The 288,358-nt window shown below is 37.4% G+C and overlaps 1 non-coding gene across 1 annotated transcript; it reads left to right on the top strand.

Annotated features, from left to right (window-relative positions):
- The first annotated feature begins 3,859 nt into the window (after window positions 1-3,859).
- On the top strand, window positions 3,860-3,966 carry LOC132651719 (U6 spliceosomal RNA). The gene has a single exon (XR_009589302.1). It is a non-coding gene; the product is annotated as a U6 spliceosomal RNA (small nuclear RNA).
- Window positions 3,967-288,358: the final 284,392 nt, after the last annotated feature.

Genomic DNA, 288,358 nt, shown 5'->3' with positions numbered 1-288,358 from the left:
GACACCCAATTCCCCTAGTGAAAGACTTATTTGTTCACAATTGATGGCTTTTGAAAATTTTTCACACACTGTTAGGACACCTCCTAATAAGTGAATACATACCATATTTGTGATTCTGCACTTCAGTAAGTTCATCCAAGATGATTTTTCCTAGTTCCAACCATTTGCCTGAAAATATCATGATCTCATTTTCTTAGCTGAATAATACTCAGCTAAGAATATGGAAATAGTACACATTTTTTCCCAAAGGAATTGGACAGTCCTGTTCTTCAGTCCTTGGAATTTGTTGTGACTTTAATCATTGTATTGAATAACAAATTATCAGGATCACTATGTTCTTTTAGCCTAGAAGTCCCTCCATTTTCTTCCTCTTCCTGGTAATTTGAATTGCAAATCCCCTTGAAAACTCATCTTTTAACATATTTAGTCCCCAGTGAAGAAATGTCTGGAAAGGGTTAGGTGTATGGCCTTATTAGATAATGTAATTCCTTTTCTTGCCCTAATTTCGTTTTCAGTCATTTTTGTCTTTTGTGCACAGGAGGGCTACTGAATTTTTAAAGTTAATTTTGGATCCAGTCACTTTTCCAAGGGTGTTTATCTACTGTAGGAGTTCCCATGAAGAATTTTTGGGGTCACTCAGCTATCATATGATATCATATGCAAAAAGTGATACTTTGACTTCTTACTGCCAAATTTGTATCCCCTTGATCTCCTTCAATTATTTTATTGCTCTAGCAAGGACTTCCAGAACTATGTTGCATAGATATGGAGAGAGTGGGCAGCCTTGCCTTGTACCTGATTTCAGTAGAATTGCTTTCAGTTTCTCTCAGTTTAGTTTGATTTTGGCTATAGGTTTGCTGTATATTGCCTTTAGTATATTTAGATATGTACTTTGTATCACTGATCTCTCCAATACTTTAAATATAAAGGAATATTGGATTTTGTCAAATGCTTTTTCAGGATCTAAGTAGATTATCATGGGTTTTTTTCTTTAATTTTTTTCAATATGGTAGATCATATTGATGGATTTCTGTATACTTAACCACCTCTGCATACCTGGGATAAAGCCTACTTGTTCATAGTGGATATCTTTGATATGTTCTTATATTTGTTCAAAGACATAAAATACCCTGGTATATCTCTAACCAAGAAAGTAAAAAACTTATAAATAAAAAAAAAAAAAAAGAATTCAAGACTCTGAAGAAAGAATTAGAAGATAATATCAGAAGTTTAAAAATCTACCATGGTCATGGCTAGGCAGGATTGTCATTGTAAAAATGGCCATTTTACCAAAAGAAATCTACAGATTCAATGCGATTCCCATGGAATTACCAACAGAATTATTTAAATATCTTGAAAGAAAAATGCTCAACTTCTTATCAAAAAACAAGAAGACCAGAATTGCTAACACAATGTTCTACAATTAAAGGTCTTCTGCCTGTAGATCCATCTCTGATCTTAAGCTGTACTATCGAGAAACAGTAATAAAAACTGCATAGTACTGGCACAGAAACAGAATGGTGAATCAATGGAACAGAACAGAAGAAGCAGAAATGAACGTACACACTTATAGACACCTGATCTTTGACAAAGATGCTAAAACCATACAAGGCAAAAAAGATAGTATCTCTAACAAATGGTGCTTGTCTACCTGGATATTTACGTGTAGAAAAATGCAAATAGATCCATAATTATCAGCCTGCACAAAATTAAAGTCCAGGTGGATCAAAGACCTCAACATAAAACCAGCTCCATTAAATCAGTTAGAAGAAAAAGTGGGGAAGAGCCTTGAACTCATTAGCAGAGGGAACAACTTCCTCAACAGAACACCAACAGTACAGGCTCTAAGAGCAACAGTCGATAATAGGGAGCTCATGAAAATGAAAATTTTCTATAAAGCAAAGGACACTATCATCAAAACAAAACAAATGTCTATAGATTGGGAAAGAACATTCATCAAGCCTCTATGTGACAGAGGGCTAATATCCAGTACATATAAAGAACAAAGAAGTTAAAAAGCAACAAATCAAGTTATCCAATTATAAAACAGGGAACTGAGCTAAAGAGAATTCTCCATAGAGGAATATCGAATGGCAGAGAAACTTTTAAAGAAATGATCCAGCTCATTAGCTATCAGGGAAATGCAATCAAAACAACCCTGAGATTTCACCTTATACCCATCAGAATGGAAAAGATCAAAAACTCAAATGACAACACATGCTGCAGAGATTGTGGACAACGGGGAAACTTCCTCCCCTGCTGGTGAGAATGTAAACTTGTACATCGTCTCTGGAAATCAATCTGACATTTTATTAGACAACTAGGAATAGCACTGCCTCAAGATTCAGCTATACCACTCTTAGACAAATATCCAAAAGTGGCTCATGTACACAGTAAAGATATTTGCTCAACCATGTTTGTAGCAGCTTTATTTGTAATAGCCAGAAACTGGAAACAACTCAGATGGCCCACAACTGAAGAACAGATAAAGAAATTGTGGTACATCTACATGGTGGAATATTACTCAGCAATATAAAACAAGGAAATCATCAAATTTGCAGATAAATGGTGGGAACTGGACAGGATCATCCTGAGTGAGCTATCCCAGAATCAGAAAGACACACATGGTATATACTCTTTCATATAGACATATAATATAGGAAAAACCTACTATAGTCTGTACGTCTAAAAAACTAATCAAGAGGGAGGACTCTGGCTAAAATGTTCAATCCCCACCCCGAAATCCAAAGAAGATGGACATCAAAAGAAAGAGAAAACAGAAAACAAGTTAGGAGCCTGCCGTAGAGGGTCTCTGAAAGGCTCTGCCCTGCAGAATTTCAAATCAGATGTTGAGACTTATGGCCAAATATTTGGCAGAGTTCATGGAATCTAATGAAAGAAGTGGTAAATAGTAAGATCTGGAGAGGACAGGAGCTCCACAAGGAAAGCAGCAGAACCAAAAAAATCTGAGCACGGGGGTCTTTCCTGAAACTCATACACCAATCAAGAACCATGCATGGAATATAAACTAGAACCTCTGCACAGATGTAGCCCACTGCAGTTCAGTATCCAAGTGTTTTCCATAGTAATGGGAATAGGGACTACCTCTGACATGAACAGATTGGCCTCATCTTTGATCACCTCACCCTGATGGGAGAGTATCGATACCAGGCCACAGAGAAAAAGAATGCAGTCACTTTGGATGAGATATGATAGACTTGGATCAGAAGGACTGAGAGAATACCCTCCCCACACATGAAGGGGCATAAGTGAAGAAGGGGGAGGGAAGGTTGGACTGGGAGGGAAGGAGTGTTATGGTGGCATACAAAGTGAATAAAGTATAAAAATTAAAATAAAAAAATATTAAAAAACATAATTCCTTTTGGATTTATATGATGGGAGGGTTTGCTTTGAGGTTGATATGCCAAAGAAAGTGACCAGAGAGAAAGGAGTTTCCATCTCTAGGTCTCTTTCACTTTGTATCTTTGTTTCTGTCCATCTTCGTATATTTCTGAATCTGTCTCTCTAGATTTTTCTCTGTTTCTCTCAGTCTCCCTCTCTCTGCCTACCACATGTGGTTAAGTATGAAAAACTCTAAGTTATAGTGAAGGACTACAACAAGATGAATGCTTGCTGATGTAACACAATCAATGGTCTTTTTAAAAACATAAGCAATGTCTTAATTAAATGCTTTTTGTTCAAAGATTTGCCTTGGTCAGGGAGGGTTTTCACAATAAGTAATTCACTGAATGAGGACATATCTGTGTATTTAACAAATAATAATGGTATCTCTGATAATGTGAATCTCACAAGTCAAGGACATATGACTTTATTAATGACCACCTGAAGGAATTATGTGGAACTCACTTTGGCAGCACATATACTGAAATTGTAACAATACAGAGAAGATTAGCATGGTTCCTGAACTAGGATGACATGCAAATTCCTGTAGTGTTCCACTTGTTTTGTTGAAATTAAAGAAAACACAAGCAAAGGAAATTGTGGAGAGAAAGAACATAGGAAAGAAAACAGGACCTACAGAGTTAAGCATAACCAATAGACTAAAAGAGATGGAAGAAAGAATCTCAGGTGTGAAAGATACAATGGAAAAAATTGAGGTATCTGTCAAAGAAAATGTTAAAACTAAAAATATCTGACACAGAGCATCCAAGAAATTCAAGACTTCATGAAAAGAAAAAGGAAAAAAACAAACAAACCCTAAGAATAATAGGAATACAGGAAAAAGAAGATTGCTTCCTCCAAGGCCCAAAAAATATTTTCAACAAAATCACTGAAAAATTTTCCCCAAATTAGAGGAGAGGCCAATAAGAATACAAGAGGAATATAGAACACCCAAAAAAATTAGTCCAGAAAAATTCTTCCCACCCCATAATGATCAAAATAGTAAGTATACTGAACAAAGAAAAAATACTAAAAGCTGCAAAGGGAAAATGCAAAGATACATATAATGGCAAACCCATCAGAATCACACCTGACTTCTCAACAGAGACCATGACAGCCAGAAGGCCCTGGACATATAGCATGCAGGCCCTAAGAGAACATAGATGTCAGCCCAGGCTACGATACCCAGCAAAAATCTCAGTCCTCATAGACAGAGAAAAGAAGATATTCAATGACAAAAACAAATTTCAACAATACCTACATACAAATCCAGCATTACAGAAGACACTAGAAGGAAAAATCCAACCCAAGAAAATTAGCTACTTTCAAGAAAACACAAGAAATAACTAAACTTACTACAGTAAAACAAACAGCAACCAAGCACACAAAGTAATTACCACAGCCAGCATCAAAACAAACGCTCTATCAGCCACTTGTCATTAATCTCTTTCAACATCACTGGACTCAATTCTCTAATAAAAAAGACACAGACTAACAGAATATATGAATAAACAACACTTGGCAATCGTTTGCATACAAGAAAAATATCTAAGTCACAAATTTAAACATTACCTGAGGGTAAAGGGCTGGAAGATGGCTTTCCAAGCAAATGGACCCAAGAAGCAAGCAGGGATAACCATTCTAATATCTGATAAAATAGACTTTTAAATAAAATTAATTTAAAAAAATGGCACTTCATTCTCATCAAGGGAAAATTCCAGCAGGAAAACACCACAATCCTGACCATCTATGTCCCAAATAAAAGGGCACCCACATATGTAAAAGAAACATTGATAAAACTGAAACCACACATACATCCCAAACATTAAAAGAGGGAGACTTCAACAAAGGACAGATAAACAAAACAGAAATTAAGCAAAGAAACAATGTCTCTAACGGAGGTCATGAATCAAATGGACCTAACAGACATTTACAGAAGCTTACACCCACCACAAAAGAATTTACCTTTTTCTCAGCACCTCATGAAACCTTCTCCAAAATAGAGCATATACTTGATCACAAAGTGAGCCTCAACAGATACAAGAAGATTGAAATACTCCCTTGTGTCTTATCTGATCACCATGAAATAAAGCTGGAACTCAGCATCAACAGAAATAGAAAAAAGCCTCCACAAATATGGAAACTGAATAACTTACTACTAAATGAAAGCTGTGTCAGAAAAGAAAAAAAAAGAAAGAAATTAAAGTTTTCCTCAAATGAAGATGAAAATGAAAATGATGGCACAATTTATCCAAAATTGTAGGACAGAATGAAAACAGTGCTGAAAGGAAAGTTCATAGCACTAAACGCCTTCAAGAAGAAATTCAAGACAGCTTATTCAGGCAACTTAATGACTCACCTAAATACCCTAGAAAAAGAAGAAGCAGACAGATCAAAGAGGAGTAGACAGCTTGAAATAATCAACCTCGGGCTGAAATCAATCAATTACAAACAAATGAAACAATTCAAAGAATCAATGAAACCAAGAATTGGTTCTTTGAGAAAATCAACAAGATAGACAAACCCTTAGCCAAGCTAACTAAAAGGTAGAGAGACAACATCCAAATCAACAAAATCAGAAATGAAAAGGACGACATAACTACAGACACTGAAGAAATTCAAACAATCATTAGGACTCACTTCAAAAGTCTACATTCCAAAAAATTAAAAAAATCTAAATGAAATGTACAATTTTCTTGATTTATTCCACTTACCAAAGCTGAATCAAGACCATGTAAGTAATTAAATTGTCGTATATCCTATAGAGAAATAGAAGTGGTCATTGAAAATCTCTCATCAAAAATAAAAAATAAAAAGTAAAAGCTTAGGACCAGATGGTTTCAGCACAGAATTCTACCAGACCTTCAAAGAAGAGCTATCTCTAGTTCTATTCAAAGTATTCCACAAAATAGAAACAGAAGGAACATTACCAAACTCATTCTAGGAAGCCACAGTCACCTTGGTTCTTTAACCTCACTAAGACCCAACAAAGAAAGAGAATTTCAGGCCAATCTCCCTTATGAACATTGATGCAAAAATACTGAACAAAATACTTCCAAACCAAATACAAGAACACATCAAAAATACCATCCACTCTTGCCTGATGCGTCTAAAACAAAAAGGGGGAACTGTAGAGAGCTGCGGAATGCTATGCCTTAAAGATGGAGCTGGTTTCCACCTTCCACCTTCCCGATGGTGAGTGCTCTCTGTCACGAACAACTCCACATTTGGCTAAGACCGAGGATCTGGCTTGCTTCCATCTATGTGGACCTATCTGCATTGCCCCCGTGGCATGCCTGGGTTGGCTACCCAGAGGCTATTTAAGCTGTGGGCTGGCTTTCCCCGGGGTCCAAGGATTGTTCAATGTTCCTGAATAAACTGCATTGAAATAAATAAATAAATAAATAAATAAAATACCATCCACTAGAACCAAGTAGGCTTCATCCCAGGTATGCAAGGGTAGTTCAATATAAGGAAATCCATCAATGTAATCCACCATATTAACAATCTGAAAGAAAAAGATCACATGATAATCTCCTTAGATATTGAAAGAGCAAAATTGAAATTGACAAAATCTAATACCATTCATGTTTAAAGTACTGGAGATATCAGGGATAGAAGGCACATATCTAAACATAGGAAAGGAATATACAGCAAACTTATAGCCAACATCAAACTGAATGGAGAAAAATATTAAAGCAATCCCACTGAAATCAGGTACAAGACAAGGCTGCCCAATCTCTCCATATCTCTTCAACATAGTTCTGGATGTCCTTACTAGAGCAATAAGACAGTTGAAGGAGATCAAGAGGATACATATTGGAAAGGAAGAAGTCAAAGTATCACTATTTGCAGATGATATGGTAGCATACCTGAAAGACCCCAAAATTCTACCAGTGAATTCCTGAACCTGATAAACATGTTCAACAAAGTGGCTGGATACAAAATTAACTCAAAAAAATCAATAGCCCTCCTGTATACAAAAGAAAAAAAAAGGGCTGAGAATGAAATTAGGGGAAAAAAACACCCTTCAAAATAGTGACAAATGACAGAAAATACCTTGGTGTCACCATAACCAAGGAAGTCAAAGGCTTGTATGAAAAAAAATTCCAGTCTCTAAAGAAAGAATTAGAAGAAGATATCAGAAGATGGAAAGATCTCCCATGTTCATGGCTTGGCAGGATTAACATAGTACAAATTTCTATCTTACCAAAAACAATCTACAGATTCAATACAATTCCCATCAAATTATCAATACAATTCATAACAGACCTTGGAAAAAAATTCTCAAATTCATATGGAATAACAAGAAGCCCAGAATTGCTAAAACAATGCTCTACAAAAACAAACAAACCAAAACAAAGAACAACAACAACAACAAAAAACCAAACAGATCTTCAGGAGGTATCTCCATCCCTGATCCAAAGCTGTACTATAGAGCAACAGTAATAAAAAGTGCATGGTATTGGCATAGAAACAGAAAGATGGATCAATGGAACCGAACAAAAGAACCAGAAATAAACCCACATACTTATGGACATGTAATCTTTGACCAAGATGCCAAAACCATACAATGATAAAAAGACAGCATCTTCAACAAATGGTGCTGGTCTAACTGGATGACGACATGTAGAAAAATGCAAATAGATCCACACTTATCACCCTGCACAAAACTAATGTCCAAATGGATCAAAGACCTCAACATAAAACCAGACACATTAAGTCAGTTAGAAGAAAAGTTGGTGAAAACCCTAGAACTCATAGGTAGAGGAGGCAACTTCCTGAACAGAACACCAAGAGAACAGGCTAGATCTAAGAGCAACAATCAGTAAATGGGACCTCATGAAACTGAAAAGCTTATGTAAAGCAAAGAACACTGTCATCAAAACTAAACGAATGCCTATAGATTGGGAGAGAATCTTCACCAACCCTATATCTGACAAAGAGCTAATATCCAGTATATATAAAGAACTAAAGAAGCTGAAAAGCACTAAACCAAGTAATTCAATTAAAAAATGGGGAAGAGAGCTAAACAGGGAACACTGAATGTCAAAAAACACTTAAAGAAATGCTCAACCTCATTAGCCATCAGGAAAATGCAAATCAAAATGACCCTGAGATGTCACCTTATATCCATCAGAATGGCCAAGAAATCAAAATCTCAAGTGACCACACATGCTGGAGAGGTTGTAGAGAAAAAGGAACCCTCCTCCACTGCTGTTGGGATTGTAAAATTTTACAACCATTCCGGAAATCAATCTGGCACATTCTCGGACAACTAGGAATAATGCTTCCTCAAGATCCAGCCATACCACTCCAGCATACATACAAAAGAGGCTCAAGTATACAATAAGGACATTTGCTCAGCCATGTTTGTAGCAGCTTTATTTGTAATAGCAAGAAGTTGGAAACAAACTAGAAGCCGCTCAAATGAAGAATGGATACAGAAATTGTGGTACATCTACACAATGGACTCAGCAATGAAAAACAAGGAAATCATGAAATTTGCAGGTAAATGGTGGGAACTGGAAAGGATCATCCTGAGTGTGATGTCCCAGAAGCAGAAAGTTACATACAGTGTATCCTCACTCATATAGACATAAGATATAGGATAAACCTACTAAAATCTATACATCCATAGAAATTAATCAAGAGGGAGGACTCTGACTAAAATGGTCAATCCCCATCTGGAAAAACAAAGAGGATGGACATCAGAATTAGGAGAATTTGTCATTTTCTTTCTTATCTGAATAATACTCCATTATAGAAATATTCCACATTTTACCTGAAGGAGATTGTCAGTCCTGTTCTTTAGTCATTGGAAGTTGCTGGGATTTAATCATTGTATTGAATGACAAACTTTCTGGATAACAATGTTCTTTTAGCCTAATATTCCCTCCATCTTCTTCTACTTTCTGGTGATTTGAATTGCAATGTCCCCTTGAAGCCCATCTATTTACATGTGGAGTGCCCAGTGAGGAAATGTCTGGTTAGGGATAGGAGATATGGCCTTGTTAGATAATATAATTCCCTTTTCCCCCTAATTTCTTTCTCAGCCCTTTTATCTGTTGTATACAGGAGGGAAACTTAATTTTTTTTGTGTTAATTTTGTATCCAGCCACTTTGGTGAAGGTGTTTTTCAGCTGTAGAAGTTCCCTGGTAGAATTTTTTGGGTAACTCAGGTATCATATCATCGGCAAATAGAGATATTTGACTTCTTCCTTTCCTATTTGTATCCCCTCAATCTCCTTCAATTGTCTTATTGCTCTCGCAAGGACTTCAGAACTATGTTGAAGAGATAAAAATAGAGTGGGCAGCCTTGCCTTGTCCCTGATTTCAGTGAAATTGCTTTAATATTCTCTCTGTTTAGTTTGATGTTGGCTATAGACTTCATGTATATTGTTTTTAGTATATTTAGATATGTACCTTGTATCCCTGATCTCTCCAATACTTTAAACATGAATGAATGTTGGATTTTGTCAAATGCTTTTTCAGGATCTAAGGAGATTATCATGTGTTTTTTTTTTCATTTTTTAAATACGGTGCATCACTTTGATGCATTTCTGTATATTGTTTCACCCCTGCATACCTGGGATGAAGCCTACTTGGTGATAGTGGATGATATTTTTGATATTCGCTTGTACTCGGTCAAAGACATAAAGTACATTGGTGTGTCTGTAACCAAGCAAGTCAAAGACTTGTATGAAAAAAATTTCACTTCTCTGAAGAATGAAGATATCAGATTGAAAGATCTCCTATTCTTATGGATTGGCAGGATTAACATCTTAAAAATGGTCATCTTAACAAAAGCAATCTACAGTTTCAATGCAATTCCCATCAAATTACCTACACAATTCTTTACAGACCTTGAAAGAAAAATTTTCAAATTCATATTTCCAGAAATCCAGAATTGCTAAAACAATCCACTACAAGAAATATCTTCTGGAGGTAGCTCTATCCCTGATCTCAAGCTTTACTATAGAGCAAAAGTAAAAAAAAAAAAAAAAAAAAAAAAACAAAAAAAAAACAAAAAACAAAAAAAAAAAAAACTTGCATGGTACTGGAATAACAATAGAACAGTTCATCAATGGAACCAAATAGAAGACCCAAAACTAAACCCACACACTTTTGACTTTTGACAAAGTTGCCAAAAATATGTAATGGAAAAAAAATGATAGCATCTTCAACAAATGGTGCTGGTATAACTGGATGTCTAACTACCTGTAGAAAACTGCAAATAGATCCATACTTATCAGCCTGCACAAAACAGTCCAAGTTGATCAAAGACCTCAACATAAAATCAGGCACATTAGGTGTGATTGCCAGTGAATTCTCAGGATGCTCATCAGATCTTTTGTTTCTGATTCACTACATACTCATATCTTATTCATGCCATTGCTTTTAAGAAGCACCCACATTTGTAAACAACAGTTTTTGTTGTTGTTGTTTTAAGAATAAAGCATTTTAAAAGTAAAATAATAAAAAAAAGAAGAAAAAGTGGGGAAGAAGTCATTGGCAGAGGAGCCAACTTCTTGAACTGAACACCAAGATCACAGAGTCTAAGATCAAGGTTCAATAAATGGTACCTCATGAAAGCTTCTGTAAAGCAAAGGACACTGTCATCAAAACAAAATGAGTGCCTACAGATTGGGAATCGTCACGAAGCCTCTATGTGACAGAAGGCTAATATCCGGTACATATAAAGAACTACATCTGAAAAGTCACAATTCAAGTTATCCAATTAAAAACTGGGGAACAGAGATAAACAGAAAATTTTTGATATAGGTATATCGAAAGGCAGAGAAACACTTTTTAAAAAAAATGGTCAGCTTCAATAGTCACCAGGGAAATGCAAATCAAAAGGACCCTGAGATTTCACCTTACACCCATCAGAATGGCTAAGATCAAAAACTCAAATGACAACACATGCTGCAGAGATTGTTGACAAAGGGGAAACTTCCTCCCCTACTAGTGGGAATGTAAACTTGTACAACCACTCTGGAAATCAATCTGCCGCTTTCTCAGACAACTAGAAATAGCACTGCCTTAAGATTCAGCTATACCATTCCTAGGCATATACCCAAGAGAGTCTCAAGGACACAATAAGGACATTTGCTTAACCATGTTTGTAGCAGCTTTATTTGTAATAGCCAGAACCTGGAAACAACCCAGATGCCCTCCAAATGAAGAATGGATAAAGAAATTGTGGTACATCTACACAATAGAATATTACTCAGCAATACAAAACAAGGAAATCATCAAATCTGCAGGTAAATGGTGGGAATTGGAAAAGATCATCCTGAGTGAGCTATTCCAGAAGCAGAAAGACACATATGGTATATACTCACTAACAGATATATAATGTAAGATAAACCTACTAAAATCTGTACACATAAAGAAAATTATCAAGAGGGAGGACTCTGGCTAAAATGCTTAATCCCATCCTGAAAGTCAAAGAGGATGGTCATCAGAAGAAGGAGAAAACAGGGAATGAGTTAGGAGCCTGCTACAGTGGGCTTTTGAAAGGCTCTGCCCTGCAGAGTGTCAAAGCAGATGCTGAGATTTATAGCCAATTGTTGAGCAGAGTGCCTGGAATCTAATGAAAGAAGTGGGAAATAGTAAGATTTGGAGAGGACAGGAGCTACACAAGCAAAGCAACAGAACCAAAAAATCTGAGCACAGGGATCTTTCCTGAGACTCATACTCCAAACAAAAACCATTCATGGAGATAACCTCGAACCCCTGCACAGATGAAGGTCATGGCAGTTCAGTGTCCAAGGGGATTCCATGGTAATGGGAACAGGGACTGCCTCTGACATGAAATCATTAGCCTGCTCTTTGATCACCTCACCCTGAGGGGGGAGCAGCCTTACCAGGACACAGAGGAAGAGAATGTACCCACTCCTGATGAGACCTGATAGACTAGGAACAGAAGTAAGGAGAGGAAGATCACACCTAACAGTGGACTTTGGGAGGGCCATGAGTGGAGGAGTAGTGAAGGTGGGATGGGTAAGGAAAGAAAGAGGTTTTTGTTGGGGGATATAAAGTGAATAATGTGTAATTAAGAAAAATTAAAATAAAAATATTGAAAAAAATATTTCCTTTTGGATTTATTATAGGAGGCTGTCCTTTGTGATTGATATGCCAATGAAAGTGACTAGACAGAATGGAGTCTCTGTCTCTCGGTCTCTGTGACTTTTTTTCAGTTGGTCTAGTTCTCTATTTCTGAATCTTTCTCTTTAGCTCTTTCTCCCTCTATATATGTCAGTCTCCCTCTCTCTGCCTGCCACTTCTGGTTCATTATAAAAAGCTCTCAGTTCTGGTGAAGGACTAAAACAAGATGAGAGCTTGCTGACTTGACATCCTGAAGGATTTCTGAAAAAAATATAAGCTAGGTCCCTATTAAATGCTTTTTGTTCAAAGATTTGCCTTGGCTAGGGATCATTTTCCTAGTAAGTAATTGCATTTATCAAATAATAATGGAATCTGTGATAATGTGAAAGTCACATGTCAAGGGCAAGTGACATTATTAATTACACTTGAAAGAAATATGTGAGCCTTTTTCTGAACTAAGTGTCTTGGACATAGGAATTCTCATCTCTGTGTTGTGTGCTTTCAGCTGCCCAGATTGAGTCATATAGGGCTGAACTCCCTGTCTCTCAAGCACGATGCCCTTTTAATAACTGGTCCTGAAACACTTCCTGGCTTTCACCTGTTTCATGACATCATTCTTCCTCGGCCAATTAGCACCTGAGAGAATCTTGAGTTTTCCATGGAGGTGCCACCTGAGCTCATGGGGTTTGAGGTAGTTGGCCAACCACTAGTTCAGGGCTAGGATTCTCTGCAATATAATGAGATCCTGGAAAGCATGCCTTATAAAGTCAAAATCTGTCTTCTTTAGTGGAATATTTTCTTCATTTTAAAAGTCATTGTAAAAGTTGTCATCATATTATTTTTATTGATTATGTGGTGTTGTAGGAGACTATTAATATTTACTACTAGTTTATCTTCTAGTAAAGCTTGCTGTTAATCTTAAACAGCTGTTTAAACAAATCACCACACAGAGACTGGGTTTTTAGTTAACCTAGAACACAATGCTGAGCAGTATTTACTCCCTCCTAAGCCTCCAACGCCCTCAATTTTGTAACATTTAGATTTCCCACATTATACTTGCCTTTTGTGAAATCTTAGGTCTGGTTCATGCTCCAAGTCCTCCAAGATCACCCTCCCACTCTCTCTCCTCCTTGCTCTTCTCTTGCCACTTCTCCTCCTTTTCCTCCCACTCCTCTCCTGCATTCTGGCTCCTCCCCTCTTTGCTGTCCTCTGGCTCCTCTCTGCTCAACATTTTGTCTAGTTGCTTTATTTTGTTCCTGATTACATAAGAGTTGAGACAGGATGATTAGAATGAGTACCACAATACAATATCTGGATTGAAACCAGAGAGTTGGGGGTGCGGTGGGGGAGAAATCAGCATTTGAATGAACAAGGTTAAGATCTATACATTAAAAAAAGCATTATACCAACAATATGGGAATTTGGTATACTATACAGGAAACACCTTTTCCATTGCTCCCAATTACAAATTCCCACCCATGTGTCACACTATTTTTTTTAAATATACCAGTTCAAGTATGTGTTATTCATATGCCCACTGGAACATGATAAGAGCCTTAGTGCCAAGTCTCTTAAAGAAAACTGAGTTCATGCTTGCAGAATCATGGCACCACCCCCAAGAAGAAGCCATCAGTCCTGAAGAGATCTATATTTCATAATCTTGATCACAGTTTTCCTTATGCATTTATTGTGATTTGTTTATACCATATCCCCTCTACTGCCCACTCACTCATCTACTTCCAGTCCCACCTAGCCTCCTTCTACCCCTTTGCAGTTCCTAAAATTCTCCTGATAGTGGAGGTCCTCCTCAACCTACTAATTGACCCAAGCTTATCAGGTATCACCCAGGCTGCCTGCATTATCTTTCTCTGCAGCCTGATTCTCAGGGAATTGTTCTCCTTTTGTCCTTAATTCCTTTATTTATGACAATTTTCCTGCCTCCAATCCTATAGGATTTACAGAGCACTGAGGAGAGGGAGAATTTAGTAGGGAAATCCAATTAAGACCTGGGTGTTTTAAGGCCTCTCTCTGCATAATATTGGACTGTGGGTCTCTGTATGCAATCCGATTTGATGCAGAAGGAAGCATCTCTGTGGATCCAAACACATGGCAATGATCAATCAGTTGAGGGCAGAGAGCTGTATATTTTAATAACAACAGCCTGGTTTGCTTGAAATTTTCCTTAGTATGCCCTACCCAACAGTTCAATTCACTGCCACACAATCTCCCTAGTAGAATATTGGTTTGGTCACAATTAGATGGCCTATTAGAACTTTATCCCCCACTCTTAGGAGACCTCCTAATAAGTGAATACATGCCATATTTGTCTTTCTGCATTTTAATTACCTTATCCAGGATGATTTTTTCCTGGTTGTATCTATTTGCCTGGAAATATCATGATGTCATTTTCTTAAGTGAATAATACTTCATGTTGGAAATATTCCACAATTTCTTCAAAGGAAATTGTCAGTCCTGATCTTTAGTCCAAGTTGTAATCATTGCATTTTATGACAAACTCTCAGAATAACTATGTTCTTTTAGCCTAGAAGTCCCTAGGAAGGTGGGCTTTGAGGTTGATATGCTAATGTAAGTGACCAGACAGAATGGGGTTCTGTCTCTTTGTCTCCGTCATTTTATATATTTGTTTCTGTAGGTCTCTGGTTCTCTATTTCTTAATCCGTCTCTCTAGCACTTTGTCTGTTTCTCTCAGTCTCCCTTTCTCTGCCTGTAGCTTGTGGTTCAGTAGGAAAAGCTCTCAGTTCTGCTGAAGGACATCAACAAGTTGTTTGCTTGCTGATGTGGCATCATGGATAATCTCTGTAAAAATATAAGCAAGGTCCCAATTAAATGCTTTTTGTTCAAAGAGTTGCCTTTGTCAGGGAAGATTTTTCCTGGTAAGTAATTCACTGAGAACATATCTGTGCATTTAATAACTAATAATGGAATCTCTGATAATGGAAAACTCACATGTCAAAGACATAGGACTTTATTAATGAAAACTTTAAAGAAATGTGGGACAGATTAAGTGAACTAAGGATCTTGGACACAGGAACTGTCATTTCTGGGTGTGTCCTTTCACCTGCCAAGATTGAGGTATGAAGGGCTGCTCAGCCTTTCTCTCAGTCAGGCTATACACCTGGCCCTTTTAATAACTGGCTCTGGAAACTCTTACTGGATTTCACCTATTTCATGACATCATTTTCCCTCTCAGCCAATCAGCACCTTATCATTGTGGTATGATAAGAGATGTGGATGTTGTTATGAATTTTGATGTTGTGATGCAATTGTGATGTCATAACAGCATTGCAATGTCATCATAGCATTGGATGTCCTAATATCATTGTGAAATCTTACCATTTTGAGGTCATAATAGCTTTTTGATGTCAAAATTCCATTGTGTTGTCATACCAAAATCGTTTTGTAATACCATTGCCAAGTCACAATGGCATGGTGATGTCAAATACCATTGTAAAATCATCATACCATTGGGAAGTCATAATATTTTAATGACATTATATTATTTTGATGTCAAAATCCCTTTGTGATGTTATAATAGCATTGTGATTTCATACCATTGTGATGATATAATAGCATTGAGATATCATAATACCATTGTGATGTCATAGTAAATTTTTTGGTCATAATAGCATTGCGATGTCATAATAACATTTTGATGTCATAACCGCATTTTGATATCATAATAGCATTGTGATGTCATAAGAGCATTATAATGTCATAATAGCATTGAGATGTCCTAATATCATTGGAAAGTCATACTGTTTTGAAGTCATAATAGCATTTTAATGTCATAATTCCATAGCAATGTCATACTGCAGTCATGTCTTAATACCATTGTGCTGTCATAAGAGCAATGTAATATCATTCTGAATTTTGATGTCATAAAAGCATTGTGATGACATAATAGCATTGTGAAATCATAAAACCATTGTGATAGCATAATACCATTCAGATTGTCATTATAGCATTGAGATGTCCAAATACTAATGTAAATTCATACCATTGTGAATTCATAATAGTATTGTAATGTCATAATTCCATTGTGATGTCATAACACAATCATATCCTAAGAACATTGTTGACATAATAGCAGTGTGTTGTCATAATAGCATTGTGATGTAATAAAAGTGTTTTAATGTCATAATAGCATTGTTAACTAATATCACCAATGTGATAGCATAATAACATTGTGATATCATAGCATTGTGATATCATAATAGAATTGGGATGTCATGATAGCATCGGGATGTTATAATAGTATAGGGATGTCATAATACCTTTGTGATATCATGACAACTTTTTAAAATCATCATAGCATTGTGATATCATACTACTATTATGATGTCATAGTATCATTGTGATGTCATAGTAGCAATGTGATGTCCTCATAGCATTGTGATATCATAATTCTACTGTGATATCAACATCTCATTGTGATGTCATACCACAGTAATGATGAATTTTGTTGTCATAATATCATTGTGACATCATAAAACTTATTACTGTCATTAAAGCATTGTAAAATCTTAATAGTATTTTGAAAGTATAAGACAATTTTGATGTTGTAATAGCATTGTGATGTCATAATAACATTTTGAGGTCATAATAGCATTTTGATGTCACAATAGCATTGAGATTTGAGACCATTTTAATGTCATGATACAAGTTTGAAGTTGTAATACATTTTTTAAGTCATAATAGCATTGTGATGTCATAATAGCATTGAATGTCATAATAACATTGAGTATCATAATACCATTGTATTGTCATAATACCACTTTTCAGTCATAAGTGCATTGCTATATCATAATAGCATATTGAGGGCATAACACCATTATGATGTCATACTAGCATTGTGATGTCATAATAGCAATTGAATGTCATAAAAGCATTGAGATGTCATACTATTGCCATTTCACAATGACATTCTGATGTCACAATACCATTGTGATATCATAACACTATTTTGAGGTCATAATAGGATTGTGATGTTATAATACCATTGTCATGTGATAATAACTTTCTGTTATAATATCATTTTGATGTGATGATAACTTTCTGATGTCATCATAGCATTGTGATGTCATTATAACATTGTGATCTCATACTAGTCTATTTAGGTCTTAATGTGATTGTGATGTCATAATAACTTTGTGATATCATTCAAACATTATTATGTCATAACAACATAGTTATGTTGTCATAGCACTGTAATGTCATCATAATATTTTAACATCATAACACCACTTTGATATCATAATAGCATTGTGTGTCATAACATTGTGATGATATAAGATCATTGTGATGTCATAATAATATTGTGAAATCAGATTACCATTGGAATGTCATAACATTGTGATGTCATAATAGCTTTGTGATATCAAAATACCTTTGTGATGTAGTAATAGCATTGAGATATCATAATTTCTTTGTGATGTCATAATAGCATTGTTATTTTGTAATACCACTGTTTTTAAAAGGCAAAACTTCCATCCATATCAAAAGGGCACAAAATAAAGCCAAAACAAATGTCAAAACCCAGGTACAGGATGCCTATCGTGAACCTAAACCTAACCCCTAACCCTAACCCTAACCTTTAAAACATATGAAGTATAATTTTTGAGTCTTTAGTATTTAACTAGGCTGGTGTGTACTTTGCCAGCTGTAAGCCTCCTGTGTCTATCTTGCATTAGGCATGACCAACATTTATCCCATGTGAAAATATCTCATGTTGAAAGGATCAGTCAGCTTCCAGAGCAGTTTGACATGTTAATTTAGTCAGCATTTAATTTTTTTTTGACATGACAGATGTGCAGTTTCCATGTTTGTCACCCGGCCTAATTTTAGGACCTTACACTGACAAACAGAGCACACCTGTTAAGCCAAACTGCCCTTTAGCACAAGTTATTCTATGGAAGTCCGACTTGCTGAGATTGGTTGGCCTTTTTAGAGAATTATGACATGATCTCTTCTCACATAAACCTAAAATTGATGTGAATTCCATCTTTAAAACAGTAAGGACATAACATCTATCATTAAGAAAAAAGAAGTTACATGTTAACCTTAAGAAAAATTTTGTCATTTTGAATCTTGTAACTCAAAGACTTTAAATGAAAATTAAGCAAAGAGACAAGAAAATTTTAAGTTTTGGGTCCAGTTGTTAGGTAACCTAAAACAAGCAAAGCCCCTTTGGTTTTGTTTTGGAATTTAGTTGACGTTTTAGTGAATTGGTGGACTCTTACCAGAAAGAGCTGACAAGTATCTTGCATGCAGAGAGCTTTGAATTTTAGCTAATTTGATATTTATTACATTGATATTTTATTACATTGATTTTTTATCAATCTAATTTCCATTGTCTCTAACTTTAGTATTCCATTCCTTGGTTGTTTTTCCCATTTTCTCCTGGCACTTTATTGGAGAAGTCCTCCAGAAAAGCCACCACCATGAAATATATTGCAGATAGATCCATGACTATGACAAACAAAACAGAGTCAAGGTGGATTACAATACTTTATGCCATGGCATTTATTTTTAATTTTAGGTGCAGTTTTAGGCCAAGCTCTATCTAGAGGTCTGTGTGCCTCCATTTCCTTTCTTTCCAGAAATGGCTGCTGAGTTTAGTTAAACTGAGCCAGCCACATTTTAGGAAGCCATGCTTGTGTATCCTCCTGTTAGAATGTAGCAGCAGCCAGTTTTGTTAAGTCTCAGGTCTGTCCACAATAGGCTGTCATTTGCTTTAAGGCCTGTTTGAGAGTCTTTCTTACAGAAACAGTAATTGACCTGGGACTTTTTAGTTTTAAGTTTGGGTTATTGGGCTTGCTTATTCCCCCCACCAAATTAGTTAAAGTAGGAATTAATGGCTGTGGAAAATCAGATTTATTGTACAGTTAGATTAGCTGGGTGCCATTTGTTGATAGTTATTAATATTTACTATTGAAATATCTTTTAGTTAAGCAGCAGTTATTCCTCAACCACCTATATATCCAAATCACAACACAGACAGTGGGAATTATTTAATCCATTAGAACACAATGCTGGGCAAAAGTTATTCCATATAAACCTCCAAGACCACATAGATTCCTACCTTTCATATTTCACTCATCATATGTGCTTTAGCCATATCTTATGTATGGTCCATCTCTCCACATGGCACCGGGACCTTTCCTCCTGATTCTTTACCTCTCCTCCCCTGCTTCCTTACTCTTCCTTCCACTATGGACCAGGATGACCTACCCTATCCCCTGCATTGCTCAGCATTGTAGCTGGTTGTTTTATTGAAGATACAAAGAATGTTGTAATCGACTATTAATATTTACTATGGGTTTATCATCTAGCAAAGCTTGCTGTTAATCTTAAACAGCTGTATAGCCAAATCACCACACAGAGACTGGGTTTTTAGTTAACCTAGAACACAATGCTGGGCAATATTTACTCCTTCATAAACCTCCAAGCCCTTAGTTTCCTAACATTTAGATTTATCACATTTTACTTGCTTTTTGTGAAATCTTAGGTCTGCTTCATGCTCCATGTCCTCCAAGCTCTCTCCTCCAGCTCTGCTCTCCTCGCTCTCTTCTCACCCCTTCTCCTCCCACTCCTTTCCTGCTCTCTAGCTCCTCCCTTCTTTCCTGTCCTCTGACTCCTCTCATTGCACAACATTGTATCTACTTGCTTTATTTTGTCCTATTTACACAAGAGTTGAGACAGTATGCTTATAATAAGTATCACAATGCAATATCCAGATTGAAACCAGAGAGTGGGGGGGAAGTCAGCATTTGAATTAACAAGGGTAAGGCATTACATTTTAAAAGAACATTATACCAACAAGAGAACAAATGGTGGCCTGTTTACACAAACTTGAGACAATTGATACATAGAATAAGCACCACAGTGCAATTTCAAGATTGAAACCAGAGAGTGGGGGCCAGACATCAATATTTGAATAAACAATGGTAAATTTTATACATTCCAAGAGAACATTCTATCAACAATTCATATATATATAGTATACATAATATCTGCCTGCATGCCACAGGTTGTGACCCACCCTGTGGTTGCTGGGAATTGAAGAAGGACTTCTATAAGAGTAAACAATACTATTAACCTCTGAGCTGCTTCTCCAATTTTCTCAACCTCTGAGCTGGTCCCAATTTTCTCTAGTTCATATTGCTTAAATTTTAATTGTCATAATAGCATTGAGATATCATAATAAGACTGTGATGTTATAATACCATGGTGAAATCCTATTACCATTGTGTTGTCATAATTCCATTGTAAAATCATAAAACCATTGGGATGTCATGAAACTAATGCAATGACATAATAAATTGTGATGTCAAAATTCCACTGTGATGTCATACCACAATCATGTCTAAATAGCATAATGCTGTCATAATAGCATTGGGATGTCATGAAGAATTTTGATGTCATAATGCCATTGTGATATCATTATACCATACTGATGACATAACAGCATCATGATTTTATAATAGCAATGTGAGGTCAAAATAACATTGTGATGTCATATCATTGTAAATTCATAACACCATTGTGTAGTCATATAGCATTGTAATGTCATAATAACATGGAGAGGTCATTCCATTGCCATATCTTAATAGCTTTGTGATGTCATAAGAGCATTGTGATATCATAGAATTTTGATATTCTAATACAATTGCAAAGCCACAACAAAATTATGATGTCATAATACAATTGGGATGTAATAATACCATTGGGATATCATCATACTGTGAGTCATAATACCATTGAAAAGTCATAATAGCATTGTGAAGATGACCACTGTGATGTCATAAAAGCATTTTGATGTAATAATACTGTTTTGAGGTCATAATACCATTGTGATTTCAAAATTCCATTGTGAGATTTTTCCATATGAGGTCATAATTGCATTGTGATATCATAAAAGCACTGTGATTTCATAGTAGAATTGTGATGTTATAACTCCATTGTGATGTCACAATACCATTGTAACTAAATGATGGTATTGTGGTATCATCGTAGTTTTGTAATGTCATAATAGCATTGTGATATGATAATACCATTGTGAATTCAGAATACCATTTTGATCTCATAATACCATTGGGATATCATACAATTGTGATATTATAATATTAATGGGTATTATGTTAGACTAGGATCAGAAGGAAGGAGTGGAGGACCACCATTATCAGTGGACTTGGGGAGGGGCATGCTTGAAGGAGATGGAGGGTAGATGGGATTTAGGAGGGGAGGAAAGAGGGGATTATGGGGGGATACAAAGTGAATAAAGTGTAACTAATAAAAGTTAAAAAAGAAGACAAAAGTGTCATCAAATAATAATGGTAGCAATTCATCAAGACTCTAAAAAGAAAAATAAAAAGCTATCTACCACAAATAATTAAATATTTAGCTAGGAGTACATTTGTAAAAAGACTTCTTGGTTATGGAAATTTTAGTGACACAATTAAAAATAAAAATATTTGAAATTTAAAAAAATGGGGAACAGAGCTAAACAGAGAATTCTATATAAAGGAATATCAAATGGCAGATAAACACTTTAAGAAATGCTCAATGTCATTAGCCATTAGGGAAATGCATATCAAAATGACCCTTAGATTTCACCTTATGCCCATCAGAATGGCTAAGATAAAAAACTCAAGTGACAACACATGCTGGAGAGATTGTGGAGAAAGGAAAACTCTCCTCCACTGCTGGTGGGAATGTAAACTTGTACAACCACTCTGGAAATAAATCTTGTGCTTTTTCCAGACAACTAGGAATAACACTTCCTCAAGATCCAGCTATCCACCTCTAGGCATATATCCAAAAGAGACTCAAGGACACAATAACAACATTTGCTCAACCATGTTTCTAAGCAGCTTTATTTGTAATAGCCAGAACCTGGAAACAACCCAGATGTCCCCAATTGAAAAATGGATACAGAAATTGTGGTATATCTACACAATGAAATATTACTCAACAATAAAAACAAAACAAAACAAAAAAAAAAAAAGGAAATCATGTAAGTTGCAAATAAGTGGTGGGAACTGGAAAGGATCATCCTGAGTGAGCTATCCCAGAGCAGAAAGACATACACGATATATACTTACTCATACAGACAAACACTATAAAATAAACATACTGAAATCTGTACACCTAAATAAACTAATCAAGAGGGAGGACTCTGGCTAAAATACTCAATTCCCATCCCGGAAAGCAAAGAGGATGGACATCTGAAGAAGAAGAAAATAGCAAAGAAGTTAGGAGCCTGCCACAAATGGCCTCTGAAAGGCTCTGCCCTGCAGACTATCAAAGCAGATGCTGACACTTATGGCCAAATATTTGACAAGTGTATGCAATCTAATTAAAGAAGTGGGAAATAGTAAGATATGGAGAGGACAGAGCTTCACAAGGAGAGCAAAAGAACCAAAAAATCTTAGCACAGGGGTCTTTCCTGAGACTCATACTCCAAACAAAAACCATGCATGGAGATAAGCCAGAACCCCTGCAGAGATGAAGCCCATGGCAGTTCAGTGTCCAAGGTGCTTCCATAGTAGTGAGAACAGGGAATGCTTCTGACATGACCTGATTAGCCTGCTCTTTGATTACCTTCCCCTGAGAGGTAAGCAGCCTAACCAGGCCACAGAAGATGACAATGAAACCAGTCATGTTGAGATATGATAAACTAGATTCAGAAAGGAGAGCAAGAACTCCCCTATCAGTGGACTTGAAGTGGGGCATGTGTGAAGATGGGGAAGGGAAGGTGGTACTGTGAGGGGAGGAGAGAGGAGTTTATGGGGGACACAAAGTGAATACACTTTAATTAATAAAAATTAAAATTTTAAAAAAATGGGACATTTTTCTTGATAGGGGAGGTCCTTTTCTGGCTTCTATCCAACCAAAGCTTATCAGTTCTCACCAAGGCTGTCTGTATCATCTTTCTCTGCAGCCTGATTCTCAGGGCATTGTTCTCCATGTGTCCTCAATTACCTCTACTTATGATACTCTTACTCCTCTCCTACAGACTTACCAGAACTCTGAAGGGAGGGAGAATTTCATAGGGAAATCCCATTTTGAGCTGGCTGTTTTAAGGTCTCTCTCTGCATAATATTGGACACTGAGTCTCTGTATGCAATCACATTTGATGCAGAAGGAAGCATCTCTGTGGATAAAAGAACATGGCACTGATCTATCAGGTGAGCAACATATTTAAATAACAAAAGCTGGGGTTGCTTGAAATTTTCCATAGGATACCTTGACCTAAAAACTCAACTCACTGCCATCCTATTCCCCTAGTGGAGGACTGGTTTGTTCAAAATAAATAGCCCTTTGAAACTTTATCCCCAATTATTTGGAGACCTCCTAATTAGTAAATACATACCATATTTGTCCTTTTGCATTTTAGTTACTTCATCCAGGATGATAATTCCTGTTTCCATCCATTTGCCTGAAAAAAATCATGATATCATTATCTTAGCTTAAGAACATTCTGTTATGGAAATGTTCCATGTTTTCCCAAAAGGAATTTTTCAGTTCTATCCTTTAATTTTAGAAGTTGCTGGAACTTTAATCATTGTACTATATTACAAACTATCAGGATAACTATATTCTTTTAGCATATAAACCGCTCTATCTTCTACTTCCTAGTGATTTGAATTTCAATGTTTCTCTGAAGCTTATTTATTTATATGCAGAGTTCCCATTGAGTAAATGTCTAGGAAGTGTTAGGATATATGGACTTGTGAGATAATATAATTCCTGGAATTATATTATAGGAGGGTATGCCTTGAGGATGATATGCTTCTGAATTTGAGCAGACAGAATTGAGAAACCTCAATCTCTGTCAATTTATAGCTTTTTTTGTCGGTCTTTGTCTTGGTATGAATGTGTTTCTCTAGCTCTTCCTCTCTGTGTCACCATCTCTCAGTTCTGCTAAAGGACTATAACAAGATGACTTCTTGCTGATGTGACATTATTCCCCATAAAAATATGAGCACGGTCCCAATAAAACTCTTTTTGTTCAAAGAGTTGCCTTGTTCAGGGAGCATTTCCAAGGAGGAACTTCACAGACTGAGGACATATCTGTGTGATAGTGACCAGAGAAAATGGAGTCTCTGTCTCTCATTCTTTATCACTTTATATATTTGTTTCTTTCGGTCTTGGTCTCTCTATTTCTGAATCTGTCTCTGTAGCTCTTTCTCTGTCCAGTATGAAAAGCTCTCAGTTCTGCTGAAGGACTACGTCAAGATGACTGCTTTCTGACCTTATATGGTGGATGGTCTCTGTAAAAATCTAAATAAGTAGCTATTTAACTATCTAAACAAGTAGCTATTTTTTGCTCAGAGAGTTGCCTTGGTCAGGGAGTATTTTCACAGTAGGTAATTAACTGAAGGAAGACATATCTATGCATTTAACAAATAAAAGTGTTATCTGTGATAATATGCAACTCACATGTCAAAGACACATGCCTTTATTAATGACCACTTGAAAGAATTACGTGACACTTTTCCTGAACTAAGAGTCTGGGACACAGGAAGTGTAATCTCCGGGTTATGTGCTTTCAGCTGCCACTATTGAGGCATGTAGGAATGCTCAAACAGGCTGTCCACTTGGCCCTTTTAATAACTGGCTCCTGAAACTGTTATTGGCTTTCATGACATCATCTCCCTCTCAGCCAATCAGCCCCTGAGAGAACCTTGAGGCTTCCATGGAGATGAGTGCATAAACTTTCCTTAGTTTCAAGTGTCTCTGATCCTGTGTACATGTGACATTTTCTTGTGAAATCCAACAAGCCTTTATCTCATCACTTTAAACACATCCCACACCTTTACTTCTGTTTACCTCTCTGACAATGTCAGGTAGGAAATAAAACAGTTTATTTAACTATATTTTTCCTAAGTAGGGAAGCTTCAAAGTGATGTGGGATTAAGAGGAATGTACCAAATGACAAGGTGGTCTCCTACTGTGGTCTTGGAACTGAAATTTCCTAGGTTGTAACTTTGAACTGATCAGTTACTTGTATACTCTCTAAATGTACCTTCACATTCTTACTTATGTAATAGGCTGGCAGCATCTAGAGTTTCTGTGGTATTGAGTCTTTAAGAGCAGGAAAAAGAGAAAGAAAGCAGACAATTCCTGGGAGTGCTTTGGCTGAAAGAGAGAAAGATCAATGTATGTAAAAGGATAACTGAGGGGCAATAAACTAATTGACTGCTGGTGCTGTTCCACAGTAGTGTTGCCAACCTTCTATTAGCATGTTTGCCTTGTATAATTTGGCTGGATTGGCAGATGTAGCCTACTCAGTGTTCAGTGAGGAACCCTCCTCGTCCTGGGCTTTACAGTTAAAACTGAGCCTGTCTTATATGCATAGGAAAAAAGAGCAGCTGTTTTTGTTGTTGTTGTTTTTGGTTTTTGTTTGTTTGTTTGTTTGTTTGTTTTCTTTGCTGTGTTCCTCCAGACAAACCTTCCAAAGGTAGTGTTAGTGCTAGGAGTACTTGTTGAGAGGTGCCACATGAGCTCAGAGTGTCATGTAGCTGGGTAACCACTAGTTACCTAGCCATGGCTAGGATTCTCTGCTACATATTGAGTTCCTGGAAAGCATGTCTGACAAATTAAATCTCTGCCCTCCTTTAGCAGACTCTATTATCCATAATAAGTCATTGTAAAAGTTCTCCACATTTTATTTTTATTGATTATGTAGTAATTTGATATAACATACATTACACTCCTTTTCCATTGCTCTCAGGTTCAAATTTCTACCCATGTGTCACACAAATTTTCCTTTAAAATACACCAATTGAAGTATGTGTTGTTCAGAGCCTCAGTGCCAAATCCTTAAATAAAACTGAGGTCATCCTTGCTGCACTTTTGTACCACCACCAAGAAGAAGCGATCAGTCCTGAAGATCTCTATAACTTATCACCATAGTGATGTCATACCACAATCAGTCATAATACCATTGTTATGTCATAATAGCATTGAGATGTCATAATACAACTGTTAATTCATAATACCATTGTGATATCATCATAGATTTGAGATGACCTAATATCATTTTAAAGTCATACCATAGTGAAGTCCTAATAGCATCATAATATCATAATTCCATTGTGATGTCATAACACAATTATGCCTTAAGAGCATTGTGATGTCATAATAGAATTTTCAATTCATATCAATGTGCTGTGGTAATAGCATTGTGATGTATTCATAACATTATGATGTCATAATAACATTGTGATATCATCATAGCATTGTTAACTCATAACACCATTGGCATATGGCATTGTAATGCCATAGCAACATTGAGGTGTCATAATACCATTGTGATGTTATAATATCAATGAGATGAAATAATTGCCTTGTGATCTCATCATAGCATTCAGATGTCATAATAGCATTGCGATGTCATAAGAGCATTGTAATCAATGACAAGATGGCAGCGCCAGGAGAACAGGGCATCTGAGGAGCAGGACAACATTTCCGTACAGCTACCAAGAGACTGAACTCTGGGCCCTAAAACAACAGCAATCTTGTTTCCCAGGTGAGAGGAAACCCGCACAGCATGGGCATCAGTTGGGACCACTCTCAGGTCACCCAGCCAGAACCCAAAAATGATCTCAGGTTTTGCAGGCACTAGGTCCCCAGACCAGAGCCACATGCCTGAGAGGCTTGATCATCTTCCCAGGCTTATCTGTAGGTACAAAAACAATACAGACTGGGAGTCCCTGTAACGAGAGAATCCACAAGGAAGGAAGGAAATGTTTCTGACTTGGTTCACCTAGTCTTTCCCTGGAAGAAGTATAACAGACCAGTGGGTCCTAGATGCCATCTCTGAGCTGTGCTCCAGACACAGGCACAGTTTCTGTGCTCTAGCTATCTGGCACAGACTGAGCTGTGTGCCCCAGGGCAAAAAAGAGACTGGTAGTCCCTGTTGAAAGAGAATCCACAGGAAAGGAAGGAAACTGTACTGACTTAAATCACCCATTCCTTTGTACTGACTTAAATCACCCATTCCTTTCCTGGAAAAAGTCTCACAGACCAGCGGGTCCACTGGACTGGGCTCCAACAGCAGGCACAAACTTTGCTGTGCACTAGCTCTCCAAATGTGTGCCCCAGGGCAACAGAGACTGGGAGTCACTCTCAGGAGAAATCCTCACAGGGAACTAAGCAAAGAGGACAGACTTAGGCCACCCAGGATTATCCCTGGAATAGGTCCCACAGACCAGCCCAACCCAGGGACCTGCTGTGCACCAGATAGCCTGCTGTTACCAAGAAAGCTGTACCTACCCACAACAGATTGCTGCTTCAGACTGGGTCACAGAGCCCCAAGACAGAGTAATATGGCATCTCCATAACCCAGTTATCCAGGGGCAAGTAGCCCTGGACAACAAAGCATAACTGAAATCCAAGAAGATGAACTAACAACTATGCTCATGAAGAGGAAACAAATAAAATATGTAAAGACCTAGAAGAAGATGAACGCAAACAGAATATGGCCATCTGTAAAGAAATAGAGGAGGTTATAGCCAAACAGTTTGTGGCCTTTAGAAGGGAAATGCTTAAATCACTGAATGAAATAAAAGAAACAAAGCTTTGTTCAAACAAACAGCTGAAAGAATTGATGGAAAAACAGGAAAATACAGTCAGACAGGTTAAGGAATTAAACAAAAAGGCTCAAGATCTGAAGATAGAATTGGAGAACATAAAAAAAAACACAAATGGAGGAAATTGTGGAGAGAAAGAACTTAGGGAAAAAATGCAGGAACTACAAAGGTTAGCATAACCAATAGACTACAAGAGATGGAAGAAAGAATCTCCGGTGTGGAAGATACAATGGAAGAAATAGATGTATCTGTCAAAGAAAATGTTAAATCTAAAAAATTCTTGACACAGACCTTTCAAGAAATTCAAGACAACATAAAAAGACAAAACCTAAGAATAATAGGAAGAGAGGAAAAGGAAGATTCCCTGCTCCAAGGCCCAGAAAATATTTTCAACAAAATCATTGAGGAAAATTTCTCCAACTTAAAGGAGAGGCAAATAAGAATACAAGAGGCCCACAGAACACCCAACAAATTTGACCAGAAAAGAAAATCCTCCCTTCACATAATAATCAAAACCGTAAGTATACAGAACAAAGAAAAAAATACTAAAAGTTGCAAGGGAAAAAGGTCAAGTGACATATAATGGCAAACCCATTAGAATCACCCCTGACTTTTCAACAGAAACTATGAAAGCCAGAAGGGCCTAGACATATATTATGCAGACACTAAGAGAACACAAATGTCATCCCAGGCTACTATACCCCGTAAAACTCTGAGTCCTCATAGATGGAGAAAACAAAATATTCAATGACAAAAACAAATTTCAACAATGCCTACACTCAAATCCAGCATTACAGAAGACACTAGAAGTGAAAAGACAACCGAACAAAACCAAAGCTAGCTACTTTCAAGACAACACAGGAAATAAATAATCTTACCATAGTAAAATAAAAAGCAACCAAGCACACAGGGTCATAACCACAGCTAATATCAAAATCAAAGGATCTAACAGCCACTGATTATTAATCTCTCTCAACATCAATAGACTCAACTTTCCAATAAAAAGACACAGACTAACAGAATGGATGCATAAACAAAACCCAAAAATCTGTTGCATACAAGAAACACACCTAAGAAACAAAGATAGACATTACCTGAGGGTAAAGGGTTGGAAGATGGCTTTCCAAGCAAATGGATACAAGAAGCAAGCAGGAGTAGCCATTGTAATATCTGATAAAATAGACTTTCAACCAAAATTAATTAAAAGAGATGGGGAAGGACCCTTCATACTCATCAAGGGGAATTTCCACCAAAAGACATCACAATCCTGAACATCTATTGCCCCAAAATAAGGGCACTCACATTTGTAAAAGAAACATTGATAAAACTTAAACCACATAGAGATCCCCACACATTAATAGTGGGAGACTTCAACACCCCACTCTCAACAAATGACAAGTTAACAAAAGAGAAATTAAACAAAGAATTAATGTCTCTGACAGAGGTCATGAATCCAATGGACCTAATAGACATTTATAGAACCTTACACCCAAACACAAAAAATTTACCTTCTTCTCAGAACCTTCTCAGAAGAATGTTCTTCTGGAACCTTCTCCAAAATAGACCACATAGCTGGTCAAAAAGCAAGCCTCAACAGATGCAAGAAGATTGAAATAATCCCTTGTATCCTGTCTGATCACCATGGAATAAAGCTGGACCTCAACAACAACAGAAATAGCAAAAAGCCTACATACACATGGAAACTGAACAACTTGCTACTAAATGACAGCTGGGTCAGGGAAGAAATAAGGAAATCAAAGTCTGCCTAGAACTCAATGAAAATAAATGAAGATACAACATACCCAAAGTTGTGGGACAAAATGAAGGCAGTGCTAAGAGGAAAGTTCATAGCACTAAATACCTTCAAGAAGAAATTCGAGACAGCTCATTCAAGCAACTTGATGGCTCACTATAAAACCCTAGAAAAAGAAGAAGCAGACACACCAAAAAAGAGTAGACAGCTGGAAATAATCAAACTCAGGGCTGAAATAAATCAATTAGAAACAAATAAATCAATTCAAAGAATCAAGGAAACCAAGAACTGGTTCTTTGAGAAAATCAACAAAATAGACAATCCCTTAGCCACGCTAACTAAAAGGCAGTGAAAAACCATCCAAATCAACAAAATCATAAATGAAATGAGGGACATAACCACAGACACTGAGGAAATCCAAACAATCATTAGGACTTACTTCAAAAGTCTATATGCCACAAAATTTGAAAATCTATATGAAATACACAATATTCTTGATTGAGTAGACTTACAAAAAGTGAATCGGGAGCACTAAATCAATTAAAAAGTCCTATATCCCCCAACAAAATAGAAGTACCAGATGGTTTCAGTACAGAATTCTACCAGACCTTCAAAGAAGAGCTAACTGCAGTTCTCTTAAAAATATTCCACAAAATAGAAACAGAGGAACATTACCAAACTCATTCTATGAAGCCACAGTCACTTTAGTATCTAAAACTCACAAAGACACAACAAAGAAAGAGAATTTCAGGCCAGTCTCCATTATGAACTCAATGCAAAACTACTCAACAAAATACTTGCAAACAGAATGCAAGAACACATCTAAGATATCATCCACTATGCCCAAGTAGGCTTCATCCATGGTATGCAAGCGTGGTTCAGTATATGGAAATTCATCAATGTGATCCACCATATAAACAAACTGAAAGAAAAAAAAACACATGATTATCTCCCTAGATGCTGAAAAAGCATTTGACAAAATCCAACATCCATTCATGTTTAAAGTATTGGAGAGATCAGGGATACAAGGCACATATCTACACATAGTAAAGGCAATATACAGCAAGCCTATAGCCAACATCAAACTGAATGGAGAGAAACTTAAAGCAATCCCACTGAAATCAGGGACAAGACAAGGCTGCCCACTCTCTCCATATCTCTTCAACATAGCGCTGGCAATCCTTCCTAGAGTAATAAGACAATTGAAGGAGATAAAGGGGATACAAATTGGAAAGGAAGAAATCACATTATCACTATTTGCAGATGATATAATAGTATACGTGAATGTCCCCAAAAACTCTACCAGGGAATTCCTACAGCTGATAAATACATTCAGCAAAGTGGCCGGATTCAATATTAACTAAAAAAAAATCAGTTGCCCTCCTGTATACAAAAGACCAAAGGGCTGAGAAAGAAATTAGAAAAACAAAACAGTTCACAATAGTCACAAATGACATAAAGTATCTTGGAGTAACCCTAATCAAGCAAGTCACAGGCTTGTATGAAAAGAAATTTCAAGTCTCTAAAGAAATAGAAGAAGATATCAGAAGGTGAAAAGAACTCCCATGTTCATGGCTTGGCAGAATTAACATAGTAAAAAATGGCCATTTTACCAAAAGCAATCTTCAGATTTACTGCAATTCCCATCAAATTTCCAACACAATTTTTTACAGACCTGGAAAAAACAATTCTCAACTTCATATGGAAAAACAAGAAAAACAGAATTGCTAAAATAATCGTGTACAATAAAAGATCTTTTGGAGGTATCTCCATCCATGATCTTAAGCTGTACTATAGAGCAGCAGTTATAAAAACTGCATGATACTGGCACAAAAAGAAAATGGTGGATTAATGGAACTGAACAGTGGACCCAGTAATAAACCCACACACTTATGGACACCTGATTTTTGACAAAGATGCCAAAAACATACAATGGATAAAAAGATAGCATCTTCAACAAATAGTGCTGGTCTAACTGGATGTCTACATGTAAAGAAATGAAAATAGATCTATACTTATCACCCTGCACAAAACTATAGTCCAAGTGGATCAAAGAACTCAACATTAAACCAGACACATTTAATTGGTTAGGAAAAAAAAAAGTGGGAAATATCCTTGAACTCATTGGCCCAAGAGACAACTTCCTGAACAGAACACCAACAGCAGAGGGTCTCAGAGAAACAATCAGTAAATGGGACCTCATGAAATGGAAATGCTTCTGTAAAGCAAAGGAAACCATCATCAAAACAAAACAACTGCCTACAGACTGGGAAAGAATATTCACCAACCCTTTTTCTGACAGAGGACATATATCCAGGATATATAAAGAACTAAATAAGGTGAAAAACAGTAAACCAAGTAATCAAATTTAAAAAAAGTGGGCACAGAGCTAAACAGAGAACTCTCTGTAGAGGAATATCGAATGGCAGAGAAACACTTAAAGGAATGCTCAACCTAATTAGGCATTAGGGTAATGCAAATCAAAATGACCCTGAAATTTCACCTTACACCCATCAGAATGGCCAAGATAAAAAACTCAAGTAACAACATGCAATGGAGAGGTTGTTGAGAAAGGGGAACCCTCCTCCACTACTGGTGGGAATGTAAACTTGTAAAACCACTCTGGATATCAATCTAGTGCTTTCTCAGACAACTAGGAATAAGGCTTCCTCAAGATCCAGCCATCCCACTCCTAGGCATATATCAAAAAGGGGCTCAAGTACACAATAACAACATTTGCTCACCCATGTTTATAGCAACTTTATTTGTAATAGCCAGAAGCTGGAAACAGCCCAGATGTCTCTCAACTGAACACTGGATACAGAAATTGTGGTACATGTATACAATGGAGTACTGCTATGCAATGAAAAATAAGGAAATCATAAAATTTGCAGGTAAATGGTGGGATCTGGAAAGGATCATCCTGAGTGAGCTGTCCCAGAAGCAGAAAGACACACACGGTATATATTCACCCATACAGACATATACCATAGGATAAACCTACTAAAACCTGTACATCTAAAGAAACTAATTAAGATGGAGCACCCTGATTAGAATGATCAATCCCCATCCCATAAGACAAAGAGGATAGACAACACAAGAAGAAGAAAACAGGAAACAACCTATTTTCCTGCCACAGAGGGCCTCTGAAAGGCTCTGCCCTGCAGAAAATCAAAGCAGACACTGAGACTTACGGCCAACTGTTGGGCAAAGTGTACAGAATCTTATGTAAGAAGTGGGAAATGTAAGATCTGGAGAGGGCAGGAACCCCACAAAGAGAGCAACAGAACCAGAAAATTTGAACACAGGTGTCTTCCCAGAGACTCATACTCCAACCAAGGACTATTCATGGTGATAACCTAGAACCCATGCACAAATGTAGCCCATGGAAGTGTAGTATCCAAGTGGGTTACATAGTAATGGAAAGAGGGACTGCCTCTGACATAATCTCATAGGCCTGTTCTTTGATCACCTCTCCCCTGAGGGGACAACAGTCTTACCAGACCACAGATGATGACAATACAGCTACTCATGTTGTGATCTGATAGACTAAGATAAGAGCAGAAGGAAGGAGAGGAGGACCTCCCCTAGCTGGCAAGGGGCATGGGTCAAGAAGGCAGAGGGAGAGTGGGGCCAGGGGGGGAGGAGGGAAAGTTTTATTGGGGGATAAGAAATGAAATAAACTGTAATAAATAAAATAAAATAAATGCTGGAAAATAAAAGAGCATTGTAATATGATAACAGCATTGTGAAGCTGTAAGACTACTGTGATACATAAAAGCATTATGAGGTAATCATAGCATTATGATGTCATAATACCATTGTGATATCATAATATCATTGTAATGTCATCATTGTACTGTGAACTAATAACACATTGTGATCTCATAACAGCATTTAGATGTCATACTATTGTGATATCATAATAGTATTTTGATGGCATAATACCATTTTGCTGTCAAAATAGCATTGTGATATCATTTACCATTATGATGTCATAAGAGCATTGTGATGTCACAATAGCATTGTTATGTCATATAAGCATTGTAAAGTCATAACACTATTGTGATAGCACAATAACATTGTTAAGTTCATCCTAGCTTTGAGATGTCCTAATATTATTAAAATGTCATCCCTTTCTGAAGTCATAACATTATGATGTCATAATTCCATTGTATTGTTATAACACAACCATGTCCTAATATAATAGTGATGTCATCATAATATTGTATTGTCATAATATAATTGTGATATCATAATAGCATTGTGATATATTAATAACATTAATCTCATAAACCCATTTTAATGTGATAATAGCATTGTGATTTAATCATAACATTGGGATGTCATGATGAATTTTAATGTCATGACGCCATTCAATTGTCATAATTCATTGTACCAACTGTGATGCCTTAACTCTATTGTAATTTCATATTAGCATTTTAATGTCATAACACCATTATGTTTTCATATTATTGTGATGTCATAATTGCATTGTGATATCATAAAAACTTTATATCAAAACTTACGTTGTGATGTCATACCACAATCATGTCATAATAGCTTTGTGATGTCAGAATAGCATTGGGATGTCATGATGAATATTGATTTCTTGATGCCATTGTGATTTCATAATAGAATTATGATGTCATCACAGCATTGTGATTTCCTAATATCATTGTGAAGTTATACCATTGTGAAGTCATAAGAACATTTTGATGTCAAAATTCCATTGTAATATGATACCATAATCATATCATAATACCATTAAATCATAATAGCATAGTGATGTCATAATACCATTGTGATTTCATAAGAGCATTTTAGTGTTATAATAGCCTTGAGGTCATAACGTTGTTGTGATAGCATAACATTGTAAAGTCATCATAAAATTGAGACGTCCTAATATCATTGTAAAGTCATAATTTGTGTATTTATAATAGCATTGTAATATATCATTGTGATATCATAATAACTTTGAGATGTCATAATAGTATTGTGAAGTAATAATACCTTTGGGATGTCAAAATAATATTTTCAGGTCATAATACCTCAGTGATGTCATACTAGCTTGGTGATGTCATAATAGCACTATGATGTCATAAGATTATTATGACGTCATAATTACATTGTGCTGTGCAAATTCCAATGTGATATCATATTATAATCATGTAATAGCATTGGATGTCATAATAGCATTGGGATGTCATGATGATTTTTGATATCATGATGCAATTGCAAGTCATAATAGCATTTTAATGTTATAATAGCATTGTAAAGTAATAACATTGTTGTGATAGCATAATAGCATTGTGATGTCATCATAACATTGTGATGTCATAACACCATTGTGATTTCATAATAGCATTCTGATGTCATAACCACATTGTGATATCATAATAAAATTGTGAGGTCATAATAGCTTTGTAATGTCATCAAATCATTATGATGCCCTAATACCATTTTGAAGTCATACCGGTCATACCGTTATGAACTCACAATACTATTGTGATGTCATAATACCGGTGTGAAGTTAAAATACCATTTTGATGTCATAATATTGTAAAGTCATAATACCATTGTGATGTCATCATAGCATTGTGATCTCATAATACCACTGTGATGTCACAATGGCATTCTTAAGTCAGAATACCTTGTGAAGTCATAATTTCATAATGATATCATACAATTGTGAATGCCACAATAGCTTTATGATATCATAATAGCACTTATGATGTCTTATCATTGTGAATTCATAAAACCATTGTAATGTCAAAATATTGTGATGCCATAATATCTTTGGGGTGACATACCATTGTGATATAATTATAGCATTTTGTTGTCATAATACAACTTTGATGTTATAAAACCATTTTGATGTCAAAACAGTATTGTGATGTTATAATACCATTGTGATATGATAATATGCATATGATGTCAGGATATAATTGTGATGTATAATTGCATTGTTATGTTATATTATTAATGTGATGTTGTAATTTCATTGTTATATCATACTATATAATGTAATATTAGCATTGTGAAATCATAATAGCACTGAGATTTCATGATGCCATTGAGATTACATAACACGATTTAGATGTCATAATACAATTGTGATGTCATAATACCATTGTGAAATCATAAAATTGGGATGTATTGCTGTTGTGATGTCATAATACTATTGTGATGTCATAACAGCATTGTGATATCTTAATACCATTGTGAGGTCATATCATTGTGTTGTCATAATAGGATTGAGATGTCATATCATTGTGATGTCAAATACCATTATGGTTTCATCATCATTATGATGTCCTAATACCATTGTGATGTCCTGCAATTGTGATGTCATAATAGAATTGTGAAGTCATAACACCATTGTGAAATCTAATAGCAGTGTGATGTCATAATACCACTATGATATCATAATAGCATTGAGGTTTTATATCATGGTAATATCATAATAGCATATTTTATTCTTTTTATTATTAGTTACATTTCATTAACTCTGTATCTGGAGAACTTAGAGAAAAGATCATGAACCACAAAGGTAAGCCTCACCAACAGAATACACGAGATGGAAGAAAGAATCTCTAGTGTTGAAGATATTCTCACAGAAATTGATACTTCTCTCAAAAAAAAGTAAAATCAGAAAAGTCCTAAACACAAAATATCCAAGAAATCAAGGATTCCATGAAAATGTGAAATCTAAGAATCATAGAGATATATGAAAAGGAATACTCCAGGCTCCAAGGTCCAGAAAATATCTTCAAAAAATCATAGAATAAAATTTTCCCATCTTAAAGAGATATTCATAAATCTACAAGAGGCCTACAGAACAACAAATACACTAGACCAGAAAAGAATTACATTACATCACATAGTGAAAACACTAAATCTAAAGAACGAAGAAAAGATATTAAAAGCAACAAGGGAAAAGCCTAAGTAACATCCGAAGGTAGACCTAGCAGAATCATACCAGAATTCTCATTAGAAACTATGAAAGCCAGAAGGGTCTAGAAGGAGTCAAGCAGACTCTAAGAGACCAAAGATGCCATCATGCAAAGTTTCAATCAAAATAGATGGAGAAATAATTGCATTTTGATGTCAAAATGTTATTGTGATGTCATAATGTTATAATAGCATTGTGATGTTGTAATACCATTGTGATGTCATAATACCATTGTGATGTCATATTTTTGTGAGGCTATTAGAGAATTGGAATGTCTTACCATTGTTATTTAGTAATTCCATTATATGTCATAAGAGAACTGTGATGTCATAATACCATTGTGACATTATAATAGCAGTTTAATGACATACTATTATGATGCCATAATATTGTGATGTCATAATACCATTGGGATATCATGACACCGTTATTATATTATACCATTGTGATATCATAAAAGCACTGAGATGTCATGAAACAATTGTTATGAAATTATATCAATGTGATATGACAATTGCATTTTGATTTCATAATGAAAGTGTGATATCATCATAAATATATGATGTCATACCATTTTTATGTCATAATGCCATTGTGATATCATAATAGCATTGTGTTGTCATGTAGTGATGTGATGTCATTATACCTTTGTGATATCATAATAGTACTGAGATATCATACCATTTTGATGACATAATATGAGATGTCATAATAAAGTTGTGATGTCATAATAGAATTTTGATGTGATAATAACATTGAAATGTCATAAAAACTTTGTGCTGTCATATTATTGTGCTGTCATAATTGCCTTGAAATGTCATACCATTGTAATATCATTATAAAATTGTGATGTGATTGTGTCAATGAGATTTCATAACAGCATTGTGATGTAATATAATTGTGATGTCAAGATACCATTGTGATATCAAAATAACATTTTAATGTCATAATGCCATTGTAATGTCATAATACCACTGTGATGTCATAATTGCCTTTTGAGATCATAATGCCATTGTGATGTCAAAATTCTATTGTGATTATATACCACAGTCATTCAAAATACCATTGTGATGTTATAATAGACTTGTGATGTCATAATATCACTGTAATGTACTAATAGAATTGGGATGTTACCATTGTGATTTCATCATATCATTGTAAGGTCATAATAGCATTGTGATGTTGTAATACAATTGTGCAGTCATAACATCATTGTGATATCCTGTCATTGTGATGTCAGATAGCATTGAGATCTCAGACTATTTTGGTGTCATAATATAATTATGATCTCAGAATACCATTGTGATTTCCAAAATTCTATTGGAATGTCATACTATTTGGATGTTTGTAATAGCATTTAGATATCATAATACCATTGTAATATCATATTCCCATTGGATATCATACCACTGTGCTTTCAGAAAGCATTGTGATGTTATAAATGCACTGTTATGTTATAATTCCATTGTGATATCTTACAATATGATGTCATAATAGCCCTGTGATGTCATAATTCCATTGTGATATCATATTATCATTGCGATGTTAAAATACCAATGTGAGAGCATAATAGCATTTTGAAATCATAAAGACATTGTGATATCAAAATTCCATTGAGATGCCATTCAACAATCATTTCTTTATAGCATTCTGATATCATAATAACAGCTATGTCAAAATATCACTGTTATGTTACAATAGCACTGAGATATCATGACACCATTGTGATGACATGATACAATTGAGATGCCACAATAAAGTTGTGATGTCATAAAATCATTGAGATGTCATAATAGCATTGTGATCTCATAATACCACTTTGAAATCATAAGAGCATTGTAAATTAATAATACCATTATGATGGCATAACAACATTTTGATATCATAATGCCATTGTGATGTCTTAATAGCATTGTGTTGTCATCATAGCACTGTGATGTCATACCAATGTTGGTATGTTATTTTTGAAAGTTATACACCTGCACCCTTGTTCATTCAAATCCTGATTTCTACCTTCCACTCTCTGGCTTCAATCCGAATATTGCATTGTGATACTTATTCTAAGTATTCTGTCTCAACTTTGTGTAAACAGGCCAGGATAAAGCAACTAGTCACAATGTTGAGTAATGGGAGGAGCCAGAGGGCACAAAATGAGTGGAAGGAGCCAGATTGTAGGAAATAAGTGGAAGGAGAGAGGGCAAGAGAGCAGAGCTTGGAGAGCAAACAGGAGGAGAGATCTTGGAAAAAGGGTTGAGAAAATGAACCAGAACTAAGACTTCACAAAAAGCAAGTATAATGGGTAAAATCTAAATTTTTCTTATGTATTTATTTATTATAACTTATTCACTTTGTATACTCTCTGCTGCCCCATCAGTCTTTTCCTTCTAGTCCCACCCACCATCCTTCTTCTACCCCTAGGCCTTTTTTTAATTACCCAGATAGGGGTGGTCCTCCATCTTCTGCTTCCTGGTGAGTTGAACCACAATGTCCCCTCAAAGCACATCTGTTTACATGTGGATCCACAGTGAGAAAATGTCTGCTTAGGGTTAGGAGGTATGGCCTTCGTAGATAATATGATTCCTTTTATTTCCCTAATTTCTTTATCACCCCTTTTATCTTTTGTATACAGGATGGCAACTGATTTTTTTTAGTTAATTTTTTTATCCATCCACTTTGCTGACGGTGTTTAGCAGGTGTAAGAATTCACTGGTAGAATTTTGGGTTTCACTCAGGTATCATATAATCTGCAAACAGTGATACTTTGACTTCTTCCTTCCCAATTTGTATCCCCTTGATCTCCTTCAATTGTCTTATTGTTCTAGCAAGGACTTCCAGAACTATGTTGAATAGATATGGAGAGAGTGGGCAGCCTTGTCCCTGATTTCATTGGGATTGCTTTAATTTTCTCTCTGTTTAGTTTGATATTGGCTATAGGCTTGATGTATATTGCCTTTACTATATCTAGATATGTACTTTGACTCCCTGACCTGTCCAATACTTTAAACATGAAAGGATATTGGATTTTGTCAAATGCTTTTTCAGCATTCAAAGAGATTATCATGTTGTTGTTTTTTTTTTTTTTTCATTTTTTTAATATGGTGGATAACATCGATGGATATTTGTATATTGAACCACCCCTGCATATATGGAATGAAGCCTACTTGGTCATAGTGGATGATATCTTTGATGTGTTCTGGTATTCAGTCAAAGACATAAAGTACGTTGTTATGACCCTAACCAAGCAAGTCAAAAATCTCTGAAGAAAAAATTAGAAGAAGATATCACAAGATGTAAAGATCTCCCTTGCAAATGGCTTGGCAAGTTTAACTTTGTTAAAATGGTCATCTTAGTATAAGCAATCTACAGATTCAATGCAATTTCCATCAAATTACCAACACAATTCTTTACAAATTTTGAAAGAAAAATTCTCAACTTCATATGCAATAACAAGAAAGCCAGAATTACTGAAACAATGCTCTACAATAAAAGATATTCAGAAGGTACCGCCATCCCTGATCTCAAGATGTATTATAGAGCAACAGTAATAGAAAGTGCATGGCACTGGCAAAGAAACAAAGTGTGGATCAATGGAACCAAACAGAAGACACGGAAACAAACCCAAACACTTATGGAAACCTAAGATTGAAAAAGATGCCAAAACCATATAATGGAAAAAAGATAGCATCTTCAACAAATGGTGCTGGTCTAACTGGATGTCTACAGGTAAAAAAAAAAAAAATGCAAATAGTTTTATACTTATCAACCAGCACACAACTAAAGTCCAAGTGGATCAAAGAACTCAAAATAAAATCAGACACATTAAATCACTTAGAAGAAAAATTGGGGAAGAGCCATTGGCACAGGAGACAACTTCCTGAACAGAACATCACCAGCCCAGGCTCTAAGAGCAAGAATCAGTAAATGGGACATCATGAAACTGAAAAGCTTCTGTAAAGCAAAGGACACTGTCATCAAAACAAAATGAATCCCTCAGAGTGGGAAAGACTCTTCACCAAGACTCTATGTGACAGAGGTTTAATGTCCGGTATATATAAAGAACTAAAGAAGTTGAAAAGCAACAAGTCAAGAAATCCAATTAAAAAATGGGGAGCCAAGCTAAACATAGAATTCTTGATAGAGGAATATCGAATATCAGAGACACACTTAAATAAATGCTCAACATTGTTAGCCCTTACAGAAATGCAAATCAAAACAACCCTGATATTTCACCTTATACTCATCAAGATCAAATCTCAAGTAACAGTACATGCTGAAGAGGTTGTAGACAAAGGGTAACCCTACTCCACTGCTGGTGGAAATGTAAACTTGTACAACCACTCTGGAAATCAATCTGGTGCTTGCTCATAAAACCAGGAAGAGTGCTTATTCAAGATCCAGCTATACAACTCCTACTCATATATCCAAAAAAGGCTCAAGTACACAATAATACATTTGCTCAACCATGTTTGTAGCAGCTTAATTTATAATAGCCAGAACCTGGAAAAAAAACAGATGCCCCCTCAACTGAAGAATGGTTACAGAAATTGTGGTAATTCTACACAGTAGAACATTAGTCAGCAATTAAAAAAAATATTAGGAAATTTGCAGATAAATGGTGGTAACTGGAAAAGATCATCCTGAGTGAGCTAACCCATAAGAAGAAAGACATACGTGGAATATACTCCTTCATATAGACATATAATATGAGATAAACCTACAAAAGTCTGTACACCTAAATAAACTAGTCAAGAGGGAGGACTCTGGCTGAAATTTTCTATCCCCATCTGGACATCAGAAGAAGGAGAAAACAGAGAACAAGTTAGGAGCCTGCCATAAAGTGTCTCTAAAAGGCACTGCTCTGCAGACTGCCAAAGCAGATGTTGAGAATTATGGCCAACTGTTGGACAGAGTGCATGGAATCTAATAAAAGAAGTGGGAAATAGTAAGATCTGGAGAAGACAGGAGGTCCACAGGAGAGCAACAAAACCAAAAACTATGAGTACAGGGGTCTTTCCTGGACTCATACTCCAACCAATACAATGCATGGAAATAACCTACAAATCCTGCACAGATGTAGCCCTTGGCAATTCAGTGTCAAAGGCGGTTCCATAGTAATGGGAACAGGGACTGCCTCTGATATAAACTGATTGGCCTGTTACTTAATCACCTTAGCTGATGGGGGAGCAGCCATACCAGGCCACAGAGGAAGACAAGGCAGCCACTCCTGATGTGATCTGAGAAAGTATGATCAGAAGGAAGGAGAGGAAGACCACCCCTATCAGTGGACGTGTGGAGGGGCATGGTGGACAAAGGCAAAGGGAAAGTGATATCTTAAGAGAAAGGAGGTAAAAGTATGCAAAGTAAATAAAGTTTAATTAATAAAAATTAAAATTACACATATTAAAACATATTTCCTTTTGGCGTTATATTATAGGAAGGTGTGCTTTGAGGTTGGTATGTCCATGAATGTGACCAGACAGAATGGAGTCTCTGTCTCTCAGTCTCTGTCACATTATATCTTTTTTGCTATTTGTCTTTGTCTCTCTATTTCTGAATCAGTCTCTCTAGCTCTTTCTCTAGAGCTATGTCTTTCTCTCTCTGCCTGCCCCTTATGGTTTATTATGAAAATCTACCAGTTCTTCTGAAGGACTACAAGTTGTCTGCTTTTTGACATGACATCATGGATGGTCTCTGTAAATATATAAGCAAATTCTGAATTAAACTCTTTATGTTCAAAGATTTTCTTGGTTAGGGAGCATTTTAACAGACTGAGAACTTATCTGTGAATTTAGCAAATAATAGTGGAATCTGTGATGATGTGAAAGTCACCTGTCAAAGATATGTGACTTTATTAATGACCAGTTGAAAGAAATATGTGATACTTGCTTTAATATATCTTGTCTTGTTATCTCTGGGTTGTGTGCTTTCAGCTGCCCAGATTTAAATATGTAGGGCTGCTCATATTTATCTCAAGCAGGCTGTCCACTTGACTCTTTTAATAACTGACTCCTGGTACTCTTACTGGCTTTAACCTGTTTAATGACATCATTCTGCCTCTCAGCCAATCAGAGAATATTGAGATTTTCATGGAGATGAATACACAAACATTTCTCAGTGTCCAGTATCTCTGATCCTAGGCTCAAGTGACTTTTTCTTGTGAAACCCAACAAGTCTTTATCTCATCCCATTATTCAGGTCCTACCCCTTTACTCCTGTTTAATTCGTGACAATATCTAGTAGGAAATGAAACTTTGATGTGTTTTAACTGTACACCTTCCTAAGTAGGGAAGCTTCAAAGTGATGTGGGATTAAGGTGAATGTGCTAAATGACAAGGTGGTCTTCTACTGTGGTCTTGGATCTAAAATTTCCTATGTTTTGACTTTGAACTAACCAGTTACTGCTGTACTCAATAAATGTTCCTTCACAATCTCATTGATAAAATAGGCTGGCAGGGTCTAGAGTTCCCTGGATTATTGAGTCTTTAAGAGCTGGAAATGTGAAAGAAACCATACAATTCCTGGGACTGTTTTGGGTGAAACAGAGAAAATTGGTGTATTTGAAAGAACTGAGAAGCAATAAACTCTGACAGCTGGTACTTTTCCACACAAGTGTTGGCAACCCTCTATGAGCAGGGTTGCCTTGGCTGACCAGGCTGAATCAACAGCTGTGTTCTACTTTGGGGTCAGTGAGGAACCCTCCTGGTCTTGGGGTTATAGTCAAAACTGGGAATTCAGGACAGAGAAATGGGTTTGTGTTATATGCCTAGGACAAAAGAGCAGCCGTGTGATCCTGCATATGTCCTCCAGGCAAATGCTCAAAATGTACTATTAGTGCCAGGACTGCTTGTTTTAGGTGCCACCTGAGCTAATGGAGTCTGAGGTAGTTGGGTAACCACTAGTTCATGGCTAAAAATCTCTGCTACATAATGAGGTCCTGAAAGCATGCCTTACAAAGTCAAACTCTGCCCTCCTTTAGTAGAAACTTTGTTCCCTGTTAAAAGTCATTGCAGTAATTGTCAATGTATTATTTTTATTGATTATTTGGGAATTTCATATAACATATATTACCCTCCTTTTCCATTGCTCTCAGGTTGAAATTCCTGCCCATGTGTCACACTAAAATTTTATTTCTATAAAACACATCAATTGAAGAATTTGTTTTTCATATACTCATTGAAATATGGTCAGATTCTCAGTGCCAAGTGCCTTAAAGAAAACTGATTTCATCCTTGCCATACCCTGCCACCACCCCCAAGAAGAAGCCATCAGTCCTGAAGAGCTCTATACTTTATCACCTTGATCACCGATTTTCGTATGTATTTGTTTATTATGATTTGTTCACTTGTTTTCCCCTCTGCTGCCCCTTCCCTCCTCTCCTACCAGTCCCACCCACAGTCCTTCTCCTACCCTTAGGCCATTTCTCTAGTTACATGATAGGGGAGATCCTCCTCCCCTTCTATCTGCCCTAGCTTATCAGGTGTCATCGAGGCTGGCTACAGCATCTTCCTCTAGGGTCTGATTATCACGGTATTGTTCACCTTGTGTCCTAAATTCCCTCTACTTATGACACTCTTACTGTCTTCTCTCCTGCAAGCTCCCCAGAGATATGACAGAAGGGAGAATTTCATAGAGAAAACTCATTTAGATCTGGGTGTTTTAAGGTCTGTCTCTGAATAATATCAAACTGTGAGTCTCTTATGCAAGCACTTTTGACGCTGAAGGAAGCATCTCTGTGGAAGCAAGAACATTTGCACTGACTATCAGTTGAGGGCAGAGAGCAACATATGTTAAATACAACAACCTCAGTTTTTTGAAAATTTCTGTGGGATGCCCTGGTCCTGAATTCAAGTAACTGTCCCCTAATACCCCTAGTGGAATACTGGTTTGTTCACAATAGATGGCCTATTTGAACTTTATACCTCACTATTAGGAGACCTCCTAATAAATACCGTATTTATATTACTGCATTTTATTTACTTCAACAAGAATGATTTTTTTCCTGGTTCCATCCATTTGCCTGAAAATATCATGATGTCATTTTCTTAACTGAGTAATATTCTGTTATAGAAATATTCCACATTTTCTACTAAGGAGATTGTCAGTCCTGTTCTTTAGTCCATGGAATTTTCTGGGACTTTAATCATTGTATTGAATGACAAACTATCAGGATAACTATGTTCTTTTAGCCTAGAAGTTCCTTCCATCTTCTTTCACCTCCTTGTGATTTGAAGTCCAATGTTTCCTTGTACCTTAATATCTTACATATTGAGTGTCCAGTGAGGAAATGTCTGCAAACTGTTAGTACATATGGCTTTGTTAAATAATGTAATTCCTTTTGGAGTTATATTTTAGGAGGATGTGCTTTGAGGGTGATATGCCAATGAAAGTGACCAGACAGAATGGAGCCTCTGTTTTTTGGTCTTTGTCACTTTCTTTCTTTGTTTCTGTTGGTCTCAGTCTCTCTATTTCTGAATCTGTCTTTCTATCTCTTCCCCCTTCAGCCTGCCACTTGTGGTTCAGTATGAAAAACTCTCAGATCTGTTGGAGGAATACAATAAGATGACTGCTTGCTGACATGACATCATGAATGGTCTCTGTAAAAATATAAGAAAACCCCAAATTAAATGCTTTTTATTCAAAGAGTTGCCTTTGTCAAGGACTATTTTCCAAGTAAGTAATTGACTGACTGAGGACATATTTGTCCTCTTATTTGTGCACTTAACAATTAATAATGGAATCTGTGATAATGTGAAATTCACATGTAAAGGATACATGACTTTAATAATGACCACTTGAAACCAATATGTGACATTTTTCCTGAACTAAGACTCTTGGACACAAGAAATGTCATCTCTGTGTTGTGTGCTTTAAGCTGCCCAGATTGAGGCATGTAGAACTTCTAAGACTTTCTCTTAAGCAGGCTGTCTAGTTGGCTCTTATAACAACTGGATCCTGAAACTCTTACTGGCTTTAACCTGTTTCATGACATCATTCTCTCTCTCATCCAATCAGCAACTTAGAGAATTTTGAAAATTCTATGGAGATGAGTAAAGAAACTTTGCTCAGAGTCCAGTATCTCTGATTCTGTGCACATGTGACTTTTTACTGTGAAAACATACAAGCCTTTATCTCAGCTTTTCATCCAGATCCCACACCTTTACTCCTGTTTACCTCTGTGACAATGTCAGGTAAGAAATGAAACTTTAATGTTTATTTAATTTGACAGCTTCCTAAGTAGGGAAGCTTCTTAATGATGTGGGATTTAGGAGAATGTATTGAACGACAAAGTCCTCTCCTACTGTGGTATTGGATTTGAAATTTCCTAGGTTGAGATTTTGAACTGAGCAGTAACTCATGTACTTCACATTCTTATTGGTATAAATTTTGGCAGGGTCTAGAGAAGGAAACAGACAATTCCTATGATTAGTTTGGCTAAAATAGAGACAAATCAGTGTATGTAAAATTAGAAATGAGGGACAGTATACTCTTTGACAGCTGGTGCTGTAGAAAACTACTGTTGCCAACCCTTTACAAACAGGGATGCCTTGGCTGACATGGCTGGAATGGCAACTGTATCCTTCTCCATGGTCAGTGAGAAATCCTCCTGGTCCTGGGCTTTAGAGTAAAAACTGGTCCATCAGGACAGAGTAATATGACCATGTTATATAGGTAGGTTACAGTAGGAGCAGTGTTTCCTGCTGATGATCTCCAGACAGACTCTCTAAACATAGTGTTAGTGCCAGGACTGCTTGTTCATAGATGCCACCAGAGCTCATGGGGTCTGAGGTACCTAGATAACCACCAGTTCATGGCTAGGATTCTTTGAAACATAATAAGTTCCTGGAAAGCATGTCTTATAACGTCATACTCTGCCCTACTTTACTGGAATCTTTTCTCCATGTTAAATTCATTGTAAAAGTTGTTAACATAGTAGTTTTATTGATTATGTGGAAATATCATATAACATACATTACACTCCTTTTCCATTCCTCCCAGGTTTAAATCCTGCCTATGTGTCAGACTAAAAATTTGTTTTTCTGTAAAATATTTCAATTGAAGTATGTGTGCTTCATATACTCATTGGAATTTGATCAGATTCTCAGTGCCAAGGCCCTTAAAGAAAACTGAGTTCACCAATTCCACACCCTGGCACCACCCCTAAAAAGAAAACAAAAATTCTGAAGAGCTCTATACTTCATTCCCTTAATCACAGTTTTTCTTATATATTTATTTATTATGTGTTCACTTTGTATCCCTTCTCCTGCAGTCACACTCCTTTCCTTCCATTCTCACCCAACATCCTCCTTCTACCAATATGACCTTTCTCTAGTTCTCTGATAAAAGAGGTCCTCCTCCTCCTTCTATCTGATTCTGGCTTGTAAGGTATCACCAAGGCTCGATGCATGATATTCCTCTGTGGCCTGATTCTCAGGAAATTGTTCTCCTTGTGTCCTCAATTACCTCTACTTATGACACTCTTCTTGTGTCCTCTCCTGCAGGCTGCCCAGAACTCGGAGGAGAGGGAGAATTTCATAGGGAAATCCCATTTAGAGATGGGTGTTTCAAGGTCTCTCTCTGCACAATATCAGACTGTGGGTCTTTGTATGCAATCCCATTTGATGCAGAAGTAAACCTCTCTGGAGGCAAGAACATGGCACTGATCTATCAGTTGAGGGCAGAGAGTAGCGTATCATTATAACAACAGCCTGGGTGCATGAAAATTTCCCTAGGATGCTCTGGCTCAAAAAAAGAAAACAATTAATTGCCACTCAATCTCCCTAGTGGAAGACTGGTTTAGTCACACTAGATAGCTTACTGGAACTTTATAAGCCATAAGTTCATACATAGCAAATTTTCTTTCTGCTTTAGCAACTTTAGTTGCTTTATACAGGATTATATTTATTTGGTTCATCCATTTACCTGAATAAAAAAATGATGTAATTTTCTTAGCTGAAAGATAGTCTGTTATGGAAATATTCCATATTTTCCCCAAAGGAGAATGTCAGTCCTCTTCTTTAGAATTTTGAAGTTGCTGGGACTTTAATCATTGTATTGAATGACAATCAGGATAACTATGTTCTTTTAGTCTAGAAGTCCATCAATCTTCTTCCACCTCCTGGTGATTTGAATTGAAATGTCCACTTGAAGCTATTCTATCTATATGTTGAGTCCCCAGTGAGGAAATGTCTGGTATGTGTTATACCTTGTTAGATAATTCCTAATGGAATTATTTTACATAAGGGTGTGCTTTAAAGTTGATAAGCCAATGAAAGTGATCAGGCACAATGGAGTCTCTGTCTCTTGGTCGATGTCCCTTTATATATTTATTTCTGTTGGTCTCTGTCTCTCATTTCTGAATCTGTCTCTTAGCTCGTAGCTCTCTGTCTCTCTCAGTCTCCCTCTTTTGACCTGCCACATGTAGTTTAGTTTAAAGTGCTCTCACTTCAGCTGAAGGATTAAAACATGTTCTCTGCTTGCTGATGTGACATCATGGATGGTCTCTGTAAAATATAAGGTCCCAATTAAATGCTTTTTGTTCAAAGAGTTGCCTTGGTCAGGGAAGATTTCCATAGTAAGTAATTCACTGACTGAAGAGATATCTGTGCACTTAACAAATAGTAATGGTATCTGTGATTATGTGAAAGTCACATGTCCTAATTACCACTTGAAAGAAATATGTGACACTTTTCCTGAAATGAGAGTCTTGGACACATCTCTGGGCTGTGTGCTTTCAGCAGCACAGATTGAAACAGGTAGAGCTGCTTAGCTTGTCTATCAAGCAGGCTATCTATCCACTTAGACCTTTTAATAACTGGCTACTGAAACTCTTACTGATTTTACCTTATGCATGGCTTCATTTTCCCTCTTATCCAGTCAGCACCTGAGAGAATCTTGAGGTTTCCAAGGAGATGAATAAATGAACTTTCTTCAGTGTCCATTATCTCTGATCCTTGGCACAAGTGACTTTTTCTTGTGAAACCCAACAAGCCTTTTTCTCATACCTTTATCTAGATATCACACCTTTACTCCTGTTTACCTCTGTGACAATGTCAGGTAGGAAATGAAACTTTAATGTATATTTAATTGGACAGCTTCCTAAGTAGGGAAGCTTCAAAGTGAAGTAGGATTAAAGGTAATGCACCAAATGACAAAGTGGTCTCTTACTGTGTTCTTGGATCTGAAATTTCTTAGGTTGTGAGCAGTTATTAGCATACTGACTAAAAGTACCTTCATATTCTTATTGATAAAATAGGCCGGCAGGGTCTAGGTTTCCCTGTGATACTGAGTCACTAACAGGGAAAAGAGAATGTAACCTGACCAGTCCTGCAGACTAGTCAAACAGAGTCCACCTGAAAGAAGAAGTGGAAATGCAGGGATAGAGACTGAAGAATGGAGACAAGAGAGATTTTTTTATCAAGTATCAGTTCACAGAACTTTCAAACAACACATATAAAGCAAAGGGATCAAGCACTTTTTTTTTTCACAGTAACAACACATATGTACCACCTGGCAAGGCATCCAGGAATTCACTCAAGGTTACACAAATTTTGCTTGCTGGTTCCCACAGTTGCAGGGAGCTTGCTATCTACTTCTCAGGCTCAGAACACCCTATTTGCAGACACTTCCAAGGACTGTCTCTGAGACATGGAACTTACATAAAATCACATCTGCCGTGGCCAGAATGCAGAAGTACAATAACCAGACTCCTTCAGTCCCCCCTTCTTTGTTTTATGGAGAGCCTGTCTTAGGTTGGCAAAATGTGCATTTTTCCTTACTTGTCATCAAGATGTAGAATGCAGTTTTTACGAGCCTTCGTCTTATGTTGGAGAAACCACAATTTTGCTCTTACACATCACTGAGTCATTGTCTTACTTCCATATTAAAGGGGATTGTTAACGATATTAAATATAAATTCATGCAACTGCACTTACATGCATTGAAGTTGTTGAAGAAGAAACTGACACACGAGGAAGGCAGGCACAGGCCAACAAACCCATACCTGCCATGCTCACAATTGTCAGTCCCCATTTAAGCACAGAGTCAAAGGATCAAAAACACCTCCTGAGGCTAGTAAATATATCCCAGCTTGTATTGGCAAATTATAACCTAGTTTTCTTGGCAGATTCTATGTCATGGATCTTATTTCTCTTTGTTAACATGTCCAATGAGAAGGTTTTGCTAATCCAAATACCATCAAGGTGATTCTGAACTTGAATCTAATTAAATACTGTTTCACCATACCAAGAATCAGAAACCACATCAGGAATCATAACAAAAGCAGGTCGTTTAACAATTAATACTGAAAGATTAATTAATTAATACTGAATCAATACTAACATAATTAGTAAGATTGTAATATACAAATTCATTTGAATAGGTATAATTGCTCTTAAAATGTCTTATTACTACAATGTTTCCAATTAGCAGTAAATAAGGAGGATTAACACATGCCAAAACAGAATTATACTTGATTACTTTAACAAATCTACTTGCATTTCCAGAGAGAATGCCTATATGTCCCAATGCAGCCCACAATTTCCATACATAGGTTAGCCAATTTTTTATTTGAAGTCCTCCAAAGTGCAGCAAAAAAAATATTTTTCTAAAACAAAGGAATTTTTTCTGCCTTTAACAGGAGTGAAGTTCTTAATACCCTTAAGGATGGACAAGTCCAGCCAACGACTGTAAGTGCATGGTCATTGTCCCAGGAGTAGATGGAGGGCATTTCTCCAATGCATTTTGTCCAAGGAACCATCATTTGAGGACAAGTTTGTTGATCCCCTTTCTCACAGGGTGGGTAATTCATTGGAGATGTAAGACTATCATTCTTAACTCCTGTAGGAAGGGATAATAATATCCCTCCAATTTTCCACTTTGCCTGTTTGCAAAAAGAGGCTTGAGCTGCCACCCCAACTTTAGAGTAGTAGATATTCCTAACTATGACTCAGACAGAGAAGACTGGTAAGTAGTCCTGATGAATATTCTCTCTTGTAAAGCAAAGATGGTGACCTCTTCCTATTCCTGTAATTTAAGAGTCTGTTTTACTTGTGTTCCTTCAAAAGCAGGAAAAAACAGCACACGTGCTGTTGACAAAAACAAGGGCTTCTGGACTATTCCAGGAAACTGGATGTCTTAGAAGTGGATTAGGAAAATATGCCCAATAAAAAGTCATCTTGACTGCAGGGGTCTTCATTGACACCATTATCATTGTCAGGAGAAAACTCCTCATTCACTTGTCTCACGGGACACCCTGGTACCATTGAATTGCACCATTTTCCCGTGGAAAAACACAGATCCTCTTCACCATATGAGTACAGGGTCCGGTCCATGCTATTAATTTGTTAAAGGATCCCTCCATTTTACTTTAGCAAAAGTTTTCTTAGTTTCTGTATGCCAAAATCTATCTGCTGCAGATTTACCAAGCGTATTCAAATATTAAAAATTCAGAATGAAAAGAACATGATTAAGATGATTCTTAGGTGTCCAGGGGAGTAGCTCCCCTTTGTTTTTTTTTTTTTTGTTGTTGTTGTTTGTTTTTGTTTTTTGTTTGTTTGTTTTTGATTTTTTGCAAATAAATCTTTAGTGGGCATGCTCTACCATGTCTTGTCCTTGAGGACTGTAAGGTATTTTAGTTATATGAGAAACTTGAAATTATTGACAAAATCTTTTAAAAGATTTGCTAGTATATCCTGTTCCATTGTCAGTTTTAAATTGCTTAGGAACTCCTAGAACATTAAAAGCCTGTAGAAAATGAGTAATAACATTCTTAGAAGTTTTCCTGGTTGAAGAGTGGCAAAAATAAATTCAGAATAGGTATCTATCCAATCATGTACATATTTTAATTGTTTAAATTCCAGAATATGAGTAATATCCATTTGCTAAATCTGATTTGGAACCAATCCTTTAGGATTGACTCACAAATGAGGAAGAGGCTGAAAGTGAGGATAAATATTGCAAACCTTCACTATACTATGGGCCTTTCCTTAGTCAATCCATATTTGAGTCTGAAGGTTTCACTATTAAGATGATGCATATTATGGACATCCTGGGCTCTTTTAAACTGTGAACAATAAACTTTGGTGACTTTATCTGCCAATGCATTTTCTTTAGACAGGGGTCCTGGCAACTTAGAATGAACCCTCAAATGTCCTATAAAAAAGGAAAGTTTATTTTAATCAAATTTTGAATTTGAAAAAATAAAATTTCAGCAGGAGAGATGTCTGAGTTTGACTACCTAGAAAATGACTGAGCTACATATGTACTATGTGTAAAAATGTCCAAAGACTGCTTATTAAAACTTTGTAACACAGCCATTACTACAGATAACTCTGCTATTTGTGCATATGTGTTAGACACTTGTAAAGATACTGTTTTACTTTTATAAACATAGGCAGCAGCACCACATAATGAGACATCAATAAATACCTTTAAAGTATTAAAAATTGGGCTAATTTTATTTTAAATGGAAAAAATATAGGTTGCAACTGTAAAAACTGAATTAATTTGTTTTTATTTATTTATTTATTTATTTATTTGTGCCTCAACAGGTTGGACTCTATCATAGTAAGCTTACAAATGTTAAAAAGCCATATTTATCAGATCTCTGACAAGTCTGAGGGCCAGCATATTTTAATCACTCTTTGTCTTCCTTTATCAACTGCTCTACTCTTCATACTATAAAACACAATGTTATTATCTCAATTTGGCATATTTTCCAAATGTTTGTTTAACAACCAAATTTTAGGTTGATCTATACAGGCAAAACTTTATGTTTACCAATTTTATATTTAACCTTAAAAAAAAAAATCCTAAACAAAGAGGCTAGTTAAAACTCAATCTTGTACTCAACTATAATCTTTAGCATAACTTTAAATTTGCTCTTTTTAAAATAAAATCAAAGCAAAACTTTTAATTAAATCTAAGTTATAAAGGGGCTAGCAAATCTTATTAATCCTATCATGTTGTATTAAAACTTAACAGCAAAAAATTAGACAAAAGTCTTATTTAACATTAAATAGAGAACTAAACTTAGCCTATAGCCCTCAGCAAAAATAGGCGATTCTTGCCATACCAAACCTATAGGCCAGAAAGAAACAGCATTAAATCATTTATTTAAGTACTGGCAGCCTGGTATATATTTTATATTATGGCTAACAATGATTTGAATATAACCCTTCATGACCCTGGGCTCACATGAACTGTAGTGCTTTTTTTTCCGTAAAAGAGCATAAGCAAACATTTTGCATTGAAGATTCGCAAGCCTTTTAAAATGAAGAACAACGTTTTTTATAGTTTTTTTTTTACATGAATAGGTTGTAATAATTGTAGTTTTTGTTTAAATGGATTGAACAGCATGGCTTGGTTTTACTTTGTAAACTTAATACAATAAATACGGAGGTTTATTATTTCTCCCAAATGTTTGAGAAACTGTATTGGGTTCTTTGTTAGACTGTCCAAAGGTTACTATTTTAAAAGACCTGATAACTTTTAAAACGTTTTAAAGAATTTAACTCTGATGATCCAGGACTAAACACAAAGGTGTTGATTAAAATAGTCACGTGTCTAAAAATATCCAAGTCTATAGATAAACATACACACAGAAAGAGATACATGAGGAACACAGAAAACCGACATTGTCACCTTGGATTAACCAGAATACCCAAATACCAAAACTTGACCAGCTGCTACTGGAAACAACTCCTACAAATTCCAGAAGGAGTTCCTGGTAAGTATGCTTTACAAAGTCAAATTCTGTCCTCCTTTAGTGGAATCATTTCTCCATGTAAAACTCATTGAAACGTTGTCAAAATATAATTTTTATTGCTTATGTGGGAATTTGATATAATATACATTACATTCCTTTTCAATTGCTCCCAGGTTCAAATTCCTACACATGTGCCAATCTAATTTTTTTTTTCTTTAAAACAAATCAATTGAAGTATGTGTTATTTATCTAATCATTGGCACATGATCAGAGACTCAGTGCCAAGTCTCTTAGAGAAAAATGAGTTCATCCTTGCCACAACCTTGCATCACCCCTGATAAAAAGCCGTCAGTCTTGAAGAGCTCTATCTTTCATCACCTTGATCACAGTTTTTCTTCTGTATTTATTCATTACGATTTGTTCACATTGTATTTCCTCTGCTGTCCCCTCCCTCTTCTCTTTCCATTCCCACCCACTCTCCTTCTCCTACTCCTATTCCATTTCTAAAATTCCCCTGAGAGAAAGAGGTCTTCCTTCACCTTCTATCGGGATCTAGCTTATCAGTTCTCATCAAGGCTGGCAGCATCATCTTCCTCTGAGGCCTGATTTTCAGGCATTGTTCTCTTTGTGTCCTCAATTTCCTCTACTTATGACACTCTTACTGCCTACTCTCCTGGAGGCTTCCCAGAGGTATGAGGGGAGAAAGAATTTCATAGGCAAATCCCATTTAGACCTGGGTTTTTTAAGGCCTCTCTCTGTATAATATCAGACTGTAGGTCTCTGTAATCCCATCTGATGCAGAAGGAAGCATCTCTGAGGATACAAGAACACTGCACTGATCGATTAGTTGAGGGCAGAGAGCAACATATTTTACTAACAACAGCCTGGGTCACTTGAAAATTTCCATAAGATGTCCTGACCCCAGAACTCAATTAACTGACACCCAATCTCTCTAGTGGAAAACTGGATTGGTCACAATAGATGGCCTATTGGAACTGTATCCTTCATTATTAGGACACTCCATAATAAGTGAATACATCAAATATTTGTTTGTGTGCATTTTAATTATTTCACCCAGGATAATTATTTCCTGGTTCCACCCTTTTGTCTGAAAATATCATGATGTCATTTTCTTAGCTGAATAATACTCCTTTATGAAAATATTCCTCTTTCTCCACAACCTCTCCAGCATGTGTTATCGCTTGAGTTTTTCATCTTGGCCATTCTGATGGGTGTAAGGTGATATCTCAGGGTCGTTTTGATTTGCATTTCCCTGATGGCTAATGAGGATGAGCATTTCTTTAAGTGTTTTTCTGCCATTTGATATTCCTCTGTCGAGAATTCTCTGTTTAGCTCTGTTCCCCATTTTTTAATTGGATGACTTGGTTTGCTGCTTTTCAGCTTCTTTAGTTCTTTGTATATACTGGATATTAGTCCTCTGTCAGATAAAGGGTTAGTGAAGATTCTTTCCCAATCTGTAGGCAGTCGTTTTGTTTTGATGACAGTATCCTTTGCTTTACAGAAACTTTTCAGTTTCATGAGGTCCCAATTGTTGCTCTTAGAGCCTGTGCTGTTGGTGTTCTGTTCAGGAAGTTGTCTCCTGTGCCAATGAGTTCTAGGCTGTTCCCCAATTTTTCTTCTCACAGCTTTAGAGTATCTGGTTTTATGTTGAGATCTGTGTTCCACTTGGACTTTAGTTTTGTGCAGGGTGATAAACATGGATCTATTTTCATTTTTCTGCATGTAGACATCCAGTTGGTCCAGCACCATTTGTTGAAGATGCTGTCTTTTTTCCATTGAATATATTTGGCTTCTTTGTCAAATATCGAGTATTCATAGGTGTGTGTGTTTATTTCTGGGTCTTCTATTTGGTTCCATTGATCCTCCTTTCTGTTTCTATGCCAATACCATGCAGTTTTTATTACTGTTGCCCTGTAGTACAGCTTGAGATCAGGGATGGAGATACCTTCAGATGATCTGTTGTTGTACAGGATCGTTTTGGAGAATCTGGGTTTTTTGTTTCTCCATATGAAGCTGAACCCTCCTTCACTGATGGTGGGAATGTAAACTGGTACAACCACTCTGGGAAGCTATCTGGCGCTTTCTAAGACAAATAGGAATAGTGCTTCCTCAAGACCCAGCTATACCACTGCTAGGTATATACCCAAAGTTCATTCAAGTACACAAAAGTGTTACTTGCTCAACCATGTTTATAGCAGCTTTATTTGTAATAGCCAGAACCTGGAAACAACCCAGATGTCCATCAACGGAGGAATGGGTACAGAAATTGTGGTATTTTTACACAATGGAATATTACTCAGCAATCGAAAAGGAGGAAATCATGAAATTTGCAGGCAAATGGTGGGATCTAGAAAAGATCATTCTGAGTGAAATATCCCAGAAGGAGAAAGACAAACATGGGATATACTCACTTATATAGACCTATAAGATATGATAAACATAATGAAATCTATACACCTAAAAAAGATAATCAATTGAGCGGACATGGGGTAAGATGATCAATCCTCATTTAGAAAGAAAGATGGGACATGCATTGAACGTATGACAGGAGTCTACTGAGCACATCTGAAAGACTCTAACTAGCAGTATTTTCAAAGCAAAGACTCATGACCAAACCTTTGGCAGAGTACAGGAAATCATAAGAAAGAAGGGGAGTTAGTCTGATGGGGAAAGGATAGGAGCTCCACAAGGACCAAATATATCTGGGCACAGGGTCTTTTCTGAGACTGACATTCAACCAAGGACCATGTATGGATATAACCTAGAACCTCCACTCAGATGTAGCCAGTGGTAGCTCAGTAACCAATTGGTTTCCCAAAGTGAGGGGAACAAGGACTATTTCTAACAGGAACTCAATGACTGGCTCTTTGGTCTCCCCACCCCCGAAGGGAGGAGCAGTCCTGTTAGGCCACAGAGGAGGGCTTTGCAACCAGTCCTGAAGATACCTGATAAAACAGGATCAGATGAATGTGGAGGAGGTCCCTCCCCAATCAGTGGACTTGGAAAGGGGCACGGTGGAGATGAGGGAGGGGGGAAGGGACTGGGAGGGAATGAGGGATCGGGACACAGCTGGGATACAGAGTTAATAAAATGTAACTGATAAAAAAAATAATAAAAAAATAAGTAAAAAAAAAAGAAAATATTCCTCATTTTTCCCAAAGGAGATTATGAGTCCTGTTCTTGGAAGTTGCTGAGACTTTGATCATTGTATTGAAAAACAAACTATCATGATAACTATGTTCTTTTAGCCTAGAAGTCTCACAATCTTCTTCCACATCCTGATGTTTTAAATTGTAATGTCCCTTTGAAGCTCATCTATTTGCATGTGCAGTCCTCAGAGAGGAAATGCCTGGGAAGGGATAGGCAATATAGCCTTGTTATATAATATAATTCCTATTGGATTTATGTTATGGGAGGGTGTGCTTTGAGGTTCATATGCCAATGAAAGTGACCGTACAGAATGGAGTCTCTGTCTCTCAGTCTCTCACTTTATAACTTGTTTTCTGTTGTTTTCAATCTCTATTTCTGAAGCACTTACTATCTCTGTCTCAGTCTCCCTCTCTCTGCCTGCTGCTTGTGGTTCAGTATGAAAATCCCTCAGTTCAACTGAAGGACTACAACAAGATTACTGCTTGATGATTTAACATCATGGAAGGACTCTGTATAAATATAAGCAAGGTTTTTATAATATATAAAATATAAATATATATAAAGTATAAATGCTTTTGTTCAAAGAGTCACCTTGGCCAGGGAGTGTTTTCCCAGTAAGTGATTCAGTGACTGAGGACATACATGTGCATTTAAGAAATAATAATGGCCATGGGCTACATCTGTGCACGGGTTCTAGGTTATCTCCATGAATAGTCCTTGGCCCATGGCAGTTCAGTGTCCAATTGGGTTACATAGTAATGGGAAGAGGGACTGCCTCTGACATAATCTGATTGGCCTGCTCTTTGATCACCTCCCACTGAGGGGGGAGCAGCCTTACCAGGCCACAGAATAGGACAATGCATCCACTTCTGATGAGAACTGATAGACTAAGTTCAGAAAGAAGGAGAGGAGGACCTCCCCTATCAGTGGACTTGGGGAAGGGCATGCATGAAGAAAGGTGAGGGAGGGGAGGAGGGAGGGGCTTATGGGGGGATACAAAATGAATAAAGTGTAATTAATAAAAGTTAAATAAAAAATTTTGAAAAAGAAATAATAATGAAATCTGTGATAATGGGAAACCTGCATGTTATGGACACATGACTTTATTAGTGACCACTTGAAAGAAATATGTGACACTTTTCCTGAACTAAGATTCTTGGACACAGGAACTGACATCTATCATTTGTGGGCTTTCAGCTGCCCAGATTGAGGCATGTATGGATGCTCAGCATTTCTCTCAAACAGACTGTCCACTTGGCCCTTTTCTAACTGGCTCCTGAAACTCTTACCGGATTTCACCTTTTGCATGGCATCATTCTCTCTCTCAGCCAATTAGTACCTGAGAGAATATTGAGGTTTCCTTGCAGATGAGTAAACAAACTTTCCTCAGTGTCCACTATCTCTGATACTGTGCACACTTGACTCTTCTGAAACCCAACAAGCCTTTATCGCATCCCTTTATCCAAATCCCACACATTTACTCCTATTTACCTCTGTGTCAATGTCAGATAAGAACAGAATCTTTAATGTTTATTTAATTGGACAGCTTCCTAGGTAGTGCAGCTTCAAAGTGATGTGGGATAAAGGGAAAGGTAGCAAATGACAAGGTGGTCTCCTACTGTGGTCTTGGATCTGAACTTTCCTAGGCTGTGACTTTGAACTGAGCAGTTACTGGCGTACTGACTAAACGTACCTTCACATTCTTATTGATATAATAGACTGGCAGGGTGTGTTATTCATTGTTTAAGAACATGGAAAAGAGTAGGTAACATGACAGTCCTTTGAGCTATTCTAACAGGGGCCACCTGAAAGAGGGAGTATAATTGGGGGGACAGAGCCATGAAGAATGGAGACACTTAAGTACAGAGTCAGTCTCCACTTAAGTACAGAGTCATAGAATCAAAAACACATCCTGAGGCTAGGAAATATATCACAGGCTTTATTGGCCAATTCTAAGCTAGGTTTCATGGCAGATTATATGTTATGGAGGAGGGTTGAAGGTAGGATTAGGAGAGGAGAACGGAGGGCTTTATTGGGGGAATAAATAAAGTAAATAAAGTGTAATAAATAAAATTTTAAAAATGTCAAAATATTTTTAAAAATACATCAGTTTTTAATGTATTTAATATTTTTCTTTAAAATATATCAGTTAAAGTATGTGTTGTTCATATACTTATTGGAACATGATCAGAGTCTCACTGCCAAGTCCCTTAAAGAAAACTGAGCTTATCCTTGCTGCTCCCTGATCCTTGCAGCATCTCAAAGAAGAAGCCAACAGTCCTGAAGTAGCTCTATCCTTCATCACCTTGATTACAGTATTTCTTTCATAATTATTCATTACAATTTTTTCATATTGTACCCCCATCTGTTGCCCCTTCCCTCTTCTCCTTGCAAGCCCAACCACCCTCCTTCTTCTACCCCTATACCCTTTCTCTAGTTCCCTGATAGGGGAGGTCCTCCTCCTGCTTTATCTGACCCTGCCTTATCAGATTTCATCAAGGCTGACAGCATCATCTTCCTCTGTGGCCTGATTTTCAAGGCAGTGTTCTGCTTGTATCCTCAAATTACTCTACTTAGGACACTCTTTATGCCTCCTCTCCTCCAGGCTTCCCAGAGCTAGGAAGGTAGGGAGAAATTCATAGGCAAATCCCATCTAGAGCTGATTGTTTTAAGGTCTCTCTTTGCATAATATCGGACTGTGGGTCTCTGTATATAATCTGATTTGATACAGAAGAAAGCATCTCTGTGGTTACAAGAACATGGCAACTATCAATCAGTTGAGGACAAAGAGCAGCATATTTTAATAACAACAGCCTGGATTGCTTAAAAACTTCTGTAGAATGCCTGTGACCAATAGCTCAATTGATTCCCACCCAATCTCCCAGTAGAAGACTTTTTGGTCACAATTAGATGGCCTATTTGAACTTTATCCTCCACTATTAGAAAATCTCCTAATAAGGGAATATATACCATATTTGTCTTTCTGCCTTTTAGTTACTTTACCCAGGATGATTTTTTCCTGGTTCCATTTATTTGCCTTAAAATACTATGATGTCATTTTCTTAACTGAATAATACTCCATTTTAGAAATATTCCATATTTTCTCAAAAAGAGATTGTCAGTCCTGTTCTTTATACCTTGCAAGTTGCTGGACTTTAATCACTGTGTTGAATGACAAACTATCAGGATAACTATGTTGATTTAGCCTAGCAGTCCCTAGGAATGTGTGCTTTGAAGTTTATATGCCAATGTAAGTAAGTAGAACAGACAAAATGGGTTTCTGCCTCTCTGTCTCTATCACTTTAAATCATTGTTTCTGTTGGTCTCCATTTCTCTATTTCTGAATCTGTCTCTCTAGCTCTTTATCTCTCTGTTTCTCTCAGTCTCCCCCTCTCTGCATGGTGCTGGTGGTTCAGAAAGAAAACCTCTCAGTTCTGCTGAAGGACTACAACAAGTTGTCTGTTTGCTGATGTGACATCATGTAAAATATATATTTCTGTAAAAATATAAGCAAGGCCCTAATTAAATGCTTTTTGTTCAAAGATTTCCCTTGGTAAGGGAATATTTTCACAGTAAGTAATTTACTGACTGAGAACATATCTGTGAATTTAATAAATAATAATGAAATATGTGATAATGGGAAACTCACATATCAAGGACGATGGACTATTAATGAGCACTTGAAAGAAATATGTGACAGATTAACGGAACTAAGGATCTTGGACACAGGAACTGTCATCTCTGGGTTGTGTGCTTTCAGCTGCCCAGATTGAGGCATGTAGGGCTGCTCAGCATTTCTCTCAATCAGGCTGCCCACTTGTCTCTTTTAATAACTTACTACAGAAACTCTTACTGTTTCATGACATTATTCACCCTCTCAGGCAATCAGCACCTCCCCATTGTGATATTACAAAAGCATTTGGATATCATAATGAATTTAATGTTGTGATGAAACTGTGATGTCATAATAGCATTGTGAAGTCTTACTGTTGTGAAGTCATAATAGCTTTTTGATGTCAAAATTCTATTGTGCTTTTATACCACTATCCTGTTGTAACACCATTTCAAAATCATAATACTATGGTGATGTCATAATATCATTGTGAATTCATAATATCATTGTAATGTCATAATAGCATTGTGATGACAAAAGAGCATTGTAATGTCATAAGAGCATTGAGATGTCCTAATGTCATTGTAAAGTCATACTGTTATGATGTCATAATAGCATTGTAATGTCATAATTCCATTTTGATGTCATACCACAAACATGTTGTAATACATTGTGATGTCATAAAAACAATAGAATGGAATGATGAAATTTAATGTCATAATGCCATTGTGATATCATAATGGCCCTGTGATGTCAGAAAATCATTGTGAAATCATAACAGCACTTTGATAGCATAATTGCATTCAGATGTCATCATAGCATTGTGATGTCCTAATAGAATAAAGATATCATGATGATATTGGGATGTTATAATAGCATAGGGATGCCATAATACCTTTGTGATATAATGATAACTTTTTGAAGTCATCACAGTTTGGTTATATCCTAATACTTTTGTGATGTTATAATACCATTGTGATGTCATAATTACATTTTGAAGTAATCATAGCATTGTGATATCCTAATACTATTGTGATGTCATAGTACCAATGTGATATCATAATAGCATTGTGATGTCATAATTCCATTGTGATATCAACACTCCATTGTGATGTCATACAACAATCATGTCTAAAAAGCATTGTGCTAACATAATAGCATTGTGATGACATGAATTTTGTTGTAACAATATCATTGTGATATAATAACTTACTGATGTCATCAGAATGCTGGGAGGTGATAATAGCACTGTGAAGTTTTAACACAATTGTGATGTTGTAATAGTATTGTGATGTCATAATTCCATTGGGATGTCATAATAGCATTTGAGGTCATCATATTTGAGGTAATAATAGCATTGTGATATAATATTATTGAGATTTCATAATATTTTAATGTGATAATACCATTGTGATGTCATAATACCTTTATGATTTCAAAATAACATTGTGATGTCATAAAAGCTTTGAGATGTCCTAATACAATTGTGTTGTCTATACACCATTGTGATATCATAATACCATATTGAGGTCATAACACCATTGTGATGTCAACTAGCATTTTGATGTCATAATAGCATAGTGAGGTCATAATAGCATTCTAAATTCAACATAGAATTATGATATCATAATAGCATATTGAGGACATAAGCTCAATGTGATGTCATCATAGCTTTGTGATGTCCTAATACCATTGTGTAGTCATCTGATTGTGAAGTCATAATAGCATTTTTATGCCATAATAGAATTGTAATGATATGAAAGAGCTCTAATGGCATAATGCCATTGGTATGTTATGTGAATCTTGATGTCAAAATTCCATAATATCATTGTAACGTCATAATAGATTTGTGATGTCATAACACCAGTATGATAGCATAATAGCATTGTGAAGTCATCATAGCATTGTGATGTCCTAATAGCATTGAGATATCATTATAGCATCATTAATTCATAATATCATTGTAATTGCATTATAGCATTGCGAAACCATAACATCATTGTGATGTCATAATAGATTTGTGATGTCATATCATTGTGATGTCATACCATTTTTATGTGATAATACTTTTATGATTTCATCATAGCATTATGATAACATAATAGCGTTGTGATATTACAGCAACATTATGAATAGCTTTATAATGCCATCATAGCATTGTGATGTAATAACAGCACTGTAATGTCATAATAACATTGTGATATCATAATAATTTGTGATGTCATAATATCATAGTGATGTCAAAATACCTTTGTGATATCATAAAACAATCATGTAGTATTGGCATTGTGACATCAGAATAACACTGGGTTGTCATGATAAATTTTGATGTAATAATGCCATTGTGATAGCATAATCACATTTTGATGTCACTATACTATTGTGATATCATAATACCATTGTAAAGTCATAATAGCATTTGATGTCAAAATTCCATTGTGATGTTTTAGCACAATCATATTGTAATACCTCTGTGATGTCTCAATAACATGGTGATGCCATAATACCATTTTGAAGTCTTAATACCATTGTGATATCAACATAGCATTGCGATGTCCTAATACTATTGTGATGTTATAACAGCATTATTATATCGTAATAGCATTATGATGTCATAGTATCACTTTGATGTCATAATTCCATTGTGATATTATAATACCATTGTAATGTCATAATACCATTGTGACATCATAACAGTATTTTGATATAATAATCAAAATAGAATTTTGATGGCATAAAGCCATTGTGATATCATAATAGTATTGTGATGTCATAACACCTTTGTGATGTCTTGTATTGATGATGTCATAAAGCACTGAAATGTCATAGCATTTGTCATATCATTGTGATGTCATAAGAGTATTGTGATCTCATAATAACATTGTGAATATCACAATAGTATTATGCTGTCATAACTGTAAAAGAATATCATATTAATTTGATATCAAAATATAATTTTGATGTCATTATATCATTGTGAAGTCATAATATCATCATAATATTGTAATAAGAGTGTGATGTCATAATAGCATTTTGAGGTCATAATGCCATTGTGATTACATAATTCCTTTGTAATTTCATACCACAGTCATGCCGAAATACCTTTGTGATGTCATATTTCCATTAGGATATCTTGACACGTTCATATTTCCTAAAAACATTGTGATGCAATAAAAACAATGAAATGTCATGACACTATTGTTATGACATAATACCATTGAGATGACATAATAAAAATGTAACATCATACCATTGTGATGTTATAATTGCATTTTGATGTCATAATAACATTTTGATGTCATGATGCCTTTGTGATGTCATAACACCATTTTGATGTCCTATAATTGTGATGTCAAAATAGCATTGAGATGTTAGACCATTGTGATGTCATAAAAGCATTTTGAGGTCATAATGTCATTGTGACATCAAAATTCTATTGTGATTACATACCACAAACATGTTGAAATACCATTGCTATGTCATAGTTACATTGTAAGGTCAAAATGCCATTTGTGTGTCATAATAAAATTGGGATATTGCCACACTAACTCCAGAGTCTATGTGAGCATAAAAAATGTGCTATATAAGCATAAAATTATGCTGCTAAGATGAGGAGACACATTTTCTACAGGAATCTGCTCCCTGGAAGTCACTGGATTTTCCCCCTGGCCATCTATGCAAAAAAGACGTAATCAGAAAATCCTTCTTTCTCAGATGAAGGATTGAATTAATGAGCCTTTTGTTTTTTCCTTGTGATTTTTGGAACAGCACAATTAGCTATTTAAGAAAATATATCTTTGATAGATTATTAAAAGCTTTAGCAAAAATAGAGTAAAAGAAAAATAAGTAATAAATCACATTTAGCATCAGAAAGCATTATAAGAATAGAAAAAGAAATAATGGGCTCCTTCTTAGGAAAAAAATAGCATAAGCAAAGTACAGCAGGCTTGAGCATGCCTCCCTTTAGTGACTTGTTTCTAAGGAAGATTATAAATTTTTAGCAAGACATATTGGAGGATAGTTGACCAAGATGTATTTAGACTTTAATGTAGAAAAACACTTTCACAGGTATTTGACTTGGCTCAGAGGACTATTACAGCTCCTAACTTTCCCCTTCACTAGTCAGTGATAATGAAACCACAGTTTGAGGATTTTGTTTGTGTTGTTCAGCAAGTTTCTAGGCCAAGATTGCTTGTGGGCATTGCTTTACGCTTAGCTGCACTTTCCAGTTAAAACATAAACTCTGTATCCTTTCTAAAAGTTTGAATGTTCTGGAAAGCATGCCAACTTTAAAGTGCTTCTTTATGAAATCACTATGAAATTATTAGCCTGAATTCAGTAAAATTACAACAGAGTCAAAGCTATCTCGGTGTCTTCTCTGTCTGTCAAATTGCCTGAAACTGTGCCTTCCTGATATCCAAACCTCTGATTCTCCTGAGGACACAGGGAACCCAACTGGGCTGCTCTGTGGCAGGATATTCTGACACCATTGTGATGTCATATCATTGTAATATCATAATAGCACTGAAAGGTCATGACACAATTGTGATGACATAATACCATTGAGATATCAAATAAAGTTTTGATATTATAATACCACTGTGATGTAATTGTATCAATGAGATTTCATAATAGCATTGTGATGTCATAGCATCTTGATGTCATAATACCATTGTAATATCACAATAACATTTTGATGTCATAATGCCATAGTAATGTCATAAAACCATTGTGAGCTCATAAAACCATTGTGATGTCATAATGCCTTTATAATGTCAAAATTCTATTGTGATTACCTACCACAGTCATGTTGAAATACCATTGTGATGTCATAATCACATTGTGTTGTCATAATATCATTTAACTGTCATAATAGAATTGGGATGTCATACCATTGTGATGTTATCATAGCATAGTGAGACCATAATAGCACTGTGATATCAAAATACAATTGTGCAGTCATAACCTCATTGTGATATCCTATCATTGTGATTTCATTATAGTATAGAGATGTTAAACTATTGTCCTGTCATAATATCATTGTGATCTCATAAATCCATTGTGATGTCACAATTCTATTGGAATATAATCCTATTTTGATGTCTTAATAGCATTTTGATGAAATAAAACCATTGTGATATCATAATATCATTGTGAAGTCAAAATATCATTCTGATATCAAAATACCACTGTGATGTCATAATAGCACTTTGAGATCATAATAGCATTGGGATGTCTTGACAGCATTATGATGTCATAATACCAATGTCATAATAGCACTGAGATGTCATGACATGATGACATAAAACCATTGAGATGTCATAATAAAATTGTAATGTCATATTACATTTTGATGTCATAATACCATTGTGAAGTCAAAATACAATTATGATGTCATAATAGCATTTTGATGCCATATTAGCATTGTGATATCATAATAGCATTGTTTTTCATCATAGCACTGTGATGTTGTAATCCCATTGTGAAACAATTATACCATTGCGATGTCATACTACAATTGTGATATAGTATCATTGTAAAAAGAAAATAGCATTGTGATATCATAATAGTATTTTAATGTTATAATAGCATTGGGATATCATGATGCCATTGAGATATCATGACAAAAGTTTTATGTCATAACATATTTGTGATATCATGATATCATTGTGATTTTATAATAGTATTTGTATGTCACGCTATTGTGATATCATAATACCATTGTGATATCATAGAATCACTGTGATTTTTATAAGAGCATTGTAAAGATTTAATAGTACTTTTAGGTCACAATGTCATTATGATGTCAAAATTCCACTTTATATCATATCACATTTATATCAGAATAACATTATGATGTCATAATAGCATTTTGATGTCATGATATAATTGTGTTGTCATAAAACCATTTTGAAATCATAATACCATTGGATGTCATACCATTATGCTGTCATACCATTATAATCGTATTGTGAAGTCATAATTGCATTGTTATGTTATATTATTACATTGATGTACTAATTTCACTGTGAAAATATAACATGTGATGTCATAATAGCATTGTGATGTCATAACTCCATTGTGATGTCATAGTATCATTATGATGTCAAAATAACATTGTGATATCATAATAGCATTTTGAGGTCATAAAGAAATTGTGATATCAAAATTTCATTGTTATGTCATACAGTTATGTCTTAATAAAATTGTCATGTTATAATAGCATTCTGTTTTCATAATAGCTTTGTGATGTCAAAATTCTTTGTGAATCCATTTTATTATGACAATCGTGTGGTAACAATTTGATGTCATCATAACATTGTGATGTCATAATAGTATTGTGATGTCATGACTCTATTGTGATGCCATCAGAGCATTATGATGTCATAATTCCATTGTGATGTCATAATTCCATTGTGATGTCAAAATGCCACAGTGATATCACTATAGCATTTTGAGGATGTAATGCCATTTTGATGTCAAAATTCCACTGTGATGTCATAACAGTACTTGGAAGCCATTAGGCTGACAAAGGAACTCACAGATTTGCCTGTTTCTTTTTACTTTGTGTTAGGATTAAAGGAATGTGCCTTCATCAACTTGTTCAAATACTTTTTGTCAAATCAATATAACTGTAACTTAAAGCCTTTAAATAAAAATTAAGGAAAGAGATAAGAATATTTTAAGTTTGGGGTCAGTCATTATGCTATAACAAACAAAGCCCAGTTGGTTGTTTTTTGGAATTTATTTGATGTTTTAGTGAATTGGTTGACCCTTACCAGAAAGATCTGACAAGTATATTGCAGCCAGAGAGCTTTGAATTTTAGCTGTTATTAATCTAATTTTTATTATGAAGAGTGCCCTTTCTATTTTCTGTAATTTAGTATTCCATTCCTTGGTTGTTTTCCCCATTTTCTCCTTCCACTTTCTTGGAGAATTCCTCGAGAAGAGCCAGCACCATTAAATATATTGCAAATAGATCCATGACTATGACAAACAAAATAAAAACAAAGTGGATTAAAACACTCTCTGCCATGGCATTTTTTAATTTTTTTTTTTAAATTGCAGTTTTAGGCCAAGTTCTGTAGAGAGGTCTGTGTGCCTCCATTTCCTTTCTTTCCAGACATGGCTGCTAAGTTTAGCTTAACTGAGCCAGCCATATGTTAAGGAAGCCATCCATGTTTGTGTATCCTCCTGTTAGACCTGAGCAGTAGCAGCCAGTTTTGTTATGGTAAGTCTCAGGTCTGTCAACAATAGGCTGTGTTTTGCTCTTGGGCCTGTTTAAGACTCTCTTTTAAAGAAACAGTTATTGATCTGGGAGTTTTTGGGTTTTAAGTTTTGGTTATTGGGGCTATATTACTGCAAACTTATTCCCCCTACCAATTTATGTTAAACTATGATTTAAAGGGTGTGGGTACTTAGATTAGTTGGTGGCCATTTATTGTAAAGTTAGATTAGCTGGGTGCCATTTATTGATAGTTATTAATATTTACCATTGAAATATCTTTTAGTTAAGCAGCAGCTAATCCTAAACCAGCTGTTTACCCCAATCACAATACAGAGACTGGGATTTATTTAATTAACCTAGAGCATAATGCTGTGCAATAGTTATTTCATCCTAAACCTCAAAGACCACATAAATTCCTACCATTCAGATTTCACTCATCATATGTGCTTTAGTCATAGCTTACATACGGTCATCTCTCCACATGGTTCCAAGACCTCTCCTCCTGATTCTCCACCTCTGCTCCTCTTGCTATGGATGAGGATGACCCACCATATCCTCTCTATTGCTCAGCATTGTAGCTGTTTTTTTTATTGAAAATAGAAAGAACAAATGGTGGCATGTTTATGCAAACTTAAGACAGGTGATGCGTAGAATAAGCATCACAGTGTAATTTCTGGATTGAAACCAGAGAGTGGGGGACAGAAAGCAGCATTTGAATGAAAAAGCATAAAATGTATACATTCATAACAAACTTTGTACCAACAATTTATTTTATGTATATATAGCACTGTATATACATATACAGTGTTCTGCCTACATGCTGAAAGAGGGCACCAGATCTCATTATATATGGATGTGAGCCACCCTGTGGTGGCTCAAAATTCCATCATGATGTTGCTGGGAATTGAAGGACTTCTGTAAGAGTAACCAATGCTCTTAAATTATATGCCACATCTCCAGCCCCAATTTTCTTTAGTTCATATTCCTTAAATTTTTGGTGTCATAATAGCATGGTGATATCATAATAACTTTGTGATGTTATAATACCATGGTGAAATCATAATACCATTGTGATATCATAATACCATTGTGAAATAATAAAACTAGAGGGATGTCATGATATTAATGTGATGAAATTATACTATTGTGATGTCATACTAACATTATGATGCCCTAAAATATTTGCAATATCATATTATTCTGATGTTATAATACCATTTTGAAGTCATCATTGCATTGTGATATCATAAAAGCATGGTGATATCATAATACTACTGTGATGTCATAATAATAAAGTGAAGTAATCATATCATAGTAATGTCATACTATTGACATGTCGTAAGACCTGTCATAAAAGCATTGTGATGTCATAAAAGCATTATGATATCATCATAATATTGTGATGTTGTAGTTCTATTTTGATGACATAATAGCACTGTGATATAATCATAGCATCGTGATAAAATAATAGTATGTGATGTCATCATAGCATTGTGATATAATGCCATTGTGAATTCAGCATACAATTGTGAGGTCATAACACAATTTTGATAATACAATGGCGATGTAATAATACCATTCGGATGTCCTATCATTGTGTTGTAATAATCCCATTTGAATGTCATAATAGCACTGTGAAGTCATAACACCATTGTGATACCATAAAAGCATTGTGATGATAAAATAACATAGTGAAGTCATTATACCATTGTGATGTCATAATTCCATCGTGAAATTATACCATATGATATAATCCTTGTATTGTGATGTCATAAAAGCATGGTGATATCATAAAAGCATTGTGATGTCAAAATTCCATCATGATGTCATACCACAATCATGTCATAATAGTATTGTGATATGATAAAAGCATTGTGATATCATCATAACATTGAGATGTCATAATAGCATTATGAAGTAATGATACAATTGTAATGTGATAATAAAATTGTGATGTCATAATAACATGGTGATATATAAAAGCATTGTGATGTCAAAATTCCATCATGATGTCATGCCATAATCATGCCATCATAACATTTTGATGCCATAAAAGCATTGATATGTCCAAATAGCATTGTGATGTCCAAATAGCAATGTGAGGACATAATAGCAGTATAATGTCATAATAGCATTGTGAAATCATAAAACTATTTTGAGAGAATAATAGCATTGTGTTGTCATCAGAGTATTGGGATGTCATAATTGCATTGTGATGTCAAAATAGCTTTGTAATGTCCTAATGTATTTTAATGTAATGTCATTGTGAAGTCATAATAGCATTTAGATGTCATATCGTTGTGATATCATAACACCATTGTAATTTCATAATAGCATTGTGAGGTCATATCATTGTGATGTCATAATAATATTTAGGTGTCATACCATTGTTTTGTCATAATACCATTTTGAGGTCATAATAACATTGTGATATCATCAAAGCATTAAGATGTCCTAATACTGCATAATCATAATAGCATTGTAAAGTCATAATTCCATTCTGATGTCATAAAACAATCATGTTGTAATAGCATTGTGATGTCATTATAATAAATGAGGTCATAACAGCATTGTGAAGGCATAATAGCATTTTGAGGTCAAAATTCCATTGTGATGCCATTCCTCAATCATGTCATAATGGCACTGTGATGTCTTAATGGCATGGTAATATCATAAAATCATTGTGAGTCATAATACTATTATGATGTCATAATGTCATTGGAAAGTCATGATGAATTTTGATGTCATAATGGCTTTGTGATGTCATCATTGATTTGTGATGTCATAATCCCATTGTGATGTTCTAATAGCATTGTGAAGTCATAATAACATTTAGATATAAAAAATCCAATGTGATGTCATACCTCATTTATGTCATAATACCATTATGAAGTCATATCATTTTGAAATCATAATAGCATTGTGATGTCATAATACAATTGTGATATTATAATATCATTGAGGTGTCATAAAAGTATTTGGACATCATAATTTCATTTTGAGGTCATAATGAAACTGTGAGATGAAAATTCCACTGTGATATTGTAATGACAATTTGAAGTCCTACTTGAATATTGATGTCATGATAGCATTGGACTATCATGACACCTTTGTTATGTCATAATACCATATTTATGTCATAATAGCAGTGAGATGTCATGACAGAATTGTTATGACATGATACAATTAAGGTTCCATAATAAAGTTATAATGACATAATATACTTGTGATGTCATATTATCAATGGGATGTCATAATAGCATTGTGATCTTATAATACCTTTATTAAGTCATAATAGCATTGTGAATTAATAATACCATTGTGATGTCATGATAGCATTTTGATGTCATAATATCAATGTGATGTCCTAATAGGATATTGAGATCATAACTCCGTTATGATATCATAATAGTATTGTGATGTCATCATAGCATTGTGATGTTGTCATACAATTGATGTTATAATGTTCTTTTGAAATGTATACTCCTTACCCTTGTTCATTCAAATGCTGAATTCTATCCCCTCACTCTCTGGTTTCAATCCGGATATTGCATTGTGATACTTATTTTAAGCAACTGTCTCAACTTTGTGTAAACAGGACAGAATAAAGCAATTAGTCACTATATTGAGTGAAGAGAGGAGCCAGAGGGCAGGAAATGAGTGGGAGGAGAGAGGGCGAAGCAGCAGAGCTTGGAGAGCAGAGCAGGAGGAGAGATCTTGGAACAACATGAAGAGAATGAACCAGAACTAACAATTCACAAAAAGCAAGTATAATGGGTTAAATCTAAATGTTAGGAAACTTTGAGGGCTTGAAGTTTTAGGAGGGAGTACCTGTTGACCAGCATTGTATTCTAAGTTAACTAAATAAAGCTAGTCTCTGGGTGGTGAATTGGTTATTCAGCTGTCTGGGATTAAGAGCAAGCATTAATAAAACATAAACCAAGAGTAAATAATAATCATTACCTACAACATACCATTGTGAAGCCATTATACCATTGTGATGTCATAACACTATAGCAATGTCATATCTTTGTGAAGCTATAATAGCATTGTGATGTCATAATAACCTTGTGAAGTCATAATAGCATTGTGATATTATAATAACATGGATGTCATAAAAACACTGGAATATCATCTCAACATTACAATGTCATCATACCATGGTGAGTCATAATTCCATTGTGATATCATAATTTCATTGTGATGTCATAAAATCATTGTGATGATATAATAGTATTTTGATATAATAATGCCACTGTGAAGTCAAAACTCCATTGTGATGTCATACCACAATGATATGACACTTATGACACTCTTCCTCCCTTCTCTCCTGCATAGGAGGATTATGATGTCATAATACAATTGTAATATGATACCAATAATGTGATGTCATGTAAGCATTGTGATATCACAATTGCATTGTTCTGTTATGTTATTATTGTGGTTATAATTACATTGTTTTATCATACCATATGAGGTCATAATAGCATTGTGATGTCATGATTTCATTATGATATTATGACATTTCATGATGTCATAATATCAATGTGATGTAGCATATTGAGGTCATAACCACATTTTGATGTTATAATAGCACTATGATGTCATCAAAGCATTGTGATATCAAAATTCCATTCTGCTGTCATATCAGGTGATTTTATTAATGTCCTCTTGAAAGAAATTGTGACAATATTCCTGAAATAAGAGTCTTGGACACAAGAACTGTCATCTCTGGGTTGTGTGCTACCAAGTGCCCTTAATGAGGATTTTTTTCAGGGCAGCTCAGGCTTTCTCTCAAGCAACCTACTCAGTGATCAGTGAGGAACATGATTAGAGTCTCAGTGCCAAGTCCCTCAAAGAAAACTGAGTTCATCATTGCCACACCCAGAACCACTTTGAAGAAGAAGCCATCAGTCCTGAAGATCTCTGCACTTCATACCCTTGATGACAGTTTTTCTTATGTATTTATTTATTATGACTTGTTGACTTTGTATCCCCTCTGCTGCCCGCTTCACTTCTCCTTCCAGTAACAACCACCAGCCGTCTACCCCTATGCCTTTCTCTAAATACCCAAATAGGGTGGTCCTCCTCCCCCTTCTATCTGACACTAGCTTATCAGTGCTCATCAAGGCTGGCTTCCTCATCAACTTCTGCAGCGTGATTCTCGGGGCATTTTTTTTCCCTAGTGTCCTCAATTACCTCAATTACCTCAATTACCTCTACTTCCTTCTTCCTCTCCTGCAGGCTTCCCAGAGATCTGAGAGGAGGGAGAATTTCATAGGGAAATCCCATTTAGAGCTGGGTGTTTTAAGGTCTCTCTCTCCATATTATCAGATTGTGGGTCTCTGTATGCAATCCCATTTGATGCAGGAGGAAGCATCTCCATGGATGGAAGGACATGCCACTAATCATTCATTTCAGGGCAGGGAGCAACTTATTTTAATAACAACAGCCTGCAATGCTTAAAATTTTCTGTAGAATGCCCAGGCCCTACATCTCAATTAACGGCACCCAGTCTCCCTAGTGGAAGACTTGTTTGGTAACAATAGATGTCCTAATGGACTTTTATCTTCCCCTATTAGGAGACTTCCTAAGAAGTGAATACATACCATATTTGTCTTTCTGCATTTTAGTTACTTCACCCAGGATGATTTTTTCTGGGCCCATTTTCTTAGCTGAATAATTCTCCATTATGGAAATATTCCACATTTTCCATAAAGGAGATAGTCAGTCCTATTCTTTAGTCCTTAGAAATTGTTGGGACTTTAAGCATTGTATTGAATGACAAACTATCAGGATATCTATGTTCTTTTAGACTACAAGTCCCTCCATTTTCTTCTAAGTCCTGTGATTTGAATTACAACGTCCCCTTGAAGTTCATCTGTTTCCATGTGGAGTCCTCAGAGAGAAATGTCTGAGAATGGTTAGGTGATATGGTCTTGTTAGATAATATAATTCCTCTTGTAGTTATATTATAGAAGGGTTTTCTGTGAGGTTGATATGCCAGAAAGTGACCAGTAGAATGGAGTTTCAATCTCAGTCTCTATCATGTTATACCTTTGTTTCTGTTGGTCTCAGTCTCTCTATTTCTGAATCTGTCTCTCTAGCTCTTTCTCTCTCTGTCTCTGTCTATCTCCCTCTCTCTACCTGCCATTTGTGATTCAGTATGGAAAGTTCTCAGTTCTGCTGAAGGACTACAACAAGATGATTGCTTGCTCAGTCATCAATATTACTCAGCAATAAAAATGCAAGTGATTCATGAAATTTGTAGGTAAAGTGGGAAATCTTAAAGATCATTCTGATTGAGCTATCTCAGAAACAGAAAGACACACATGGTATATACTCACTCATATAGACATATAATATGGGATAAAAACACTGAAATCTGTACGTGTAAAGAAAATAATTAAGGGGGAAGACTGTCCCTAAAATGCTCAATCCCCATCCTGAAACGGAGAGAGGATGGACATCAGAAGAAGGAGAAAACAATGAACAAGTTAGGAGTCTGCTACAAAGGGCCTTTGAAAGACCCTGCATGCAAACTATCAAAGCAGATACTGAGACTCATGGCCAACTGATGGGCAGAGTGCATGGAATCTAATGAAATAAGTGGGAAATAGGAAGATCTGGAGAGGACAGGATCTCCACAAGGAGAGCAACAAAACCAAAAAAAAAAAAAAAATCTGAGCACAGGGGACTTTCCTGAGACTCATACTCCAACAAAGTACCATGAATGGAGATAACCTAGAACCCCTGCACAGATGTAGCCCATGGCAATTCAGTGTCCAAATGCTTCCACAGCAATGGGAACAGGGACTGCCTCTGACCTGAACTGATTGGCCTGCTCTTTGATCACCTCACCTTGATGGGTGAGCAGTCTTAGCAGGCCACAGAGGAAATCAATGCACTAACTACTGTTGAAATCTGATAGACTAGGATTAGAAGTAAGGAGATGAAGTCCTCTCCTATCAGTGGACTTGGGGAGAGGTATGCATGGAGATGGAGGAAGGAAGGTGGGATGGGGAGAGGATAATGGAGGGATTTATGGGGAGATAAAAAGTAAATAAATTGTAATTAATATAAATAAAAATTAAAAAATATAATTTCTTTTGGATTTATATTATAGGACTGTGTGCTTGGAGGTTGAGATGCCAATAAAAGTGACAAGACAGAAGGTAGTATCTGTCTCTCGGTCTCTGTCAATTTGTATTTCTGTTTCTGTCAGTCTCTATCTCAATATTTATGAATATGTCTAACTATCTCTTTATCTGTCATGCTCTCTCTGTCTCCCACTACTCTGCCTGCCACTTTTGTTTCAGTATGAAAAGCTCTCAGTTCTGCTGAAGGACTACAACAAGTTGACTGCTTGCTGACGTGACATGAGGGATGGTCTCTGTAAAAATATAAGCAAGGTCCAAATTAAATGCTTTTTGTACAATGATTTGTCTTGGTCAAGGAGTGTTTTCACAGTAAGTATTTCACTGACTAAGGACATATCTCTGCATTTAACAAATAATAATGGAATCTGTGATAATGTGAAAGTTACATGTCCAGGAAATATAACTTTATTAATGACCACTTGAAAGAAATATGACACTTTTTCTGAACTAAGAGTCTTCAATACAGAAACTGTCATCTCTGGGTTTGTTCTATCAGCTGCCCAGATTGAGGCATGTAGGGCTGATCAGCCTTTCTCTAAAACAGACTAGCCACTTGGTTCTTTGAAAAACTGGCTCCTGAAAATCTTTCTGGCTTTCACCTTTGCATGACATCATTCTCCCTCTCAAAACATCTGCACCTTAAGAAAATCTTGAGGTTTCCATGGAGATGAATAATTCCTCAATGTCCAGTATCTCTGATCCTGTGCACCTGTAACTTTTATTGTGAAACTGAATAAGTCTTTATCTCATCCCTTTATCCAGATCCTATACATTTACTCCCATTTACCTTTGTGAAATTGTCAGGTTGAAAATGAAATTTTAATATTTATTTAATTGGACAGTTTCTTAACTAGGGAAAAATGATGTGGGATTAAAGGGAATGTACTGAATGACAAGGAGGTCTACTACTGTGGTTTTGGTTCTAAAATTTCCCAGGTTGTGATTTTTTAACTAGCCAGTTTGAACTAGCCAGTTACTCATGTACTCACTAAATGTATGTTCATATTCTTACGAATATAATAGGCTGGCAGGGTATAAGGTTCCCTGGGGTATTGAGTCTTTAAGAGCAGGAAAAAGAGAAGGAGCGGAGCTAGACAATTCCTGGGACTGGTTTGGCTGAAATAGAGAAAGATAGGTAAGAGTTAAAGGAGAACTGAGGGGCAAAATATTATTTGACAGCAGATACTCTTACACACTAGTGTTGCCAACCCTCTTTGAGTAGGGTTGCCTTGGCTGACATGGCTGGATGGGCAGCTCTGTCCTAATCCTGGTTCAGTGAAAACCCTCCTGGTCCTGGGGTTCACTGTTAAAACTAGGTCATCAGGACAGATAAATGGTTTCTTGTTATATGCCTAGGACCCAAGAGCTACTGTGTTTCATGCTGCGGTCCTCCAGACAAACCCTCTAAACATAGTGTTAGTGCCAGGACTGCTTGTTTCATGCTGGCATCTAAGATAATGTGGTCCGAGGTACCTGGATAACCACTAGTTCATGTTTATGATTCTCTGCTCCATAGTGAGTTCCAGGGAAGCATGCCTTACAAAGTCAAACAATTCCCTCCTTTAGCAGGATCGTTTCTCCAAGTTAAAAGTTACTGTAATTTTTTCAATATATTACTTTTACTGATTATTTGGGAATTCATATAATATACATTACATTCCTTTTCCATTGCTCCCAGGTTTAAATTCCTACCCATGTGCCAAATTCATTTTGTTAAATACCTAAATTGAAGTATGTGTTGTTCATATACTCATTGGAACAACATCAGAGTCTCATTGCCAAGTCCCTTAAAGAAAACTGAGTTCATGGTTGCTGCACCCTGGTACCATCCCCAAGAAGAAGCCATAAGTCCTAAAGAGCTCTATATTTCATCCTCTTGATCACAGTTTTTCTTATGTATTTATTTATTTTGATTTGTTCACTTGTATCCTGGTCTGTTGTCCCTTTCTTCTTCTCCTTCCAGTCCCACCCAGCCTCTTCTTCTACCCCTATGCCCTTTCTTGAGTTCCCTGATAGGAGAGGTTCTCTTCCCATTCTGTCTGGCCATAGCTTATCAAGGCTGGCTGCATCATCTTTCTCTTCGGCCTGATTCTCAAAGCATTGTACTCCTTGTGTCCTCAATTTGCTCTACATATGTCACACTTTCTCCCTTCTCTCCTGCAGGTTTCCGAGAGCTTTGAGGGGACAGAGAATTTCATAGGGAAATCCCATTTAAAGCTGTGTGTTTTAGGTGCTCTTTCTACATAATATCAGACTGTGGGTCTCTGTATATAATCCCAGTGATGAAGAAGGAAGTATCTCTGTGGATCCAAGACCATGGCACTGTTCTCTCATTAAGGGCAGAGAGCAACATATTTTTTCACAACAGCCTGGATTGCTTGAAAATTTCTGTAGGATGCCATGGCCCAACAACTCAATTAACTGCTACCAAACCCCATAGTGCTAGACTGGGTACCTCTAAATAGATGACCCTTTGGAACTTTATTCCCCATTATAAGAAGGCCTCCTAATAAATGAATACAAACAATATTTGTATGTCTACATTTATTTACTTCACCCAGGATGATTTTATCTTGTTCCATCCATTTTCTTGAAAATATCATGATGTCATTATCTTAGCTGAAAAATACTCCTTTAAGGAACTAATACGCATTTTCCTCAAAGAAGATTGTCAGTCCTGTTCTTTAGAACTTGGAAGTTGCTGGGACTTTAATCATTGTATTTAATGACAAACTATTTGGATAACTATGTTCTTTTAGTCTAGAAGTCCCTCCATCTTCTTCAACTTCCTCGTGATTTGAATTGCAATATCCTCATGAAGCTCATCTATTTGCATGTGTATTCCCCATTGTGTAAATATTTCGGGAACATTAGGAGGTATGGCCTTGTCAGATAATATAATTGCTATTGGAGTTATATTATACGAGGGTGTGGTTTGAGGTTGATATGCCAGTGAAAGTGACCAGACAGAATGGATTCTCTGTCTCTCATTCTCTGTCACTTTATAACTTTGTTTCTTTCTGTCTTGGTCTGACTATTTCAGTATCTGACTCTTTAGCTCCTTCTATCTCTATCTCCCACTCTCTGCTTGCTGCATGTGGTTCAGTATGAAAAGCTCTCACTTTTGCTGAAGGACTTCTACAAGATGTGACATGTTGGTGTTCTCTGTGATAATATAAGCAAAGACCCAATAAAACTGTTTTTGTTCAAAGGTTTGTCTTGGTCAAGGAGCATTTTCCCAGTAAGTAGTTCACTTACTGAGGACATATCTGTACCTTTAATAATAATGGAATCTGTGATAATGTGAAAGTCTTATGTCAAGGACAGGTGACTTTATTAATGATCACTGGAAAGAAATATGTGACATTTTTCCCTGCGTAAGAGATGTGGACACGGGAACTGTCACTCTGGGTTGTGTGCACTCAGCTGCCAAGATTGAGGCATGTAGGGCTGCTCATCCTTTCTCTCAAGCACACTGTCCACTTGGACTCATTAATACCTAACTCCTGAACATCTTACTGGCTTTCACTTGTTAATTGACATCATTCTACCTCTCAGCCAATCAATACCTGAGAAAATTTTGAGGAATCCATGGATATGAGTAAACAAACTTTCCTCATTGTCCAGTATCTCTGATCCTGTGCACACTTGACATTTTTTTTTGTGAAAACCACAAGGTTTTTGTCTCATTCATTTATCCAGATCCCACACCTTTCCTTCTCTTTATCTCTGTGACAATGTCAGGTAGGAAATGAAATTTTAATCTTACTTTATTTAGTTGGAGAGCTTCTTAGTTTGGGAAACTTCAAAATAATGTGGGATTAAGGGGAATATACAGAATGACAAGGTTGTCTCTTACTAGGCTCTTGGATCTGAAATTACCTAGGTTGTGACTTTCAACTGAGCAGTTATTTGAGAACTCACTAAATGTATCTTCCCATTCTTATTGGTATAATAGATTCTCAGGGTTCAGGGTTCCCTGGGGTATTGAGTCTTTAAGAGCATGGAAAAGAGAAGAAAACCAGACAATTCCTGGGAGTGGTTGGCTGAAAAAGAGAAAGATCAGTGAAAATAAAAGGAGAACTGCAGGACAGTAAACTTTTGACAGCTGGTGCTGCTTGTTTTGCCAACCCTCTATGAGCACAGTTGACTTCACTGATGTGTCTAGATACCTGTGTCCAACTCAGTGGTCAGAGAGGAACACCCCTGATTCTGGTGATTGCAATTAAACTGGACCTTCAGGAGAGAGATATGGGATTTGGGTAATATGCCTAGGATACAAGAGCAGCTTTGTTTCCTGTTGTGATCCACCAGACAACCCCTCTAAAAGTAGTGTTTGTTCCAGGACTGCTTGTTCAGAGGTGCCACATGAGCTCATGTCAATGTAGGTAGTTGTGTAACCACAAATTCATTGCTAGGTTTCTCTGCTAAACCAATCCTCTAAAGTAAAAGTTCTTCTGGAGGTATCTCCATCCCTGAACTCAGGCTGTGCTATAGAGTAACAGCAATAAAAACTGCAGGACCTGCATAGAAACAGAATGGCAGAACCAAATGGAAGACCCACAAACAAACCCACACACATATGGGCACCTGAGTTTTGACAAAGATGCCAAAACCATACAATGAAAAAAATACAACATCTTCAATAAATGGTGCTGATCTAACTGGATGTCTATGTGTAGAAAAAAATATAAATAGATAATACTTATTACCCTGCACAAAAACAAAGTCCAAATGGATCAAAGACCTCAACATAAAACCAGACATATTAAATCAGTTAAAAGAAAATGTGGGGAAGAACCTTGAACTGATTGGCATAGAAGACAACTTCCTGAACAGAACTCCAACAGCACATGCTCTAAGAGTAAGAATCAGTAAATGGGACCTCATGAAATGGAAAAGCTTCTGTAAAGCAAAGAACACTGTCATCAAAACAAAATGAAAGCCTACAGATTGGGAAAGAATCTTCACCAAGCCTCTATGTTACAGAGGGATAATATCCAGTATATATAAAGAACTAAAAAAGTTGAAAAGCAACAAGTCAAGTTATCCAATTAAAAATGGGGAACAGAGCTAAAGAGAGAATTCTCATTAGAGGAATATTGAATGGCAGAGAAATACTTAAAGAAATGTTCAAAGTCATTAGCCATCAGTGAAAAGCAAATGAAAATGACCCTGAGTTTACACCTTACATCCATCAGAATGGCCAAGATCAAAACCTCAAGTAAGAACACATGATGGACATGTTGTGCATAAAGGGATCCCTCCTCCACTGCTGGTAGGACGGTAAACTTGTACAAGCACTCTGGAAATCAATCTGGTGCTTTCTCAGAAAACTAGGAACAGTGCTTCCTCAATATATAGCTATAACACACCTAGGCACATATCCAAAAGTAGCTCAAGTACACAATAAGGACATTTGCACATCCATGTTTGTAGCAGCTTTATTTATAATAGCCAGAGCCTGGAAAAAATCCAGATGCCCCTCAACTGAAAAATGGATATAGAAGTGATGATACACTTGGAATTCTACACAATGGAATATTGCTCAGCAATAAAAAAAAACAAGGAAATCATAAAATTTGCAGGTAAATGGTAGGAACTGTAAAATACCATCCTAAGTGAGCTATCCCATGAAAATAAATACAAACAATGTATATACTCACTAATATGGACATATAATATAGGATAAACCTACTGAAATCTCAACACCTAATAACAATATTATTAGAAAATAATATAGAGGGAGGACTCTGGCAAAAATGTTCATTCTACATCACAAATGGCAAATAGAATGGAGATAAGTAGAAGGAGAAAATAAAGAACAAGTTAGAAGCCTGCCACAGAGGGCCTCTGAAAATCTCTGCCCTGCAGACTATCAAAACAGATGCTGAGATTTATGGCCAACTGTTGGGCAGAGTGCATAGAATCTAATAAAAGAAGTGTGAAATAGGTAGATCTGGAGAGGAGAGGAGATCCACAGGGAGAGCAGCATAACAAAAAATCTGAGGACAGGGGTCTTTCCTGAGACTCTTATACCAACAAAGGACCATGCATGGAGATAACCTAAAACCTTTGCACAGATGTAGCCGCTGGAAGTTCATTGTCCAAGGGAGTTCCATAGTAATTGGAATAGGGTCTGCCTCTGACATGAACTGATTTGCATGTCCTTTGATCACCTCACTCTGATGGGGGAGCAGCCTTGCCAGGCCACAGAGGAAGAAAATTCAGGCACTGATGATGAGATCTGATAGACTATGATCAGAAGGAATGAGAGGCAGATCTCCCTTATCAGTGGACTCTTGGAAGGGCATGCATGGAGATGGGGGAGGGAAGGTGGAATTGGGAGAAGAAGGGGGATTATGGTGGTATACAAAGTGAATAAAGTGTAAGTAATAAAAATTAAAATAAAAAATACTATTTTTTAATTGCAGTTTTAGGCCAAGTTCTATAGAGAGGTCTGTGTGCCTCTATTTCCTTTAGTTCCAGACATGGCTGCTGAGTTTAGGTGAGCTGAGCCAGCCACATTTTAAGGAAGCCATGCTTGTGTATCCTCCTGTTAGAGTGTAGCAGCAGCCACTTTTGCTATGTTAAGTCTCAGGTCTGTCCACAATAGGCTGTCTTTTGCTCCTGGTTTTTAACAGTCTCTCTTAAAAAGACAGTAATTAACCTGGGAGTTTTTAGTTTTTAAGTTGGGGTTATTGGGGTTGTATTACTGCGAGCTTATTCCCCAAACCAAATTATGTTAAAGTATAATTTAAAGGATATGGATACTTAGATTAGTTAGTGGCCATTTATTATACAGTTAGATTATTTGGGTACCATTTTTTGATAGTTATTAATATTTACTATTGAAATATTTTTTAGTTAAGCAGCTGTTATTCCTACACCAGCTGTATGTATACCCCAATCACGACACACAGACTGGGGTTTATTTAATTAACCTAGAGCACAATGCTGGCCAATATTTATTCCACCCTAAATCTCCAAGACTGCATAGATTCCTACTATTCATATTTCCCTCGTTTTATGTGCTTTTAGTAATATCTTAGGTACAGTCCATCTCTCCACATGGTTCCAATACCTCTCCTGCTGATTCTCCACCTCTTCTCCCCTGCTTCCTTCCTCTTCCTCCCTTATGGACAAGGTTGTTGCACCCTATCTTCTCCACGGCTAAGCATTGTAGCTGGTTGTTTCATTGAAAATACAGGGAAGAAATGGTGGCATGCTTACACAAACTTGAGACAGGTGATGCATAGAATAAGCATCACAGTGTAATTTCTAGATAGAAACCAGAGAGTGGAGGACAGAAATCAGCATTTGAATGAACAAGGGTAAATAGTGTACATTCCAAAAGAACTTTTATCAACAATGTATTTACTTACTTATTGCATATGTATATATACTGTATATACAGTGTTCTACCTGAATACCAAATGTGGGCACCAGATCTCATTATAGATTCTTGTGAGATATTGTGTGGTTGCTGGGAATTTAAGAAAGACATCTGTAAGAGTAACCAATGCTCTTAACCTCTGAGCTGCATCTCCATGAATTTTCTTTAGTTCATATACCTTAAATTTTCGTTGTCCTAATAGCACTGTGATATCATAATAACTTTGTGATGTTGTAATACCATGGTGAAATCATAATTGCATTCAGATGTCATAATACTAATGTGATGTCCCAATATCATTATGATGTCCTAATACCATTGTGAAATCATAAAACATTGGGATTTCATGATACTAATGTGATGTAATAATGCAATTGTGATGTCATAATTCAATTTTGAAGTCATACCACAATTAAATCTTAATAGCATAGTGCTGTCATAATAGCATTAGGGATGTCATGATGAATTTTGATGTCATCTTGCCATTGTGATATCATCATACCATAGTGATGACATAACACCTTTGTGATTTGATAAAAGCAATATGATGTCATAATCCCATTGTGATGTCATATTATTAGAATGTCATAACACCACTATGTAGTCATAATAGCATTGTGAAGTCATAAATGCATTGAGAGGTCATTCCAATGCCATGTCATTATAGCTTTGTGATATCATAACAGCATTGTGATATCATCATAGGATTGTTATGTCCTAATTCCATTGTGAAGTCATAAAAAATTGTGATGTCATAATACAACTGGCATGTAATAATAATATTGAAATTTCATACCACTGTGAGTCATAATAACATTGAAATTTCATAAGAGAATTATGAAGTCATGACAGCATGGTGATGTTATAAAAGCCTTGTGAAGTGATAATACCATTATGAAGTCATAATATAATTGTGATTTCAAAATTCCATTGTGATATTTTCCGTGTGATGTCATTATTGCATTGTGATATCCTAATAATACTGTGATGTCATAAAAGCATTGGATGTCATAACCTCATTGTGATGTCATAATATCATTGTGATATCATAATTTCATTGTGATGTCACAACACCACTGTGATGTTATTATACCACTGTGCTGTTTTCATAGCATTGTGATGTCATAATAGTATCGTGATGTCATAATAGCGTTTTGACATCATAATAACATTGTGAAGTCAGAATACCATTATGATCTCATAATATCATTGGATATCATATAATGGTGATGTCATAATAGCATTGTGATGTCATAATAGCATTGTGATATCATAATTTCATTGTGATATAAGAATACCATTTTAAATTTACAATACCACTGAGATGCCATAAAAGCATTTTGATCATAAAATAATGTTGTGGTGTCTTTATACCATTGTGATGCCATTATTTTATGGAGATATTATATGATATAATGTCATTATTGCATTGTGATGTTATAATAGCATGGTGATATCATAATAGCATTTTTGATGTCATCATAGAATTCTGATGTCATAATAGCTTTTTAATGTCTTTCATCATTGCAATGTCAAAATATCATTGTGATAGCATACCATTGTGAATTCATAGTAGCATTTTGATGTCATAATTCCATTGTGATGTCATACTACAATCATAACGTGATGTTATCACAGCATTGTGGTGTTAAAATACAATTGTGAAGTCATAATGCCACTGTGATGCATAAAAGCATTGTAATGTCATAATAGTATTTTGAAGTCCTAACACCATTGTGATAGCATAATAACATTCTTATGTCATCATAGCATTGAGATGTGTGAATATCATTGTAAAGTCATACATTTTGAAGTCATAATAATGTTGTAATATCATAATTCCATTGTGATGTCATAATAGAATCATGTTGTTATAACATTGTGATGTCATCATAATATTGTGATGTCATGATACCATTGGGAGTTCTTGGAGTCAATTGTGATGTCCTCATAGCATTGTGCTGTCCTAAACCATTGTGATGTAATAAAAGCTTTGGGATATCATCAAAGCATTGTGATATCATAATACCATTGTGATATAATCATAACATTGTGATGTCCTAAAATCATTGTGAAGTCATACCTTTGTAGCATAGTAATGTCATAATAGCATTGTGAAGTCATAATGCCATTGAGATAACATAAGAACATTTAGATGTCATCATAGCATTATGAAGACATAATAACATTGTAAAATCATAATACCATTGGGAGATCATAATATTGTGATATCATAATAGCATTGTGATGGAAAAGTACCTTTGATATGTAATAATAGCATTGTAATTCCATATCATTGGGATGTCGTATTAGCATAGTGATGTCATAATACCATTGTAGTGTCATAATAGCATTGTGACATCATAACAGCATTATAATAGCATAATGGCATTGTGATGTGATCATAGCATTGAGATTCACTAATATCATTGTAAAGGCACACAGTCATAAAATCATAATAGCATTGTAATGTCATAATTCCATTGTGAGGTAATAAAACAATCATGTCAAAATAGCATTGTGATGTCATCATAATATTGTGATGTCTTAATACCAATGTGATATCAAATTTCAATTGTGATGTCATACCACAATCATGTCTCAATAGCATTGGGATGCCATTATACCATTGGAATGTCATAATGAATGTTTATATCATAATGCAATTGTGATGTCATCATACCATTGTGATGACATAAAACCATTGTGATTTCATAACAGCACTGTGATGTCATATCATTCTGATGTCCTAATAGGATTGTGTTATCATAACACCACTGTGATGTCATAACAGCTTTCTGATGTCATAATGATATTGTTGTATCATATCTTTGTGATGTCATAATAGCATTGAGACACCATACCATTGGCAAATCATAGTAGCATTGTGATGTCATCATAGCACTGTGAATTCATAACACCATTGTGATATCTTAACACTATTGTGATATTATAACACCGGTGTGATGTCATAACAATCATATTATAAAAGTATTGTGATGTAGTTATAATAGCATTGTGATGTCTTAATATCATTCTATTGTCAAAATTCCATTGTCATGTCATACCACAATCATGTCGTAATACCATTTTGATGTCTTAATAGCATAGTGAGGGCATAATACCATTATGAGGTCATAATACCATTGTGAATTTATAACACCATTGTGTTGTCCTAATAGCATTATAATATCATAATAGCATTGAGAGGGCATACCATTGCTATGTCATATTAGTTTTATGATGTCATAAAACACTATAATGTTATAATAGCATTGTGATGTCCTAAAAGCATTGCAATGTGATTAATCTATTGTGAACTCATAATAGCATTGTTATGTCATAATAGCACCAGTTTTTCATGATTAATTTTGAAGTCTTGATGCCACTGTGATGAAATAATTACATTGTGATGTTATCACAGCATTGTGATATCCTAATATCATGTGAAGTCCTATTATTGTGGCATCATATTACCATTTTGAGGTCAGAATAACATTTTGAGGTCATCACAGCATTGTGATATCCTAGTATCATGTGAAGTCCTATTATTGTGACATCATATTACCATTTTGAGGTCAGAATAACATTTTGATGTCATAATAGCATTGTGATGTCCTAATAGCATTGTGAAAACATAATATCATTCTGATTTTCAATTTTCATTCTGATGTCATAACACAATCATCTTGTAACAGCACTGGGATGTCCTAATAGAATTGTGATGTTAACATAATATTGTGATGTCCTACTATCGTTGTAATGTCATACCATTGTGAAGTCATCACAGCAGTATAATGTCATAATTCCATTTTGATGTGTTAGCATAATCATGTCATAATAGCATTGTGATATTCTAATGTCACTGGGATGTCATTTTATTTTGATGTCTTGATGCCATTTTGATGTCATAATACCACTGTGATGTCATCAAAGCAATGTGAGGTCATATCATTTTTATTTCAAGATAACATTTTGATGTCATAGGAGCATTGTGAAGTCATAACACCACTGTGATATCATAAAAGCATTGTGATATCATAATGACATTGTAATGTCATATCATTGTGATGTCATAGTAGCATTGAGACCTCATACCATTGCCAAGTCTTAAGAGCATTGTATTGTCATAATAGCACTGAGATGTAATAATGAATATTGATGTCATGATGACATTGTGATGTTATAATAACATTGTGATGTCATAAAACTATTGTGATGTCATCATAGCAATGTAATGTTATATCATTGTGATTTCATAATTCATTGTAAATTCCTAATATCATTATGATAGCATAATAGTATTGTGATGTCATCATATCATTTTGAAGTCTCAATAGCATTGTGGTGACATAATAGCATTGTGATATCATAATAGCCTTGGGATTTCATAACACCTGTGTGATGTTATATGATTGTGATGTCATAATAACATTTAGATGTAATAACATTGTGATGTAATAATAGCTTAGTGATGTCATAGCATCATTGTGATATGATAATTACATTATGATTTCAAAATTCCATTGTGAAGTCATAATAATATTTTTGAATTCAATGTCATAGCACAACCATGCCATAATATCCTTGTGATGTAGCATGGGGAAGTCATAATGAAATTATTAAGTCATAATAGCATAGTGAAATCATAGCAGCCTTGTGATTTCTTATCATTTTAATGTTGTAATAGCATTGAGATATCATAAGGGCATTATTATATCATAATAACCTATTGAAGTAATAATATGATTGTGATATCATAATACCATATTAGCAATGTGAAGTGATACTACCATTCTATTGTCATAACAGCATTGTATGGTCATAATAAAATTGAGATGTCCTTTCATTGCTATGTCATAGTAGCATTGTGATATCATAATATAATTGTGTAGTCATAATCGTACTGTGCTGTCAGTATAGCGTTGTGTTGTCCTAATATCATTGTGAAGTCGTACCACTTAGAAATTATAAAAGCATTTCAATGTCAAAATTCACTGTGATGTCATACTACAATCATGTCATAAAACCATTGTGATGTTATTAAACTAGTGTGATGTCATATTAGCATTGTGATGTCCCAATAACTTTACAATATCAAAATAGCTTTCTAATATCATAATAGAATTGTGATGTCATAATAGCATTGTGATATGATATTAGGTTGTGATATCATAATAGCTTTGTGCTGTCATAATAGCAATGGATGTCAGGATGAATTATGATGTCATTGTGATGTCATAATAGCATTATCATGTCATAATACCATTGTGATATCATAAGAGAATTTCGATGTCATCATAGCATTGTGATGTCACAATACCATTTTGAAATCAAAATTCCATTTTAATGTCATACCACAATCATGCATTTATAGCATTAGGCTATCATAATATCATTGGGATGTCATGATGAATTTCGATATCATAATGCAATTGTGATATTATAATAGCATTGTGATGTCTTAATACCATTGTGATGTCAGAATATTTTTGAGGTCATATTAGCATTGTGATATCCTACTACGTTTTTTGATATGATAACAGATTTGTTATGTCATACCACTGTGATGTCCTAATACAATTGGGATGTCCTAATAACATTGTGAAGTCATCCAGTTGTGAAGTCATCATTACATTGTGATGTAATAAAGCATTGTGATGTCATAATATAATTGTGATGTCAAAATAGCATTGTATTGTCATAATAGCATTATGAAGTCTAACACAATTGTGACACATAATAGAATTGTGTTGTCATCATCGAATTCTGATGTCTTGATACCATTGTGATGAAATAATTGCATTGTGATGTCTTTATAGCATTGAGATGTCCTAATATCATTGTAACGTCATACCATTGTAAAGTCATAATAGCATTGTAATATCATAATTACATTGTGATATCATAACACAAGCATGTCGTAATAGAACTGCAATGTCATAATAGTATTGTTAGGTCATAATAGCATATTGATAGCATAAACCCATTTTAATGTCATAATAGCCTATTAACGTGATAATGTGATAGTGATGTCATAATATCCTTGTGATGTCATCATAGCATCATATCCTTGGGATGTCTTGATGAAGTTTGATGTCACGATACCATTCTGATGTCATATAAGCATTTTGAAGTCATCATAGCACTGTGATGTCATCATACAATTATGATGCCTTACATTGTGATTTCATAATAGGATTGTGATGCCATATTAGCATTGTGAGGTCATATCATTGTGTTGTCATAATAGCATTGTATTTTCATAATAGCACTGTAATGTTATAATAGCATTGTGATGAAATAACACCATTGTTATGTCATTGTCTTAGCTGAATCCTACTCTGTTATGGAAATATTCCACATTTTCCTCAAGGAGATTTTCAGTCCTTGCAATTTTCTAGGACTTTAATCATTGTATTGAATGATAGACTGTTCTTTTAGCTTATAAGTTTCTCTATCTTCTTCTACTTCCTGATAATTTGGATTGCATTTTGCCCATGAAGCTCATCTATTTACACATTTAATCCCCAGTGAGGAAAAGTCTGGGAAGTGTTAGAAGGTATGACCTTGTTAGATAACATAATTCCTATTGGAGTTATATTATAGAAGGGTGTGCTATGACCAGGCAGAATAGAGTTTTTGTCTTTCAGTCTCTGTCACTTTATATCTTTGTTTCTACTGATCTTGGTATCTCCATTTCCAAATCTATCTTTATAGCCCTTTCTTTCTTTGTTTCTCTCTCTCTGCTCATCATTTTTCTCAAGCAGGCTGTCTACTTGACCCTTTTAATAAATGGTTACTGAAATTCTTACTGACTTTCACCTGTTTCATGACATCATTCTCCTTCTCAGACAATCAGCACCTTTGAGAATCTTGAGGTTTCCATGGAGATGAGTAAACACATTTTTCTCAGTGACCAGTATCTTTTATCCTGTGCACACATGACATTTTCTTGTGAAACCCAAGAAGCCTTTATCTCATCCCTTAATCCACATCCCACACCTTTACACCTGTTTACCTCTATGACAATGTCAGGTAAGAAATGAAAGATTAATATTTATTCAATTAGACAGCTTTCTAATTTGGGAAGCTTCAAAGTCATGTGGGATTAAGGGGAATGTACTCAATACCAAGGTGGTCTCCTACTGCAGTCCTGGATATAAAATTTACTAGGTTGTAACTTTGAACTGTGCATTTACTTGAGTCCTCACTAAATGTACCTTCACTTTCTTATTTATATAAGAGGCTCGCAGGTTCTAGGGTTCCCTGAGGTATTGAGTCTTTACTAGCAGGGAAAAGAGAGGGAATCCAGACAATTAATAGGACTGATTTGGCTGAAACAGAGAAATATTGGTGTGTGTAAATGGAGAACAGAAAGGCAATAAAGTATTTGACAGCTGGTGCTGTTCCATACTACTGTTGCTAAACCTCTATAAACAGGGTTCCCTTGGCTGACCTGGCTGGATCGGCAGGTTCTGGATCAGCTGGATCTGACCTACTGAGTGGTCAGAGAGAAACCCTCCTGGTTCTGGGGTTTACAGTTAAACCTGGATATTCAGGACCAAGAAATGGTTCCATGTTATATGCCTAGGGCACAAGAGCAGCTATGTTTCCTGCTATTGTCCACCAGAATAACCCTCTAAATATAGTGTTAGGGTCAAGACTGCTTATTAAGACTTGCCACCTGAACTCATAGGTTCTGATGTAGCTGAATAAACACTAGCTCATGGCTAGAATTCTCTGCTACATAATGAGTTCCTTGAAAGCATGCCTTACAATGTCAAAAATCTGTCGTACTTTAACAAAATCTCTTCACCATGTTAAAACTCGTTGTAAAAGTTGTCAATATATTAGTTTATTAATTAAATGGGAATTTCATACAAAATACATTACACTCCTTTTACATTGTTCCCAGGTTCAAATTCATAACCTTGTCTCACGAAAAAAAAATAAATAAAAAATAAAAAACAAAAACAAAAAAAAACAAAAAAAAACTTTTTTTTGTTTAAAATAAACCAATTTAAGTATGTGTTGTTCATATATAGTCACTGGAATAAGATCAGAGTCTCAGTATCAAGTCCCTTAAAGAAAACTGTCCTCCCTATCAGTGGACTTGGAAAGGGGCAGGGAGGAGACCAGGGAGGGAGTTTGTGATTTGGGAGGGAATGAGGGAGCGGGATACAGCTGGGACACAGAGTTAACAAAATGTAACTAATAAGAAAAGTAAAATTAAAAAAAAAAAAAGGTAAACTGTGCTCATCCTTGCTGCATCCAGGTACCACCCCTAAGAAGAGGCAATCAAGGCAATCAAGAGCTCTATACCTCATCACCTTGATCATAGTTTTTCTTATGTATTTATTTATTACGATCTGTTCATTTTGTATCCCCTCTGCTGCCCCCTCCCTCTTCTTTTTCCAGTTGCACCCACCCTCCTTCTTCTAACCCTATGCCTTTATGTAGTTCCCTGATAGGAAAGTTATTCCTCCCCCTTCAATCTGACCCCAGCTTATCAGGACTCTTAAAGGCTGGATGCATCATCTTCCTCTGTGGCCTGATTCTCAGGGTATAGTTCTGCTTGTGTCCTCTCTCTACTTATTACTACTTGTGTCCTCTCTCTACTTCCTGCCTCCTTTCCTACAGGCTTTCCAGATCTCTGAGGGGAGGAAGAATTTCATGGGGAAATCCCATTTAGAGCTGGGTGTTTTAAGGTCTCTCTGTGCATAATATTTGACCGTGTATCTCTGAATGCAGTCCCATGTCTGTGGATCTAAGAAAATGGCACCAATCTATTATCTCAGGGTGGAGAGTAACATATTTTAATAACAACAGCCTGGGTGGCTTGAAAATTTCCATAGGATGCCCTGACTCAACAACACAATTAACTGCCACCCAATCTCCTACTGAAACACTGGTTTGGTCCCAATAGTTGACCTATTGGAACTTTATCCCCCACTATTAGGAGACAGCCTAAAAAGTGAATACATACCATATTTGTCTTTCAGCATTTTAGTTACTTCTCCCAGGATGATTTTTTCTGGGTCCATCCATTTAGCTGAAAGTATCATGATGCCATTTTCTTAACTGAACAATATTCTGTTATGGAAATATTTCACATTTTCGCCAAAGGAGAATGTCATTCTTGTTGTTTAGAATTTGGAAGTTGCTACGACTTTAATCATTGTACTGAATGAAAAAAAAATATCTTGATAACTATGTTCTCTAAGCCTTCAAGTCCCTCCATCTTCTTCCATTTCCTGGTGATTTGAATTACAATGGTCCCCTGAAGCTCATCTATTTACATGTTTAGTCCCAGTAAGCAAATGTCAGGGAAGTGTTATAATGTATGGCTTTGTTAGATAATATAATTCGATTGGAGATATACTATAGGAAGGTATGCTGTGAGGTTGATTACCAATGAAAGTGATCAGACAGAATGGAGTCTCTGTCTCTCAGTCTCTGTCACTTTCTATCTTTGTTTTTATTGGTCTCAGTCTCTCTATTTCTGAATCTGTCTCTCTACCTCTTTCTCTCTGTCTCACTCTCTGCCTGCTACTTGCGCTTGTGTTTATGGATAAACCTTCAGTTCTGCTGAAGTTCTACAATAAGAAGACTGCCTGCTGACATGATGTACTGGATTTCTTTGTAAAAATTTAAGAAAGGTCCCAAGTAAACACTGTTTGTTCAAAATTTTGTCTTGTTTAGGGAACGTTTTCCCAGTAAGTAATTTACTTATTGAGGACATATCTGTGCTTTTAATAAAAGATAATGGAATATGTGATGATGTGAATGTCACATGTCAAGGACACTTGACTTAATTAATGTCCACTTGAAAGAAATTTGTGGCACTTTTCCAGAACTAAGAGTCTTGGACACAAGAATTGTCATATTGGTGTTGTGTGCTCTCAGCTGCCCATATTGAGGCATGTAGGGCTGCTCAGCCTTTCTCTCTATCCACTTGGCCCTTTTAATAACTGGCTCCTGAAACTCTTACTGGCTTTTTCCTTTTGCATGACATCATTCTCCCTCTCAGCCAATCAGCACCTGACAGAATCTTGAGGTTTCCATGGAGGTGAGTAAACAAATATTCCTCAGAGTCCAGTATCTCTGATCCTATGCTCACATGGCCTTTCCTTGTGAAACTCAACAAGCCTTTATCTCAATCCCTTTATCTAGATCCCACACTTTTACTCCTGTTTACCTCATTGCAATGTCAGATACGAAATGAAACTTTTGTGTTTATTTAATTGGACAGTTTCCAAAGTAGGGAAGCTTCAAAATGATGTGAGATTAAGAGAAATGTACCAAATAACAATAATGTCTCCTACTGTGGTCTTGGATCTAAAATTTCCTAGGTTGTGACTTTGAACTGAGCAGTTATTTGTGTACTCACAAAATGTACCTTCACATTCTTATTGATATAATAGTCAGTTGGGATCTAGGGCTCCCTGGAATATTTAGTATTTAAGAGCCGGGATAAAGAGAAGGAACCCTAACCATTCCTGAGACTACTTGGGCTGAAACAGAGAAATATATGTGAATGTAAAAGGAGAACTGAAGGGCAATAAATTGTTTGACAGCTGCTGCTGTTCAACACTAGTGTTGGCAAACCTCAACGAACACATTTGTTTTGGACCTTGCTGGATCTGAAGCTCTTTCCTACTCAATGTTCAGTGAGGAACCCACCTCATCCTCGGGTTTACAGTTAAAAATGTACCTTCAGGACAGAAAACTGGGTATGTTCTATATGCCAAAACACAAGAGAAGCTGTGTTTCCTATTCTTGTCCTCCAGACTAACTCTCTAATTGTAGTGGTAGTGCCAGGATTGCTTGTTTTGAGGTGCCACCTGAGCTCATGGGGTCTAAGGTAGCTGGGTAACCACAATTTCATTGCTAGGATTCTCTGCTACATAATGACTTTCTGGAAAGCAGAGTTTGCCTTACAAAGTCAAACTTTGCCATCTTTTACTGAATCTTTTTCCAGGTTAAAAGTCATTTTAAAAGTTGTCAACATATTAGTTTTATTGATTATGTGTGAATATCATTTAATATACATTACACTCCTTTTACCTTGCTCCTAGGTTCAAATTCATAACCATGAGCCACCCTAATTATTTTTGTCTTTAAAATTCATCAATTGAAGTATGTGTTATTCATATACTCATTGGAACATGATCAGAGTCTCAGTGCGAATTCCCTTAAAGAAAACTGTGCTCATCCTTGCTACATCCTGGTACCACCCCCAAGAAGAAACCATCAGTCCTGAAAAGTTCTATACATTATCCCCTTAATCACAGATTTCTTATGTATTTATTTATTATGGTTTGTTCACATTGTATCCCCTTTGCTGTCACCTCCCTCTTCTTCCAGTCCCAACCACCCTCCTTCTTTTACCTCTATGGCTTTTCTGTAGTTCCCTGATAGGTGAGGTACTCCTCCCCCTTCTATCTGAACCTAGCTTATCAGGTCTTATCAAGTCTGGCTGCATCATCTCTCTCTGAGGCCTCATTGTCAGGACATTGTCCTCCTTTTTCCTTACTTCCCTCTATTTTTGAAACTCTTCCTACCTCTTCTTCTGCAGGCTTCTCAGAGCTCTGAGAGGAGGAAGAATTTCATAGGAAAATCCGCATTTAGACCTGGGTGTTTTAAGGGCACTCTCTGCATAATATCAGACTGTGGGTCTCTGTATGCAATCCCAATTGATGCAGAAGAATTAATCTCTTTGATACAGGACATGGCACTGATATATCAGTTGAGGGCATAGAACATATTTTAATAACAACAGCCTAGGTTGCTTGACAATTTCCATAGGATGCCCTGGCCCAACAACTCAGTTAGTTGCCACCCAATCCCTCTAGTGGAAGACCGGTTTTGTCACAATAGATGGACTATTGGAACTTTATCCCCACTATTAGGAGACTTCCTAATAAGTGAATGCATACTATTTTTACATTTTAGTTACTTCACCAAGGATAATTTTTCTTGGTTCCAACAATTTTTCTGAAACTATTTTGTTGTCATTTCTTAGCTGAATAATTCTCCATTATAGAAATATTCCACGTTTTCCCTGAAGGAGATTGTCAGTCCTGTTCTTTAGTCCTTGGAAATTGCTGGGACTTTAATCACTGTATCGATTGACAAATTTTCAGGTAACAATGTTCTTTTAGACTAGAATTTCCTCCATCTTTTTCTACTTCTTCATGACTTGAATTGCAATGAAGACTTGAAGCCCATCTATTTGTATTTGGAGTCCCCAGTGAGGAAATGTAAGTTAGGGTTAGAAGGTATGGACTTCTTAGATAATATAATTCCTTTTGTTTCCCTAATTTCTATTGCAGGCCTTTTGTTTTTTTGTATACTGGAGTGATTTTTTTTTTTTTTAGTTTATTAAGTATCCACCCAATTTGCTTAAGGTGTTCTTCAGCTTTAGGAGTTCCCTGATAGAATTTTTGGGGTCACTCAGGTATACTGTCATATCATCTGCAAATATTTATGTATTCACTTCTTCCTTTCCGTCTGTATCCCTTTTATCTTCTTCAATTGTCATATTTCTCTAGCAAGTACTTCCATAATTATGTTGAAGAGATATGGAGAGAGTGAGCAGCCTTGTTTTGTCTCTGATTTCAGTGAAATTGCTTTAAGTTACTCTCTGTTTCGATTGATGTTGGCTATAGGCTTGCTGTGTATTGTCTTTTCTATATTTAGATATGAACCTTGTATTCCTGATCTCTCCAATAATTTAAACATGAAAGAATGCTGGATTTGCCAAAAGCATTTTCAGCACGTAAGGAGATTATCTTGTGTTTTTTTTTTTCTTTAATTTGTTTACTATAGTGAATCACATCAATGGATTTCCATATATTAAACCACCCCTGCATACCTGGAATGAAGCCTACTTGGTAATATTTGTGATGTGATCTTGTATTCGGTCAAAAACAACGTACTTTAGTATAACCCTATGAAAGCAAGTCAAAGACTTGTATGAAAAGCTTTCAAGTCTATGAAGAAAGAATTAGAAGAAGATATCAGAAGATGGAAAAATTTCCCATTCTCATGGCTTGGCAGGATTAACATAGTAAAAATGGCCATCTTACCAACAAGCAATCTACAGATTCAATGCAATTCCCAACATATCACCAACCCAATTCTTTTTTTTTCTTTTTTTTATTAATTTTTCATCAATTACACTTTATTCATTCTGCATCCCCCCCATAAGCCCCTCCCTTCTACCCTCCCAATCCCACCCTCCCTCCTCCCTCTGCATGCAAGCCACTCCCCAAGTCTACTGATAGGGGAGGTTCTCCTCTCTTTTCTGAACTTAGTCTATCCGTTCACATCAAAAGTGGCTGCATTGTCTTCTACTATGGCCTGGTAAGGCTGCTCCCCCCAGGGGGAGGTGATCAAAGAGCAGGCCAATCAGATTATGTCAGAGGCAGTCCCTCTTCCCATTACTATGTAACCCAGTTGGACTCTGAACTGCCCTGGGCTACAACTGTGCAGGGGTTCTGGGTTGTCTCTATGAATAGTCCTTGGTTGGAGTATGAGTCTCTGGGAAGTTCCCTGTGTTCAAATTTTCTTGTTCTGTTGCTCTCCTTGTGGAGACCCTGTCCTCTCCAGCTCTTACCATTTCCCAGTTCTTACATAAAATTTCAAAGAAGAGCTAACACCAATTCTCTTCAAACTATTCCACAAAATAGAAACAGAAGGAACATTACCAAACTCATTATATGAAGCCACAGTCACCTTGGTACCTAAACCTCACAAAGACTCAACAAAGAAAGAGAATTTCAGGCCAATCTCCCTTATGAACATTGATGCAAAAATACTTAATAAAATACTTGCAAACCGAATCTAAGAACACATCAAAGATATTATCCACTATGACCAAGTAGGCTTCATCCCAGGTATGCAGGGGTGGTTCAATATACAGAAACCCATCAATGTGATCCACCATATTAACAAACTGAAAGAAAAAAACCTCTAGGAATATATCCAAAAGAGGCTCTAGTACACAATAAGGAAATTTTCTCAACCATATTTGTAGCAGCTTTATTTGTAATAGCCAGAACCTGGAAACAATCCAGATACCCCTCAACTGAAGAATGGATACAGAAATTATGATACAAATGCAAAATGAAATATTATTCAGCAATGAAAAACAAGCAAATTATGAAATATGCAGATAAATGGTGTGAGCTGAAAAAGATCATCCTGAGTGAGCTATCCTAGAAGCAGAAAGACATGTACGGCATAGATTCACTCATGTAGACATATAATATAGGATAAACCTAATAAAATCTGTACACCTAAACACACTAATTCAGGAGGACTGTGGCTAAACACTCAATCCCAATACTGAAAGGCAAAAGAGAATGGACATCAGAAGGAGAAAACACGAAACAAAGTTAGAAGCCTGCCACAGTGGGCCTCTGAAAGGCTCTGCCCTGCAGACTATTAAAGCAGATGTTAAGACTTATGGCCAGTTGTTGGGCAGAGTCCATGGAATCTAATGAAAGCAGTGGAAAATAGGAAGGTCTGGAGAGGACAGTAGCTCCACAAGGAGAGCAACAGAACCAAAAACAATCTGAGCACAGGGGTCTTTCACAAGACTCATACTCCAACCAAGTACCATGCATGGAGATAACCTAGAACTACTGCACAGATGTAGCCCATGATATTTTAGTGTCCAAGGTACTTCCATAGAAATGGGAACAGGGACTGCTTCTGACATAAACTGATTGTCCTACTCTTTGATCACCTCACCCTGATGGGGGAGCAGCCTTACCAGGCCACAGAGGAAGACAATGCAGCCAAACCTGATGAAATCTGTTAGTCTAGGATGAGAAGAAAGGAGAGGAAGATCTCCTATCAGTGGAATTGTGGAGGAGCATGTCTGGAGAAGGGGGAGGGAAGGGAGGTTGGGAGGGGAAGACGGTTGAGACAAAGTCAATAAAGTGTATTCAATAAAAATTTAAAAAAAGAAATGTGTGCCATTTTTCCTGAATTAAGAGTATTAGACACCGGAATTATCATCTCTGGGTTGTGTGCTTTCAGCTGCCCAGATTGAAGCATGTAGGGCTTCTAAGCCTTTCTGTCAAGCAGGCTGTCCACTTGGCCCTATTAATAACTGGCTCCTAAAACTCTTGCTGGCTTTCACCTCTTGCATGACATCATTATACATCTAAGCTAATCATCATATGAGAGAATCTTGAGGTTTCCATGGAGATGAGTAAACAAACTTTCCTCAGTGTCCAGTATATCTGATCCTGTGCAACTATGACTTTTTTCTTGGCCTTTTTCTCATCCCTTTATCCAGATCCCACACCTTTACTTCTGTTTACAACGTCAGGGAGGAATTGAAACTTTAATTTTAGTTCTTCCTAAGTAGGGAAGCTTCAAAGTGATGTGGGATTCAGGGAAATGTCCACAGTGACAAGGTGGTCTCCTACTGTGGTCTTGGATCTGAAATTTCCTAGGTTGTGTCTTTGAACTGAGTAGTTACTCATGTATTCATCAGATTTACCTTCAGATTCTAACTGATACAATAGGCTGGCAGGGTTACCTTAAGGTATTGAGTCTTAAGAGAAGGGAAAAAGAAGGAAACCATACAATTCCTGGGACTGGTTTGGCTGAAATAGAGAAAGATTGCTGTATGTAAAAGGGACAATTAACTCTTTGACAGCTGGTGCTGTTCCACCCTAGTGTTGCCAAACCTCTATGAGCAAGGTTGCCTTGCTGACATGGCTGGTATGGCAACTGTGTCCTACTCCTATCAGTGAGCAATCCTCCTGTTCCTGGAGTTTACAGTTAAAACTGGGCATTCAGAACAGAGAGCTGTGTTTCCTGCTGCAGATCACCATACAAACCCTCTATATGTAGTGTTAGAGCCAGAACTGCTTGTTCAAAGGTGACACGTTACCTCATTTTGTATGAGGTAGCTGGGAAACCACTATTTCATGGCTCGGATTCTCTGCTACATAATGAGTTCCTGGAAAGCATGCCTTACAAAGTCAAACTCTGCACTCCTTTAGAGGAATATATTCTCCATATTAAAAGTCATTGCAAAAATTATCAAAATATTATTTTTCTCATTTGGATATTTCATATAATATACATTACACTACTCATTGGCACAGGAGACAACTTTCTGAACAGAACACGAACAGCACAGCCCCTAGTTTTAGTGCTAGGACTGCTTGATCCAAGTTGCCACCTGAGGTCATGAGGATTGAGGTAGCTGAGTAACAATAATTCATAGGTAGTATTCTCTGCTACATAATGAATTCCTAGAAAACATGACTCACAAAGTCAAACTCTGCCCTCCTTGAGAGGAATTTTTTCTCCATGTTAAAAGTCATTATAAAAGTTATTAACCTATAATTTTTATTAATCATATGGAAGAGTCATATAATATACTAGTTTTCCATGCTTCCATGTTCAAATTCCTTCCCATGAGTGAAAGTAACTTTTTCTTTAAAATACATACATTCAAGTATGTGGTTTTCATCTACTCATTGGAACAGGATTAGAGTCTCAGTGCAAAGTCCCTTAAAGAAACATGAGTTTATCCTTGCCACATCCTGGGACTACCCCCAAGAAGAGGCCATCATTCCAGAAGAGAGACATCATCTTTATCACAGAATTTCTAATGTGCTTATTTATTATGATTTCTTCACATTTTATCTTCTCTGCTGCCCCCCTCTTCTTATTCCAGTGCCACCTACCCTACTTCTTCTAACCTAATGCCCTTTCTCTAATTCCCTGAGATGGGAGGTCCACCTCATCCTCATATCTGACCCTATCTTATCAGGTCTCATGATAATATGATGCTGGCTGCATCATATTCCTCTGAGGCCTGATTCTCCTGTTCTCCTTGTGTCCTCAATTCCATTTACTTATGACACTCTTCTTGCATCCTGCATGCTTCCCAGAGCTCTGAGGGAAGGGAGAATTTCATAGGGAAATCCTGTACATTGCTGGGTGTTTTACGGTCTCTCTGTGCATAATATCGGATTGTGGGTCTCTGTATGAAATCCCATTTGATGCAGAAGGAAGCACCTCTGTGGATCTAAGAACATGGAACAGATCTAGCAATTGAAGGCATAGAAAACATATTTTAATAACAACAGCCTGGGTGGCCTGAAAATTTTCGTAGGTTGGCCAGGCACAACAACTCAATTGACTGCCACCCAGTCCCATTTGTAGAAGACTGGTTTGTTCACAATAGATGTCCTATAGTAACTTCATACCCCACTATTAGGAGACCTACTAATCAGTGAATATGTACTATATTTGTCTTTCTACATTTATTTATTGCACCTAGGATTATTTTTCCTTGTTCCATATATTTGCCTGAAAATATCAAGATGTCATTTTCTTAGCTACAGGATACTCCCTTTATGGAAATATTTCACATTTTCCTCAAAGGAGATTTGCCAGTCCTTTTCTTTACTTCTTGGAAGTTGCTGGGAATGTAATTATTGTTCTGAATTACAAACTATCATGATAAGTATGTTCTTTTAGCCTAGAATTCCCTCTAAATTCTTCCACTTCCTGGTGATTTGAATTTCAGTGTCCCCTTGAATCTCATCTATTTACATGTAGAAATCTCCAGTGAGGAAATGTCTGGTAAAGGTAAGGAGGAATAATCTTGTTAGATAATATAATTGGAGTTATTGTATAGGAAGGTGTGCTTTGAGGCTGATATGGAAATGAAAGTGACCAGATAGAATGGATTTTCTGTGTCTAGGTTTTTGCCAAATTTTATCTTTGTTTATTTTGAATATGTCTCTCTATTTCTGAATATGTCTCTCTAGCTATTTCTTTCTGTCTATCTCAGTCTCCCTCTATCAGCCTGCCAACTGTGGTTCAGTATGAAATCTGCTAACCAACTACAACAAGATAAGTGCTTGCTGACAAGAAGTGCTGGATGGTCTCTGTAAAAATATTAGCAATGTCACAATTTTTAGGTTTTTTTTTTCTTCAAAGATTTGTCTTGGTAAGGGAGCGTTTTTACAGTAAGTAATTGAATGAGGTCATATTTCTGCATTTAACAAATAATAATGGAATCAGTGATGATATGAAAGTCACATATCAAGGACACATGACTTTATTAATGACCACTTGAAAGAAATATGTGACACTTTGCCTGAACTAAGAGTCTTGGACACAGCAACAGTCATCTCAGAGTTGTGTGCTTTCAGCTGCCCAGGTTATGGCATATAGGGCTTCTCAGCCTTTTCTCAAGCAGGCTGTCCATTTGTCCCTTTTAATAACTGTCTCCTTAAACACTCAATTGGTTTTCACTTATTTCACGACGTTATTCTTTCTCTCAGCCAATCTGTACTTGAGAGAATCTTCTGGTTTCCACAAAGATGAGTAAAGAAATGTCCTCAATGTTTCTAATCCTGTGCATACCTGACATTTTCTTATTAAACCCAAAAAGTCTTTATCTCATCCTTTTATGCAGTTCTCACAACTTTACTCCAGCTTACCTCTGTGAAAACGTTAAGTGTGAAATGAAAATTTAATATTTATTTAATTGGACAGCTTCCTAATTAAGGAAGCTTCAAAGTGATGTGGGACTAAGGGGAATAAACCAAACAACAAAGTGGTCTTAAACTGTCCTCTTGGATCTGAAATTTGTTGGGTTGTGACTTAGAACTGAGTGCTTATTTGCATACTCACTAAATAAGCCTTCACCTTCTTATTGATCTACTAGGCCGGCAAGGTCTAGTGTTCCCTGGGGTATTGAGTCTTTAAGCATAGTGAAAAGAGAAGGAAAACAGATAATTCCTACAATTGGTTTGCCTGAAACAGAGAAAGTTCTTTGAGTGTAAAAGGAGAAATAAAGGCCAATAAAGTATTAGACAGCTGGTGCTGTTTCACACTAGTTTTGGTAAACCTCTATAACCAGGATTGCCTTGGCTGTCCTGGCTGGATCTGCAGCTGTGTCATACTCAGTGGTCAGTGAACAAGCCTTCTGGTCCTGGCATTTACAGTTAAAAACAGTAATTTAGAACAAAAAAAAATGGGTCTGTGGTATATGCCTAGCACACAGAGCTGCTGTGTTTTTTGCTGTGCTCCTCCAGACAAAACTTCTAAACATACTGTTAGTGCCAAGACTTTTGTTCGGAGGTGACACCTGAGCTCATGGTGCCTCAGATAGCTGTGTAACTGCTAGTTCATGGCTAGGATTCTCTGCCACATAATGAGTTCCTGGAAAGCATGCCTTATAAAGTCAAACTCTGCCTTCCTTTAGAAAAATCTTTTCTCCATGTTAAAAGTCCTTGTAAATGTTGTCCACATATTATTTTTATTGATTATATGGGAATTTCATATATTATACATGACATTCCTTTTCCATTGTTCCAAGGTTCAAATTCCTTCCCATGTGTCACATTAATATTTTTTTCTTTAGAATATATCAATTGAAGTATGTTTCGATCATATATTCATTGCAAAATGATCAGATCCTCAGTTCCAAGTACCTTAAAGGAAACTGAGTTCATCCATGCTGCATGCTGGTACCACCCCCAAAAGATGCCATCAGTCCTGAAAAACTCTATACATTATCACCTTGATCGCAGTTTTACTTATGTATTTATATATTATGATTTGTTCACTTTGTATCCACTCACTGCCCCCCTTCTTTTTTCAGTCCCACTTGCCCTTCTTCTTTCCCTATGCCCTTTCTTTAGTTCACAGATAGGAGAGGTCCTGCTCTCCCTTCTATCTGACACTAGCTTATCAGGTCTCACCACAGCTGGACACATCACCTTCCTAGGAGGCCTGAATCTCATGTCATTGTTCTCCTCGTGTCCTCAGTTCCCTCTACTTCTGAGACTCTTTCTGCATCCTCTCCTGCAGGCTTCCCAGAGCTCTGAGGGGAGAGAGTATTTCATGAAGAAATCTCATTTAGAGCTGGGTGTTTTAAGGTCTATCTCTGCATAATATTGGACTGTCAGTCTCTATATGCAATCCCATTTGATGCAGAAGGAACCATCTCTGTGGATGCAAGAACATGGCACTATCTACCATTTGAGGTTAGAGCGCAACATATTTAACAACAACAGCATGCGTTGCTTGAAATTTTCCATAGGATGACATTGTCCCACAACTCAACTGCCACAAAATCCTCCTAGTTATTAAATGGGTTGGTCAAAATAGATGGAATTTAATCTGTCACTATTAGGAGATCTACTAATAACTGAATACATACCTTATTTGCCTTTCTGCAATTTAGTTACTTAAACCAGGAAGATTTTTTTCTTGTTTCATCCATTTGCCTGAATATATCATGATGTCATTTTCTTAGCTGAATAATACTTCCTTATGGAAATATTCCACATTTTCCCCAAATTAGATTGTCAGTCCTGTCTTTAGTCCTTAGAAGTTGCTGGGACTTTAATCATTGTATTGAATGACAAACTATCAGGATTACTGTGTTTTGTTTTGTTTTTTCATAGAAGACCCTCCATTTTCTACCACTTCCTGATGATTTAGATCGCAATGTCCCCTTGAAGCTCATCTATTTACATGTTAAAACCCCAGTGAGGAAATGTCTGGGAATGTTTTGGAGGAATGCTTGTTAGATAATATAATTCCTTTTGTTTCCTTAATTTCTTACTTGGCCTTTTAGCTTTTTCATACAGGAGGTCTATTATTATTATTTTTTTAGTTAATTTTGTATACAGCCACTGTGCTGAAGGTGTTTATCACCTGTAGGAGTTCTCCATTTGAGTTTACTCATGTATACTATCATATCATCTGTAAAAAGTTATATTCTGACTCCTTCCTATCCAATTTGTATCCTCTGGATCTCCTTTAATTGTCTTATTGCTCTAGCAAGGCCTTCCAGATCTATGTTGAAGAGATATGTAGAGAGTGGGCAGCCTTGCCTTGTCCATGATTTCAGTGGGATTGCTTTAAGTTTCTCTCCATTTAGTTTGACGTTGTCTATAGGCTTCTTGTATATTGGCTTTATTAGATATGTGCCTTGTATCCTGATCTCTCTAATACTTTAAACATGAATAAATGTTGGATTTTGTCAAATGCTTTTCCGGCATCTGATGAAATTATCATGTGATTCTTTTTTTATTTCAGTTTGTTAATATGGTGGATCACATTGATGGAAATCCATAGATTGAAACTGGGATGGAGCCTACTTGGTCATATTGGAAGATATCTTTGACGTTTTGTTATATTTGGTGAAAGACATAATATAATCTAGGGGGTCAAAGACTTGTATGAACAAATTTCAAGTTTCTGAAGAAAGAATTAGAAAAAGATATCAGAAGATGGAAAGATCCCCTATGCTCATGTCTTTGCAGGATTAACATAGTAAAAATGGCCATCTTACCAAAACCAATCTACAGATTCAATGCAATTCCCATCAAATTACCAACACAAATCTTTAAAGAACTTGTAAGAAAAATTGTCAACTTCATATGGAAAGACAAGAAAGCCAGAATTGCTAAAACAATCCTCTACAATAAAAGATATTCTGGATGTATCTACTTCCCTGATCAAGCTATACTATAGAGCAACACTAATAAAAAATAAATGGAACTGAAGAGAAGATACAGAAGTAAACCCACACACTTATGGATACCTGAGTTTTGTCAAGGATGCCAAAACCATACAATGGATAAAAGATGTCATCTTCAACAAATGCTGCTGGTGTAACTGGATGTCTACATGTAGAAAAATGCAAATAGATCCATATTTATCAGCCTGCACAAAAGTAAAGTCCAAGTGGATCAAAGACCTCAACATAAAACCAGACACATTAAACCAGTTAGAAGAAAAAGTGGGAAAAAACCTGGAACCCTTTGTAACAGGAGAAAACTTCCTGAATAGAACACCAATTAGATAGGCTCTAAGAATAACAATTAATTAGTGGGACCTCATGAAACTGAAAAGCTTCTGTAAAGCAAAGGAAACTGTCATCCAAACAAAATGCCAGAACCTGGAAACAACCCAAATGTCCATCAATGGTGGAATGGGTACAGAAATTGTGGTATTTTTATACAATGGAATACTACTCAGCAATCAAAAAGGAGGAAATCATGAAATTTGCAGGCAAATGGTGGGATCTAGAAAAGATCATTCTGAGTGAAATATCCCAGAAGGAGAAAGACAAACATGGGATATACTCACTTATATAGACCTATAAGATATGATAAACATAATGAAATCTATACACCTAAAAAAGATAATCAATTGAGCGGACATGGGGTAAGATGATCAATTCTCATTTAGAAAGACAGATGGGATGTGCATTGAACGTATGACAGGAGTCTACTGAGCGCATCTGAAAGACTCTAACTAGCAGTGTTTTCAGAGCAAAGACTCATGACTAAATCTTTGGCAGAGTACAGGGAATCATAAGAAAGAAGGGGAGTTAGTCTGATGGGGAAAAGATAGGAGCTCCACAAGGACCAAATATATCTGGGCACAGGGTCTTTTCTGAGACTGACATTCAACCAAGGACCATGTATGGATATAACCTAGAACCTCCACTCAGATGTAGCCTGTGGTAGCTCAGTAACCAATTGGTTTCCCAAAGTGAGGGGAACAGGGACTATTTCTAACAGGAACTCAATGACTGGCTCTTTGGTCTCCCCACCCCCGAAGGGAGGAGCAGTCCTGTTAGGCCACAGAGGAGGGCTTTGCAGCCAGTCCTGAAGATACCTGATAAAACAGGATCAGATGAATGGGGAGGAGGTCCCCCCTATCAGTGGACTTGGAAAGGGGCACGGTGGAGATGAGGGAGGGAGGGAGGGACTGGGAGGGAAGGAGGGATCGGGACTTGGCTGGGATACAGAGTTAATAATATGTAACTGATAAAAAATAATAAAAAAAAATGAATGCCTAAATTGGGAAAAAAATATTCACCAAGCCTCTCTGGGACAGAGGACCAATATCCAGTATATATAAAGAACTAAACAAGTTGAAAAGCACAAATCAAGTAATTCAATTTAAAAATGGGGAACAGAGCTAAACAGAGCATTCTCAATAGAAGAATATCGAATGGCAGAGAAACACTTAAAGAAATGCTCACCTTCATTAGCCATTTGGGAAATGCAATTCAAAACAACCCTGAGATTTCACCTTATACCCATCAGAATGTCCAAGATCAAAAACAGAAGTGACAATACATGCTGAAGAGGTTGTGCAGAAAGTAAATCCATCCTACCCTGCTGGTGGGAATGTAAACACATACAACCACTCTTGAAATCCATCTGGTGCTTTCTCAGACAACTAGGAATAGCTCTTCCTCAAGATCCAGCTATACCACTCCTAGGCATATATCCAAAATAGCCTCAAATACCCATTTGCCCAAACATGTTTGTATCAGCTTTATTTGTAATAGTGAAACCTGGAAACAAACCATGTGCCCCCCAACTGAAAAATAGATACAGAAATTGTGGTAAATCTACACGATATAATATTACTCAGCAATAAAAAACAAGGAAATCATGAAATTTGCAAGTCAGAAGTGGTAACTGGAAATGATCATCCTGAGTGAGCTATCCCAAAAGCAGAAAGACACACATGGTATATACTGACTCATATAGACATATAATATAGGATAAACCTACTAAAACATCTATAGAAATTAATCAAAAGGGGGAACTCTGGCTAAAATAGTCAATCCCCATCCCAAAAGGCAAAGAGGATGGACATCAGAAGAAGGAGAAAACAGGGAGCAAGTTAGTAGTCTGCCAAAGAGGGCCTCTGAAATGCTCTATCCTGCAGACTATCAGAGCAGGTGCTGAGACTGATAGCTAACTGTTGGACACAGTTTATAGAATCTAATAAAAGAAGAAGGAAATAGTAAGATCTGGAGAGGATAGGATCTCCAAAAGAAGGCAACAGAACAAATAAATAAATAAATAAATAAAATCTGAGCACAGGAGTTTTTCCTGACACTCATACTCCAATCAAGTACTATGCATGGAGAAAAAAATAGAACCCCTGCAAAAATGTTGCCCATGGCATTTCATAGTCCAAGGTGCTTCCATAGTAATGGGAACAGGGACTACCTCTGACAGAAACTGATTGGCCTGCTCCTTGATCACTTCATCCTGATAGGGGAAAAGCCTAATCAGGACACAGAGTAAGAGAATGAAACCACTCCTGATGAGATCTGATAGACTAGGATCAGAAGGAAGGAGAGGAAGACCACCCCTATTTGTGGACTTGGGAAAGGATATGGAGGACAAAGCAGAAGGAAGGTTAGATTGGGGGAGGGTTGGAGGGATACAAAGTGAATAAAGTGTAACTAATACACATAATTAAATATTATTTTATTAAATATTTAAAAATAGTAAAAATTAAAGTTCTTTTTGTATTTATATTATAGGAAGGTGTGCTTTGGGATAGATATGCAAATGAAAGTGAGCAGACAGAATGGAGTCTCTATCTCTCAGTCTATGTCGCTTTATATCTTTGTTTCTGTTGGTCTCAGTATCTCTATATCTGAATCTATCTTTCTGTAGCTCTTTCTCTCTTTGTCTCTCAGTCTCCATCTCTCTGGCTCCAGCATGTTGTTCAGTATGAAAAGCTCTCAGTTCTGCTGAAGGACTATAAGATGACTGCATAATGACTTGACATCATGGATGGTCTCTGTAAAAATTTAAGCAAGGTCCCAATTAAATGCTTTTTGTTCAAAGAGTTGCCTTGGTCAGGGAGTGTTTTCACAGTAAAAACTCACTGACTGACATATCTGTGCATTTAACAAATAATAATGGAATCTGTGTTAATGTGAAATTCACATATCAAGGACATGTGACTTTCATAAAGACCACATAAAAGAAATATGTGACACATTTTTCTGAACTGAGAGTCTTGGACACAGGAACTGACATTCCTAATTTCTGTGCTTTCAGCTGCCCAGATTGAGGTATGTAGGGCTGCTCACTCTTTTTCTCAAGCAATCTGTCCTCTTGGCCCTTTTAATAACTGGCTCTTGAAACTCTTACTGGCTCTCACCTATTTCATGACATTATTTCCCTCACAGCCAACCAGCAGCTGAGTGAATCTTGAGGTTTCCATGGAGATGAGTAAACACACTTTCCTCAGTGTCCAGAATCTCTGATCCTGTGCACATGTGAATTTTTCTTGTGAAACCAACAAGCCTTTATCTCGTCACCTTTATTTAGATTCCACACTTTTACTCTTGTTTACCTCTGTGACAATGTCAGATAGGAAATAAAACTTTCATTTTTATTTAATTGGACAGCTTCCTAAGTAGGAAGCTTCAATGTGATGTAAGATTAAAGGGAATGTACCAAATGATAAGGTGGTCTTCTGCTGTGGTCTTGTATAAGAAATTTCTGAGGTTGTGACATTGAACTGAGCAGTTACTCATGAACTCACTAAATATTCCTTCCCATTCATATTGATATAATAGGCTGGCAATGAATAGTGTTACCTGGCACATTGAGTCTTTAAAAGCAGGAAAATTAGAAGGAAACTATACAATTCCTGGTAATGGTTTGGCTGAAACAGAGAATGATCTGTGTATGTGAAAGGAGAACTGACAGACAAGATATAATTTCACAGCTGGTGCTATTCCACACTAGTGTTGTCAACCCTCTATGAGTAGGTTTGTCTTGGCTTACCTGATTGGCTTGACACTGTGTCCTACTCAGTGATCAGGGAGGAACCCTCCTGATCCTGGGGTTTACATTTAAATCTGGGACTTCAGGACAGAGAAATGGGTCTGTTTTATATGCCTAGGACACAAGAGCAGATGTATTTCCTTCTGTGTCCTACAGACAAAGCATCTAAACATAGTGTTAGTGCCAGGACTATATTTTCAAAGGTGCCTTATGATCTCATGGGGTCTGAGATAGTTGGCTATCCACTAGTTTATAGATAGGATTCTCTACTATATAATGAGATCCTGGGAAGCATAACCTACAAATGCAAAATCTGCCTTCCTTAGCGGAATATTTTCTCCATGTAAAAAGTCATTGCAAAAGTTGTCAACATATTATTTTTACTTATTTTTTAAAAATTAATGAAATTTTTATTTTTTATTACAATTTATTCACTTTTTATCCCAGCTGTGGCTCCCTCTCTCATCCTCTCCTAATCCTATGTTCACTCCCTCATCTCATCCCACAGTCCACTGTTAGTGAGGTCCATCTACACTTCTTTTTGACCCTAGCCTACCAGGTCTTAACAGGACTTGCTTCATCATTTTCCTCTGTGGCCTGGCAAGGCTGCAATCCTGAGGACGAGGTGATCAGAGAGCTTGTGCATAATATTTGACTGTGATTCTCTGTTTGCAATCCCATTTGATGTAGAAGGAAGCATCTATCGATGCAGTGAACATGGCACTGATATATCATTTGAGGACAAGGAGCAACATATTTTGAAAACAACAGCCTGGGTTGTTTGATAATTCCTGTATGATGCCCTAGCCCAACAACTGAATTAGTTGCCATCTAATCCACCTAGTGGAAGACTGGTTTGGTCACAATAGATGCCTTATTGGAACTTAATCCCCCACAATTATGAGACATCCTAATCATTGTATTGAGTGAAATCTTTGAGAATATCCATGTACTTTTAGCCTAGAAGTCCCTCCATCTTCTACTTCTTGGTGATTTGAATTGCAATGTCCCCATGTTGAGTGCCTTATGAGGAAATGTCTGGGTAGGGTTAGGAGGTATGGTCCTGTTAGATAATATAATTCCTTTTGTGTCCCTGATAATCATTCTCAGCCCTTTTATTTTTGTATATAGGAGGCTTACTGTTTTTTTTTTTTTTTAGTTAATTTTGTATCCAGCCACTGTGCTGAATGCGTTTATCAGCTGTAGGAGTTCCCTGGTAGAATTTTTGGTTTCACTCAGGTATACTATCATTTTATCTGCAAACAGTGATACTTTGACTTCTTTTTTTCTGGTTTGTATTCTCTTGCTCTCCTTCAATTGTCTTATTGCTCTAGCAAGGACTTCCAGAACTATGTTGAAAAGATATGGAGAGAGTGGGCAGCCTTGCCTTGTCCCTGATTTCAATGGGATTGTTTTAAGTTTTTGTCTGTTTAGCTTGATGTTGGCTATAGGCTTGCTCTTAACCTCTGAGCCACATCTCTAGCCCTGGTCCCAATTTTCATTAATTCATATTCCTTAAGTTTTTGGCATCATAATATCATCATGATATCACAATAACTTCGTGATGTTATAATACTATTGTGAATTCATAATGCCATTGTGATGTCATATTTTCATTGTGATGTCATAATAGCATTGTGACATCATAACAGTATTGTGATATCATTATAGCATTTTGATGATATCATAACACTGTGACATCATAATAGGATTATGATGTGATAATAGCATTATGATGTCACTAAAGCATTGTAATGTCAAAATAGCATTGTGAGTCATAACACTGTTGTGATAGCATACCACTGTGACATCAAAATTCCATTGTGATGTCATACCACTATCATGTCTTAATAGAATTGTGCTGTCATAATAACATTAGGATGTCATGATGAATTTTGATGTCATGATTCCATAATAGCAATGTGATGTCCTAATATCATTCTGAAGTCAAAATATCATTTTGATGTCAAAATTCCATTGTGATGCATTTTGTTGTCATAGTAGAATTGTCAGGTCATAATAGCATTGTGATTTCTTATCTTTTTGAAATTATAATATCATTGAAATATGATAATAGCATCGTAACATCATGACAAAATTGTGATGTCATAACACTATTGTGATATCAGATTGTTTTGAAATAAAAGTATTTAGATATCATACCATTATGATGTCATAATAGCATTATGATTTCCAAATTACAGTGTGATCATCATAGCATTGTGATGTTATTCCACAATCATGTCATAATAGCTTTGTGATGCTGTAATAGCATTGGGATGTATTGTTGAATTTTGATGTCATGATGCCATTGTGATGTCCTTATAGCATTGTGATGTCCTATATGACTGTAAAGTCATACTGTTGTGAAGTAATAATAGCAATTTTATGACAAAAATCCATTGTGATGTTATACCATAATCATGTCATAATATTGTCATGTCATAATAGCATTCTAATGTAATATTAACATTATGAAGTCATACTACCTTTGTCATGTCATAAGAGCAGTGTGAAGTCATAACACCATTGTGATAGCATAAAAGCATTGTGAATGTCATCATAGCATTGAGATCTCCTAATATCATTGTAAAGTCATACTATTGTAAAGCCATGATAGCACTGTAAAGTTATCATGGCATTGTGATATCATCATAACATTGTGAACTAATAACACCATTGTGATGTCATAATACCGCTGTGATGTTATAACACCATTATGTTGTCCCAATACCATTTTACAATCAAAATAGGATTGTGATGTCAAAATATCATTGCAGTGTCACATCATTGTGATGTCATGACAGCATTTAGATATCATACCATTGTGATGTCTTAATATCTTTTTGAAGTCATAATTGCCTTATGATGTGATAATACCATTGTGATATCATAATACTCTTTTGTGGTCATAATAACATTGTGTTGTAATAAGAGCATTGTGATGTTATAATAGCATTTTGCAGTCATAATAGCATTATGAAGTCATAACAGAATTGTGATGTCTTAATAGCATCATGATATCATAATATCATTGTGAAGTCATAACAGCATTGTGATAGCATAATAGCATTGTGTTGTCATAATACCATTTTGTGGTCATTATAGCATTGTGACTTCAAAATCCATTGTGATATCATAATGCCATTTTACATCATAATACTATTGTGATCTCATAATAGCATTGATATGACATACCTTTGTGGTTGCATAATATCATTGTTGTGTCATAATAGCATTTCATAATTCCATTGTGATGTCAGGAAACTATCTTATTTTAATAGCATTGTGATGTTGTTATAGCATTGTGATGTCAAAATTTCATTTTGCTGTCATACCACAATCATGTCATAATAGTATTGAGGTGTCATCCAATTGTGATATCATAATAGCATTGTGATGTCATAACATTGGGATGTCAACATAGCATTAAGATGTCATACCTTTACCTGACTCCGCAAAGAAATTGTAAGCAAGTCCTAAATAGTCCCTCCTTCACATATATGTCTGTCAAATGTTCTGAGCCAAAAAAGGTGAAGATGGTGTTCCAATGTTACAGAGAGTTATGGGTGACTGTTCAGGCAACAAATTGTTTCTGAATTTTTTTGTTTTGTTTTGTTTTTTGGAAGCTGCTAACATGCAACTTACTATTTGCTTACTTTACTTACTATTTACTCTAGCAACAAATTTCATTCCTTCTCAAGTCTTTGACGGTGTTGAAGACCAAATAGTTACAGTGCCACAAAAAAGCTTAAGTTGTTTAGAAGTTAAGAAATGCTTTCATACACAAATGATATAGTCAATTTAGGTATAGAACTCTAAACTTGTCAAAATAGATAGGTCAATTGGATACTTTCTCCTAAGTTGCTAAATACACACAGACTGGACATTGCACATGTAGATTTTTCCTTAAAGTTTTCATAATTTCATAATTATTGTTGCATTGAAATTAAAGGAGTTTTTTATTGGACTTAAAGGTGGAAATGTTGGTAAAATGTACTTTTGAAATATATACACCATAGGCTTGTTCATTCAAATGCTGATTTCTACCCTCTACTCTCTGGTTTCAATCTGGATATTGCATTTTGATACTTATTCTAAGAATCCTGTCTCAACTCTGTAAACAGGCCAAAATAAAGCAAGTAGCCACAATATTGAGCAAAGAGAGGGGAGGAGCCAGATGACAGGAAAGAGGGGAGGAGCCAGAGTGCAGGAAATGAGTGGAAGGAAACAAGGGCAAGGGCAGAACTAGGAGAGCTGAGCTGGGAGGGGAACTAGGAAATACATGGAGAATGAACCTGAATTAAGATTTTACAAAAATTAAGATTTTTGTAAGTGAAAACAGTAAGTGAAATGGGTAAAATCTAAATGTTAGGAAAATATTAGTGTTTGGAGGTTTAGGAGGGAGTAACTATTGGCCAGCATTGTGTTCTAGGTTAACTAAATAAAATCAGAATCTGTGTGGTGATTTGGTTATACAACACTAGAGGATTAACAGCAGCTTTACCATAAGATATATCAAAAGTAAATATTAATCAACACATATAATGGAGATGTAATACAATTGTGATATCATAAAAGCATTGTAATGTCATTACACCATGTGACATACATAATACCATTGTGATATCATATCATGACACCAATTTGATGTCATCATAGCATTGTGACTTAACACTATTCTAATGTCATAATAACTTTGGATGTCATGATATTATTCTGATGTCACAATAGCATTGTGATATCATATTATTGTGATGTCCAAATATCATTGTGAATTCATACTGTTATGAAGTCATAATAGCATTGTGATGTTATAATAATATTGCAATGTCATAATAGCTTTCTAATGTCATAATGTCATTGTTATGTCAAAATTACATTGGGCTGTCATACCATAATCATGTCGTAATAGTATTGTGATGTAATAATAGCATTGGGAAGTCATGAATAATTTTGATATGATGCCATTGTGATGGCATGATGCCATTGTGATTTCATAGTAGCATTGGGATGTCATCAGAGCATTTTGAAGTAATAGCTTTGGGAAGTCATCATAGCATTTTGATATCAAATATCCATTCTGATGACATACCACATTCATGTTGTAATACCACTGTGATGTAGCATGGTGATGGCAAAATACCATTATAAAATCATAATACCATAGTGATGTCATAGTAGCATTGTAATGTCATAACAGCATGGTGAAGTCATAACACTGTTGTGATAGTGTCATAATAGCATTGTGATATCTTCATAGCATTGACATGTTCTGAAACCATTGTAAAGTCATACCTTTGAGAAGTCAGAATAGATCTGTAATATCATATCAAAAAATGTTGTGATACCATTGTGATAGCATCACAATATTGTGATGTCATAATGGCATTGTGATATCATATAATTGTGAATTTGTAACACAATTGAGATATCATAATAGCATTGTGAAGTCATAATATCATTGTGATATCAACACTATTGTGATATTATATCATTGTGATGTCAAATGGCATATAGATATCATAGCATGGTGATGTCATAATTTATTATTGAGGTCAAAATAGCATTGTGAGATCATTATAAAATTAGCATATAGATGTCATAGCATTATGATGTCATAATTAATTATTAAGGTCATAATAACATTGTGATATAATCATAGAAATGAGATGTCCTAATATTGTAAATTCATACAGTTGTGAAGTCATAATAACATTGTAATGTCATAATTCCATTGTGATATCATAAAACAATCATGTCATAATACAATTGTGACATCATATCATTGTGATGTCATAATAGCATTGAGATATAATAATAGCATCATGAAATCATAATAGAATTTTGATGTCATATTACAATTGTGATATTATTACAGAATTGAGATGTCATATCATTGCCATATCATAATAGTGTTGTAATGTCATAGAATTGTGAAATAATAACACAATTGTGACATCATAATAGTATTGTGGTGCCTTAATACCATTTTGCAGTCATAGAGCATTGTGATACCATAATAACATTGTGATATCATGACAGCATTTTGAAGTAATAATATCCTTTTGAGGTCTTAATAGCATTGTGATGTCATAATAGCATTGTGATATCCAAATTCCATTCTGTTGTCCTAATACAATCATGTCGTAATAACATTATAATGTCATAACAGCATTGTGTTGTCATAATACCATTGTGAACTCACCCTTTTGTGAAGTCATAATAGCATTGTGATGTTATAGTAGCATTTCTTTGTAATAATACCATTGGTATGTCATGACACCATTTTGATGTAATCATAGCATTGTGACATCTTAACAAGATTGTGATGACATAATACTTTTGTGATGTCATTATAAGCATTCTGATGTCATAATAGCATTGTTATTTCAGAATAGCATTGGAATGTATTGATGAATATTGATGTCATGATGCCTTTTGATGTGATAACAGCATTGTGATGTCATAATAGCATTGTGAGGTCATAATACCATTTTGAGGTCATGATTGCATTGTGAAGTCATAATACCATTTTGAAGTCCCCAAACCATCGGGATGTCATCATACCATACCTTTTGAAATCATAATATGGGACAAAATGAAAGCATTGCTAAGCCGAAAGTTCATAGCACTAAAGTGCCTTCAAGGAGTAATTCAAAACATGTCATACAAGCAACTTAATGGCTCACTTAAAAGCTCTAGGAAAAAAAAAGAAGCAGACACACCAAAGAGAAGTAGATGGTTGAAAATAATCAAAATCAGGACTGAAATCAATAAATTAGAAACAAATAAAACAATTCAAATAATCAATGAAACCAAGACCTGGTTCTTTGAGAAAATTAACAAGGTAGACAAACCTTTTTCCAAACTAACTAAAAGGCAGAGAGATACCATCAAAATCAGCAATGAAAAGGGGACGTAACTACAGACACTGAGGAAATCCAAACACTCATTAGAACTTATTTCAAAAGTCTATATGACACAAAATTTGATATCTAAAAGAAATAGTCAATTTTCTTGTTCAATTCCACTTACCAAAGCTGTATCAAGAACAGGTAAATCAATTAAAGAGTCCTATATCCCCTAAGGAAATAAAAGTGGTCATCAAGTCTCCCATGCAAAAAAAAAAAAAAAAAAAGCCCAGGACCAAATGGTTTCAGCACAGAATTTTACATATGTTAATAACCACAACATCTGTGGCTTGAAATTTTCTGAAGGATGCCCTGGCCCAACATCTCAATTAACTGCCAACCAATTCACCCAGTTGAAAACTGTTTTGATCACAATAGATGGCCTATTTGAATTTTATCCCCACTATTAGTAGACCTCCTAATAAGTGAATATTTGTCTTTCTGGATTTTAGTTATCTTACCTAGGATGATTTCTCCTAGTTCTATCGATTTGCCTGAAAATATCATGATGTCATTTTCTTAGCTGAATAATACTCCTTTTTTTTCCATAATTTTATTTTTCTCATTAGTTACATTTTGTTAATTCTGTATCCCAGCTGTATCCCTCATTCCCTCCCCAATCCCACCCTCCCTCATCTCCTACCTGCCCCTTTCCAAATTCATTAATAGGGGAGGACCTCCTCCCCTTTCATATGACTCGCTTTTGTCAGGTATTTTCCGGACTGGCTGCAAAGTCCTCCTCTTTGGCCTAACAGTACTGCTCCTCCCTTGGGAGGTGGGGAGATCAAAGAGCCAGTCAATGAGTTCATGTTAGAAATAGTCCTTGTTCCCCTTACTATGGGAAACCAATTGATTACTGAGCTATCACGGGTCACATCCGAGCAGAGGTTCTAGATTTTATCCTCTCATGGACTTTGGTTGAGCGTCCATCTCAGAAAAGACCCTGTGCCCAGATACGTTTGGTCCTTGTGGAGCTCCTATCCTTTCCACATCAAACTCCCCTTCTTTCATATGATTCCCTGCACTCTGCCGAAGTTTTGGTTGTGAGTCTTAGTATCTATTTTGGAGCACTGCTAGGTAGAGTCTTTCAGATGCTTTCTGCAGTAGACTCCTGTCATACGTTCAATGCATATCCCATTTGTCTTTCTAAATGAGGATAGATCATCATACCTCATGTCTGCTTTCTTGATTATCTTCTTTAGGTGTATAGATTTCATTTTGTTTATCCTAACTTTTAGGTATATATAAGCGAGTATATTCCATGTTTGTCTTTCTCCTTCTGGGATACTTCACTCAGAATGATCTTTTCTAGATCCCACCATTTGCCTGCAAATTTCATGATTTCCTCCTTTTTGATTGCTGAGTAGTATTCCATTGTGTAGAAATACCACAATTTCTGTATCCATTCCTCCGTTGATGGACATCTGGGTTGCTTCCAGGTTCTGGCTATTACAAATAAAGCTGCTACAAACATGGTTGAGCAAATGTCCTTATTGTGTACTTGAGCAAATTTTGGGTATATACCTAGCAGTGGTATAGCTGGGTCTTGAGGAAGCCCTATTCCTAATTGTCTGAGAAAGCGCCAGATTGACTTCCAAAGTGGTTGTACCAGATTACATTCCCACCAGCAATGGAGGAGGGTTTCTCTTTCTCCACAACCTCTCCAACATGTGTTGTCATTTGTGTTTTTCATCTTGGACATTCTGATGGGTGTAAGGTGAAATCTTAGGGTCATTTTGATTTGCATTTCCCTAATGGCTAATGAGGTTGAGCATTTCTTTAAGTGTCTCTCTGCCATTCTATATTCCTCTACAGATAATTCTCTGTTTAGCTCCGTTCCCCATTTTTTAAGTGGATTACTTGTTTTGCTGCTTTTCAGCTTCTTTAGTTCTTTATATATACTGGATATTAGCCCTCTGTCAGATAGAGGGTTGGTGAAGATTCTTTCCCAATCTATAGGTAGTCGTTTTGTTTTGATGACAGTGTCCTTTGCTTTACAGAGCTTTTCAGTTTCATGAGGTCCCATTTATTGATTGTTGCTCTTAAAGCCTGTGCTGTTGGAGTTCTGTTCAGGAAGTTGTCTCCTGTGCCAATGAGTTCTAGGCTGTTCCCTACTTTTTCTTCTAACAGATTTAGCGTATCTGGTTTTATGTTGAGGTCTTTGATCCACTTGGACTTTAGTTTTGTGCAGGGTGATAAATGTGGATCTATTTTCATTTTTCTGCATGTAGACATCCAATTAGACCAGCACCATCTGTTGAAGATGCTATCTTTTGTCCATTGAATGCTTTTGGCTACTTTGTCAAAAATTGAGTATTCATAGGTACATGGGTTTATTTCTGGGTCTTCAGTTCGGTTCCATTGATCCTCCTTTCTGTTTCTATGCCAATACCATGCAGTTTTTATTACTATTGCTCTGTAGTACAGCATGAGATCAGGAATGGAGATACCTCCAGATGATATGTTGTTGTATAGGTTTGTTTTGGAGATTCTAGGTTTTTTGTTTCTCCATATGAAGCTGAGAATTTTTTTCAAGGTCTGAAAAGAATTGAGTTGGTATTTTAATGGGAATTGCCTTGAATTTGTAGATTGCTTTTGGCAGGATGGCCATTTTCACAATGTTAATCCTACCAATCCATGAGCACAGGAGATCTTTCCATCTTCTGAGATCTTCTTCAATTTCTTTCTTCAGAGACTTGAAGTTTTTCTCAAGCAGGTCTTTCACTTGCTTGGTTAGTGTCACCCCAAGGTACTTTATGTTATTAGTGGCTATTGTGAAGGGTGTTGTTTCCCTAATTTCTTTCTCGGCCCTTTTGTCTTTGGTATACAGGAGGGCTTCTGATTTTTTTTTGAGTTGATTTTGTATCCTGCCACTTTGCTGAAGGTGTTTATCAGCTGAAGGAGTTCTCTGGTTGAATTTTTAGGGTCACTCATGTATACTATCATATCATCTGTGAATAGTGACACTTTGACCTCTTCCTTTCCGATTTGTATCCCCTTGATCTCCTTTAGTTGTCTTATTGCTCTGGCTAAGACTTCAAGTACTATGTTGAATAGATATGGAGAGAGTGGGCAGCCATGTCTTGTCCCTGATTTCAGTGGGATTGATTTAAGTTTCTCTCCATTGAGTTTGATGTTGGCTGTAGGCTTGCTGTATATTGCCTTTACCATGTTTAAGTACGTGCCTTGTATCCCTAATTTCTCCAATACTTTAAACATAAATGGGTGTTGGACTTTGTCAAATGCTTTTTCAGCGTCCAAGGAGATGATCATGTGGTTTTTCTCCTTCAGTTTGTTTATGTGGTGGATTACATTGATGGATTTTTGTTTGTTGAACCACCCTTGCATGCCTGGGATGAGGCCTACTTGGTCATGATGGATGATATCTTTGATGTGTTCTTGGATTTTGTTTGCAAGTATTTTATTGAGTATTTTTGCATCAATATTCATAAGAGAGATAGGTCTGAAGTTCTCTTTTTTTGTTGGGTCTTTGTGTGGTTTGGGTATCAAGGTAACAGTCACTTCATAGAATGAGTTTGGTAATGTTCCTTCTGTTTCTATTTTGTGGAATAGTTTGAGGAGAATTGGTATTAGCACTTCTTTGAAGGTCTGGTAGAATTCTGTGCTGAAACCATCTGGCCCAGGGCTTTTTTTGGAGGGGAGGCTGTTGATGACTGCTTCAATTTCCTTGAGGGATATAGGGCTATTCAGTCTTTCTATCTGATCTTGACTTAATGTTGGTAGATGGAATCTATCAAGAAAATTGTCCATTTCGTTTAAATTTTCAAATTTTGTAGCGTATAGGCTTTTGTAGTATGACCTAATGATTGTTTGGATTTCTTCAGTGTCTGTAGTTATGTCCCCCTTTTCATTTCTGATTTTGCTGATTTGGATAGATTCTCTCTGCTTTTTAGTTAGCTTGGCTAAGGGTTTGTCTATCTTGTTGTTTTTCTCAAAGAACCAGCTTTTGTTTCATTGATTCTTTGAATAGTTTTATTTGTTTCTAATTGATTGATTTCAGCCCTGAGTTTGATTATTTCCAGCCTTCTGCTCTTCTTGGGTGTATCTGCTTCTTTTTTTTTCTAGGGTTTTCAGTTGGGCCATTCAGTTACTTGTATGTGATGTTATAGATTTCTTCTTGAAGGCACTTAGTGCTATAAATTTTCCTCTGAGCACCGCTTTCAATGTGTCCCATAAATTTGGGTATGTTGTGCCTTCATTTTCATTTAATTCTAAGAAGTCTTTAATTTCTTTCCTTATTTCTTCTTAACCCAGCTGTCATTGAGTAACAAGTTGTTCAGTTTCCATGTGCGTGTCAGCTTTTTGTTGTTTCCATTGTTGTTGATGTCCAGCTTTAGTACATGGTGGTCAGATAGAATACAAGGGATTATCTCCATCTTTTTATATCTGTTGAGGCTTGCTTTGTGACCAACTATATGGTCTATTTTGGAGAAGGTTACATGAGGTGCTGAAAAGAAGGTATACTCTTTTGAGTTTGGGTGGAAAGATCTGTAGACGTCTATTAGGTCCATTTAGGGACTCTGTAAGTGCTTTTATTTCCCTATTTGGTTTCTGTCTAGTTGATCTGTCCCTTGGTGAGAGTGGGGTGTTGAAGTCACCCACTATTAGGGTATTGCCATCAATGTGTGGTTTAAGCTTTAATAATGTTTCATTTATGAATGTGGGTGCTCTTGTATTTGGGGCATAGATGTTTAGAATTGTGATGTCTTCTTGGTGAATTTTTCCTTTGATGAAAATGTAGTGCCCCTCTATGTATTTTTTTGATTAGTTTTGGTTGAAAATCTATTTTATTAGATATTAGGATAGCCACTCCTGCTTGTTTTTTGGGTCCATTTGCTTGAAAAACTATTTTCCAGCCTTTTACTCTGAGGTAATGTTTATCTTTGTTGCTTAGGTGTGTTTCTTGGATGCAGCAGACTGTTGGTTCCTGTTTCTGCACCCATTCTGTTAGTCTGTGTCTTTTTATTGGAGAGTTGAGTCCATTGATGTTGATAGACATTAATGACCATTGAATGTTATTTCCTATTATTGTGGAGTTGGCGATGTTACTGTCAATCATTGCGTGTTTGCTTTTGACTTTTGTTGGAAATTATCTTTAACCTATGTTTTCTTGGGTGTATTTGTTTTCATTGGATTGGAATTTTCCTTCTAGTATCTGTAGGGCTGGGTTGCTGTTCAAATATTGCTTAAATTTAGTTTTGTCGTGGAATATTTTATTTTCTCCATCTATGTTGATTGAAAGCTTTGCTGGGTAAAGTAGTCTAGGTTGGCACCTGTGGTCCCTTAGGGCCCGCATGATCTCTCCCCAGGACCTTTTGCCTTTCATAGTTTCTGATGAGATGTCCGGTGTGATTCTGATAGTTTTGCCTTTATATGTTACTTGGCCTTTTTCCCTTGCTGCTTTTAGTATCTTTTCTTTGTTCTGTAGATTAAGTGTTTTGACTATGATGTGGCGTGAGGAGTTTCTTCTCTGGTCTAGTCTATTTGGTGTTCTGTAGGCCTCTTGTATGTTTGTGGACATCTCTTTCTTTAGGTTGGGAAAATTTTCTTCTATTATTTTCTTGAAAATATTTTCTGGACCTTGTAACCTGGACTCCTCTTCTTCTTCAATTCCTATTATTCTTATATTTTGCCTTTTCATGGCATCCTTGATTTCTTGGATGGTTTGTGTTTGGGATTTTTCTGATTTTATTTTTGCTTTGAGAGAAGTATCAATTTCTGTGAGTGTATCTTCAGCACCCGAGATTCTCTCTTCCATCTCTTGAATTCTATTAGTGATGCTTACCTTTGAGATTCCTTCTCTTTTCTCTAAGTTCTTCAGTTCCAGAGTTTTCTCATTTTCTGTTTTCTTTATTGATTCTAATTCTGTTTTCATGTCTTGCAACATTTCCTTCATCTGTTTGAGTGTGTATTCCTGAGTTTCCAAGATGGACTCTATTTTTTTGTTTGTTTCCTCTCTTAGTGCCTCTGCTTCTGCCTCCAATTGTTTGGCTATATTTGCATGTGTTTCTTTAAGAGCTTCTTCGTTCACCTCATTTGTCTTTGTCTCTATTTGGGAGGCCAAATCGTTAAGGGATTTTTTTGTATCCTCTTTAACTGTTTGAATCTCTATGACTATTTCTCTGAGAGATTTTTTGGTTTCCTCTTTATGTGCCTCAAATAACTGGATAATCATAGCTTTAAAATTATTTTCTTTTTCTGTTTCTGCTGAGTTGGAGTGTCCAATAATTTTGGAGGTTGCCGGTGAAGCCATGATATCTTGATTTGCGTTGGTTGTGTTCTTTCGCCGACCTCTGGACATTTGGTTATCTGTCGTGTTCACTGTCTGTTCCTGGATTCTGCAGGTCAGACTGGTTTTTCTCTGGTATCTGGAGAATTCTTCAGGAAAATGAAGGTCTAGTGAGGTCTAGTGGTTTCAGTGTGTGCATTGGTTATTCAGCTATACCTGTAGAAGGAAAGTTCGCAGGCGAAGACGGGCAAATGCGGGGTAGCATGTGTTTGAGCGTGTGCTTGTGGGTGTGTCCTAAGGGACAGGGTGTTGGTGAATGAAGAGGACTTCCTTGTGTGAGAGGGGTGCTTTGCAGGCACTGAAGTTGTTGCAGGCACTAAGGGATCGCAAGTGCTGTTGAAGAATGCGTGTGCGTGTTGATTTTACAGGTCTGCTGGTCTTTGGTGTCTATTCAGCTGTTTTTCTGCCACTGAGGGGTTGGATGGCCCATACAGTCACTGGCTGGGCTGCCCTGTGTAGTCTGTGCTGCCACTTGCAGGCTTGGGATCTGGGACGGGTTGTATTGTGGGTCTGAGTCTCTGTGGCTAGCACTGTATTGGGCGTGTGCTCTGGCGGATTGGAGTTTCGGAGGTGTGTGCACTCCTGCAGAGCTGGGTGGTGGTGGTTGTGGGGAGTGTGTTCCATGGGTCAAGAGCTAGGTGAGAGGGCCCTAGGTGGGGTGTGTTCTCCTCTGAGTGGTGGCGTTCAGCAGGTTGTTACTGCTCTTAGCTGTGGCTGCGGGGTCTGGAGCCCTGCCTCCCTGCCTCCGTCCATCTTGGGTCCCAGGCACTGAGCTTTGCGGCTTTGGTATCCAGAAAGAATTATATTGTGGTTCTGAGTCTCTGTGTTTAACACTCAGTGGTTCGAGCTCTGTGATTGGGACTGCACTCCTCCTGTGAGGAGGTTTCTAGGGTTATTGCGCTCTGGCTGCTTGGGGCGTGAGCTCCACTGAACTTCCTGCTGCGGTCTAAGTGGAGGAATCAAGTCAGCGGGATGGGGGAGGGGACATTCCTCGGGACTGGAGGGCCCTGAGTGGGACATGTCCCAGGAGGGGTTGGGTGTTCAACGGGTGGTTACAGCAGACTGCTGCTGTAAGGGGCCTGGAGCACTGTCTCTGCTGCCTTGATCTCCTGGATGTGAGCTTTGCGCTCAGCTGCCTGGTGCTGTGGGTGGGTTTCCCCGCAGGAGGCCTGGGCAAGGGAGGCACCCTATTTCCTTCCTGGAGAAGTCCGTGCCCAATCTAAATCTACTAGCACTCCATGCTTCTGTGGTGCCCCCTCTCCTTTAGAAAGCCCCACATTCCAAATTCTAGCTTTGATTGACTCTCCACTCACCAATTCCGGAGATTCGTGTCTTCTGCCTCTCCAAAAAGGTGCGCTCTGCTCGCTGCCATCTTGGAATCCCAATTCTGAATAATACTCCTTAATGAAGATATTTCACATTTTCCCCAAAGGAGATTGTCAGTCCAGTTCTTTTGTCCTTGGAAGTTGCTGGGACTTTACTCCTAGTATTGAATGAGAAACTATCAATATAACTATGTTCTTTTAAACTAGAAGTCCCTCCATCTTCTTCCATTCCTGGTGATTTGAATTGCAATGCCTCTTCTAAGCTCCTCTATTTACAGGTGGAATCACCAGTAAAGAAATGTCTGGGAAAGTTTAGGATTTATGGCCTCGTTTGATAATGTAATTCCTATTGTAGTTATATTATAGAAGGGTTTGCTGTGAGTTTGATATGCCAATGAAGTGAGCACACAGAATGGAGAGATAGAGATCTCTCAGTCTCTGCCACTTTATATCTTTATTTCTGTCCATCTCTGTCTCTCTATTTCTGATTCTATTTCTCTAGCTCTTTCTCTGTCTCCCTTTCTCTGCCTGCAGCTTATGATTCAGTATGAAATGCTCTCTGTTATGCAGAAGGATAACAATAAGATGACTGCTTACTGACGTGCAATCTTTGATGGTCTTTTTAAACATATATGAAAGGTTCCAATTAAATGCTTTTTGTTCAAAGTGTTGCCTTGGTCGGTGAGTATTTTCCCACTAAGTAATTCACTTACTGAGGACATATCTGTGCATTTAACAAATCATATTATCTGTAATAATTTGAAACTAACATGTCAAAGACAAGTAACTTTATTTATTTTTATTTTTATTTTTTAAATAATAGCAGTAGGCATAAGTTTATTATGTGAAGAGGCCAATATTCAATCAGAATGTGGTACTCTCAAAGCATTTTGTGCCACCATTGCACCAATGAACATATATTGCCAGTCACTGCTATAGCTAGAAGAGTTTGCTGCTGAGTCAGTTGTTAATCACCTTTCTCCCAAATCATGAATTTTTCCTATGTATGCTTTAGTTTCATATTTCTTGAGCTAATTTGTCCTCTTAGATTTTTAAATATTTATTTATTTATTACACTTTATTCACTTTGTATCTCCTCTCCAGCCCCCCTCATCCCCTCCCAGTCCTACCCACTCTCCCTCATCTTCTGCTATACCCCTCCCCTAGTCTACTGATAGGGGAGGTCTTCCTCGCCTTCTATCTCACCTCTCCTATCAGGTCTCTCCAGGGCTGGCTGTGTCATCTTCCTCTATGGCCTGCCAAGGCTGCACCCCCTAGGGGTAGGTAATCAAAGAGCCAGCCACTGAGTTCATGTCAGAGACAGTCCCTGGATTCCTTATTAGGGAACCCAGTTGGAAACTGAGCAGCCAATGGGCTTCCTCTGAACAGGGGGTCTAGGTCAGCTCCATGTAAGGTCCTGGGTTGGAGTATCTTTTACCACAGGCCCCTCCAGACCCAGGTTTTTTGGTTTTGTTGTTCTCCTTGTAGAGTTCCTGTTCCCACCAGGTCTTTCTTTCTCTCTATTCTTCCATAAGGTTTCCAGCACAGTGTCCAAAATTTGCAGTCTATTTAGGATTTTTAACTAGAAAAAAATATATATAGAAGAAAAATTTCTCCTAAATCGTTAGTCTTGGCTCTTTCAAGTCCTATAGATTAGAAATAGTTTTTCATAGATGTTTGAAAGAAGTGATCTATACCGGAGGCACTCAAATTTGGCTCTTTCTTTAAAAATTATTTATGGATCTTTAAATCACTGACAACCGTTTCTTATGCCACAAATTGAAATGAAGCTAGGCAGAATATTTAACCAGAATAGGAAAAACAATTAAACTATGTTCAAATAGTTCTCATTGTACCAATCATAGAAACTACAGTGTTAAATATACCTTCCCATTCTCTCTCTTTTATTTTATATATATTTTTTTTTTACTTTCAGAATTTAATACCTTTTATAATCTTAAAAAAATTACTTACCTGTGTGGTTTTTGTTTTTTGTTTTTTTGTTTTTTTTTTTCAATGCAGTTTATTCAGGAACTTTGAACAATCATCTGACCCTGGGGAAAGCCAGCCCACAGCTTAAATAGCCTCTGGGTAGCCAACGCCAGCATGCCACGTGAGCAATGCAGATAGGTCCACATACATGGAAGCAAGCCAGATCCTTGGCCTTAGCCAAATGTGGAGTTGTTCCTGACAGAGAGCACTCACCATCGGGAAGGTGGAAGGCAGAAAACAGCTCCATCTTTAAGGTGCGGCATTACGCAGCTCTCTACAGTTCCCCCTTTTTGTTTTAGACGAATCAGGCAAGAGTAGAGGTCTGATCTCTGATATTAGAAATAAATTGGGACTTTGTACTGGTGTTCATTTAGGTGTCATCCACCCAAAGAGCATCAGACCCGTCCGATACCTTTTTCTCAGAGGCGGGACCTGGGGCATCAACCCGCATGCAATCAGACATGCTCTTCTCTGGGTCCAAAGCGGCTGACCCTGAGTGCAATGCTTAGCCTCACATCCTGAGCGTAACATTTTAGCTTTTTATGGTAGCCAACCATGCTTGGAGAGACTGTCCTGCTTCAATGGCTGTAAAGGCCTGAATGGTCATGGCTGCATTACGCTGTTGTGAGACTCTAATCTTGCATATATACCACAGGCAAACCAAGGAGACCAACACCAGAAGGCCTGCTAACGCTCCCATGCCTGCCCATTCCTTCAGATGATTCATGGCTGCAGCAATCCATGATGATAATCCTGTGCCTAGTCCTGCGTCCACTCTGGTAGAATTTACCATGACAATGGCCACTCTCAGCTGCTCCATCATAGTATGGAATTCTCCAGTACAATTACCTAAAATATAGCTAGACAATTGTTTAGACAGATTTGCAGCACATGAAAAATTCTCATGTTGTATGCTAGTGACTCAAAGTCCAGCATACTTTCATTGACAGCCAAGTTGAGCGATTTGCCATAGGGTATCAATTTGCTCCTGCACGAGGTCAATCCTCTGATTGAACACCGTCAAGCCTCCTTTTAGTTGAGCATTAATTCCTTTTTGTACATCTAAGGCATGAGTTACATTGGCTAAAAGGTTATTCAGGTTCTGAATAACCTTTAAAGAAATCTGTCACACTTTTCCTGAAATAAGAGTCTTAGACACAGGAACTATCATCTCTTTGACCTGTGCTTTCAGCTTCCCAGATTGAGCCATGTATGACTACTCATCCTTTCTTACACACACACTGTCCACTTGGCCTCATTAATAACTAACTCCTGAAACTCTAACTGGCATACACCTATTTCTTGACAACATTCTCCCTCTTGGCCAATCTGTACCTGAGAGAATCCTCAGATTTCCATGGAGATGAGTAAACAAACTTTCCTCAGTGTCCAGTATCTCTGATCCTGTGCACATGTGACATTTTTTTTTTTTTTTTGTGAAAACCAACAAGCCATTATCTCCTCCATTTATCTAAATTCCACACCTTTACTCCTGTTTACCTCTGTGACAATGTCAGGTAGAAAATGAAACTTTAATGTTTATTTACTTGGACAACTTCCTAAGTGGGAAGCTGTAAAGTGATGTGGGATTAAGGGGAATGTACTGAAGGACAAGGTGGTTTCTACTGTGTTCTTGGATCTGAAATATCTTTGGTTGTGACTTTGAACTGAGCAGTTACTCACTTACTAAATGCACATTCACATTCTTATTGACATAATAGGCTGGCAGTGTCTAGAGTTCCCTGAGGTATTGAGTCTTTAAGAGCAGGAAAAGAGAAGCAAACCAGAAAATTCCTGGGAATTGTTAGCTGAAACAACAATAAAAACAAAAATCGGTGTACATAAAAGTAGGAGTAAGGGGCAATACACTCTTTGACAGCTCATGATGTTCCACACTATTGTTGACGATCGTCTATGAGCACAATTGCCTTGGCTGACTTAGATGGATTTGAAGCTCTGTTCTACTCTGTATTCAGTAAGCAACCCTCTCAATCCAAGGGTTTAAAGTTAAAACTGGGCCTTCAGGACAGAAAAAAATGGGTGTGTTTTATATATATAGGACAGAAGAACAGCTGTCTTTCCTCCATTAAACCCTCTAAATATAGTGTTAATGCCATGATTGCTTGTTGAGAGGTGCCACCTAAGTTCATGGGGTCTAAGGTAGCTGCATAAACACTAGTTTATGCCTAGGATTCTCTGGTACATAATGAGTTCCTGGAAAGCATGCCTTACAAAGCCAACTCTGCACTCCTTGACAGGAATCTTTTTCCATATTAAAAATCATTTTAAAAGTTGTCAACCTATTATTATTATTGATTATGTGGGAATTTCATATATACTACTTTTCCATTTCTCCCAGGTTCAAATTCTTTCCCATGTGTCACAGTAATTTTTTTTTCTTTAAAATGGATTAATTCAAGTATGTGGTTTTCATCTACTCATTGGAATATGATCAGATTCTTAGTGTAATGTTCCTTAAAGAAACCTGAGTTCATCTTTGTCACACCCTAGGACCACCCCCAAGAAGAAGCCATTAGTACAGAACAGCTCAATACTTCATCCCCTTGACCACAGTTTTTCTTATGTATTTATTTATTACAACTTGTTCACATTGTACTCCTTCTGTTCCCCCCTTCCTCTTCTCTTTCCAACCAACTTACCCTCCTTCTTCTACTCCTAGGACCTTTCTAGAGTTCCCTGATAGGAGAGGTCCTCCTCCCCCTTGTATCTGACCCTATCTAATCAGGTCTTAACATATCTGATTATATCATCTTTCTCTTCAGCCGGATTCACAGGGCATTGTTCTCCATGTGTCCTCAATTGCCTCTACTTATGACACTCTTCCTGCTTCCTCTCCTGCAGACTTCTCAGATCTCTGAGGGAAGGGAGAATTTGATAGGGAAATCCCATTCATTGCTGGGTGTTTTAATGTCTCTCTCTGCATAATATCAGACTGTGGATGTCTGTATGCAATCCTATTTGATGCAGAAGGAAGCATCTCTGTGGATACAAGAACATGGCACTGATCTAGCATTTCAGGGCAGAGAGCAACATATTTTACTAACAACAGCCTCGGTGGCTTGAAAATTTCCGTGGAATACCCTGGCACAACAACTCAATTCATTGCCACCCAATAACCCTAGTTTAAGACTGGTTTGTTCACACGAGATAGCCTATTGGAGTTTTATCCAGTACCATTAGGAGAACTCCTAGATAGAAAGAGAACATATTTCTCTTTCTACATTTATTTACTTCACCCAGGATGATTTTTCCTGCTTCCATCAATTTGCCTGAAAATACCATGATGTCATTTTCTTAGCAAAATAATACTTCCTTATGGAAATAATCCAAATTTTCCCAAGAGGAGATTGTCAGTCCTGTTCTTTAGAACTTGGAAGTTGTTGGGACTTTAATATTTGTATTGAATAACAAACTATTAATTTACTATGTTCATTTAGTATAGACGTCCCTCCATCTTCTTCTGCTTCCTGGTGATTTCTATTGCAATGTCCCTCTGAATCTCAACTATTTACATTTGGAGACCCCAGTGAAGAAATGTGTGTCAAGGGTTAGGAATAATGGCTTTGTTAGATAATATAATTCGATTAGAGTTATAATATAGGATAGTGTCCTTTGAAATTGATATGCCAATGAAAGTGACCAGACAGAATGGAGTCTCTGTCCCTGGGTCTCTGTCATTTTATATCTTTTGTTCTGTTGGTCTCAGTCTCTATTTCTGAATCTGTCTTCCTCTTTCTCTGTCTCTGTATGTCTCCCGTTCTCTGCCTGCTGCTTCTGTTTCATTATGAAAAGCTATTAGTTCGGCTGAAGGACAACAACAAGATGATTGCTTGCTGACATGACATCATGGATGCTCTCTGTAAAGATATAAGCAAGGTTCCAATTAAATTGTTTTTGTTCAAAGAATTGCCTTGTTCAGAAAGAATTTTCAAAGTAAGTAATTCACTGACTGAGGACATATGTGTGCTTTATCAAATACTAATGGAATCTGTGATAAGGTGAAACTCACAGGTCAAAGAAACATGAGTTTTTAATGATCACTTGAAAGAAATATATGACATTTTTCCAAAACTAAGAGTTTGTACACAGGATTTTTCATCTCTGGGTTTTGTGCTTTCTTTTTTTTTAATTTTATTAATTACACTTTATTCTCTTTGTATTACCCCATAAACCCTTTCCTTCTCCTCTCCCAATTTCACCCTCCCTCCCCAAATTCATGAATGCTGGTCCCCAAGTCCACTAATAGGGGAGGTTCTCCTCTCCTTCCTTCTCATCTTAGTCTATCAGTTCTTATCAGAAGTGGCTGCATTATCATTTTCTGTGGCCTGGTAAGGCTGCTCCCCCCTCAGGGGGAGGTGATCAAAGAGCAGGCCAATCAGATTATGTCAGAGGCAGTCCCTTTTCCTATTACTATGGAGGCTACTTGGACACTGAAATGCCATGGGCTACATCTGTGCCGGGGTTCTAGGTTATCTCCATAGTACTTTGTTGGAGTATAACTCTCGCAGAAGACCCTTGTGTTCAAATTTTCAGGGTCTGTTACTATCCATGTAGAGTTCCTGTCCTCTCTAGATCTTACTATTTCCCACTTCTTATATAACATTACATGCACTCTGCCCAAAAGTTTGTCATAAGTCTCAGCGACTGCTTTGATTGTCTGAAGGGAAGAACCTTTCAGAGGCCTTCTGTGGCAGGTTGCTAGCTTATTTCCTGTTTTCTTCTTCTTCTGATGTCCATCCTCTTTGCCTTTCAGAATGGAATTGAACGTTTTGTCAGGGTCCTCTCTCTTGATTAGTTTCTTTAGATGTACAATTTTAGTAGGTTTATCCTATATTACATGTCTATATGAATGATTATATATCATGTGTCTTTCTGCTTATGGGACAGCTCACTAAAGATGATTCTTTCCAGGTCCCACCATTTACCTGCAAATTTCATGATTTCTTTTTTTTTAATTGCTGAGTAATATTCCATTGTGTAGATATACCACAATTTCTGAATCCATTCCTCAGTTGATGGGCATCTGGGTTGTTTCCAGCTTCTATTACAAATAAAGGTGCTACAAACATGGTTGAGCAAATGTCCTTATTGTGTACTTGAGCCTCTTTTGGATATATGCCTAGAAGTGGTATGGCTGTATCTTGAGGAAGCTCTATTTCTAGTTGTCTGAGAAAATGCCAGATTGATTTCCAGTATGACAGAGGGCTAATATCCAGTATATATAAAGAACTAAAGAAGCTGAAAAGCAGCAAACTAAGTAATCCAATTAAAAAAATGGGCAACAGAGCTAAACAGAGAACTCTCTGTAGAGGAATATCAAAGGGCAGAGAAACATTTAAGGAAATGCTCAACCTCATTAGCAATTAGGAAAATGCAAATCAAAATGACCCTGAGATTTTATCTTACACCCATCAGAATGGCCAAGATGAAAAACAACACATGCTGAAGAGGTTGTGGAGAAAGGGGAACCCTCCTCCAATGCTGGTGGGAATGTAAACTTGTACAACCACTCTGGTTTTGTGCTTTCAGCTGCCCTGAATAAGGCATGTAGGGCTGCTCAGCCTCTCTCACAAGTATGCTGTCCACTTGGCCTCATTAATAAATGGCTCCTAAAACTCTTACTGGCCTTTACCTGTTTCTTAACATCATTCTCCCTTACAGCCATTCTGTACATGAGAGAAACTTGAGGAAAATGAGAAGGAAACCAGAAAATTTTTGGGACTTGTTTGGCTGAAACAGAAAGATTGATGTATGTAAAAGAGAACTAAGGGGCAATAAATTATTTGAAGGCCTGTGCTGTTCCACACTAGTGTTGAGCAATATTGCCTTGGGTAACCTGGCTAGATTGGCAGTTGTGTCCTACTCAGTGGTCAATGAGGAAACCTCCTGTTCCTGGGAGTTACACTTAAAACTGGGCCTTAGGACAGTGAAATATGTCTGTGCTATATGTCTAGGACACAAGAGCAGCTCTGTTTCTTGCTATGGTCCTACAGACAAACACTCTAAATGTAGTGTTATTGCCAGGGATGCTTGTTTAGAGGTGCCACCTAAGCTCATGGGGTCTGATTGAGTTGCCTAACCAGTAGTTCATGGCTAAGATTCTCTGATAAAAAATGAATTATTGGAGAGCATGCCTTACAAAGTCAAACTCTGTCCTCCTGTAGAAGAAATTTTTTCAACATGGTAAAAGTTGTCAACATATTATATTTATTGCTTCTGTGGGAATTTCATATTATATACATTACACTTCTTTCCCAATGCTCCCATGTTCAAATTTCTATCCATGTGTGAATTTTTTAAAATATATCAATTGAAGTATGTGTTCTTCATATATTCATTGGAACATGATAATAGTCTCAGTGCCAAGTCCCTTAAAGAAAACTGAGGTCATACTTGCCACATCATGGCATTGTCCCAAAGATTTTAGAAGCCATCAGTCCTGAAGAGCTGTATATATCATCCACTGTCAAAACATAAGCAAGGCCCAAATGAAACATTTTTGTACCAAGTGTTGCCTTGATCAGAGAACATTTTCCAAGTGATCAATTCACTGACTGAGGACATATCTGTGCATTTAACAAACAATAATGGAATCTGTGATAATGTGAAAGTCACATGTCAAGGACAGGTGACTTTATTAAAGAAATATGTGACAGTTAGTTTTGGACACAGTAATTGTCATCTCTCTGTTGTTGCCTTTAGTTGTCCAAACTGAGGCATGTAGGGCTGACCACCCTTCTCTACAGAAGGCTCTCTATTTGGCCCTTTTAATAACTGGTTCCTGACACTCTTACTGGCTTTCGCCTGTTTCATGACATCATTCTCCCTCTCAGCCAATTTGTACCTGAATCTTGAGGTTTCCACAGAGATGAATAAACAAATTTTCCTCAGTGTCCTGTATCTGTCATTCTGTGCATATGTGACATTTTCTTGGGTAAATCAAAGCTTTTACTCATTCTTTAATAAAATCCTATAACTTTGTTAATCTTTAACTCTATGATAATGTTAGTTAGGAAATGAAAATTTAATGTTTAATTGGAGAGTTTCCTAAGTAGGGAAGCTTCAAAGTGATTTCAGAATAAGGGGGAAGTACCCAATGACAAGGTGGTCTCCTACTGTGGTCTTGGATCTAGCATTTCCTAGGTTGTGACTTTAAAATGAGCATATACTATTGACTCACTAAATGTACCTTCACATTCTTACTGACATTGGCTGTCAGTGACTAGGGTTCCCTATGGTATTGAGTTTAAGAGCAGGGAAAATAGAAGGAGACCAGACAATTCCTGGGACTGGTTTGGCTGAAACAGAGAAAGATCATTGAGTGTAAAAGGAGAACTGAGGGAAAATAAAATATTTGACAGTTTGACTTCTTCCTTTATGATTTTTAACCCTTCGATCTCCTTGATTTGGCTTACTCCTCTAGCAAGGACTTCCAGAACTATGTTGAAGAGATATCAAGAGTGGGCAGCATTGCTTTGCCTCTTATTTCAGTGGGATTACATTAAGTTTCTCTCTGTTTAGTTTGATGTCGGCTATAACCTTGCTCTATATTGCCTTTACTATGTTTACATATGTGCCTTGTATCTCTGATCTCTCCAATATTTTAAATGAATGGAGGTTGGATTTTGACAAATGCTTTTTCAGCATCTAAAGAGATTGTGAGGTTTTTTTCTTTCATTTTTTTAAACATGTTGGATGACATTGAAGAATATCCATATATTGAACAACCCCTGAATAGCTGGGATGGAGCCTACTTGGACATATTGGATGATATCTTTGATGTGTTCTTGTATTCAGTCAAAGACATAAAGTACCTTGGTATGACCCTAAGCAAGCAAGTCAAAGAGTTGTATAAAAAAAATTTCAATTCTCTGAAGAAATACTTAGAAGAATATATCAGAAGTTGGAAAGATCTCCCATTCTCATGGCTTGGCAGAATTAATATAGTGAAAATGGTCATCTTACCAAAAGTAATCTACAGATTCAATGCAATTCCCCTCAAATTACCAACACAATTCTTTAGAGACTTGAAAGAATAATTCTCACCTTCATATGGAAAAACAAGAAACCCAGAATTGATAAAACAATCCTCTGCAATAAAAGATCATCTGACCTATCTCCATCCATGATCTCAAGCTGTATAATAGAGCACCAGTAATAAAAACTGCATGGAACTGGCATAGAAACAGAATGGTAGTTCAATGGAAACAAATAGAAGACCTAGAAATAAACTCACAAACTTATGGACATCTGATTTTTAATAAGATTGCCAAAACCATACAATGGGAAAAGTTACCATCTTCAACCAATGCTGCTCATATACCTGGATGTCTACATGTAGAAAATGCAAATAAATCCATACTTATCAGCCTGCACAAAATTAAAGTCTAAGTAGACCAAAGATCTCAACATAAAACCAGGCACATTAAATTGGTTAGAAAAAATGTGAGGAAGAGCCTTGAACTCATTGTGACAGGAGACAACTTCCTGAGCAGATCACCAAGAGCAGAGGCTCCAAGAGCAACAATGAGTAAATGGGACCTCATGAAACAGAAAACCTTTTGTAAAGAAAAGGACACTGTCATCAAAACAAAAGGAATGCCTACAGATGGGGAAAGAATATTTTCCAAGCCTCTATGTGACAGAGGTCTAATATCCAGTATATATAAAGAACTAAAGAAGTCCAAAAGCAACAAATGAATTAATTCACTTAAAAAATGGGGAAATAGTAAGAGCTGGAGAGGACAGGAACTCCAAAAGGAGAGCAACAGAACAAGAAAATGTGAACACAGGGAACTTCCCAGAGACTCATACTCCAACCAAGGGCTATTCATGGAGATAACCTAGAACCCTGACAATCCAGCCACTTCTGATGGGAACTGATAGACTAAGATCAGAAAGAAGGAGAGGCGGACCTCCCCTATCACTGGACTTGGGGAGGGTCATGTATGCAGAACGGGGGGGGAGGGTGAGACCGGGAGTGGGGGAGGGGGGACTGGAAGGGAGGAGGGAGGGGCTTAAGGGGATACAAAATGAATAAAGTGTAATTAATAAAAGTTAAATAAAAAAAAGAAAAAAAAATGGGGAACAGAGCTAAAAAGCGAATTTTTAATAGAGGAATATTGAATGGCAGAGACACTGAAAGAAATGCTCACCATCATTAGCCATCAGGGAAATGCAAATAAAAATGACCCTGAGATTCCACCTTATACCATCAGAATGGTCAAGATCAAAACCTCAAGCGACAACACATGCTGGAGAAATTGTGGACAAAGAGGAACCCTACTCCACTACTGGTGGGAATATAAACTTGTACAACCACTCTGAAAATCAATCTGGTGCTTTATCAGACAACTAAGAATAGCGCTTCTTCAAGATTCAGCTATCCACCTCTAGGCATATTTCCAAGAGGCTCAAGTACACAATAAGGACCTTTGTCCAAAAATGTTTGTAGCAGCTTTATTTGTAACAGCCAGAACCTGGAAACAACCCGGGTGCCCCATGACTGAAGAAAGGATACAGAAATTGTGGTACATCTACACAATGGAACATTTCTCAGCAATAAAAAAACAAAGAAATATTGAAATTTGCATGTCAATGGTGGAAACTGGAAAAGATCATCCTGAGTGAATGATCCCAGAAGCAGAAAGACACACATAAGATATACTCAATAATATGAACATATAATATAGGGTAGACTTACTAAAATCTTTACACATAGAGAAACTAATCAAGAGGGAAGACTCTGGCAAAAATGATTAATCCGCATCCCAGAACACAAAAAGAATGGATATCAGAAAAAGGAGAAAACAGGGAACAAGTCAGGAGCCTGCCACAGAGGGCCTCAGAAAAGCTCTGCCCTATAGGCTATCAAAGCAGACACTGACACTTACGGCCAACTGAGTATATCCTTGCTGAACTCTGGCACATTCTCAAGTACAAACCATCAGTCTGGAAGAGCTTTACACTTCATCATCTTGATCACAGTTTTTTTTATGTATCTATTTATTATGATTTGTTCATATTTTATTTCCTCTGTTGTCCCCTCATTCTTCTTCTTCCATTACCACCCCTGTTCTTTTTGTCCCCCTAGGCCCTTGCTCTAGTTCCCTGACAGGGCCATACTCCTCCCCCTTCTATCTGACCTGAGCTTCTCAGTTCTCATCAAGGCTGGCTACATCATCTTCCTCTAGCGCCTGATTCCCAGGTCATTGTTCTCCTTGTGTCCTCAATTCCCTCTACTTTTGACACTCTTCCTAACTCCTCTCCAGCATGCTTCCCATAGTTCCAAGTGGATGGAAAATTTCATTGTGAAATCCCATTTAGAGCAGGCTTTTTTAAGGTCTCTCTCTGCATATTATCAGACTGTGGTTTTCTGTATGCAATCCCATTTGATGGGGAAGGAAGCATCTCAGTCAATACAAGAGCATGGCACTGATATACCAGTTGAGGGCAGAGAGTATTATATTTTAATAACTACAGTGTGGGTTGCTTGAAAATTTCCATAGAATGCCCTGGCCCAAAAACTCAATTAACTGCCACCCTAGTGGAACCCTGGCTTGGTCACAATAGATGGCCTATTCAAACTTTAACCCCCACTATTAGACCGCCTCATAAGTAAATACACACCATATTTGTCTGTCTGCAATTTAGTTACTTCACTGAGGATGATTTTTTCCTGGTTCCATCCATTTGCCTGAAAATACCACAATGTCATTTTCTTAGCTGAATAATACTTCATTATGGAAATATTCCACATTGATCCTATTGCTCTTGGTCTCTGTATTTTTGAATCTGTCCCTCTAGTTTTTTTTTTCTCTCTCAGTCTGCCATTTATGGTTTAGTATGAAAATCTTACAGTTCTGATGAAGGCTACAACAAGATGACTGCTTGCTGACATAGTATCAGGGATGGTCTTTTTCAAAATATAAGAAAGTTCTCAATTAAACACTTTTTGTTCAAAGATTTGCCTTGTTAAGGGAGCAATTTCCCAGTAATTAATTCACTGACTGTACACATATCTGAGCATTTAACAAATTATAATGGAATCTGAGATAATGTGAAACTGACATGTCAAGGACAAGTTACTTTATTAATGACCACTTGAAAGAAATATGTGACACTTTTCCTGAACTAAGATTTTTTGGACACAGGAACTGACATCTCTGGGTTGAGTGCTTTCTACTGCCCAGATTGAGGCATTTAGTGCTGCTCAGCCTTTCTCTCAAGCAGGCTGTCTACTTGGCCCTTTTAATAAATGGTTATTGAAAATCTTACTGCCTTTCACCTGTTTCATAACATCATTCTTTCTTTCAGCCAGTCAGTACATGAGAGACTCTTAAGGTTTCCATGAAAGTGAGTAACAAACTTTCCTCAGTGTGCTGTATCTCTGATCCTGTGCATATATGACTTGTTCTTTTGAAACCCAGCAAGCATTTATCTTATCCCTTTATCCAGATCCCATACCTTTTACTCCTGTTTATCTCTGTGACAATATCAAGTAGGAAAAGATATTTTACTGTTTACTTAATTGGACAGCTTCCTAAATGGGAAATCTTCAAAGTGATGTGGGATTAAGTGGAATGTGCAGAATGAAAAGGTGGTTTCCTATTGTGGTCTTGGATCTGATATTTCCTAGGTTGTGCCTTTGAACTGAGCAGTTACTTATGTAATCACTAAATGTACCTTCACATTCTTGATATAATAGGCTGGCAGGGACTAGGTTTCCCTGTGGTATTGAGTCCTTAGAAGCAGCAAAAAGAGAAGAAAACAAGACAATTCCTGGGCCATGTTTGGCGAAAACTGCAAAAAAGATTCTTATATGTAAATTGAGAACTGAGGGGCAATAAATGGTTTGACAGCTGGTCCTGTTTCACACTAGTGTTGCCAACCCTCTATGAGCATGGTTGCCTTGGCTGACCTGGCTAGATCTGCAGCTGTGTGCTACTCAGTTGTCAGTGAGCATTCCTCCTGGTCTTGGTGTTTTGCAGTTAAAACTGGGTCTTCAGGACAGAGAAATGGTTTGGTGTTATATGCCTAGGACACAAAAGCAGTTGTGTTTCTTGCTGTGGTCCTACAGACAAATCCTCTAAACCTAGTGGTAGTGTCAGGACTGTATATACAGAGATGCCACCTGAGCTCCTGTCATCTGAGGTAGATGAATAAACATTAGTTCATGGCTAGGATATTCTGCTACATAATGAGTTCCTGGAAAGCATGCCATACAAAGTCAAACTCTGCTATCCTTTAGTGGAATCTCTTCTTCCAGTTAAAAGTCATTGTAAAAGTGGTCAACCTATCTTTTTATTGTTTATATGGGAATTTCAAATAATATATATTACATTCTGTTTCCATTGCTCCCATGTTCAAATTCAAATTCCTACCAATGTTTCACACTATTTTTAATACAGTAATTGAAGTCTGAGTTGTTGATACACACATTGGAACATGATCAGAGTCTCTGTGCCAAGTCCCTTAAAAAAAAACTGAGTTTATCCTTGCCACAACCTAGTACCATCCCCAATAAAAAGGCATCAGTCCTGAAGAGATTTATACTTCATCCTCTTGAGCACAGTTTTTCTCATATATTTATTTACTATGATTTGTTTACATTGTATCCCTTCTGTTGCCCCTCTCTCTTCTCCTTCCAGTCCCACCCACCCACCCACCTTCTTCTATTCCTATGCCCTTTCTCTGATAGGGTAGGTCCTCCTCCATCTCCTATCTGACCTTAGCTTATCAGGTCTCATCAAGGCTGGCAGCAACATCTTAGTCTGCAATCTGATTCTCAGGTCATTTTTCTCCTTGTGTCTTCAATTCCCTCTACTGATGACACTCTTCCTGCTTCATCTCCTGTAGCCTTCCCAGAGCTCTGAGGGAAGGGAGAATTTCATAGGGAAATACCATTTAGAGCTGTGTGTTTTAAGGTCTTTCTGTGCATAATATCGGACTGTTGGTCTCTATATGCAACCATATTTGACACAGAAGGAAGCATATCCTTGGATCTAAGAACATAGCACTGATCTATCATTTGAGGGCAGAAAGCAACATATTTTAATAACAACAGCCTGGGTTTCTTGAAAATTTTGTTAGGATTCCTGGGACCCCAACTCAAGTAACTGCCAGAAATCCCCCAAGTAGAAGCCTGGATTTGTCACAATAAGTGGCCTATTGGAACTTTTTCTGCCATTAATAGGAGACCTCCTAGTAAGTGGAAACATAACATATTTGTCTTTCTGAATTTCAGTTATTACATCCAGGATGATTTTTCCTGGTTCCATCCAATTGCCAAAAATTTCATGATGTCATTTTCTTAGCTTTATGGAAATATTCCACATTTTTCCCAAAGAAAAAAGGCAATCCTTTTCTTTATACCTTAGAAATTGCTGGGACTATATTCATTGTATTTAATGACAAATTATCAGCATAACTATGTTCTTTTAGCTTAAAAGTCCCTACATCCTCTTTACTTCCTGGTGACTTGAATTATAATGTCCCCTGAAGCTCATCTATTTACATATTTAGTCCCCAGTGAGCAAATGTCTGGAAAGAATTAGGAGGTATTGCCTTGTTTGATCATATAATTCCTATTAGAGTTATATTATAGGAAGGTGTGCTTTGAGATTGATCAATATGTCAATGAAAATGACCAGAGAGAACAGTAACTTCTTTATCTCTGTCTCTTTCACTTTATATCTTTGTTTTTGTAGTCCTCGGTCTCTCTATTTCTGAATCTGTCTCTCTAGCATTCTCTCTCTCTCTCTCTTTTTCTCTCTCTGTCTGCTTGTGGCTTTTGGTTCAGTTTGAAAAACTCTCAGTTCTGCTGAAGGGCTATAACAAGATGATGTTATGCCCGAATCGTGATACTCCAAAAGAACACAACCAGGTGCTCAGTCTTTTGCAAACAACATGAGGTTCTTTTTATTATAAATCATTACAAGCCACAGCTCACATTTCCCACCACAAAAGCAGTGAAGCCAAGAGCCTGGTGCTCAGTGATTTAAAGATTCTGGTCCCTCCCAGCATGACCAAGGCAGGGGCAATTCCTGCCTGGCAAGCATCTATTGGTCAAAATGCTGCATTTTGAATTAATTGGCTATAGGAAGGTCACCAAACCATTGATGATCTGGTGTCCCTCCCTAGGGGAATGGCAGTTTCCTAGCAACTGTATCTTTAAGTGAGTGGGAATGATTGATTGCACTAAGGCAGGTTCTTCACCTCAGGGCATTAGTGGATTTCACCCAGCTAGTTCAGGCCTTAAACTGTAATAATAATTCCTCATTTTTAATTTTTTCTTCTCTAATTCCCCCTTCCCATGATCATTTGAAGACCCAATCTTGGGTCTTCCAGATATGACCCCTTATATCTTATAGATTAAACTTTCTACATTGGGACATGAGTACCATTAGTTATTGCTCTCAAATATATTTTCATGAGAGCCATCAAGCAATTTAAAATACAAAGCCCGAAGATAAAATTCAAAATAAGTAATGGTTCCTTCACAGTGGATATAGGGGTAGTAAGCCAAGGAGAATTATCATCCTTTCTTTCTAGGGTTTCTCTAGGCTTTTGGTCGAGTTACTACAATAGTACTTTCCATTTCAGCTAAGCAAATGCCAAGATAATAACTAATGTCAGAGATCCCCTTTTGAATTAGCATTTCAGCCTGCTAGGTAGTATTTTGGGCTGAGGGTCTCCTCTTCTGCTTAAGTGCTGATGTAGGACAATTGGCTAGGGGCTAGGAAGGCTGATATGCCAGTCAAAGACTGGGCAATGGGGCATTCCTCAGAAGAATCTGGTTAGTTGACCCACCAGAAGAGGCAGGGAGCAAACATGTCAGATTTCAGGAAGTCCAGATTTCAGTTTCAGTTTGCAGTCCATAGCTGATCCTGGAACAGAGTCTAACAGGTGAAATCTGCTGGATTTAGACTGGAGACAAAATTTAAAATTTGTCTATTAAATGGGAAAAGTGAGGAATCCCAAGACCAGGGAAAAACTCCTCTGCCAGACCCAGGTCATATAAATTTATTATTTCCTGAAACTCATAGGAATATTTTGGTACACTATATATATATATATATATATATATATATATATATATATATATAAACAACTCAGAAAAGCAACATGTCAGCAAATCTAATATGACAAATCTAATATTACCTAGGCAAAACTGAAACCACAGTGCACACTCCTAAACCAGTGAACCTCTCTCATCTTCCTGAAAAAACAGTCCAGAAAAGAGAAAGAGATGATCATACCCTGAACTGCACTCTCAAGGAACAAACAGTTAGTATTATAAATAACCAGATGGCTAGAGGCAGACGTAAGAGAACTCCCAACAAAAATCAGGATATAATGACCTCACCAGCAACCCCACAAAACAATGGACACTAAAATTCACTAGATATACAAGAAAATGACCTCAAAACTATGTTTCTCCGGCTATTAGAGGCCCACAAAAATGAAATGAACAAAGCCCTCAGAGAAATAGCCAAAAAAATCGAGACTAACGAAGAGGAAACAAAAAGAGCTCTCAGAGAAATGACCATGAAAATTGAGGAAAACAAAGAAGAAATGCACAAAGCTCTCAAAGAAATGTCCACACAAATGAAGGCAAATAAAGAAGAAATAAACAAAGCTCTCATAGAAATACAGGCAATTATACCCAAAGAAGTAAAGGCACAATTAGTGATACATAGAGAGGAAACGAACAAAAAAAAAAAAAATAGAAGCTGTCATTGAACAGCAGGACTCCACATTCAAACAGATGAAGGAAATGGTGCAAGACATGAAAACAGAATTAGAATCAATAAAGAAAACACAAATAGAGGAAAACCAGGAGCTGGAGAACATAGAGAAAAGATCAGGAACTACAAAGGTAAGCATCACCAACAGAATACAAGAGATGGAAGAAAGAATCTCAGGAGCTGAAGATACACTTGCAGAAATTGACACGTCACTCAAAGAAAAAATAAAAGCAGAAAAGTTCCAAACACAAAACATCCAAGAAATTAAGGACACCATGAAAAGACAAAACCTAAGAATAATAGGAGTAGGAGAAAGAGAAGACAGTAGGCTCAAAGGTTCAGAAAATATTTTCAAGAAAATTATAGAAGAAAACTTTCCCAACTTAAAGAAGGAGATTGCCATAAAAATACAAGAGGCCTACAGAACACTAAGTAGACTAGACCACAAAAGAAATTCTTCATGTCACATCATAGTCAAAACACTGAACCTACAGAACAAAGAAAAAAATTCTAAAAGCAGCAAGGGAAAAAGGCCAAGTAACGTATGAAGGTAGACCTATCAGAATCACACCAGATTTCTCAACAGAAACTATGAAAGCCAGAAGGGCCTGGACAGAAATCATACAGTCCGTAAGAGACCACAAACAACAACCCAGACTACTATACCCAGCAAAATTTTCAATCAATATAGACGGAGATTCAAATATTCCAAGACAAAACCAAATTTAAACAATATCTACATAGTAACCCAGCTCTACAGAAGTTACTAGAAGGGAAACTCCAAACCAAAGATAACAACTACATCTAAGGAAACAGAGGAAATAGATAACTACACAACAACAACAACAACAACAACAAAAAGAATACAAGCAATGAAACTCAGTGACACCACCAACCCCACATCTAAAGTAAGTAACAATTGTTGGTCACTAGTTTCTATCAACATCAACAGACTCAACTCCCCAATAAAAAGACACAGACTAACAGAATGGTTGTGGAAATAGGATCCATCATTCTGTTGCATCCAAGAAACACACCTATGCAACAAAGGTAAACACTACCTCAGAGTAAAGGGCTGGAAAAATGTCTTTCAAGCACATGGTTCAAGAAAACAAGAAGGAGTAGCCCTACTAGTATATAATAAAATAGACTTTCAACCCAAGTTAATCAAAAAAGATAAGGAAGGCCACTATATTTTCATCAAAAGAAAAATCCACAAAGAAGACATCAAAATTTTGAATATCTATGCCCCAAATACAAGAGCACCTACATTCGGAAATGAAACAATATTAAAGCTTAAATCACACATTGATCCTAATACCTTAATAGTGGAAGACTTCAACACTCCACTCTCACCAAGGGACAAATCAACTAGACAGAAAACAAATAGGGAAATAAAAACACTTACAGAGACCCTAAATCAAATGGACCTAATAGACGTCTACAGATCTTTTCATCCAAACTCAAAAGAGTATACCTTCTTTTCAGCACCACAGGAACTTTCTCCAAAATAGACCATATAGTGGGTCATAAAGGAAGCCTCAACAGATACAAAAAGATTGAATTAATCTCTTTTATTCTATCTGACCACCATGGACTAAAGCTGGACCTCAACAACAATAGAAATAACAAACAGCCTACACACACATAGAAACTGAACAACTTGTTACTCAATGACGGCTGGGTTAAGGGAGAAAAAAGACTTCCTAGAATTCAATGAAAATGAAGGCAAAACCTACCCAAATTTATGGGACACATTGAAAGCAGTGCTCAGGGGAAAATTTATAGTACTAAATGCCTACAAGAAGAAACTTGTAACATCACATACAAACAACTTAATGGCCCAATTGAAAACCCTAGGAAAAAAAGAAGCAGATACACACAAGAGGAGCAGATGGCTGGAAATAATCAAACTCAGGGCTGAAATCAATCAATTAGAAACAAATAAAACTATTCAAAGAATCAATGAAACAAAAAGCTGGTTCTTTGAGAAAATCAGCAACATAGACAAACCCTTAGTCAAACTAAAAAAAAAAGCAGAGGGAATCTATCCAAATCAACAAAATCAGAGATAAAAAAGGTGACATAACTACAGACACAGGAAATGCAAACAATCATTAGGTCATACTACAAAAGCCTATATGCCACAAAATTTGAAAACCTAAATGAAATGGACAATTTTCTTGACAGATTCCATCTTCCAACATTAAGTCAAGATCAGGTAGAAGTCAAGATTCCATCTTCCAACATTAAGTCAAGATCAGGTAGAAAGACTGAATAGCGCTATATCTCTCAAGGAAATCGAAGCAGTCATTAACAGTCTCCCCTCCAAAAAAAGCCCTGGACCAGATGGCTTCGGCGCAGAATTCTACAAGATCTTCAAAGAAGTGCTAACTCCAATTCTCCTCAAACTTTTCCACAAAATAGAAACAGAAGGTACATTACCAAACTCATTCTATGAAGCAACAGTCACCATGATACCTAAACCACATAAAGACCCAACAAAAAAAAGAGAACTTCAGACCTATCTCTCTTATGAACATTGATGCAAAAATACTCAATAAAATACTTGCAAACCGAATCCAAGAACACATCAAAGATATCATCCACCATGACGAAGTAGGCTTCATCCCAGGCATGCAAGGATGGTTCATCATATGGAAATCCATCAATGTAATCCACCACATAAACAAACTGAAGGAGAAAAACCACACGATCATCTCCTTAGATGCTGAAAAAGCATTAGACAAAGTCCAACACCCATTCATCTTTAAAGTCTTGGAGAGATCAGGAATACAAGGCACATATCTAAACATAGTAAAGGCAATATACTGCAAGCCTATAGCCAACATCAAACTCAATGGAGAGAAACTTAAATCAATCCCACTGGAATCAGAGACAAAACAAGGCTGCCCACTCTCTCCATACTTCTTCAACATAGTACTTGAAGTCCTAGCCAGAGCAATAAGACAACTAAAGGAGATCAAGGGGATACAAATCAGAAAGGAAGAAGTCAAAGTGTCACTATTTGCAGATGATATGATAGTTTACATGAGTGACCCAAAATATTCAACCAGAGAACTCCTCCAGCTGAAAAACTCCTTCAGCAAAGTGGCAGGATACAAAATCAACTCAAAAAAATCAGAAGCCCTCCTGTATACCAAAGAAAAAGGGCTGAGAAAGAAATTAGGGAAACAATACCCTTCACAATAGCCACTAATAACATAAAGTACCTGGGAGTGACAGTAACAAAGCAAGTGAAAGACCTGTTTCAGAAAAACTTCAAATCTCTGAAGAAAGAAATTGAAGAAAATATCAGAAGTTGGAAAGATCTCCCATACTCATGGATTTGTAGTATTAACATTTTGAAAATGGCCATCCTGCCAAAAGCAATCTACACATTCAATGAAATTCCCATCAAAATACCAACTCAATTCTTTACAGACTTTGAAAAAAAGATTCTCAGCTTCATATGGAGAAACAAGAAACTCAGAATCTCCAAATCAATCCTGAACAACAGATCATCTGGAGGTATCTCCATCCCTGATTTCAAGTTGTACAGAGCAATAGTAATAAGAACTGCATGGTATTGGCATAAAAACAGAAAGGAGGATCAACTTAACCTCATAGAAGACCCAGAAATAAACACACACACCTATGTATACTCGATTTTTGACAAAGAAGCCAAAACCATTCAATGGAAAAAAGACAGCATCTTCACCAAATGGTGCTCGTCCAACTCTATGTCCACATGCAGAAAAAGGAAAATAATCTATATTTATCACCCTGCACAAAACTAAAGTCCAAGTGGAACACAGATCTCAACATAAAACCAGATACTCTAAAGCTGTGAGAAGAAAAATTGGGGAACAGCCTAGAACTCATTGGCACAGGAGACAATGTCCTGAATAGAACACCAACAGCACAGGCTCTAAGAGCAACAATCAATAAATGGGACCTCATGAAACTGAAAAGCTTCTGTAAAGCAAAGGACACCGTCATCAATACAAAACAACTGCCTACAGATTGGGAAAGAATCTTCTTTAACCCTTTATGTGACAGAGGACTAATATCCAGTATATACAAAGAACTAAAGAAGCTGAAAAGCAGCAAACCATGTAATCCAATTAAAAAAAGGGGAACAGAGCTAAACAGAATTCTCGACAGAGGAATATCGAATGGAAGAAATGCTCATCCTCATTAGCCATCAGGGAAATGCAAATCAAAATGACCCTGAGATATCACCTATATCCACCAGAATGGCCAAGATGAAGAACTCTAGTGACAACACATGCTGGAGAGGTTGTGGAGAAAGGGGAACCCTCCTCCTCTGCTGGTGGGAATGTAAACTGGTACAACCACTCTGGAAAGCTATCTGGTGCTTTCTAACACAATTAGGAGTAGTGCTTCCTCAAGACCCAGCTATACCACTGCTAGGTATATACCCAAACTTTGCTCAAGTACACAAAAGGGATACTAGCTCAACCATGTTTATAGCAGGTTTATTTGTAATAGCCAGAACCTGGAAACAACCCAGATGTCTATCAACGGAGGAATGGGTACAGAAATTGTGGTATTTTTACACAATGGAATGCTACTCAGCAATCAAAAAGGAGGAAATCATGAAATTTGCAGGCAAATGGTGGGATCTAGAAAAGATCATTCTGAGTGAAATATCCCAGAAGGAGAAAGACAAACATGGGATATACACACATATATAGACCTACAAGATATGATAGACATAATGAAATCTATACACCTAAAAAAGATAATCAAGAGAGCAGACATGGGGTAAGATGATCAATCCTCATTTAGAAAGACAGATGGGATGTGCTTGAACGTATGACAGGAGTCAACTGAGCACATCTGAAAGACTCTAACTAGCAGTGTTTTCAAAGAAAAGACTCATGACCAAACCTTTGGCAGAGTACAGGGAATCATAAGGAAGAAGGGAAGTTAGTCTGATGGGGAAAGGATAGGAGCTCCACAAGGACCAAATATATCTGGGCACAGGGTCTTTTCTGAGACTGACATTCAACCAAGGACCATGTATGGATATAACCTAGAACCTCCACTCAGATGTAGCCTGTGGTAGCTCAGTAACCAATTGGTTTCCCAAAGTGAGGGGAACAAGGACTATTTCTAACAGGAACTCAATGACTGGCTCTTTGGCCTCCCCACTCCCCAAGGGAGGAGCAGTCCTGTTAGGCCACAGAGGAGGGCTTTGCAGCTAGTCCTGAAGATATCTGATAAAACAGAATCAGATGAATGGGGAGGAGGTCCCCCCCTATCAGTGGACTTGGAAAGGTGCATGGTGGAGATGAGGGAGGGAGGAACTGGGAGGGAATGAGGGATTGGGACACAGCTGGGATACAGAGTTAATAAAATGAAACTGATAAGAAAAAAATAAAATTAAAAAAAAAACTCAGAAAAGTAACATGTTAGCAAATCTAATATGACAACATTCTGAGAGTAATGGGTAAAACTGCATCCCACTGAATGAGTATCAGTTATTTCTTCGTTTTATAACCTTTATAAACCACATTTTGGAAGTCCAACACTTTTTCTGTGGGCACAGCTGTTGGTAATCAGCCAGTAATGGAGCTAAGCCATTTTTTTTTGTACACTCAGTATCTAATTTACCCCCATCTTCATGTTCACACTGGGAAGTTAGGCGAAATTACATTCATGGTTTTATTGCTAAACCCTGGATGCTTGGACATTCCTTAACAAAGCAACAAGAAGGAATATGTTTAAGTTATTCTTAAATACTGTCTACCTCAGAAATGGCAGATATTAAGAATACTATAATAAAGGCTATGGCTTTGGGATCAGATATACACATTATATAGATGTTTTTAGCATGATGAGAAGCACCTTTAAATGTATGTTTAGAAAACTACCAAAGAAAATTAAAATCTCAAGTTGGTGACTGAAAAGTAAGCAGTAAGCAGTTAGTGCTCAATTAGCTTATCAGAGCTCTATTGATCAATGCCCAAACTTTGAACTTCTGAAATCTATAAGTACAATAGGAGAAAGGCGGGTATGGAATATAAAGTTTCTCACAATTTTAATATGATTTAAATTATTTTTGTATTTATGACTCATATTTATATACCTTAAAACATAAAACTCCTTATCATTTTATCCAGTTATATATCTTAAGACACAGGCAACTGACATAAATTCTGTGAGCAAGGCAAACCTGTTTTTTTTTTAATTTTTTTAATTTTTCTTAATTATACTTTATTCACTTTGTATCACCCCATAAGCCCCTCCCTACTCCCTTCCTTATCCTACCTTCTGTTCCCATTCTTCATGTATACCCCTCCCCAAGTCCCCTAATTGGGGAGGTCCTCTTCTTCTTCCTTCTGATCTTAGTCTATCAGATCACATCAGGAGTGACTGCATTGTCATCTTCTGTGGCCTGGTAAGGCTGCTGTTCTTTTTTTTTTTTTTTTTTTTTTTTAATAAGACATCTAGTACCTAGTAGTTCTAGCTAGCTAATGAACTGGTCAGTGGATCAATGAGCTAACAGTGGATCTAATTGTCTGCTCTTTAGCTGCAAAGCTACCATTAGCTTAGCATAGCTTTCAAAGTGATCAGAGATTTGAGAAGGATAAATTATATATACTAATCTATGTGCCAATCAAAATGACCGAGATGTCTAGTTAGTCCATCACCTAGGAAGTGTCCCTGGTTTCTGTGCTCTCCTGGCATCATGAGTAGAGGTAGTCCAGCTGTTTGACACAAAAGATGAGAGACTGCTTTTGTGGAAAGAGGAACATGAGAGATTGACCTCACCTTGCCTCTTTTCAATGTGAAATAATGGCTCTCCAGGTTTCCATGCCTTTGTCCACAGTTTAGGCAGGGCCCTAGCAGTAGGCCAGTTGAGGCAGTATTGCCAAATGGTTAGCATAGCACAATCCAGTGTCACCATCATCTGTCATACTCAAATCTTCTTGGAGTCCTTGGGAGAACTACTGCCAGGATTTTGGGACTCTGTCACAATAAGCTTGCACATGTTAAAATGCCAGATTCATCATATCTCTGACAAGCTTGACTGCCAGAATGTCTGAGTTACTCATTGTCTATCTTTATCAGCTGCTCTAAACTGTTTCCTATGAAACAGAATGCTATACTCTTTAATTCTGGCATATTCCTAAGATGCATGTTTTAGAACTATATATTTTAAGTAGATCTACATAGGCAAACTTTATGGTTACCCATCTTAGGCTAAACCTTAAAAAGGATAAACAAAGACACTAGGTTAAAGGTCAACATCTTAACCAACTGCAGTTGTTAGCATAACTTTAAATCTGCTCTTTCTGAACTAAAATCAGAGCAAACCTTTTAATCAGATATAGTTTATAAAGAGGCTAGAAAATCATGCTGATCCTAGCACTTGCAATAAATGTGAACAGTAAAAAGCTTAAAGGACAAAAGTTGCACTTAGCACTAAATAGGGAACTGAAGATAGCTAGCTGCCCTAAACAAAGATGGCACCAAAACGATGATGGTTCTACTCCCTTTATCTCTGAACCAACATGGTGGCTTAGCCACCTGATGCCACAGCTCTGGCTGGCAAAATAAAAGATAACCATTAGGTGCTGATGATGATATAGCAAACACTGTGGAGCATCCATAATCCTGATAACCAAAGGTTCTAACGTTGTAACCAAACAAGCCCCAGACCCAAGCACATAACAAAATTTTAAACTGCATGAAATATTCTGGTCACACCAAACCTATCAGCCAGAATTCTTCCCCCTTAAAAGAGCATATGAAAACATTTTGCAGTGCAGAATTCACCTTTTAAATGAAGTACAACATATTTTTAAATACAGTTCTTTCTCACATCACATTTACTCTCTGGTTATTGATACCTACACTAACATTTTGCAGCATTCTATATAACTTCAGGTTCCTAGCTTTCATTCTTCTGGCTTAACCAGACATTCTTACTTCAGACAAGCTATTCTTTTCTTTAATATCTCTTGCTCTCTCCCTTGCTTTTTAGAAAACATAAAAAAAAAAACTCTCATCAAAATCTTTTCCATCCTTACATGATCCTGCTGGAGCCCAGTGTCCACAATTTGTTTTTTTATAGGCAAAGCAAAAACAAGTCATATTAATACAAAATAAGTTCTAAAACTGCTAAACTCTTTTTCTAAAATTACTTTCATGTCGCAGATATGGTCCAAGGTTACATAAACAAACTAAGGAATTTAGAACAAGTTTTAAGGAACTTGATTAAACTTATTTTTTTCTCTGGCTCAAGGTGAGAAACAGGGTGGAAACATTATTTTTTCAAGAAACAACGCAGCTTAACACACAAAAAGCTCTCCATAAGATACACTGTGAAAACTAATTTTCTCAATTACTGCAAACCATATGGCTTGATTTCATTTAGTAAAATTAATAAAATAAATACCATTTTTTTCTCCCCAAAACGATTGAGAAACTGCTTCAAATTTTTGGTTAGACTACCCAAAATCATTGTCTACAATACCTGATAAACTTTAAGCATTTTATAGCCTTAAACATTTAAACATTTTCTAAAACCTGTTTTTCCAATATCAAAATAAAGTACCCCTTTTTGTAAGAGAGAAGTCTCAAGGCATAACCATAATTTTAAAAGTCAAAACCAGATTCAATACCAACATAAAATAACTCATTAATCTAGAATGAAACAAAAATTATTTGACTAAGGCTCCCTTTTTTTTTCCCACCCAAACCATGTGACTATCAAGATCACATTGCAATGCATTTGGCAATCTCAAGATGGTGGTAAGGCACATCATATACCACGTGGCAACTTATATGTTGCTATTTAAACATATGCGTTCATAGACCTCATAAACACATAGTTACATATATACATTTTAAACAAGTCTGAATTTAAACTTTAAACATATCCATTTTTTGATCAATTAACCATGACCTACAGAGCATAAGATTAGTCAAAAACAAATATGATGGCCATACATACATTTAAACAAAAAGACAAAACTTTACTTACTTCCTCCAGCACTTTCTTTTTAAGTGCTTTATTTTCTCACTGGAGATACAGTTGCTAGGAAACTGCCCCATCCCTGTAAGGAGGGACACCAGATCATTAATGGTTTGGGGACCTTCCTATAGCCAATCATTTCAAAATGTAGCATTTTGACCAATAGATGCTTGTCAGGCAGGGATCTCCCTGTCTTGGGCATGTTGGGAGGGACCAGAATCTTTGAATTACCCAACTAACCTGGGCACAGATCGCTCTTCTCCCACTGCTTTACTATTGGGGGTGTATGGGCCCCAGATGCAGTTTGTAATATCCAATAAAAAGAACCTCATGTTTTTACATTGGAGTCTGTTTATTCCTTGTCTTTTGGGGTTCATGAAGTGGGCAGAACATTTTGGGGGCATGTCCAGGATACCAAGACTCCAGGAACCTGACCCGGAGTATTTTTATGCTGGCCCTAAGTGTCTAAATGTCTCTGTGCAATGTCTGTATGTGCAGTACTTTCTGTTCTCTATTCTGAAAATTCCTCGGAGCTCAGGGTGTTGGCAGTGTCAGTATCTGGGTAGCAAGAAGTGATCAATGTGGACAAACTGGTGGTCACAACTGCCGAAGTTCAGGGGAACATCTCTGGCTTCATCAGTGTTTTGGTGAGTAATCTGTCTAGTCTGTTTTGTTTCTTTTTGTGTGTCTGTTGGGAGTGAAATATTTAGACCTTTCCCAGACACACTTCCAACATGGTGGAGCATGGTGACCTTGTACTCCTGGCCCCAGGGCAAGGCATAGTCACCCCTCCACACTGTAAAGTCCAGAAGGCCTGCTCTCACAGGCCCAGATTGCCTGGTCCCAGTGAGCACCACGTGTCTTGATGTCTCCTGGGGTAGCAGGGTCCATGTCTCCTGCACCCACTGGGGTGTAGCAGCAGGAGGAATCAGTATGTTGGGCCTGCCTCAGAAGAATCAATTTTGGTCCTGAGAATTGTTTTTTTCTCAATGTCTGTGCAGTATTTGTTTGTTTTTATATGTAACGGCCATCATGTCTGTCTTTGATTAATCTTATCCTCTGTGGGTCATGATTAACATAATCAAAAATAATTAGGTATGTTTAAAGGTTAAATTCAAACTTGTTTAAAAATGTATATGTGTGCCTTTGTGTTTATAAGGTTTATAAACGCATATGTTTAAAGGCACCAATATAGGTTGCTACGTGGTATGACTCCACCATCATGGTAGCCATATGTTTCCTTCTAGATTAAAAGGAAGGCTTATTTTAAATTGGCATTGGCTTTAGAGATTGTATTGTTTTCACTGGGGAATTCTGGTTTTAAAATCTGGTTTTGATCTTTAAAATTATGGTCATACTTTGTGACATTTCTCTCCTACAATAGGGGTACTTAATTTTAATATAGCAAAAGCAGGTTTTAGAAAATGTTTAAATGTTTAAGGCTATAAAATGTTTAAAGTTTATCAGGCATTTGGGTATGACAATGATCTTGGGTAGTCTAACAGAATTTTTAAAAGTTTCTCAGTCCTTTGGGGGAGAACAAAAAAACATTGGTATTTATTTATTTTACTAAATGAAACTAAGACATATGGTTTGCCCTAATTGAGAATATTGCAGTATTACAATGTATTTTTTGAGAGCTGTTTGCTTGTTAAGCTGCTTTGTTTATGGGAAAATATGTTCCCATCCTGGTCTTCACCTTGAGACAGAGAAATAAGGAGTTTCACCAAGTTCCTTAAAACTTGTTCTAAGTTCCATAGAGTTTGTTTATGTGATCTTGGACTACCATATCTGCTATAGGAAAGTAATTTTAGAAAAAGAATTTGGAGTTACAGAACTTATTTTTTGTATTAATGTAATTTGTTTTTGCTTTGCCTATAAAAAAAATCATGGACTCTGTGCTCCAGCATGATCATGTCAGAATTGAAAGAATTTTGGTAGAGGTTTTATGTTTTGTGAAAGCAAGGGAAAGAGCAAGGGATATTTTAAAAAATTAACTTGTTTAAATAAGAATGTCTGGTTAAACCAGAAGAATGAAGCTAGGAACCTGAAGGTATATCTAGAATGTTGCAGGAGGCTAATGAATGTATTATAAAAAGCCAGAGAGTTAATATGATTTAAGAAAAAATGTATTTAAAAATATGTTATAATTCATTTAAAAGGCTGGTGATTCTTCATTGCAAAATGCTTTTTTTGTGCTCTTTTAAGGAGAAAAAACTCTGGCTGATAGGTTTGGTATGGCTGGAATAATTTGTACAGTTTAAAATTGTTCTGTACTATTCTGTTATGCAGTTGGTTCTAAAATTTATTTGATCACAATGTTATGACTTTTGGTTATGGGAGGTAACAATGCCATCAGCAACACCAAATGGCTATGTTTGGTTCTGTCAGTCACAGCCTATGCTAACACATGGCTAGCCGCCATGATGCTTCATGAACAGTGGGTGGAACTGTAGTTTTGCTGTCATATTTGTTTAAGGCTTTCAGCTGAGTTCAGTTACAGGTGGCCAGCCACCATGCTGGTCCAGAGAAAAAGAGGGTAGAGCCATGAGTTTGTGATCATCTTTGTTTAGGTCTCTCAGTTATGTTCAGTCCTCTGAACTAAGTGCAAAGCTTTTTACTGTTCAATTTTAATGCAAAGTGGTAGGATCAGCAAGATTTGCTAGCCTCTCTAAAAACTGTACCTGATTAAAAGTTTGGCTTTAATTTTAGTTCAGAAAGAGCAGATTACTACTCTAAATTAGCTAAGTTATGCTAAATACTGTAGTTGAGCCTTATCTAGTTTCTTTGTTTAGGTTTTTTTTTTTTTAAGTTCTGCCTAGGCTACTTAAAATATAGTTCTAAAATATGCATCTTATGAATATGTCAGAATTAGAGATTATAGCACTCTGTTTTATTGGACACAATTTAAAGCAGATGATAAAGACAAAGAGTAACTCAGATATGCTGGCCCTCAAGCTTGTAAGAGACCTGATAAATCTGGCATTAACATGTGTCAGTGTATTGTGTATTGTGACAGAGTCCCAAAATACTGGCAGTAGCTCCTCCAAGGTCTCTGAGAAGATTTGGGCACAACTGATGATGGTGACTCCGAAATGTGGTAAGCTAACCACTGGGCAATACTGCCTCAACTGGCCCACTTCTATGGCCCAGCCTAAACTATGGACAAAGAGGTGGACACCTGGAGAATCATTGTTTCACACTGTGATGGGCAAGGTGAGGACAATCACTCATGTTCCTCTTTCCATAGAGGCAGTCTTTCATATGTGCCTGGCTGGACCGCCTCTGCTCATGATGCCTGACCACAGGAGCCAGGGTCATTGCCTAGGTGATGGACTAACCAGACATCTCTGTCATTTTGATTGTCACTTGATTTGGTATATTTATTTATCTTATAATTTATCTTTCTCAGGTCTCTGATCACTTTGACTGATAGGCTGAGCTTATGGTAGCTTTCCAGCTAGAGAGCAGACAGATACACAGTTTGCTCATTGATCAGTTCCTTAGCTAGTATAAACTACTAGGTACTATATCTCTCATTTAAAAAGAAAAACAGGTTTGTCTTGCTCACAGAATTTATGTCAACCCCCTGTGTCTTAAGATAAATAAACAGATAAAAAAATATGTAGGGTCTGAGGATATAGAAGTTTACATCATAAAAATCTAGAGTGTTATTTGGTCTGGAAAAAATGTGTGGGAGCAATACACTAATGGTATTCAGATCCCACTGCAAAAAAAGTAAATCTAAAGGATTCAAGGGGTCATATATGGAAAACCCAAGATTGGGTCTTCAAATAATAATGGGAAGGGGAGAATAAGAGACCAAAAGATTATAAATCAGCAATTATTAAAGTTTAAGGCCTAAACTATCTGGGTGAGGTGCATTAATACTCTGAGGGGAAGAACCTGCCATTTTGCATTCTTTCCCCATTCACTAGAGATTCAGTTGCTAGGAAACTGTCCCATCTCCCTAAGGAGGGACACCAGATCATTAATGGTTTGGGGACCTTCCTATAGCCAATCATTTCAAAATGTAGCATTTTGACCAAAAGATGCTTGCCAGGCAGGAATCATCCCTGCCTTGGGCATGTTGGGAGGGACCAGAATCTTTGAATCACCCAACTAACTTGGTCACAGTGGGCTCGGCTCCCACTGCTTTGGTGGTGGGGGTTGTGGGCCCAAAAAGAACCCCATGTATTTACAGCGGAGTCTGTTTATTCCTGGTATTTTGGAGTTTGTGAACTGGGCAGAACAACTCACAGAGAAAAAAAAAAAAAAAAAAAAAAAGAGATTCCACCACTACTTCCTGTCTCCATGGGAGCAACCTACTTTCTAGGACTATCAATCAGATTTGGGATCCGTGTCTTTCACAGTGCTATTGGGGAGCACTTCCCCGCAGATTCTGGCAGGTCTCCCAAGATCCCCATGGCCTCAGTCTGCTAGTTTTTCAGCCAGTGTACGGTGACACTACCAATCCTGCCCACTCACTTTGTACTACCTTTAGATTTCAAAAATCCACAAGTTAAAAGGAGTAGAGACATAGAACTTGGCCAAGGAAAATGTGCTTACCTGAGCTTCTGATCCTTCAGTTCAGGAGTCCTGTGAGGTCTTGGGGATCCTGAGAGTCCCAAAATTATGATACATTTATGATACAATTATGAATTGTGATACCCCTAAATACCACCTCCAGGAGCCAAGTTCATTTCAAACCACATGAGGATATTTCTATTATAAATCATTATAAGCTGCGTCTTGGGCTCACATCCAAAACCACAAAAGCAATGAGAACATAGAGCCCCATGCTCAGGTTAGTTGTGTGATTTGAAGATTCTGGTCCCTCCCAGCATGACCAAGGCAGGGACAATTCCTGCCTGGCAAGCATCTATTGGTCAAAATGCTGCATCTTGAATTAATTGGCTATAGGAAGGTCCGCAAACCATTAATGATCTGGTGTCCTCCCATCAGGGGATGGGCCAGTTTCCTAGCAACTGTATCTCTAGTGAGTGGGGAAAGAATGCAAAATGGCAGGTTCTTCACCTCTGGGTATTGATGGACCTCACCCAGCTAGTTCAGGCCTTAGACTTTAATAAAAACTGCTGACTTTTAATCTTTTAATTTCACAATGACTGCTTGATGTAGTGACATCATGGATTTTCTCTGTAAAAATATAAGAAAGGTCCTAATTAAAAGCTTTTTGTTAAAAGATTTGTTTGCTCAAGGAGCATTTTCCGGTAAGTAATTTACTGAATGAAGATATATCTGTCCATTTAACAAATAATAGTGGAATCTGTGATAATGTGAAAGTCACATGTCCAGGACACATGACTTTATTAATAAGCACTTGAAAGAAATATGTGACATTTTTCCTGAACTAAGAGTCTTGGAAACAGGAACTATTGTCACTGTGTTGTGTGCGTTCAGCTGCCCAGAATGAGGCATGTAGGGCTGCACAGCATTTCTCATGCAGGCTGTACACTTGGCCCTTTTAATAAATGGCTCCTAAAAATCTTACTGGCTTTCACCTCTTTCATGAGATTCTCCCTCTCAGCCAATCAGCACCTGAGAGAATCTTGAGGTTTCCATGGAGTTTAGCAGAAAAAACTTTCCTCAGTGTCCAGTATCTTTGATCCTGTGCAGAATTTACTCTTTCTTATGAAACTCAACAAGCCTTTATCTCATCCCTTTATCCAGATCCCACACCTTTAGCCCTGGTTACCTTTGTGAAAATCTAAGGTAGGAAATGAAACTTTAATATTTATTTAACTGAACAGCTTCCTATGTAGGGAAGCTTCAAAATGATGTGGGATTAAGGGGAATGTACCCAGTGACAAGGTGGTCTTCTGTGGTATTGGATCTGAAATTTCCTAGGTTGTGACTTTGAAATGAGCAGTTAATCCTCTACTCACTAAATGTACCTTCATATTTTTATTGTTATAATAGGTAGGTACGGTCTAGTGTTCCCTAGGATATTGAGTCTTTAGAGCAGGAAAAAGAGAGGAAAACCTAACAATTCCTGGGACTATTCTGGTTGAACTAGAGAAATATCAGTTCATATATAGGGAAAACTGAGGGGCATAAAGTATTTGACACCTGGTGTGGCTCAAAGATAGTGTTGGCAAACCTCAATGAGCAGAGTTGCTTTGGCTGACCTGGCTGGATTGGCAGCTGTGTCCTAATCAGTGGTCAGTGAGGAACCCTCCTCATCCTAGGGATTATAGTCTTCCACTTCCTGGTGATTTGATTTGCAATGTCCACTCAAAGCCCATCTAATTACATATGGAGTCTCTACTGAGGAACTGTCTGGTTAGTGGTAGAAGGTAAGGCCTTGTTAGTAATATTTTTTACCTAATTTCTTTTGCAGCATTTTTATCTTATATATACCAGAGGGCTACTGATTTTTGAAGTTAATTTTCTATCCAGCTACTTTGCTGAATATGTTTATCAGGTATAGGAGTTCCCTGGTCAAATTTTTGGGGTCACACTCAGATATACTATCATATCATCTGCAAGTAGTGCTACTTTGATTTCTTCCTTTCCGATTTGTATTCTGTTGATAGCCTTCAATTGTCTTACTGCTCTAGCAAGAGATTCTAGAACTATGTTAAAGAGATATGGAGAGGAGGCAGACTTAACTTATCCCTGATTACAGTGGGATTTCTTTAAGATACTCATTTAGTTTAATGTTGTCTATGGGATTGCTGTATATTTTCTTTACTATATTTAGATATGTGCCTTCTATCCCTGATCTCTCCAATACTTTAAACATGAATGGATGTTGTATTTTGTCAAATTCTTTTTCAGAATCTAAGGAGAATATCATGTTTTGTTTTGTTTTTTCTTTTTTTAATATGGTGCATCACCCCTGAATAACTGGGATGAAGCCTACTTGGACATAGTGGATGATATCTTTGATGTGTTCTTATATTCAGTCAAAGACATAAAGTACCTTGGTGTGACCCTAACTAAGCAAGTCAAAGATAGCATGAAAATAATTTCAAGTCTCGGAAGAAAGAATTAGAAGATACAAAAAATGAAAGATCTACCATGCTCATGGATTGGCAGGATTAACATTGTAAAATTGGCCTTCTTACTCAAAGGATCTACAGATTCATTGAAATTCCCATCAAATTACCAACACAATTCTTTACAGAAAAAAAAAAATGAAAGAAAAATTCCCAACTTCATATGGAAAAACAAGAGACCCAGAATTGCTAAAACAATCCTCTACAATAAAAGATCTTCTGGATATAACAACACCCCTGATCTCAGGCTGCAATAATAAAAATTGCATGGTACTGGCATAGAAACAGAATGGTGGATCAATGGAACCAAATAGATGTCCCAAAATTAAACCCACACACTTATGGACACCTGAGTTTTGACAAAGATGACAAAACTATACTATGGAGAAGAGATAGCATCTTCAACTAATGCTGCTGGTGTAACTGGATGTTTACATGTAGAAAAATGCAAATAGATCTATACTTAACAGCCTGCACAAAACTAAAGTCCAAGTGGATCAAAGACCTCAACATAAAACCACACACATTAAATGTTAGAAATAAAAGTCAGGGAAAGCCTTGAACTTATTGGCACAGGAGACAACTTCCTGAATATAACATCAACTTGACATGCTCTCAAAGCAACAATCAGTAAATGGTGAATTATGAAACTGAAAAGCTTCTGTAAAGGAAAAGGCGCTGTCATCAAAACAAAAAGGATGCCAACAGATGGGGAAAGAATATTTCCCAAGCCTCTATGTGACAGTGGTCTAATATCCAGTATATATAAAGAACTAAAGAAGTTGAAAAGCAACAAATCAAGTAATCTAATTAAAAAATTTCGAACAGAGCTAAATAGAGAATTTCCAAAAAATGAATATTAAATGGCCAAGAAACACTGAAAGAAATGCTCACAGTCATTAGCCATCAGGGAAATGTGTATCAAAATGACCCTGAGATTTCACCTTACACCCATCAAAATGGCCAAGATCAAAACCTCAAGTGACAACACATGCTGGAAAGATTGTGGACAAAGGGGAAACCAAAACTTCTGGTGCGAATGTAAACTTGTACAACCACTCTGGAAGTCAATCTGGTGCTTTATCAGACAACTAGGAATAGTGCTTCCTGAAGATCCAGGTATACCATTCTTAGGCATATATCCAAAAGAGGCTCAAGTACACAATAAGGACATTTGCCCAACCAGGTTTGGAGCAGCTGTATTTGTAATAGCCAGAACCTGGAAAAACAAACAAACAAACAAACAAAAAGAAAAACAGATGCCACCCAACTGAAAATGGATACAGAAATTGTGGTATATCTACCCAGTGGAATATTATTTAGAAAAACAAGAAAACAAACAAACAAAACAAAAAAAAAAAAGGAAATCATGAAATTTCCATGTCAATGGTGGGAACTGAAAAAGATCATCCTGAGTGAGTTGTGATTAGTCTGCTCTTTGATCACCTCACCCTGATGGGGAGCAGCCTTAGTAGAAGTCTTATTACAGAGGAAGACAATGCAGCCACACCTGATGAGATCTGATAGTCTAGGATCAGAAGAACAGAGAGGAAGACCACCCCTATCAGTGGAATTGTGGAGGGGCATGCATAGAGAAGGGAAAGGAAATGTGTAAAGGAGGAAATGAAAGGAGGAAATATGAGTATACAGACTTTCCTCAATGTTCAGTATCTCTGATCCTGTGCACAATTTACTGTTTCTTATGAAACCCAACAAGCCTTTATCTCATCCCTTTATCCAGATCCCACATTTACCTCTGTGACAATATGAAGTACGAAATGAAACTTTGATATTATTTAACTGGACAGTTTCCAAAGTTGGGAAGCTTCAAAGTGAGGTGGGATTAAGGGAAATGTACGGAATGACAAGCTATTCTCCTACTGTGGTCTTGGATCTGACATTTCCTAGGTTGTGACTTTGGACAGAGAAGTTACTCATTTACTCACTAAATGTACCTTCACATTCCTATGGATATAATAGTCTGGCAGGCTCTAGGGTTCCCTGGGTTAGTTTGTCTGTAAGAGCAGGTAAAAATCAAGGAAACCAGACAATTCTTGGGACTGGTTTGGCTGAAACAGAGAAAGATCTTTGTATGTAAAAGGAGAACTGAGAAGCAATAAACTCTTTGACAGTCTTTAAACTCTTTAAACAGGAAGTGCTGTTCCACGCTAGTGTTGCCAATCCTCTATGAGCAGTGTTGCCTTGGCTGATCTGGCTGGATCAATAGCTGTGTCCTACTCAGTGGATTGGTCAGAAGATTGGTCAGAAGATTGGGCAATCTTCCTCTTCCTTGATTTAACAATTAAAACTCATCATTTAGGATGGAGAAATGGGTCCCTATTATATACCAAGGGCACAAGTACACAAGTGCTTCTTTTTGTGTTTCAGACAAATGATCTAAACCTTGTGTTATTACCAGAACTTCTTGTTCAAAAGTGCCACTGTGGTCTGAAGTACCTGGGTAAACATTAGTTCATGTCTAGGCTTCTCTGCTACACAATGAGTTCCTGAAAAGCATGTCTTACAAAATCAAACTCTGCCTTTCTTTAGCTGAATCTTTTCTCCATGTTAAAAGTCACTGTAAAAATTGTCAATATATTATTTTTATTGATTATGTGGAAATTTCATATACTACACATTATACTGCTTTTCCATTACTCCCAGATTCAAATTCCTACCCATGAGTCACACTAAATTTGTTTCTTTAAAATACATCAGTTCTATTATGGGTGGTTCATACAGTCATTGGAACATGATAAGAATCTCAGTGTCAAGTCCCTTAAAGAAAACTGAGTTTATCCTTGCCATACTCTGACACCAACCCCAAGAAGAGGCCATCAGTCCTAAAGAGCTTTATACTTCATCACCTTGATCACAGTTTTTCTTATGTTTTTATTATGATTTGTTAACTTTATATCCCCTCTGCAGCCCCCTAGCTATTTTCCATCCAGAGTCACCCACCCTCATCCTTCTACCCCTATGACCTCTCTGTAGTTCCCTGATAGGGGAGGTCCTCCTCATTCTTCTATCTGACCCTAGTTTGTCATGTCTCAACAATGCTGACTACATCTTCTTATTGGTGGCCTGATTCTCAGGACATTGTGTCCTCAATTCCCTCTACTTATACACTCTTCCTGCCAGCTCTGAGAGGTGGGAGAATTTCATAGGGAAATCCCATTTAGAACTGGGTATTTCAAGGTTGATCTCTCTCTCTCTGCATAAGATCAGATTGTTGGTCTCTGTATGCAATCCCATTTGATGCAGAAGGAAGCATCACTTTGGGTGCAAGAACATGACACTGATCCATTATTTGAGGGTATAGAGAAACATTTTAATAACAATAGCCTGGTTGCTTGAAAATTTCTGTAGGATGCTCTGGCCCAACAAATCAATTAACTGCTACCCAATCCCCTTAGTGGAAGATTGGTTTGGTCACAATAGATGACCTATTGGAACTTACTCCCACTATGAGGAGACCTCCTAATAATTAAATACATACCATATTTGCCTTTCAGCCATTTAGTTACTTCACCCAGGATGATATTTCCTGGTTCCATCCATTTGCTTGAAAATATCATGATGTCATTTTCTTAGCTGAGTAATCCTGCCTTAGTGAAATATTCCACATTTTCCCCAAAGGTGATTGTCTGTGCTGTTCTTTATTCCTTGGAATTTTCTGGGATTTTAATCATTGTATTGAATGACAAACTATCAGGATAAGTATGTGCTTTTAGCCTAGAAGTCCCTCTATCTTCTTCCACTTCCTGGTGATTTGATCCCTTTGAAGGTCATCTATTTAAATGTTGAGTCTCAGTGAGGCAATGACTGGGAAGTATTCTGAGGCATTGCATTGTTAGATAATATAGTTCCTTTTGGATTTGTATGATAGGAGTGTGCGCGTTGAGGTTGATATGCCAATGATTGTGACCAGAAAGAATGGAGTCTGTCTCTCAGGCTCTGTCACTTTATATATTTGTTTATATTGGTCTCAGTCTCTCTATCTGAATCTGTTTCTCTAACTCTTTCTTTCTCACTCTCTCTCTCTATTTCTTTCTCTGTCTACCTCTCTCTGCCTGATGCTTATAGTACAGTATAGAAAGCTCTAGAAAGCTCCCAGCTCCCCTAAAGTAATACAAAAAGAAGACTGCTTGCAGATGTGGATCTAGATGGTCTCTGTGAAAGTATAAGCAAGGTCCCAACTAAACACCTTGTGTTCAAAAATTTTCCTGTGTTGGGGAGTGTTTTATACTAAGTAATTCACTGACTGAGGACATATCTGTGCTTTTAGCAAATAATAACTGAATCAGTGATAATGTGAAATTCATGTCAAAGACGTGACTTTCATAATGACCACTTGAAAGAATTATGTGACACTTTTCCTGAACTAAGAGTCTTAGACACAGAAACTGTCATCTCTGGGTTGTGCGTTTTCAGCTGTACAGAATGAGGCATGTAGGGCTGCTCAGCCTTTATCTCATGCAGGCTGTCCACTTGGACCTTTTAATAACTGGCTCCTGAAACATTTACTGGCTTTCACTTGTTTCATGACAACATTCTGCCTCACAGCCAATCAGCGCCTGAGAGAATCTTGAGTAAATGAGTAAATGAAGATGAGTAAACAATCTCTCCTCAGTGGCCAGGAGCTCTGATCCTGTGCACAATTTTTTTTTTTTTTTATTTTTGTGAAACCCAACAAGCCTTTATCTTATCCCTTTACCCATATCCCACTCCTGTTTACTTCTGTGACAATGTAAGGTAGGAAAAGAAACTTTAATGTTTATTTCATTGGACAGCTTCTTTAAGCAGGGAAGATTCAAAGTGATGTGGGATTAAGGGGAGTGTACCAAATGACAAGGTGGTCTCATAATGTGGTCTTGAATCTGACATTTCCTAGGTTGTGACTTTGAACTGGGCAGTACTCATGCACTCACTAAATGTTCCTTCACATTTATATTGATATAATAGGCTATCAGGATCCGCCCTCCTTTAGGGGAATCTTCTCCATGTTAAAAGTCATTGTAAAGGTTGTCAACATATTATTACTTTTGATTTTGTGGTAATTTCATATACTCTATATTATACTGGTTTTCCATTGCTTCCATGTTCAAATTCCTACCCATGAGTCATTAAAATTATTTTTTCTTTAAAATACGGTATATACTCACTCATATAGACATGTAATATAGGATGAACCTACTTAAATGTGTACATCTAAAGAAACTACTCAAGAGAGAGGACCTTTACTAAAATGCTCAATACCCATTCTGAAAGGCAAAAAGGCAAAGAGGAAGGCCATCAGAGGAGGAAGAAAACAGAAAACAGGCTGGGAACCAGCCACAGAGGGCCTATAAAAGGCTCTGCCATGCAGACTATCAAAGCAGATGCTGAGACTTGTGGACAAATGTTGGGCAGTGTGCATGGAATCTTATGTAAGAGGTGGGAAATAATAAGATCTGGAGAGGTCAGGACCTCCACAAGGAGAACAACAGAACCAGAAATTTGAACACAGGGGTCTTCCCCTAGACTTATACTCAAGTACTACAAAACCTGCCCTCCCGGTGCAGGGTCTCCATACCGCTCCCTCCCCCAAAGAGACTCACAGACCACGGTTCGATGCAAAAGCAAGAGGGAGTTTATTCTGATCATGATGGGGGTCGTCCCTTTAAAGCAGGAGACGACCCCTAGCATACAAAGCACAGAGTTTTTATACCTAAAAAATCAGGCCTTTACATTGACTAGTCAGCAGAAAAGATAGCAGTTATGCAGCTGGCAGCTTACAGCTCCAAGGACAGTTCTCCCATCTCTCCCATCTTCCAGTTTCTTGGCTGGCAGCTTACAGCTCCAAGGACAGTCCTCCCAGTCCCGGGTCCCTTATTTTAAAACAAGCTCGTCCAGTCTTTTGAGGAGGGTCATCTTGTCTGGCCCCTGCTCAAGATTTAGTAGCCCTTAATTGCCTGACTTGTTTTTCTTTCTTAGCTGGCCCTTATTCAAGGTCCAGTTGTTTTTCTTTCTAGTTTGGGATGGTCCCATTTCTCAGTACTCATACTCAAACCAAGTACCATAAATGGAGATAACCTAGAACCCCTGCACAGATGTAGCCCATGGTATTTTAGTGTCCAAGTGGGTTACATAATAATGGGAAGAAGGTCTGCCTCTAACATAAACTGATTAGCCTGCTCTTTGATCATCTCCCCTTGAGGGGGGAGCAGCCTTATCAGGCCACAGAAGATGACAATGCAGACACTCATGATGAGATGATAGACTAAATCAGAAGGAAGGAGAGGAAGACCTCCCCTATCAGTGGACTTGGGGAGGGGCATGCATAAAGAAGGGGAAGAAAGAGTGGAATCAGGAGGGGAGGAGGGAGGGACTTATGAGGGATACAGAGTTAATAAAGTGTAATTAATGAAATAAAAAAAATTACAGTTAACAAATTTACAGTTGAAGTATCTGGCTCTTCATCTTTGGGGTGGGGTTCTGAAGGAAATTGGCTAATAAACTGGTTCCTAAAAGAAAAAAAAAAACAAAAAAACCCCATAATTTCCATGGGTTGCCCTGGCCCAACAACTCAATTAACTGACACTAATCCCTGTAATGGAGGACTGATTTGTTCACAATAGATGGCCTTTTGGAACTTTTTCCACACTGTTAAGGGACCTCCTAATTACACAATATATACCATATTTGTCTTTCTGCATTTTAGTTACTTTACCAGGGTGATTTCTCTTGGTACAATGCATTTGCCTGAAAATATCTTGTTGTCATTTTCTTCCCTGAATAATACTCCATTATACAAATATTCTACATTTTCCCCAAAGGAAATTGTGAGTCCTGTTCTTTAGTCCTTGGAAGTTGCTGGGACTTTAATCATTGTATTGAATGACAAACTATTAGGATAACTATGTTATTTTTTAGCCTAGAAGTTCCTCTATCTTCTTCCCAGTGAATTGAATTGCAATGTTCCCTTGAAGATCATCTATTAACAAAAGAATTCCCTAGTGAGGAAATGTCTGGGAAGTGTTAGGAGGTGGCCTTATTAGATATTATAATTCCTGTTGGAGTTATATTATAGAAGGTTGTACATTAAAGTTGATATGCCAATGAATGTGAGCATACAGAATGGAGTTTCTGTTGGTCTCAGTTTCTCGATTTCTGACTCTAACTCTAGCTCTTTCTCTCTCTGTATCTCTCGGTCTCCCTGTCTCTGCCGGTTCAATATGAGAAACTCAGTTCTGCTGAAGGACTACAACAAGATGAGTGACTGCTTGCTGATGTGACATCCTGGATGATCCTTAAAGTACAAGCAAGGTGCCAATTAAAAGTTTTTGTACAAAGAATTGCCTTAGTCAGGGAATGTTTTGCCTATAAGTAATTCACTGACTGAGGACATATCTGTGCATTTAAAAAATAACAATGAAATATATGATAATGTGAAATTCACATGTCAAGGACACCTCACCTTATTAATGAACTCTTGAAAGAAATATGTGACACTTTTCCTGAACTAAGAGTCTTGAAAACAGGAACTGTCATCTCTAGGTTGCTTTCAGCTGCCCAGATTGAGGCATGTAGGGCTGCTCAGCTTTTCTCCCAAGCAGGCTGTCCACTAGGCCCTTTGAATAACTGGCACCTGAAAATCTTACTGGCTTTCACCTGTTGCATGACAGCATTTCCAACCCAACCAATCAGCACCTGAGAGAATCTTGAGTTTTTATGGAGATGAGGAAAAAATCTTTTCCTCAGTGATCACTATCTCAGATCCTCTGCACATGTGACTTTTTCTTATATAACCCAACAAGCGTTTATCTCATCCCTTTATCCAGATCCCACACCTTTACTTGCTCCGGCCATCGGAGCCTGTTATTAGAGGGGGAAAGAAGGGAATCTGATCCTGTGAAAAGATGGGCTGAGAGAAAGAAATGAGTCCAAGCAAACAAGTGCTTGTCAGGGACCAACTTTACTGAGCAGAATCAGCTTTTATATAGGGTTCAGGATGAGGAAGTAGGGTGGGTGAAAAATTACAAATTCTTCTCAGCCAGGGGCCTGAAACATCTTGTGATAAGCCATGGTTCTGTGAACACATCTCTGCTGTTACCAAGCAGTATGTTTACTGCAGGTAAGGAAACGGGTAAGTTGAGGCAGGTTGATGAGTTTCTACAGGTGGTCTCTGACATATCCAAGCAGTATGTTTACTGCAGGTAAGGAAACAGGCAAGTTGAGGCAAGTTGGTGAGCTCCTTCAGGTGGTCTCTGAAGTTGGTGAGTTCCCTCAGGTGGTCCCTGACATTTACTCCTGTTTACCTCTGTGACAACCTCAAGTAGGAAATAAAACAATGATATTACTTCATTTAATTGGACAGCTTACTAAATAGGGAAGCTTAGAAGTGATGTGGGATTAAGGAAAATGTACCAAATGAGAAGGTGGTCTCATGTTTTGGTTTTGGATCTGAAATTTCCAAGTTGTGACTCTGATCTAAGCAGTTATTTGGGTAATCCTTAGTGGACCTTCACAGTCTTATTGATATTATAGGATGGCAGGATCTAGAGTTCTCTGGGGTAGTTAGTCTTTAGAAGCAAGGAAAATAGAAAGAAAACAGAAAAGTCCTGGCACTGGTTTGGGTGAAACAGCTAAAGAGCAGTACATATAAGAATAGAACAGTGGGGCAATAAACTGTTTGACAGATGGTTCTCTTCCACATTAGAGGGTTGCCAACCCTCTATGAACAGAGTTGCCTTGTCTGACCTAGCTTGATTGGCAGCTTTGTCCTACCAGTAATCAGTTAGCACTCCTTCTGGTGCTGGGGTTTACAGATAAAAATGGTCTTTTAGGACAGAGAAATGATCATGTTTTATATATCTAGGACACAAAAGCAGCTGTGTTTCCTGCTATGGTCATCCAGACAGACCCTCTGAATGTAGGGTTAGTTCCAGGAATGCTTATTCAGAGGTGCCACCTGAGCTCATGGGGTCTGAGGTAGCTGTGTAAACACAAGTTTCTTGCAAGTATTCTCAGCTATATAAAGAGTTCCTGGAAAGCATGCTTTACAAAGTCAAACTCTGCCCTCTATTAGCAGAATCTTTTGTCCATGTTAAAATCCTTTGTAATTTCATATAAGATACTTTAAACTTCTTTGCTATTGCTCCCAGCTTCAAATTCCTAACTTTGTGTCACATGAAAAAAAAATTTTAAATGCATCAATTAAAGTATGTGTTGTTCATCTACTCATTGGAACATGATCAGAGTCTCAGTGCCAAGTCTCTTAAATAAAACTGAGTTCATCCTTGCTGAACACTGGCACCACTTCCAAGAAGAAGCCATAAGTCCTGAAGAGCTCTACCCTTCACACCAGATGATTTTTCCTGGTTCAATCCTTTTGCCTGAAAATATCATGATGGCATTTTGTTAGCTGAATAATACTCCATTAATGAAATATTCTACTTGTTTCCAAAGGAAATTGTCAGACCTGATTTTTTTTAGGATTTTGAGGTTGCTGGTACTTTCACCATTGTATTGAATGAAAAACTATCAAGATAACAATATAATTTTATGCTAGAATTCCCTCCATCTTCTTCCACTACCTGCTTATTTGAATTGCAATGTCCCCTTGAAACTCATCTATTTTGATCTTCAGTCCCCGGTAAGAAAATGTCTGGGAAGGGCAAGGTGTTATGGCCTTGTTAGATACTATAATTACTCTTTGAGTTATATTTTAGGAGGCTATGCGTTGAGGTTGATGAACCAATGAAAGTGACTGTGCAGAATGGATTCTCTGATTCCAGGTCTATGTCACTTTTTATATTTTATCTTTGTTTCTATTGGTCTTGTCTCTCTGTTTATGAATCCATCTCTCTAGTTTTTTCTCTCTATATCTCTGTCTCATTTTCTCTGTTTTGTTCAGTATGAAAAGTTCTCATCTCTGCTTATGGACTACAACAAGATGACTGCTTGATCACATGACATCCTGGATGGTTTCTGTAAAAATATAAGCAAGGTTCCATTTGAACGCTCTATGTTAAAAGAGTTACCTTGGTCAGGGAGTGTTTTCACAGCAAGTAATTCACTGTCTGAGGACATATCTGTGCATTTAACAGATAATAATGGAATCTGTGATAATGTGAAAGTCTTATGTTAAGGACACGTGAATTTGTTAATGAACACTGGAAAAAAAAAACATGTGACACCTTTTCTGAACTAAGTGTTTTAAAAACAAGAACTTTTATCTTTGGGTGGTGTGCTTTCAGCTGCCCAGATTGAGGCATGTAGGGCTGCTCAGCCTTTCTCTCAAGCAAGCTCTCCTCTTGGCCCTTTTAATACCTGGCTCCTGAAACTCTTACTGGCTTTCATCTGTTTCATGACATCCTTCTCCCTTTCAGCAAATCAGCACCTGAGAGAATCTTGAGGTTTCAGTAAAGATGAGTAAACAAACTTTTCTGTGTCCAATATTTGTGATCCTGTGCACACATGACTTGCTCTTGTGAAACCCAACAAGCCTTTATTTCATCCCTTCTTATAGATACCACACTTTTACTCCTGTATGCCTTTTTGACAATGTAAAGTGGGAAATGAAACTTTAATGTTTATTTAATTAGACAGCTTCCTAAGTAGGGAAGCTTCAAAGTTATGTGGGATTAAGGGGAATGCACTTAATGACAGGTAGTCTCCTAATATGGTCTTGGATCTGAAATTTCCTAGGGTGTGTCTCTGAACTGAGCATTTACTTGCATACTCAAAAAAAAATGTTCATTCACATTCTTATTGATATAATAGAATGGCAGGCCCTATGGTCCCTACAGTATTGATTCTTTAAGAGCAGGAAAAGAGAAAGAAAACAGACCATTCCTGGGACTGGTTTGACTGAAACAAAGAAAGATCAGTTAGTATAAAAGAAGAAATGAGAGGCAATAAACTATTTGACTGCTAGTGCTATTCCACATTAGTAGGAGTTACCATATATAATATGGTATTCACTGAGGTATACTATCATATCATCTGCAAATAGTGATACTTTGACTTCTTCATTTCGCATTTCTATCCCCTTGACATACTTCAAATGCTTTATTGTTCTAGCAAGGACTTCCAGAACTATGTTGAAGAGATAAGGATAGAGAGGGAAGCCTTGCCTTTTCACTGATTTCAGTAGAATTGATTGAAGTTTCTCTCCATTTATTTTGATATTGGCTATAGTCTTGCTGTATATTGCCTTTACTATATGTAGATATGTGCCTTGTATCGCTGATATCTCCAATGACTGAAACATGAATGGATGTTGGATTTTTTTCAGAAGCTTTTTCAGCAGCTAAGGAGATTATCATGTGGATTTTTTTCTTTCTGTTTTTTTAAATATGTTGGAGCACAGTGATGGATTTCTGTATGAACCACTGCTGCATAGCTGAGATGAATCCTACTTGGACATAGTGGATGATATCTTTGATGTGCTCTTTTATTTGGTCACAGACATGAATTACCTTGCTGTGAGCCTAAGCAAGTAACTCTAAGATTTGTCTGAAAAAAAATTTCAAGTCTCTGAACAAAGAATTAGAAAAAGATATCAAAATACAGAATGATCTCCCATGCTCATGGCTTGGCAGGATTAACATAGTAAAAATGGCCATCTTACCAAAAGCAATCTACAGATTCAATGCAATTCCCATCAAATTACCAACACATTTTTTTACAAATCTTGTAAGAAAATTTTTCAACATCATATGGAATAACAAGAAACCCAAAATTGATAAACAAATTCTCTACAATAAAAGATCTGCTGGAGGTAACTCCAGCCCTGGCCTCAAGTTGTACTATACAGCAACAATAATAAAAACTGCATGGTCCTGGCATAGAAACAGAATAATGAATCAATGGAACAAAACAGAGGACCCAGAAATAAACCCACACACTTATGAACACCTCAGTTTTGAGAAATATGCCAAAACCATACAATGGAAAAAAGATAACATCTTCAACAAATGGTTATGGTCTTACAGGGTGTCTACATGTAGAAAAATGCAAATAGAGCCATACTTATCAGCCTGCACAAAACTAAAGTACAAGTGGATCAAAGATCTCAACATGAAGCCAGACACATTAAATCGTTTACAAAAAAAGTGAGGCACAGCCTTGAACTCATTGACCCAAGACATAACTTCCTGAAAAGAACACCAATAGCATAGGCTCTAAGAGCATCAATCAGTCAATGGGACCTCATGAAACCATAAAGCTTCTGTAAAGCAAAGGACATTGTTTTCAAAACAAAATGAATGCCTACAGATTGGGAAAAATCACCAAGCCTGTATGTAACAGAGGGCTAATATCCAGTATATATAAAGAACTGAAGAAGTTGAAAAGCAACAAGTCAATTAATCCAATTAAAAATGGGGAACAGAGCTAAACAGAGAATTCTCCATAGAAGAAAAGAAACACTTAAAGAATAACTCACCTTCATTAGCCATGAGGGAAACGCATTTCAAAATGACCCTGAGGTTTTACCTTACACACATCAGAATGGCCAAAATGCAAAATCAATTGACAATACATGCTGGAGAGATTGTGGACAAAGGGGAAGCCTCCTCCACTTCTGGTGGGAATGTAAACTTGTGAAACCCTCTGGAAATTAATCTGGTGCTTTCTCAGACAACTAGGATTAGTGCTTCCTCAAGATTCAGCTATCTACCTCTAGGCATATATCCAAAAGAGGCTCAAGTTCACAATAAGGACATATGCCCAACCAAGTCTATACAGCTTTGTTTGTAATAGCCAAAACCTGGAAACAACCCAGACACTCCCCCACCTACCCACCACTGACTGAGAAATGGATACAGAAATTGTGGTACATTTACACAACGGAATATTACTCAGCAATAAAAAAAAAAAACAAGGAAATCATGAAGTTTGAAGTCATAACATAAGATAAACCTCTTAAAATTTGTACACCTAAAGAAATTAACCAGCAGGAGGACTGTGGCTAAAATGCTCAATCCCCATCCTGAAAGACAAAGATGTTGGACATCAGAAGAAGGAAAAAAAAAAACAGGGAACAACTTGGGAGCCTGCCACAGGAGACCTCTGAAAGTCTCTGCCCTACAGACTATCAGAGCAGATGCTGAGACTCATGGCCAACTGTTGGGCACAGTGCATGGTATCTACTGAAAGAAGTGGGAAATAGCAAGATCTGGAGAAGACAGGAGCTCCACAAGGAAAGCAACAGAACCAAAAAAATCTGAGTACAGGGGTCTTTCATGAGATTCATGCTCCATCCAACTTCCATGCATGGAGATAACCTAGAACCCCTGCACAGGTGTAGCCCAATGCAGTTTAGTGTCCAAGTGTCCAAGGGAGTTCCATAGTAATGGGAACATGGACTGCCTCTGACATGACCTGATTGACCTCCTCTTTGAAAACCACACCCTAATGGGGGAGAACCCTTAAAAGGCTACTGAGGGAGACATTGCAGCCACTCTTAATGAGATCTGATAGACTACCATCAAAAGGAAGGAGAGCATGAACTCCCCTATCAGTAGACTTGCAGAAGGTCATGCATGGACAAGGCAGATGGATTTGGGGATTGGGAGTGGAGGGGGGAGTGGTTTATGTGTGGATATAAAGTGATTAAAGTGTAAATAATAAAAATTAAAATAAAAATATAATTCCTTTTGGTGTTATGTTATAGGAGGGTGTCTTTGGAGGCTGATTTGCCAATAAAAGTGACCAGATAGAATTGAATATCACTCTCTCAGTCTCTGTCAATTTATATCTTTGTTTCTGTTGGTCTTGGTCTTAATATTTCTGAATCTGTTTCTCTAGCTCTTTCTCTCTCTTGCTCTCTCTATCAACCTCTCTGTGTATGCCACTTGTAGTTCAATAAGAAAAGCTCTCAGTCCTGCGGAAGGACTAAAACAAGATGACTACTTGCAGACATGATATCCCGGATGGCCTCTGTAAAAATTTAAGCAAGATACCAATTAAACACATTTTGTTCAAAGAGTTGCTTTTTCAGGGAGCATTCTCCCAGTAAGTAATTCACTGACTGAGGACCTATCTGTGCATTTAATAAATGATAATTTAATCTGTCATAATGTGAAACATGTTAAGTAGTGACTTTATTAAAGACTTCATTAAAAAATATGTGACACTTTTGCTGACCTAAGTGTCTTGGACACAGGAGCTGACATTTCTGGGTTGTATGGCTTCAGCTGCCCTCATGGAAGCAAGAAGGGCTGCTCAGACTTTTTTGAAAGCACAGTGTCCACTTGGCTCTTTTAATAACTGCCTCCTGAAACTCATATTGGCTCTCACCTGTTTCATGACATCATTCTGCATCTCAGCCATTCAATACCTGAGAGAATCTTGAGGTTTAATCATGGAGATGAGTAAACAAACTACTCAGTGTCCAGTATCTGTGATTCTATGTACACATGACTTGTTCTTGTGAAACCCAACAAGCTTTTATCTCATCCCTTTATCCAGATCCCACACCTTTACTGCTGCTTAACTCTGTGACAATGTCAGGTACTAAATGAAACTTTAATGTTTATTGAATGGGACACCTTCCTAAGTAGGGAAGCCTGAAAGTGATGTGGGATGAAGGAGAATATATCAAATGACAAGGTGGTCACCTACTGTGGTCTTGGATCTGAAATTTTCTAGGTTTTGACTTTGAACTGAGCATTTACTTGTATGCTCACTAAATGTACCTTCACATTCTTATTGATATAAAAGGCAGGCCAGGCCTAGGGTTCCCTGGGGTACTGAGTCTTTAGAGAAGGAAAAAGAGAAGATAACCAGATAATTCCTGGGCATGGTTTGGCTGAAAAAGAAAGATCTGTGAGTTTAAAATGAGAAATGAGGGGCAATAAAAGATTTGACAGCTAGTGTTGTTCCACATTAGGGTTGCCAACCCTCTATGTGCAGGGTTGTCTTGGCTGATATGGCTGGATTGAGTAGCTGTGTCCTACTCAGTGGTGTCCTACTCCGTGGTCAGTGAGCAATTCTTCTTGTTTTGTTTTACAGTTGAAACAGAAATATAACCTTGCTATATGCCTATGACACAAGAGCAACAGTGCTTCATGCAGTGGTTCTCCAAACAAATGCTCCAAAAGTATTGGTAGTGCCAGGATTGCTTGTTCACAGATGCCACCTGAACTCATGAGGTCTGAGGTAGATGGGTAATCACTAGTTCATGATTAGGATTCTCTGTTACATAATAAGTTCCTCAAAGCATGTCTTACAAAGCCAAACTGTACCCTTCTTTAGTGGAATCTTTTCTCCAGGTTAAAATTCATTGTAAAAATTGTCAACATATCATTGTTATTGAATATGTGGGGAATTTGTATACGATACATTACACTCCAGTTCCATTGCTCCCAAGTTCAAATTCCTACCACCTATCACATTAATTTCTTTTTCCTTTAAAATACATCAATTGAAGTATGTGTTGTTCATATACTCATAAAACAGTATCAGAGTTTCAGTGCAATGTCCCTTAAAGATAACCGAGTTCATCCTTTCTGTACACTGGTACCACCCCCAAGAAGGCATCAGTCCTGAAGAGCTGTATAATATATCACTTTGATCAAATTTTTTCTTATATATTTATTACATATTGTTTGATTTGTATCCCCTCTGCTGCCCCCGCCTCTGCCTTTCTCCTTGCAGTCCCACCCACCCTCCTTCTTCTAGCCCTATGACCTTTCTCTAGTTCCCTGATAGGTGAGGTCCTCCTCATCCTTCTATCTGAACCTAGATTATCAGATCTCACCAAGGCTGGCTGCATGAACTTCCTCTGCAGTCTGAATCTCAGGGCATTGTTCTCCTTGTGTTCTCAATTCCCTCTCATTATGACACTCTTCTAGTCTCCTCTACTGGAGGCTTCTCAGAGCTCTGAGGGAGGGAGAATTTCATAGGCAAATCCCATTTAGAGCTGGGTGTTTTAAGGTCTCTCTGTCTCCATAATATTGGACTGTGGGTGTCTGTATGCTATCCCATTTGATGTAGAAGGAAGCATCTCTGTGGACAGAAGAACATGACAATGATCAATCAGTTGAGGGCAGAGAGCAGTATATTTTAAGAACAACAGCCTGGGTTGCTTGAAATTTTCGGTAGGATGCCCTGGGCCAACAACTCAATTCACTGCCACCCAATACCCATTGTAGAAAACTGGTTTGATCATGGCTTATTGGAACTTTCTCCCACACTATTAGGAGACCTCCTAATAAGTGAATACTTACCATAGTTGTCTTTCTGAATTCTAGTTACTTTACCCAGGATAATTTTTCTTGGTTCCATCTATTTTCCTGAAAATATCATGATGTCATTTTCTTAGCTGAATAATATTCCATTATGGAAATATTCCAAATTTCCCCAGAGGAGATTGTCACTCCTGTTCTTTAGAACTTGGAATTTGCTGGGACTTTAATCATTTTAATGAATGAAAAACTACAAAGTTAACTATGTTAGCCTAGATGTCCCTCCATTTTCTTTCACTTTTTTGTTATTTGAATTGAAATTTCCCCTTGAAGCTCACCTGTTTCGATGTTGCGTCCCCAGTGAGGAAATGTCTTGGAAGGGTTAGGAGGTATGGCCTTGTTAGAAATATAATTCCTATTGGAGTTATATTTTAGGAGGCTGTGCTGTGAGGTTGATATGCCAATGAATGTGACCAAACAAAATGTGTCTCTGTCTATCACTCTGTCAATTTATATCTTTGTTTCTTTAGGTATAGGTTTCTTTATTTCTGAATCTGTCTCTCCAGCTCTCTCTCTCTCTCTTTCTCTCTCAATTTCTCTCTATCTCTGCAGCATTTGGTTCAGCATGAAAAGCTCTCAGTTCTGTTGAAGGACTAAAACAAGTTGTCGGCTTGCTGATGTGACATCGTGGATAGTCTCTGTAAAAATATAAGCAAGGTACCAATTAAACACTTTTTGTTCAAAAATATATCTTGGTCAGGGAGGGCTTTCCCAGTAAGTAATTCACTGACTGAGGACATATCTCTTCATTTAGTACATAATATTGTAATCTGTGATAATGTGAAAGTCACATGTCAAGGACACTGGACTTTACTAATAACTAATTGAAAGAAATATGTGACAGATTAACTGAACTAAGAGATTTGGACACAGGAACTATCATCTCTGTGTTGTGATCTTTCAGCTTCCCAAATTGAAACATGTAGGGCTGCTCAGCTTTTCTCTACAGCAGGCTGTCCCCTTGGCCCTTTTAATAATAACTAGATACAGAAAATCTTACTGGCTTTCACTTGATTCATGACATCATTCTCTCAGCCAATCAGCATCTAACCATTGTGATATCATTATAGTATTGGGATGTCATGATGAATTTTGATGTCTTGATGCCATTTTGATGTCATAATAGCATTGTGATATGATGATAGTATTGGATGCCCTAATATCATTGTGAAGTCTTTTTTTGTTTTGTCTTTTGTTTTTGTTTTTGTTTTTTTAATTTTATTTTTCTTATTAGTTACATTTTGTTAATTTTGTATCCCAGCTGTTTTCTGCTCCCTCTTTCCCTCCCCAATCCCACCCTCCCTCCCTTATCTCCTCTCTGCCACTCTCCAAGTCCACTGATAGGGGAAGACCGCCTCCCCTTTCATATGACTCCGTTTTGGCAGGTATTTTCACGAATGGCTGCAAAGTCCTCCTTTGTGGCCTTACAGTACTGCTCCTCCCTTGTGGGGTGGGGAGGTCAAAGAACCAGTCATTGAGTTCCTGTTAGAAATAGTCCTTGTTCCCCTTACTATGGAAACCAATTGATTACTGAGCTATCACAGGTCACATCCAAGCAGAGGTTCTAGGTTTTATACACTCATGGTCTTTGGTTGAGTGTCCATTGTGAAGTCATATTGTTGTGAAGTCATGATAGTTTTTTGATTTCAAAATTTCATTGTGATGTCATAACACAATCATGTCAAAATACAATTGCACAATCATAATAGCATTGTGATATTGTGAAATAACATTGTGAAATCATAATATCATTGGAATGTCATAATGTTGTACTGTCATAATAAAATTCTGATGTAAAAATACTTTATGTCATAATAACATTGTGATTTTCCTATTTTTGTGATGTCATAATAGCATTGAGATATTATAATGGCATTTTGATATCATAAGAGCATTGTAATGAAATAATACCATTGAGATGTCTTAATATAATTTGAAAGTAATACTGTTGTGAAATCATAATAGCATTGTAATGTCATAATTCCATTGTGATATTATAACATCATGTTGTTAAGGGCATTGTGATGTCATCAAACATGGTGATGTCCTAATATCATTGTTATGTCCTAATATCATTGTTACATCATAATAACATTGTGTTATCATAATACAATTAAGATGTCATAATATTCTGATATAATAATATATTATGATGTCATAATATGTTTGTGATGTTATAATAACATTGTGATTTCATATATCTGTAATGTCATAATAGCATTGAGATATCATAGTAGCATTACGATGTCATAATATCATTGTGATTCTCAAATTTCTTTTGTGATGTCATAAAGCAATCATGTAGCAATAGCATTTTGACATCAAAATAGCATTGGGATGTCATGATGTATCTTGATGTCATAATGCCATTGTTATAGCATAATCAAATTGTGATGTCATAATAGTATTGTGATATCATCAGAGCTCTGTGAAGTCATACCATTGTGAAATCATAATAGCATTTTGCTGTCAAAATTCCATTGTGATGTCATAGCACAATCTTGTATTACCACTGTATTAATTGCATGGTGATATCATAATTCCATTTGAATTTATAATACCATTGTGATGTCAACATCGCATTGTGATGTCATATCATTGTGGTGTCATAATAGCATTGTGAACTCATATCATTGTAAATTCATAATATAATTTTGATGATGAAATTCCATTGTGATGTCATACCAGAATCATGCTGTAATGCCACTGTGATATCATAATAACATGGAGATGTCAGAATACAATTGTGATGTCATAATAGCCTTGTGATGACATACATTTTTGATGTCATCATAGCATTGTAATGTCATAATACCATTGTAATGTCATAATATTATTATGATGTCATAATAGTATTATAATCTCCTAATAACAGTGTGATGTCATAATAGCATTGTGAAGTCATAAGAGCATTTAGGTGTTATATCATGTTGATGTCATGATTGCATCAATATGATATAAGACCATTGTGTAGACCTTTGTAATGTCATAAAAGTATTTTGAGGTCATAACAGCATTGTGATGTCATAATATCATTGTGATGTCATATCATTCTGCTGATATTATAGCATTGGGATGACTTACCATTGTCATGTTATAATTCCATTAGTTATAATTGCTTTTTTTTCAAAACAACCATTGTGATGTCATAACACTATTATATCAAAATTCCATTGCAAAGTCATAAAAGCCATGTGATATCATAATGCCCCTTTGATAATATAATAGCATTGGAGTGTCATACTATTGTGCTGTCATAATACCATTGTATTTTCATAATATCAGTGGTAAATCATAACAATGATTTTATTTCATACCACCATTGTGATGTTATTAAATCACTTATATGTAATAACACCCTCATAATGACATAATACATGTGAGATGTCATTATAAATTTGTGATGTGATAATACTATTTTGATGTGATTGCATCAATAAGATATAATAATACCATTTTGATATCTTACTAGCATTGTGATGTCATAATAAGCTTATGATGTCATAACTGCAATTTGATGTAATAATAATATTTGATTTCATAAAGCCATTGTGATATCATAATACATTTATGATGTCATAACACCATTGTGATGGCTGATCATTGTGATCTCATAATATCATTGTAATTTCAAAATACTTTTGTGATGTCATAATTATATTGGAATGCCATACTATTTTGATGCCATAGTAACATTTTGATGTAATAATAACATTTTGATGTCATAATATCATTGTTAAGTCATAAACCATCTTTATATCATAATAAGTTTTTGATCTCATAATAGCATTTTGAGTTCATAATGCCACTGTGATTTCAAAATTCCATTTTGATTTCGTACCACAGTAAATTTGAAATAGCTTTGTGATGTCATAATTTCTTTGGGATATCTTGACCCCATTATTATTTCAAAATACATTGTGATGCAATAAAAGCAATGAGATGTCATGACACCATTGTTATGACATAATACCATTGAAATGTCATAATAAAATTGTAATGTGACAATACTATTATGATGTCATAATAGAATTTTGATGTCATAATGCCTTTGTGAGGTCATAATATCATTATGATGCCCTGTCACTGTGATGTCATAATATCGTTGAGATGTCAGACCATTGTGATGTCACAATAGACTTTTGAGGTCATAATGCCATTGTCATATCAAAATTCTATTTTTGATTACATAACTCCATCATATTGAAATACCATTGTGATGTCATAATAGCATGGTGATATTATAATGTCATTGGTATGTCATAATACCATTGAGAAATCATAACACCATTGTGATGTCATAATACCATTTTGATGTCATAAGAGAACTGAGATGTCATGAGACAATTGTGATGATATAAAAGCATTGAGATTCCATAATAAAGTTGTGATGTCATATTACATTGTGATGTCATAAAATAATTATTATGTCATAATACAATGGTGGTGTCATAAGAGCACTGAGATGTCATTACACATTTGTCATATAAAACCGTTGAAAGGTCATCATAAAGTTGTGGTGTCATATTACAATTGTGATGTCATAATATATTTGTAATGTCATAATACCATTGTGAAGTCAAAATACCATTGTGAGGTCATAATAGCATTTTTATTTCATATTGCCACTGTGTTGTCATCATAGTACTGTGGTGTTGTAATAACGTTGTGAAGTGATTATGCCATTGTGATATAATACCATTGTAATATCTCAATGTACCATTGTGAAGACATATTAGCATTGTGATATCATAATAGTATTCTGATGTTATAATAGCATTGTGATATCAAAATGCCATTGGGATATCATGACACAAATGTTATGTCATAATACCATTTTGATATCATAATAGCATTGAGATGTCAGACCATTGTGATGTTGTAATAGAATTTTGAGGTCATAAAGCCAATGTGATATCAAAATTCCATTGTGATTTCATAAAACCATTTTCATTTCAGAAAATTGCTGTGAAATTGACCATTGGATGTCATATCAATGAGCTGTCATAATAGCATAGTGATATCCTAATTGCATTGTTATATTATTATTTTGATGTTCTAATTGCATTGTGATAACATACTATATGATATAATAATAGCATTGTGATATCATATCTTTGTGATGTCATATTATGATATCACAATAGGATCATAATTTCATTATAATTGTGAAGTCATAAAACAATTGTGGTATCATAATATTGTGATGTCATACTAGCATTTAGGTGACAAACTTTGTGAAGTCCTCATAATATTTTGATGTCATAATACCACTGTGATGTTATAATAGCATTGCAATGTTTTCAAAACAACATTGTGATGTCATAATGCTATGTTGATATAAGACTCAGATGATGTCAGAATAGCATTGGGATGTCATAATTGTATTGTTATATTATTATTTTGTGAGGTTATAATTTAATTGTTATATACCATATGATGTCATAATATCAGTGTGATATTCTAATAGCATTGTGAAGTCATAATAACACTGAGATGTCATGACACAATTGTGATGACATAACACCAATATGATGTCATAAAAATGGTGATGTAATAATACAATTGTGATAGCATAATATAATTGAGATGTCATAAACATATTGTGATGTCATATCATCATGTAATGATACCGTTGATATGTCATATGAGCAATGTGATGTCATAAAACTTTTTCAGGTCATAAAGCTATAGTGTTGTCAAAGTTCCATTGTGGTATCACTCCACAATCATATCAGAATAGCATTGTGATGTCATAATATAATTGTAATATACTATCATTGTGAACTCAAAATGCCAATGTGATATCATAATAGAATTTGGGGTCATAATGAAATTTTGATTTCAAAATTCCACTGTGTTGTCATAATCACACAATGAAGACATAATAGAATTGTGATGTCAAAATACCATTGAATATCATGACACCATTTTTATGTCATAATACCATTGTGATGTCATAATAGCACTGATATGTCATGTCACCATTGTGATGACATAATACCTTTGTGAAGTCATAATAGCATTGTGAATTAATACCATTGTGATGTCACAATAGCATTTAGATGTCATAATATCCTTTTGATGTCATGATAGAATGTTGAGCTCATAACCCTACTGTGATTTCATAATAGCAATGTGATGTCATAATAGCACTGTGATTTTTCCTAACATTGTAGGTATAATGTCTTTTTGAAATCCATACACCTTACCTTTCTTTATTCAAATGCTGATTTATACCCCACACTTTCTAGTTTCAATCCGGATATTGCATTGTGATATTTATTCTATGCATCCTGTCTCAAATTTGTGTAAACAAGCCTGAATAAAGGAATCATAGCCACAATGATGAGTGATAGGAGGAGCCAGAGGGCAGAAATTGAGCGGGAGGAGACAGGGCAAGCAAGCAGAACTTGGAGAGCACAGCAGGAGGAGAGATCTTGGAACAATGTGGAGAGAATGAACCAGACCTAAGACTTTACAAAAATCAAGTATAATGGGTAAAATCTAAATGTTAGAAAACTATGAGGGCTTGATGTTTTAGGAAGGAGTAACTATTGACCAGCATTGTGTTATAAGTTAACTAAATAAACCCAGGATCTATGTGGCGAATTGGTTATATAGCTTTTTAAGATTAACAGCAAGCATTAATAAAATATAAACCAAGAGTAAATATTAATCATCACCTACAACATACCATTGATAAGCCATTATACTATTGTGATGTCATAACACCTTTGAGATGTCATATCATTATGAAGATATAATAGAATTGTGATGTCATAATAGCACTGTGAAGTCATAATAGCATTGTGATGTTATAATACATTGGGATGTCATGTACCATTGGCATATCATGACAACATTGTTATGTCATCATACCATGTTGATGTCATAATACCATTGAGAGGTCATCATAGCATTGTGAGGTCATACTATTGTGATGTCATAATAACTTGTGATATCATGATATCATTGTTATGTAAAAAAACATTGTGGTATTATAGTAGTATTTTGAAGTCATAGTGCCACTTTGAACTGAAAATTCCATTGTGATGTCATACCACAATGATGTTGTAATAGCATTGTGATGTCATAATTGCATTGTTATGTTATATTATTATTGTGATGTTAAAATTCCATTGTGAATTCATACCATTGGAGGTCATAATATCAGTGTGATATCATGATAGCTTTGTGATGTCATAATTCCATTGTGATGTCTTAATATCAATGTGATGTCACAATAGCATATAGAGGTCATAACCCCATTATAATGTCATAATAGGATTGTGATATCATGATAGTATCATGATATAATAATACCATTGTGATGTCAAATTCCATTTTGCTCTGACACCAGGCGATTTTATTAACGACCTCTTAAAACAAATATGTAACACTATTTCTGAACTAAGAATTGGACAGGAAGAATTGTCATCACTCTTGTCTATCAACTACCCAGACTGAGGTATGTAGGGCTGCTCAAGCTTTCTCTCAAGCAAGCTATGTCCTACTTCTTGATCAGTGAGGAAACCTCCTAGTCCTGGGAGGGTTATACCTAGGCAATCAGGTCAAAGAAATTGGTCCATACTAAAGGAGTAGGACAAAAGAGCAGCTTTGTTTCCTTCAGTGGAAACAAACACTCTAAATGTAGTGTTAGTGCAAGGACTGCTTGTTCTGAGGAATCTTTTTTTTTCCATTTTCACAGTCATTATAAAAGTTGTCAACATATTTTTACTGATTATGTGGGAAGTTCACATAAAATATAATACAGTACATTTCCATTGCTCCCTGCTCAAATTCATAACCATGTGTCACACTATTTTTTTTCTGTTTAAAATGCACCAATTCAAGTATGTGTTGTTCATATATTCATTGTAACAAGATCACAGCCTCAGTCCAAGTTTCTTAAAGAAAACAGAGTTCATTGTTACTGCACCCTGCACCCACATCCAAGAAGAGGTCATCAGTCCTGAAGAGGTTTATACTTCAACCCTTTGATCAGTTTTCCTTGTGTATTATTACTATTTGTTCACAATGTATCACCTCTGCTGCCACCCTACTTTTCTCCTTCCAGTCACACCCACCCTCCTTTTTCTAACCCTATGACCTTTCTCTAGTTCCCTGATAGCTGAGTTCCTCCTCTTCATTCTATCTGACCCTAACTTCTCAGGACTCATCAAGGCTGGCTGCATCATCTTCTGCGGCCTGATTCTCAGGGCATTGTTCTCCTTGTGTCCTTAAATCCCTCTACTTATGACACTTTTTGGCCTCTTCTCCTGCAGGCTTCCCAGAGCTCTGAGGGGAGGGAGAATTCCATAGGGAAATCCCACTTAGAGCTGGGTGTATTAAGCTCTGTCTCTGCATGATATCAGATTGTGGGTCTCTGTATGAAATCCCATCTCTGTGGATACATGAATATGGCACTGATCTATCATTTCAGGGCAGAAAGCAACAGAGAGGGGAGGGAGAATTTTAAAGCGAAGAAATCCCATTTAGAACTGGGTAATGTTTTAAGGTCTCTCTCTCTCTCTCTGCATAATATTAGACTGTGTATCTCTGAATGAAATCCAATTTCATGCAGAAGGAAGCATTTCTGTGGATTCAAGAATATGGCACTGATCTATCAGTTGAGGGGAGAGAACAACATATTTTAATGACAACAGACTGGGTTGCTTAAAATTTGCATAAGATGCCCTGGCTCAATAACTCAATTAACTGCCCCCTTATCCCACCAGTGGAACACTGGTTTGGTTACAATAAATGGCCTATTGGAACAATATCCCTACTATTTGGAGACCTCCTAATAAGTGAATACATAACATATTTTTCTTTCTGCATTGTAGTTACTTTACCCAGGATAATTTTTCCTGGTTCCATCCATTTGCCAGAAAATATAATGATGTCATTTTCTTAGCTGAAGAATACTCAAGTTATGGAAATATTCCACGTTTTTCCTGTCTTTAGACCTTGGAAGTTGCTGGGATTTTAATCATTGTATTGATTGAGAAACTATAAGGATAGCTATGTTCTTTTAGCCAAGAAGTCCCTCCATCTTCTTCCACTTACTGGTTATTTGAATTGCAATATCCCCTGGAAGCTATCTAAATACAGTGGAGTCCCCAGTGAGGAAATGTCTGGGAGGGGATAGAGTTATGGCTATGTTAGATAATATAATTCCTATTGGAATTATATGATAGGAGGGTGTGCTTTGAGGTTCATATGCCAATGATAGTGACCAGACATAATTGAGACTCTGTATCTCGGTCTCTGTCACTCTATATCTTTAGTTTTTGTCACTCAGTCTCTCTATTTCTGAATCTGTCTCTCTAGCTCTTTCTGTCTCTGTCTCACTCTATCTGCCTGCCAGTTGTATTCCTTATGAAAAGCTCTCAGTTCTGCTGAAGGAATACAGCAAGATGACTGCTTGCTGACCTGACATGCTGGATGGTCTTTGTAAAAATAAAAGCACGGTCCAAATTAAACACTTCTTTTTTTACAGGTTTTGCCTTGGTCAGGGAGCATTTTAATAGTAAGTTTTTCACTGACTGACAACATATCTATGCATTTAACAAATAATAATGGAATCTGTGATAATATGAAAATCATATGTCCATGACAAGTGACTTTATTAATGACCACTTGAAAGAAATATGTGACACTCTCCCTGAACTAAGATTATTGGACACAGGAGTGTCATTTCTGGGTTGTGTGCTTTCTGCTGCCCAGATTGAGGCATATAGGACTTCTCAGGCTTTCTCTCAAGTACGCTATCCACTTGGCCCTTAAATAACTGGCATCTGAAACACTCTCGTGTTTCATGACATCATTCTATCTCTCAGCCATTCAGCACCTGAGAGAATCTTGAGGTTTTCATGGAGATAAGTAAACAAATAATCCATTGTCCAGTATCTCTGAACCTGTGCATATGTGACTTTTCTTTTGAAAACCAACAAGCCTTTCTCATCCCTTTATCCAGAGCCCACACTTTTACTCCTGTTTACATCTGTGACAATGTCAAGTATTAAATTAAACTTTCATGTTCATTTAGTTGGATTGTTTCCTAAGTAAGGAAGCTTCAAAGTGATGTGGGACTAAGGGGAATGTACAGAAGGACAAGGTAGTCTCCTACTGTGGTCTTGGATCTGAAATTTCCTAGATTGTGACTTTGAACAGAGCAGTTATCCACATCCTCACTAAATGTACATTCACATTCGTATTGATAAAATAGGGTGACAGGGTATAGGGTTCCATGGAGTATTGATTCTTTAAGAGCAGGGAATCCATATAATTCCTGGGACTGGTTTGGCTGAAACAGAGAATGATTTGTGAGTGTACATGAGAACTGATGGGCAAAAAACTATTTGAAAGCTGGTGCTGTTCCACACTAGTATTGGCAACCCTCTATGAGCAGGGTTGCCTTGGCTGATTAAGCTCGATTGTTATCTGTATCCAACTCAGTGGGTATTGAGGAACAAATTCTGATCCTAGGGATTAAATTTCAAACTCAGCCTTCAGGACAGAAAAATGGGACCAGTTTATATGCTTAGTACACAAGAGAGGCTGTGTTTTCTGCTTTGGTCCTCCAGACAAATACTCTAAATGTAGCATTAGTGTCAAGACAGCTAATTCAGAGGTGACACCTGAGCTTATGGGTTCTAAGATAGATGGGTACCTAACCATTAGTTCAAGGATAGGATTCTCTGCTACCTAATGAGTTCCTGGAAAGCATGTCTTACAAAGTCTAACTCTGCCCTCCTTTAATGTAATCTTTTCTCCAAGTTAAATTTCATTGTAAAAGTTGTCAACATGATATTTTTATTGCTTATGTGCAAATTTTATATAATATATATTACAGTCCTTTTCTATTGATCCCAGGTTCAAATTCCTACCGGTGTGTCACCCTGAATATTTTTTCCTTTAAAATGCATCATTTGAAGTATGTGTTGTTTATTTACTCATTAGAACATGATCAGAGTCTCAGTGCCAAGTCCCTTAAGGAAAACTGCGTTCATCCTTGCTGTACCCTGGCACCACCCCCAAGAAGAAGCCATCAGTCCTGAAGAGCTCTATCCTTCATCACCTTGACCACAGATTTTCTCACCTATTTATTTATTACAATTTGTTCACTTTGTATTCCCTACACTGCCCCCTCCCTCTTCTCCTTCCAGTCCCAACCAGCCTCCTTATTCTACCCCTATGACCTGTCTCTAGTTCCCTCTAGAGGACGGTGGGTCATCCTCCCCCTTCTATCTTACCCTAGATTATCAGATCTCATCAAGGCTGGCTGCATCATCTTTCTCTGTGGCCTGATTTTCAAGACATTGTTCTCCTTGTGTCCTCAGTTCCCTCTACTTATGACAGTCTTTCTGCCTCCTCTCCTGCAGGATTCCCAGAGCTCTGAGGGGAGGGAGAATTTCATTGGGAAATTCCATTTAGAGCTGGCTATTTTAAGGTCTCTCTCTGCATAATACGAGACTGTGGGTCTCTGTATACAACCCAATTTGATGCAGAGGTAAACATTTTTGTCCATCCAAGAACATGGCCCTGATCAATCAGTTACAGGAAGAGAGTGGCATATTTTAATAACAATAGCCTGGGTTGTTTGAAAATATCTATAGGATGCTCTTGCTCAGAGCTCAATTTACTGCCAACCAAACCCCATAGTAGAAGACTGATTTGTTACAATTAGATGGCCTTTTGGAACTTTATCCCTCACTATTAGGAGATCTTCTAATAAGTGATTACATACCATATTTGTCTTAATGCATTTTAGTTACTTTACACAGGATTATTTTTCATGGTTACATCTATTTGACTCAAAATATCATGAGGTCATTTTCTTAAGTGAATAATTCTCCATTTTGGAAATATTCCACATTTTCTCCCAAGGAGGTTCTCAGTCCTGCTTTTTAGTCCTTGCAAGTTGCTGGGACTTTATTCATTGTACTGAATGCCAAACTTTCAGGATAACTATTTTCTTTTACCTATATGTTCCTCTATCTTCTTCTACTTCTTGATGATTTGAATTGCAATGTCTCCTTGAAGCTCATCTCTTTACATGTTTAGTTCCCAGTGAGGAAATAATTTGCAAGGGTTAAGAGGTATGGCCTTGTTAGATAATGTAATTCATATTGATTTATATGATAGGAGGGTATGCTGTGAGATTTCTATGCCCATCTTAGTGAGCAGACAGAATGGGTTTCTATCTCTCTGTTTCTATCACTTTATATATTTGTTTCTCTATGTCTCTGTCTCTTTGTTTCTGAATCTGTCTCACTAGCTCATTCTCTCTCTTTCTTTCTCAGTCTCCCTTTTTTTCTGCCTGTGCTCATGGTTCAGTAGGAAAAGCTCTCAGTTCTACTGAAGGGCTACAGCAAGTTATCCTCTTGCTGATGTGACATCATGGATGGTCTCTGTAAAAATATAAGCAAGGTTCTAAATAAACACTTTTTGTTCAAAGATTGCCTTGCTCACAGCATTTTCAGTAAGTAATTGAGTGACTGAAGACTTATCTGTACATTTAAAAATAGTATTGGAATCTGTGATAATATGTAACTCACATGCCAAGGACACATGACTTTATTAATGACCACTTGAAAGAAATATGTGACACTTTTCCTGAACTAAAAGTCTTGGACACAGGAACTGTCATCTCTGGGTTGTGTGCTTTGAACAGCCCATTTTGAGGCATGTAGGGCTGTTCATCCTTTCTCTCAAGCAGGCTGTCCAATTGGCCTCTTTAATAACTGGCTTCAGAAACTCTTACTGGCTTTCAACTGTTTCATGACTTCATTCTCTCTCTCAGCTAATCAGCACCTAACTATTGTGATATCATTATAGCATTGGGACATCATCATAGCATTGGATGTCCTAATATAATTATGAAGTCTTACTGTTGTGAAGTCACAATAGTTTTTGATGTCAAAATTTCATTGTGATATCATAAAAATCATGTTGTAATATCGTTGCAAAGTTATAATACCATCCTGATGTCATAATAGCATTGTGAAATAATACCATTGGGATGCCATAACATTACAAAGTCATAATAGCATTGTGATGTCAAAATACCTTTGTGATGTCATAACAGCATCATCACATCCTACCATTGTGATGTTGTAAAAGCAATGAGATATTATAAAAGCATTGTTAAGTCATAAAAGCATTGTGGTGTCATAATGCCATTTTGAAGTCATAAAAGCATTGGAAAACATAATAGCATTGTAATGGCATAATACCATTGAAATGTCCTAATATCATTGAAAAGTCATACCCTTGTGAAGTAATATCCTAATTCCATTGTGATGTCCTAAGACAATCATGTCCTAAGAGCATTGTTACGTTATAAGAGAATTGTGATGTCATCATAACATTCTGATGTCATAAAAGCATGTGATGTCATAATATCTTTGTGAAAGCAGCATAATAACATTGTAATGTCTCCATAGCACTGTGATATCTTCACACCACTGTGAGGTCCTATCATTGTGATTTCATAATAGCACTGAGATGTCCTACCATTTTGAAGTCAAAATGTCATTTTGATCTCATAATATCATTGTGATGTCAAAATACCATTGTGATGTCATAATTGTACTGGAATGTCATACTAAAATTGAATTTTCATATCATGATAATATTTTAATGTTTGTATGCCTTTGTGATGTCATAATACCATTGTGATGTCATAGTACCACTGTGATGTTCTATCATAATGATATCAAAATAGCATTGAGATGTCATACCATTGTGATATGATAATAATGTTTTTGAGGTCATAATGCCATTGTGACATGAAAATTCTATTGTGATTACATATCACAATATGTTGAAATACATTTGTGATATCATAATAGCATTGTGATGTTACACCACTGGTGTGTCATAATACCATTGGGATGTCATGACACCATTGTGACATCATGATTCCATTGTTGTGTCATAATATCACTGAGAAGTCATGACACCATTGAGATGTCATAATAAAATTGTTATATCATAATACAATTGTGATATGATAATATAATTGAGATATCATGATACCATGGTGCTGTCATAACCACTGAGAAGTCAGGACACAATTGTAATGACATAAAACCTTTGAGATGTCAGAATAAAATTCATAGCAGTGTAATGTCATAATTACATTGTGGTGTGTCACCACAATCATGTCGTAATAGCATTGTGTTATCCTAGGAGCATTAGAATGTCATGATGAATTTTGATGTTATGATGTCATTGTGATGTCATAATCCCATTGTGATGTCATCAAAGAAATGTGATGTCATATCAGTGTGATGTCATAAGAACATTTTAATGTCGTAAGAGCATTGTTACGACATGAGAGCATTGTGAAATCCTAACATCACTGTGATATCATAACAGCATTGTGATATCATAATGACATTGTGATGTCATATCATAGTGATGTCATAATAGAATTGAGATGTAATAATGAATAATAATGTCATGATGCCATTGTTATGTCATCATGTCATTGTGATGTCATCATAGCATTGAGATGTCCTAATATCATTGTGATTTCAGAATAGCATTTAGATGTCATACTATTGTGATGTTCACAATACCATTGTGATATCATAATAGCATTGTGATGATATAATAGCTTTGTGATTTCCTAACACCATTGTAATGTCATTGTGATGCTATAATACATTTAGATGTAATAACACTGTGATGTAATAATAACTTTGTGACGTTATATTAGCATTGTGATACCATCACAGCACATGATATGAAAATTTCATGGTGTTATCATACCACAATCATGTCAAAATAGCACATGTCATAATAGCATTATATATCATAATATTATTGTTATGTCCGAATATCATTGTAAAGTTATACCGTTGTGAAGTCATAATTGCATTTTAATGTCAAAATTCATTTGTGATATTATACTACAATTCTGTTGTAATACCATTGTGATGTCATAATAGCATTGTAATGTCAAAGTATCTTAGTGATGAGCTATAGCATTGTGAATTCATATTGTGACTTCCTAATAGCATTGAGATGTCATAATTGCATTGTGATATAATAATATCAGTGTGATGCAATTATACCACTGTGATGTCAGAAAAACATATTTTAGTCATAACCCCATGGTGATGACATGATAGCATAATGGCGTCTTATTAGCACTGTAATATCTGAATACAATTTTGAGATCATCCAGTTGTGAATACATGATATCATTGTAATGTCATGTTAGCATTGGGAAGTTAGATAGCATTGTGATGTCATAATACAATTGGGATATCATAATAGCATTGTGATGTCTTAATAACATTATGATGTCCTAATAACTTTGTGATGTCATAATAGCAGAATGATGTCATAATACCATTGTGATGTCATCATACAATATTATGGTAATTAGGGCATTATGAAGTCATAACACCATTGTGATAGCATATAGCATTGTGTTGTAATAACAGCATTGGGATGTCATAATAGCTTTATGATGTCATAATAGTATTGTGATTTCATATTATAATTGTGATGTCATAATAGCATGGTAATGTCATATAGCCATTGTGCAATTATAACATTGTGATACATTATAGCATTGTGATGTCATCAGTGCATTGTTATGTCATAATACCATTGTGATAAAGTAATTGCATCGTGATATCTTCATATTATTGAAATGTCATAATACCATTGTGATATCATAATACCATTTTTATCTCAAAATTCCTTTGTGACATCATACCACAATCATGTATTAATAGCATTGGGCTGTCATAATACCTTTGGTATGATGAATTTTGATGTCATAATGCAATTGTGATATCATCATAGTAATGTGATGTCATAACAACATTGTGATTTCATAATATCATTGTTATGTCATATCATGGTGATGTCATTATAACGTTATGATATCATAGTAGCTTTGTGAAATCGTAATAGTATTGTGATGTCTTAATACCATTTGTCATGTCGAAATATCATTTTGAGGTCATATTGGCATTATGATATCCTAATACCTTTTGATATTATAATAGTTTCGTTATGTTGTCATAGTACTGTTATGTCCTAATACAATTGTGATGTCCTAATATCATTGTGAAATGATCTGGTTGTGAAGTCATCATTACATTGTGATATAATAATAACATTTTGATGTCATTATATAATTGTGATATAAAAATAGCATTGTAATGTCATAATAGCATTATGAAGTCATAACACCATTGTGCTACATAATAGCAATGTGATGTCATCATAGCATCTAATGTCATAATACCATTGTGATGATAATTGTATTGTGATATCTTCATAGCATTGAGATGTCTGAATATCATTGTATGTCATACCTTTGTGAAGTCATAATAGCATTGTAATGCCATAATTCCATTGTGATATCATAACACAAGCATGTCACAAGAGTATTGTGATGTCATAACAGCATTGTTATGTCATAATAGCATATTGATCTCCTAAACCCATTGTGATGTAATAATAGCCTATTGATTTAATAATGTGATTGTCATATATAATACCCTGTGATATCATTATAACATTCAGATGTCTTGGTGAATTTTGATGTCATGATGCCATTCTTATGTCATAAAAGCATGTGTAGTCATCCTTGCACTGTGATGTCCTCAAAACATTGTGATATCATAACAGCATTGTGGTTTCATAATAGGATTGTAATGTCATAATAGCACTGTGAGGTCATATCTTTCTGATGGCATAATAGCATTGTATTTTCATAATAGCATTGTAATATTATAATAACATTGTGATGGAATTACACCATTGTGATGTTATTTTCTTAGCTAAGTCAAACTCCGTTATGAAATATTCCACATTTTCCCCAAAGGAGATTGTCTGTCCTGTTCTTTTTTTTAACTGTTATGAATTATACTTTATTCATATTGTATCCCCCCATAAGCTCCACCCTCCTCCCCTCTTGGTCCCACCTTCCCTCCCTCTTCTTCATAAATGCCAGTCCCCAAATCCACTGAAAACAGAGGTCCCCCTCTCCTTCCTTCTGATCTTGGTCTATCAGATATCACCAGGAGTGGCTGTATTGTCATCTTCTGTGTCCTGGTAAGGCTGCTCATCCATCATAGGGGAGGTGATCACAGCAGGCCAATCAGTTTATGTCAGAGGTAGTCCATGTTCCCAATATTATGGAACTGACTTTGACACTGAACTGCCATGGTCTACATCTGGGCAGGGGTACTAGGTTATCTCCATGCATGGTACTTGTTTGGAGTATGAGTCTCTGGAAAGCTGTCTGTGTTCAAGTTTTCTGATTCTGTTGCTCTCCTTGTGGAGTTCCTGTCCTCTCCAGATCTCACTATTTTTCACTTCTTTCATTAGATTCCATTCACTGTACAACAGTTGGCCATAAGTCTCAGCATCTGCTTTGATACTCTGCAGTGCAGAGCCTTTCAGAGGCCCTTTCTGGCAGGTTCCAAACTTGCTTCCTCTTTTCTTTTTCTTCTGATGTCCATCATCTTTGCCTTTAGGGACGGGCATTGAGCATAGTAGCAAGAGTCCTTCCTCATGTTTAGTTTCTTTAGATGTACAGATTTTAAAAGGTTTATCCCATATGATGTGTCTATATGAGTGCATATATACTGTGTGTGTCTTTCTGCTTCTGGGTCAGCTCACTTAGGATGAACTTTTCCAGTTCCCATCATTTACCTTCAAATTTCATGTTTTCCTTATTTTTCATTGCTTGGTAATATTCCATTGTGTAGATGTACTACAACTTCTGTATACATTCTTCAGTTGGAGGGCATCTGGGTTGTTTCCAGGTTCTGGCTATTACAAATAAAGGTGCTACAAACATGCTTGAGCAAATGTCCTTATTGTGTATTTGAACCTCTTTTGGATATATGCCTAGGTGTGGTATGGCTGGATCTTGAGGAAGCACTATTTCTAGTTGTTGAGAAAATGCCAGATTGATGTCCAGAGTGGATATACAAGTTTACATTCCAATCAGCAGTGGAGGGGGTTCCTCTTTGTCCACAACCTCTTCAGCATGTGCTGTCACTTGAGTTTTTGATCTTGGACATTATGGTGGGTGTAAGGTGAAATCTCAGGGTCATTTTGATTTGCATTTCCTTGATGGCTTAAGCATTTTTTAACTGTTTCTCTGCCATTCGATATTCCTCTATAGAGAATTCTCTGTTTAGCTCTGTTCCCCATTTTTTAATTGGATTACTTGTTTTGTTGCTTTTCAGCTTCGTGAGTTCTTTATATATACTGGATATTAGCCCTCTGTCAAAGTGTTGGTGAAGATTCTTTCTCAATCTGTAGGCAGTCATTTTGTTTTGATGACTTGTCTTTCACTTTACAGAAGCTTTTCAGTTTCATGAGGTCCCATTTTTTGATTGTTGCTCTTAGAGCCTATCTTGTTGGTGTTCTGTTCAGGAAGTTGTCTCCTGTACCAATGAGTTCTAGGTTCTTCACCACTTTTTCTTCTAAACTAATTCATATTTCTGGTTTTATGTTAATATCTTTGATCCACTTAGACTTTAGATTTGTGCAGTGTGATAACTATGGATCTATTTGCATTGTTATATATGTAGACAACCAGTTACACCAGCACTATTTGTTGAAGATACTATCTTTTTTCCACTGGATGGTTTTGGCATCTTTGTCAAAAATTGGGTGTCCATAAGTGTGTGGGTTTATTTCTAGGTCTTCCATTCTGTTCCATTGATCCACCATCATATTTCTATTCCAGTACAATGCAGTTTTTATTACTGTTGTTTTATGAAACAGATGTAGATCAGGGATAGCAATAACTCCGAAGATCTTTTATTATAGAGAATTGTTTTAGCAATTTTGAGTTTCTTGTTGTTTCATATGAAGTTGAGGATTTTTCTTTCAATGTCTGTAAAGAATTGTTTTGGTAATTTGATAGGAATTACACTGAATCTATAGATTGCTTTGGTAAGATGCCCATTTTTATCATGTTAATCCCTCCAAGCTTTGAGCATAGGAGATCTTTTTGTCTTCTGATATCTTTTTCAATTTCTTTCTTCAGAGAATTAAAATGTTTTTTATAAAAGTTTTGAATTGCTTGCATGTGGTTACATCAAGGAACTTTTTGTCATTTGTAGCTATTGTAAAGGGGGTTATTTCCCTAATTTCTTTCTCAGCCCTTTTGTCTTTTGTATTCATGATGGCTACTGATTTTGTTTAAGTTAATTTTGTATCCAGCCACTTTACTGAAGGTGTTAATCAGCTGTAGGAGTTCCCTGGTAGATTTTTTTTGGGAGGGCGTCACTCAGGCATACTATCATATCATCTGTAAATAGTGATTCTTTGAATTCTTCCTTTCTGATTTGTATTCCATTTATCTCCTGCAATTTTCTTATTGCTCTAGTAAGGACTTCCAGAACTATGTTGAAGAATATGGAGAGAGTGGGCAGCCTTGCCTTGTCTCTGATTTCAGTGGTATTGCTTTAAGATACTCTCTATTTAGTTTGATGTTGACTAAAGGCTTTCTGTATTTTGCCTTTATTATATTTAGATATGTGCCTTTTATCCCTGATCTCTCCAATACTTTAAACTTGAATGGATGTTGGATATTTCCAAATGCTTTTTCAGCATCACAGGAGATCATCATGTTGGTTTTTTCTTTCCTTTTTTTAATATGGTGGATCAAATTGATAAATTTCTGTATATTGAAACAGTGTTGCATACTTGAGATGAAGCCTACTTTGTCAGAGTGGATGATATCTTTGATATGTTCTTGTATTCGGTCAAAGATATAAAGTACATTGGTGTGAACATAAGTAAGCAAGGTAAAGAATTTTATGAAAAAAATCAAGCCTCTGAAGAAAGAATTAGAAGAAGATATTAGAAGATGGAAAGACCTTCCATGCTCATGGTTTGTCAAAATTAACATAGATGGAAAGATTTACCATACTTACATCTTGGTAGGCTTAGTATTGTAAAATGGCCATCTTACCAAAAGCAATCTACAGATTCATTGCACTTTGCATCAAATTAGCAACACAATTCTTTACAGAACTTGAAAGAAACATTCTCAACTTCATGTCAAAAAACAAGAAACACAGATCTACAATAAAAGATCATCTGGAGTTATCTCCATCCCTGATCTCAAACTACTATAGAACAACAGTAATAAAAACTGGCAGTTCTGGTATAGAAACAGATTGTTGGATCAATGGAATCGAATAGAAGAAACAGAAATAAACCCACACACTTATGGACACCTGACCTTAGACAAAGATGTCAAAACCATACAATGGAAAAAAGGTAGTATCTTCAAAAAATGGTGCTGTTCTAAGTGGATGTCCACATATGGAAAAATGCAAATAGATCTATACTTATCATCCTGCACAAAACTAAAGTCCAAGTGCATCAAAGACCTCAACATAAAATCAGAAATATTAAATCATTTAGAAAAAAATTTGGGGAAGAGCATTGAAATCATTAGTACAAGAGACAAATTACTGAACAGAAAATCAATAGAACAGGCTATAAGAGCAACAATCAGTAAATGGAACCTCATGAAACCGAAAAGCTTCTGTAAAGCAAAGGACATAGTCATCAAAACAAAATGAATGCCTACAGATTGGGAAAGAATCTTACCAAGCCTCTATGTATCCAGCATATGTAAAGAACAAAAGAAGTTGAATGCAAGAAATCAATTAATGTAATTAAAAAATGGAGAATGTAGCAAAAGAGAGACTTCTCTGTAGAGGAATACCAGAATATCGAATGGCACAGAAACACTTAAAGAACTGATCACCATCATTAGCCATCAAGGAAATCCAAATAAAAATGACCCGTGATTACACGTTACACATATCGGAGTGGCCAAGATCAAAACTCAAGGAACAACACATTCTGGCGAGATTGTGAACAAAGGGGAACCCTCCAACACTACTGGGGGGAATATAAATTTGTACTCTGAAAAGCAATCTGGCACTTTCTCAGACAACTAGGAATAGTGCTTCCTCAAGACTCAGCTATCAACTCCTGGGCATATATCCAAAACAGGCTCAAGTACACAATAAAAATGTTTGCTCAACCATGTTTGTAGCAGCTTTATTTGTAATAGCCAGAAACAGGAAAGAACCCAGACACTCCTCAACTGAAGGATGGATACAAAAATTGTGATACATCTACACAATGGAATATTACTAAGCATTAAAAATAAAGATTGTTCATCTTATCCCATGTCCACTCTCTTGATTATCTTTTTTAGGTGTATAGATTTCATTATGTTTATCATATCGTATAGGTCTATATAAGCGAGTATACACCGTGTTTGTCTTTCTCCTTCTGTGATAGTTCACTCAGAATGAGCTTTTCTATATCCCACCATTTGCCTGCAAATTTCATGATTTCCTCTTTTTTGATTGCTGAGTAGTATTCCATTGTGTAAAAATACCACAATTTCTGTGTCCATTCCTCTGTTGATGGACATCTGGGTTGTTTCCAGGTTCTGGCTATTACAAATAAAGCTGCTATAAATATGTTTGAGCAAATATCCCTTTTGTGTACTTGAGCTAAGTTTGGGTATATACCTAGCAGTGATATAGCTGGGTCTTGAGGAAGCTCTACTCCTAATTGTCTGAGTAAGCACCAGATTGATTTCCAAAGTGGTTGTACCAGTTTACATTCCCACCAGCAGTGGAGGAGGGTTCCCCTTTCTCCACAACCTCTCCAGCATGTGTTGTCACTTGAGTTTTTCATCTTGGCCATTCCGATGGGTGTGAGGTGAAATCTCAGGTTGTGCATTGAAAGTATGACAGGAGTCTACTGAAGGCTCTGAAAGACTCTAACTAGCAGTGTTTGCAAAGCAGATACAAAGACACCTTTGGCAGATTATAGGGAATCATATGAAAGAAGGGGAGTTAATATGATGGGGAAAGGATAGGAGCTCCACAGGACTAAATATATCTGGGCACATGGTCATTTCTGAGACTGGAATCCAACGAAGGACCATGTATGGATATAACCTAGAACCTGTCCTCTGCTTGGGTGTAGCCCGTGGTAGCTTAGCAACCAATTGGTTTCCCATAGTAAGGGGAACAAGGACTATTTCTAACAGGAACTCAATGGCTGGCTCTTTGGCCTCCCCTCCCCCAAGGGAGGAGCAGTCCTGCTAGGCCACAGAGGAGGACTTTGCAGCCAGTCCTGAAGATACCTGATAAAACAGGATCAGATGAATGGGGAGGAGGTCCCCCCATCAGGGACTTAGAAAGGGGCAGGGTGGAGATAATGGAGGGAGGGTGGGAGTGGGAGGGAATGAGGGAGTGGGATACAGCTGGGATACCGAATTAATAAAATGTAACTAATAAGAAAAAAATAAAATTATTAAAAAAATAAAAAAATAATAATCTGAAAAAAATAAATAAAATAAGGAAATCATGAAATTTGCAGGTAAATGGTAGTGGGAACTGGAAAAGAACATCCTGAGCAAGCTACCCAGAAGCACGAAGACACACATGGTATCTACTCACTTATATAGACATATAATATAGGATAAACCTACTAAAATCTGTACATATAAAGAAACTAATCAAGAGGGAGGACTGTGGCCAAAATGCTCAGTCCTTCTGCTGAAAGTCAAGGAGGATGGATATCAGAAGAATGAGTAAATAGGGAACAAGTTAGGAACCTGCCATAGAGGGCCTCTGAAAGGCTCTGCCCTGCAGACTACCAAAGCAGATTCTGAGACTCATGGCCAACTGTTGGGCAGAGTGCGTGGAATCTAACAAAAGTTGTGGGAAATAGTAAGATCTGAAGAGGACATGATCTCCACAAGGAGAGGAACAGAACCAAAAAATCTGAGAACAGGGTTTATTCCTGAGACACAAACTCCAACCAAGAACCATGCTTGGAGACTACAACCCCATGCACAGATCTTCATTGTCCATGTGTGTTCCACAGCAATGGGACCAGGGACTTCCCCTGATGTGAACTGATTAGCCTGCTCTTTATCACCTCCACCTGAGGGGGGAGCAGGCTTATTAGGCCACAGAAGATGACAATGCATCCACTCCTCTTGAAATCTGATAGACTAGGTTCAGAAAGAAGGAGAGGACCTCTGCTATCAGTGGACTTGAGGAGAGGCATGCATGGAGTTGGAGGAAGGAAGGTGGGTTTGGGAGGGGAGGAAGGAGTAGTTTATGGGGAAGACAAAGTGAATAAAGTATAATTAATAAAATTTAAAATAAAAAATAAAAAAAAATATGTGACACTTTTCCTTAACTAAGAGTCTTGGACACAGGAACTGTTATCTTTGTGTTTTGGCTTTCAGGTGCCCAGATTGAGGTATGAAGGGTTGCTCAGCTCTTCTCTCAAGCAGACTGTCCACTTGGCCCTTTTAATAACTGGCTCCTATAACTCGCACTGGCTTCCACCTTTGCATGACATCATTCTTCATCTAAGCTGATCAGCACCTGAGAGGATATTGAGGTTTCCCTGGAGATGAGTAAACAAACTTTCCTCATTGTCCAGATCTCTGACCCTGTGCACATGTGACTTTTTTCTTGTGAAACCCAACAACCTTTTATCTCAACCCTTTATCCAGATCCCACACCTTTATTCCTGTTTACCTCTGTGACGATGTCAGGTTGGAAATGAAACTTTAATGTTTATTTAATTGGAGCTCTTCCTAAATAGGGAAGCTCCAAAGTGATGTGGGATTAAGGGGAAAGTACTGAGTGACAAGATGGTCTCCTATTGTGCTCTTTGACCTGAAATTTCCTAAGTTGTGTCTTTGAACTGAGTAGTTAATCACACACTCACTAAATGTACCTTCACATTTTCATTGATATAGTAGGATGGCATGGTCTAGGGTCCCCTGTGGTATTGACACTTTAAGAGTACAAAAAGGAGAAAGAAACCAGACAATACCTGGGATTGGTTTTGCTGGAACAGAGAAAGATTTGTGTATGTAAAAGGAGTACTGAGGGGTAATAAACTATTTTAAAGATGGTAATGTGCCACATTAGTGTTGCCAACCCTGTACGAGCAAGGTTGCCTTGCCTGACCTAGCTGGTTTGGTAGCTGTGTCCGACTCAGTGGTCAGTGAGCAATCTTGTTCTTGGGATATATAGTTAAAATTGGGCATTCAGGACAAAGAAATTGATCTGTGTTAAATGCCTAGGACACAAGAAGAGCAGCTGTGTTTCCTGCTGTGGTCCTCCAGATAAACCCTCCATACTGTTAGAACCAGGACTGCTTGTTCAATGTTGCCACCTGAGCTCATGGTGTCTGAGGTAACTTTGTAACCACTAGTTCATGGCTACAATTCTCTGCTACATAATGATTTCCTGGAAAGCATGCCTTACAAAGTGAAACTTTGTTCTCCTTTAGCAGAATCTTTTCTCCATGTTATAAGTCATTGTGAATGGAATTTTATGTAAGAAGTGGGAAATAGTAAGTGCTGGAAAGGACAGGGACTCCACAGGAGAGCAACAGAACAAGAAAATTTGAACACAAGGAACTTCCCAGAGACCCGTACTCCAACCAAGGACTATTCATGGAGATAAACTAGAACCCCTGCACAGATGTAGTCCATGGTAGTTCAGTGTCTAAGTGGGTTACATAGTAATGGGAAGAGGGACTGCCTCTGACATGATATGATTGGCCTGCTCTTTGATCACGTCCCCCTGAGGGGGGAGCAGCCTTACCAGGCCACAGAAGAGGACAATGCAGCCACTTTTGATGAGAACTGATAGACTAAGATCAGAAAGGAGAGGAGAACCTCCCCTATCAGTGGACTTGAGGAGGGGCATACATGCAGAAAGGGGAGGGAAGGTGGGATTGGGAGGGGAGGAGGGAGGGGCTTATGGGGGACACAAAATGAATAAAGTGTAATTAATAACAAATAAAAAAGTCATTGTAAAAGTTTTCAGCTTATTATTTTTATTGTTTTGTGCCAATTTCATATAATATACATTACACTCCTTTTCAATCCCTCCCTCTTTCAAATTCCTACCCATGAGTCACAATAAAAATTCTTTTTCTTTAAAATACATCAATTGAAGTATATGTTGTTGATATACTCATTGGAACATTATCAGAGTCCCAGTGCCTAGTTCCTTAAAGAAAACCGTGTTCATTCTTGCTACACCTTGTCACCACCCACAAAAAAAGTCATCAGTCCTATAGGGTCTGTTCTTCATCACCTTGATCACAGTTTTTCTTATGTATTTATTTATTGTGATTTTGAATCCCCTCTGCTTCTCCCTCCCTCTTCTCCTTTCAGTCCCATGCACGCTCCTTCTTCTACTCCTATGACATTCGTCTATTTTTCTGATAGAGGAGATACTTTTCTGGTTTCTGTCTGACGCTATCTTATCAGGTCTCACCAAAGTTGGCTGCATCATCTTCCTCTTTGTGATCCTCCTTGTGTCCTCAATTGCCCCTACTTAACACATTCTCCCTGCTTCCTCTCCTGTAGATTCCAAAAGCTTTGAGTGGAGGGAGAATTTCCTCAGGATATCCTGTTTGGAGTGGGGTGTTTTAAGGTCTTTCTCTGCATAATAACAGACTGTGGGTCTCAGTATGCAATCACATTTGATGCAGAAGGAAGCATTGCTGTGAATAAAAGGACAGGGCACTGATGTATCTCTTGAGGGCAGAGAGCAACAATTTTTTTTTTTAATAACAACAGCCTGGGTTGCTTGAAAATTTCCATAGGATACATTGGTCCAAAAACTCAATTCACTGCCACCCAGTGTCCCTAGTGGAAGACTGGTTTGGTCACAATGGAAGGCCTATTAGAACTTTATCCTCCACTATTAAGAGGCCTCTTAATAAGTGAATATATAGGATACTTGTTTTTCTCCATTTTAGTTACTTTTCCCAGATGATTTTTCCTGGTCACATCCATTGGCCTGGAAACATCATGATATCATTTTCTTACCTGAAGAATACTCTGTTATGGAAATATTCCACATTTTCCCAAAAAAAGTGTCAGGCCTATTCTTTAGAACTTGGAAGTTGCTGGGACTGGAATCATTGTACTAAATTACAAACTATCAGGATAACTAAGTTCTTTTAGCCTAGAAACCCCTCCATCTTCTTCCACTTCCTGGTGATTTTAATTGAATGTTTCCTTGAAGCTTCTCTATTTATGTGTGGAGTCCCCATTGAGGAAATGTCTAGGAAGTGTTAGGATATATGGACTTGTGAGATAATATAATTTCTATTGGAGTTTTATTATAGGAGGGTATGCTTTGAGGATGATATCCCAATGAAAGTGACCAGACAGAATGCAGTCTCTTTCTCTCAGTCTATGTTAATTTATATCCTTGTTTCTGTTTGTCTCGGTCTCTTTATTTACAAATCTGTTTCTCTAGCTCTTTCTTTCTCTGTCACCCTCTCTCTGCTGCCCCTTGTGGTTAAGTATGAAAAGCTCTCTGTTTTGCTGAAGGACTGCAACAAGATGACTGCTTGCTGCTGTGACATCATGCATACTCTCCATAAAAATACATGGTCCCAATTAAATGTTTTTTTGTTCAAAGAGTTGCCTTTGTCAGGGAACATTTTCCCAGTAAGTAATTCACTTACTGAGGACATATCTGTGTACTTAACAAATAATAATGGAATTTGTGATAATGTGAAAGTCATATCCAGTGCTCATGTCTTTATTAATGACCACTTGAAAGAAATATGTGACAGATTAACTGAACTAAGAGTCTTGGTTGAGAGATGACACAGGAACTGTCATCTCTGGGTTGTGTGCTTTCAGCTGACCAGATTGAGGCATGTAGGGCTGCTAATCCTTTCTCTCAAGCAGACTGTCCACTTGGCCCTTTTAATAACTGCCTCCAGAAACTCACTGGCTTTCAGCTGTTTCATGACCTCATTCTCCCTCTCAGCCAATTAGCATATAACAATTGTGGTATCATAATAGCATTGGGATGTCATAATGAATTTTCATGTCATGATGCCATTGTGATATCATAATAGCTTTGTGATGTCATCATAGTATTGGATGTCCTAGTATCATTGTGAAATTTTACTATTGTGAAGTCCTAAGAGCTTTTTTATTTCAAAATTCCATTGTGACATCATAACACAATCATGTTGAAGTAACCAATACCAAGTTATAATAGCATTGTGCTGTCATAATAACATTGTTTAATCATAATACCATTGGTATGCCATAATATTGTAATATCATAATAGCATTGTGATGTCAAAATACCTTTGTGATGTCATAATAGCATTCTGATTTTCTATCATTGTGATGTTGTAATAGCATTGAGATATAATAGCAATGTGAGGTCATAAGAAGATTCTAATGACATAAAATCATTTAGATGTCTTAATAACATTGTACCATTATTGTAATATCATAATTCCATTGTGATATTCTAACACAACCATATCCTAACAGCATTGTGATGTCATCATCATTGTGATGTCATGACATTGAGAAATCATAATATCATTGGGATGTCATAAAATTGTGATGTCATAATAACATTGTGAGGTCATAAAACCTTTGTCACCTTAAAATACCATTGTGATGTCATGTCATTATGAGGATATTATAACATTGGAATGTCTTACCATCGTCATGTAAGAATTTAATTAGATGTCATAATAGCACTGTGACATCATAATGCAATTTTGAAATTATAATAACATTGGAATATCATACTATATTGATATCATAATAGCACTGTGATGTCATAATACCACTGGGATTTCATCACACTGTTTTTATTTTATAACACCATTTTGATGTCACAAAAACACTCATTTGTGATGACACCCTTGTGATGACATAATATCATTGAGATGTCATAATAAATTTGTGATGTCATAATACCATTGTGGTGTGATTGTATCAGTAATATATCATAATACCATTGCTAAGTCATAATAGCATTTTGAGGTCATAATGCCATTGTGAAATCATAATTCATTTATGATTTCATACCATAATCATTTCCAAAAAGCTAAGTGATGTCATAATTCCATAGGGGTATCATGACACTGTTGTTATTTCATAATACCATTGTGGTGCAATAAAAGCAATGAGATGTCATAAAACCATCGTTATGATGAAATACCACTGAGATGTCATAATAAATTTTAATGTCATAATATCATTGTGATGTCATAGTAGCATTTTGATGTCATAAGAGCATTTTGCTGTCATAATGCCTTTGTGATGTCATAACACCATTGTGATATCCTATCACTGTCATGTCATAATAGCATTGACATGTCAGACAATTGTGATGTCATAATAAACTTTTGAGGTCCTAATGCCATTGTGATATTAAAATTCTGTTGTGATTACATACCTCAATCATGTTGAAATACCAATGTGTTGTCATAATAGCATTGTGATGTTAAAATGCCATTGGTGTATCATCCTATGATTGCACTATCATGACACCATTGTGATGTCATAATACTACTATGATGTCATAATAAGCTTGTGATATAATAATACAATTGTGATGTCGTAATACAATTGAGATGTCATAATACCATGGTGATGTCATCAGAGCACTGAGAATTCATGACCCAATTGTGATGACATAAAAACCTTTGAGATATCATAATAAATAATGAATAATAAATAAAAATAATAGTAATAAAAAGTTGTGAGATAATATTAAATTTGTGATATCATGATTGAATTGCAATGTCATAATACCACTAGAAGTGAAATACCATTATGGTGTCATAAGAGCATTTTGATGTCATAATGCCATTGTGATGGCATAGTAGCATTGTGTTGGCCTCATAACACTGTGATGTTGCAATACCCTTGTGAAGTGATTATGCCATTTTGATGTCATAATACCATTGTGATGTTGTATCATTGTGAAGACAAAATAACATTGTGGTATCATAATAGTATTGTGATGTTATAATAGCATTGGAATATCATAATGCCATTGGGATATCATGACATGTTATGTCATAATACCATTGAGATATCATAATACTATCATGATGTTATAATACTATTTGAATGTCATACTGTTGTGATGTCATAATACAATTATGATGTCATTATAGCATTATGATGTCATAATGCCATTGTGATATAATATTGTGATGTTATAAGAGTATTATGATGATGCAATAGTACTTTTAGGTCATAATGCCATTCTGATGTCATACCACAATTATGCTGGAATAGCATTGTGATGTCATAAAAGCATTGGAATGTCATGACAAATTTTTGATGTCTTAATAGCATTGTGATGTTCTAATCACATTGTGAAGTCATAATAGCTGCTGCCACAATAGCATTTTGATGTCATAATTGCATTGCTATGTTATATTATTTTGATTTTTCTAATTCCATTGTGATATTATACCATATGATGTCATAATTCCATTGTAATGTCATACAATCATTATGATGTGAAAATAACTTTGTGATATCATAATAGCATTTTGAGGTCATAATGAAATTGTGATGTCAAAATTCTATTGTTATGTCATGCAACAATCATGTTGTGATAGCATTTTGGTGTCATAATAACATTGTGATGTCATAATAGCACTGGGATGTCATGACACTACTGTGATGTCATCATAGAATTGTGATGTCATAATTCCTTTCTGATGTTATACTATAATTGTGATGTCAAACTGCCATAGTGGTATCACAATAGCATTTTGAAGATATATAATGCCATTGTGATCTCAAAATTCTATTGTGATGTCATACTAGCATTTTGAAGGCAATATACCATATGCTGTGATATCAGCATAGCATAGGTTTAGCATTAAGTTTAGGGTTATGGTTAGGGTTAATTAAGGTTAGGTTATGTTGAGGGTTATGGTTAGGGTTAGGGATAGGTGTTAGGCTTTGGGTATTAGGTTAGGGTTAGGGTTAGTTGTACCTGTGTTTTGACATTTGTTTTGGCTATCTATTGTTTGTGCCCTTTTTGATATGGGTTGGAGAGTTTTGCCTTTTAAACATATGAAGTATGATTTTTGATATTTTAATATTTAACTAGGCTAGTGTGTACTTTGCCAGCTGTAGGCCTTCTTTGTATATCTTGCATTAGACATGACCAATATTTATCCTCCAGCATTTATATATATATATATATATAAATATGGTAGGTGTGCAGTTTGCATGTTTTTCTACCAGCCTAATTTTAGGTCCTCACATTGACCAACAGAACATATCTCTTAAGCCAAAATGCCCTTTTGCACCAGTTCTTCTGCGGAACGCTCACTTTCTGAGATTGGCTGGACTTTTTAGAGCATTGTGACATCTCTCTTCATATAAACCTAAAATTGACGTGAATTCAATCTTTAAAATAACAAGGACATAACTTAATCTATCATTATGAAAAAAAAATTTACATGATAAGTTACATGGTAAGGGGTGCTTAGCCTTTCTCTCAAGCAGACTAGACACTAGGCCTTTTTAATAACTGGCTCCTGAAACTCTTACTGGCTTTCATCTATTTCATGACATCATTCTGCCTCTCAGCCGATCAGCAGCTGAGAAAATCTTGAGGTTTCCATAGAGATAAGTAAAAAAAATTCCTCTATGTCCAGTATCTCTGATCCTGTGCGCAAATAAATTTTTTTTCTCGTGAAATACAACAGGCCTTTATCTCATCCCTTTATCCAGATTGCACACCTTTATTCCTGTTTACCTTTGTGACAATAACAGGTAGGAAATGAAAGTTTAATGTTTATTGAATTGGATACCTTCCTAAGTAGGGAAGCTTCAAATTGATGTGGGATTAAGGGGAATATATAAAATGACAAGGTAGTCTCCTACTGTGGTTGTGAATCTGAAATTTTTATTTTTAAAGGACCAGTTACTGGGGTGCTCACTAAACATACCTTCACATTCTTTGTGATATAATTGGCTATAAGCACCTAGGAAATCCCTGGGGTATTGATTCTGTAAGAACAGGGGAAGAGACTGGAACCAGACAATTACTGGTACTTGTTTGGCTGAAAGAGTAAAAGATTGGAGTATGCAAAAGGAGAACTTATGGAAAATTAAATATTTGACAGCCAGTGCTCTTCCACACTTGTGTTGCCAACCCACTATGAGGAAATTTTCCTTGGCTGACCTGGCTAGATTGGCAGCTGTATCTTATTCAGTAGTCAGTGAGGATCCCTCCTGGTCCTGGGTTTTAAATTAAAAAAAATCATCATTCAAGACAGACAAATGGATCCCTGTTACACGCCTAGGAAACAAGATTTGCTGTGTTTCCAACATGTGTCCTCCATACAAACTCTATACACATAGTGTTGGTGGTAGGCCAACTTGTTCAGAGGTGCCACCTGAGCTCATGTGGTCTGAGGTAGCTGGGTAAACACTAGTTCATGGATAGTATTCTCTACTACATAATGAGTTCCTGGAAAGCATCCCTTAGACAGTCAAACTCTGCCTTCCTTTAGTGGTCTCTTTTCTCCTAGATAAAAGTCATTGTAAAAGTTGTCAATTATTTTTAATTGTTTATGTGTGGGAATTTTATATAATATACACCACATTGCTTTGCCAATTGCTCCAATGCTCAACTTTCTACCCATGTGTCAAACTATTTTTTTTGAAAAGATACATCAGTTGAACTATTTGTTATTGATATTCTCTTTAGAACATGATGAGATTCTCAGATCCAAGTCCCTGAAAGAACACCAAGTTCATCCTTGTAGCATCCTGGCACCACCCCCAAGAAGGAGCTAGCAATCCTGATTAGCTCTATACTTCATCACCTTGATAGCAGTTTTTCTTATGTATTTATTTATTATGATTTCTTCAATATTTTTCCTCTCTGCTGCCCCCTTCATCTTCTCCTCTTATTCTCACCCACACTTCTTCTTTTACCCTTAAGGCCTTTCTCTAGATCTCTGATAGGGGAGGTCCTCTTCCCACTTCTATCTGACCCTAGCTTATCAGATGTCACCAAGGCTGGCTACATCATCTATCTCTGTGTTCTGATGCTCAGGGTATTGTTCTCCTTGTGTCCTCAATTCCCTGTATTTAAGACACTCTTGCTGCCTCTTCTTCTGCAGGTTTCACAGAGTTCTGAGGGGAGGGAAAATTTCATATGGAAATCCCATTTAGAGCTGGGTGTTTTAAGGCCTCTCTCTGCATAATATTGGACTGTGGGTCTCTGTTTGCAAGCCCATTTGATGCAGAAGGAAAAATCTCTGTGGATAAAAGAACATGGCACTGATCTATCAGTTGAGGGCAGAGAGCAACATATTTATATAATAGCCTGGATTGCTTGAAAATTTCTATAGGATTCCCCAGCCCTATTAAGTGACACCTAATGCCCCTGGTGGAAGACTGGGTTGGTCACAAAAGATGCCCTACTGGAATTTTATCCCCCACTATTAGGAGACATCAGAAAAGTGAATACATACCATATTTGTATTTCTGACTTTTAGTTGCTTCACCCGGATGATATTTCCTGGTTTCATCCATTTGCCTGAAAATATCATGAGGTCATTTTCTTATCTGAATAATACTCTGTTATGGAAATATTCTACATTTTCCCCAAAGGAGATGGTCAGTCCTGTTCTTTCATATTTGGAAGTTGCTGGGATGTTAAACATTGAATAACAAACTATCAGGATAACTATGATCTTTTAGCCTAGAAGTCCCCCCATCTTCTTCTACTTCATGGGGCTTTGAATTGTAATGTCCCTTTGGAGCTCATCTATTTATATGTAGAATCCCCAGTGAGGAAATGCCAACGGTTAGGCAGTATGACCTTGTTAGATAATATAATTCCTATTGGAGTTATATTATAGGAGGGTGTGTTTGAATTTGAAATGAAAGTGACAGGATAAAATGGAGTCTCTGTCTCTCGGTCTCTGTCACTTTATATCTTTGTTTCTGTCATTCCCAGTCTCCCTATTTCTGAATCTGTTGCTGTAGCTCTCTATCTGCCTCCCTCTGTCTCTCTTTCTCTCTCTCTGGCTGCTGCTTGTGGATCAGTATGAAAATCTCTCAATGACTGGCTCTTTGGTCTCCCTACCCCCGAAGGGAGGAGCAGTCCTGTTAGGCCACAGAGGAGGGCTTTGCAGCCAGTCCTGAAGATACCTGATAAAACAGGATCAGATGAATGGGGAGGAGGTCCCCCCCATCAGTGGACTTGGAAAGGGGCACGGTGGAGATGAGGGAGGGAGGGACTGGGAGGGAATGAGGGATCGGGACACGGCTGGGATACAGAGTTAATAAAATGTAACTGATAAAAAAAATAATAAAATAAAAAAAGAAAAAAAAAGAAAATCTCTCTGTTGTGCTGAACTGCTAAGAGAAGATGACTGCTTACTGACATGACATCCTGTTGTTCCCTGTAAAAATATTAGAAAAGACCATTTTTTTTAAATGTTGTCTTGTTCAGCAAGCATTTTCCCAGTAAGTAATTCACTAACAGAGGACATATCTATGCATGTAACACATAATAATGGTATCAGTGATAATGTGAAAATCACATGTCAAGGACATGTGACCTTATTAATGACTACTTGAAAGAAATATGTGACACTTTTCCTTAACTAAGAGTCTTGGACACAGAAATTTCTTCTCTGGGTTGTGGGCTTTCAACTGCCCAGATTGAAGCATGTAGGAATGCTGAGCCTTTTTCTCAAACAGGCTGTCCACTTGGCCCTTTTAATAACTGGATTCTGAATCTCTTACTGGCTTTCACATTTTGCATGACATCATTCTCACTCTGCCAATCAGCACCTGAGCGTCTTGAAGTTTCCATGGAGATGAGTACACAAACTTTCCTCAGTGTACAGTATCTCTGATCCTGTGCATATGTGAGTTATTCTTGTGAAACCCAAAAAGTCTTCATCTGAATCCTTTATCCAGATCCCACACCTTTATTCCTGTTTACCTCTGTGACAATGTCTGGTTGGAAAGGATACTTACTGTTTATTTAACTGGATAGTTTCCTAAGTAGGGAAGTTTCAAAGTGATGTGGGATTAAGGGGAATATATCAAATGACAAGGTAGTCTCCTTTTGAGGTCTTGGATATGAAGTTACCTAAATTGTAACTTTGAAATGAGAAGTTACTGAAGAACTCACTAAATATACCTTCATATTCTTATTGATATCATAGGCTGGCAGGGTCAAGGGTTCCCTAGCATATTGATTCTTTAAGAGCAGGGAAATAAAAAGGAAACCAGACAATTACTGGGATTCCTTTGGCTGAACCAGATAAAATGGGTGTATAGAAAAAGAGAAATGTAGGGCAATAAACTATTTGACAGCTTTTGATGTTCCTCATTAGTGTTGGCAGTCCTCCATGAGCAGGGTTGCCTTGGTTGACCTGGCTGTATCAGCAGTTGTATCCTACCTGGTGGTCAGTGAGCAATCCTTCTAGTCTTGGAGTTTACAGTTAAAACTGGGCCTTTAGGAAAGAGAAATGGTCTATTGTTATGTGCCTACGATACAAGAGCAGCTGTTTCCTGCTGTGGTCCTCCAGACAAACCTTCTAAACATAGTGTTAGTGCCAGGAGTGTTGTCCAGAGCCACCTGAGCTCATGAGTATGAGTTAGCTTAGTAACCATTACTTCATGGCTAAGATTCTCTGCAACATAATAAATTCCTGGAAAGCATGCCTTACAACGTCAAACTCTGCCCTCCATTAGAAGAATCTTTTCTCCTTGCTAATAGTCATTTTAGAAGTTGTCAACATGTTATTTTTATTGCTTATATGGGAATTTCATGTAACATACAACGTCCTCATTTTCCATTGCTTCAAGCTTCAAATTCCTACCCATGTGTTACATTATTTTTTTCTTTAAAATACATCAATTTTATTATGTGTGGCTTATATACACTTTGGAACATGATCAGATTTTCAATGACAAGTCCCTTACAGAATATTGAGTTCATCCTTGTCATACTCTGGCTCCAAACCCAAGAAGAAGCCATCAGACTTGAAGAACTGTATACTTCATCACCTTTATCATAGTTTTAATTATGTATTTATTTATTACATTTTATTCAATTGGAATCCTCTCTTCTGCCTCCTCCCACTTCTGCTTCAGTCCCACCCACTGTCCTTCACCTACCCCTATGCCCTTGTTCTACTTTTCTAAGAGGGTAGTTCCTCCTTCCCCTTCTAACTGATTCTAGCTTAGGACTCATCAAGGCTGGCTGCATTATCTTTCTCTACGGCCTGATTCTCAGGGCATATTTCTCCTTATGTCCTGCATTGCTTGTATTTATGAAACTCTTCATGCCTCCTCTCCTGTGGACTTCCCAGAGATCTGAGAGGAGGGAGAATTTCAGGGGAAATCCCATTTGAGCTGGGTTTTTTAAAGTCTCTCTCCGCATAATAATGGACTCTGTGTCTCTAGAAAATTCCATTTAATGCAGAAGGAAGCATCTCTTTGGATGCAAGAACATAACACTGGTATATGAGGTGATGACAGAGAGCAACATATTTAAATAACAATATCCAGGGTTGCCTGAAATTTTCCATATGATTCTCTGGCACAACAACTCAATTAACTGACACCCAATATCCTTAGTGGAAGACTTGTTTGGTCACCACAGGTGACATATTGATACTTTATCCCCCAACTATTAGTAGACCTCATAATAAGTGAATATATACCATATTTATCTTTCTGCATTTAAGTTACTTCACCCAGGATGATATTTCCTGGTTCCATGCATTTGCCTGAAAATATCATGATGTCATTTTATTAGCAGAATAATACTCCATTATCGAAATATTCCACATTTCCCCAAAGGAGATTGTCAGCTAGAAGTTTCTGGGACTTTAATCATTGTGTTGAATGATAAAGTATCAGGATAAGAATATTCTATTATCCTAGAAGTCCCTCCATCTTCTTCCACGTCTTGCTGCTTTGAATTGCAATATCCCCCTTGAAGCTCATCTATTTACTTGCAGAATCTCCAGTGAGGAATCATCTGGGAAAGGATAGGAGCTATGGCCTTTTTAAATAATACAATTTCTATTAGAGTTATATTATAGGAAGGTATGCTTTGAGGTTGATATGCCAATGAAAGTGACCAGAAAAAATGGATTCTCTGTCTCTAGGTCTCTGCCAATTTATATATTTTTTCTATTGGTCTTTGTCCCTCTATTTCTGAATCTGTCTCTCCAGCTCTTTTTCTCTCTGTCTTCCTACCTCTTATGGTTCAGTATGAAAAGCTCTCAGTTCTGCTAAAGGACTACAATTAGATGACTGCTTACAGATATGAAGTCCTGGTTGGTCTCTGTAAAAATATAAGCAAGTTCCCAATTATATTCTTTTTTTTTCAAAGACTTATATTGATAAGGTAGCATTTTCCCAGTAAGTAATTCACTAACAGAGGACATATCTATGTATTTAACAAATAATAATGGAATCTGTCATAATGTGAAACTCACACGTCAAGGAAATGTGATTTTATTGATAACCCCTTGAAAGAAATATGTGACACTTTTCCTGAACAAAGAGTCTCAGACATAGGAACTGACATTTTTGTGTTTTGTGCTTTCAGCTGCCCATAATGACGAATGTAGGACTGCTCAGCATTTACGCAATCAGGCTGTCCACTTGGCCCTTTTAATAACTGGCTCCTGAAACTGTTACTTGCTTTCACCTATTTCATGACATCATTCTCCCTCTCAGCCAATCATCACCTGAGAGAATCTTGAGGTTTCCATAGAGATGAATAAACAAACTTTCCTCAGTGTCCAGTATCTCTGATCCTGTGAACAAGTGAACTTTTTCTTGTGAAACCCAGCAAGTATTTATTTCATTCCTTTATTCATATTTACCTTTGTAACAATGTCAGGGAGGAAATGAAACTTTAATGTTCATTGAATTGAACACTTTCCTAAGTAGGGAAGCTTCAAATGATTAAGGGGATTGAGGGGATTAAGGGGGATGTACTGAATGACAAGTGGTCTCCTACTGTGGTCTTGGATCTGAAATTTCCTAGGTTGTGTCTTTGAACTAAGCAGTTACTCGTGTACTCACTAAATGAACCTTAACATTCTTATTGATGCAATAGGCTGGCAGGGTCTAGGGTTCCTGGGTTATTGAGTCTTTAAGAACAGGGAAATTAGAAGGAAAACAGATAATTATGGGGACTGGTTAGGCTGAAACAGAGAAATTTCTGTGAGTGTAAATGGAGACCTGAAGGGCAATAAATTATTTGACAGCTAGGATTGTTCCTCACTAGTGTTGGCAACCCTCTATGAGTAGGGTTGCCTTGTGTGACCTGGCTGGATCAGCAGCTGTGTCCTACTCAGTGGTCAGTGAGAAACCCTCCTTGTACTGTGATTTACAGTTAAAAATGGTCCCTGAGGACAGAGAAATAGTTCTGTGTTATATGCCTAGCTCACAGAGCAGATGTGTTTTCTTCTGTGACATTCCAGACAAACACTCTAATGTAGAGTTAGTGCAGGACTGCTTGTTTACCGGTGCCACCTTATCTCACAGGGTCTGAGGTAGTTACGAAAACCACCAGTTCATGGTTACTATTCTCTGCTACATAATGAAATCCTGGAAAGCATGCCTTACAAAGCCATACTCTGCCCTCCTTTAGCGGAAACTTTCCTCCATGTTAAAAGTCATTGTAAAAGTTGTAAACATAATGTTCTTATTGCTTATATAAGAATTTCTTATAATATACATTATATTCCTTTTCTATTGCTCCCAGGCTCAAATTCCTAACCATGTGTCACACTAATATTTTTTCTTTAAAATAAATCAGTTCAAGTATGTGTTGTTCATATACTCATTGGAACATGATCAGAGTCTCAGTGGAAGTCCCTTAAAGGAAACTGAGTTCATCTTTGCTGCTCACTGGTACCACCCCCAAAAAGAAGCCATCATTCCTAAAAAGCTCTCTATACTTCAAAACGTTGATCACAGTTTCCCTTTTGAATTTATTTATTATTATTTGTCCACACTGTATTTCTTCTGCTGCCCCTCCCTTTTCTGCTTCCACTCCCACCGGCACTACTTCTTCTTCCCCAATGGCCTTTCTCTAGTTCACTGATATGGTGGTCCTCCTCCCCCTTCTATCTGACACTAGCTTATCAGGTGTCACCAGACCAGGCCGCATCATCTTCATTTGAGGCCTGATTCTCAGGGCATTGTTCTCCTTATTCTTCCCTATACATATGACACTCTTCTTGCCTCCCCTTCTGCAGGCTTCCCAGAGATTTGAGGGGAGGGAGAATTTCATAGGGAAATCCCATTTAGAGCTCTCTGTTTTAAGGTTTCTCTGAATAATACCAAACTGTGTGTCTCTGTAGGCAATCTAATTTGATGCAGGAGGAAACATCTCTGTGGATCAAGAACATGGCAATGATCTATCATTTAAGGGTACAGAACAGCATATTTTAATAACAACAGCCTGGATTGCTTGAAATTTTATGTAGGATGCCCTAAGGCCTCAACTCAATTAAGTGCCACCCAAAGTCCCTAGTGGTAGATTGGGATGGTCACAATAGATGGCCAAATGGAACTTTATCCCCCTCTATTAGGAGAACTCCTAATAAGTGATTACACACCATATTTGTCTTTTTGCATTTTAGTTACAACATTGTGAAATCATAATACCATTGGTTTGTGATGTCATCATAGCATTGGGCTGTCATAATACCACTGTTAGGTAATAATAGACTTCAGATGCCATACCATTGTGATGTTATTATAGCATTGTGTGGTCATGTTAGCTTGTGATGTCATAATAGCATTGTGATATTATAACTGTGATGTCGTAATAGCATTTTAATTTCACCATATTACTGTGATGTCCTAATTACATTGTGAATCCATACCTTTGTGACATCACAATAGAATTGTGATGTCATAATACAGTTGTGATGTCACAATATCATTGTGATGACATATAATAATGAAGTCATAAAATCATTGTTATATCATAACATTGTGATGTCATACTAGCCTTGAGGTGACATAAATTTGTGAAGTCCTTATAGCATTTTGATGTCATAATACCACTGTGAAGTTATAATTCCATTGTGATGTTGTCAAAACAGAATTGTGATGTCATAATTCCATTGTAATATGATAATACTCATGTGATATCAGGATAGCATTGGGATGTCCTAATTGCATTATTATGTTATATTATTATTTATTATTATTATTGTGATATTATAATTCCATTGTGATATCATACCATATGATGTCATAATAGCAGTGTGATGTCCTAATAGTATTGTAAAGTCATAATACAACTGAGATGTCATAACTTATTTGAGATGACATAACACCATTATGATGTCATAAAACATTGTTATGTCATAATACAATTTTGATAATTGAGATGTCATAAAAGTATTGTGATGTCATCTTATTGTTTTGTCATACCATTGAAATATCATACCGTTGTGAACTCATAATAGCATTGAGATGTCACAAAAGAATTGTGATGTCATATTGGCATTGTGATAATGTAATAACATTGTGATGTCATAATACCATGGTGATTTCATATTAGCATTGTAATATCACAATAGCTTTGTGATGTCATACAATTGTGTTGTGAAAATAGCTTTGAGATTTTTAAAAAAATTGTGAAGTCATAATAGCATTATGATTTCATAACACAATCATGTTGTAATAGCATTTTAATGTCATAATGCCATTGTGATGTCATGCCACAATCATGTTATAAGGGATCTTGGAACTACAGCCACCATTGTTACTACCATCTCATTGATAGCTGTTGGAGCTACCACCAGGGCATTAGCCATGAGTCATACTGGGCAGACTGCTCAGACCCTGAATAATCATTTAGCCAATGTAGCTCATGCCTTAGTTGTACATAAAGGAATTAATGCTCAACTAAAAGGAAGCTTGATGGTGTTCAATCAGAGGATTGACCTCTTGCAGGAGCAAATTGATACCCTATGGCAAATCGCTCAACCTGGCTGTCAATGAAAGTATGCTGGACTTTGTGTCACTAGCATACAACATGAGAATTTTTCCTGTGCTGCAAATCTGTCTAAACAATTGTCTAGCTATATTTTAGGTCATTGGACTGGAGAATTCAATACTACAATGGAGCAGCTGAGAGTGGCCATTGTCACAGTAAATTCTACCAGAGTAGATGCAGGACTAGCCACAGGATTATCAACATGGATTGCTGCAGCCATGAATCATCTGAAGGAATGGGCGGGCATGGGAGCGTTAGCAGGCCTTCTGGTGTTGGTCTCCTTGGTTTGCCTGTGGTATATATGCAAGATTAGAGTCTCACAACAGTGTGATGCAGCCATGATCATTCAGGCCTTTACAGCCATTGAAGCAGGACATTCTCCCCAAGCATGGTTGGATACCATAAAAAGCTAAAATGATATGCTCAGGATGCGAGGCTAAGCACTGCACTCAGGGTCAGCCACTTTGGATCCAGAGAAGAGCATGTCTGATTGCATGTGGGTTGATGCCCCAGGTCCCGCCTCTGAGAAAAAGGTATCAGACGGTCTGATGCTCTTTGGGTGGATGACACCTAAATGAACACCAGTACAAAGTCCCAATTTATTTCTAATATCAGAGATCAGACCTCTACTCTTGCCTGATGCGTCTAAAACAAAAAGGGGGAACTGTAGAGAGCTGCAGAATGCTATGCCTTAAAGATGGAGCTGGTTTCCGCCTTCCACCTTCCCAATGGTGAGTGCTCTCTGTCACGAACAACTCCACATTTGGCTAAGGCCGAGGATCTGGCTTGCTTCCATGTATGTGGACCTATCTGCATTGCCCCGTGGCACGCCTGGGTTGGCTACCCAGAGGCTATTTAAGCTGTGGGCTGGCTTTCCCCAGGGTCCGAGGATTGTTCAATGTTCCTGAATAAACTGCGTTGAAAAAAAAAAATAGTGTTTAGATGTCATGCTATTGTGATGTCACAATAGCACTGTGATGTCATAATAACATTGAGATATCATAATAGCATTGTGAAGACAATATACCATTGTGATGTCATAATAGCACTGTTATAATACCTTTGTGATGTCATACCATTGTCATGTCATCATATCATTGTGATGTCATAATAGCATCGAGGTGTCATATGAGCATTGTGATGTCATAATACCATTGTGGAAAAAGTAATATTTTTGTGATTTCATATGAGCATAATACTATTTTTCAGGTCATAATGCCATTGTGATGTCACTCTGCAATGATATTGGAATAGTATTGTGATATCATAATACAATTGTGAAGTCATACTATTGTTATGATGTCAAAATGCCATTATGATATCATAATAGCATTTTGAGATCTTAATGAAATTGTGATTTCAAAATTCCACTGTGATGTCATAATGACAATATGAAGCCATAATAGAATGGTGGTGTCATAATACTTTTTGGATAGCATGACACCAGTATGAGGACATAATACCACAGAGATGTCATAATAAAATTATGATGTCATAATAGCATTGTGACATCTTAATACCCGTGTGATGTCATAATAGCATATTGAGGTCATAACCCCATTGTGATGTCATAATAACATTGTGATGTCATCATAGCCTTGTGATTTGTCATAACATTGTTGGTATAATGTTCTTTTGAAATGTATACATCTTACCCTTGTTCATTAAATTGAACAATTTAGGTCATTGGACTGGAGAATTCAATACTATGATGGAGCAGATGAGAGTGGCCATTGTCACAGTAAATTCTACCAGAGTAGATGCAGGACTAGCCACAGGATTATCAACATGGATTGCTGTAGCCATGAATCATCTGAAGGAATGGGCGGGCAATGGGAGCGTTAGCAGGCCTTCTGGTGTTGGTCTCCTTGGTTTGCCTGTGGTATATATGCAAGATTAGAGTCTCACAACAGTGTGATGCAGCCATGATCATTCAGGCCTTTACAGCCATTGAAGCAGGACATTCTCCCCAAGCATGGTTGGATACCATAAAAAGCTAAATGATACGCTCAGGATGCGAGGCTAAGCACTGCACTCAGGGTCAGCCACTTTGGACCCAGAGAAGAGCATGTCTGATTGCATGTGGGTTGATGCCCCAGGTCCCGCCTCTGAGAAAAAGGTATCAGACGGGTCTGATGCTCTTTGGGTGGATGACACCTAAATGAACACCAGTACAAAGTCCCAATTTATTTCTAATATCAGAGATCAGACCTCTACTCTTGCCTGATGTGTCTAAAACAAAAAGGGGGAACTGTAGAGAGCTGCAGAATGCTATGCCTTAAAGATGGAGCTGGTTTCCGCCTTCCACCTTCCCAATGGTGAGTGCTCTCTGTCACGAACAACTCCACATTTGGCTAAGGCCGAGGATCTGGCTTGCTTCCATGTATGTGGACCTATCTGCATTGCCCTAGTAACATTGTGCCTAGTAACTAGCCACAATGTTGAGTGAAGGGAGGAGTCAGATGTCAGGAAATGAGAGGGAGGAGAGATGGCAAGGGAGCAGAGCTTGTAGAGCAGAGTGAGGAGGAGGAATCTTGGAACAGCATGGAGAGAATGAACCAGACCTGAGACTTCACAAAAAGCAAGTATAATGGGTAAAATCTAAATGTTAGGAAACTATGGGGGCTTGAAGGTTTAGGAGGGAGTAAATATTGACCAGCATGTGTTCTAAGTTAATTCAATAAGCCCAGTCTCTCTGTGGTGAATTGGTTATATAACTATTTAGTATTAAGAGCAAGCATTAATAAAAGATAAACCAATAGTAAATATTAATCATCACCTACAACATACCATTGTAAAGCCATTATACTATTTTTGTGTCATAACACAATTGTGTTGTCATGTCATTGTGAAGATATAACAACATTGTGATGTCATAATAACATTGTGATGTCATATTAGCATTGTGATGTCAAAATAACATTGTGATTTCATTTTAGCATTGTGATATCATTGTGAAGTCATAAAAGCATTGTGATGATGTAATAGTATTTTGAGGTCAAAATGCCATTGTGAAGTGAAAATTCTACTGTGATGTCATACCACAATAAAGTCTAATAGCGCAGTGATGTCATGATTTTGATATATCAAAATGTGATGTCATGATAGCATTGTGTTGTTATAGTGCATTGTTATATTATTATAGTGATGTTATAATTTCACTGTGATATCATACCATATGAGGTCATAACACCATTGTGATATCATAATAGCATTGTGATGTAATAATTCCATTGTGATGTCATAATATCAATGTGATGTTATAATAGCATATTGAGATCATAACCCCATTGAGATGTCATACTAGCATAATGAGGTCATGATAGCATTGTGACATTATAACTTTGTGATGTCAAAATTCCATTTTGATGTCATTCCAGGTAATTTTAATACTGACCTCTTAAAAGAAATATGTGGCAATATTCCTGAACTAAGAGTCTTGGACAGGAATTGTCATCGCTTGGTAGTGTGTTATCAGCTGCCCATATTGTGGTATGTAGGGATGATCATGCTTTCTTTCCAGCAAGCTATGTCCCACTCAGTGGTCATTGATCAACCCTCCTCCTGGTCCTGGGGTTTACAGTTACACCTCGGCCTTCAACAGAGAAATGGGTCCACAATATGTGCCTATGAAACAAGAGCAGCTGTGTTTCCTTTAGTGGTGCTCCAGACAAACCCTCTAAATGTAGTGTTATTGACAACACTGTATGTTCAGCGGAATATTTTCTCCATTTTCATAGTCATTGCATAAATTGTCAACATATAATTTTACTGACTATGTGGGAATATCATAAAATATACAATACACTCCTTTTCAATTGCTCCCAGTTTCAAATTCACAACCGCATGTCACACTCATTTTGTTGTTGTTGTTGTTTAAAATACACCAATTCACGTGTATTGTTGTTCATCTACTCATTGGAATGTGATCAAAATCTCAGTCCAAGTCCCTTAAAGAAAACAGAGTTAATCCTTTCTTTACCCTGCAACCACCTCCAAGAAGAAATCATCAGTCCTTAAGAGGTCTATACTTCATCCCCTTGATAACAGCTTTTCTTTTGTATTTATTTATTATGACTTGTTCACTATGTATCACCTGTGCTGCCCCCTCACTCGTCTCCTTCCAGACCCACCCAACCTCCTTCTTCTAACCCTTTGCCCTCTCTAGTTCCCTGATAGGGAAGTTCCTCCTCCCCCTCCCCGTTCTGTCTGACACTAGTTTATCAGGTCTCACCAGGCCTGGCTGCATCATCTAACTCTACAGCCTAATTCTCAGGGCATTGTTCTCCTTGTGTCCTCAATTCCTTCTATTTATGACATTCTTCCTCCCTCCTCTCCTGCAGGTTTCCCAGAGCTCTGAGGGGAGGGAGAATTTCATAGGAAAATTCAATTTAGAGCTGGGTATTTTAAGGTCTCTCTCTGCACAATATCGGACTGTGGGTCTCTGTATGTAATCCCATCTCTGTGGATCCAAGAATATGGCACAGATCTATCAGTTGAGGCCAGAGAGCAGTATATTTAAATAACAACAGCCTGGGTTGCTTGAAAATTTCTGTATGATACCTTGGCCAAAGAATTAAATTCTCATATTGAAACACTTGTTTGGTCACAATAGATGGCCTATTGGAAATTTATCCCCCACAATTAGGAGACTTCCTAATAAGTGAATAAATACCATAGTTGCCTTTCTGCATTTTAAGGACTTCACACAAGATGTTTTTTCTGGTTCCATCAATTTCCCTGAAAATATCATGATGTCATTTTCTTAACTGAATGATGCTTCTTTATGTAAATACTCCACATTTTCACCAACGAAGATTGTTAGTCCTGTCTTTATACCTTGGAAGTTGCTGGAACTTTAATCATTGTATTGAATGAAAAACTATCTTGATCACTATGTTTTTTTAGCCTTGAAGTCTCTCCATGTTCTTACACTTCCTTATGCTTTAAATTGCAATGTCCCCCAAAATCATCTATTTACACGTTAGGTCCCCAGTAAGCAAATGTCAGGAAAAGGTTATAAGGTACGGGCTTGTTAGATAATACAATTCCTATTAGAGTTATGTTATAGGAGGGTGTTCATTGAGATTGATATGCAATGAAAGTAACCAGAGAGAATAGAGTTTCAGTCTCTCAGTCTCTGTCACTTTTTATCTTTGTTTCTGTTGGTCTTGGTCTGTACTTCTCTGAATCTGTCTCTGTATTTCTTTCTATCTCTGTCTACATCTCTCTGCCTACTGCTTGTGGTATGAAAAGCTCTCAGTTCTGCTGAAGGGCTACCACAAGATGATTATTGCTGATGTGACATCCTGGATGTTCTCTGTAAAAATAAAGCAAGGACCCAATTAAATGCTTTTTGTTCAAAGATTTGTCTTGGTCAGGGAGCATTTTCTCAGTAAGTAATTCACTGACTGATGACATATCTGTGCATTTAAAAAATAATGGAATCTGTGATAAGGTGAAAGTTGGATGTACAGGACAATTGACTTTATTAATCACAAGTGACACTTTTCCTGAACTAAGAGTCTTGGACACAGGAACTGTCATCTCTGAGATGTGTGCTTTTAGTTGCCCAGTTTGAGGCATGTAAGACTGCTCAGACTTTTTCTCAAGCAGGCTGTCCTTTTGTCCCTTATAATAACTCTTTCTGAAATTCTTACTAGCTTTCAACTGTTTCACAACATCATTCTGCCTCTCAGACAACCAGCAACTAGAGATAATTGAGATTTCCATGAAGGTGAGTAAATAATATTTCCTCAGTATCCAGAACAAGCCTTTATCTCTTTCCTTTATCCAGATCTCAAACCTTATCTCCTCTTTACCTCTGTGACAATGTTAGGTAAGAAATGAAACTTTAATCTTTATTTAATTGTACAGATTCCTAAGTAGGGAAGCTTCAAAGTGATGTGGGGTTAGAGAATATATGGAAAGACAAGGTGGTCTCCTCCTGTGGTCTTGGATCTGAAATATCATAAGGTTCTGACTTTGAACTGAGAGGTTACTGGTGCACTCACTAACTGTACCTTCATATTCTTATTGATATAATAGGCTGGCAGGGTCTAGGGTTTCCTGGTGTGTTGAGTCTTTGAAAGCAGGGAAACAAGAAGGAAACCAGACAATTTCTGGGACTGGTTTGGATGAAACAGAAACGAGTAAAACGAGAACTTAGGGGCAAAGAAGTATTTGAAAGCTGATGTTGTTCCACAGTATTGTTGCCAACCATCTATGAGCAGGGTTAGCTTGATTGATCTTCCTAGGCAGCTGTGTACTAATCTTGGGTCAGTGTGGAAACCTCCTTGTCCTGAAGTTTCCCATTTTATTCCAGGCCTTCAGCACTGAGAAATGGGTCCCTGTTATGTGCCTAGAACACAAGAGGTGCAGTGTTTCCTGCTGTGTTCCTCCACAAAAACCCTCTAAATGTACTTTTAGTGTCAGGACAGCTTGTTCAGAGGTGTTACCAAGCTCATGGCCCCTGAGGTATTTGGGTAATTACTAGTTCATTGCTAGGAATCTCTGTTACATAATGAGTTCCTGGAATCATGCTTTATAGAGTCAAACTCTGCCCTCCTAAAACAGAATCTTTTCTCCATGTTAAAAGTCATTGTAAAAGTTGTCAACATATTATTTTTACTGATTATGTGGGAATTTCATATAATATATATTACATTCCTTTTCCATTGCTCTCAGTTTCAAATTCCTACCCATGTGTCACATTAAAATTCATTTATCCTTTGAAATACATCAATTGAAGCATGTGTTGTTCATATGCACATTGGAACATGATCAGAGTCTCAGCGCTAATTAAAGAAAACTGAGTTCATCCTTGCCATACCCTGGCACTACCCCCAAGAACAAGCCATCAGTCCTGAAGACCTCTGTATTTCATCATATTAATCACACTTCCTCTTATGTATTTATTTATTACAGAGTGTTCACTTTGTTTTCCTTGTGCTGCCCCCCTCCTCTTCTCCTTCCATTCCCACACACCCTCCTTTTTCTACCCCTATGCAATTTCTAAAATCCCCCTGTTAGTTGAAGTCCTCGTCCCTCTTTTAACAGACCCTAACTTATCAGGTTTCATCAAGGCTAGCTGCGTCATCTGTCTCTACAGCCTGATTCTCAGGGTTTTGTTCTCCTTGGGACCTCAATTCTTTCTACTTATGACTCTCTTCCTGTCTCCTCTCCTGCAGACTTCCCAGAGCTCTGAGGGGAGGGAGAATTTCATAGGGAAATCCCATTTAGAGCTGGGTGTTTTAAGATCTCTCTCTGCATAATATTGGACTGTGGGTGTTTTTGGTATAATCTTTTGATGTACACACCTTACCCTTGTTCATTCAAATGTTGGATTCTCCTCCCACACAGTCTCTGGATTCAATCTGTATATTACATATTGATACTTATTCTAAGCATCTTGTCTCAACTGAATGTGTAAACAGGCCAAAATAAAACTACTAGCTACAATTTTGTGCAAAGAGATGAGCCAGAGAACAGGAAAGAGGGGAGTAGACAGAGGGAAGGAAATGAGTAGGGGGGAAGGGACAAGAAGAGAGCTAGGAGAGCGAGCTGTAGGAAAGGTCTTGGAATGGCCACATGGAGTGATGGACTGGACCTAAAACCAAGTATAATATGGTGAAAACTAAATGTTAGGAAACTCTGAGGCCTTGGACTTTTAGGATGGAGTACCTATTGCTCAGCATTTTGTTCTTGGTTAACTATATAAATCCAGTATCTGTGTGATGATTTGGGTGTACAGCTGTTTAGGATTAACATCAGCATTACTAAAATATAATTATTAGTAAATATTAATCACCATCTACAACAAATGGCACCCAACTAATCTAAGTATTCACACCCCTTAAATCATACTATTTCATAATTTGGTGGGAGAATAAGCTCCCAGTGATAAAACCTAAAAACTCCCAGGTCAATTACTGTATCTTTAAGACAGACTCTTAAACCAGTCCAGGAGCAAAAGACAGCCTCCTGTGTGTAGACCTGAGACTTAACAAAACTGGCTGCTGCAGTAGTTTAACTAAGGGATAAACAAGTATGTCTCCTTCATACTGTGGCTGGCTCAACTGACTCAGCTCCACAGCCATGGCAGGAAAGAAAGGAACTGTTGGCAGACAACCTTCTAGTCGGAGTTTGGCCTAAACTGCATCTAAAATGAAATTAAAAAAAAATTGCCATGGCAGGGTTATTTTAATCCCATTTGGCTTCATTTGGCTGTCATAATAATGGATCTGTTTGCAATATCTTTAATGGTGTTAGTTCTTCTCCATGCCTTCTCCAAGAAAGTAGAAAAAGAAAATGGAGAAGAAAAAGCAAGGTTTGGAATGCTGAGTAAACCAGAAAAAGGGCACTCATTTTAGGAATTAAATTAATAACAGCTAAAATTCAAATCTCTCTGCCTGCAATATATTTGTCAGCTCTTTATATTAAGGGTCCTCCAATTTAATGAAACATCAACTAAAATAATCAACTGGGCTTTGTTTGTAACAGCATAAATTGGCAAAACAGACCCCAAACTTAAAATTTTCTCGTCTCTTTGTTTGATTTTCATTAAAAGGCTTTGAGTTACACTGATACTGATTTGAAAAAAAGTATATACATATACTTTATATACATATATATTTATATATATGAACATATGTATATATGTATATATATGAACATATGTAAATATATGTATATATACATGAACATACACACACACACACATATATATATATATATATATATATATATATATATATATATATACTAGTTAGTGAAGGCATATGCCTTTCGTTCCAACACAAAGTAAAAAGAAACAAGCATGTATCTGAGTTTTGGATCAAGCAAATTTACATAATAAAAGCCAGGATGTTAACTCCTGCTGTTTAACCACTTACAGAGATAGTCTAAGAATCAAATGATAAACTTAAAGTTACCATGTAAATTATTTTTTCTTAATAATAGATGTTATATCCTTACTGGTCTAAAGGCTGGATTCACATCATTTTTAGGTTGTGTAAAGAGAGATGTCGTCACACTGCTCTGAAAACTGCCTTATCCTTTTAAATGTGAGACATTTTCACAGGGGAAAAATGTTGGTCATGCATATGTAAAAAAGACACAAAAGGCTTAAAGATGGCAAAGTACATGTCAACCTAGTTTAGTCTAAAAACTCAAAAATTATATTCATATGTTTAAAAAACAAAACTGTTCATCCCATATCAAAAAGGAGGCAAGCCAAAGATAGCCAAAACCAATGTAAAAACCAAGGTACAAAATGCTCAGGGATATACTTAAATGCTAATGCTAAGAGAGTTCATATAAAGTTCAGCTATAAAGACATAACTGCCCTAACTGTCTAAAAAGGGGGCAAGACAGAAACAGCCACTATCAATGTAAAGCCCATGTAGAAGATGCCTTGGGTATTTTTAAATGCTAAATGTAAAAGGGAATTTAAATAAAGTTTGGCTAAAAAGGCATAACTGCCCATTCTATAAAATAAGGGTTGGGGGAGCAATAGGACAACTAGCTACAACATATATAAATATCTGGGGCTTAACCTCTAAACAGGTACAAGATACCTACAGTATGTTTATATTCTAAATTAAAAATGAGTTTATGTAAAGTTATTTAAAACATGTGTTGCTCAAGGCAACCAGATTTACTCTCTAGTGGGAGGTTTCTCTAGGCAAATAGGTAGCAGCTTGGCTTAATACAACAGGTACCCAAGAACCCAAATCTATCCAACCTTGTTTTGATTTCAAGATGAAGATGATTGTATTTTCAGTAAAAATGATAATTTATATTGCTCTGATCCCTTTACATGGGAACAACTCTAAAACTCACTGAGACATGAAATATGTCTCCAGAATCCTAACAATAATTGGCCAATAATCCTTGGCTCTAATATCCTCAAAATGTATTATGTTAATCTTTTAATTGCATAGATAAAATTGGCTTAAAGTTTAGGTTCATCCTGCATATCTCATACATTCATAATTTTAGAGCACTATAAAGCTTGTGAGAAATTATGTGTTTTCAGAACAAAAGAACTGGACAACAGAGATGCTGGATCAAAACTAACAGAATCATTCTTCAGCATGCTGAGATATTGATACATCTGTTTTAGCATCTTGCATATTCCAGCATTCTTCTTGTTCCTTCCTCAACTGCTTCATTTGCTTTTTCTCATCAAAGCCTGCTCCCAAAAGATATTTGAAGGAAGCTACTAATCTTAATTGGTCCAGCATTTCATATTGTTCCAAAGAAGACTTTTATTAAGCCTGAAATATCTCAACATTCAAAGACTTGACCACAAGTGCTATTGTTTGCTTAATGAACCAATTTTTCCCAATTTTATTTGGGCCTGCTACAAGATTTCTACATGTCCAAAATGTCAGCTAGAAGAAATCCATAAGAACAGACTGCAATTTTCCTTAAAGGGGATTGGGTAAGTTTATGGTTGTTTGCTGTGACTATGAAATTTTATTGTCATTGGGAAATGTTTGTTATTAATGGTCTTATTGAAAGTGAAACACGGAATATACAGGGATATTTTTTATTAATAGAAAAAAGGTAGATTATTGAATCTACTCAATTTAGGGTTTTATTTGTTATTCTCAAGGTTAATTTTAACTCTGGTATAGGATTTGCATATTGATGGAAAATAAGTATTCTTGATACATTGTTATAAACTTTAGTATATTGATAGAAGTCAAGGTTACTTGTAATACTTTTAAACTGCTATTAAAAAATGGTTAGGATATTAGGTATGCAACTTGATTGCTAGTTATTCAACTCATACTCATGTCAGACACTAGTTTAATTTATCACAGGAGTATACATCCTAGGTGTAACAGATAGATATGATTTTGTACAGAGACCGATAATATAAAAATAGGTAGTCTTAAAAAACTTCAGAGACCTACAGAATATGGCATTTAAAAGGGTTTTTGTTACTTTAAGGATTCTTTGAAAATGAGACAAGTCATTTCCTGTCTGCATCCTGCCTACCTCAAAGATAATGAGCATTGAATAACCTCCATATGGAGATATCAACAAATGTGGCAAACAAAACAGTTGGCCTTCCTTCACAACAGAAAAATCTGCCAAAAATGGACAAGCTTAAATGCAGGACAAGTCAACTGCTGGGTTCTGCCAACACAGGGTAAGCAAGTCCTAAATAGTTCTTTCTTCACGTATATGTCTGTCAAATATTCTGAGCCAGAGGCTGAAGATGCTGCTCCAACATTACACAGAGTTGTGGGTCACTGTTCAGGAAGCAAACAGTTTCTGTCATTATTTTTATTTTTTGGAGGCTGCTAACATGCACTTCCTATTTACTCTAATAACAAATTTTATTCCTTCTCAACTCTCTGATGGGATTGAAGACCAAATAGATGTAGTGCCACAAATAAACTTAAGTTGTTTAGAAGTTAAGAACGCCTTTCTTATAGATAATACCTATAAGGATAAAAGTTAATTTAGGTGTAGAACTTTTAACATGTCAAGAGAGATAAGATAATTCTCCTAAGTTGCTAAATATGTATGGACTAGACATTGCACATGCAGATTTTACCTAAAAGTTTTCATAATTTCATAACTATTATTGTATTGAAAGAAAGGAGACTGTTATTACACTTAAAGGGGGAAATGTTGGTATAATGTTCTTTTGAAGTATATACACCTTAACCTTGTTCATTCAAATGCTGATTTCTCCCCCCAACTCTCTGGTGTCAATCTCGAATTTTCATTTTGAAACTTATTCTAAGAATCCTGTCTCAACTGTGTGTAAACAGGCCAAAATAAAACAACTATCCACAATGTTGTGCAAAGGGAGGAGCCAGAGGACAGGAAAGAGAGGAGGAGCCAGAGGGGAGAAAATGAGTTGGAGGAGAAGGGGTGAGAGAGAACTAGAAGAGAGAGCTGTAGGAAAGGTCTTGGAATGGCCACATGGAGAGAAGGACTATGCCTAATATATCAATAAAAGCAAGTATAATGTATTGAAATCTAAATGTTAGTAAACTACAAAGGCTTGGATGTTTAGGATTGCCAAGCATTATGTTCTAGTTTATCTAATTAACCCAGTCTCTGTGTGATGATTTTGGTATACAGCTGTTACAACTCACAGAAGCATTACCAAAAGATAAATCAATAGTAAATATTAATAGTTACATACAGCTGTGTCTCTGAAAGGAATCCCATTTGAGGCAGAAGGAACCATCTCTGTGGATACACAAACATGGCACTGATCTATCAGTTGAGGGCAGAGAACAACATATTTTATTAACAACAGCCTGGGTTGCCTGAAAATTTTTGCAGGATGCCACAGGCCAACAACTTAATTCAGTGCCACCAAATCTCTCTGGTGAAAGATTGGTTTAGTCACAATAGGTGGCTTATTGGAACTTTATCTACCACTATTAGTAGACCTCCTAATAAGTGAATACATACCATATTTTCTTTCTGCATTTTATTTACTTCACACAGGATATTTCCTGGTACCATCCATTTGTCTGAAAAAACCTTGATGTCATTTTCTTAGCTGTATAATACCCATTATAGAAATTTTCCACAAAGGAGATTGGTCTATCCTGTTCTTTAGTCCTTGGAAGTTGCTGGGACTTTAATCATTGTATTGAATGAGAAAGTATCAGGATAATTGTGTTCTTTTAACCTAGAAGTCACTCCATCTTCTTCCACTTCCTGTTGATTTTAATTGCCATGTCACATCAAAGAGCATCTATTTATTTGTTTAGTCCCCAGTGAGGAAATGTCTGGTAAGGGATAGGAAGTATGGCCTTTTTAGATAATATAATTCCTCTTGGAGTTATATTGGAGGAAGTTGTGCTTTGAAGTTGATATGCCAATTAAAGTGACAAGACATAATAGAGTCTCTCACTCTAGGTCTCTGTCATTGTATACCTTTGATTCTTTCAGTCTCAGTCTCTCTGGTTTTTCTCTGTTTCTCTCAGTCTCCCTCTCTCTGCCTGCCTCTTATCCTTCAGGATGAAAATCTCTCAGTTCTTCTGAAGGACTACTACAGGATGACAGCTGGCTTACATGATATCCTGGATTGTCTCTGTAAACAATTTAAGCAGAGTTCCAATTAAATGTTTTTTGTTCAAAGAGTTGCCTTGGTCAGGGAGCATTTTCCCAGTAAGCATTTCATTGACTTAGGACATATCTGTGCAATTATCAATTAATAATGGAATCAGTGATAATGTGAAAGTCACATGTCAAGGACACATGACTTTATTAATGTCCACTTCAAAGAAATAAGTGACATTTTTCCTAAACTAAGAGTATTATTCACAGTTGTTATCTCTGGGTTGTGTGCTTTCAGCTGCCCATATTGAGGCATATAGGGCTTCTGTGCCTTTCTCTCAAGCATGCTGTCCACTTGACAATTTTAATAACTGGCTCCTGAGACTCTTACTGGCTCTTACCTGTTTCAAGACATCATTCTCTCTCTCATCCAATCAATAACCGAGAGTATCTTGACTTTTCCATGGAGATGAATAAACAAATTTTCCTCAGTTTCCTGTATCTCTGATCCTGTGCACCTGTGACTTTTTCTTCTGAGACCCAATAAGCCTTTATTCTCATCACTTTATCCAGATCCCACACATTTATTCCTGTTTATTTCTGTGACAATGTCATGTAGGAAATCAAAATTTAATGGTTTATTTAATTAGACAGTTTCCTAAGTAGGAAAGCTTCAAAGTGACTTGGAATTAAGGGGAATGTACAGAATGATAATGTAGTCTCCTACTGGTGTCTTGGATCTGAAATTTTCTAGGTTGTGACTTTGAACTGAGCAGTTATTTTCATACTCACTAAATGTACTTTCACATTCTTACTGATATAATAGGCTGGCTGGGTCTAGGGTTCCATGGGGCATTGATTATTTAAGAGCAGGGAAAAGAGAAGAAAACCAGACAGTTCCTGGGACTTGATTGGCTCAAAAAGAGAAAGATGTGTGAATGTAAAAGAAGAACTGAGGAGCAATAAACTATTTGACTGCTAATGATGTTCCACACTACTGATGCCAAACCTCTATAAGCAGGGTTTCCTTTGAGTACCTGGTTGGATTGAGAGCTGTGTCTTACTTAATGGTCCTGGGGTTTACAGTTAAAACTGGGCCTTCAGGACAGAGACATGAGTCCATGTTTTATGCCTAGGACAAAAAAGGAGCTGTGTTTAGTTCAGTGGTCCTCCATATAAACCCTCTAAACATTGTGTTAGTGCCAGGACTGCTTGTTGTGATATGCCACCTGAACTCATGGGGTTTGAGGTAGCTGGGTAATCACTAGTTCATTGTTAGGATTCTCTGGTACATAATGAGTTCCTGGAGAGCATGCCTTACAAAGTCGAACTCTGCCCTCCTTTAAAGGAATTTTTTCTCCATGTTAAAAGTCTTTGTAAATGTTGTGAACATGATATATTCATTGCTTATGTGGCAATTTCATTTAATACATATTACACTCCTTTTCCATTGCTCAGAGGTTCAAATTCCTACCCATATGGCACACACACACACACACACACACACACACACACACAAAACAAAACAATTGTTTTACTTCAATTCAACTATGTGTTGTTCATATACTCATTGGAACATGAAGAGAATCCCAGGGCCACATCCCTTAAAGTAAACTGAGTTTATCCTTACCATACACTAGCACCACTCCCAAGAAGAAGCCATCAGTCCTGAAGGGCCTTGATCACAGTTTTTCTTATGTATTTATTTATTACAATTTGTTCAATTTGTATCCCCTCTGTTGCACTTTCCCCTACTTCCAATCCCACCCACCATCCATCTTCTACTGTAATGCCCTTTCTCTACTTCCCCTATAGGGTAGGTCCCCCTCCTCCCTCTATGTGACCCTAGCTCATTAGGTCTCTGCAAGGCTGGCTGCATCATCTTCCTCTGAGGCTTGATCCTCAGGGCATGTTCTCCTCAATTCCCTCTAATTATGACACTCTTGCAGCATCCTTTCCTGCAGGCTTCAGAGAGCTCTGAGGGGAGGGAGAATTACATGGAAATCCGATTTAAAGCTCGGTGTTTTAAGGTATCTCTCTCTATCTCTCTCTCTGCATATTAAAGAACTGTGGGTCTTGTATGGAATCCCATTTGATGAAGAAGGAATCATCTGTGTGGATATAAGGACATGGCAATGTTCTAACATTTGAGGGCAGAGAGCAACATATTTTAATAACAACAGCCTGGGTTGCTTGAAAATTTGCATAGGATACCCTGTCCCAACAACTCAATTAACTGCCACCCAATCTCCCTAGTGGAAGATTGAGTTGTTCAGAATAGATGGCCTTTTGGAACTTTTCCCCACACTGTTAGGAGACCATCTAATAAGTGAATACATACCATATTTGTCTTTTTGCATTTTAGTAACTTCACACAGGATGATTATTTCTACATCCAACCATTTGCCTGAAAATATCATGATGTCATTTTCATAGCTGAAAAATACTCCATTGTAGAAATATTCCACATTTTCCCCAAAAGAAATTGACAGTCCTGTTCTTTAGTCCTTGGAAGTTGTTGGGACTTTAATCCTTATATTGAATGAGGAACTGTCAGGATAACTATGTTATTTTAGCCTAGAAGTCCCTCCATTGTCTTCTACTTCCTGTTGATTTAAATTGCAAATCCCCTTGAAGCTCCTCTATTTACATGTTTAATTCCCAGTGAGGAAATGTCTGGGAAGGGTAGGAGGTATGGCCTTGATAAATAATATAATTACTTTCATTTCCCTAATTTCTTTTTTGGCTCATCTGTCTTTTGTATAGGGAGGACTACTGAATTTTTTGAGTTAATTTTGTAATGTGTCAGTTTACTGAAGTGTTTACCAGCTGTATGAGTTCTCATGTAAAACTTCAGGGGTCACTGAGGTTTGCTATCTTATCATTTGCAAATAATGATAGTTTGACTTCTTCATTTCTGATTTCTGTTCTCTTGATCACCTTCAATTGTCTTATTGCTCTATCAAGGACTTCCTTTACTGTGTTGAAGAGATATGGAGAGATTGGGCAGCCTTTACTTGTCTCTGATTTCAGTGGGATCGCTGTAATTTTTTTCTCAGTTTAGCTGGATGTTGGCTATAGGCTTGCTGTATATTGTCCTTACTTATTTAGATATGTGCATTGTATCCCTCATCTCTCCAATACTTTAAACATGAATGGAGGTTGGATTTTGTCAAATGCTTTTTCAGCATCTAAGGAGATTATCACGTTTTTTTTCCTTTCATTTTTTTTTAATATTGTGGATAATATTGATAGATTTCCTTGTACTGAACCACCCCAGAATACCACAGATGATGCCAACTTGGTCAGAATGGACAATATTTTTGATGTGTTCTTGAATTTGGTCAAAGACATAAAGTACCTTGGTGTGACCCTGACCAAGGAAGTCAAAGACTTGTATGAAAAAAAAAATTTCCAGACTCTGAAGAAAGAATTAGAAGAAGATATTAGAAGATGGAAAGATTACCCATGCTCATGGCTTGTCAGAAGTAACATAGTAAAAATGGCCTTCTTACCAAAAGCAATCTATAGATTCAATGCAATTCCCATCAAATTACCCACACAATTTTTTATAGACCTTGAAAAAAAAAGTTCTCAACTTCATATGGAAAAACAAAAAACCCAGAATTGCTAAAACAATCCTCTACAATAAAAGATCTTCTGGAGGTATCTGCATCCCTTGGAGGTATCTGCATCCCTGATCTCAAGCTGTACTATAGAGCAATAGTAATAAAAACTGCATAGTACTGGCATAGAAAGAGAATGGTGGATAAATGGAACTGAATAGAAGAAACAGAAATCAACCGACACGCTTATAGACTCCTGAATTTTGATAAAGATGCCAAAACCATACAATGGAAAATAGATTGAATGTTCAACAAATGGTTCTGGTCCAACTGATTGTCTACATGTAGAAAAATGCAAACAGATCCATACTTATCACATTGCACAAAACTAAAGTCCAAGTGGATCAAAGACCTCAAAATAAAACAAGAAACATTAAATCGGTTAAAAGAAAAACCGGGGAAGTGCCTTGAACTCATTGACACAGAAGACAACTTCCTAAATAGAATACCAACAGCACAGACTCTAGAACAAAAATCAATAAAAGAGACCTCGTGAAACAGAAAAAATCCTGTAAAATAAAGAAAACTGTCATCAAAATAAAACTAATGCCTACAGATTGGAAAAAAATTTTCACCAAGCCTCAGTGTGAGAGTGCTAATATTCTATATATATAAATAATCAAGAAAGTTGAAAAGCAACAAACCAAGTAATCCAAGTAAAAAATGGGAACAGAGCTAAGCAGAGAATTATTGCAAGAGGAATGGCAGAGAAACATTAAAGAAATGCACAACTTCATTAGCCCTCTGGAAATGTAAATCAAAAGACCCAGAGATTTCACCTTACACCCATCAGAATGGCGAAGGTCAAAAACTCAAGTGACAACACATGCTGGAGAGGTTGTGAACAAAGGGGAACCCTCCTCCACTCTTTGTCAGACTGTAAACATATACTACCACTCTGGAAATCAATCTGGTGCTGTCTGAGAAAACTAGGCTTAGTGTTTCCTCAAGATCCAGCTATACCACTCGTAGGCATATATCCAAAAGAGGCTCAAGTACACAATAAGGACATTTGCTCAACCATGTTTGTAACAGCTCTATTTCTAATAGCCAGAACGTGAAAACAACTCTGATACCCCCCAACTGAAGAATAGATAAAGAAATTATGGTACACCTACACAATGGAACATTACTCAGCAATAAAAAGCAAGGAAATCATGAAATTTGCAGGTAAATCATGGGACCTGGAAAAGATCATTCTGAGTGCGCTACCCAGAAGCAGAAAGACACACATGGTATATTCTCACTCATATAGATATACAATATAAGATGAGTCTACTAAAATTTGTACAGGTAAAAACACTGATCAAGAAGGAGGACTCTGGCTAAAACGCTCAATCCCCATACCTAAAGGCAAAGAGGATGGACATCAGAAGGAGGAGAAAACAGGCAAAAAGTTAGGAGACTGCAAAAGAGGGCCTCTGAAAGGCTTTGCCCTGCAGACCTATCAAAGCAGATGCAGAGACTTATGGCCAAATGTTGGGCAGAATGCATGGAATCTAATGAAAGAAGTGGGAAATAGTAAGCTCTGGAGAGGACAGAAGGAGAGCAACAGAATTAAAAAAATCTGTGCACAGGGATCTTTCCTGAGACTCATACTCCAACCAAGTACCATGCATGGAGATAAGCTAAAACCCCTGCACAGATGTTGCCCATGGCAGTTCAGTATCCAAGTGGATTCTATATTATTGGGAAGATGCAATGCCTTGAACATGAACTGATTGTTCTGCTCTTTGATTACCTCACCCTGATGGGTGAGCAGTCTTACTAGGCAACAAAGGAAGACAATGCAGCCACTTCTGATGAGTTCTGATAGACTATAATGAGAAATAATGAGAGGAAGATCTCCCCTATCAGTGGACTTTGGGTGGAGCATGAATGGACAAGTGGGGGGAATATGAGAATGGGAGGGAAGAGGAGTTATGGGGTATAAAAGTTGAATAAAGTATAACTGATAAAAATTAAAATAAAATATTAAAAATATAATTCCTTTTGGAAATATATTATAGGAGGGTATACTTTGAGGTTGATAAGGCAATGAAAGTGTCCAAAGAGATGGAGTCTCTGTCTCTCAGTCTCTGTCACTTTGTATCTTTGTTTCTGTTGGTCTTGGTCTCTCTATTTCTGAATCTGTCTCTCTACCTCTTTCTCTCTTTATCTTTCAGTCTCCCTTTCTCTGCTTACCGCTTGTGGTACAGTATAAAAAGCTCTTAGCTCTGCTGAAGGAGTACAACAAGATGACTGCTTGCAGACGTGACATCTTGGATGGTCTGTCTAAAATTATAAGCAAGGTCCCAATTGAATACTGTATGTTCAAAGAATTGTCTCGTCAGGGAGTATTTTCACAGTAATTTTTTCCATGACAGAAAATATATGTGTGCTTTTAAAAAATTATAATGGATTCTGTGATAATGTAAAAGTCACATGTCCAGGACAGGTGACTTTGTTAATTATAACTTGAAAGAAATATGTGACATTTTTCCTGAACTAAGACTCTTGAACAGAGCAACTGTCATCTCTGGGTTGTGTGCTTTCAGCTGCCAATATTGAGAAATGTAGAGCTGCTCAGCCTTTCTCTCAAGCAGGCTGTCCACTTGGCACTTTTAATAACTGACTCCTGAAATTCTTGCTGGCTTTCACTTATTGCATGACATCAATCTCCCTCTCAGGCAATCAGCACTTGAGTGAATCTTGAGGTTTCCATGGATATGAGCAAACAAACTTTCCTCAGTCCAGTATCTCTGATCCTGTGCACACGTGACTTTTTTTCTTGTGAAATCCAACAAGCCTTTATCTCATTCCTTTATTCAGATCCCACACATTTACTCCTATTTACCTATGTGACAATGTCAGGTAGGAAATGAAACTTTAATGTTTATTTTATTGGACAGCTTCCTAAGTAAGGATGCTTCCAAGTTATATAGGATTAAAGGTAATGTACCAAATGACAAGGTGGTCTCCAGCTGTGGTCTTGGATTTGAAATTTCCTATGTTGTTACTTTGAACTTAGCAGTTACTCATATATTCATTAATGTACTTTCACATTCTTATTGATATAATAGACTGGCTTTTGCCTGTTACATGACCTCATTCTTGTTCTCAGCCAATCAGCACCTGAGAGAATCTTGAGGTTTCCATAGAGATGAGTAAACAAACTTTCCACAATCTCCAGTATATCTGATCAGATGCACATGTGACTTTTTGTTGTGAAACCCAACAAGCCTTTATCTCATTCCTTTATCCAGATCCCACACCTTTACTCCTGTTTACCTCTATGACAATGTCTGGTAAGAATTGAAACTTTAATGTTTATTTAATTGGACAGCTTCTTAAGTAAGGATGCTTCAAAGTGATGTGGGATTAAGGACAATGTACCAAATGACAAGGTGGTCCTACTGTGGTCTTTGATCTGAAATTTCATAGGTTGTAACTTTGAACTGAGCAGTTTCTCATATATACACTAAATGTATCTTCACAATCTTATTGATATAATAGGCTAGTGGTGTCTAGGGTGCCCTTGGGTATTATTGAGTCTTTAAGAGTAGGGAGAAAAGAAGGAAACTAGAAAATTCCTGGGACTGATTTCAATCAAACCAAGAAAGATTGGTGAGCATAATGTGAGAATTGAAGGGCAATAAAATACTTGACAGCTGGTGCTGTTTCACACTTGTGTTGCTAACCTGCTATGAGCAGGTTTCCCTTGGCTGAGCTGGCTGTATCAGCAGCTCTGTCCTACTCAGTGGTCAGTGAGCAAGCCTCCTGGTCCTGGGGTTTAAAGAAAAAAAAAGGTCATTCAGGAGAGTGAAATGTGTCCCTGTTATATGCCTGGGACATAAAATCTGCTGTGTTTCCAGCTGTGGTCCTCCAGACAAACCCTTTAAAGGTAGTGTTAGTGCCAGGACTAATTGTTCAGAGGTGCCACCTAAGCTCATGTTGTTTGAGGAAGCTGGGTAACCACTAGATCATGGCTAGGATTGCCTGCTACATAATGAGTTCCTGGAAAGTGTGCCTTACAAAGTCAAACTCGGCCATATTTTAGTGGAATCTCTTAATCATGTTAAAAGTCATTGGAAAGTTGTCTATGTATTATTTTCATTGATTATGTGGGAATTTCATATAATAAACATTACACTACTTATTCATTGCTCTCAGGTTCAAATTTATAACCATGTATAACAGTAAAAACTATTTTTCTTTAAACTACATCAATTCAAGTATATGTTTTTCATTAACTCATTGAAAAATGATTAAAGTGTCAGTGTCAATTCCCTTAAAGAAAACTTTGTTCATTATTGCCACACCCTGGGACCACCCCCAAAAAGAAGCCTCTGGTACTGAAGAGCTCTATATTTCACCCCCTTGATCACAGTTTTTCTTATACATTCATTTATTACTATTTTTTCACATTGTATCCCCTCTGCTGCCCCCTTCCTCTCTCCTTCCAGTCCAATCTACCCTCCCCTTCTACCCCTCTGCCTTTTCTAAAATTCCCCTTATAGGGGAGATCCTCCTCCCTATTCTAACTGACCCTAGCTTATTAGGTTTTCATCAAAGCTGGCTGCATCATCTACCTCTGCATTCAGATTCTCAGTGTATTGTTCTCCATGTGTCCTCAATTTTCTCTATTCATGACATTCTTCCTGCCTCCTCTCCTGCAGGCTTCCCAGAGCTCTAAGGGGAGAGAAAATTTCATAAGGAAAAAACATTTAGATCTGTGTGTTATAAGGCATTTCTGTGCATAATGTAGGAATGTGGGTCTCTGTATGCAATCCCATTTGTTGCAGAAGAAAGCATCTCCATAGATACAAAAACATTGCCCTGATCAATCATTTGTGGTCAGGGAATAATATATTTAAATAACAACAGCAAGTGTTTCTTGGAATTTTCCACAGGAATCTCAGGCCCAAGAACTCCATTCACTGTCACCCAATATCCCTAGTGAATGAGTGGTTTGGTCACAACAGATATCTTTAGTGTAGCTTTATCCCTCACTATTAGGGGGCCTCCTTATAAGTGATTACACCCATATTTGTCTTTCTGCATTTTAGTAACTTCATCTATTATGACTTTTTCTGGTTCCATCCATTTGTCTGAAAATATCATGATGTCACTTTCTTAGCTGAATAATAATCCATTATGAAAATATTCCACATTTTCCCCAAAGGAAATTTTCACTCCTGTTCTGAAGAACTATGAAGTTGCTGGAACTTTAATCATTGTATTGAATGACAAACTATCAGGACAAGTATTTTCTTTAGCCTAGAAGTCCTTCCATCTTCTTCCACTTCCTGGTGATTTGAACTGCAATGTTCATTTGAAGCTCATCTTTTTACATGTCTAATCCCCAAAGAGGAAATATTTGGGGAAGGTTAGGAGGTATGTCCTTGTTAGATAATATAAGTCCTGTTGGAGTTTTATTATAGGATGTTGTGTTTTGAGGTTGATATGCCAATGAAAGTGACCAGATAGAATGGAGTTTCTGTCACTTGGTATCTGTCACTTCATTTCTTTGTTTCTGTTGGTCTTGGTCTATTTCTGAATCTGTCTCTCTAGCTATTTCTCTATGTCTCTCTGTCTCCATCTCTCTTCCTACCTCTTGTTGTTTAGAACAAATAGCTCTCAGTTATGGTGAATGATTACAAGGTGAGTGCTTACTGATGTGAAGTCCTGGATGGTCTCTGTAAAAATATAAGCAAGGTCACAATTATACGCTGTTTTTCAAAGATTTGCTTTGATAATGGAGCGTTTTCCCAATAAGTAATTCACTGACTGAAGAAATATCTGTGCATTTAACAAAAAAATAATTGGTGATATAGTGAAATTCACATGTCAAGGACACATGACTTTATTAATGGCCACTTGAGTCTCTTTCGCTTGGTCTCTGTCACTTTGTATCTTTGTTTCTGTAGCTCACAGTCTCTCTATTTCTGAATCTCTCTCGCTAGCTCTTTCAAGCTCTGTCTGCCATTGTGGTTCAGTTTTAAAAGCTCTTAGTTCTACTTAAGAACTACAATAGGATGACTGCTTGCTGACATGATATCTTAGATGCTTTCTGTAAAAGTATAAGCAAGGTCACAAACACTTTTTGTACAAAGAATTTCCTTTATCAGGAAGCATTTTTACCCTATGTAGTTCTCTGACTTGGACATATCTGAGCATTTAACAAATATAATAGAATCTGTCATAATGTGAAAGTCGCATGTCAAGGACACATGACTTTATTAATGGCCACTTGAAAGCAATATGTGACACTTTTCCTGAACTAGGAGACTTGGACACAGGAACTCTCATCTCTGGGTTGTATGCTTTCGACTGCCAGATAGAGGTATATAGGGCTGACCACACTATGACTCCAGCAGGCTCTCCACTTTGCCCTTTTAATAACTGGCTCCTGAAACTCTTACTTGCTTTCACCTATTCCGTGACATCATACTCCTTCTCAGCCAATCAGCACCTGAGAGAATCGTTTCCATTAAGATAAGAAAACATCCATTCCTCGGTGTCCTATATCTCTTATCCTGTATACATGTGACTTTTTCTTGTGAAACTGAACAAGCCTGTATTTCATCCCTTTATCCAGATTCTGCACCTTTACTCCTGTTTATCTCCATGACAATTTCAGGTAGAAAATGAAAATTTAATGTTTAATTGGACAGCTTCCTAAATAGGAAAGGTTCAAACTCATGTCCTATTAAGTATAATGTACCCAATGACAAAGTGGTCTCCTACTGTAGTCTTGAATCTGACATTTCCTTAGTTGTGACTTTGAACTGAGCAGTTACTCATGTCCTCACTAAATGTACCTTCACATTCTTACTGATATAATAGGCTGGAAGGATCTAGGGTTCCCAGGGGTATTGAGGCTTTAAGAGCAGGGAAAAGAGAAGGAGACCAGACAATTCCTGGGACTGGTTTGGCTGAAACAGGGAAAGATTGATGAATGTAAAAGAACTGAAGGCAATAATCTATTTCACAGATGTTGCTCCTAATAAGTAAATATATACCATATTTTCCATCTGCATTTTAGTTACTTCACACAGGATGATTTTTCCTGGTTTCATGCATTTGCTTGAATATGTCATGATATTATTTTCTTACCTGAATAATACTCCATTATGGAAATATTCTGCATTTTTCCCAAAGGAGATTGTCAGGCCTGTTCTTTAGTTTTTGGAAGATATTGGGACTTTAATCATTGCATTGAATGACAAACTGTTAGAATAACTGTTATTTTAGACTAGAAGTCCCTCCATCTTCTTCCACTTACTGGTGGTTTGAATTGGAATGTCCCCTTGAAGCCCATCTGTTTACATGTAGAGTCATCAGTGAGGAAATGTGTGGGAAGGGTTAGGAATTAAGGCATTGTTAGATAATATAATTCCTTTTGTATCCCTAATTTCTTTTTCAGCCCTATTGTCTTTTGTATTCAAGAGAGATACTCGTTTTTTTTTTCAGTTAATTTTTTATCCAGCCACTTCACTAAAGGTGTTTATCAGGTGTAGGAGTTCACAGGTAGAATGTTTGAGGTCACTAGGTATACTATCATAACATCTGAAAATAATGATACTTTCACTATTTCCTTTCTGATTTTTATCCACTGGATATCCTTCAATTGTCATCTTGCTCTAGCAAGGACTTCTAGACCTATGTTGAAGAGATATGGAGAGAGTGGGCAGCCTTGTCATGTCCCTGATTTCAGTGGGATTGCTTTAAGTTTCTCTCCATTTATTTGATATTGGCTATAGGCTTGCTATAAATTATCTTTACTACATTTAGATATGTGCCTTGTACCCCTGATCATTACAATACTTTAAACAGGAATGGAGGTTGGCCTTTGCCAAATGCTTTTTCAGCATCTAAGGAGATTATCATGTGGTTCCTGTCCTCTCCAGATCTTACTATTTCCCACTTCTTTCATAAGATTCCATGCACTCTGCCCAACATTTGGCCATAAATCTCAGCATCTGCTTTGATAGTCTGCAGGGCAGAGCCTTTCAGAGGCCCTTTGTGGCAGGTTCATAACTTGAGTTTCCTGTTTTCTTCTTCTTTTGGTGTCCAATTCTTTTTGCCTTTTGGGATGGGGATTGAGCATTTTACTCAGTCCTCACTATTGATTAGTTACTTTAGATATACAGATTTTAATAGGTTTATCCTATATTATATGTGTATATGACTGAATATATTCTGTGTGTGTCTTCTGCTCCTGGGACAGCTCACTCAGGATGTTTGGGAAAGAATGTTATTAACCCTCTATGTGACAAAGAACTATTATCCAGTATATATAAAGAACTAAAGAAGTTGAAAAGCAACAAATCAATTAATCCAATTAAAAAATGGGGAACAGAGCTATATAGAGGATCTGTTCCCCATTTTTTAATTGGATTAATTCCTCTATATAGAGGAATATTGTCTATATAGAGGAATATTGAATGGCAGAGAAACACTGAAAGAAATGGTCAGCATTATTAGCCATTCAGGAGATTCAAATCAAAACGACCCTGTGATTTCACTTTACGCTCATCAGAAAGGCGAAGATCAGAAACTCAAGTGACAACACATGCTAGAGAGATTGTGGACAAACAGGTACCCTCCTCCACTGCGGGTGGGAATATGTACTTTTACAGTAACTCTGGAAATCAATATGGTGCATTGTCAGACAAGTAGGAATAGTGAGATCCAGTTATACCACTCCTAGGCATGTATCGAAAAGAAGCTAAAGTATACAATAAGGACATTTACTCAACCATATTTGTAGCAGCTTTATTTCTAATAGCCAGAACCTGGAAACAACCCAGTCACCCCCAAAATTAAGAATGGATACAGATATTGTGTTACATACACAATGGAATATTCCTCAGGGGGAAAAAAACACCAAGGGAATCATGAAATTTGCTGGTAACTGGGTGGGAACTGGAAAAGATCATCCTGAGGGAGCTATCACAGAAGGAGAAAGATACACACAGTATATACTCACTCATATACACATATAATATAGGATAAACCTACTAAAATCTCTAGACATAAAGAAACAAATCAATAGGGAGGACTCTGGCTAAAATGCTCAATACCCTTCATGAAAGGCAAAGAGGATAGTTATCAGAAGAAGAAAATAGGAAACAATCAAGGAGCCTGCCACAGAGGTCCTCTGAAAGGCTCTGCCTTGCAGACTATCAAATTGATGCTGAGAATTATGGCCAACTGTTGGGCAGAGTGCATGGAATCTAATGAAAGATGTGGGAAATAGTAAGATTTGGAGATGACAGGAGCTCCAGAAGAAGAGAACAAAAAAATTTGAGCACAGGGTCCATTTCTGGGGCCCATACTCCAAATAAGAACTATGCATGGAGATAACCTAGAACCCTTGCACAGATGTAGCCCATGGCAGTTCATTGTCCAAGTTTATTCCACAGTAATGAGAACAGGGACTGTCTCTGACATGAACTGATTAGCCTGCTCTGTGATCACCTTCCCCTGAAGGGGGAGCAGCCTTACCAGGCCATTGAAGATCTCATAGGCTAGGTTCATAAGGAAGGAGAGGAAGCCCTCCTGTATTAGTGGACTTGAGGAGGGGCATGTGTGGTAATGGGGGAGGAAAAGAGGGATTGGGAGGTGTTGAGGGAGTGGTTTATGTGGGGAGACAAAGTTAATAAATTGTAATTAATAAAAATTAAAAGAAAAATAGAAATATGTGACACTTTTCCTGAACTAAGTGTATTGGACACAGGATCTGTCATCTCTGGGTTGTGTGCTTTCAGCTGCCCAGATTGAGGCATGTAGGGCTGCTCAGACTTTCTCTTAAGTACACTGTCCACTTGGCCCTTTTAATAACTGGCTCCTGAATCTTTTATTGGCTTTCGCCTTTTGCATGACATCATTCAACATCTAAGCTAATCAGCAACTGAGAGATTCTGGAGGTTTCCATGGAGATGAATAAAGAAACTTTCCTCAGTGTCCAGTATCTCTGATCCTGTGCACATGTACCTTTTTTCTTGTGAAACCCAACAGTCCTTCATCTCATCCTTTTATTCATAGCCCACACCTTTATTGCTGCTAACCTCTATAACAATGTCAAGTTGGAAATGAAACTTTAATGTTTATTTAATTAGAGTTATTCCTAAGTAGGGAAGCTTCAAAGAGATGTGGGATTAAGGGGAATGTACCGAGGAGCAAGGTGGTCTCCTACTGTGCTCTTGGATCTGACATTTCCTAGGTTGTGACTTTGAAGTGAGTAGTTACTCACATACTCATTAAATGTACCTTCATGTTCTAACTGATACAATGGGCTGGCAAGTCAAAGTTTCTCTGGTATATTGAGACTTTAAGAGCAGGGGAAGTAGAAGGAAGCAAGACAATTCCTTGCACTGCTTCAGCTGAAACAGAGAAAAATTGCTGTATGTTAAAGGAGTAGTGTTTCAATTTTGTGGAATAGTTTAGAAAGAAATGGAGTTAGCACTTCATTGAAGGTCTGGTAGAATTCTGCACTGAATCCATCTGGCCCAGGCTTTTTTTGGAAGGGAGACTGTTGAAAATTGCTTCTATGTCCTTGTGTGATATTGGACTATTCATTTTTTCTACCTAATCTTGACTTAATTTTGATAGATTGACTCTATCAAGAAAATTGTCTGTATCTTTTAGATTTTTGAATTTTGTGCCCTAAAGTCTTTTTAGTATGACCTAATGACCTAATGATTGTTTGGATTTCCTCATTGTCTTTAGTTATGTCCCCCTTTTCATTTATGATTTTGCTGATTTGGATAGTTTCTCTCTGTCTTTTAGTTATTTTGGCTAAATGTTTTTCTATCTTGTTGATTTTCTCAAAGAACCAGCTCTTGCTTTCATGGATTCATTGAATAGTTTTATTTGTTTCTAAATGATTGATTTCTACCCTGATTTTTATTATTTCCAGCTGTTTGCTCCTCTTGGGTATTTCTATTTCTTTTCTTTTTTTTTTTTCTTCTTCTTATTTTTTTAGGGCTTTCAGTTGGGCCATTAAGTTGCTTGTATAAGATGTCACAAATTTCTTCTTGAAGAACTTAGTGCTATAAATTTTCCTATGAGCACTGTTTTCATTATGTCCCATAAATTAGAGTATGCTGTATGTTCATTTGCATTGAAATTTAGGAAGTCCTTAGTTTCATTCTTTATTTATTCCTTAATTCAGCTGTCATTGAGCAGCAAGTTGTTCAGTTTCCATGTGCTTATAGGCTTTTTTCTAATTCCATTTTTTGAGGTCCTGCTTTAGTCCATGGTGGTCAAACTGAATACAGGGAATATTTCAATCTTCTTGTATCTGTTGAGGTTTGCTTTGTGACCAACTATATGGTCTATTTTGGAGAAGGTTCCATGAGGTGTTGAAAAGAAGGTATACTCTTTTGAGTTTGGTTAAAAAGTTCTTTAGGCATCTATTACATCCATTTTATTTAGGACTCTCTAAGTGACTTTATTTCCTTATTTGGCTTCTGTCTAGATGATCTGTCCCTTGGTGAAAGTGGGGTATTTAAGTCTCCCACTATTAAGGTGTTCTGATCGATGTATGATTTAAGTTTTAATAATGCTTCATTTATGAGTGTAGGTCTCCATTCCTGGTGGGAATGTAAACTGGTACAACCACTTTGGAAATCAATCTGGCTCTTTCTCAGACAATACCAAGCTAAACTACTTCTATGCATATACCTAAAATTTGTTCAAGTACACAAGGACATTTGCTCAACCATGTTTGTAGCATCTTTATTTGTAATAATCAGAACTTGGAAAAAAACTAGATGTCCATCAATGGAGGGAGGATACAGAAATTGTGGGTTTTTTTACACAATGGGACAGTATTCAGCAATCAAAAACGAGAAAATCATGAAATTTGCAGGCAAATGGCAGGATCTAGAAAAGATCATTCTGAGTGAGGCATCTCAGAATGAGAAAGACACACATGGTATATACTCACTTTATAGACCTATAAGATATAGTAAACATAATGAAATCTATACACCTAAATAAGATAAATAAGAAAGAGGACCCAGGGTAAAATGATCAATCCTCATTGAGAAAGACAAATTGGATGTGCATTGGACATTGGAGAAAACAAATAACAGGACAGGAGCCTACCGCAGAGGGCCTCTGAAATACTCTACCTAGCAGTGTATCAAAGCAGATACTAAGACTCATAACCAAACCTTTGGCAGAGTGCAGGGAATCATATGAAAGAAGGGGGAGTTAGTATGATGTGGAAATGATAGGAGCTCCACAAGGAAAAATATATTTAGACACATGTGTCTTTTCTGAGACTGATACTCCACCAACAACCATGTATGGATATAACCTACAACTTCTGCTCAGATGTAGCCTTTGGTACTTTAGTAACCAATTGGTTTCCCATAGTAAGGGAAACAACATATATTTCTGAAAGAAACTCAACGGCAGGCTCTTTGACCTCCCCACCCTCCCAAGGGAGGAGCAGTCCTGCTAGGCCACAGAGGAGGACTTTGCATGCAGTCCTGAAGATACCTGATAAAACAGGGTCAGAAGAAAGGGGATAAGATATTGACCATCCAGTGGACTCTGAAAGGGGCAGTGAGGAGATGAGGAAAAGACGGTGGGGTTGTGAGGGAATAAGGGAGAAGGATATAGCTGGGATACAGAGTTAATAAAAAGCAATAATAAAAACTAAAAAAATAATTTAAAAAAGGAGTACTGAGGAGCAATAAACTATTTGACAGATGGTGCTATTCCACAATAGTGTTGCTAAAACTGTATGAACAAGGTTGAACCAGATGCTGTGTCCTACTCAGTGGTCAGTGAGAAATTCTCCTGTTTCTGGGGTTTACAGTTAAAACTGGGCCTTCCGTAGAGAGAAACTGATCCATGTTAAATGCCTAGGACACAAAAGCAACTGTGTTTCCTGCTGTGGTCCTCCAGACAAACCCTCTAAATGTAGTGTTAGTGACAGGACTGCTTGTTCAGAGTTTCTACCTAAGTTCTTGCCATCTGAGGTAGCTGGATAACCACTAGTTCATGGTAAGGATTCTCTGCTACATAATAAGTTCCTGGAAAGCATGCCTTGCCAAGGCAACCTCTGACCTCCTTTAGCAGAATCTTTTCTCCATGTTAAAAGTCATTGTAAAGTTGTCAACATATTATTTTTATTGGTTATGTAGGAATTTCATATAATATGCATTACACTCCTTTTCCATTGCCCCTCTTTCAAATTCCTACACATGTGTCTTTAAAATATAGGAATGGAAGTATGTGTTGTTCATACACTCATTGGAACATGATTAGAGTCTCAGTGCTAAGTCCTTTAAAGGAAAGTGAGTTCATCCTTACTGCCCCCTGTCACCACCCACAAAAAGAAGTCATCAGTCCTGTAGGCTTATTCTCCATCACAGGTTTTCTTATGTATTTATTTATTATGACTTGTTCACTTTGAATTCCTTCTGCAGCCCCCTTCCTCTTCTCCTTCCAGTTCCACCCACCCTCCTTCTTCTAACCCTATGCCCTTCATCTACTTCCCTGATAGAGGAGGTACTCCTCACCGTTCTATCTGAGGCTACCTTATCAGGTCTCACCAAGGATGGCTGCATCATCTTCCTCTGCAGCCTGATTCTCAGGGCATTGTTCTTGTGTCCTCAATTTCCTCTACTTAGGACATTCTCCCTGCCTCCTCTCATGCAGTGTTTCAAAAGCTTTGAGGTGAGGGAGAATTTCATAGGGCTATCCCTTTAGAGCTGGGTATTTAAAGGTCAGACAAAACCTATGCATATAGTGTTAGTGATAGGACTTCTTGTTCAGAGGTGCCACCTGAGCTCATGGTGTCTGAAGTAGCTAGGTAATCACTAGTTCATGGCTAGGATACGCAGCTACATAATGAATTACTGGAAAGCATACCTTAAAATTCATATTCTGCCCTCTTTAAGTAGAATGTTTTCTCCATGTTAAAAGTCATTGTAAATGGTGTCAACATATTATTTTTATCAATTATGTGATAATTTCATGTAATATACATTACGCTCCTTTTCCATTGCTCCCAGGTTTAAATTCCTAACCATGTGTCACACTCTTTTTTTTTCTTTAAAATACACCAATCCAAGTTCATGTTGTTCATCTATTCATTGAAACATGATCAGAGTCTCAATGCCAAGTTCCTTAAAGAAAACTGAGTTCATCCTTGCCATGCCCTTTTTCTATCTCCAAAAAGAAGCTATCAGTCCTGAAGAGCTCTATAGTTGGTCACAGTTTTATTATGTATTAATTTATTATGATTTGTTCATTTTGTGTCTCCTTTGCTGCCCACTCCCTCTTTTCTTTCCAGTACCATCCAGGCTCTGCTTTCTACAGCTATGCCCTTTCTCCAGTTCTTTGATAGAGGAAGTGCTGCTCCCCCTTCTAACTGACCCTACCTTATAATGCCTCCTCAAGGCTTGCTCCATCATCTTTCTCCACAGTCTGATTCTCAGGGCATTGTTGTCCTGGTGTCCTCAATTCCCTCTACTTATGACACTCTTCATGCCTCTTCTCCTGCAGGCTTCCCAGAGCTATGAGGGGAGATGAAATTCCATTTAGAGCTGAGTGTTTTAAGGTCTCTCTCTGCATAATATCGTACTTCAGTCTCTGCATGCAATCAAATTTGAGGTAGAAGAAAGCATCACTGTGTAAACAAGAACATGGCACTGATCTATCAGTTGAGGGCAGAGAGCAAAATGTTTTAATAACAACAGCCTGGATTGCCTGAAAATGTTGGTAGAATGCCCTGGCCCAACAACTCAATTAATTGCCACCGAATCCCTCTAGTGGAAGACTAGTTTTGTCACAATAGATGGCCTATTGGAACTTTATCCCACACTATTAAGAGACCTCCTAATAAGTGAATACATACCATGTTTGTCTTTCTGCATTTTAGTTACTCCAGCCAGGATCATTTTTTTTCCTCGTTCTATCCATTTGCCTAAAAATATAATGCTGTCATTTTCTGAATATTTATGGAAATATTCCACTTTTTCCTCAAAGGAAATTGTCAGTCCAGTTCTTTTTTCTTTGGAAATTGCTGAGACTTTACTCATAATATTGAATGAGAAACTATCAATATAACTATGTTCTTTTAGCCTAGAATTCCATCAACCTTCTTTCCTTCTTGATGATTTGAATTGCAATGTCCACTTTAAGTTCCTCTATTTACATGTTCAGACCCAAGTAAAGAAATGTCTGGGAAGGATTAGGAGTTATGGCCTTATTAGATAATATAATATCTATTGTTGTTATATTATAGAAGGGTTTGCTGTGAGGTAGATATGGCAATGAACATGACCACACAGAATGGAGTCTCTATCTCTCAGTCTCTGCCACTTTATATCTTGGATTCTGTTGATCTCTGTCTCTCTATTTCTGATTCTGTCTCTCTAGATATTTCCCTGTCTCACTCTCTCTGCCTGCAGCTTTTGGTTCAATATGAAAATCTCTCAGTTCTGCTGAAAGACTACAACAAGAAGACTGCTTACTGATATGACATAATGGATGGTCTCTGGAAAAATATAAGAGCGAGGTCTCAATTAAACCCTTTTTGTTGAAAGAGTTACCTTGTTCAGGAAGCATTTTCACAGTATGTAATTTACTGACTGAAGAAATATCTGTGCAATTAACAAATAATGGAATCTGTGATAATGTGAAACTCACATGTCAAGGAACAAGGGATTTATTAATGAACCCTTGAAAGAAATATATGACAATTTTTCTGAAATAAGAGTCTTGGACACAGGAACTGTCATTTGTGTTTCCTGTACATTCAGCTGACCAAATTGAGGCATGTAGGGCTGCTCATCCTTTCTCACAAGCATGCTGTCCACTTGGCCTCACTAATGACTGGCTCCTGAAACTCTTACCTGCTTTCACCTGTTTCTTGACATCATTCTCTGTTTCAGCCAATCAGCACCTGAGAGAAACTAGAGGTTTTCTTGGAGATGAGGAAACAAACTTTCTGCAGTGTTCAGTATCTCTGATTCTGTGCACATGTGATTTTCTTGTGAGAGGCAACAAGCCTTTATCTCATTCCTTTATGCAGTTCTCACACCTTTACTCCTTTTACCTCTGTGACAATGTCAGGTAGGAAAAGAAATAATGTTTATTTAATTGGACACCTTCCTAAATAGGGAAGCTTCAAAGTGATGTGGGATTAAAGGGAATGTATCGAATGACAAGGTGGTCTCCTGATGTGGTATTGGATCTGAAATTTCCTAGGTTGTGATTTTAAATAAGCAGTTACTTGTGCACTCACTAAATGTACTTTCACAATCTTACTGATATAATAGGCTGGCGGGACCTAGGCTTCCCTGGGGCATTGAGTCTTTAAGAGCAGGGAAAAGAGAAAGAAACCAGATAATTTCTCAGACTCTTTTGGCTGAAACAGAGAATGATTGATATATGTAAAAGAAGAACTAAAGACCAATAAAGTATTTGACAGCTGGTGCTATTCCACACAATGTTGGCAACTCTGTATGAGCATGGTTGCCTTGGCTAACCTGGCTGGAATGGTAGCTGCGTCCTACTCATTGTTCAGTGAGGAACCCTTATTGACCTGGGATTTAGAGTTAAAACTGGGCCTTGAGGACGGGGAAATTGGTCTGTTATATATAACTAGGACACAAGAACAGCTGTGTTTCCTGCTATGGTCCTCCAGACAAACCCTCTAAATGTAGTGTTAGTGCCAGGACTGCTTGTTTAGAGGTGCAATCTAAGCTCATGGGGTCTGAGGTAACTGGGTAACCGATAGTTCATGGCTAGGATTCTCTGCTACATAATGAGTTATTGGCAAGCATGCTTTACAATGTCAAATTCTGTGCTTCTTTAGCAGAAATCTTTTCAACAGGTTAAAAGTCATTGTAAATGTTGTCAACATATTAATTTTTTTGCCTATGTGGGAATGTCATATTATATACTACATTCCTTTTTTAAAGCTCCCATGTTCAAATTCCTAGCCATGTGTCATTTTTTAAATGCATCAATTGAACTATGTTTTTTTCATGTAGTAACTGGAATATTATCGGATTCTCAGTGTCAAATCCCTTAAAGAAAACTGAGGTCATATTTTCTGCATCGTGGCACCACCCCCAAGGAGAAACCATCAGTCCTGAAGAGCTGTATACATCATCACCTTGATCACAGATTTTATTATGTATTTATTTGTTTGTTCAGTTTGAATCCCCCTGCTGCTCTCTCCTTCTTCACCTTCCTGTCCCATCCAGTATCCTTCTTCTACTCTTATGTCCTTTCTCTAATTCACTAATAGTGGAGGTCCTCCTTGCCCTTCTATCTGACCCTAGATTATCAGGTCTCATCAAGTCTGGCTGCATCAATTTCTGAGCTGATTCACAGGGCATTGTTGTCCTTGTGTCCTCAATTCCTCCTACTTAAGACATTCTTCCTGCCTTCTCTCCTGCAGGCTTCCCACAGCTCTGAGGGAAAAGAGATTTCATAGGAAATCCCATTTAGTGCTGAGTGTTTTAAGGTCTGTCTCTGCATAATATCTGACTGTGAGACTCTCTATGGAATCCCATTTGATGCAGACGGAGGTATCTTTGTGGATACAAGAACATAGTACTGATTAATCAGTTGAGGTTTTCTCTGGTGAAACCCAAGAAGCATTTATCTCATCCCTTTTTTCCAGATCCCACACCTTTACATCTGTTATGTCTGTGACAATGTCAGGTAGGAAATGGAAATTTACTGTTTATTTTATTGGACAGCTTCCTAAGTAGGTAAGCTTCAAAGTGATTGGAATTAAGGGGAAGGTACAGAATTACAAGGTAGTCTCCTACTGTGGTCTTGGATCTGAAATTTACTAGGTTGTGACTTTGAACTGAGCAGTTACTTGTGTACTCACTAAATGTACCTTCACAACCTTTTTGATATAATAGGCAGGCAGTGTCTATGGTTACCTTGGGTACTGAGTCTTTAATTAAGAGCAGGGAAAATAGAAAGAAACCCTACAATTCCAAGAACAGACTCTGAGAAATGGAACTTAGATATCATACACATTTGCTAAAGCAAGGAGGCAGATTTGCAATTACCAGACCCTTTTCAAAACCAGACAATTTCTGGGATTGGTTTGACTGAATCAGAAAACCTGTGCGTGTAAAAGGAGAAATGAGGGAAAATGAAATATTTGACAGCTGATTCTGTTCCAAACTCCTGCTGCCAAACCTCTATTAGCAGGGTTGCCTTGGCTGACCAGGGTGGATGGGCAGCTATATCCTACCTAGAAGTCAGTGAGGTACTCTCCTGTTCTGGCATTTACATATAAAACTGGGCCTTCAGGAGAATGAAATGTGTCAGTGTTATATGCCTAGGAAAAAAGAGCAGCTGTGTTTCTTCTTGTGGTCCTCCAGACAAACACTCTAAATGTAGTTTTAGTGACAGGACTGTTATTTCAGAGGTGCCAACTGAGCTCTTGAAGTCAGAGGTAGCTGGATAATCACTAGATCATAGCTAAAATTCTCAGCTAGATTGTAAAAGTTTGAACATATTATTTTTTATTAATTATGTGGGAAATTCATATAATATACATTACACACCTTTTCCATTGCTTTCATGTTTAAATTCCTACCCATGTTTCATATTAATTTTTTTTCTTTAAAATACATCGGTTCAATTATGTGTTGTTCATATTCACATTGGAACATTATTAGAGTCTCAGTGCCAAGTCTCTTAAAGTAAACTGAGTATATCCTTGCCACACCCTGGCACCACCCCCAATAAGAAGCCAACAGTAATAAAGAGCTCTATAATTCATCCCCTTGATCACAGGTTTTCTTATGAATTTATTTATTATGATTTCTATACCCTAAGCTGAAAACTCCCTCTTCCCCTTCCAGTCCCACCTACCCTCCTTCTTCTACCCCTAATATCCTTTCTCTAGTTTGCTGAAAGGTGAGGGCCTATTTCCCCCTTTTATCTGACACTAGCTAATTAGGTCTCATCAAGGATGACTGCATTGTCTTCTGTGTTCTGATTCTCACGGTATTTTTCTCCTTGTGTCCTCAATTCTCTGCACTTATGACAGTCTTCCTGCATCCTCTTCTGCAGGCTTCCTATAGCTCTGTTGTGAGGGAGAATTTAATAATGAAATCCCATTTAAGGCTGGGTGTTTTAAGGTCTCTCTCTCTTTCTCTCTTTGCATAATATTGATCTGTGGGTCTCTGTATGCAATCCCATTTGATGCAGTAGGGAGTCCCTTGTGGATCCAAGGGCATGGCACAATCTATCAGTTGAGGGTAGAGAGCAACATATTTTAATAACAGCAACCTGGGTTGCTTGAAAATTTCCATAGGATGCCCTCTCCCAACATTTCAATTAACAGCCACCCAATCCCCCTAGTGGAACTCTGGTTTGGTGACAAGAGAACTTGAAACTTTATTCCCCATTATTAGGAGACTATCTAATAAATGAATACACACCATATTTGTCTTTCTACACGGTAGTTACTTCACATATTCCATCCATTTGCCTGAATTATCTTGATGTCATTTTCTTAAAAGAATAATACTCTGTTTTGGAAATAGTCCCCATTTTCCCCCAAGAAGATTGTCAGTACTTTTCTTTAGACCTTAGAATTTGCTGGGGATTTAACCATTATTTTTTTGTATGACAAACAATGTTCTTTTAGCCTGGAAATCCCTACATCTTCTTCTACTTCCTGATGATTTGAATGGCTATGTCCCCTTGAAGCTCTCTATTTAGATGTAGATTCCCCAATAAAGAAATGGCAGGGAAGAGTTAAGTGATATGGCCTTGATAGATAATATTATTTCTATTGGAGTTAAATTTTAGGAGGGTGTGCTTTGAGGTTGAAATGCCAAAAAAAGTGATCACACAGAATGGAGTCTCTGTCTCTTGGTCTCTGTCACTTTATATCTTTGTTTCTTTCATTCTTGGTCTCTCTATTTCTAAATCTATCTCTCTAGCTCTTTCTCTCTCCATCTATATCAGTCTCCCTCTCTCTTCATTGTTGTATGTGGTTCAGTATGACCATCTCTCAATTCTGCTGAAGGACTGAAACAAGATTACTACTTGCTGAGATGACATCATGGATGGAATACCAGTAAGGTTCCAACAAAAAGCTTTTTGTTCAAAGAGTTGCCTTGGTCAGGGAGCTTTTTCACAGTAAGTAATTCACTGACTGAGGACAAATCTGTGCATTTAACAAATAATAATAGAGAAAGACAAAATGGCAGAGCCAGGAGAACACTGCATCTGAGGAGCAGGACAGCACTTTCCATATCGTGACCAAGAGACTGAACGCTGGGCCCTAAAACAACAGTGATCATGTTTGCAGGTGAGAGAAAACCCCCACGTCATGGGAATCAGTCGGGTCCATTCTCAGGTCACCAATCCAGAACCCAGAAGAGATTCTAGGTCGAGTAGGCACTAGGTCACCAGACATGAGCCACATGCCTGCATGTCCTGATAACCTTCTCAGGCTGAACGGTGGGCACAAAAACACCAGAGACTGGGAGTCCCAGTTGTGAGACAAAACCACAAGTAAGGAAGGAAACGTTACTGGCCGTGGTTCATCCAGTCTTTCTCTGAAAAAGGTCTTGCAGAATGGCAGATGCAAGCAGCCATCACTGAACTGGGCTCCATCCACTAGCACAGAGACTTGCTGTGCACCCAGCTCTCTATCATAGACAGAGCTGTGCGCCCCAGGGCAACAGAGATTGGGAGTCCCTGTTGGGAGTAAACCTCAGAGGGAAGGAAGGAAACGGGGACTCAAATTAGGTCATCCAGTATATCCCTGGAAAAGTTCCCACAGACAAGCACGTACATGCTGCTAGCCCAGAGACCTGCTCTTTACCAACTATTCCTCACAGACAGAACTGTGCACCCCAGGACACCAGAGACTTGGAGGCCCTGTCAGGAGAAATCCTCACAGGGTACAAAGCAAATGGGACTGACATAGGCAAAACATTATATCCCGGAAAAAGTCCTGGAGACCAGCTCAACCCACGGATCTGCTATGCACCAGCTAGCTTGCTGCTACCAAGAGCACAGTACTCACCTGCCACAGACTACTGTGTGGGTACTTGGGCACAGAGGCCCAACTTGAGACCTACAGAAGCCCCGGATCCCCAAGATCAAACACCAGATACTGCTCCAAGGGGCAAACAGTTATCCCTAACAAAATGACAAAACCACTGGACACCCAGGTTACAGCAGCAACTCACTAAATTTACAGCAAGAAACACAGAAGCAGGACAGCTGTCTCCAGGACATGTCTGGGAGAGAGGAGAGCTCTCTTGACAAACAAGGACCACACTTACCACTCAGGTTTCTACCCTTAAATGAGCTGTGGCAACTCCTGAAAAACACCCGCCATACAGAGACCATAGTCAAGAAGTTGAGGAGGCTTCCTTCAGGAAAAACCATATTCCTGCCAAGGGTTTCTCTCCACCACAGGATTTCAGGAACCACCAGAAACTAACTCCAAACACCCTAGATAGCCCAATGGATAGAGGCCAGCATAAATGCTCAAAAGACAGAGCAATATAGCATCTCCAGAAACCAGTTATCCAAGGGCAAGTAGCCCTGCACACCCCAGCATAATTGAAATTCAACATATAACCTAACATCAATGCTCATGAAGAGTATAACAGAAGAAAAATAAAATAAAATGCATAAAGACCTAGAGGAAGATATACCCAAACAGATTATGGCCATCCATAAAGAAAAAGAGGAAGTTGCAGCCAAACAATTTGTAAACTTTAGAGAGGAAATTAAATCAATGAAAGAAATAAAAGAAACAGAGGATTGTTCAAACAAAAAGCTGAAGGAACTGAAGGAAAAATGGTAAAATACAGTCACACAGGTGAAGAAAATCAACAAAACAGCTCAAGATCTGAAGATAGAATTGGAGAAATTAAAGAAAACACAAATGGAGGAAATCATGAAGAGAAAGAACTTAGGGAATAAAACAAGAACTACAGAGGTTAGCATAATCAATAGACTACAAAAGACAGAAGAAAGAATGTCATTTATGGAAGATATGATGGAAGAAATAGATGTATCTGTCAATGAAAATGTTAAATCTAAAAAAATCCTGACAAATACCAGCCAAGAAATTCAAGACCCCATAAAAAGAAAAAAAAAACTAAGAACAATAGGAATAGAGGAAAAAGAAGATTCTCTACTCCAAGGCCCAAAAAATATTTTCTTCTTCTTTTTTTTTAATTTTATTTTTTTTCTTATCAGTTACATTTTATTAACTCTGTATCCCAGCCTTATCCCACTCCCTCATTCCCTCCCAATTCCACCCTCCCTCCCTCATCTCCACCATGCCCCTTTCCAAGTCCACTGATGGGGGGGCACCTCCTCCCCATTCATCTGAACCTGTTTTATCAGGTATCATCAGGACTGGCTGCAAATCCCTCCTCTGTGGCCTAACAAGACTGCTCCTCCGATGGAGGATGGGGAGGTCAAAGAACCAGGCATTGAGTTCCTGTTAGAAATAGTCCTTGTTCCCCTCACTATGGGAAATCAATTGGTTACTGAGCTACCACAGGCTACATCTGAGCAGAGGTTCTAGGTTATATTCATACATGGTCCTTGGTTGAATGTCAGTCTCAGAAAAGACCCTGTGCCCAGATATATTTGGTCCTTGTGGAGCTCCTATCCTTTCCCCATCATACCAACTCCCCTTCTTTCATATAATTCCCTGTTCTCTGCCAAACGTTTGGTCACGAGTCTTTGTATCTTCTTTGAAAACACTGCTAGTTAGAGTCTTTCAGATGCGCTCAGTAAACTTCTGTCATACGTTCAATACACATCCCATCTGTCTTTCTAAACAAGGATTGATCATCTTAACCCATGTCTGTTCAATTGATTATCTTTTTTAGGTGTATAGATTTCATTATGTTTATCATTTTGTATAGGTCTATAGAAGCGAGTAAATTTCTCCTTCTGGAATATTTCACTCAGAATGATTTTTTTCTAGATCCCACAATTTGCCTGCAAATTTCATGATTTCCTCTTTTGATTGCTGAGTAGTATACAATTGTGTAAAAATACCACAATTTCTGTACCCATTTCTCCATTGATGGACATCTGGGTTGTTTCCACGTTCTGGCTATTACAAAAAAAGCTGCTATAAACATGGTTGAGCAAGTATCCCTTTTGTGTACTTGAGCAAACTTTGGGTATATACCTAGCAGTGGTATAGCTGGGTCTTGAGAAAGCATTATTTTTGTATCTGTTGAGGCTTGCTTTATGACCTATTATATGTTCTATTTTGGAGAAGTTTCCATGCAGTGCTGAAAAGAAGGTATACTCTTTTAAGTTTGGATGAAAAGATCTGTAGACGTCTATTAGGTCCATTTGATTTAAGGTCTCTGTAAGAGTTTTTATTTCCCTATTTGTATTCTTTCTAGTTGATCTGTCCCTTGGTGAGAGTGGAGTTTTGAATTCTCCCACTATTAAGTTATCAGGATCTATGTGTGATTTAAGCTTTAATATGTTTCATTTACGAATGTAGTTGGGGCATAGATATTCAAAATTTGATGTCCTCTTGGTGGATTTTTCCTTTGATGAGAATATAGTGGCCTTCCTTATCTTTTTTGAGTAACTTGGGTTGAACGTCTATTTTATTAGATATTAGGATAGCTACTCCAGCTTGTTTTCTGGGACCATTTGCTTGAAAAACATTTTTCTAGCCCTTTACTCTGAGGTAGTGTTTATCTTTGTTGCATAGGTGTGTTTCTTGGATACAACAGAATGTTGGATCCTGTTTCCACAACCATTCTGTTAGCCTGTGTCTTTTTATTGGGGAGTTGAGTCCATTGATGTTGATAGATACTAGTGACCAACAATTGTTACTTAATTTTGATTTGGGGTTGGTGGTGTCACTGAGTTTCATTGCTTGTATTCTTTTGGTTTTTTTGTTGTGTAGTTATCTATTTCCTTGGATGTTGTTGTTTTCTCTGGTTTGGAGTTTCCCTTTTAGTAACTTCCGTAGAGCTGGGTTACTATGAAGATATTGTTTAAGTTTGTTTTTGTCATGGAATATTTTGAATTCTCTGTCTATGTTGATTGAAAGTTTTGCTGGTATAGTAGTCTGGGTTTGAATCTGTGGTCCCTTAAGGACTGTATGATTTATTTCCAGACCCTTCTGGCTTTCATAGTTTCTGTTGAGAAATCTGATTTGATTCTGATAGGTCTACCTTCATATGTTACTTGGCCTTTTTCCCTTGCTGCTTTTAGAATTTTTTCTTTGTTCTGTAGGTTCAGTGTTTTGATTATGATGTGACTTGAAGAATCTGGTCTAGTCTATTTGGTGTTCTGTAGGCCTCTTGTATGTTTATGGCCATCTCCTTCTTTAAGTTGGGAAAGTTTTCTTCTATAATTATCTTGAAAATATTTTCTAGAACTTTGAGCCTGATGTCTTTTTTTTCTCCTACTCCTATTTTTCTTAGATTTTGTCTTTTCATGGTGTCCTCGATTTCTTGGATGTTTTGTGTTTGGAACTTTTCTGATTTTATTTTTTCTTTGAGACGTGTCAATTTCCACAAGTGTATCTTTGGCTCCTGAGATTTTTCCATCTCTTGTATTCTGTTGGTGATGCTTACCTTTGTAGTTCCTGATCTTTTCTCTATGTTCTCCAGCTCCTGGTTTTTCTCTATTTGTGTTTTCTTTATTGATTCTAATTCTGTTTTCATGTCTTGCACCATTTCCTTCATCTGTTTGAATGTGGAGTCCTGCTTTTCAATGACAACTTCTATTTTTTTGTTCGTTTCCTCTCTATGTATCACTAATTGTGCCTCTACTTCTTTGGGTATAATTGCCTGTATTTCTATGAGAGCTTTGTTTATTTCTTCTTTATTTGCCTTCATTTGTGTGGACAATTTTTGAGAGCTTTGTTCATTTCTTTGTTTGCCTCACTTTTTGTGGTCATTTCTCTGAGAGCTCTTTTTGTTTCCTCTTGGTTAGTCTCGATTTCTTTGGCTATTTCTCTGAGGGCTTTGTTCATTTCATCTTTATGGGCCTCTAATAGCTGGAGAAACATAGTTTTGAGGCCGTTTTCTTGTATATCTAGTAAATTTTAGTGTCCATTGGTTTGTGGGGTTGCTGGTGAGGTCATTATATCCTGATTTTTGTTGGGTGTGTTCTTACGTCTTCCTCTAGCCATCTGGTTATTTATAACCCTCACTGTTTGTTCCTCGAGTTTGTAGTTCGGGCTATGATGGTCTCTTTCTCTTTTCTGGACTGTTTTTTCAGGAAGATGAAAGAGGTTCCCTGGTTTGGGAGTGTGTGTTTTGGTTTCAGTTTTGCCTAAGTAAGTTATGTGATGCTGGTGCTATTCGCATGCGCTTTTAGTGGGTGCAGTGTGAATGCATGCATTCTTTGAATATTGCAGTGGCCTGCAGACCACTATTATGCAGTTCTGTCTGAGATCCAGGGATTGTTTGCCTAGATTACACTGGTGGACCCACAGGCAGAGGCTTCAATGTTGGGGTCGCTATCTCAAGAATCCCTATGATGCCCACACTAGGGTTGGCGGTGGCAGGGATCTAGTCTGATTACTTCTGTGGAGAGGCCCTTGGTCTGGGGCAAACTCTCCCTAGAAGGCTCACTCTCTCTCTTGCAGGACCAGTTGAAATGCACAGGGGTTCCCCTTGCTCTCTACTCTCTGATTTGCTCCTGCTGCAGGAATGTGCATGTAGGCTAACAGTCAGCTCTGTGACACTGTGGCTGCAAGACTTGGTGTCCAACTTTCCTGTGTCCTGCCTCTCTGTCTTTTCCCTCTGCCAGGAGGGGTTATGTTGACTGGTCCGGGGTAGAGCAGGAAAGAGTTAGGTTGAGTGTTTTCATTCCCAGATCCCAGGCCCAGATCTGTCTTCCAGAAGAAGCCTGGTGGTAGAACCTATGTTTGCTGATCCTGAGAGAGTATCAGGTAGGGTTGAGTGTCCTCAGATCCAGAGCTTGGGTTTCTCTGCCCGGGGCCACTGGGTGAGCTGGAGAGGGGGTGCTGTGTCCTGTGGCAGGCTACCTCTCTGTCTTTCCCTTCTGACATTCTCCTCAGCTAGGGCAAGCTTATGCTGGTTCTCTCAGGGGAGTGCCAGAAAGGTTTGGGACTTCTCAGTCCAGATCCTGAGCCTGGGTTTCTTTGCCATGGGGGTGGGGGGAACCAGTGATAGGACTTGGTGCTAGACTTCATTGCACTGGACCAAGGAGAGTCTCAGGTCGTGTTGAATGACCACAGTCCCAGATCCTGAGCTGAAGTTTGTTTGCTAGGAGCAGCCAGCAGCACTGTTGTCCTGGCACTGTGAAACCACTGTGTGCCTCTCTATCTCTTACCTCCCCTGTGACAGGGTTATGGCGGCATTTGGGGGAGTGCTGGAAAGGATTGGGTTTTCTCAGCCCGGATCTTGGGTTGGGGTACAGACTTGTCTGTGGCAGATTCTGCTGGACTTCTGCTGCCTCCTCTGAATAAGGAGTAGGGACTTTGAGCTGGGTGTGCAGCCACTCTCTGTGAGCAGAGGGAGCTCAGTTGTGATGGCAGCAGGTACCCATAGTCAGCAAGACCTTCCAGGGAAAGACTGGGTGACCCGTGATCAGTCTAGCAACTTTCCTTCAAGGTGGGGTTTTCTTGCAACTGGGACTCCCAGTCTCTGGCACCCTTGTGCCCACCAATCAGCCTGGGAAAGTGATTGGGACACGCAGGCATGTGGCTCCAGCCTAGAGACCCAAAGCCTGCTTTACCCAGGATCTCTTCTAGGTTCTTGCTGTGTGGTCCGAGAGTGGACCCAACTGATTCCCATGCTATGGGAGCCTCCCTTCACCTGGGAAACACGATCACTGTAGTTTTAGGGCCAGAGTTCAGTCTCCTGGTCACTGCATGGAGAGTGTTGTCCCACTTCTCAGACACAGTATTCTCTGGGCACCACCATCTTGGCCCCCCTCCAGAAAATATTTTCAACATAATCATTGAAGAAAATTTCTCCAACTTAAAGGAGAGGCCAATAATAATACAAGAGGCCTACAGAAACACCCAATAAATTAGACCACAAAAGAAAATCCTCCCCCCACAAAATAATCTAAACAGTAAGTACACAGAACAAAGAAAAAATACTAACAATTGCAAGGGAAAAAGGCCAAATAATATATAATGGCAAAACCATCAGAATCACACCTGACTTCTCAACAGAGACTACTAAAGCCAGAAGGGTCTGTGTGAATACATGCAGGCCCTTAGGGAACACAGTTGTCAGCCCAGGCTATGGTACCCATAAAAACTCTCAGTCCTCATAGACTGAGAAAATAAGTTATTCAATGACAAAAACAAATTTCAACAATACTTACACACAGTCCCAGTGTTACAGAAGACACTAGAAGGAAAATTACAACCCAAGAAAACTAGCTACTTTCAAGAAAACATAGGAAAGAACACAACAAAAAGCAAACAAGCACACAAACTTATTACCACAGACAACATCAAAATCAAAGGCTCTAACAGCCACTGCTCATTAATATCTCTCAAAATCAGTGGACTCAATTCTCCAATAAAAAGACACAGACTAACAGAATGGATGGGTAAACAAGACCCAGCAATGTGTCCCATGCAAGAAACACACCTAAGTCACAAAGATAGATATTACCTGAGGATAAAGGGCTGGAAGACAGCTTTCCAAGAAAATACACCAAGAAGAAAGCAGGAGTATCCATTCTAGTATCTGATAAAATAGTCTTTCAACCAAAATTATTCAAAAGAGATAGGGAAGGACATTTCATACACATCAAGGGAAAATTCTACCAGGAAATACATCACAATCCTGTACATCTATGCCCCAAATAAAAGGGCACCCACATTTGTAAAAAGAAACAATGATAAAACTTAAACCACACAAGTGGGAGACATCAACACCCCATTCTCAACAAAGAACAGGTCAACAAAATGGAAATTAAACAAAGAAACAATGTCTCTAAGAGAGGTCATGAATCAAATGGAACAGAAATTTACAGAACCTTACACCCAAGCACAAAAGAAGACCTTCTTCTCAGCATCTCATGGAACCTTCTCCAATATAGACCATATAGTTGGTCACAAAATAAGCCTCAACAGATACAAGAAGATTGAAGTAATCCCTTATGTCTCATCTGATCACAGTGGAATAAAGGCTGATCTCAACAAAAACTGAAATAGCAAAAAGCCTACACACACATGGAAACTGAACAAGTCACTACTAAATGACAACTGGGTCAGGGAAGAAATAAAGAAAGAAATTAAAATCTTTCTAGAACTCAGTGAAAATGAAGGTACAACATACCAAAACTTGTGGGACAAATTGAAAGCAGTGCTAACAGGAAAGTTCATAGCACTAAGTGCTTTCAAGAAGAAATTCGAGACAGCTCATTCAAGCAACTTAATGGCTAACCCTAAAAACCCTAAAAAAAGAAGAAGCAGATACATGAAAAAGGAGTAGACAGCTGGAAATAATCAAACTCAAGGCTGAAATCAATCAAGTAGAAACAAATAAAACAATTCAAATAATTAATGAAACCCAGAGCTGGTTCTTTGAGAAAATCAACAACATAGACAAATCCTTAGCCAAACTAACTAAAAGGTAGAGAGAAACTATCCAAATCAACAAAATCAGAAATGTAAAGGGGGACAGAGTCAGAGACACTGATGAAATCCAAACAATAATTAGGTCTTACATCCAAAGACTATATGCCACAAAATTAGAAAATCTAAGTGAAATGGACAATTTTCTTGATCGATTCTACACGGGAAAGCTGAATCAAGAACAGGTAAATCAATTAAATAGTCCTATATTGCCTAAGGAATAGAAGCTGTCATCAAAAGTCTACCATCCAAAAAAACCCCAGGACTAGATGTTTTCAGCATAGCATTCTAACAGATCATCAAAGAATGAACTCCAATTCTCTTCAAACTACTCCTCAAGATAGAAACAGAAGAAACGCCACCAAACTCATTCTATGAAGCCACAGTCACCTTGGTACCTAAACTTCACAAAGACCCAACAAAGAAAGTGAATTTCAGGCCAATCTCCCTCATGAACATTGATGCAAAAATACTCAACAAAAAACTTGCAAAACAAATACAAGAACTCATCAAACACATCATCCACTATGCCCAAGTATGCTTCATCCCAGGTATGCAGGGCAGGTTCAATATATGGAAAACCATCAATGTGATCCACCATATTAACAAACTGAAAAAAAGAAACATGAAAATCTCCTTAGATGCTGAAAAACATGTCACAAAATCCAGAATCCATTCATGTTTAAAATATTGGAGAGAACAGGGATACAACACACATATCTAAACATAGTAAAAGCAATAAATATACAGCAAGCCTGTAGCTAACACCAAACTCAATAGAAAAACTTAAATTAATCCCATTGAAATCAGGGACAAGACAATGCTGCCCACTCTCTCCATATTTCTTCAACATAGTTCTGGAAGTCCATGCTAGAGCAGTAACACAGTTGAAGGAGATTAAGGGGATACTAATTGGAAAGGAAGAAGTCAAATTATCACTATTAACAGATGATATAAATTATACCTGAGTGACCCTAAAAATTCTACCATAGAATTCCTGTAGCTGATAAACACGTTCAGCAAAGTATCCGGTTACAAAATTAACAAAGAAACAAACAACAACAACAACAGTAGAAAGGGGGTGGAATCTAAAGTATCTCACATTTTTAATATGTTTTAAATTATTTTTATATCTTTATAACTCATATTTATATAGCTTAAATGTTTTAAACTCCTTGTCTTTTTATCCAGCCATATATCTTAAGACATAGGCAATTGACATGAATTCTGTGAGCAATGCAAACCAGTTTTTCTTTTTAAATATGAGATCTAGTACCAGTAGTTCTAGCTAGGTAATGAACTGAGCAAAATGATGAGTGGTTCTAACTGTCTGCTCTTTAGCTGCAAAGCTTCCATTAGCTCAGCATAGCCATCAAAGGGATCAGAGACCTGAGGATAAATTATATATACCAATCTATGTGAAAATCAAAATGACAGAGATGACTAGTTAGTCAATCACCTAGGAAGTGTCCCTGGCTCCTGTGGTTTTATGACATCATGAGCAGAGGCTGTCCAACCATTTGGCACAGAAGATGAGAGACTGCTTCTGTAGAAATAGGAACATGAGTATTGACCTCAACTTGCCTCTCGCAATGTGAAACAATGGATCTCCAGGTGTCCATAGTTTAGGCTGGGCCTAGCAGTGGGCCAATTGAGGCAGTATTACCCAGTGGTTAGCATACCACAATCCAGAGTTGCCATCATCTGTTGATTTTAAAGGCAAAGCCAAATCTTGGAGACCCTGGGGGAGCTACTGCCATGATTGTGAGACTCTCTGTCACAATAAGTGTACACATGCTAAAATGCCATATTTACCAGGGTTCTGACAAGCTTTAGGGCGAGCATGTCTGAATTACTCTGTGTCTAAACTGTGTCCTATAAAACAGAATGCTATACTCTCTAATTCTGGCATATTCCAAAGATACATGTTTTAGAACTATATATTTTAAGTAGATCTACATAGACAAACTTTATGATTACCCATCCTAGGCTTAACTTTAAAAAACCTAAACAAAGGCACTAAGTAAAGCTCAACATCTTAACCAAATGGAGTTGTTAGCATAACTTTAGATTTGCTCTTTCTGAACTAAAATCAGAGCAAACCTTTTAATCAGATATAGTTTATAGAGAGGCTAGAAAGTCATGCTGATCCTAGCACTTGCAGTAAATGTGAACAGTAAAAGCTTAAAGGACAAAAGTTGCACTTAGCACTAAACAGGGAACTGAATACAGCTGGCAGCCCTAAACAAAGATTGCACCAAAACTGTGATGATTCTACTCCCTTTATCTCTGAACCAAGTGATAACCAAGCAATGCCTGCGCTAGCCACCTGTTGCCACAGGCTGTGGCTGGCAAAATAAAACATAACCATTAGGTGCTGATGATGATGTAGCAAACACTGCAGAGCATCCACAATCCCCCATAACCAAAAGTTCTAGCAATGTAACCAAACAAGCCCTAGAACCAACCACATAACATAACAGTACAGAACAATTTTAAACTATATGAAATATTCTGGCCACACCAAACCTATCAGCCAAAATTCTTCTCCCTTAAAAGAGCAATAAGAAAACATTTTGCAGTGCAGAATCACCAGCCTTTTAAATGAAGTACAACATATTTTTAAATACAGTTCTTTCTTGAATCATATTTACCCTCTTGTTATTTATGCATACACTAACCTTTTGCAACATTCTATATATCTTCAGGTTCCTAGCTTCATTCTTCTGGCTTAACCAGATATTCTTACTTTAGACAAGCTATTCTTTTCTTTAATATCTCTTGCTCTCTCTCTTGCATTTTAGAAAACATAAAAACTCTCATCAAAATCCTTCCCATTCTGTCTTGATCCTGCTGGAGCTCAGCTTCCACAATTTGTTTTTTATAGGCAAAGCAAAAACAGTCATATTAATATAAAAGAAGTTATGAAACTGCTATACTCTTTTTCTAAAATTACTTCCGTGTGGCAAATATGGTCCAAGGTTACATAAACATACTCTAAGGAACTTAGAAGACGTTATAAGTAACTTGGTGAAATTTCCTCTTTTCTCTGTCTCAAGGTGAGGGCCAGGGTAGAAACATATTTTTCAATAAATAAAGAAACTTAACAGGAAACAAGCTCTCCACCAGATACATTGTAAAAACTGCATTGTTTTTCCAATTACCGCAAACCATATGGCTAGGTTTCATTTAGTAAAACTAATAAAATACATACCTAATTTTTTTCTTCCCAGAATGATTGAGAAACTATTTCAAGTTTTTTGTTAGACTACCAAAGATCATTGTCTAAAATATCTGAAAAACTTTAAATGTTTTAAAGCCTTAAATATTTAAACATTTTCAAAAACCTGCTTTTGCAATATCAAAATAAAGTACCCCTTTTGTAGGAGAGAAGTATCAAGGCATAACCATAATTTTAAAAGTCAGAACCAGAATTTACCAATCCAAACAATTTAATTTTTAAAACCAATACCGATATAAAATAACAAATTAATCTAGAATGAAATGAAAATTATTTGACTAAGGTTCCTCTCCCCTTTTATTTTTTGACCCAAATAATGTGGACATCAAGATCACATTACAGTGCACATGACAATCTCGACATGGTGGTCTCATTATAGCCCACATGGCAACTTCAAGATGTCGGTGAGGCACATCACATACCACGTGGCAACCTATATTGTAGCTATTTAAACAGATGTGTTTATAGACCTCATCAACACATAGGCACATATATACACTTTAAACAAATATGAATTTAACCTTTAAACATGCCCAATTACTTTTGATCATATTAACTATGACCTACAGAGCATAGGATTAGTCAAAAACAAACATGATGGCCATATATACATTTTAAACAGAAAGTCAAAACATTACTTACTTCCTCCAGCACTTTCTTTTTAAGCACTTTATTTTTACACTCAGCAGCTGCTACACAACCAGAAACATAGAAACAAAAGAACAGATTCCACCAGTACTTCCTATCTCTGTGTTAGCAAACCACTTTCTAGGCCTATCAAACAGATTTGGGACCCCATGACCCTCACAGTGCTATTGGGGAGCACTGCCCCACTGGGATTTGGAATGTCTTCCAAGTTCCCCGGTTGCATTGGTATGCCAATATGTCAGCCAGTGCTGACACAACGGATCCCTGGCCACTCACTGTATATTACCTTGAGATCTCAAAAATACATAGAATGGGGAGGAGGTCCCCTCCTATCAGTGGACTTGGAAAGGGGCACGGTGGAGATGAGGGAGGGAGGGAGGGGCTGGGAGGGAATGAGGGATCGGGACACAGCTGGGATACAGAGTTAATAAAATGTAACTGATAAGAAAAAATAAAATAAAATAAAATAAAATACATAGAACAACAGAAGAGGAACATAGAACTTGGCCAAAAAATATACACTTCCCTGGGCTTCCAACCCTCCAGTCACGAGTCATGCAAGGTCTTGGTGATCCAGGTGAGCCCCCAAATTATGTTGTGCCCATATCATGATACCCCAAAAGACCAGCACCAGGAGCTGAGTCCGTTTCAAACCACATGAGATTCTTTTATAAATAATTACAAGCTGCAGCTTGGGCTCACACAGCACACTCCAAAACAGTGAGAGCCGAGAGCCCCTTGCTCAGGATAGTTGGGTGATTCTGGTCCCTCCCAGCATGTCCGAGGCACTGGTGATTCCTTCTTGGCAAGCATCTATTGATCAAAATGCTACATTTTTAATTAATTGGCTATAGGAAGGTCCCCAAACCATTAATTATCTGTGTCCCACCCTAGAGGGATGGGCCAGTTTCCTAGCAACTGTATCTCTAGTGAGTGGGGAAAGAATTCACTAAGGTGGGTTTTTCCCCTTAGAGCATTAGTGGACCTCACCCAGCTAATTCAGGCCTTAAACTTTAATATTAATAATCGTTTTGTCTCTCAATGACTGCTTGCTGAAGTGATATCATGGATGGTCTCTGTAAAAATATAAGCAAATTTTTAACAAAAAACAAAGCTTTTTGTTCAAAGATTTCCCTTGCACAAGGAGCATTTTCCAAGAAGTAATTCACTGATTAAGGATATATCTGTGCATGGACACTTGAAAGAGATATGTGACACTTTTCCTGAACTAAGAGTCTTGGACACGGGGACTGTCATCTCTGGTTTGTGTGCTTTCTGATGCCCTTATTAAAGCATGTAGGGCTGTTCAGCCTTTCTCTCAGGCAGGCTGTCCCCTTGTCCCCTTTAATAACTGGCTCCTGAAACTCTTATTGGCTTTCACCTTTTTCATGATATCATTCTGCCTCTCAGCCAATCACCACCTGACAGAATCTTGAGGTTTCTATGGAGGTGAGTAAACAAACTTTCCTCAGAGTTCAGTATCACTGACCATGTGCACACATGGTTTTTCCTTGTGAAACTCAACAAGCCTTTATTTCATCCCTTTATCCAGGAGCCACACCTTTACTCCTGTTTACCTTATGAGAATGTCGGGTAGGAAATGAAACTTTAGTGTTTATTTAATTGGACAGATTCTGAAGTAGAGAAGTTTAAAAGTAATGTAGGAATAAGGTGAATGTACCAAATGACAAGGTGGTCTCTTATTATTGTCTTGGATCTGAAATTTCCTAGGTTGTGAATTTGAATTGACCAGTTACCCATGTACTCACTAAATGTTCCTTCACATTCTTATGATAGGTAGGCAAGGTCTAGGATTCCCTGGGATGTTGAGTCTTTAAGAGCAGGGAAAAGAGAAGAAACCCTAACAATTCCTGAGTCTGTTTCTGGCTGAAATTGAGAAATATCAGTGAGAGTAAAAAGAGAAATGAGGGAAAAGATTTGACAGATGGAACTATTCAATACTCGTGTTGGCAAACCTCAATGAGCACAGTTGCTTTGACTGACATGGCTGGATCATCTGCTGTGTCCTACTCAGTGGTCAGTGAGGAACCCTCCTCGTCCTGGGGTTTAAAGTTTATATTGTGCCTTCACAATAGAGAATTGTGTCCCTGGTATATACCGATGACCCAAGAGAAGCTGTGTTTTCTGTTCTTGTCCTCCAGACAAATCCTCTAAAAGTAGTGTCAGTGCCAGGACTGCTTGTTCAGAGGTGCCATCTGAGTGAATGGTGTCTGAAGTAGCTGGGTAACCACTAGTTTATGGCTAGGATTCTCTGCTACCTAATGAGTTCCTCAAAAGCATGCCTTACAAAGTCAAACTCTGCCTTCATTTAGTGGAATCTTTTCTCCATGTTAAAAGTCATTGTAAATGTTGTTGACATATTAGTTTTATTGACTATGTGGAAATATCATATAATATACATTACATTCCTTTTCTATTGCTCCCAGATTCAAATTCCTACCCATGTGTCACACTAAATATGGATTTTTCTTATATTCATTGGAGCCTAATCAGAGTCTCAGTGTCAAGTCCCTTAAATAAAACTGAGCTCATCCTTGCCACACCCTTGCACCATCCCTAAGCAGAAGCCTTCAGTCCTGAAGAGCTTTATACTTCACCACCTTGATTACAGTTTTTCTTATATATTTATTTATTACTATTTTTTCATTTGTATCCCCTCTGCTGCCCCCTCCCCCTTCCTTCCAGTCCCACCCAGGCTCCTTCATCTACCCCTATGCCCTTTCTCTAGTTCCATGATACGGACGGCCCTCCTCCCCCTTCTATCTAAACTTATGTCATCAATTCTCATCAGGCTGGCTGCATCATCATCTTCTGTTGCCTGATTCTCAGGCCATTGTTCTCCTTGTGGTGTCAATTGCCTCTCCTTATGACACTCTTCCTGTCTCCTCTCTGGCAGGCTTTCCAGAGCTCTGAAAGGAGGGAGAATTTCATAGGGAAATCCCATTAGATCTTTGTGTTTGAAGGTCTCTCTCTGCATAATATCGGACTGTGGGTCGCTGTATGCAATCCCATTTGATGCGGAAGGAATAATCACTTTGGAAGCAAGAACATGCCACTGATATATCTATCAGTTGAGGGCAGAGAGACATATTATAATAACAACAACCTGGTTTGATTGCAAATTTCAAAAAGATGTCCTGACCCAACAACCAACTTAACTGCCATTCAATCCCCATAGTGGAAGATTGGTTTGGTCATAATAGACTTAACCCCCCACTATTAGGAGATCTCCTAATAAGTGAATACATATCATATTCTTCTTGCTCCATTTTACTTACTTCACACAGGATGACTTATTCCTGGTTTCATCCATTTGCCTGAAAAGATCTTGTTTGTGGAGAGCCGAGAGAGTGCAATCGCCATTATGAGATGGCGCCGATATCCGGCCCTGGCCCTAATGAACAAACAATAGCCCACGTCTGCAAGTTGCAAAAGCGTGCCAAGCCACTGTCCAGCCCGGGGGCATTACTGCCCAGTCCGGGGCGTCACACGGGGCAATGGGCAAACAGCCAACCAGCAGAGTACACGCCGCCATAGGGTGTATTTAAGCAGCACCATTCTGGCGGTTATCATCTTCCTCTATTCATCATAATAAACCTTACTGCAGAAGGATCCTTGTGTCCGCATGCGTTCTTGCTGGTGAGACGATTGCGTGGATCACAGCTGGTGCCGAAACCCCGGATGCCAGGCAGCCTTTGATCACCGGCCCTGTGAGGAGACTCCCCCACCGCTCGGGGGGTGGATTCAGAACTGCAGTACAAAAGGTACGTTCTGAGACTTGCTCGGTCTTAAAGATATACCGCCCCATTTAATTGTCCCAGTTGCTCTTACATTTGTTTTGATGACTTTAGCGATTTTTCTTTTGGTATTCATTTTGTTTCCATAAAGACTGGTGCTAAAGTGTTTCTTCTCTGTGGGACATCGTTAGACGGGTGTATATAAGCCGCAGTGTCCTCCCCTCACTTTTTGGTGTGCCATTGGGTACCGTTAGCCAGGCGTACATAACCCGTGGTGCCCCTCCCTGTGTCAGTTTCTCTCGTAGATAAGGGAGCAGCATGGGAGCTTCACATTTGGTGATCACAGCACTTCAGTCGCTTTTAAAACAACATGAATTAGAGCTTTCAAAAAGAACGTTAAAAAGGTTTATTATGGAAATTGATCGCATCGCTCCCTGGTTTGCATGTTCAGGGTCGCTGACGCTTGCTTCCTGGGATAAGCTAGAAGCTGATTTATGGAGGGCAGAAGAAAATGGAAAGCTAAAAGCTGGAGCTAGGTCATTGTGGATTTTAGTAAAATCTTGCTTAGAAGATGAGAGATGCCACCCATCTGTAGCAGCTGGCCAAGGGGTGTTAGAGGAATTACAAGACAGCATGTCAGAAACAGAACGGGAAAATAGGTTAAGGGTCCTTAAGAAAAAAAAAAAAAAAGACGTCTTTAAGAAAAAAGATCCTTCTGCAGATGTTAAAACCGCAGAAGCGAAAAGTAAGGAAAAGGATGCCCTAAGAGAGAAAGGTGAAAAGGGAAGTAAAAATCCAAAAAGAAAGCCTCTCTATCCAATAAGAGAATTGGAGTCTTTGGGGCTTCATAGCTCTAAATCTGACAAACTAAGTTCCTCCAAGGGGTCAGATTTAGATGGAGAAGCGGCTCGCTCCAAGAAGGAGGGGCGCCACCCTCAGGAACTGCAGTTACCACCAAATCGAGAACAAAAGACGGGAGGAGCTGAGATTCGCGGGGCTCTCTCATTAACCCCTAAAGCTCCTCCGCCTTATGTTGAGAGACACGGTTTAGACTCCTTCTTTTGAAAAGGGGATAAAAAAATGGCTTTTACAAGCCTTCCCTGTATTTGAGGCCGCGGAAGGGGAACGTGTTCATGCACCGGTAGAATATCCTCTTGTTAAAGAACTGGCAGAGTCAGTTAACAAATACGGGGTAGATGCCAACTTTACAATTTTGCAGCTTGAAAGACTTGTTAGCATGGCCATGACTCCAAATGATTGGCAAAGTACCATAAAAGCTGCTCTCCCTAATATGGGACAGTACTTAGAATGGAAAGCCTTGTGGTATGATGCTTCCCAAACTCAGGCGAGGTCCAATGCCTATGCAGAAGACAATCAGCGGCAGTGGACCTTTGATTTGCTAACGGGGCAAGGCCAGTTTGTTCATAATCAGACAAATTATGACTGGGGGGCATATGGTCAGATCTCTGCTGCCGCTATTAAGGCATGGAAAGCCCTTTCAAAGAAGGGCGAGGCCAATGGACACCTGACAAAGATTATACAAGGCCCTCAGGAGTCATTCTCAGAATTTGTGGCCAGAATGACAGAAGCAGCAGGTAGAATATTTGGAGATCCGGAGCGAGTTAGACCAATGATAGAACAGCTGGTATATGAAAATGCTTCCCCAGAATGTAAGACAGTCATTACTCCTAGAAGGAACAAAGGGCTAACAGATTGGATAAAAGTTTGCCGAGGATTCAGAGGCCCGCATAATACAAAGCAAGAACCGCCCAAGTTCTGAAAACAATAAAGTTTGTTTTAATTGTGGCAAAATGGGCCGTTTTAAAAGAGACTGTCATGTGTCTGCACAAAAGAAAGTTCCTGGACTTTGCCCTAAGTGTAAAAAAGGCAATCAATGGGCTAATGAATGCCGTTCAGTTAGAGATATTCAGGGAAAGCTTATCTAGCATAACCCCCCCCCCCCATGAGAGGAATGAGGATATTCCAGAAAACGGGCCTTGGGGCCCCAAGTCTCAGGGCCCCAAAAAATATGGGACACAGGCAGACAACAGGAGGGTTTATCCAGCTGTAGAGCGACAAGAGGATCAGCAGGCCTGGACCTCCGTTCCACCTCCCAATTCTTATTAATGCCACACATGGGGGTACGACCTGTCCCAGTGGAATTTAAAGGCCCCCTGCCTGAAGGAAATGTCGGTCTTATTTTAGGTCACTCCTCTCTCATTTTAAAAGGACTTATGGTCCATCCTAGAATATTAGATCAGGATTTTACGGGACAGCTCCAGTATGCTTTGCTCCTGCCCCCAAGGCGTATTTTCTATTTCTCCTGAAGATTGGATTGCTCAATTAGTCCTCCTCCCAAGCCTTCAAGACTGTTTTCCATCTACCGAAACACCAAGGGGCACAAAAGGACTCGGTCCCACAGAAACAGATTTTGCTCATTTGGTAGTTGATCTTAAAACTAGACCTACCCTACAACTGCAGATAGAAGGGAAAAGTTTTACTGGTATTTTGGACACAGGGGCTGATAAAAGCATTATCTCTTCCACCTGGTGGCCTAAGGCATGGCCTGTTACACAATCATCCCACTCCTTACAAGGGTTGGGATATGAGGCCAGCCCTACAGTTAGTTCACGTTCTTTAATGTGGCAAGCACCAGAAGGTCAAACAGGAAGTTTCATACCATATGTTTTTCCTCCCCATGTCAATCTCTGGGGAAGAGATATTTTGCAGGATTTAGGATTGGCATTGACCAATGAGTACTCTCAACAAGCGGTTGATATAATAAAAAGGATGGGTTATAAGGAAGAAAAAGGCCTTGGTAAACAGGAACAAGGGAGATTACACCTGATTTCACAGGAAAGTAATACAGGGTAACAAGGCCTGGGTTTTCATTAGCTGCCATTGAGGGTTCCATGCCCATATCTTGGCTCAGAAAGGAAGCCGTATGGGTTCCTCAATGGCCCCTTTCCTCTGAAAAGCTGGAAGCCGCTACAAGGCTGGTTAAAGAACAGGTACAGCTTGGTCATTTGGAACCATCTACTTCCCCCTGGAATACACCTATTTTTATTATTAAAAAAATCAGAAAAATGGAGGCTTCTCCATGATTTGAGGGCTATTAATGCACAGATGCGATTATTTGGAACAGTGCAACGAGTTTTCTGCTTTCATCCCTGCCTAAGCAATGGAAAATTATAATAATAGACATCAAGGATTGTTTTTTTCTCCATTCCATTGTGCCCACAAGACAGAGATTTACCTTTACCCTACCTGCTGTTAATCATCGTGAGCCAGACCAAAGATATCAGTGGATAGTTCTACCTCAAGGCATGGCTAATAGCCCCACCATGTGTCAATTGTATGTACAGATGGCTCTTAAACCAGTTAGACAGCAATTTCCTTCCTTGTTACTGATTCACTATATGGATGATATTCTCTTGTGCCATGAGGAGTTAGCCATTTTGCAAGATCCGTATCCTTTGTTGCAAAAAACCCTACAACAATGGGGATTGCATATTGCCACTAAAAAGGTCCAAATTTCAGAAGTAGGTTACTAGGGACTGTTATTTATCCAGAACGAATAGTTTCTCAGAAAATAGAAATTCTCAGGGACCATTTGCATACCTTAAATGATTTTCAAAAATTTTTAGGTGATATAAATTGGCTTAGGCCATTTTTTAAAGATTCCTTCTGTTGAATTAAAATTCCTATTTGATATTTTGGAAGGGGATGCTCATATTTCTTCACCCAGAGCCTTAACACCGGCTGCAAGCTGCGCCCTGCAAGTGGTAGAAGACGCTTTACAAGATGTCCAATTAAAACGTGTAGATGAACCTAAGACCTTTGACCTATGTGTCATTAAAACTAAACATTTACCAACTGCTGTATTATGGCAAGATGGACCCTTATTGTGGGTTCATCCCAATGCTTCTCCTGCAAAAATTATTGAATGGTATCCAGATACAGTTGCTCAACTTGCACTTCGTAGGTTAAAAGCAGCCATTACATACTTTGGAAAGGAGCCAAAGTCCTTAATAGTGCCTTATACAGCTCATCAAGTTCAGGTATTGACTGCTACCTCTGATACTTGGGCGGTGCCACTTACCTCCTTTAGTGGTTTGATTGACAATCATTACCCTCGACACCCTGTTTTGCAGTTTGCTTTAACTCAAGAGGTAGTCTTCACACATGTAACGTCCCAGGAACCACTTCGGGATGGACTGGTAGTATATACAGATGGGTCAAAAACAGGAGTAGGAGCTTATGTGGTTAATAATAAAGTTGTTTCTAAACAATATCATGAAACCTTGCCCCAAATTGTGGAATGTCTAGTGGTATTAGAAATTTTGGAAAAATTTTTGGGTCCTTTAAACATTGTTTCGGATTCCTGTTATGTGGTTAATGCAACAAAGATTTTGGAGGCTGCTGGGTTAATTAAAGCATCTAGCAAGCTTGCAAAAATTTTTCAAAGGATTCAGTTTGCCTTAATTACCAGAAGATCCCCTGTTTTTATTACACATATTAGGGCTCATTCTGGTCTACCGGGGCCCATGTCCCATGGAAATGACCTGGCAGATTGAGCCACAAAGATGATTGCATTTGCCCTCCTTTCAAATTTAGAATTGGCTAAGGAGTTTCATAAAAAATTTCATGTTACAGCTGAGACATTGCGTCATTGATTTGACATAACTAGAAAGGAAGCTAGAGATATTGTTACCCAATGTCAAAATTGCTGTCAGTTTTTACCTGTGCCTCATGTTGGGATTAATCCCAGAGGAATCCGTCCGCTACAGATGTGGCAAATGGATGTTACTCACATTTCATCTTTTGGCAAACTACAATATTTACATGTTTACATTGATACTTGCTCTGGAGTTATGTTTGCTTCTTCCCTGACTGAAGAAAAGGCAGCCCATGTTGTTCAACATTGCTTGGAGGCATGGAGTGCCTGGCAAAAGCCCAAAATTCTAAAAACTGACAATGGGCCAGCCTATACTTCTCAAAAATTTGGGCAGTTTTGTCATCAAATGGGAGTGACCTGCCTAATGGGTCTCCCATATAACCCTCAGGGACAAGGTATTATTGAACGTGCTCATCACACTCTAAAATCCTACTTAATAAAACAAAAAGGGGGAGTCGAGGAGGCTCTGCCCTCAGTGCCACGAGTGACTGTTTCCTTGGCACTCTTTACTCTCATTTTTTTAAATTTAGACAGTCAGGGCCACTCGGTGGCTGATCGCCACTGCTTAGAGCCTGATAGGCCTAAGGAAATGTTCAAATGGAAGGATGTCTTGACTGGTCAGTGGAAAGGCCTGGATCCTATTTTAATAAGATCCAGGGAGCTGTCTGTGTTTTCCCACAGAAAGAAAACAATCCATTCTGGGTACCAGAGCGCCTCACGCGAAAGCTCGTGGCAGCTGAAGATGATCCTCCAACGAATATACCTGCAATTAATTCCAGTTCTTGCTTGGAACCTTCTAAATTGGGTTCCTAGTGTTGTGGGGGTACAATGTTGGGCCATTTTGTCTGCATTCCCGAAGCCTATGCGTCAGACATAATTCATTGACTTTCCCAAAATTCTTCTCATCCAATAAAGATTTAGGCCTGCCTTATTTGCCTTATGATGAGACTGAGGCATCATTAGGGGAAAGCCATGACTTTCCAGAAGCTGGCTCCCTTTGCTTTCAAATCGAAGATTCCGTAGGAGATTGTGTTCGGCTTACCAAAAGGATGCTTGGGTCATTTAGTTATAAGGATCGAAATTGGAAAGTTATGACCCAAAAGAAAAGGGATGATAACGACATCATTGATATCTATTATACCTTTTTACAAAAGGTCACCTGGATAAACGGTTCCTTTTTAGGTCCAAATTTTTTAGATATAGATAGACCTCTTCAACCTACGGTGGCCCCTTCATGTACATGGGAGGAAGATGAGACCATCCCTCCATGGTCCGACTGTAAGTTACACTTTACTTGATGGGCTGACAAAAATAAAACCTTTTCTTTTCCCCCAAATATGTTAATGGATCCTACAAAAAGTTGGGTAATGAGAAAAGGGCTCTTTATACAACATCGAAATATGGTCCCTTTTTATAAATGGATACTTTGTGGGATAAATGGTAGTTGTACAGACTTCAATCCTTTGGGATTCATTGGTGATGGTACTGTAGGGAAATCGATCATCATTGGTGCCATAAATGGTACTGCGTTAAAAAAAAGGGTTATGGAAATGGTAAATGTGACAAGGCAGATTACCCATTGGAGTAGAACCATTACAAATCAGACGACTTTTCCACCTAGTCCTGTCTGTGTTTATCCTCTTTTTTTATTTGTTTTGTCCAATAATTCCTTTAGAAATTGTACCAATGAGACATGCTGGATGTCGCAATGTTGGAATGCCAGGTGTTACACTCGTACCTTGGTTGTTAGAGTCCCGCAGTGGATCCCAATCCCTGTGGAGACTCCATCCACCCTCTCCCTGTTTAGATAGAAGAGAGATTTTGGCATCACCGCAGCCATTGTTACTGCCATCGCTGTCAGTGCAGCTGCTGCCACTACAGCCAGCTTGGCAATGGCAAATTCAGTCCAAACCAGCACAACAGTAAATCAATTGTCAACAGGTGTGGCTGAAGCCATGAACCTTCATGTATCTGCTAGCGCACAATTAAAAGGTGGATTGATGGTTCTTAACCAGCGTCTGGATCTTGTGGAAGAATAGATATTTTATCTCAATTGGCTCAATTAGGGTGTGAAAGAAAAATAGGAGCACTCTGTATTACCAGTGTACAATATGAAAATCTTACCCGAGCCGCTAATTTGTCCAGGAAATTGTCCTTATATCTTGCAGGAAACTGGTCAGAGGATTTAAAGAAACGCTTGAAGAGCTAAGGGCGGCGGTGGTGACCATTAATTCTACTCGAGTGGATTTATCGCTCTCAGATGGCTTATTATCCTGGGCTTCTTCCACTTTTTCTTATTTTAAGAAATGGGTGGGCGTTGGAATGTTTGGTGCAGCCCTATGTTGTGGCTTAGTGTTCTTACTCTGGTTGGTCTGCAAGCTCAAAGCCCAACAACAACATGTAAACGTCGTGATTGCACAAGCACTTGTGGCCTTGAAACAAGGATCATCTCCCAAAATTTGGTTATCCATGTTGAAAAATTAAAACAGACTGTGACACTCAGTCGATGCACCTCAGGGGTTTTACCCATTGCACTGAGTCGATGAGTGATCTAAGTCACAATGTTGCCTTTGCCTAAGCGGCTGTGGTACCTAGATAGGAGGATGACAGCCCTTGCACTCCCTGGAATTTTATTCCATTGCACGGGAATGGGTGTCACCTCCATTTTTATTCTTCTCCCTTAGCCCCTGCACCCAGAGGACTTGTCTCCATTGCACCTGGTGGGGCAAGGGAGTAATCTAAAGCTCTGATCGCTTACTCCCCAAAGAAGGAGTTCTCTTGATCGAGCTTAGGGCTTTCTTTTGCCGCGCTTACAAGGCTTTGAGGCAGTTTTCATTCATTGAAACAAAAAGGGGGAGATGTGGAGAGCCGAGAGAGTGCAATCGCCATTATGAGATGGCGCTGACATCTGGCCCTGGCCCTAATGAACAAACAATAGACCACGTCTGCAAGTTGCAAAAGCGCGCCAAGCCACTGTCCAGCCCGGGGGTGTTACTGCCCAGTCCGGGGCATCACATGGGGCAATGGGCAAGCAGCCAACCAGCAGAGTACACACCGCCATAGGGTGTATTTAAGCAGCACCATTCTGGCGGTTATTGTCTTCCTCTATTCATTGTAATAAACGTTACTACAAAAGGATCCTTGTGTCCGCGTGCGTTCTTGCTGGTGAGATGATTGCACGGGTCACACTTGTTGTCATTTTCTTAGCTGAATAACACTCCATTGTGGATACATTTCACATTTTCCATGAAGAAGATTGTCAATCCTGTTCTTTAGTCTTTGGAATTTTCTGGGACTTTAATCATTGTATTGAATGGCAACCTTTAAGAATAAGAATTTACTTTAGGATAAAATTATGTCCATCTTCTTCTACTTCCTGGTGATTTGAATTGCAATGTCCCCTCAAAGAACATTTATTTACAAGTGGAGTCCCCAGTGGGGAAATGTCTGGTTAGAGTTAGGCGGTATGGCCTTGTTAGATAATATAATTACTCTTGTTTCCCTAATTTCCTTTTCAGGCCTTTTGTCTTTTGTATACCAGAGGGCTACTGATTTTTTTTTCAGTTAATTTTATATCAAGTCACTTTGCTAAAGGTGTTTATCAGCTGTAGGAGTTCCCTGGTAGAATTTTTTGGGTCACTCAGGTATTCTATCATATCATATGCAAATAGTGATGCTTTGACTTCTTACTTTGTGAATTGTATACTTTGTTCTCCTTCAATTATCTTATTGCTCTAGCAAGAACTTCCAGAACTATGTTGAAGAGATATGGAAAGAGTGCACAGCCTTCCCATTTTCCTCTCAGCCAATCAGCACATGAGATAATCTTGAGGTTTCCATGGAGATGAGTAAGCAAACTTTCTCTGATCCTGTGCACACTTGACATTTTCTTCTGAATCCCAACAACCTTTTAACTCATTTCTTGATGTTGATTCCACACATTTGATGTTGTTTCCCTCTGTGACAATCTCAGGTAAGAAAGGAAAGTTTAGTATTTATTTAATTGGACAGCTTCCTAAGTAGGAAAGCTTCAAAGTGATGTGGGATTAAGGAGATGTATAGAATGACAATTGGGTCTCACACTGTAGTGGTCCATCTGAAATTTCCTAGGTTGTGACTTTGAACTGAGCAGTTACTGGTGTATTCACTGAATATACCTTTAACTTTTTATTGATATAATAGGCTGACAGGGTCTACAGTTTCCTGGGGTATTGAGTCTTTAAGAACAGGTAAAAGAGAAGGAAACCAGACAATTCCTGGACTGATCTAGCTGAAACAATGAAAATCGGTGAGTAGAAAAGGAGAACTTAGTGGCAATAATTTACTTGGAACCTGATACTGTTCCACACTAGTGTTGCCAACCCTCTATGAGCAGGGTTGCCTTGGCTGACCTTCCTGGATAGGCAGCTGTGTCCTACTCTTAGATCAGTAGAGAACTCTCCTGTTCCTAAAGTTTGCAATTCAAACTGGGCCTTCAGCAAAGAGAAATGTTTCCTTGTTATATGCCTAGGACACAAGAGGAGCAGTGTTTCCTGCTTTTGTCTCCCAGAGAAAGACTCTAAACCTACTGTTAGTGTCAGGGCTTCTTGTTCAGTGGTGCCAACTGAGGGGTCTGAAGTAGCGGGGTAACCAATAGTTCATTGCTAGGATTCTGTGCTCCACTATTAGTTCGTGGAAAACAGGCCTTATAGAGTCAAACTCTGTCCTCCTTTAACAGAATATTTTCTTTATGATAAAAGTCATTGTAAAAGTTGTCAACATAGTATTTTTATGTGGGACTTTTATATAATGTACATTTTAATCCTATTCCATTGCTCCCACATTCAAATTCCTACTCATGTGTCACACTAAAATTTGTTTTTTTCTTTAAAATACATCAATTGAAGTATGTGTTGTTCATGTACTCATTAGAACACGATCAGAGTCTTATTGTCAAGTCCCTTAAAGAAAACTGAGTTCATCCTTGCTGTACCCTGGCACCACCTTCAAGAGGAAGCCATCAGTCCTGAAGAGCTCTAAAATTCATCACCTTGGTCACAGTTTTTCTTAAGCATTTATTTATTAGGATTTGTTCCCTTTGTATCCTCTTTCCTCCTCCCTCCCTATTCTCCTTCCACTCCCACCCACCTTCATTATTCTACCCTATGCCCTTTCTGTAGTTCTCTGATTTGAAGGACATTCTCCCCCTTCTATATGACTATAGCTTATCAGATCTCATCAAGGCTGGGTGTATCCTCTTCCTCTGCGGTCTGATTCTCAGGGCATTTTTCTCCTTGTGTCATCAATTCCCTATACTTTTGATGCTCCTCCTGCCTCCTCTCATGCAGGCTTCCCAGAGCTCTCAGGGTAGGGAGAATTTCATAGTGGAATCCCATTTATAGGTAGGTGTTTTAAGGTATATCTGTGCCTAATTTTGAACTATGGGTCTCTGTGTGCAATCCCATTTGATGTAGAATAAAGCATCTTTGTGGATCGATGAACATTGCACTAATCTGTCAGTTGAGGGAAGAGAGCAATGCATTTTAATAACAACAGCCTGGGTTGCTTCAAAATATTTCCTTATGTGCCCTAGCCAGCAACTCAATTAGCTGCCATCCATACCCCCAAGTAGAAGACTGGCTTGGTCACAATAGATGGCCAATTGGAACTATATCCCCCTGTAATAGGAGACCTCCTAATAAGTGAATACATACCATATTTGTCTTTCTGCACTTTATTTACTTCACCCATGATGATTTTCCTGGTTCCAACCATTTGCCTGAAAATATCATGATGCCATTTTCTTAGCTGAATAATACTCCATTTTGGAAAATTTACACATTTTTCCTAAATGAAATTGTCAGTTCTGTTCTTTAGAACTTGGAATTTGCTGAGACTTTAATCATTTTATTGAATGAAAAATTATCAGGATAACTACATTTTGTTAGCCTAGAAATTGATTATCTTCTTCCATTTCATGGTGATTTGAATTGCAATGTCCCCTTGAAGCTCATCATTTTGAGTTTCTAGTGAGAAAATGTCTGGGAAGCATTAGGTGTTATCGACCTCTTAGATAATATAATTCCTATTGGATTTAAATTATAGGAGGGTGTGCTTTGAGTTTGATATGCCAATGAAAGTGAACATACAGAATGAAGTCTCTGTCTCTAGGTCTCTGTCACTTTATACCATTTTTTTGTTGGTCTAGGTCTCTCTATTTCTGAATCTGTCCTTCTAGCTATTTCTCTCTCTGTCTCTGTCTGTCTCCCTTTCTCAGCCTGCTGCTTGTGGTTCAGTATGAAAAGCTGTCAGTTCCGTTGAAGGGTTACAACAAGGATTACAACATGCTTGCTGACATGACATCTTGGATGGTCTCTGTAAAAATATAAGCAAGGTCCTAATTAAAAGTTTTTTTATCAAAGAATTGCCTTGGTCAGGGAGCATTTTCCAGTAAGTAATTCCCTGACTGAGGACATATCTGTGCATTTAACAAATAATAATGGAATCTATGATTATGTAAAAGTCACATGTCAAGGAAACATGACTTTAGTAATGACCACTTAAAAGAAATATAAAACACTTTTGCTGAACTAAGTGTCTTGGACACAGAAATTGTCACCTGTTTGTTGTGTGATCTCAGCTGCCCAGATTGAGGCATGCAGGGCTGCTCAGCCTTTCTCTCAAGCAGGCTTTCCACTTACCTTTTTAATAACTGGCTCCTGAAACTCTTTCTGGGTTTCACCAGTTTCATGACATCATTCTCAATCTCAGCCAATCAATTCCTTAGAGATTCATGACTATTCCATAGAGATGAGTACACAAACTTTTCTCTTTTTTCTGACCCTGTTCACATGTGACATTTTCTTGTGAAACCCAAAAAGCCTTTATCTCATCACTTTATACAGATCCCACACATTTACTCCTATTTACCTCTGTGACAACCTCAAGTAGGAAAGATAAAACAAAACAACTTTATTGTTTATTTAACTGGACAGCTTCCTATGTAGGGAAGATTCAAAATGATGTGGGATTAAGGGGAATGTACTGAATGACAGGTGCTTCTGTGGTCATGGATCTGGATTTTCCTTGGTTGTGACTTTGAACTGCTCATTTACTGGTGTACTCACTAAATATACCTTTACATTCTTACATATATAGTAGGCTGGCAGAGTATAGGGTTCCCTAGGGTATTGAGTCTTTAAGAGTAGGGAAAAGAGAAGGAAACCAGACAATTTCTAGGCCTGATTTGGCTGAAACAGAGAAAGATCAATGTATGCAAAATTATATATGAGGGGCTATATACTCTTTGACAGCTGGTGTTGTTCAAAATTACTGTTGCCAACCCTCTATCAGGAGGGATGACTTGACTGACCTGCCTGGATTGGCAGCTCTGTCCTCCTCCATGGTTAGTGAGAAATTATAGGCCTAGGACACAAGGGGAGCTGTTTTTCCTGCTGTTATCTCCCAGAAAAAAACTCTAAATGTTGTGTTTGTACCAGGACTAGTTCAGAAATGCCACCTGCGCTCATGGGGTCTGATGTGGCTCAGTAAACACCAGTTCATGGCTCTGATTCTCTGATACATCCTGAGTTATTTGAAAGCACACCTTATACAGTCAAACTCAGCCCTTTTTTTGTGGAATCTTTTTTCCATGTTAATATTCATTATAAAAATTGTCAACATAGTATTTTCATTGATTATGTGGGAATTTCATATAACATACATTACCTTCCTTTTCCATGGCTTCAAGGTTCAAATTCCTACCCATGTGTCACACTAAAAATTTGTTTTTCTGTAACATATTTCAATTGAATTATGTGTTGTTATATACTCATTGGAATTTATCAGAGTCTCAGTGTCATGGCCCTTAAAGAAAACTGAGTTCATCCTTGCCACATCCTGACATCACCAAGAAAAGGAAGCCATCAGTTCTGAAGAGCTTTTTACTTCATCACCTTGATCACAAATTTTCTTATGTATTTATTTATTTTGTTTTGTTCACTTTGTATCCCCTCTGCTGGTCCATCTCTCTTCTCATTTCCAGTTCCACCCACCCTCCTTCTTCTACACCTATGCTCTTTCTCTAGCACCCTGGTATGTGTGGTCCTCCTCCCCCTTTACCTGACCCTAGCTTATCAGGTCTCATCAAGGATGGCTGCATTATCTTCTTCTGTGTCCTTATTCTCAGAGTTTTGTTCTCCTGTGTCTTCAATTTCCTCTTCTTTATGAAAGTCTTCATGTCCACTCTCCTGAAGTCTTCCCAGAGCTCTGAGGGGAAATCCCATTTAGGGCTAGGTGTTTTAAGGTCTCTGCATATTATAGGACTGGATGCAATCATATTTGATGCAGAAGGAAGCAACTCTGTGGTTAGAGGAACATGGCAGAGAGCAACATATTTTAATAACAACAGACTGGGTTGCTTTAAAATTTCTGTAGGATGTCCTGGCACCAACTCAATTAACTGCCACCCAATCACCCTAGTGGAAGACAGGTTTGGTCAAAATAGATGGCCTATTGGAACTTTTTCTTTTTCTATTAAGAGACCTCAAAATAAGTGAATACATATTTTTCTTTCTACATTTTAATTACGTCACACAGGATGTTTTTTCCTGGTTCCATCCATTTCCCTTAATAATATCTTGTTGTCATTTTCTTAGCTGAAGATTAATCTGTTATGAAAATATTCGACATTTTCCCCGAAAGAGAATGCCAGTCCTGTTCTTTAGTACTTGGAATTTGCTGGAACTTTAACCAGTGTATTGAATGACAAGCTTTTAGAATAACTATGTTCTGTTAACCTAGAAGTCCCTCCATCTTCCTCCACTTCCTGGTAATTAGAATTGCCATGTCAATGTGAAGCTCATCTATTTACATTTTGAGTCTCTGTTGAGGAAATATCTGGGAAGTGTTATGGGGTATGTCCTTGTTAGACAACATAATTCCTATTGGAGTTACATTATAAGAGGGTATGCTTTGAGGATGATGTGCCAATGAAAGTGACCAGACAGAATGGAGTCTCTGTCTCTCAGTCTCTGCCACTTTATGTTGTTGTTTCTGTCTGTGTTGGTCTCTCAATTTCTGAATCACTTTCTCTACCTCTATCTCTCTGTCTCTCATTCTCCCTCTCTCTCCATTGCCACTTGTGTTTCAGTAGGAGAAGATCTCTGTTTTGCTGAAGGACTGCAACAAGATGACTGCATGCAGATCTGACATCCTGGATGGTCTCTGTAAAACTATAAGCAAAGTCCCAATAAAATGTTTTTTATTCAAAGTGTTGTCTTGGTAGGGAACATTTTCCTTGTAAGTAATTCACTGCCTGAGGACATATCTGTGCATTTAACAAATTATAATTGTATCTGTGATAATGTAAAACTCACATGTCAAGGAAACGTGACTTTATTAATGAACACTTAAAAGAAATATGTGACACTTTTCCTTAACTAAGAGTCTTGGACACTGGAACTGACATCTGTGTATTGTGCTTTCAGGTGCCCAGATTGAGGACTGTAGGGCTGCTCAGCCTTTCTCTCAAGAAGGCGGTCTACTTGGCCCTTTTAATAACTGGCTCCAGAAACTCTTACTGGCTTTCACCTTTTGCATGGTTTCATTTCCCTCCCAGCCAATCAGCACCTGGGAGAATCTTGAGGTTTTCATGGAAATGAGTAAACAAACTTTCCTTAGTGTCCAATATCTCTGATAATGTGCATATGTGACTTTTTCTTGTGAAACCCATCAAGCCTTTATTTCATTCTCTTTATCCAGATCTCACACCTTTATTCCTGTTTATCTCTGTGACAATATCAGGTAGGAAATGAAACTTTAGTATTTATTTAATTGGACAGCTTCCTAAGTAGGCAAGCTTCAACATGATGTGGGATTAAAGAGAATGTACTGAATGACAAAGTGATCTACTGTGATGTTGGATCTGAAATTTCCTAGGTTGTGACTTTGAACAGTTACTGGCTTACTGCCTAATTGTACCTTCACAATCACATTGACATAATAGGTTGGCAAGGTCTAGGGTTTCCTGAGTTATGGAATATTAAGAGCAGAAGAAAGAGAAGGAAACCAGATAATTCCTGAGACTGGTTTGCTTATAAAAGGGAAATATCTGTAAGTTAAAAAGGAGAACTGAGGGGCAATAAATGATTTGACAGCTGGTGCTGTTCCATATCAGTGTTGCCAACCCTATATGAGCAAGGTAGCCTTAACTAATCTGGCAGGATCAGGAGCTGTGCCCTATCCAGTGGTCAGTGAGTAACCCCCTTATTCATGTGGTTTACCATTATTCCTGGGTCTTCAGGATAGAGAAATAGGTCTGTATTATGTGCCTAGGACACAAGAGCAGCTGTGTTTCCTCCTGTGGTCCTCGAGACAATCCCTCTAAACATATTGTTAGTGCTTGTTCAGAGGTGTCACCTGAGCTCATGGAGTCTGAGGTAGCTGGGTAACCACAGGTTCATGGCTGAGATTCTCTGCTACATTGAGTTCCTGGGGAGCATGCCATAAAAATTCAAACAAAAGCCCTCCATTAGAGGAATCTTTTTTTCCATGTTAAAAGTCACTGTAAAAGTTTTCAACACATTATTTTACTGAATATGTGGGAATTTCATGTACCTTATATTATAATCCTTTTTTTATTGCTCCAATTTCAAATACATACCCATGATTCACACTAATTTTTTTTCTTTAAAATACATCAATTGAAGTATGTGCTGTTCATATACTCATTGGAACATGATCAGATTCTCATAGCCAAGTTCCTTAAAGACAATTGAGTTCATCCTGACTGTACCCGGGTACCACCCCAAGAAGCTGTAAGTATTGAAGAGCTCTATACTTCCTCATCTTGATCAGTTTTTTCTTATGTATTTATTTATTCGGATTTGTTCTCTTTGTATCCCCTCTGCTGCCCCCTCTCTCATCTACTTCCAGTCCCACCCTCTTTCTTCTTCCTTTATACCTTTCTCTAATTACCTCTTTCTATCTGACCCCAGCTTATCAGGTCTCATTAATATTGGCTTCTTCATTTTCTTCTGCAGCCTGATTCTCTGGGCACTCTTCTCCTGTGACCTAAATTCCCTCTACCTATGACAGTCTTTCTGCCTCCTCTCCTAGAGGTTTCCAGAGCTCTGACATGAGGGAGAATTTCATAGTGAAATCCCATTTAGAGCTGGGTGTTTTAAGGTCTCTTTCTGCATAATATCAGATTGTGGGTGTCTGTATGGAATCCCATTTGAGGAAGAAGGAAGCATCACTGTAGATACATAAACATGGGACTGATCTATAGGTTGAAGGCAGAGAGCAACATATTTAAATAACAACAGCCTAGATTGCTTGAAAATGTCCTTAGGATGCCCTGGCACCACAACTCAATTAACTGTTACCCTATCAACCAAGTTTAAGACTGTTTTTTTTCCACAAAAGATGGCCTCTTGGAACTTTACCCTCCACTATTATGAGACCTCCTAATCAGTGAATACAATTCATATTTTCTTTCTTCATTTTAGTTACTTCATCCAGGATGATTTTTCCTGTTTTCATCCATTTGCCTGAATATATAATGATGTCATTTTCTTAGCAGAATACTGTATTATGGAAATATTCCATACTTTCCCCAATGGAAACTGTCATCCCTGTTCTTTAGAACTTGAAAGTTTCTGGGACTTTAATCATTGTATTGAATGAAAAACTATGTTCTTTTAGCCTAGAAGTCCTTCCATTTTCTATCACTTCCTCATGATTTCAATTGCAATATCTACTTGAAGCTCATCTATTTACATGTTTAGTCCCCACTGAGGAAATTTCTTGGAAGGGTTAGGAGGTATGGCCTAGATAAATAATAGAATTCCTATTGGAGTTATATTATAGGAGGGTATGTTTTGAGGTTGATATGCCAGTGAAATTATCCAGAAAGAATGGAGTCTCTGTCTCTTGGTCACTTTATATATATTTTTTGTCATTCTTGGTGTCTCTATTTTCTGTATCTGTCTTTCTAGCTCATTGTATCTTTCCTCTCTCTCTCTCTCTCTCTCTCTCTCTCTCTCTCTCTCTCTTTCTCGCTCTCTCTCTTTCTCTGCCTGCCAGTGTGGTTCAGTATGAAAAAGCTCTTAGTTCTGCTGAAGGACTAAAAAAAGATGAGTGTTTGCTGATGTGTCATCCTTGATGTTCTCTATAAGTATATAAGCATGGTCCCAATTATAAGCTTTTGGTTCAAAGAGTTGCTCTCTACATGCAGCAGTTTTACAGTAAGTAATTCACTGACTGAAGACATATCTTTGCATTTAATAAGTAATAATGGAATCTGTGATGATGTGAAAGTCACATGTCAAGGATGAGTGACTGTATTAATGACCACTTGAACAAAAAATATGTGACACTTTTCCTGAACTAAGGAACTGTTATCTCTGGGTTGTGTGCTTTCAGCTGTCTAGACTAAGACATATTGGGTGTCTCAGCCTTTCTCTCAGGCAGGCTGTCCACTTGGCCCTTTAATAACTGGCTCCCAAAACTCTTACTGGCTTTCACCTGTTTCATGACATCATTTTACTTTTTAACAAATCAGCATCTGAGAGAATCTTGAGGTTTCCATGGAGATGAGCAAACAACCTTTCCTCAGTGTCCAGTATCTCTGATCCTGTGCACAGGTGACCTCTTCTTGTGAAACCCCACAAGCCTTTATCTCATCCTTTTATCCACGTCATACACCTTTGCTCCTATTTACCTCAGTGACAATGTCAAATAGTAAAAGAATTATTAATGTTTATTTAATTGGACAGCTTTTAAATAGAAAAGTTTCAAAGTGTCATGGGATTAAAGAGCTGTACCAAATGAGAACTCCTACTGTTGTCTTGGATCTGAAAATTCCTAGGTTATAATTTTGACTACAATAATCACTAAATGTACCTTCACATTCTTGATATAATAGGCTGGAAGGATCTAGAATTCTCTGTGGTACTGAGTCTTTAAGAGCAGGGAAAAGAGAAGGAAACCAAATAATTCCTGGGCCTGATTTGGCTGAAACAGAGAAAGATCAGTGTATGTAAAATGAGAACTGAGAACTCTTTGACATCTGGTGTTGTTTTACACTAGTGTTGCCAACCCACTATGAGCAGGGTTGCCTTGGCTGACCAAGCTGAATTGCCAGCTATATCCTACTCAGTGGTCAGTGAAGAACCTTCCTGGTCCTGGAGTTTAGAGTTAAAACTGGGCCATCAGGAAAGAGAAATATGTCTGTGTTTATGCCTAGGATAGAGGAGCAGCTGTGTTTCCTTCTATGATCCTCCAGAAAATCTGTAGTACCAGGACTGCTTGTTCAGAGGTGGCACCTGACCTCATGGTGTCTGAAGTAGCTGGGTAAAAACTAGTTAATGGCTTACCAAATCAAAACCTGCCATCCTGTAGCAGAATCTTTTCTCCATGTGAATGTGGTTGACATATTATTTTTCTTATTTGGATATTTCATATAATGTATATTACACTATTTTTCCCTTTCTCCAGGTTCAAATTCCTACCCATGAGTGACCAAAAAAAATTAAATACATCAATTAAAGAATGTGTTGTTCATATACTCATTGAAACATAATGAGAGTCTCAGTGCCAGGTCTCTTAAAAAAAACTGAGTTCATCCTTCTTGTATGCTGCCACCACACCAAGAAGAAGCCATCAGTTTTGAAGAACTCTATACTTCATCACCTGATGTTTTTATTTATTATGATTTGTTTACATCATATTCCCTCTGCTGCCCTCTCACTCATCTTCTTCCACTCCCACTAAGTCTCCTTCTTCTTCACTTTTGTAATTTCTAAATTTGCCGTGATAGTTGTGGTCTTCCTCCCACTTCTATCTGACCCTAATTATCAGGTCTCATCATCTTCCTCTGTTGTCTGATTCTCAGGGCTTTGTTCTCCTTGTGTCCCCATTTCCTCCTACTTAAGACACTCTTCCTGCCTGCTCTCCTGTAGGCTTCCCAAAGCTGTGAGGGGAGGGAGAATTTCACAGGGAAATCCCATTTATAGCTGATGTTGTAAGGTCTCTCTCTGCATAATATCGGACTGTGGGTCTCTGTATACAATTTGATTTGATGAAGAAGGAAGAAACTTTGTGGATCCAAGAACTTGGCAATGATATATCAGTTGAGGGCAGAGAGCAACATATTTTAATAACAACAGACTGGGTTCCTTGAATATTTCCATAGGATGCCCTTGACCCTTGTGGGTAGTTATTAATTATTTACTAAATAATTTTAGTTAAGCAGCGGTTATTCCTAAACCAGTTGTATACCCAAATCACAACACAGAGACTGCGATTTATTTAAATTAATTAGAACACAATGCTGGGCAATAGTTATTCCATCCTAAACCACCAAGACTGCATAGATTCCTACCATTTAGATTTCACTCATTATAAGTGCTTTAGTCAAATCTTAGGAATGGTCCATCTCTACATGTGGTTCCAAGACCTCTTCTGATTCTCCAATTCTCCTTCCCTGCTTCCTCCTCTTCCTACCACTATGGACCAGGATGTCCCACTCTATCCTCTCCATTGCTAAGCATTGTAGCTGGTTGTTTTATTGAAAATACATAGAAGAAATGGTGGCATGTTTACAGAAACTCGAGACAGGTAATACGCAGAATAAGCCATCACATTGTAATTTCTGGATGGAAACCAAAGAGTGGAGGACAGATATCAGCATTTGAATGAACAAAGGTAATACGTACATATTCCCAAAAAACATTGTACCAACAATTTATTTACGTATTTATTTTATATATAAATATATATAACACTATATATATTTAAACACTGTATAATATATAGATATAGATATAGATATATAGATATATACAGTGTTCTGCCTACATGCTGAAAGAGGGTACCAGATCTTATTATAAATGTTTGTGAGCCACCTTGTGGTTTCTGGGAATTGAAGAATGACATCTGTAAGAGTAACTAATGTTCTTTACCTCTGAGCTGCATCTCCAGCCATGTTCCCAAATTTCTTTAGTTCATATTCATTAAATTTTCTGTGTCATCGTAGCATTGTGTTGTCATAATAACTTTGAGATGTTACATTACCATGGTGAAATCATAAGTCCATTTGGATGTCACAATAATAATGTGAGCTCATAATATCACTGTGATGTCATAATACCATTGTGAAAACATAAAACCATTAGGATGTCATGATGTTAATTGTTATAATAATAACATTGTGATTTCATAATAGTATTATGTCATAAAACCTTTGTAGTATCATATCATTGTAATGTCATAATAGCATTGGGATCTCATGACACCAATGTGATATTATCACTTATGTGATATTATAATAATATTGGGATGTCATAATGCCAATGTGATGTCATCACGCAATAGTAATTTCATACTATTGTGATGTCATCATAGCATTGTGAAATCATCATAGTATTATGATGTCATAATACCATTTGATGACATAATAGCACTATGATGTAATCATAGCATTGTGTTGAATTGATAGTATCTTGATGTCCTCATGGCATTGTGATGTCCTCATAGTATTGAGATGTAATAATACCATTGTGAAGTCATAATAGCAGTGTGAAGTCATAACATAATTGTGATACAATTGGGCTTAATAATTCCTTTTGATTATCATTCCTCTGTGATGTCATAATATCACTGGAATGCCATAATAGCATTGTGAAGTAATGACAACTTTGTGATAGCATAAAAGCATTGTGATGTTATAATACCATTGTGAGGTCATAAAACATTGTGATGATAAAATAGCATTGTGATGTCATTATACATTTGTGATGTCAAAATTCCATTGTACCATATGATATCATTGCATTGCGATGTCATAATAACATGGTGATATCATAAAAGCATTGTGTCTCAAAATTCCATTGTGATGTCATTCCACAATCATGTCATAATAATATTGTGATATGATAATAGCATTGTGCTGTCATAATAACATTGTGATGTCATAATAGCATTATGAAAACATAATACAATTTGATGTCTTAATAGCAGTGTGATATCATTTTGAAATACAAATTCCATTGTGTTGTCATACCAAAACATTTTGAAATAGAATTGTGGTGTAATAAAGGACTGTGACATCATCATAATATTTTGATAGCATAATAGCATTGTTATGTCATAATAGCATTGTAATGTCACAGTAGCATTGTGAAGTCATAAAATCATTGTGATAGAATAATAGCATTCTGTTGTCATCATAGTATTGTGATGTAATAATAGAATTAGGATGCAAAAATAGCTTTGTCATGTCCTAATACATTGTGATATCATATCATTGTGAAGTCATAATAGCATTTAGATGTCATACGATTGTGATGTTATAAAAGCTTTTTGATGTCTTAATAGCTTTCTGTTGTCATAATAGCATTGTTACTTCATAATACCATTAAGATGTCATAACACCATTGTGATTTCATAAAACCATTGTGATGTCATATCATTGTGATGGTATAATAGCTTTTAGATGTCATACATTTGTGTTGTCATAATAGCATGTTTAGGTCATAATAGCATTGTGATGTCATCATAGCATTGTGATGTCCTAATATTTTTATAAAGTCATACAGTTGTGAATACATAATACAATTGTAATGTCATCATTCCATTGTGATATCTTAGCCTAATCATGTCATAATAGCATTGTGATGTCATCATAACATTGTGATGTCATAACTACATTGTGAAGTCATCATAGCATTTTGAGGTCAAAATTCCATTGTGATATCATACAACATTTATGACGTTATAGCATTGTGATGTCTTAATAACACGTTGATGTCATAATACCAGTGTGAAGTCAAAATACTATTGTGATGTTATAATAGCATTGGGATGTCATGATGAATTTTGATGTCATTATGGCTTAGTGATGTCCTAATAACATTGTGATGCAATAATCACATTGTGATGTCTTAATATCATTGTGAAGTCATACTGCTGGGAAGTCATAATATTTTGATATAAAAAATCCATTGTGATATCATATGCCATTTATGTCTTAATAACATTATGAATTCATAATGCCATTTTGTGATGATAATAGCATTGTGATGTCATTATACAATTGTGAAATCATAATATAATTTAAATGTCATAAAAGTATTGTGATATTGTAATTGCCTTTTGATGTCATAATGAAACTGTGATATTAAAATTCAATTGTGATGTCATAATAACAATGTAAAGTCTTGATAGAATTGTGATATTATAACACCATTTGACTATTATGACAACCTTTTTATGTCATAATACCACTGTGATATCATAAGTGCACTATGATGTCATGACACCATTGAGATGTCATAATAAAGTTGTAGTGTCATAATATACTTGAGATGTCATAATATTGTTAAGTCATAATACCATTGTGAATTAATAATACCATTGTGATGTCATGATAACATTTTGATGTCATAATATAAATATGATGTCATCAAAGCATATTTAGGTCATAACCCATTATAATGTAGTCATAGCATTGTGGTATCATCAAAGCACTGTGTTGTTGTCATACCCTTGTTGTTATAATGTTATTTTGAAATGTATACACATTATCCTTGTTTATTCAAATGCTGATTTCTAACACCCACTCTCTGGTTTCAATCTGGATAGTTCATTGTGATACTTATTCTAAGCATCCTGTCTCAACTTTGTGTAAACAGGCCAGAACAAAGCAACTAGCTACAATGTTGAGAGATAGGAAGAGGACGTATCTATGCATTTATCAAATAATAATGGAATCTGTGATAATGTAAAATTCACATGTCAAGAACATGTGAATTTATTAATGACCACTTGAAAGAAATGTATGACAGTTTTTCTGAACTAAGAGTCTTGGACACAGGAACTCTCATCTCTGGGTTGTGTGCTTACAGCTGCCCATATTGAGGCATGTAGGGCTGCTCATCCTTTCCATACTTGTTTTACATGTTACCAAGTAAACATGGTTTACTTGGCTGTCCAAGCTGGATTGGAAGCTGTGTCTTACTCAGTGGTCAGTGAGGAAGTATCCTGGTCCTGGGGTTTTCAATTAAAAATGTTCCTTCATAACAGAAAATGGGTCCCTGTTATATAACTAGGACAGAAGAAAACTGTGTTTCCTGTTTGTTCCTCCAGACAAACCCTCTAAAGGTAGTGTTCATGCCACGACTGCTTGTTCAGAGGTTCCACCTGAGCTAATAGGGTCTGAAGTAGCTAGGTAACCACTATTCATGGCTAGGATTCTCTGTTACATAAACGCGTTCCTGAAAAGCATGCCTTCCAAGTCAAACTCTGCCCTTTTTAGCAGAATCTTTTCTCCATGTTGATGTCATTATTAAAGTTGTCAACATATTTTAAAGCATTTGTGAAATTTCATATAATATACATTACACTCCTTTCCATTGTTCCCAGGTACAAATTGCTTCCCATGCATCTCAATAAATTATTTCTTCTTTAAAATATATCATTTAAATTATGTGTTGATCATATAGTCATTAGAACATGATCAGAGTCTCCATGCCATGTCCCT

This window comes from Meriones unguiculatus (assembly GCF_030254825.1).
Source record: "Meriones unguiculatus strain TT.TT164.6M chromosome Y unlocalized genomic scaffold, Bangor_MerUng_6.1 ChrY_unordered_Scaffold_23, whole genome shotgun sequence".
Taxonomy (NCBI): domain Eukaryota; kingdom Metazoa; phylum Chordata; class Mammalia; order Rodentia; family Muridae; genus Meriones; species Meriones unguiculatus.
This window is presented reverse-complemented; position numbering and strand designations above follow the sequence as displayed.